At 39.0% G+C, this 288,358-nt stretch overlaps 7 protein-coding genes and 2 non-coding genes across 20 annotated transcripts; 5 read left to right on the plus strand and 4 right to left on the minus strand.

Moving 5' to 3' along the window:
* Window positions 1-10,996: 10,996 nt before the first annotated feature.
* Window positions 10,997-23,238, plus strand: exosc9 (exosome component 9). 2 transcript variants are annotated; one of them, XM_066719821.1, is made up of 12 exons: window positions 10,997-11,145; window positions 13,556-13,650; window positions 14,031-14,165; window positions 15,776-15,878; window positions 16,159-16,296; window positions 20,278-20,360; window positions 21,266-21,398; window positions 21,728-21,816; window positions 22,013-22,159; window positions 22,362-22,522; window positions 22,648-22,726; window positions 23,061-23,238. In XM_066719821.1, the coding sequence occupies exons 1-12, from the start codon at window positions 11,080-11,082 to the stop codon at window positions 23,137-23,139; spliced, it is 1,308 nt and encodes a 435-aa protein (XP_066575918.1). In that variant the 5' UTR covers window positions 10,997-11,079; the 3' UTR covers window positions 23,140-23,238. The 2 variants fall into 2 exon arrangements, with proteins under 2 accessions (XP_066575918.1, XP_066575919.1); XM_066719822.1 differs by having other exon boundaries at window positions 14,046-14,165.
* A 1,854-nt stretch (window positions 23,239-25,092) lies between these two features.
* Window positions 25,093-29,253, minus strand: ccna2 (cyclin A2). Its single transcript, XM_066719823.1, has 8 exons — window positions 28,772-29,253; window positions 27,817-28,072; window positions 27,429-27,541; window positions 26,932-27,155; window positions 26,637-26,841; window positions 26,208-26,321; window positions 25,612-25,745; window positions 25,093-25,478 (listed from the first exon to the last, which is right to left on the minus strand). Exons 1-8 carry the CDS (start codon window positions 28,949-28,951, stop codon window positions 25,427-25,429), a joined length of 1,278 nt encoding a protein of 425 aa, XP_066575920.1. The 5' UTR covers window positions 28,952-29,253; the 3' UTR covers window positions 25,093-25,426.
* Window positions 29,254-30,913: 1,660 nt separating this feature from the next.
* Window positions 30,914-47,249, minus strand: bbs7 (Bardet-Biedl syndrome 7). Its single transcript, XM_066719824.1, has 19 exons — window positions 47,051-47,249; window positions 46,206-46,271; window positions 44,661-44,723; window positions 44,131-44,306; window positions 43,591-43,777; window positions 43,282-43,354; window positions 42,736-42,852; window positions 42,017-42,147; window positions 40,969-41,053; window positions 35,457-35,559; window positions 34,765-34,957; window positions 34,329-34,406; window positions 33,906-33,971; window positions 33,495-33,634; window positions 33,001-33,165; window positions 32,617-32,726; window positions 32,422-32,525; window positions 32,002-32,125; window positions 30,914-31,672 (listed from the first exon to the last, which is right to left on the minus strand). Exons 1-19 carry the CDS (start codon window positions 47,084-47,086, stop codon window positions 31,539-31,541), a joined length of 2,151 nt encoding a protein of 716 aa, XP_066575921.1. The 5' UTR covers window positions 47,087-47,249; the 3' UTR covers window positions 30,914-31,538.
* A 324-nt stretch (window positions 47,250-47,573) lies between these two features.
* On the plus strand, window positions 47,574-47,644 carry trnag-gcc (transfer RNA glycine (anticodon GCC)). Its single transcript has one exon. It is a non-coding gene; the product is annotated as a tRNA-Gly (tRNA).
* A 421-nt stretch (window positions 47,645-48,065) lies between these two features.
* trnaa-ugc (transfer RNA alanine (anticodon UGC)) lies at window positions 48,066-48,137 on the plus strand. Its single transcript has one exon. It is a non-coding gene; the product is annotated as a tRNA-Ala (tRNA).
* A 7,640-nt stretch (window positions 48,138-55,777) lies between these two features.
* Window positions 55,778-85,770, minus strand: trpc3 (transient receptor potential cation channel, subfamily C, member 3). The gene is made up of 12 exons (XM_066719825.1): window positions 85,582-85,770; window positions 78,302-79,067; window positions 72,327-72,512; window positions 69,717-69,881; window positions 68,870-69,086; window positions 64,141-64,374; window positions 63,636-63,900; window positions 61,985-62,180; window positions 60,190-60,399; window positions 57,751-57,834; window positions 57,484-57,559; window positions 55,778-57,127 (listed from the first exon to the last, which is right to left on the minus strand). The coding sequence occupies exons 1-12, from the start codon at window positions 85,734-85,736 to the stop codon at window positions 56,985-56,987; spliced, it is 2,697 nt and encodes an 898-aa protein (XP_066575922.1). The 5' UTR covers window positions 85,737-85,770; the 3' UTR covers window positions 55,778-56,984.
* Window positions 85,771-104,836: 19,066 nt separating this feature from the next.
* kiaa1109 (KIAA1109 ortholog) lies at window positions 104,837-191,758 on the plus strand. 11 transcript variants are annotated; one of them, XM_066719826.1, is made up of 88 exons: window positions 104,837-104,983; window positions 113,230-113,362; window positions 115,898-116,014; window positions 116,420-116,498; window positions 117,626-117,690; window positions 118,337-118,511; window positions 119,715-119,796; window positions 120,828-121,021; window positions 121,598-121,677; window positions 121,763-121,910; window positions 122,616-122,772; window positions 123,049-123,127; window positions 123,504-123,595; window positions 124,921-125,038; window positions 127,280-127,435; window positions 129,827-129,924; window positions 130,308-130,486; window positions 130,975-131,081; window positions 133,619-133,827; window positions 134,341-134,571; window positions 138,587-138,724; window positions 140,342-140,518; window positions 141,575-141,703; window positions 141,890-142,009; window positions 142,184-142,464; window positions 142,730-142,980; window positions 143,106-143,364; window positions 143,903-144,740; window positions 144,946-145,016; window positions 145,191-145,364; window positions 145,847-145,967; window positions 146,720-146,866; window positions 147,521-147,648; window positions 147,987-148,189; window positions 148,575-148,772; window positions 149,332-149,543; window positions 151,164-151,315; window positions 151,627-151,777; window positions 154,566-154,718; window positions 155,379-155,616; window positions 155,901-156,049; window positions 156,289-156,508; window positions 156,694-156,852; window positions 157,325-157,500; window positions 157,620-157,795; window positions 161,023-161,735; window positions 163,411-163,659; window positions 163,964-164,057; window positions 165,379-165,429; window positions 168,967-169,173; window positions 169,459-169,697; window positions 169,894-170,138; window positions 170,230-170,335; window positions 170,562-170,659; window positions 170,833-171,018; window positions 171,367-171,535; window positions 171,651-171,862; window positions 172,354-172,443; window positions 172,547-172,745; window positions 172,946-173,005; window positions 173,445-173,671; window positions 173,951-174,151; window positions 176,689-176,819; window positions 176,926-177,049; window positions 178,263-178,372; window positions 178,696-178,780; window positions 179,594-179,656; window positions 181,070-181,320; window positions 182,225-182,440; window positions 182,673-182,853; window positions 183,054-183,234; window positions 183,601-183,759; window positions 184,054-184,193; window positions 184,343-184,541; window positions 184,654-184,857; window positions 185,041-185,217; window positions 185,603-185,758; window positions 185,971-186,228; window positions 186,579-186,732; window positions 187,525-187,682; window positions 187,807-187,999; window positions 188,263-188,477; window positions 188,817-189,068; window positions 189,185-189,388; window positions 189,478-189,672; window positions 190,112-190,246; window positions 190,572-190,737; window positions 191,100-191,758. In XM_066719826.1, exons 2-88 carry the CDS (start codon window positions 113,260-113,262, stop codon window positions 191,314-191,316), a joined length of 15,360 nt encoding a protein of 5,119 aa, XP_066575923.1. In that variant the 5' UTR covers window positions 104,837-104,983; window positions 113,230-113,259; the 3' UTR covers window positions 191,317-191,758. The 11 variants fall into 11 exon arrangements, with proteins under 11 accessions (XP_066575923.1, XP_066575924.1, XP_066575927.1 ...); XM_066719827.1 differs by having other exon boundaries at window positions 185,603-185,740; XM_066719830.1 differs by having other exon boundaries at window positions 183,054-183,150.
* Window positions 191,759-192,670: 912 nt separating this feature from the next.
* adad1 (adenosine deaminase domain containing 1 (testis-specific)) lies at window positions 192,671-208,043 on the plus strand. The gene is made up of 13 exons (XM_066720963.1): window positions 192,671-192,712; window positions 192,844-192,922; window positions 193,597-193,790; window positions 194,090-194,248; window positions 194,765-194,932; window positions 195,134-195,208; window positions 195,626-195,751; window positions 196,259-196,382; window positions 197,423-197,593; window positions 197,716-197,948; window positions 198,108-198,342; window positions 198,857-198,989; window positions 207,474-208,043. Exons 3-13 carry the CDS (start codon window positions 193,613-193,615, stop codon window positions 207,585-207,587), a joined length of 1,716 nt encoding a protein of 571 aa, XP_066577060.1. The 5' UTR covers window positions 192,671-192,712; window positions 192,844-192,922; window positions 193,597-193,612; the 3' UTR covers window positions 207,588-208,043.
* A 64,910-nt stretch (window positions 208,044-272,953) lies between these two features.
* Window positions 272,954-278,376, minus strand: il21 (interleukin 21). The gene is made up of 6 exons (XM_066720964.1): window positions 278,217-278,376; window positions 278,065-278,100; window positions 275,415-275,528; window positions 274,988-275,026; window positions 274,720-274,803; window positions 272,954-274,615 (listed from the first exon to the last, which is right to left on the minus strand). The coding sequence occupies exons 1-6, from the start codon at window positions 278,340-278,342 to the stop codon at window positions 274,601-274,603; spliced, it is 414 nt and encodes a 137-aa protein (XP_066577061.1). The 5' UTR covers window positions 278,343-278,376; the 3' UTR covers window positions 272,954-274,600.
* Between the last annotated feature and the right edge of the window lie 9,982 nt (window positions 278,377-288,358).

The raw sequence follows: 288,358 nt of genomic DNA on the forward strand, positions 1-288,358 counted from the left end.
TTTTAGGCTTCTTTAATGGGGATGAAAAATTAGCTGCCATCTTCATTAACCTTTAGCCTGGTATGAGGACAACTGCTGTGTACAAACAACCAAGTAAAGTTACTGTCTTGTAAATCACTTTTCTGCCAGCGTGACTTCAACATATAATCAGATGATAACATATGACTAGTTAGACTTTTAAATGCATATATTAAGGCTTTATTATATTAACAATATGTTCCATTTTGAAAAATGGGTTTCTAAACAAATCACATAAGAATTGGCAGGTATCCTTAAATAAAATAACACTGAGATAAAGCAACATATTCAAATGCCATTCTTTGTTAAAATCAGAAGCACACAACCGAGACAAAAAGAACAAACCCAAACTGATGTTCATGAACTGTCATACAGCACAGTTGTACTGAAAAATGAATACTTGGAATGGTTTGCCCAAAGGTCACATTGTAGCTCAGTAGCAGATATGGAACTGAACTGAACATTATTCAGTGCAGACAGTCTCATTTAGTTTTCCCTGCTCTCTGATTTTCACAAAACAACACAGATGCATTTACATATTTTTCTCCCATTTAGTTTATAAAGTGCCAGTTTACTTTTTTAATTTATTTTTGCACTGGTGTTGTGATTTAAAAAAACAAAAAACTGAGTACAATTTTGAAAACACCTGTAAACTCTGCTTGAAAAAACAAATAAACAATAAAGTGCACTCAGACAGTGCAAATGTGTACCCAAATATCTAAGACTCATCTAAAACTACTTCTGTGTCTATGAGACTTAAAATAGTGTATAGTAATAGTATGTGGGCAGATTCTTTATCATCTCTGTTTGAAGCTTCAGATAAATAACAAAACCAATCCAATACTGACATCAGTTATCTCCTCAATTTCCATGTGTATTTCAGCTTAACCTATCGGTTATCAGTGGTGTGCCGCAGTAGACTAATACCGTGATTTGATCATGACTTGAGCACAAGAAGCGGGAGAGGGGAAGATAACTGGAATTATGCTTTTTAGAGCAAATTAATAGTACAGACATTACTACACATCAAGTACTATAAAGGGTTAGGCATAGCAACAGAAACAATGGGAAAATGGTACTCTGTTCATGATGATACTGTATAACAATTCAGTATTATGTTTATAGCATGATTTGCATTATTTAAAAGCCATAAATACCAAAAATAACAGCCACCAATAATGTTCAGAGAATATTTGTTGAACCCAATCTGCACAAATGTGAAAATTATGGGGCTTTATCAACTTATACATTAACAAAATCAATCAACAGGAATTCCACCTCTGCTTCCCACAGTGCAATGACCTTCGCTCACGTTTCAGACACCTAGACGATTGGATCAACCCAAAGCCGCTTGGGTTCAGGAAGAGTTTACACCAGGATTTTTGCAATGCCGTAGAAAATATATATCACTATCAAAACGCACTGGACAGCCAAAAGATTCTGACAGGTTGGAAAACCAACAAATCAACAAACATAAGAACAAAAAAGTATATAAAAAATAAGCAACACAACTACCAATCAGTTGCCAGTTACTGCATTTTAGATGCAAAATATCTGCCTTTTATATCTCCATTAAGGCCAGTAAGGGGGGGGAGAGGTACAATGTAACAGCAAAGACCACAGAACACTTGATTTTTGAGGAATATGAGTCTGGTCCCTGGATCATGGCAGCTGTGTTGCATCTCTCACTCCCTCAGCCCTGTCTGTCAGTGTACCTGGGCAGGGGAGAGAAGGGGATTCCAATATCCCCTGCCTTCACAGTGCGTGTTCCCGGCACAAACTCCAGGGCTCTCTCACAGAGCGGCCAGGCTGCAGAGCGACAGCTGCAACAGAGTTTCGCAGCTGCCTTATCACCAGGCACAGCAGCAGCACCAGCAGGAGAAGCAGGAACGCAAAAATCCCGATATAGATGAGGAGGTTCAAGTCCCAGTCCACATTGACAGGCAGAGAGGTGGAAGCCACGATGAACTTTCTGGGCGAAGGCATGGTGGTGAGTGAGGAGGGGACCGACACAGACGTCCGGAGAGATGGCGAGATGGCGTTTGGTTCCTTCCCATCATTCATCTTAAATCCAAGAAGCCAAGCTTGTCACCTTGAAATCCTTCTTTGAGGGCTCTAAAGTCTTCATTCTCTCTAGATTGGCACTCCAGGTTTGACCACAATCCCAGCAATCCTGTTAGTATCCCGGCAACTTACAAAAAGAGACTGGCTTTCTTCAATGGAATCTTGTATTTTTCAGACTTCTCTCTGTCTGAGAGGCTCCTCGCAGGGAGTACGATTCCCCATTAATCACATCATGTACACACACACCCCTCTTCCTCGGATTGGTTCCCTGGCTCATGCCTTTTTCCTGGCTTGTAGACATAGCAGGTCTTTAAACAAGCCACAGAGCAGTTTCCCCGTGTTTATGATGGAAATATAATCAATATGTGGCTTCATCATTGTTGTTTAGTAGAAGAAAATCAATTGCTGGTTCGTCAGTGCCCAATCACAGAGGCAGTTGTGGAATACAAATAGAATAGTTTAAATACTAAACAAGAAAATATGTGTGTTCTTTCTTAAGCCCATCTGATTAAAAAGTATTCAAGTATCTTTTCACAAAATAACAAATAGATAATAGGTAAGTATGGGTAAATAATCACTGGGGAAATGATGTAGTTGGGATTCTGGGTAATGATTAGGCTGTAGTTACTGTTAGCTATAGTGACATATTTGAAAATAGTTGAAAAGATTTCAGTTGATTTTCTTCTGGGTTTGATGTGTACATACACTTATATACAGATACAGATCCTACTGTAATACCTGCACTTCCTATTGTGAAACGTTTTACTTTAAAAGAGAAGGAACACAGATAAAGCCATGAATAATATTTTCTAGCAAATGTATATATCTCACACTAAATATGGAGAAATGTGATGACATCAGCTGATGACTGATAAAGATGGTGACACATATCTGTATCTGGAGAGTGTGACCCAGGACTTTCTCAGGGATGCTATCACTCAAGCGAGAATGATATAATAGAGGAGACGGCAAAGATTTCAGAGCTACAGTACTGGAAAGACAATGTTAGGGCTTTGTGTTTAAACTGATGAATGTCACTGGAATAACTGTCGATGGAATATCACTCCTGGCCTCATCTTGGTTTTCAATTGTTATAAATAATGTCACAATTTATAATATTTCCTTTCTGTTCATACAAACACAACAATCATGTTGGGAACCAAAAAGTAATATGCAAAATTGTGAGGGTTGTATCTGCCGTTTGTATTTTGCATTTAAAGCTATGTCATATCCTTCATTTTGTGTCCGCTCTCCAGATTGTATTTATATAGACATAGACATAGACAAAGACATACACTCAAGAAAATTGTGCTGTTAAACACAAAAATGTTCTCTATGAATGGAATCTATAGTAGAGTCGGAAACCAGCCTACACTCACATGACTTATCACTAAAACTGTGTGCTAAATCAGAGACATTTTGTATCTTCCCTGCTGCTAAAGACCTTCTTCATTACCTATCTGCTAATTACTAATCGGGCCCATGCAGAGTGGGGTATGAATTCTGCTGTCCACGCTCAGTTGCCATTGCCTATAAAAGACCAAAACAGTGTCATTATATTTCACTAAGTCACGTTAGTACCAGGTCATGTGATGCCTACAATATTTTTAAATGCAAAGATATTTGTTTGTTTGTTTTTGTGGTTTTGTGTCAATAATCCTCCATGTAAATAATACAGAAAATAAAACATTCCTGAGGTAAATATTTACACTGAATATTTATGAAGAGAGAGAAAAGTATTAACATACAGTACATGAAACCAACAACGATTGGTCACTTTTAGTGCTGTTTTAGAATTGACTCCCACATTGCTGCAAACTACATGCAACCTTTTGTTCACTTTTTATTTTATTTTATTTTTAACATGATGACATGGTTTATTCTAAAAATGGATCATAAACCGTGATACAATTTCAACAGATGTGCTATTGTGAGCAGAAAAGATGACCTCCTTCATATTGCCTGAACACACTACTCCAAATTGGATGGGATGGAGGGAGCGAACTAAAAATATCTTGATCTAACTGTTTGTTCTCAATCTCTTTGTTAATTATTCAAAGCCTTCAGCAAACCATTTAACTGATGAGAAACCTGCCGAGAGCTGTCTCCATCTAATTAGCAATATATATGTCATAGCAAACAAAACTGAATTCAAATTTCTCTTCTAAATGTATAAAAGTCTTACTAATTGCTGCAGCCCCCCTCAGTAAGATTTGTTTTCACTTTGTGCTTTTGGGTTTGAAGATAAATACAAAGTTTGGCTATATTTTCCTTCACAGTCATAAAAACAATTTTCCTTCAAAAGAAAGCTATTTTAAGATAGCAATTAGAATCACATTATAAAAAAAATCATTATTCCGGGTGTAAAAAACAAAAACAAAAACAAAAACAAAAACATATTTCTCTAAAGATTTCCATTTTGGAGTTGAGAGAATATTTACATCTTAGGAACACAATCAAATAAATAAACAAACAAAGACATAACTGTTAATGAGAAGCTATAGGAGTTTTGATTAAAAGCTGCTCTTATTCACCTGCTCCTTAATAACACATTGGATGCATCCTTCTTCATGCTTGGCTGGACTGGACTACAAGTCTGAGCACATCATTTTAATTTCCAATTTGAACAGATGCAGGCAGCTCCCTCTGTTGAATGAAGAGATCAATTACAATATAGTCTCTACTGGCTCTACTGGCTTCTTTCTCAGACTGATCGTATTCATTGCATCAGATGGGGAATGTTTGCTTCAGCCTGCTCCATATTCAGGTCTGCTGATTTATATTATACATAAAAGCACAAGCTCAGGGTGCCATTCAGCTCATCATGCTCACTCGGTTGTAATTACTGTTGCTTATTGATTCAAGAATCTAATTCAGACATTTCTTTATGTGCATCTACATCTTGCAGTACTTGTTTCCTTGCTGAGCTTAAAATACTGCTTTTTTAAAATGTAAAAATCCCCTTTGTTTAAGACAAAAAGAGTTCAGTTCCTTTCATCTGTATGCGTATGACATACTATTTAGGCCGGGGATTACTATGATAATTATTTTGTGAACTTTTCCCAGGATAGTATTACACCATACTTATATATCAATGTTATCTTTTTAGAGTTTGTTGAACGCTGATTCAGCCAGTAAAGATTCCACTTGTATGAAATGAGCTAAGACCATTCAGTAGAGTAGACATCCATTGATTTCTAGAGATTAATTATTATTATTATTATTTATTTGTTAGCAGACACCCTTACCCAGGGTGACAGTTTGCATAAGTAACATTTCAAAGCATTACAAAGTGCACTAATACAACCATTACAAAATAAAATAAGCATATATCCTAGTACAATGAGGTGACAGTGAAGGTGAAGTGCAGAATACAAATAAGTGAATCACCAAATCGTGTTTTAAAAGAGGAGTATGGATGCTGTTGACTACAACATATAACAAAACAGTTCTAAATGAAGTCTCAATATGACTTAGTATCATCTTAACATTATTTCACTAGTTTTACATGTTAGACTTTTCATATCCCAGCATATGGAACGAAAACCAGCATACACACGGCACTCCAGGAATTGAGTTTGAGAATTGAGGTTTAGAATCAGCATATACAAGGCAGGGCTACAAAGGTCAACTCTTACGCCCTCCTCTTACAATAGCAAGGCCGGCTGCTATACTAGTGCAGCTAGGAGCGAGGCCGTAATCTACTTGCACAATATTTGGCACGGGCAACCAAGCAACTTGTGCGGCCTCCGCACATATCATGGCATTAGACCCCTGATCCAATAGGAGTGGGGCCACAGACCCACTGAATAAACAACATATTATACAGCCGACTAGTCAACAGAGTAGCCGAGCTGAAAACCAACAATATGTATAGCGTAGCAGCAGGATCATTCATGCTGCCTCCGCACAGCACAGGAGCATCCAACTCAACTGAACAGTACAGAGAACGGAGAGCTCCACTGTGCTGACAACTTAAAATGTCGTACAAACAAACTATATACACCACGGGGCGCAGGAACCAACTCATTTGCCACCCGCAGAACACAGGAGCAGTTGACGCCTGCTCATTAGACCAGCTGGTGCAGGCAACATTAGCTCTGCTGCGCTGTACACAGCGGACCACGAGAGCCCACTCAAGTGCTTACCACGAGGACAGCAGCAGTGGATTCTTGCTCTATTGCACACAGCCAGAGCGGGCCACAGACCTGCTGACCAAGGAACTATATACACAGCCAGAACAGCTCAAGTGCCATCAGCTGGGAAGAGCAGCAGTGAGCTTCAGTCTACACAGGCCAGAACGGAGACACAGTCCTGCTGTTTACACGTTATATATATATATAGCAGGGTACAGGCCAGACGCCTGCACCACCGCAACAATGCAATAATGAACTAACTATATACAGGATGGCCTCGTAAGGTTCTGAGTGACGTGTGCAGGGGCCAATGGCAGCTTTGATAGAGTGACGTTTTCGATCGGGTTCCTATGGAAGTGCACAGAAACCCCTCCCCCTTGGGCAATGCTCCTGACTTGAAAGAAAATATTTATTATCCTCAGAAGCTGAATTAGACTGGCTGCCAATACAAGAGCCCCATTATTTCAGTGCCAAAAACCATACTATACAATTGTAATAAATGTAAAATTATAGTGATTAGCTGTAGGGCATATAACTGTTTATATTACTATGAATATGACCTTTATGATAATTATTATTATTAGAAGTAGAAGTATTAACAGTTTTACATTGCATGAATAACTTGTGTTTAAACAGACATTGAGTTTGTTATCTACTCTAGGGACATAAAAAAACTTTTCTCTTAGTATATTTAATAACTTTACATATTTCATTCAATTTCAGTTGCAAAAGTTATAACTTTCAACCTATCGTGGTAACATTAACGTTTCAGTTCACACAGGCATAATTATACATTTTGTGCTTGCTCTGAATCATCCATTCTTTTTGGAACACAACCCTCCAATGTGTCATTAACAGTTTTTAATCCACTCTCTGCTCTTGTCCCGGTCTCTCTCTCTACATCGCAAACCATCAGCTTTTTTTCAGCCCCAGACGGAGTTCATTCCTGACTGGAATAATCTGCAATTTTGAAACATGAGCCACCTGGTATTTCTTGAACACCTCCTTTGGCAATCTACACTGAATCACTATCACATGGCCATTTTAAGCATTAATATTACGCTGAATTCACATTTCCTGTAACCTAGCAACAACTGATTAGATTTCCCCTTCCACATATCTCAAAGTTGATTGTCCAATTAAACACTATTTTTACTTTCATGTACATACATTAAATCCACTATTATGAATGAATTTAATTATGTGGATTTCGACTATTCTGAAACATGATTCCCGAGAGTAACTAATTAATTAAATAATAATCATTCTGAGAGGCACACTCTCAATTTAACTTCTTAAATTATACACATTTCAATAATTCAACTTAGTTAGATACTTATGAGCAAAAAACTTGGAGTAACCAACCAGTAAACAATATCAAAGTTGACAAAAGTACATTTGTGAAGTTTACTACTCAAATACACATTTGCTTTAATATAGTCAGATGACTAATTTTATATCATAAAGAAAATAGTAGAGAGTTTATTTTTGATTTTATGAGTATCCGGTTGTTTATTTATTGATTTTAATATATGAAGCTGCAACCTGTGGCAGAGATATTTACATCAGTTAATAATGTCTGAACATTGTATTAAATCTGCGGTCTATGCACACATACTACAACTGCATAGTGACAATTTCCCTAAATCATTTAAAAGTGTTCCAGATATGCAGACACTGATAACAAATATTAAAATAATACAAATAACTGTACATTCATATTTTGCTTGTCTGATTGTTTTAATGAGGGCTTATTTATCAATTTCTTTACATAACAGATGGATTCCACAGGGTGTAGATTGACTTTTTTTTCCAGGTGGGGGGCAAAGAAATGAAAACTCACAGAATGAACTGTCTCCAGGGTCAACTTCAAAATGGAAATTGAATAAGTATGTATAGGAATTTCAGGGCTGCGAGACTCTGCAATAAGGTGAACAGCCCATACCAGAATATTATGATGATTTATATGATGCTAGAATATATTAATCTTATACTGAGGTGTTTTCTGTGAGCACATATGGTAATAACACTGTAATGTTAACTGAAAGATACTGAAAGATAATCTACACACAGATATAAAGCTCATAAATATGTAATACAATGTAACATGTAGCTGGAACGGGTTTGCTGGAGCCCCAAGAACTTCATACCAAATTAGGCTTATACTTGTATTATTCATGATGGTGAAATCTCTGTGATATTATATATAAAAAAAAAAATATTGTAATCGCTATCAACAACTGCTGCAACTGCTATGTAGCTGGATTCATGTGACCTGGTCTGCTTTGCTGGGTTTGTGTCAACCTTGGCTACTTTACATGAAGTAGAAATGTGTTGATATTGGCATCATATTAAATTAATAAATAACTGTCTGTCACATGTTATCTACTTGAGTACTGATTATACTCACCAGAGCTAAATAAACCTGAAACTCGGCAGCAAACTTTCTTGTTAGACCAGTGTATTTTCAAGACTTTTAACCTTTTTTTATTTGATTAAATTGCTGACCAGGGGAGCATTTGAACCTCCCAATCCCCCTTGCTATGGATTCCAGTGGATTCAGTCGAATATACTCTCATAGCTGAAGAAAATGTGAGTAAAGTGTATTAATGAAATCATTCTTTATGAAGGTTATGAAGGTTCTGCTTCATAATTTGATTGGCAATATTATGAATAATAAAACTACAGATAAAAAGGTACGAACATAAAATGCACTGGAACTGTTGTAAGCCAAGAGCAGATGGTTCTGTGGAGATTTATAACTTATCTCGAGTTTTCCAGTTATTCTTCACATTCCAGACTAGACTCAATGGACCCACCTTGCCAAGTGTGAGATACCAAAAAAGTCATGTCAAATCTTTATTTGGGTTCCAGCAAGCTGTCTGGAATCCAGCCCAATCATATTCTTAGCCAGGCAGAATAATTTCCTATGAGGGGAGGCGAATGTTTACTCCGTGTCCATGCTTTAATGCATTCAGACAGGGAGAGTGATGAGGCTGAGAACCGCACTGCAGATTCAGATCTCGGGGGGTATATTTTTATTTATACATAAGAAGATGATTCTCATATTTCAGATGCTACAACATCGATCATGAAAACATCATTGTTAATAAACAGAGGTACATTTTTCTTGTGGCTTTTTAATGAAATTCATTGTTGAAGAAGGGATATCCACACATATAAGCTGGTTTATATGTGGTGGCAACAGTAAGCTGGTTTGAAGACAATATTTCATTTATAGTTATTCACATATGCACATTCACATCTTTCCTTTATTACCACTAAGATTCTTCATAAAAAATGCAATAGCAAGCTGCTTTTTTTGGGCAATTTTTATGGTGAGAACTATAATAATGTAACAGTTGATGTAAGAGGTGATACATTTTAGCCAGGTATGAGACATGAAAATGACCCAAACTGCAGGTTTCAGCAGTTCAATTAATGCCACTAATGGCACAATTCATATAACCTTAAACCTTCAACATACTGTTAACTCAATGTATGTATGTATTGTTTTTAATATATATAATTAAAAAGAATAATAAGAAAACTAAATGTATGTATTTGCTGGCTTAGCCTTTGGGCACTGACAGATAGTTCTGAGTGATGCAATACTGTTTATTATTTGAAAGAAATGTATCTGCATTTTTTTCAGTCTTCTGTCTCAAAGTTTATTGTAAGGATATATAATACAATATTCTAAGGACACGATAATGACTCAGCCCAAAAAGAGAATAAGTGTCTGACAAGTAGACAGAACTGCCAGCACCCTGAAAACTAAGAACAAATCTTTTCTTTATGACCTTTCAAGGACTGGAAGTATCTCTCCTAATTTACAAAGAAAGAACTGAAGGATATGTCATTAAGCTGTAGCATGAAATACAAATTAGACTTCACCAGCATTTTCCAATGTTGCAATACCCCGAGCTGTTAATTGTGAAATGCTGTTAAGAGAAGTCAGAGCTTCCAAAAATAAAATCATTAGTTTTGTGAACACTAATTACTCTATTACACATACAAATTTCAGTTTGGTAATATTCTGGGGAGTGTTTTGGAGCATTACCTTGCTAAAAGGTGACATTTGGACCAGTAGGCCTTGCACTGCTGAGGATATGGTGGATTACAGACCAAATGTTACATTTCCGATACCACTTAAGTATATGCACACCTAAAATTGTTGGATTCAAGTCAGCCTCTTTAAGTTTTAGTTGTTTGTCTTCATACTGTCTTCTATTAGATCCAATAAACTTGCTAATTATGCTTGATACCACATCTGGAAAACGCCATTTGTTTCACTCAATGCTTTCCTTCTTTATGTAGAAACACAATTCAGTGACTGTCTCATGGCAATGGTATTAGAATATTCAGCAGAGACTGAATGGTGATGAACCCAACATTTCCACATAATATGCAACAGTAATTTAAATCTTGTCAGCAAAAAGTCAACGTAGCAAAATATTCTACAGTATTGTTTGTCACCAGCTGTGACTGGGTAAATGTGGATTGTAAAATGTCTTTATAATCTATGTAATCTATCCATTTAGCAATATACACCATCTGTATATTCAGCTCCTTCAATAATGCAACACGTTTTTCTGGATGGTTAGCAAAGCTTTAGCCTTCACAAAATGGTTGTACTTGGAAGATTTACGAAATCGCATGTGGACAAGAACAGGAAGAAAATTGGGAAATGTGAGGGTGCTCTTCAGTTCAGTTGTCAGATGGTTTTAATCACGTGGTATTTGCTTGCCTACGTCTGTAACATGCGCCGCCAGCGTGACATCATCCCGGCGCGACTCGGCATGCTGTGAGGGAGACGGACACATTTCATGCGTTGCGCCAAGTGTAAATAGAAATCACAATGAGAGAAACACCACTTTCTAACTGCGAACGGCAGTTTCTTCTGGCAGCAATAAAAGAGAAAAAGGTACGGCTTTAAGGTATAGGTGTATGATGGGCATCGGTGCAATCGAATAATACAATATGTTAGTTTAAGTTTGCCAGACATGCATCCTACTGAGATAATACAAAATAACATATAGTTGAGTAGTAACAGTGTTGCCTTTCTTATGAAGGGTTCGATGTTTACATTCTTTATTATCACTTTCGAATCGAATCATTATTTCTGAGGTTTACTTGAAATATAAGCACATATAAACACACTGCTTTGTGATTGATAATGTTGCAATACACCATGATGGTAGTTTATTATTGCTTATAATGCTATCGGAAACTACCGGATGATGGTAAACTACAAATAACTACGTTATACCAATAAAAGCTGTAATCGTTCGCTGTATTAAGTGACCGAATTAAGTTTTACAAATTACTTTGCGAACAATCTTTTATTTCCCCCATTTGTAAAATCATAATAATAATAAAAATCTTATTATGTACACCTAGCATAAAATCAGTTTATAAATATAGATTGTTTAACTTTGTTTGTTTAAATTCTGAACTCTACACACAATATAAGACAAAAAAGAAAATAATCTTACAGATTCCTGTGACACTTAGTGCTCAAATTTATTTTTGTGTCTATTTTTATTTTTTTTGTCTTGTATTGTGTGGGGAGTGGGTATTTTACTTTCTATATATATATATATATATATATATACACACACACTCACCTAAAGGATTATTAGGAACACCTGTTCAATTTCTCATTAATGCAATTATCTAACCAACCAATCACATGGCAGTTGCTTCAATGCATTTAGGGGTGTGGTCCTGGTCAAGACAATCTCCTGAACTCCAAACTGAATGTCTGAATGGGAAAGAAAGGTGATTTAAGCAATTTTGAGCGTGGCATGGTTGTTGGTGCCAGACGGGCCGGTCTGAGTATTTCACAATCTGCTCAGTTACTGGGATTTTCACGCACAACCATTTCTAGGGTTTACAAAGAATGGTGTGAAAAGGGAAAAACATCCAGTATGCGGCAGTCCTGTGGGCAAAAATGCCTTGTTGATGCTAGAGGTCAGAGGAGAATGGGCCGACTGATTCAAGCTGATAGAAGAGCAACTTTGACTGAAATAACCACTCGTTACAACCGAGGTATGCAGCAAAGCATTTGTGAAGCCACAACACGTACAACCTTGAGGCGGATGGGCTACAACAGCAGAAGACCCCACCGGGTACCACTCATCTCCACTACAAATAGGAAAAAGAGGCTACAATTTGCACAAGCTCACCAAAATTGGACAGTTGAAGACTGGAAAAATGTTGCCTGGTCTGATGAGTCTCGATTTCTGTTGAGACATTCAGATGGTAGAGTCAGAATTTGGCGTAAACAGAATGAGAACATGGATCCATCATGCCTTGTTACCACTGTGCAGGCTGGTGGTGGTGGTGTAATGGTGTGGGGGATGTTTTCTTGGCACACTTTAGGCCCCTTAGTGCCAATCGGGCATCGTTTAAATGCCACGGCCTACCTGAGCATTGTTTCTGACCATGTCCATCCCTTTATGACCACCATGTACCCATCCTCTGATGGCTACTTCCAGCAGGATAATGCACCATGTCACAAAGGTCGAATCATTTCAAATTGGCTTCTTGAACATGACGATGAGTTCACTGTACTAAACTGGCCCCCACAGTCACCAGATCTCAACCCAATAGAGCATCTTTGGGATGTGGTGGAACGGGAGCTTCGTGCCCTGGATGTGCATCCCACAAATCTCCATCAACTGCAAGATGCTATCCTATCAATATGGGCCAACATTTCTAAAGAATGCTTTCAGCACCTTGTTGAATCAATGCCACATAGAATTAAGGCAGTTCTGAAGGCGAAAGGGGGTCAAACACAGTATTAGTATGGTGTTCCTAACAATCCTTTAGGTGAGTGTGTATATATATATATATATATATATATATATATATATATATATATAAAACCAGTTAAACAATCTATATTTTAAAAACTGATTTTATGCTAGGTGTAGATAATAAGTTATTCCAGCAGAAACACGTTTAAATTTATTCAGCCCCTTCAGAAAAGTTTAATTTTATTAAATGGCTATGCTAAATAAAACAGGTTGTGGTAAAAGAGTGAAAAGTGACCTATCACTAATATATATATATATATATATATATATATATAACTAAATGTGAAACACTGACACAATTATACCAATAACTAGATTATTCTGTGAAAAATGTTATGCATTGTATCAGGAGCTCACAAGTAGGTGTATAAACTGCCTTGCATTTAGTTCAGGGTAGCCAGTTATTGGACCATGGGAGGACATAAATTGAAACCTGGAAACTATTTGCAAAACACTTAATAGAAATTCCCATCTACTAATGGAGGCTTTTTCTTTATTTGTATTTTGTCTCAGCGTCTGGATGGAAGGCAGACGTACGACTACAGAAATATTAAAATCACCTTTGGTACAGATTATGGATGCTGTATTGTTGAACTTGGAAAAACAAGGTAACATTTATTTGCTTCACATGTTAGAAGATAGGCTATTCATTTGTTTTTAACCATAAAGGTGTTAATGGAAAACAAGACAACTTACAAATGCATTGTTTGCTTTACAGTGGTGTCTGCAGTTTAACTGACTATCTGAAGCCCAAATCTAACATTAATTATTGAAGACCAAATAGTGGGGTTATGAAAGTACAGTATTATGTCTATAACCTCTCAAGGCAATGTTCACAACCATTGTTGACAAGTTTTTAAACTTTGGGCTGAAGTACAATGCCTTCAGTTTCAAGATGTGTTTGTTAACTGGAAGCTAATTTATTAAAACATATAAGATTATCAAGTGGAATATGTCTTGAATTATTTAAAGAGAATTATTGATGCAGGCATTTGATTTCCAGAGTCCTGGCTCAGGTGTCTTGTGAACTTGTAGTTCCTAAGGAAAATCGGCCGACAGAAGGAATTCTCTTCTTCAACCTGGAGCTTTCACAGATGGCCTCCCCAGCATTTGAAACTGGCAGGTACAATTCACTTTGCCATGTAATATTTCCAAATGTTTTAAGGTGGTTTCTTAAAACAAATCGATTTAGTTGGATTCTATTTTGGTTCTCACCATAGCAATGCAGTTGGGCTTAATGCTATAGACACTATAATTACACTCTTGGTGCATTCTGATTGCTGAATGTTATTGTGATTTTTAAACATGCTTGTGTTTGGAGTTGTTTCTAACCTCTCGTAAATATTAACAAGGTCGTTTATCATAGATTGAATTGGTTTTGCTGCTGTCTTAATGCGCGTACATTTTTAATACATGTCAAAGCATTCAAACATCCTCATTTGTCTCCAAACGAATTAGTATGTGTATGACACCTGACCAGAATCATTTACAAGAAGGTCAGTTTAGAACAAGTAGTTTCACATTTTGATATTGTTCTTCATTAGTCAGCAATCACAGACAACCCATCGCATTTCTGTCAAATGTAATTGAACTTCAGTTTCATTGATGTTTGGTGTCAGTCTCCATCTTATCTTAACCCTTTCCCACTCAGAACATTTGATTAAAACAGGCAAGACATTTCCCTTCAAAATACAGGACCAGAACTGAAAATATTCAGCAAGTATCTTCAAAGGATATGGCAATATCTGTATCTGGTGTACATTTTACCCCAGAGCTTCATCTTTTCACATTCTGTCAACCACTGTTAAATTGTCTGATTCATAGTATCTCAGGAAGAAAAATTTCACTCCTGAAATTAGACATCAGATGCACAGTATACGTACAGATTCTATGACATACAAAATAATGACAACCTATGGCAGAAATGTCTCCACCACACATAGCAGGCAAGCAGTGGGTTATTTAATGGGTTATCTAAAAGTTGTTTTATGAAGAATTTGTGGACGAAAGGCATCAGGTGGATTTGTGTTGTCTGTCCAGCGCTGGCTGAGACAGCCCTGAGGCCAGGCAGTCCAGATGGACTCTGGCAGCGATGTGAACTTTGATTATTCACTGGTGCAAAGATGACAGATACTGTGAGGAACAGACTGAAGGCTGCTGGGCTCCATGTGGAGACCTGTAGTCCCTAGCCATGGACGTCACTCACGTCTCTGTGTGACTGTCCCCCGTTACTTTCATTGCCTTCAGCCATCCGATTTAATGCACATAATACTTAAGAGAATGTCATTAGGGAGAGTCATCAGAAACACTCAGTACATGTTTGGTTTCAAGATTAGTTAAATCCTTTACAGGGTGGAAGTGTTCGCTCCCTGTGAGTTGTAGTTTTACACGAGATAAGTCGCTCGGGTCCAAAAAATAATGAAACAACCCACAACAAGTACAACATGGGCTTGATTTCAGTTTTTTTTCTAACCTTTCCTCCAGGAAGAACCACCTTTCAAACAAGGTAATGCAAATGAAGCAACAGCTAGCCTTTGTTATTGAAATTAGACATATGTAGTAGAAAGTACCAGTTCTCGGTCTGCTTTCTCAGAAAAGTCCTCAGAAGTGCAGTTTCCAGGCACAGAAAACATTTACAAGTCAGAATCGTATTAAAGTTGGCTCATGAGGCAATGTGTTTGACTAGGCCCACATTTGTTCTTAAATTGTATGGTGATGTTTTATGGTTTGCAGGCAGTCTGACCTACTTGTGAAGTTAAACAGACAACTGGAAAGATGTCTGAGAAACTCTAAGTGCATAGACACCGAGTCCCTGTGTGTGGTGTCAGGTGAAAAGGTAAGAACAAGTGGCCAAAACAAGACTTTATTGTGCTCTAACATTGCTGATATGGAGAGACATGCTCTTGGAACATATTCATTTTCTAGATCACAGCTTTCAAGGCGTATAAGAAACCACTTATATCCTTCAGGGAAGAAACTCATGTTGTTTTCTGTCATTTAAATACAGCATGGCTTTGGGCTACATTCAATTATTTTTACAGCTAAACAAATTATACATGTTTAAGTGGACGCAATAATAAGAATCTTAAGATTTATGAAAAGGTTTTGTGTTGAAGGTGTGGCAGATCCGAGTAGATTTGCATGTGTTGAACCACGATGGCAACATCATGGATGCTGCCAGCATAGCTGCCATTACAGCCCTGTGCCACTTCAAACGGCCGGATGTTGGCATCCACGGAGAGGAGGTCACTGTGGTGAGTGTTTTGAGTGAATGTGTTAATCGTCATACATCAGGATTATGTAGATTTATATTTAACACAACCAGTTTGTTTTTTCCACACATATTGTGACACGTGACCCAAGCATTTAAAATATAATCTGACTCCTGCTGTGGTTCCTATATAATGTAAATCAGGTTTGTCCTGTAAGTGTGCATTAGGTATTCTGCCAAGCAAGATGTTTTTCCATGTATTTTTGAATAGGCTGCTGTTTTCTGACATGACTCCAATAAATAAAGCCTTGATTAGCTATGCTGCCTTTCCAGGCAATTTTAAAACTGTTTACTAGTTTATGCAATTTGGATCGTTTAAAGAGTTTGACATTGACAACTCTCAAACACTGATGTATCACATACAAGTGATACAGATAACATTCCTAATGTATCTTAAACCTTTTGTTGAATAGCTGTATAAGAGGCCATTTGTAATGGTGCCTTTATTTTATGGGTAAAACTATAGTTATGCAGTTCATATAATCTTAGTTTTTAAGAACGTCAGTTTGTATAATATATATATAGGCTATATACACATTTCTCAAAATCAGTTCCTGACCTGAATCTAATGCCACACATCTACCACTCATAATACAAATACCGTTTTAGACTAATAATATGAGTGAGCTGTGGAGGCCTTTTACGTGTAATATTTGTGTTGAGTCCTGCTGCTAAGCTGTGAGTGGGGCTGAGGAACACCACGGGAGACAAAGGGTTGAGATGGCAACCTGTGAACTGAAACAGTGTTAACCCTCTCAAGTCTCTATGGCCATATACAACAACAATACCATAGTTCTGCATTTGTAAACTTTGTATTCATTGAGCTGTATACCTACTATTCAAAAGCAGAGTTAGTATTTGTTTGCCATGCTGGCAATAATAGTGGCACTCCTGCATCGTTGGTACAAAGAGTTTGTCCATTGTGATCTTTACTTGCAGTCTGGATCTGTGTGGTCTTGCATTGTATTACTTAGATCCTCTTTACAGCTTCAGCAAGTATTTTCTAATTCTAACACTTAATTGAACCATAGCACACAGATGGATAATTTCATTATGGATTATGACATGAAACTCTGTTGGATTTTAATTAAACTTGTTCTGTGTGACGTTCAGGAATGGAGCAAATTGCCTAACCATGCTGTGCTTCACTGACTCATCGAGATCCTGAAAATAGAAACATGTTTAAGCCTTTTCCAAATGGCAAATAATCTTCCCGAGGTTCTTTAGGGAACACTACTATTACAGTATTTAATTCCTGTTTCCAGGAGTAGTCTGTGCTTTGAGATCAAGCTCTATGAACGTAATACAAAATAATAACTTGTAAATTTTATACTTCAGATACAGAATATGAACCAGTGATATGAAATGTAAGGTTTTCATAGATCGTCCTACACAGTTTTCATTTTGATACTTTTTTTTTCATATTTTGTCCCATACTGCTTTGCAGCAACTGACTGATATGGCCTAATGATGTCTCTTGATTTGTAATTATTTAACCATGCATTACCTTCAGGAGAAAAGTACATTTTTGGGGGGGCAAGTCAAATTTAAAGGCACCTGCCCAGTTGAGCAACCCTGATGTAGAATAAAAGAACAAGATTTTCATTAATATATAAAAAAACAGATGTTACAACTTCTGTGATGTATATACTACATTATTATATACTGTTTTATTAGCCTGTTACTGTGACATTGAGTTCTCACAATCACATCTGCATGCACGTCGTAGGGTCGTGTGCTATGTATCTTATGTTATAACTTGAATTTTCAGGGTGACTTACAATTGTTACAATATATCACATTATTTTACATTTTACCCATGTATACAGCTGGGCATTTACTGGAGCAATCTAGGTAAAGGACCTTGCTCAAGGGTACAACAGCAGTGCCCCCCACCTGGCATTGAACCCAAACCCTGAGCTCCAGAGTCCATAGCCCTAACCACCACTCCACATTACTGTTACATAAATGGAGTTAGGCTAACTGTTTTTTAGAAAGCGGACAGCATGCAATGACTAACAGGGTCATAGCTATAATTTGTAATCATTTGAAGTCCTTCAGATGAATTCCTTGGTGACCATCTGGCAGATGGGGTTCTTTCTCTTGCCCAAACGTGCCAGAGGAAATAAACAAAAACAAAACAACAACTTCAGCCTACCTTTACGTGGTTAACTCTGAGTCCTGAGAAAACAAATAATAAGTAATTAAGCAATCAAAGCTCAGGATTAACTTATTATTAATTTTTTAAAGTGAGTTACAGAAAGTTCTAAACTTCTCAGTACATTGCCACACTTTAATTTCTGGGAGACACCAGCAGCCTCTAATTAAACAATAACATTTAAAATTGAATGGATGATTATATTATTAAAAAAATACTTTATAATATATATATTGTTGTACCTTGCAGATCACATTTTGTCTTTAAACTGAAAAGAGAACGCTGATGTGGTCCTTAGAATGGTAAAAGATTGACTATTGGTTCTGAAAAGCAGCAACTTCTTACAGAACACATTGAAATACATTTTCTCCCTTAGTCGTGCTGGCATGGTATGCCAGGACAGTTTGATTCACAAACAATAGCTGTTATATTTCCTCTTAAAAATGCAGGTTTTCTCTGAATGGCAATACTTTTCCAAATGAATAAACAGACAATAGGTAATAAATACGCAATCATTTCTCTGAGGAAAGTTATAATGACTCTCTACAGGCCTCTCCAGCATCTATATGTGGGCATTCTGTTTGACTAGTAGAAAGATAAAGTTTCATATTTTACGATGTGTTCAATAAATCTGTCCTTTTATTGAGACTCACATTTTGTTTTTGAGACAAAATTTTGAATGTCTAGCTTTGTATCCCTTCATTTGCAACAACTGTGTTCAGCTGTAAAGCAAGTAATAACTTCGTTATTTTTAAAAATATGCTTTGTTAGAATGATACTGTAACTTAGATATTTTACATAAATTATAGCAATTTCCAGTAGATTACAAAATCCTGTTAGTTGCAGCTGTTCTTGTAAAACATTCCTTTAATTTGAAATATAGTCTATTTGTTCAGAAGGAAATTAATATTAAACTATTTACAAATATCATTGTACTGTACAATTAAAAAATGTTGCTGGTTGTTTAAGCCTGTTTTGCATTATTGTCTTTAGATGATTAATAAAATCAAGCAGGCTCCTGGTGGCTTAACAATTTACTGAGACAGCACAGACTCCCCTGTGTGACCAAGCCAAGCAAACACGCTCCTACACTCCAGGGGCTTTGTGTTGTAGTGTGTGATGGGTTTCCACTAGTTACAGGGTATCACATTGCAGGCCGCTCAAAACTCTTTATTGGTTGAGCGTCCGAATCGCTTGAGAATGAAGCTTTGGTGATTTTTGCGGTGGGTGGGGTGGAGCTGAAGAAGAGTGTCTAGATTTGCTTAACCCCCCCCACACACACACACCGGTTGAGTTACATAAGTGTAATGTAAGTCTTGGCCAAATTACATTTGTTATTTATACTATATACTTAAACAAATAGATAAAGTAGGAATCAGGCAGGACTGTGTGATAAACACTCCTCCTGGATCAAAGGGTTCTTAAAAGATGTTTGCTCTCCTGCTTTGATCTGTTACTATGGCCTGGTGAATACTACCATTAATTTCTCAAACATTTTGTAAACAGAAAGAGGCTCTTACCTGGTGGTGAGGGCAGGGGGGCAAATCAGTCTTTACAAACCTGACAAAATACAAGCAGCTTCTCTAAGTGGTTTGCAAACCAGTGGATCAAAGTCAACACTTCAGTTCAGTGTCAGGAGTTGCAGTTCCCCAGAAGAGCGAGGAATATTAAGCCTAGGGTGGGAATTTGATTTGATCTGTTGTTCTGGTTTCTTAGAAATTGCTGTCTGTATTAAACGTGTGGTGTGAGTTTCACCTCGATGATTACCATGTATGATTAATGGACTCCTGTGCTGTCTTTTTACAGTATTCTCCAGACGAACGAGATCCAATTCCTTTAAGCATTTATCACATGCCCATCTGTGTCAGCTTTTCCTTCTTCGAACAAGGGTACGTTTTAAATACATAAGCCCACTTACTTATACAAATGTATTGGTGGGGTCTGCTTATAGAAGGATTATAAAAAGTGTCAGATAAGAATTCTATATCGAATTTAAAGTAGTAATGTATTTATATAGAGATATATACAATATTAGAGCTTAGAGAAGACAATAGGCTTTAAGCAAAGGAGGTGTAGAGGAGATTTAAAAGCCACAAACAGGAGGTTTTATTAGGCCAGTCAGGGTCAGTCTTTAGCTGTTCCCTTCCTGTTCAGTAGTTTATCTACATTTCTGTTGAATCTTAATGTACATGCATGGCTAATTCTACAGAGGAAATAAAAATTACTGTAGCCTGTGGTAACGAGAGCATAAAATGAAGTGTATTTCTCTTTTAATGGTTTGTCTTTGCCACATATTTCAGTGCAGGCAAATATTGTAGTCGGGCACAGTATTTCATCATTATTACCCTGACTATTCAAAGAATTTGCATATTTTCACTAACATTACTATTTTTTTATTATTCTGGGCAGTTGCCATGTCCACAATCGCATTTTACTAGATGTGAAATGATTCCCTTCTGCGGTCTATTAAATAATTCAAACCTGTCAGACTGTTGAGTTTCTTACCATTTGTGTTTATTTTAATTAAACATATTTCAATAAATAGAAACGTCTCCAGTTAAGATTGATAAGGTAGTTCTTTGGAGAGAGAATAAGCATCATTGCCATTTTTGGAGACAATCCATGGCTTCTCTGTGAACAGGATGAATGTTTAATTTGGAGAGCAGTGACTATCAGCTAGAAACAAAAGCCAGTTTCACTATCGGCCAAGGACAAAAACATCCATTTCCAGGCATCAAAAGTCAATTTGTTCTGAGCACAAGTGTTATCACTTAATGAGCGTCTCCCTCTAAAGGACCTATTTGTTGGTGGATCCCTGTGAACGCGAGGAGAGGGTGATGGACGGGCTGCTAGTGATTGCAATGAACAAACACAGAGAAATCTGTTCCATTCAGTCAAGTGGAGGAATCATGCTTCTGAAAGAGCAAGTAAGAGCTTTTCACAATCCCACTAGATCAGCCGTGCTTGCACAGTGTATCAACTGCAGGCAGGCGTTACTCTTGTTACATTTAAGATATTAACGATTATTGAAAAGCAAGGAAACTGCAAACTGTTTAAAAAAGGCTTAATTTATGGTATTATTAATAAATTGTTGGACTTCATCAGCATTTACAAAGGAAGTTCTGTAACACTGTACATCAAAAGTTACTTTAAAACCCTCCTTTCCAAATTGGTGTCTGAAAAAAAAAAAGGCAGCTAATATGTCCATATTTTATACTGCTTCTAGTCAGATTGATCCTGTTTATCATGTTTACAGGTACTCAGATGCAGCAAGATTGCAAGTGTGAAAGTGACTGAAATAACAGAACTGATCCATAAAGCTTTGGAAAATGACAAGAAAGCCCGGTGAGTCTATACTATACAGTGTTCTTTCTGGTTTTTCAGTTTATAAATTGAAATGAACAAAACAAAATATATATACCCAGCTAACTTTCTGGGTCTAAGAGACATTCGTTCCCTCTAGATTTTGATACCCCTGTACACACAAGTAGGAGCAAAAGTGATGAGACTGGTTTCTGTAACAGTTTTGAACTGCTTCCAGGAAAGAAGGCAGGAAGTTTGGTTTTGCCGAATCGATGCCTAAGCAGCGGATCACGGCGCTGAAGATGGATGTGGCCCCAGTGGAGACGGAGGACGTCGAGCAGACAGCTGAAGATATCATCAGCAAAACGGAGCCCCCGCCAAAAACGTATCCTTCACATCTGTGTCCAAGAACAGATTGATTTGTTTGATAAGATGAAGTGCCTGCTTAGACATGAGCGCCAAGTTTTTTTGTATTCCTGTTTGAAATAGACCTGGGAGACCGGGAGTGCCCGCACGAAACTGCTAGTGATAAAGTACAAACTCCACACAACCTTGTCATGCACTCAACACTTCTTTAACCACGGCAGCGTGCCTTCCCCTGTGCTGCGGGCTCCAGGTACGGCACAGATCGGAGAGGGCCTGCACAATGCCTGGGGTCTAGACGAGCTGGAAGAAGATGAAGAAGCTGAGGACCAGGTCATGGAAGAACAACATGAACAAGTGGAGGAGATCCAGGATAGCAGCAAAGGCATGTGTAGCTTCTGGATGTTCATTGTTGACTGATACTGTCTTCTGTTCTGTTGGTTACTGGACTAAACGAGTTACAGCAGAGAGACGTGATTCTGACTCGGCCAATGTTGCTGTCGTTCACAGAGGACGTGGTGGTCATCTCGGGCAGTGAAGAGGAAGACGTTATCATATTGCAGCCAGAAATGAAAGGACAAGGTGACAGGTAATTAACCCTAAGCCTTATTCTTTCATCCGTTTGTAGAAGGTAATAAATGAATGCTCAGAAATTGGAAGGTTTATGAGTCAATGTAAAGGAAAGTCACATAGCTTTTTTTTGTTTCAAAATACAATATTCTAAGCAGTATGAAACTAAGCTAATGAAAGGCACTTTTGGGCCTGAGCAGCAGGTGCATTTAGAGTTGAATTAGGCACTTAGAAACAATAAGTGAGCTTCTGAAAACAGAAATCCCCAGCAGTGTTGTAAAAGAAAACTCTCTGGGATACTCTGCCGGCTTTTAGCGAATAGTGTGGTGTATGACTGTTCGTCTCTTGCACAGGATGCAGACCAGAAGTCCACAGCAGCAGGGTGTCGCTGCGTCAAAGAAAAAGAAGAAAAAGAAGAAGCCAACCCACTGATACAGATTGCCAATACAGATCCACACACACTGTACATCTGAATGTTTGATTAAAAATGACAATGTGCGCAACTTTTGTTTAATAAATTATGTTAAGAAACTTTGCTTGGGGGTTTAAATGGCACATCTGGCACTGTATTTTGGAAAACGGTTAGCTTCAATTTTAATTTGATCTGTACATGATTATTGATTGCTAGAGCACAGTAGAGGATGCTGCATTTAATACACTTGGCCCAGTTTGTAACCAAGATGCACATGATTGGGTATCTCTGAAGGACATTAAAGAGGACCTCTGGGTTTTCTTCGAGCTCTGCTTTTTCTAGGACAGTGGAATCTTCTCCCTTTACAGTTTCCGGAGTGTTTAATAAAAGGAAGAGGCAGAATTTGATTGAGTGTTAGCATTTAAGGTCGGCAGACAACATCCCGGCGCACCGCAGAGCGATCGCATGAGGCTTCAGCCATTAGTTGAGGGAAATGGGACAAGGAGCTGGAGCCAGGAGCTGCCAATTGCCTATGTATCAAACCATCAAACATGCTTAAATTTGACATTTATATCAAGGTGTACATTACAGTTTTTGTTACCATGACATGTTTCACAATAGGTACTCCTCTTCACTTAAACTAAATGAGATATGGGGATAATATTTAATTACACAAGTGATTTATACCAGTGGTGCTCAAACCTGTCCTGGAGGATCTCTACCCTGCTGGAGTTTGTTCGAACTGCGCTCTTACTTACTTAATTGAAGTAAGTTGATTACATTTGACTCTGAAGTGTGTAACTGATAAAAAGTTGTCTCCTTAATATTATAATTTCTTATACAATTTTATACTTCACTTAAAACCCCTACTGTTACAAATAATTAAAAGGCTCTTAATTAGGAAATGATTAAGTAAATGAAGGGTTCAATTTAGAAATTGAGAGCTCAGTTGGAACAAAAACCAGCAGGACGGGTTTGAGAACCACTGTATTATACAGATCTAATCGGTTAATGATAATGATGAGAAGGCATGGAATATTCTGAGTTGAATGTTAGGGAGGGTGTACTGGATTAAACTATACAGTCCTATTTGAATGTGCCCCCATTGATGTATATATTTCTAACACTCAGCGGTGTCGGGTATGAACCCAGTTCCTCAGGGGACGTAATATGCACACGCCGTAAAAACCAATTATGCGATGGCCGATTACAACTAGGCTAAATAACGCGTCTCGCATTAATAAATCAGACCCTTGTTAAACAACGCATCAATTCAGATTTCTCGATATTTTACACATTTGCAACGTTAATATTCCGTTGATAACCAAGCCCTGCGTCGACTTAAGCGGATTACAATGGAAAAGTAAACGGCAGTGGTACGAGCCACGCTTTCTGCAAGGCCGGCCTGTGCAGCGCTTCCAGCAGCGGCTCTTGCCACCCGCCAGGCGCCGCGCAGGGACGACCCTCTGCCGGCGGGGAGCGCAGCGGCGCGCCGGGACAAGCGTTCGCGTCAGGGCTGGAAGCAGGAGAGCAGCCGGCTGTGCGCAGCTTCATTAAACCACCTTCAAGACACAGAGCTGCAGAGCAACAGGCAGAAGCAGCGCATGTTCCCCATGGAAAACGTCACGGCCGTGGTCTTCACATGTACGCGCCCCCCAGCCCAGCTCCGCGTCCGTTTGTTTCCGTACAATAGTCCTGTAAAAGATTCCTATACAATGAACGCAGATCAATAATGCAACACATGCGTCTACAGTTTAGACTAGCTTTAAATCATGGAGTGTCACCGTGTTATATATTTTTTATGTAGATGGTTCAAATGTATTCACCAAACCACAGACTTTAAAGGCCTTAACGAATACTCCTTGTGAAATAAAGGCTGCCTAGATTAGACTCAAGTGAACTAAAAATGAAGTCAAAGTACGCTTTCCAAAAGAAGCTTTGAACTGCAGATGACCAAACAAAATTGGGAAAAGTCACGGCAGCAATAGTTTTATTACTGAAGATTTAAAATGTACAAATTGACAACAGATTAAAAACAACCCCTGCGAGATCTCCCAAAAGCAAGGGCATCAACGGGAACACTTTAGCAGTTAAAACAATGCCTGATTAACTAGGTTACAAAAGTTGCATCAAGCAAAAATAACCATACAAGATTGCACATTTAATAAAAAAAAATCCCATTCATGTTTACCATCGAAACACCTGTGGCATTCAGTTACCGAATTATTCTGGTCATAGTAGTGACGTGTATAAAAAAATAAAAGTACAGAAAAGTCTCTCCATGGTATACATTTAAAACTGCAATATTTACACCAGGGTCAGTTTCTCGGGTGGCTCAACGGCAGAGACTTCATGATACCTGAAAGAAACCAGAAGTTAGTAAGGATGCAGTTGCAGTGGTGCAAGTGTACTAAAATGGGGGATATATAGGGATTGAGAATAAAAAGGGGCAGCTACAATGTGAAAATACTGAAGCCCAGAAAAGCACTTACTTTGAACCCTTGTATTTCTCCCTCACAGACTGTTGTGCATGTTTCGGAGCAGTGAGGTAGGTTTCATGCAGGTCGTTTATACAAGGCAAGAGACTCTCCACTGTGTACCCAGTCAACTCCACCAACGACTTCCCCTACAGAGAGCAGAAAACCGGTCACACACCCGCTTAGATCCAGCGGCAAAAACACCACAGCAAACAGATTGGTGTGTCAGGGACTGAAATTTGTGAAGAGCCAGCTCAAACAAATCAAGTGCACTCGGGGATGATTGGTTTCAAGAACCCCACACAGCAGCTGACCTGTCCATCTGTTCCTTCGTGGATGAAGGCTGCTTTCTACAGCTGTTTGAGGAAAGATTGAAGCGTTAACCCTTTTAAAGCCATATTCAAACACAGGCGAGTTACTGCCAGGATTTGGCGAGATCTGGTACAGCAACAGCATTTCAAATCAGATGCATCACATTAATACCCAGGCAAAAGAACATGACGTCACCTCTACTATATAATCTACATGGTTTAGAGAAGTCATGCTCCTCACCTGCTGGATATTCAAAGTATTTTTGCTGCACAAACGGGGAGGTGGACGAATGAACTTACCCATGAGCCTCCTGTAATGGTGAAGTTTGCCAAAGCAAAGGCTGCAGCTGCTAGGACCGACGGAAGGTACTTCAGGAAAGGGTCGGAGTCAACTAAACTCAGCTCCCCCAGGAACTGCAGAGAATAGAAGACCAGCTTGTTAAGACACCCTACAGCACTGCAGAATGGCTGCCATTTATCCAGCATTTTCAATACGTGGAACTTGTACATTGGACATTGTACAATGTCATGCATCAGGAGCTTATAGGTTCAGCTAAACTGGAAGGACCACACAGAATACACAGCCATCAGAAGTCAAGGTCTCTTGGAGATCTACACGTTGAAATTCATCAGGTTCTCATTAAGGTGTATATACCTTTTAAAATTAAGACAATGTAACTACTTGCTCCAAGGAACCTCACTTCCATTTGCAAAAACCAAACAACTCACCATTGACAAACTCTCAACCTTGGGATTCACCTTCTGATGCAGGAAGTATTGAGAGAGAAACTGGCTTATCGTAGGGGCGGCAAGATCAAACGACAAGACTTTCAAAATGAGATGCTCCATCCTCAACACCTGCTTCTTAGTGTACGTATCATCTGCAATGTAGACAAACTCGGCCACTTCTGGAGGGTAGATCTCTTCAAATTTCCTAGAAAAATAAATAAAAATGAGATCAGTTGTGCGCAGTGGGAAGCAAACCAATCCAGAATACCCACCAGCCCCCTTCAGAAACACTTACGAAGCCAAAAGCATGGCTGCCGTGCCAACGAGCTGCAGCTTTCCTCGGAGCACCGACATCGACGAGAGAAACCTGTCAATGTAGTTTACAGCCAGGTAGAGCGTCTCGTTCTGGAGCGTGTACTCTTCTCCCACCTCAACCAACCAGTCCACAAGAATAGCCCGCATGCTGTTTGTGATGTCGGGCTGTTTCTTCATGTACCCTGCTTTTGGCCTGGTCTTCAGCTAAGGGAGAAATTAAGAGGTTAACGTCAAGACTTGGCGTTTAGGGCGACCGCTAAACCTGAACACATCAATTCAACAAATCACACACTTATCCAAATCTAGGCAGACAATAGGTTGTCAGCCTGACCCATTGCATTCAGTCAACTTTCTAGTCCCCAACATGGGGAGTCACATGGAAGTCAGTTAACCAATCAATTCTGTAAACCATCTTTTGGAAACACTCCTCAAGACGACAAGTAATAATGCAACAAAAGAACGAGACAAGGTCCTCACCTCCATTTCCCTTAAATACTTGAAGATGTCTACAGCATAGTCTGGTACTTTATTAACATTCAGTGGCTTTTCCTCCGTTTCGGAAACTGACATATCCAAAACCATTGGGGAATCTACGAGGAAAGGCAAAAATGATTTACATCTCCAACCCTAGAATCCAGAGACTGGTGAAAATTTGACACATACAGCACTACAAAATAAGTCTAATGGGGTTTCCAATAAATTCCCCTTGTTTAATGGTGGTATAAGAGGTAGAGATTTAGCATTTTGGAGAACAATTAAATTGAGATGGTTCCAATTTAGCTGTATTGGACACTAAAATGGGTATGGGCCACTCAATGGCTGACCCAGAAAGTCCAGGATGAAAACCCTAATAGCAACTACCTACCAAAACTAACATCCATGGAACATTCGAGCGTGGACAGTGGCTGCCGGTTTCCCAGACACGTTACAGATGGGTTTAGGGTGAGCAGGGGCTTCTCGGCGAGGCATTTTGTTTTGGTGGCCACTTGCTTCTTTGTGCAAGCACCATCGGGCTCATCCACATGGATGGCAAACGCAGGCGCTTTGACTGCCCCTTTCTCCGCAGGACCCTTGACATAGTTCTCATCATTTGTGCAGGACAACCCTTGTGAGGTATAGCTCTACAGAGATGGGCAAATGAAGGATACAGTTAATATCAATTGACCTAGGGAATTGAAACTGAACATAGTACACAGTGTACAAGCTGTGTGCCATTAGTTTTGAACATGCAATTTAATGACCGCCATTTCAGCAGATCAAGTACAAGTCAGGTTTAGGTGCATAGATCAAAAACAGTTTAAATAAGCACTAGTTCTCAACCCTCCTTTTAAAGTGTACGTTTATTGAACAGTTTAAATGCATATATACAAAGAAAATCGGATTTGGCAGAAGGACATTTTTCATTACATTGGCCAAACATGACAAATCTCCTTAGATTGAATTAAATGGTGGTTAATAGGTGTAAAGTTCAGCCCGGTTGCTGCACAACTGGTTTCGTTTCTCGGCTGGACGCGCTGGTAAAATGGCGGTCTGTGTAGGGGGTAAGTCTTAAAGGACCTTTAAAAAAGTAATCCTTATGGCGCTTAAGTGATCAGTGGGCACACTAATCCACTTTAGAGATGCATCCATTTTGATAGTGCAAAAACAAAGTGTGCATTGGTTTTGCTAAGGTTTAAATAAACACGTCAGCCAGACAGGCATCAGCAAGGACGGGTGACAGTAATCCCCAGTGCATGCTTCCAACAAAAAGGTGAGGCTAATGTGTGGAAAGTCGCATGGATCCGCCGGGTTAAACGCAGAAGTGTGCAGTTGGGACCCACCTGTTTGGTGCTGCGCTGCAAGTGCGGCCTGCTGCGCTGGTTGTGCTGCAGGACGCCCAGCACCGCCCGGCCCGGCGCCCTGGGGTTGATGTTCTCCTGGTTTTCAAGCGCATCTTTTACAGCCGTCCTTTGCCTCGGATGCATGTTCTCCTGGTTCTGCTCTCTTAGCAAGTTATTCATTTTTTCCGAACCAGTAAAACCACAGATCTAAAATGTTACAACAGTGATCTAAGATCTCAGTTAAACCAGTTACGTTTAAATCGTAAATATGCACTCAACAAAACAAAACAAAAAAACCCGCTAGCAACACCAGGGCTTAAGTCCTCTAAAGCAACAGTGCGGCACAACCGCGTCTCCTAAAACCCAGTCTCAGCTCTCCATCCCGCCTTTCGTGTGTTGCTGTCGTAGTTGCTAATGCCTGAGCGGATCGCACTTTGTTTCTCTCAGTTCCTGCAGTTGCTAAACTGCTGCTCTCCCCGTTCAAGTAGCCCGCGACTATTGAAATCATCCAATCGCAGCCGAGAGGGCATGTACGTCACCAAACTACGGCGGCCGGCTAATCCAGAAATCCTAGAAGCGCCGCAGTGTGGTCGTCGCAAAACCGTTGGGATGGAAGTCACTGAGCGCTTTGTTTGTATCCTTAGGCGCACAAGCGCTTCAAGATAATAATGATGGTACGACAGGACAACTAGGTCTGCGTTTTCGTGAGTAGTTCTAGGATAATTGATATTGAACAATTTAAGTACAGGGTTCATAGTGGCAATCTAAGACATTTAAGGTATTTAAATTTTCAAAGCACATATTAATTAAAGTAGCTATACTACGGGTTGTATCTATTCATTTCGTTTAATTTTGTCACAGATAATTGAGTTAATATAAATATCTAATTGATAACACACACACACACACATATATATACAATACATGATCTTTCTCTATATTTTGTCACAGATAATAAATTGAAAGTAGAAAATGCTTTCTTTCTTTCTGTATTGAAAAAGATGACAATTTATATTTCAATTGCAAAGTCAATTCAAACTTCGTGCTGGCGCTTGCGCACAGTAGCTAAGGCATGTGTGAACTGTCACCTTGTGTTACAATGTCCCGTTGAGCTCCAGGGTTTAGAGCTCTTCTAACTGCGTGATGAACAAAAGAGCGACCACATGCTCACAGATGGTGCTTCACAGTAACACAATCTGCTGATATGGTTTAAATATAACTACTTGTCGTCTCTCAGATTGGGAAGATTCTGCATTAAATGACTGATCAAATCAATTTGAATTGACCCTGCACAAAAGTAGTGCCTTCAAAACGGTTCAAGATCGGCTAAAGTTAGGATGCTTAATCTTTGAAGAGTAATTCTGTAAATCCATCGATGCACTACTGATTATAACAGAGGCTGGCTTAAATAAACTGTTAAGACATATTCAGAAAGATGTGTTATCAAGCTAGTTTAAAATCTTTTAAGCCATGTATTTCAATTGGAGATGAGAAGTTTCCCAGAAAAAGCCTTTATCACATCAGTTAAAGGTATTTATAATCTGATCACCAAATACATAATTGAAAGAACATTTCTAATTAAATATTTGAATGAACCAATAACATTAACTCACATGAAGGCTGTTAATATTGTATTTGATCAGAAGTGCTTTCAGAACCATTTTTACTGTAAACAGATCTGTATAAATGCAGTAGAAATATTTTATGATCGCACAGTGCATATGAATTCACATCTGAAGAAGATCTGCCAAGCCAATTAATGCAATTCACCAGATCAATCCTAGATCCTTAGATGCAATGTTATGCATAGTGTCAATTTAAGTGTAAATGTTAGTAATAAACTAGTGTTCTTCACATATTATCGTTAAAGGCTATAATTCAGCAGTTTAAGTCTTGACAAGCTTTCAGACACCAGGAAAGAGGTTGAATTAGTTCAGTTCAGTTCAGTGAATCATTTCTACAAACAAATTACTGGCTCAAGTAAAATAAAAAAAGCAGAGCACCATGTGACCCTGAATTTAAGTCTTTAGATTTTACCATCTTCATGTACATAAGTATCAAAGTATTTGAAAGCAATTTATTTATCCAGAATAGAATTGCTTGTGTGATGGTAGAAGTCAAGTAAATTGAAGCTGTAATGAGTTTTGTTCTGTTTGTTTTTTATTTTCTATTTCAATGTTTAAATATCACAAAAGTAACTTATGAACATCAGATACACAGGTCCAACAAATACAGACAGATGTCATTTGGATACACATAAATGGATTTATGTACTGCAATACAAAAAAGCATGTAGAATAAACCTTGCACCTTTTTTTAAGTAAACATTACCATATCATTGGTCAGATTGCTATGGCTGATAAACAACATCCAGAATAATTTATTGTTGGAATGTCTGTTTATTGTAACATATATTTTAAATTCCTTGTGAAGTGCAGTCTTTAAACAACCATTGTATCAACTGCACTTTTATAAAATAACAGAAAGCTTAAAATACTTTTTACATATTATATTATGTAAACTAATTTACAATGCTATTTTGAACTATGATACATCATTTACAAATCTGAAGTAAACACACTATGGAAATGCCCATCATATAAAATGATCTATTCTCTTTTATCAAAGTGTTCAACTAGTGTTTTCACATGACCAAATCATCCTGTAATGACATCTGACAATCTCTATAACATGAGGAAAGCACATGTATAGCAAATTACATACACATATAGAATTATAGTGGATTAGATCATTATTTATATCAGCCTTAAGTTGAATCAAAGAATCCCATTAAAGAATTAAGATCATAGTTGTCCAAAATCTCAAGCAGCAATGAAACCTTGGATTTCACATTCTGTCCCTTGAATTTGAATTTGTCAATGAAGAGATCTGTAATCATACCTGCAAGACAACAGTGTACACCGGTTACTGGGCAAAAAGCTTTATTTAAAGAACATCAGTATATGAAAAAAGCACAAAAACAGAAAAGCAGCAAAACTATGAGTATAAATAACCACGAATAAACTGGGTAAACATTTACAAAAATTAAAATGTAGTTAGATCACCTGAAAAAGCTAAAAACCACAATACATAATTATTTCCACAATTATGCAAACTACATTATATAAAAACACAGTAGAATGTGAATTATTCCAATGGCGAAAGTGACATAAAACTCAATAACATCAACCTGTGTATATATACATGTAGATATAAACACATTCACTTACCGTACAATCTTTCTAAATGTGCTGGCTGTTTTTTGTATTCCTCAAGTAGGTGGCTGGCTTCTTCCAGAATACTGCGATACTCTGGGATTAAGAAGTCAACGTTCCCCTCGTGAACCTGCAGCTCCTATACAGATGTCAAAGGCCAAGAGAGACAGGTTACAGCCTGCAGCTCAAATTGTTTGAAGGCTACTACAACATATTATTGTAGATTATAAAAACTAAGCAACCAATTCATATTTAAAATCTGGTACCCCAGAACATCAAGGTGCTGGAAATAAATAAGTTAGAGCTCATTATTAAAAGTGCAATCATTATATACAGGTAACACAGCTGAAACAAAATACCAATTCCATTAAATGTGAATATTGTTTATGATTTATCCACAGTTTCAAGCCACATGAACTGAAGGACTTCTCTTACTTTTAAAGCATCAATTAGCTGAACCTTTTTGGCCAAGAGCAGCTGGTATTCCAGCTTCGGATGGATCATCTTCAAAGTGTGATTTACAGAGTCTTCATTGATGTCTGCAAATAAAATAACAGAACTTTTTAACTGGACAAACTTTCCCTGTGGGAATTAAACAGCTGAAGAATAGAGGACTCCAAAGGATGTTACCATACGAAATGTTGAGGTTCATTTTTCTTTTGGTTGCTTCTTTGGAAAGGACATCCTTGAGAATAGATATTGTAGAGATGTTGTCTGATTTAAAGTTCCCTTGGCCTTTACTAGAAATCAAAAAAATGACAGAACAAATTCAAATCTAACAATAAGACACAAAGACAACTACCCACCTGTGTCTATTGTCCATCATTCACTGTCATATACATTGTAGTTTTAATTTAATATGTAAAAGATTGTATTTTACAGGCACTTTATTTATTCCACAATTTCCACAACAAACCCTTAAAAGACAAAGACTGTGTGGTCTTGGGAAGGACTTTCTCTAGCACTGGACAAGCAGAGGTAAAATAACATTTTTACAGTTTGCTATACCCTTACCTGTATGTGCATTCAAGCTGTGTGCTGAGGAAAGTGTTCTGAAAGTAGAAAGTAACACTGTCTCCTGCAGGTGTCTTTTCAGGAACGTCAGGGAGACAGAAAACTACCCATGAATGAATCTCTGCAAAGCTGAACTGTCCTGTGAGAGTCAGAGTGTTCATTGGCCTGTATTGAAGAGAAAAACAAATATGGATATTGATATGTATGTGAGTACAGAGAGGGACAGAGAGACTAACAAAGAAAATGTTAGCCATGAACTGGCCTAAGGTTCTTACCCACATCCACAGATTTATAGTAATGATCCCTGAAATGCAATTATTCAATTTAAAATGAGCCCTGACACTTTAACATGTGAAGTATGGTAATCTGAAAAGTCTGTAATGATAAATGGACACAAACTGTACTGTACATGTATGTGGACATTTACATAACATACATACAATACACTTTCCATGCACCCGTCATCTCATTCCAACATAAAAACTCAGCCTTACCGATCATGCTCAATGGAATGTGTTCTTTGATGAAGAGACAAGGGTTTGATTTGATACTGGCGGACCTGACAGGTTTTTGGTTGCAGACGTGGAGTTATATATGCCTGCAGAATGCCATACTGGCCTTCAATGGATCGGACCTAAGATTGGAGAAAAAACAGACAATATCACATTACACACTTCAGTCAGATATTCTGTGATCTTGTATAGGCTTCTTCAATTCAGTTTGTGCAAATTAGTAAATCAATATCTATAGAAACACTCAAATCAATATTTTGACTTTTTGCCATTGAACAGCTCTGGAATCACAATACATCAATCTGATTCTAGAAGTTGCGGTACCTTCAGTAATGCAGCGTTACCTTTTCTATAGATCACACATTCAACATTAGCAAACATTTTGTTACTCACCTTAAGCTCAAGCCTTGTAGTGTTTGCCTGGCATCGATATGTAGCAAGAAGAAAGTTACCATTTGGCTGCCAGAAACAAAAAGAAAAGTAACTGTTAGCATTTCATAACATGCAGTTTTACCTGGCTTTTTCAATAAAAATTACGTAATTATGGAAGGCTACAATTACGGTAGGTATGAGCTGTTTATATAATAATGTGTATGATACTTTTGAACCAGGGAACTATGAGGTTATTTTGTGTAATCTAATTTGTTTTAGAAGTAAAGTTAAAGTCCTTCACAAGCTTAAGTGGTTCTTGGGGGTAGAGCTTATGGTGGCCACAGTGCATTATGCGTTAACCCCTCAACTCTTCGAACTTAAACTTGTGTATTTATGCTTGTTAAACTAGTGAGCTAAATCAAACAAACAAATACATTGCATTACCTCAGATGAATCACATTCGCTGAAACTGACAACTGCAGAGTTTTTATCTACATCCAGCAAGTCTATTGGAACATCGCTCTGCAGGAGTTTAAAAACAGTTATTGGGTTTAGGTTTTCCTGGCAGTTCTAAAGAAGTTAATAAGGAATTCTATCAGAATGACCAGAATTAAATACATCAATTTAAAAGCTATTAAAAAATGTCCATTGCACAATGCATTATTAGAAGTTAAGACCATGTTAAGTTAAAACCATTATTTTCCTATTACATTTTTGACCCCTTTAAATACAAATGCACCTATAATATAATCTTCCTAATTTAAATAACAAAATAGTCGTTAGCAGCAGATAAAAAGTTAGACAAAAATGTACACAATACAAAAATTTAATTAAGTCCTTAATCACACACAGCTCTTTCACACAACTCGAGACACCTCACCTGCAGAAGCAAATTGTCGATGGCTGTCTGCACCTCCAGAGTGAGGCTGTAGCTGGCATCCTCCTGGCAGAGAGTGAACTTGTCGTTGACGCTGAAGGTTGGCACAGTAGACACAGCCTTGCTGGACTGTGAAGACTGCTGGTATTTCTCACGCTCCTGAAGCACCTTCATCTGCAGCTGCTCCAGATCAGCCCTGAAATGAGACCGTATCGCTGGGATGTATCTCAGACTCTTATCATAATAAGTTGTATGAATACTTTCAAGAGACAAATCAGTGGGGATTAGTTACCACACATTCTCCATCCCTCAACATGGAGGGAATGTCTTCTATTTGAGAAAACATGACAAATGTACTCTAGGTATAGATATTAAGAATAATGTCTTGAAGCTACTAGCAAACTCCAGCCCGTCCCAACTCAGGAAACCCTGCTGAAATGCAACCCCCACTATAACAGCCTGACTGTTTACCGTAAATATGAAACCCTAACGTAATTCTACCTAAACCCTAATAAGCAACATGGCAAGTTGTTTAGCCGTAGCCAACTATTTCTGAAAGCTACAGCTAAACTGCAGCACTTCTCAATCTTGGCAACTGTACTCTATCCAAAATCAAACATTATTTCTTGACGCTACAGCCAACACCAATTTCAAATTTGATAAAAGGCAGGCCTCAGAGACTTCTCTCAGACTACCTGAGTACGGCAATTTTGTTCTGTGTCTCTCGACTCATCTTTATTTCCTCTCCAGGCCCCACTTCCCTCTGTTGTGGTTCTGAAGTGAGTCCAGTCACCCAGCCTAAAGTTTGGCAAACATAGGAGGAGTACATTTTAATTGCGTGTTTACATTTATTTGCATTAAATTAGCTTTTGGTTTAATCTGGATACATACTTACATAACATATTTCTATCAATGGTATGCGGTGATAGATAATATATATATTCAGGGGATCATGATCTCCCATTGCTTTAAGATGAAGTATACCTACAGATATCACTTAAAAGAAGGTAAGACTTGACAATGATGTGTTCATTGACAAAAGCATTTCTACCCCTTTTACTTTCATGCATGCATTAATTTCAGTAACACTAATAATAATCTTGTGAAATCAGTTTTCTTTTAATCTTAAATAGAAACCTTCTCCATTCATTGTTTTTAATACTAGATTGTATTTCACAGCCAGGGAATAAAATTAACACCCGCCACCCACCAATTGTGGGTAATTTTAAATCTGTCAATTTTACCAGCCACTTTGGCGGCTAGCCAACAAGTGTATGGGAACTCAACTTTTAGTTGTCAGTATGTTTCAAAATACAAATTAATTTGTTGATGTTGTAGTGTTGGTATGTTAGTTGATTTGGCAAACTGCAATATCATGTGTTTTGAAAATATATGGCATCTGGACAGTCTTCGGTCCAGGAGGACATATTTCATGGCGAGCAAGTAAGGTGGTTAAGGATGTGGAAAAATAGTAACTTTTAATTACTTTTCATAGTTATAATTACTGATTTTTTAATTACCTGGATCAAAGTGTTTCAGAATTATAATATGACAGAAAAGGAGGACCGCAACAAACACATTAATACATACACAGCCAGCTATTGCTATTTATTTTGAGTGTGGTATGGAGAGGAAAAGTCACTCGTTTAGTCAAGTAGATTGTATAAATTAGCTAACTAGACCGGAAAACCTGTTATTATGCCATTTCCATAAGTCTTCTAATAGTGTATTTTTACATAGATATTTATTTAACAATGTTATGTTAGATAAGTATTCATCCATGGCGTGCATGGTATTGACCAATGGAAATTACGTTACAGTCTGTCATAAGTTCCTAGCGATTATATATTTTTTACCCAATCAAAGACCGTGACTATGAATATCTAGCCAATCCAATGAAATCCTTTTAATGACGTGTAGAAACCCAGAGAATGGAGTAGCACTGAAGAGGAAGAGGAGTATGAAGAGCAATAATGTGTCACCATATAACGATAGGTTATTATCATAACCCCGGTTCCCTGAAAAAGAATGACAGCCTAATGGGAAGAGCCTTCTGACCTGCCAATCATTGAAAACATATACAAAAGCTGCCCAATAGGGGCCCTGCTGTCAGGAGAGACCTGCCCCCGGGGGTGGGGAAAAGTCTCCTCTTGAGGCAGCTCTCTGCCATTTCTTATCTGAAGGGTAATGGCTGTCTTTCTTTTTCAGGGAACCGGGGGTTATGATAATCAAATCAAATCGAAAGACAGACATTACATAATGGGAAGACTATACCAGAGCTGTCGCGAGTCCCGACACCTGACTAAGCCTAAACCCACAATGACAAGGATAGCAAAGCCTCACAGCGCCTGAGGGTTAGGAGTTTGCAGTACCCGAGTACCCAAGTCTGGGCGCAGCCGGTCCGCCACGTTGAGGCAGTAGAACCTTGTGAAGGTCTGTTGCCTGGACCAGGTCGCGGCATTGCACAGTTCTTGGAGTGTGGCACTGTGAAAGAGAGCCCACGACGTGGCTTGTCCCCTCGTTGAGTGCGCTGAGATGTGTTCAGGCATGGGAACATTAGCAGTCTAATACGTGAGCCGGATCGCGTCTGCCACCCAGTACACCAGTCGTTGTTTTGAAACCGCCCGCCCTCTGGTGGTGGAACCGTAGCAGACAAACAGCTGGTCGGATTTGCGGCTCTGCGCAGTCCTCCGCATATAGCACCTCAAAGCCTGGACAGAGCAGAGTGTGTGTAGTCTGCGGTCCTCATCCGATTCATGTGGAGAGGGATGGAAAGACTCCAGGACAATAGGTTGATTTATATGAAACGCCGACACGACCTTGGGCAGGAAGGCCGGGTTCGTCCTGAGAGTGACTCTGTCGTTGCTTCCCGAGAAGATGAGACAGGCTTTATCCACAGACAAGGCGTGAATTTCACCAATTCTCCTTGCCGATGTTATCGCTACAAGAAAAGCTACCTTGAGCGAGAGGAAGCGGAGCTCCGTTGTGGAGATGGGCTCAAAGGGAGCACCGCTCAGTCCTTTCAGCACTAATTCCAAGTCCCAGGCTGGAATTGTGTCCTTTGTTGGTGGTCTCAAGTGTTTTGCCCCTTTCAAAAACTGGATTGCCAGGAAATGGGCTCCTGAGGAGACATTGTCAATTTTATCGTGACATGCCGAGATAGCAGCCACTTTCAACGTGGATGCAGATTTCTCGTCTTCAAGCAACTGTTGCAGGAAGCACAGGATTGTCGATATGGGGCACGACATGGGATCCACACGTCTGTCTAGACACCAGTTCTGAAAAACTGACGACTTGTAAGTATATTGGGCCTTGGTGGAGGGGGCCCTGGCCGATTGCAGCGTTTCCACAACATTCGCAGGCAGCCCTAGAGACATAAGACGGTGGCTTTCAGAGGCCAAACCCACAACTGCAGCTGTGCTGGGTTGGGGTGCCACAGCAGTCCCCCTGCTTGAGTCAGTAAGTCCTGTCGAAGCGGGAGCTGCCATAGGTCCGCGCTGATCTGTGCCAGCGTTGCGAACCACAATTGTTTCGGCCACTGGGGGGAGATTAGAGAACTCGAGCTCTGTCCTGGCGAATCCTCTCTAGTGTCAGTGGAAGAAGTGGCAGTGGGGGGAAGGCATACAGCAGTTCCTGCGGCCATGGGCGAGCAAAGGCGTCCACGCCCAGCGGGCTGCCTCCCATCTCCAGGGAAATTCACAGAGGACAGTGAGTCGTTGCCTGTGTAGCAAAAAGGTCGACCCGAGCTCGTCCCAGCCTCTGACAGATCTGTTCCACCACCTGAGGATTGAGTCTCCACTCCGAGCTGTCTGGACCTCCTCTGGAGAGGGTGTCCGCCGCTGTATTGGACACACCCAGCAGGTGTATTGCCCGTATGGAGCGGAGATTGGGCTGCTGGGCGTCTGTTTGCCCCTAGGCTTCCAGCCGGAGAGTCTATTCTTTCCTCTCACCGGTGGCTGGCCCCTGCGGCGCTGGTCAGGCTGCAAGCCACTGGGCTGTTGCGGTCTCGCATGAGGTCTGCCCTGCCTCGGCTTTGGTCTGTTTGGTTGCTGATGTCCCCACAGACGGTGTTGTGGCGGCCGTCTCGTCTGCTTGAGGTCAGCATATTTGGAAGCTGACTCTTTGGCCTTCACTGACCGCTCAATGGAGAGGTCCACCGACTCTCCAAACGTCTGTCCCGGGGTGATGGGAGCATCAAGGAGGATGGACTTCTCTTTGTCTTGGAGCTTCGCCTGCATCAGCCACAGATGACGTCTGGCTGCCACCATAGCTGTGAGAGATCTCCCCATTGCCTTCTTTCCCTCTCGCAGCAAATCCGTCATGTAGGCGTTGACGAGCTCCAATTCCTCCATGTCCGCCATAGATTGGTGCTCCCTCAGGCGTCCCGTCAGGTGCCACATGTACAGGATGAGGATAGCCTGCGCATTATTGGCTCGGACAGCTGACGTTTCCGCATCATATGCCTTTCTCAGCATCACGTCCGTCGACCAGCCTGGACACCGAGTCCCTGATCGGTGGGAAAGATCCCAGTCCCTTTTGTTCCACCCCTGCCGTTGCGTACATCGCCTCCGCCTGTTTGGAAGTCGCAGGGGCCAACGCCGGCTGGTTCCATGTGGACTGTACAATGTCCAAATAGTCGTCAAGCAAGGGGAGTGTTTCCGCGGGTCTCGCGATCCTCTCCCTGACGAATCAGTTTTGGGAACCTGTTCCTGGGCGCACCATGGGACGTCCACCGCCGTAGCCGCCCGCCTCATCAGAGCCTTGAACTCCACGCTCGGCCCTGAGTGAGATGAGGACAAGCGTCTCTGCCCTGGAGAAGCGCTGACTACGGTCCCCCGTGGAGCAGCAGGGTCGAGGGATCGACGAGGTTGAACGATGTCGAGCAGCAGGAGCGAGGGATCGGTGGGGTTGGTCGATGTCGACAAGGTCGAGTGATCGACGAGCTCGGTGTCGAGAGCTGTTTTTGGCGTGTCAAGCGGGTTAAAAACTGCCGACAGGGGTCGAGATCCAAGAATAGTCTATCCTCTCCTATCGCCACTCGAATCTGTAATAAGGATAAAAATGGTACAGAAAGTAAAATCGTGCAGTAGATCTCAGAGGAGGGACCGAAGCCAGCTCCTAGCGAGACTCCTAATGCACACTTACCTCCAAGAGAATCTGACAACGCAAATAATAGAGAAAAGACCGTAGTCTGAGCTCCGAAGAGATAGATATAGAGAAGATAATCAAAGGATATAATCCGTTGAGGAAACCTAGCTCCGTAGAGTAGGTGAGTTCACTTCTCAAGCTTCAGGCTCACAAGCAAAACCGTCAGCACATTCATTGGCAGGTGAAAGAAGAAATGGCAGGGAGCTGCATCAGGAGGAGACTTTTCACAGACATTGGGGGCGGGTCTCTCCTGACAGCAGGGCCCCTGTTGGGCAGCTTTGGTACATGCTTTCAATGATTGGCAGGTCAGAAGGCTCTTCCCATTAGGTAATGGCTGTCTTTCGATTTGAAAGGGAACACCCCTTCTCTTATGTTAGTATGTTTATACAGATCCCCATTAGCTGCCATGTTATTGCATATGTGATTGATTAATTTGAAAAAGATGCTCCTGCACACTGTCTCTACTAGCAAGTGTTATAATTCAACAGAATGCAATGTTTTGGTCAAATACCTTATAACACTTGGAAGTAGAAACTGTGTGGCAGCATGTTTCTTCTATCCAGATCCTTTTAACTCATACACAGCTGTCTAGTCTATACAGGTGTGTAATTAGCTTTTGTTATGGTGATTGATTAATTACCTGAATAAATGCCACATTTGAACATGTTCACCACACATTTATGCACCCTAATGCATTTTTGGTGATGTTTGCCTTTGGCTGGAAAAATACCAAGTGGCTGGTAAGTTTTTTCGTTCTACCAGACACAGTGGCTAGTGGCCAAAAAAGTTAATTGTATCCCCTGTTCCCAGCTATGCAAGGTTACATTATGAGAGAACAACATATTAATAATTATTGGTTTTGGTGGTTATAAAAACCCAAATTTGCTAGAAGCTTAGCCACAGATATTCTATAGAATAGTACCACTTGAAACTAAATAAATAATACAATCCCATTTAAAAACTCAGTTACAGCAAAACATTTATACTGTTGTATCTACATTTATGTGAACTATTCACAGAACTCTGCACAGTAGAATCACACATTCCTCCAAGAATTACCTGTATAGGTTGCTGCCAAGATCTCCTCATAAGACTCCTTTCCAACACAACCACCTTGGATAGATGTGACACTCTCTGAAAGGGTCTTTAAAAAATATTTAAAATATATATAATTATATAATATATATTGTATGTGTTAATTGTGTAACTATGGATTATGTCAATAAGAATTCAATTTACCCCCACCTTAATCAGAACGTTTTTTATCTGTGATATTCTAATATATATATATTTTTTTCCCAGAAACTATGATTTCCATGTGAATGTATTAAAAATGCAATTCAAATTTTATAATGACAGTAAAAGCTATGTACTGTGTACATTCAGAGATCTTAAATAGTTTATGTGATACATTTAAATACAATTGCTTTAAGGGACAAACATTTCAAATACAATAGAACCTGTACTGAGTTTTTAACTACTGTACCATTAAAATGCCAATCAATCTACTCCAATGCCAGGGATTTGAAACGGTTTCTTTTAGCCTCGAGCACTCCAGTTGCCATTACACTTATGTATTTATTTATTGTTGCATGAATTTAAATGTATTCCCCACCCCAGATAATGTATTTTTTTAACACATTATTATAAACCCTATAGCTACAACCTGACTATTAAACACAGTGGAAAGTGTGTGCCACCAATTACTGTTTTTGTTTTTGGTTACATTTGCTTAGTATTGTAGGAGATATAATTGCTTGTTTATAGACAACCATTTAAATTATCATTTGGCATAATTTGTAATGACAGCCTGAATGACTTAAAAATACACATAATGGTACATACAAGAAGCTGGACTGAACTTTAATTGGAGCTGGTAAAATAAAGGCTTCCTTGACATACACAGCTAAATCTATCAAATGTAATTGTGAGAAACAACATTCGGCACTGCAAAACAAGTTCTAAAAATCCCATGATATGAAAACATGAAACACAGGTACAGCCATTACTATAACTTTGCCAAGGTCAGTGAACACATTACTATCAAGCACAGCATGCTTGACTTATGTAGCTAAACCTGGAGAGAAAAACCAAACTCAGAACTCACATGTTCAAAACGTAGTACAGGCTCATTTGAACTGTCAAGCCCATAAACTTCCACTGTTCCATCATCTCTGCCCACAAGGATTTCTTTTACTCCATCACCAAGAATGTCAAATGAATCAATGCACAAAATACCTAATGGACAGAAGCAAACGTCATTAAAATTTGGTTTGTAGGAAATGGAAAAGTTAATGTTCGTCATGCCAAAAAGGGAACTGACTTAAATCATAAGCACCATAACTCTTAATTATAATTACAAATATAAAGAGGACTTTGCATTCAAACTAACATGTAGCATGTTATCTGAATGGCATAAGTGCTGCGACTCCTCTGTGTGAAGACACTACTGTTCTGACACTGTCTTTTTCAGGGCACACAACACTAGAACTTGGTGCTGTCAAATTTACAGTGTAAACATACTGGTATCTTATGACATCAGCATTTGATATTGATTCTGTTTGGTAACAAAGATGATGTGAGAGTAATTGGCAATGCATTTGTACTAGCTGATAAATGCAAAGTGACCTGGAGATTATTTACAGCATCACGACATGCATTGTGGGATACAGTGGTCAAACTTCATTAGTCTTGGTTTGACTTATATGGAAAGAAACAAGGCCCAGGTGAAAAAGCACCATCTCACTATGTAATGCAGCATAGATATAGAAGTTACAGAAGCTAATTTGGGAAAGAAGAAGTGAAAATGCAATAACAAGCACATACCTCCCCTCTTCTTTTCATTTACAACTTCCCATTTATTAACTGAAGAGGTATCTGTGATCCTAATCAGTCCCAGCTTTCCATCAGATGTGCCGTACAGAACTTCTCCACCTTGGCTGCCTAAATATCAAGTACAGTAGAATTACTACTTTTCATGCTCTGTTATAAGTATTTATTGCTCTTTCATTATATCTTTAATTACAAGTCAACAAAGTACACAACATTAGAAGGCAGGCTAGCCACAGTAGCCTCTTGTCTATTTCTGTCTGTCCCAGTATTTAGGCTTGCCACATGGCTGACCCGATTTTCTGACTTGGTCTCCTATGTCAGTTTGAAACACTTAATAGCATTTTTTTTTACACTGGTTTGTTCTGTTTCACTGATCAAATTGTTCTATTATTAAACAATATATAAAGAAAACAACAAGAAAGCAGTATAATAAAGATTGCACTAATCATGAACTAGTCAACATATAAAATTCAAACAAAACACAAAATATGTTCTTTAAATCAAAAGCCAAATCTTCCAGGCAGTGGAATGATAACATACCTCCATCTCTGTTGTTTAACTCTAAGACAGATGGAGGTCCAGGAACTTCAACTTCATATACAAGTTCAGATCCCTACAGTCAACAAAACACAGCCATGACTGGTGTCCCAAAATCTGGGAAATTATGTCTAGAAAAAGAGGAACTTTGCACAGATGCTACAACAACAAAAACAAGAACAAACAGTTATTTGCTCTAAAATTTAAATCAGCTATTTTTTTTTAAATCTATAATGATTGTTAATTGCAGTTATTATACAAGTAGGCACATTTGCATGAAATGTTCATGCCATGATATCACGTGCATTTCACCTGTAATACTCTGAGGACTCTGTCCTGGCATGCCAGCACGGGAGCTATATGATCCAGGTTTTCTACTGGCAGGCAGATAATGTCGTTGATTTTGTCCCCTGACAGGTAGTAATCCTGGTCCTTGCAGTCACAGTAGTGGTTATAAATGTAGCTTGCACAAACAAATAGATCTGCACCTGAAATATACCTGAGGAAAATTAAAGTGTTACACTGGACACATATAATATTGTACCCTTGCCTATTGTAAATTAAAAAAATATTCCATGCTATATATATATATATATATATATATATATATATATATATATATATATATATATATATATATATATATATATATAAATGCTGTGTAAAGCCTCAGAAGGTAATATCATATACGGAAAAAAAACGAATTAAATATTCAATCAATTATTTTATTACATCCAACCCACCTCAGCACTGTTTTCTTGGCATAAATCTACATATTAAAAAATAGAACAGTATACAACAGAGAATACATAGGAACAGAATACACATAACCCATACAAACAAGATGCATACATGGCCTTGATGCTTTCTGTAAGGTTAGCTTCAAATGAAAGAAACTGTTTGCCCTTCTTTGTGAATCCTCTGACCTCTGACCCTGCAGCAATAAAAATCTTCTCCTGGGGTGTTCCCAGAGCCCCACCCAGCTCCAGCCTAGAGATCTTCTGTCCTGGCAAAGTCTTGAAGACAGGCTGTAAAGCAAACAGTGCCACAAAACTGGTCACTTTTCAAATAAAAACTTAATTTTCTTATAATTTCTTACTGTCTGAAATATTTCAGCATGTCACATTTACTTCCAGCTTCCAGCTGATATCACATAATTCAGATTATGTTAGGTTGGCTAATTTGCCTTTTTTTGGCACAAATATGTAAAACCCTGGTGTGTAAGCAGCTGACACAATATTTCATGCCTTTTAGTGCACCACTCCCAGCAAATGTAGGTGGAGTGTTCACATTCTGGGGGTATAGGATTGCTAGAGTATTTTCAGTAACTGATAATGATAATTAACTTTTAGTGTTCATGTTTTGCTGCATGTATTACTTACAATTGCTTCACCTTTTTTCATTCCAAAACACGTTATTACACCATCATTATCTGCAACTGCAACCTTCAAATACAAACAAAAAAAAATTAAGAAAATGTTTATTATGCCACAGATACTTAAGGATCTGAACATATAGATTCCCCGACAAAACCTTTCATTGCCTTGCAACTCACCTGATAATATTTTACTTACACACACAAATACACACTTTGGTAGATCAAGGATTATGGGCTCATCATACAATGTAAAAAATAATTAAGAATATTATATACAGTGCCTTACAGAAGTATTCAGACGGTTTTCACATTTTGTTGATTTAAAGCTTGCAGTCATGACACTTTGTAGGTAGTAAGTAGGAATGAGTATGTATTATATACACAACCTACTCCACAAATTCAAAGCAAAAACAAAAATAAATAAGTTAATGGAAAATGAATATGAAATATAAAAGTTTTGACTGCGTATGCATTCAAACCCTCTGGCATGGCAAACCTAAATTAATTTTGCTCTACATGCCAAGCATTGCATTTAGCACAGACCGAACACAGCACATCTTCCAGTCGACACCATCCCTACAGTCAAGTCTGGTGGTGGCAGCAACATCCCATGGGGATGCTTCTGCTCAGCAGGGACTGGAAAGATTGTTAGGATTGAAGAAAAAATGGATGGAGCAAAGTACAGGCAAATAATAGAGGAAAACCTATTTCGGTCTGGTAAAGGCTTAAAACTGGGGCTAACATTTTCTTTCTACAGGACAATGATCCAAAGCACAAGGCCAAAGCTACAGTGGAGCAGCTAATGAATGTCCTTGAGTGCCCTCATCAAAGTCCCATCTTCAATCCATTGGAGAATCTGTGGAATTACTTGAAAACTGCTGCGATCTCCAAGCAACTTGAAAAAGCTTGCCTAAAAGAATGTGCAAAACTTGCAACAAACCAGTTTACAAAGTTGGTAGAGATTGATGTTGATGGGTTGGAATACTTATGCTATCAACATATTTGGTAAACCTACTGAACCTGTCTCAGCAAAATAACAATGCACGTCTGCAGTTGTAACAGAATGTGCCAGGTGTAACAGAATATTTGTATGAGATTATTTGGGAGGAAAAACACAGTTCTTTATTGCATTTTATGGTATTATGGGCGCCCTATATTGTTTATTTTGCCAATCCAACTATGTATATAAAAAAGTCATATGAACTAATATTTGTTTTGCTTCACTTTCAATATTCTTCCTGTTTCCTTAATTTCACCACTGCTCTATATTTATAGATGTGTATATATCATGCACACTCTCAGATTTCAAATTTCTCTATATCACCTCTGACTGTAGACAAAGAATTAAATTGCAGCATCTTATGCTTTCCTGACAATGAACACATATTTAAGGATATCCTTAATCTCTGAAGACCTTTTAATAAGACTCTTAAATCTGAATGATAGTTTTGAAAACATTATGCAAATTTACCCATTTCCTTGTCAGAGACCCTTAGGAGGTCACTACAATCAGACAATAAATATGATTTGTGATTCATGAAAATGCCACCTTTTGTGTTGCTTTGCGACCCAGTGCTGGAAGGAGCCTCATTGTCTTCTGGGATGTAACTCCAACCTGCAGTGATGATAAAGAATGAGTTGCTTAAATTGACAAAATACTATCATGCCGTAACGAATCTGATACCAAATCACTGAGTGTAGCACCCTGGGAAATAAAAAAAGAATGAATTGGTGGTTTAGAAAACAGTTTCAGGAAAATGTAATTCAAGTCACAGCATGACAAACTGAAGTAGACTTATCAAAATAGATGTAGATGCAATTAGAAAACCTGAACACTGTCACTTCACTGTCGTGGAACAAAAGAAAATGGTAAAAACATGAAAATCATCATTATATTTAGGTGACTTTGACCAAGTGTCTTTGCATTGAAAAAGCAACCGTTCAAAATCGATATACAGTGTTACACAGTATAGAGTGCTATGAAAATTATATATAAAAAGTGTTTAACATAGAAATATAATGGATTACAAAAATATTAGGCTAAATAATGGCAGGGCTTTTTTCCTTTCAAAATAATTGATTGTGATCCGACCTCCTGCTGTGGTCAGTGTCAGATAATGTTGTACTGGTCATTACAGTTACCGTTTCAAAAGCAGAAAGATGTAACCTAGATATAGTTATACTATAGCCCAATCTGTTCAATCCCTGTCAAATGGCTGAAAGCAGGATTGGGGTGAGATTAAGACGATGTCAGAAATGCTCACTAGTCACGTAGACGAGTTTCGATTTGTTTGACACTTTCTCTCACAACCCATTTTAAAACTACACTGTGCGGCTGATGAACAGGCTGCATGGCAGACAGTGGGAAAACATTGAAAAACACTGCTTTCTTACCTGAAGGTAATCGTTGCGATGCAAATTTATTTCCATCTTCAAGGGTTCAGAAGAAACAAAACAAACGTCCGAAAGGCTTTATTTCAAACTGTACAAATATGCTAAATTACTTGTGTATTTGCACAGAAAACGTGACTCGCTACATTAACTGTACAAATGCTGTCGGACTCAGAGGATTAGGATCCAAAATGATTCTCCGTTTCCATGGAGAGTAAGCGCTGAAGAAGCTGCGATGTGATTGGATGAACGGGCCTCCAACCTCACGCACGCTCCTTAGACAGTGCAGCTGGATTGGTTAAACGATACAGCGCCCGTGACGTCATGACAGGCAAGGAAACTGCACCACTTTGTGTCGTTATCTACAAGTACGCCACATTATTAAACTTAGTAGGAAATCTACTTCCTTCCGATTCATCTTGTCTAGCTGCATTAGAACTTGCAAGTGAACGATAGCATGAAAACCCGCGATTACAAAGCAAGGTGTAGTATGATTAGTGTCGCACGGGGGTTACCCTGCACGCGCGCATTGGTGGTTCAGTGGTAGAATTCTCGCCTGCCACGCGGGAGGCCCGGGTTCGATTCCCGGCCAATGCAATCCAATATTTTCATTTCATTTTATTTAAAGACCTGACGGTGAACAACAACCGTAAACCGCCAATCAATGAAATCCACTGAGCTAATCGCCCTAAACTCTTTCCTGTTGTTTTTCAATGGTAGTGCTAAATCACTACGGATGTAATACCGCTTGGCACCACTCTGGATTTGTGGCGCAACACCGGGCTGGGTTCAGTCGTTTCCGCCATTTTCATTCCCATTTTCTCGCAGCGATCAGATAGTCTGATTTTGGCAATCAAAGTTCCGAGAAAAGCTGTGTGACTATCTATCGTCCTTCCCCCCAGGAATAAACGTGCTTGAATAAACAAAGCTGCTCGAAAATAAACCTCAAAGGTTCATGAAGTCATTGCCAACAGCTCCGCTTCACAGGCCGGGATGTTGCAGAGCACGCAGCGCGCCTGGGGATGTAGCTCAGTGGTAGAGCGCATGCTTTGCATGTATGAGGCCCCGGGTTCAATCCCCGGCATCTCCACTGCTCTTTTATGCCACAGCTTCTACTTCTGCGCACCTGCGAGGAACACCTTTCATGAAACAATATTGAAAACACACATCCAGTCCATTCGTCCGCCTCTATATTTTCGCAGAAGCACCACCGGCACACAAACAGCAGCCACCCGAGCTGCTCCACCGATGCGATTCCCCCGACAGCTCGGTGACATGTTCCCAGCCTGCACCCTGGGCTTCACTTTGATTCATTAAATAAAGCACTCTTTCGCATTTTTTAGTGTGCTTTCCTGCAACAAAATGCCGCTTTTATTTTTAAAATAATAATAATAATAATACTATAACATGTGAGCAGAAGGCAACCTGGGAAGCATGTGGGCAACAAACAAACAGCAGCGTATTTGTGCCGCTAGAGGGCAGCACACTCCCGTTTGCAGCGTTGAGTAATACATGCTTCTTCTTTTCCGAAACTGTATTGTTACTAAGTATTACTAAACATCATAATACAACAACATACTAGGTGTTTTAATCATCCATTTCCAGGCTACAATCACCCTTGTGTTCAAAGCAACAAGCGCAGCTCAAAACACATTTTCAACAGCCTACGTGGTAATATTTTTGGTAGGCCTTTATCACCTTCACATGTATTATTCAATTAATCTTACCACATCAAACCATTTGGGTGTTTCACAATTCATATTTTTGTTGTGGTTTAATACCTCAAGATCGGCTCCACTAGCACCGCACTAAACGCACAGCTGAGGACCGAGAGCAAAAACATCCCACATCCTCCGTGAAGAGGGCACGTCCGCGTAGCGCAGTTCTGCGCAGGTCTGCGCTGCCCCGCCAATGGGATCGCTGGGATTGTGCAAATCTGTGCAGAACTGCGGAAGTGCGTTTCACAAGACACGTGTGACCAGTTGTTAAAATGTTTCTGAATAAGAGCAACAAAACTAGGGGCTGCTGTTTTCCTGGCTGCTTTCTAAACACGAGAAACAACAATAAGTCGTTTACATCCATCAATTTGTGAAATGGCTTCGCGCTGTGCAAGTACTCCGTTTGTAGGAAGGCTACTCATAATATTGCACTTAAAATATAACAACCACCACAATAATGACCCGTGTAAGTTTATTCTATTTGTGAGGAAACTTTAAGTTGATATACACTCACCTAAAGGATTATTAGGAACACCTGTTCAATTTCTCATTAATGCAATTATCTAACCAACCAATCACATGGCAGTTGCTTCAATGCATTTAGGGGTGTGGTCCTGGTCAAGACAATCTCCTGAACTCCAAACTGAATGTCTGAATGGGAAAGAAAGGTGATTTAAGCAATTTTGAGCGTGGCATGGTTGTTGGTGCCAGACGGGCTGGTCTGAGTATTTCACAATCTGCTCAGTTACTGGGATTTTCACGCACAACCATTTCTAGGGTTTACAAAGAATGGTGTGAAAAGGGAAAAACATCCAGTATGCGGCAGTCCTGTGGGCGAAAATGCCTTGTTGATGCTAGAGGTCAGAGGAGAATGGGCCGACTGATTCAAGCTGATAGAAGAGCAACTTTGACTGAAATAACCAGTCGTTACAACCGAGGTATGCAGCAAAGCATTTGTGAAGCCACAACACGTACAACCTTGAGGCGGATGGGCTACAACAGCAGAAGACCCCACCGGGTACCACTCATCTCCATTACAAATAGGAAAAAGAGGCTACAATTTGCACAAGCTCACCAAAATTGGACAGTTGAAGACTGGAAAAATGTTGCCTGGTCTGATGAGTCTCGATTTCTGTTGAGACATTCAGATGGTAGAGTCAGAATTTGGCGTAAACAGAATGAGAACATGGATCCATCATGCCTTGTTACCACTGTGCAGGCTGGTGGTGGTGGTGTAATGGTGTGGGGGATGTTTTCTTGGCACACTTTAGGCCCCTTAGTGCCAATTGGGCATCGTTTAAATGCCACGGCCTGCCTGAGCATTGTTTCTGACCATGTCCATCCCTTTATGACCACCACGTACCCATCCTCTGATGGCTACTTCCAGCAGGATAATGCACCATGTCACAAAGGTCGAATCATTTCAAATTGGTTTCTTGAACATGACAATGAGTTCACTGTACTAAACTGGCCCCCACAGTCACCAGATCTCAACCCAATAGAGCACCTTTTGGATGTGGTGGAACGGGAGCTTCGTGCCCTGGATGTGCATCCCACAAATCTCCATCAACTGCAAGATGCTATCCTATCAATATGGGCCAACATTTCTAAAGAATGCTTTCAGCACCTTGTTGAATCAATGCCACGTAGAATTAAGGCAGTTCTGAAGGTGAAAGGGGGTCAAACACAGTATTAGTATGGTGTTCCTAATAATCCTTTAGGTGAGTGTATAAAACACTGTTTTAGTATGAAAAGTCATAAATATACAGTTTGTCGGTGTCTGTAACTCAATATATCCCCAATGGCGTCTGTTGTTATGTACTATCGGTACACAGAATTACTGTTGCATGGCTTCTTTATCACTTCTTTTAGAGTATTAAACTAGTACATTTTAAGCGAATTAGACAAGTACTTACTTTCCACGAGTAGTTCACGGGAAACACTGGAGAGAAAATGGCGCCGTGGCTCCAGGCTGCAGAAATGAAAGCAATGAAACAAACCCTTCGCATCTTACTGTGGGTCCGGGTGTCCGTGGGCCGCGTTTAGAGACCAGCAAAGCCACAGGCGAGCTGGTCGGTCCTGGCAAAATTGAACCTGCAGCCGCGCACCAACACCGGCGCCACAGCAAACACGAAACTGAAACTTAATACGAGCCCGACTTGCGCCCCCAACTCGCAGCGTCCACTGCGCGCAATGACACGTGTGGCGATATGCCTTCAAAATAATATCTCGATATAAGTCGGGGCGATACACGATACACATCTCGATATTGCTTGTTTTTGTCCAATCAAGCTGCAAAATAAGACCAAAGACATTCAGTCTTGGTTATTGTGGTTATTCTGTGTTATTCTGTGTCAGTTCACGCTCCTCCATATCTGTCTGTGTTTCTGACGCACATTACTTACCTCCACCTGACACGTGTGGAAAAACCGGGGAGAACTTTGAAATCTGTTCTTCTTCATTCGTTTGTAACCATTACTAGTAACCCCCTGAATCTAATCACTTCCCCCTGTGCTTAATGAAGCAATTATTGTGATCGGCTGTTCTCCACAGAACAGAGCATGACTTTTTACATACAGGAACTTTTACATTACCCTCAGTAGAAGATATGACCCAAATAACAAATGATTTGTAATAATAATAATAATAATAATAATAATAACATAATAATAATAACATTAATCAAAATAATAATAATAATAATTAAAAACTACCATCACTTTTGTCGTTACCACACCTTTGAGAAAAGTGGGATTTGAGACACAACGAAATAAACCATAGAGCATAATATGAAACGATAGATGTTTTTCTATCGTCACACGACATATATTGTCATATCGCACTGCCCTATTTGTAAGGTGATGAAGAATTACCTGGTCATATTGAATAGTAACGAATAAGTCCATGAATAAAATTGCATTGTACTTATGCATTGACATTGTTAAAAGGAAAATGGTCATGACAGTATCTAAATTCTGAGGTGGGAAATACAGACACAAATTCTTTCACTTTTATTCTTGGACTAACCCTTACAGATTATCAACATTCAGATACTGACCAACTGAGACCAAACTCCAAAGCAGAGCCCACAGATGATGAGGAAAGCGTACATGTACATAGAGGGCCACTGGTCGGTTCAGGGGCCACATTGAGAGCACAGAGCTAGAGAATTCCACGGAGACAGACACACACACACAGTCCCTGCAGGCACATGTTCTCAAGTGATAAACGATGATGGGGGCCTTAGTGAAACAGGGACTGATAACCCGTACACAAGCAACCCAGTTGGTTTAGACCCTGGGTTTGGAAGCACTGAGTCACCTGCGCCGTGCCCGACCCCGGAGGGTCCATCCTCCCCAGGCCACATCCAGCAGGGTTCTGTCTGCCCTGTGCCAAACCTTGGAGGGTCGACTTAACCCATATAACAATGGTAGATTGGCTGAAACCTTAACAAATAATATGAGCCTTATGTTATAATAATAAATACGTTTTTGGCACTTTAGTAAGTGTGCACATTCTATTTTTGACTAATTTATCTTTGACTCAGCACCTTTAATATTTTTTGGTGTGCGTGTGTTCTCTACTTTTTAGTCCTTCAGCTACAAGCCAGGACTCAGAGCACTCCTTAAAGGAGGACAACAAACCAGCTGTCACTAGAGCACCATGCAGAAAGTGAAGACTTTAGAGTATGACCAGTGCCAGCATTGCTGGAAGATTTGCTAGGGGCAAGCAAATCTGGGAAAACCAGAAGAAAAATATTCTTGGAACATACAGGAACTTTAAAGTTTGTTACAGTTGTGTCCTTAATGTGTAGGACGTGGGCGACCTTTTCTATAAGAGTGCCCATTCGGTAACCGTGTGTTGTTTTGCACTCCCATTTTCATGTGGGTTACACATAATGCATAATGATTACTAATTGCAACGATTCACAAATAAATGCTAATGAGGACATGACTAGTGGCTGATGAGTTTGGTAGCATTTGATATTAGCTGTTTTTCACTTAGGTCTTCTGGTCCAAATCTTATCAATTTGAATCGTCAACTTTGGTGGTATTTTTCATATCATAGATTAAGTATTCATCTTGGTATAATCATAAGACATACTACTGATAGACACTCAGTTAAAACCGCTGCATAAAACAGTCTTTCCTTAGACTGGTCTTACTTAGTCAATCATGGTCGGCATCGATTGTTTAGGTGCCGTGACCAGCGTCAAACGGAGACCAGCAGCAACCAATGAAAGTTGAGCTGATTAATGAATAAAGAGAAACAGGAAGAATAAACATGACAAGAGTATTTGATTTTCATAAATATTTATTCAAATACTTAAAATACAAAATGGTTGTTCTGGGGCAGGTTTAAAAATACTCTAATACAGGGAAAATATTATTTTCAAATACAAATACCAATTAGTATCTAATTGACCCAGGTCTGCGCAAAATATTGATACCTACAATGTGATGATTATACTGTGGGATGAGTATAGCCTGTGACTGTTGCTCACCAGAGTATACAGGCTATTGCCCTCGCCTCCCCAGCCATGTCTTCAACGACACACTCTTTTTGTTATGCTTTTTGTGTTTTTCCGCACAGACAAACGCAAACAGCAAAGGCGGCGAGCTTGTAAATGTCCGGGTTCATGTTTGTTTACTTTTTGTAAGGATGGAAAAAGCGTGTTTCTGAGAGATGTGTCATGAAGTGTGTGACCCCCTGTACTTCATAGTGTGCTCTCCTTCATGATGCAAAAGACGTAAATTCAGTGAAAGACGTTAAGTGTGAGCTGCCCACCGTTCTCAAAATATTAGAAATTGTGTAGTGTGACCCTAGCATTACTTGCCTTAGAATAGTCTAACTGTCAAATTAAGAGTAATGGTTAAGACTACTCTAATATAGTTTTATGCAACTGGCCCCTGGTTTATAAGTTATAGATCCAGTATGCTTTAAACAGCTAAAAAAATAAAATAAATAAAAAAGTAAAAGTAAGTGTAATCTTATAAACAATCCTGGTGTTTTAGAAGATAGCAAAATGAAAAACAGATGGCTACAAATATATTCACACTGCCTCCAATATGTATTCATATAAAGGTACCTAGATTGTGTTTCTCATCAAGACCACTTAAGAAGACACACCAAATGGTATAATTAAATGAACATATGAGAATTAACAGACTGTTTATAGAATATATAGAGAGCTCATTCTTCTGCTTGCTTCATTAATTTATACTATGTATGTGGGGTGGTGTCTGTGATTGTGCTTGAATAAAAATTTGAAATAGAAAATACCAATCCAACAATATTTTTTTCCAAAGCTTTACCAACATTTTAAATAGAAAACAAATATAAAAAACAGTAACATTTACCAATCAACATCATGGGCTAAAGATGCCAGAATTCGCAGTTCAATGTGAAATCTCAGGTCATAACACACATGGAAATGCATAGCATTGGGCACAGGGTCTTTTCGTATTAATTATTTATATGAAGGTTTTCTATTTTACAGTTCTTCACATCAAAAACCAAAGGACAGCTTTGCATTTCCATGTGCATATTTTTTTTTTTAAACACTATGTTTTCCCAGATTATTATGTAGGAGTTTTTTTTTTTTTTATGACTACAACAAATATATAATTACTACTATGCTAATTACATTGAAGTGTAAAGTTTGGGTAAAAACACTAATGGCATATTCCATCATATTCCATTTCAAAAGGATAAAGCTTTCAGCAAACTGTGTTTATATATATATATATATATATACACTCACCTAAAGGATTATTAGGAACACCTGTTCAATTTCTCATTAATGCAATTATCTAACCAACCAATCACATGGCAGTTGCTTCAATGCATTGAGGGGTGTGGTCCTGGTCAAGACAATCTCCTGAACTCCAAACTGAATGTCTGAATGGGAAAGAAAGGTGATTTAAGTAATTTTGAGCGTGGCATGGTTGTTGGTGCCAGACGGGCCGGTCTGAGTATTTCACAATCTGCTCAGTTACTGGGATTTTCACGCACAACCATTTCTAGGGTTTACAAAGAATGGTGTGAAAAGGGAAAAACATCCAGTATGCGGCAGACCTGTGGGCGAAAATGCCTTGTTGATGCTACAGGTCAGAGGAGAATGGGCCGACTGATTCAAGCTGATAGAAGAGCAACTTTGACTGAAATAACCACTCGTTACAACCGAGGTATGCAGCAAAGCATTTGTGAAGCCACAACACGTACAACCTTGAGGCGGATGGGCTACAACAGCAGAAGACCCCACCGGGTACCACTCATCTCCACTACAAATAGGAAAAAGAGGCTACAATTTGCACAAGCTCACCAAAATTGGACAGTTGAAGACTGGAAAAATGTTGCCTGGTCTGATGAGTCTCGATTTCTGTTGAGACATTCAGATGGTAGAGTCAGAATTTGGCGTAAACAGAATGAGAACATGGATCCATCATGCCTTGTTACCACTGTGCAGGCTGGTGGTGGTGGTGTAATGGTGTGGGGGATGTTTTCTTGGCACACTTTAGGCCCCTTAGTGCCAATTGGGCATCGTTTAAATGCCACGGCCTACCTGAGCATTGTTTCTGACCATGTCCATCCCTTTATGACCACCATGTACCCATCCTCTGATGGCTACTTCCAGCAGGATAATGCACCATGTCACAAAGGTCGAATCATTTCAAATTGGTTTCTTGAACATGACAATGAGTTCACTGTACTAAACTGGCCCCCACAGTCACCAGATCTCAACCCAATAGAGCATCTTTGGGATGTGGTGGAACGGGAGCTTCGTGCCCTGGATGTGCATCCCACAAATCTCCATCAACTGCAAGATGCTATCCTATCAATATGGGCCAACATTTCTAAAGAATGCTTTCAGCACCTTGTTGAATCAATGCCACGTAGAATTAAGGCAGTTCTGAAGGCGAAAGGGGGTCAAACACAGTATTAGTATGGTGTTCCTAATAATCCTTTAGGTGAGTGTATATATATATATATATATATATATATATAAACTTTCTAATAAAAAATTAGATCTTTATTGTTGACTACTATTTGCATTTCACCCCATATCAACATTGGACAAAAGCAATAAAATATTTACCCTGCATAGATTCATCAATTTTTCAAAAGTCTAAACATATTTTAATCCATATAGTGCAGCAGTAATCGCCTGCATAATCTGAAACCTATAGGATGAAAGATGTCACCAATGTCAGGTGTTTTCTTGTTAATACTGAGAACTAAATTGACAGAATTGAATTCCAAAATATACTTACCAGACAATGTTTTAGATAGAAACACTGCCAGTCAGATTGAACAAACAAACAAATAAATAAATAATTACCTCGACCCTGAAAACATCCTCTGTTGTTTTGTTAAAACACAGCACAAATTCTAATTATTTTCTTAAAATTATAAATTGGACGGCTTTGAAGCTAGAATTTATATTTTATACTAGAAGTAGGCTAGTCACACAGATTGTTATAAATATTTATACCTATAACTTATATAATTAAATCAATAATATAACTATATGTTATATATAAAATGTGATTAATATTGTATATTGTGATCAAAATAATGTAACGCAAAGAATATATCATGCCCCACTGCCATAGAATAAATGTACTAAATATTATCTATATCCTAAAAGCTATTTTATCTGTTGAAGAAAAATCAGCTTAATTTTGTGCCTTTACCCATTTTTAAACGGCAAAACGTATATCTCTTTATTTAACTTAATTAATAAATGTGTCCAACTTTTCTTACAGAAAAATACATTTTTTCATTCTACATTCTGGTAAACTAACAATAAAGTTAATAATTCAGTTTTTAAGTAATCAAATCACATTGTTATTGCCATAATCTGTGCTGATTTATTAAACCATGTTTGTACTAGGTAGCAGTGAGTTAACCTGTAGAAAGGTAAACAGGTACTATTCTTAAAAGCTGACACAAATGTCTGTATTTTTCATTGTTGTCAATTGGTTGAAACTTGTATAAGAGTATAAATAAAATAAAATAATCAGCATTAAATAAAATAAATCAACTTATCAGGACTGAAATGAAAATTGCTACATTTCGGAGGGTTTAGGTGTTTTGGAACATATTTTACTGTAAATCAAACAACTGATCCTGGAATTGGGTGTGGGTCATAGACTGCTTCGAAAAGTACAGTCATTCAGTGAGGCTGTGAAGTACTATTGTCTGCTAATTGCATGTCATTCACATCTTGTCATGTTAATGTTGAGTTTATCACTGAGCTTCTGTATCAGTAGGGACAGTTCCTCCGTGGCTTGAGACTTGTCTTCCAGAAGCTCATAGCGCAGGCTTGATATGTCCTGTTTAATCTCTTTCAGTTCACCTGCAAAGCACATACAAACAATACCTTAGCACAGAGTGCAGCAGCAACAAATCCTCTAAACATATATGAACTAAGGATTTCCGAATTTCAAGCTGGAAGTTAAATAATTATAGGATTCTGACATTGTATGTGGATCAAATACGAGAATTTTATTCTCACAAATCATTTCTAAAAACAAATAATTTTGCTAGTGGTTGCTACTGTAACCACTGTTGTAACAGTACTCCAACAGTGTATTGTTCTTACAATATTGGTTGTTGTACAATGGCATTCATCTGTTATCAACTCCGGGGGAGTGTTGAGTACGAACCATTTTAGCTTTGTTAGTATAACATTACTTTAAAAAAAAGTCTTACCTTCATTAACTTCGTCATTCTCCTTGTCAACTTGTGCTTTTAACACATATCGTTTTATGAGACGTTTCATTATTTGCTGTAAAAACAAAGTAGAAATGTTTGATCTGATTTTATCCCTATGACTTTGAATTCTCTACCTGAATATTAAAGAATGCAACTTAAATTATGATGGTTTTACCACTGCACCCTTCTTAAAATAAGCATGTATGTATTTAGTATGAGAAATAGCCCAGATAGGTTTCCTTAACAAAGTTATTTTGCACTTACTTGATAGCGTGTTGGTTGGTTAAGTATACTGTTGAAACTGTGGGACTCAGCAATTCTCAGATTTGACTGTGTGAAGAGATTCAACTGCAACAGTAAAACACAAGAAAGCACAAAAGATTCATGCTATGTTACACTGCTAACATTTTTCATTTTTATTTTAGTTTATATGAGAATCAACAATACATCAATAAAACAGGCTAGATCTGCAACTACAAACTACATACATAACTTGCATTCTAAATAAATTAAATATTTATTACATAAAACGATATATATCAAGTTGAGCTTATAATCCTTTCCTGTAGGAAGAGCCACATACATGTATCCAATTGTATTGTAATGTTTTATTGATTCTCCTTTAGGGAGAGGCTAACGGCTCTCTATACTAGATCTGTAATTACAAAGCCTGTTGGGACAGTAATTTATATGCATGCAAATCTTCAGCTGAGCCTTAAGATTGAAGTTCATTGTTGTTGTAAGACAGTAGAATCTTACTGGAGATTTAATGTTCAGGAGAGATGCAGTGTTATCGTATTCAAAGCAACAATTTATGTTTGTTTGGGAAACTCTAAACCTATTTAACAGTCTTTCTCATGCAAAAGGAAAGAACCTCCTTTGTGGGGTTCAAAGGAGATGAACGCAATCTGGATCAATCAACTCACCTCCAAAATTATTGGCAGCGTTGATAAAGATGAGCAAAAAAAAAAAAAAAAACACAGGCAATGAGCTATATGCTATTCTCCAAAATATTGGAACATTTTATTATTTTAAACTAATACAATTGCTCAGGGGAAGCATTTATTTTGAAAACGTTTTTTCTTTTTCTCAAAAAGTTAGGTGTCAAAATTATTGGCAGCCCTAAAGATTCTTATTAATAAAATCAAATCAAATGAAATCTGCATTACATCTTTATTAAGTACACCTCAGTCTTAAATAACTGTATTTGTGGCCTTCCATGGCTTCCTGTTTCACTGGGGTATAAACACGAGGTAACACACGTGTAAAATACATTTTTCATCCATCACCATGGGGAAAGGCAAAGAATTCACAAATGAAAAGACAAATGGTAGTTGAACTTCATAAATTAGGCAATTGGTACAAAACAATTGCTAAAAATCAAAATACAGTATACCACTTACCACTATTAGGGCAATAATTAAGGAGTTCAAAACCAGTGGAACAGTGGTAAACCGGCTTGGTGCATATAAGTGCATCTTGCCTCCAAGCACAGTGAGCAAGATGGTTCAGGAGGCAAACAAGATCCAAGGGCCACAGTTGGAGAATTACAGAACTTGGTTGCTTCATGGAGTCACCAAGTCTCCAAATCTACAATTAGACACCACCTCCATGACAATAGCCTATTTGGAAGGGATGCCAGATTTTTTATTTGTAATGAGAGCAACCAACAAAGGTAAGCACCCGGAGTTTGCTAAACGTCATTGGCACTTGGATTGGAACCAGATAAGATGAAGATCTTTGTGTGAGCTCTTTGGCCTCACACTCCAGCGGCGCATATACAGAAAAGAACCTCATATCTACAGTAAAATATGGAGGTGGATCTTTGATGTTATGAGACTGCTTTGCTTATACTGGTTAAAGGTCAATGGCATCATGAATTCTACCAAATACCAGGATATTTTATTATAAAACCCTAGTTGCCTCTACCAGGAGGCTGAAACGTGGGTGCAAGTGGATCTTCCAGCAAGAAAATGACCCAAGCACACATCAAACACAAAGACATGATTAATTGAAAATCCCATTGAACACTTGTAGTTTGAGTTGAAGAGGGCAGTCTGTAAGCACAAACCAAAGGATATCATGGATTTGGAATAATTCTGTATGGAAGAATGGTGTATGATCCCTTTCAAAAAAGGCTCAGTTATCCTTGCAAGGGGAAAGTGCATAAAGTACTGAAAACAAGGGTGCAAATAATTGTGACACTTAATTGTTTTGGAAATGTATAATTTTAGAAATTGTAATGTTGGTTGATTTCCTTAAATCATGAATAAAGTACAATATATTCCACATCTTGGAAAATAACAATATAGCTCATTACCTATGTTGTTTATTTTATACAGCCACAGTCAACGGATTTGAACCAAGTTTAATTAATGCCAAAGATATATTTTCAATTTTATCATTCATTCATCCTAGTGAGTACTAGTAATGATTCCAGTTGAGATAAAACAGGGGTACCAATACTGCATCTCTACAGAAATCCTGTACTGCTTTTCAAAGGACAACGGACAAATCAGTGTTATTATCAATAGTATCTCTAAAAGGGGTTCAAAGAAAATAAAAACTGCTTTTTCATATATTTGCTCTGCAATGAAAAAAGCCAAAGGAGATTTTGAAAGTGATCTGATGGTTAACTGCCTACATCTGACCAGGTGAAGTGATTTATCTTTATATAGAACATGGAGAGATTGGAACACTTACCCTTGATTTAGAATTGTCCATACCCAGCTCCACATCTTTCTTCAACCTCCTCCGTCTGCATCTGAAGAGGTTCACCACCCTCTTAATGAGGTTGAAGAAAGACTTTGGACTGGGTACAATGCTGAATGGAGGCGGCAGCGTCTTTCCATTGTCAAAGTAAGACAGCCAGAGCTTGGACCGGGCAAATTTCCACTCCACGTCTGCATCATCCTTCATAACATCAAGAGAAGATTTTCAGACATCCTGGTTTCACGTAGGTATTTCATGACAGAATCAGGGCCAGATCAAAACTTCAACCTAGCCGCTCATAGTAAACTACACAACCAAAAGCAGTTATGTACGAGAAGAAGAAAGAAGCATCTAATTTGAATTAGCAGGTCAGTGAAAATCTTGTTTTAATCTGGTCGTAACATTTTGTGCATGAATGCGGATTTCCTTTGACAATGAGTTCCAAAATGGGTCAATGAACCTGGGACTTTTAGATCAGCTCTCATTTTTAATCATATTCAATCATTTGTTCAGTCATGCACTGCTTGAAATCCATACTACTACTGAATTACGTGTGTTCGGTGCCTCAACTCGTAACATCATGTACAGTCGTATTGCACCATTCATGTTAGACTCTCACATGATATAGAAATTCCTTGGATTGTTATACTTTCTCAGAAGATCATTTCAAGTGACCTAAGGGTGACCGATAAGGCGTTCAAGCTGCTCAGTGTACTTTCAGTTACACACAACATGATAAATTACACACACAGAACAAATCTTGACGAGATCCGTAGAACTGCCAAGAACTATACGAGGCAGACCGTGACAATGACTTATACTTTGTCCAAGATGACAAGTAATGGATCAATGCTGTGCCACAGCAATTTCCATTACTTATTTTATAAAACATTGCAACCCATTTAGAATTCTTCACATTCATTCTGAGGGATTATAAACCTTTTTTTGAATATCTTAGATCAGTTGTTTAATGTATATATTTAAAACACAGACACATAGTAAATACTATAGGATATACAAAGGAGATTGTGTTGAAACTGCATTATTAGTAATATGGCACTTTCTTCGAATCAAAAATGTAACCGCTGTGAGGTTTGTAGTTTTCTATTAGCGGGTGGGTCAAAGTTTTGATTTCATCCGGCCCCACATCTGGAATAGTGCATACAGTTCTTGCCTATGCATTATTCAGAATATAATAATATAAGAAAGTACTTGGGAGAGCAACCAGTCTCAACCCAGGGATCCAGGGCATGAGTTATGGGAAAACACTGTTGGAATTACATTTCTTGAGTGTTGGTAAATCAGTAGTAGGTAAGTTAGTAGATTAATCAGAACACATGGATGCAAGTGAGATATTTTTAAGAAAGATACGGGAAAACACTTTAACAGAATTACCAATAAATTAAATAAACTGTGAAGTCACAATACGTAAGTTAATCCACTAGGCTATTGCTAGATTCAGTCAGTGCTGTGATAAAATCATTTTGTTTGTAAATTACAAGTTCAGATGCCTTAAATGGATGGTTCTCCTTGTCAAATACTGTTTTTACATAAAGGATATCAAATTATAAAGTGGGTTTATAATTTAAATTGCGGACTGGTAATTAATGATCTATTTTGCTAATGAGAAATAGACAAAAATAAAACTGCTTCTATTAAACAATCCAGGAATGTTTTAACGAGAGGCACGTTTTTATGGTTAAATGTTCTACCTCTTGACTAAAATATTGCTGCATTGATGCTCAATTGATAGACGGTGTGAAGAGGAAGCTGAGAGTGCCCATACCTCTATTTCCTGATAGGAGCTGTTGATCATGGCAATCAGCATGTTGAGCAGCACCACCACCATTGTGACGTTGTATATTCCGTACAGCACGTAGCCGATGTTCTCAATGAATTTGTGATCGTATTTAAGAACCACTGATGACACTTCAGACAGTCCAAAAATAGACCAGAACAGAGTTTTGAAACTCTCTTCAACTCTAGAAGAGGACAGAAATATAAACATATCACATTATGAATTTGAAACATTAAAAATCTTGCCCTTTAAAAATGAAGTCTCCGATTGTGTTAATAATTTAGATTTTTGTTATTATGCATACATACACACACACACACATCCTTCGTTTCTTGGATAATAGAATTGAATGCTATGGTAAAATGTGATGGTTGCAAAGACAACAGTATAGCATATAGGTTTTTTATTTCGTGTCTTGCTGGGAGCAGTTAACCTTCCCCTGAGCTCAGTCCAGTATGAAATTAGAAGGTAACGGAGTCATCAGTGTCAACATGCTGATTGCGTTATGCTGTGCGCTTCAATGCCGGGAATGCCTTCCCTCAGGGTATCGTGAGGCTCTTGACTCCTATTTAAAAACTGCATTTTGGGGATGTTGGGTTGTGGAAGGCAGGTTTGTTTTCCTTAGTTATATTTTTCTGCCCTGGATTGTTACTGTGCTGCAATCTTAACAGCACCCATTTAAGGTTAGATAGCATTATAGGTTATAGGTTATATAAGGGTAGATATAGATAAAGGTCCTTTCAACGATTAATCAAAATATATCCGCCTGACAGTAGTGTCATTGAAGGTTTGCCTGAATTCTCCTCCTGTTGCATCATGTTTCAGACACAATGCAGATTTGAATACATATGGGTATTTCTCAATTCAGCTTCAAATTCAGTTCTTGTGCATTTTCACCCCACCCCCCTGAAACAAATCGCTCACTCCCTAAACACAAACAATCAGTACATAATCGTAATACTAAAAAGGATAAAGGCTTTATGGAATTGATTTGGGTACAGAGGGGTTCAGTTTACACAGGGAAAGTCATCTGGGTAAAGATGTTTTATAGGTATGTCACATCATTTCAGCCCTACCTTACACTGTAAATTCAGTAACCCATATTTTTCACACTGTGAAATGGATCGTACAGAGACGCCTGTTCAGTGGCACTCGAACACTCATGTTAGATTGTTTCCCAGTGCAAATAAAGCAGTTGTAACGTACCGCGGGCTTGGGAACAAGGGGACCCAGTTGCGGTGCAGGTGGGATGGTCAGACAGGCGTGGGTCGGGTACCGGCAGATAGTGCAAACAAGGAAAAGGCAAAGACGGAGTCGTGGCCACGGGCAATGGTCGGGTGATCAGGCAAACACGCAATCAGGGGAAGCGCAAGTTCGAGGTCGGGAAGTCAAAAGGAGGTCAAGCAAACTAGATTATAACAAGGCACGGGGAGACTTCGCGATGGCTGGGAATTGGTGAGGGGTTTATAAGAGAGGCAGGAGAAGGAAGGTAATTGGTGCTGGGTAGTGCTGGGCGAATGAGAGCTGAGGGAGGTGAGAGTGTGTGCACTGGGGATTGACGAATGTGGAATGACTGGATTAGAACTCCGGTGAGGAGGTGGAGAAGTACAGGGGGAAACCGTGACAGCAGTACACTCACGTGGTGAAAGCCGGGTTGACTTTAGCTCCGAGGTAATAGGAGTACAGAATAAACATCCCAATCATGAAGGCCAGGAACACCATGATGAACAGAACCATGAACTTGAAGATGTCCTTCACTGTTCGGCCCAGGGAGATTTGCAACGGGCCGAAGCTCTCATTCGCGGGCAGAATATATGCAATCCTGGAAAAACTGAGCACCACGGCGATGGCATACAGACCCTCAGATATGAGCTGCGGGTCCGAGGGCAACCATTTATCTCTTGCTGAAAGACAAAGTACAATATGTTGTTGGTGCTGTTATAGGTTTAATGCACAACATTGAAATATATATGCAGGGTATAGAACATTTTCATATTTAAAATGTAAATGTTATTTAATACTGCCGGTTAAATACCATTATTATCAATTTGCTAATGGACTAAAGACATGAATGACCCCTGATTTTACTATGGCTGCTTTCGGCATGGAGATGAGTCAGACACAGTTTCATATGTTTGACTTACCGTAGGTAAAATATTCTATGTCCGGGGGAAGTGTCACCATGGACAGGTCAGAGACATGAATTTTTTCATCTACATATTGCTGAGCTTTAGTGGCCTGGAGGAAAGCAAAGAATCTCGCAGTGAAGGCAGCGATGAATATGGATAGCATGCCGAAATCCAAGACATTCCACAGCTGTAAGATGTATTCTCTAGGCCCTTCCATCCATAGCTCCTTACATTCAGACCACATCATACCTGGAAATAGAAACAAACACAAATGTGGCCTTTAGGTAAAAAGACAAGGCTTAGGAATCAAGTCTCCCATATCATTGCAGATTACATAAATTGATCTGACAGTCAATGGTGGTTGTCTTGTTTAACATTACATAACAGCAATCAAACTGTTATTTCCCCTCTTTAGGTATTGCGTTTGTCCTATCCAGGAACACTTGTTATTTTAATTAAAAGGCCGTAGTGGCACACACTTGAAATTGAAAACGACAGGGAATACATTTAAAGTTAAAATGATGTGGCTTATAAGATGTATTTAGACTTGCCTACATCTAAATAGACTTTCCTTTCCAATTTAGATATGATTTTTTATTCAGTTAACTGTGATAGAGATATTAATTTGGTCCTTCAGTATAGTATGATACCATAACTACTCCTATGGCAGCAGCCTGTTGAGATGTCAGAGCTTGGATTAAAATTGTAGTTTAGGTGCAGAATATATAAATTAGATATAAGGGTATACATGTTCTATAGGATGAGGAGTGCATTGCAAACCAAGTATAGAGCTGTAAAATTAATTTGTAAATTTAACTCAACCCTTCCTATACCTTCTATTTCTGTCTCATGATGTAAAACTGTGCATCACAAAAACATCAAGAAACATAATGAAAACCTTCTCAAGATTGGATGATTTCATTTCATTTTCCTGTCACTGTTTGACCATGTCCCTGAGTGAGCAGTCACTTTGACGGATGTTGGGTGTCACAAAGGGGTCAGTCTATAAAAACCTCTGTTCTACTCTTGCCCATTATGTGTCCACCCAGCAGAAAATGAAGTCAAAGAGAATCAGACACCAGTGACGCTTCACGGTGACTCATGCCTGAATTTTCTGAATAGACAATACACAAACGTAGTGAAAGCATTTTGAAACAGTCTTCCCTTTGGAGTAGTCACTGAGGTAAATTAATAGCACCATTTTCAGCCAGAATCACCATATCTGTGTCTTTTACCAACCAAAATCTGAACGCAATAATGACATTCAATGCCATACTCTGTGATCACATTGGTGAAATATTATTCATAAAATATGATACACTGTCTACATGGTATATAAATAATATATATTATATATTTATAGTACACCTTTATATTTATACTCTGCAAAGGAAAACATTGCTACAAAAGAGACTAGGGGAACTTTGGCCATGAATGTCACATGCTGCACAATTTTTCCCTGCACTGTACGCATGATCAGACTCCAAGAAATCACTTTTCCTCCACATTTTAGGGCCCGCTGTGGAAAAATGGATCTTCTACTTGTGTCACTAAACCATCTTGACACCGCCTTTCAGAGCTCTGATGTTGAAACAATACAGAATTACAGCTTAATAGAAAAAGAAAGGTAGTCCATCTTGTTTAATACACAGAATGTACTTTCATGAGAAAATCACATTAGAATAAACACAAAGTCTTCAATCACCTCAGCTGGCCAAGCACAAAAAAAAGAACTGTTGCTATTTCAGGGTGTGCAGAAGTGGGCTGAGGCACTGTCAGAGCGGGAATCCACGGCTGTGTGAAATGACAGGCCTGGGTGATAATGATTCTCCCACTGGTTACAAATGTGATCATCACATGCTTAAATTCAGTGGACCATTACAGCCTTGATTTGCCATTTGACATAACTGTCCCTTCAGTGAACACATACTAGTGGCCTGATTTCTTTCAGGAAACGATTAAGGCATCGATGGTCATGATTGTGTTAATGTTTTTACCAATCTCTTATTTCCTGCAAATCTGAAAACCAGTAGGTCCATACACAGGTTTTCTGGGAGGCAATACATACCTGTCTTATAGCCATTAGGGTGCATACCATGTATCCATTTTAATAGAAAGGTGCTGCACACAAACTGCCTTGCATACTGTGAATATTATCTTTTATTTATAATATTTTTTTAAGTCCTTTATTTTCTCCCTTATTTTTAAAATCTAGATTCAAGTTTTAAGGAGAAAGACGACGTATACTTCCTCTTTAAAATTGAGGAATAAAAATTGTTAGCAGCTTGTTAATAACCAACAGTTGGTTCTATCAGATTGGTGTTCCAGTTATCTGTAGGCTATCCTCTGTGCTATAAAAGACAATAGAAGGCATTACTGTATAAAGAAGAGATGTTCTTTGGGTAATGACAGCAATTGTCTCCTATCAATGATCATCATCTCAGACAAAGCCACATAGACAGCAGCTACTGAGCAGGTGTTTAAATATGAAACACTGAGCAGCAACATATTCACCAAGCAGCACTTTGCCTTTCCAATATTCCACAAATAGCAGCTCTGAACACAAGGATTAAGATTGTTCAACGATAATGACATGATATTTTTAGAGAGTATCTTTAGCCTTCTGGGTAATGATTGGAAACACACTTGGTCTCTAAACTTATTTAAAAGCATAATGTTAAGTCATAAAACTTATCTTTCTATGTCAGCATGGAATTAAATATGCTATGGCAAAGAGGTCAAGTTAGATTATGAAACATATCAGAAAACAAGAGTCATATTAACTTATCTCACGTATCATATCGTTCAGTGCCACAAAGTACACTTTGGGAGATACTGTACTGTTAATAGCTATATTATATGTTCTGGAACCACTGTGAGGTCTGTTGTAACTAGGTTTAAATTGGATTGAACAACTCCTTGATTTGATAGCTTGAAGGTTCATTGGTTCAGTGGTTCTTAAAAATCACTCAATGATTTAATCAAGTGAGAATGGGGATCTATACAGGCAGAATATGCTATTATTATGTTTGTTGCCATCAGTGATGTGGTTTGTAGTGTCTTTGTGTAACTTTTAACCCAAATATGTATGTATTCCAGGATAAAATGAGAATAAAGGTGACAGCGAATTCAGTTGTTATACACATAAATCTTCTAATTGATTTTATGACAACAGCTCAATTAACATTCCTAAAGGATGAGATTCCAACAGCATGCCCTCATAAGAAAATCACGTCCAAGCCTTTGAATTCACAGTGCAAAGTCATTAGGATTACAATACTGCAATCTGCACAAAACGCCATTGCTACTGAATATTTTGTGAAAGAAATAATTATCTGTGTAATCATTACTGACGGGTGTTTCTCTCTACTTTTCAAAATGGCATCTCAAATTCAAAGCCTCACTTTCAGAAATTCCCAGGGTTTCAAATTCTAATGATTGTGCAGTTTTAAAATACTAGTGTGCACTTTAGAAGCAAAACAAGGTTGATTTGTTCTTCTGTGTGTTGCTTTTGTAGATCAAAACATTAGGTTTTTGTAGATTAGTGTTGCCTTTGTATACTAACCAGTGAAAATGTGTAAATTGATTTGCCATAAAGGACCCAAGAACCAGAGCTCTGGCGTGGTCACCTGTACTGTGTGATACAATTTAACAAGACTACAGGAATGAGTAGTTCCAGAGGTTTTATATCACAATATACTACGAGAGATTAATCTAAGGGTGAGATGAGAGAGGAGATACACAGAAACACCGGGGTAGAAAAGGTTTATCAGGTTTTTTTTATGATTGTATTTGCAATTTAAGTTGCCATCAAGACTAGATATCAATCTCTTAAACCTAATTCATGTGACATTTAAAAAAATGTGCAATGCAGATTAATTCGCAATGATTTATGAATATGCAAATGCCTCTGTCTAAAGCAGTACAGAACAGAGTTGTACTGTAGCACTGCTCTGCTGATGTCCCACACTTTAAAGCAGCATGCTGTGGGTAAAATTAAGCAGATGACCCAAGAAAGTGCAGAATCTGAGTGGGGGCCTTGTATAAAAAAAAAAGATTACTGTTATTGAGTATAAACTGGAGATCAAGGTCTGTGCGTTAAGGCACGTTTGTAAATGTTAAGACTAGTGCCTTAGCATGTTTATAAATCAATCAAAACTGTCCTACAGAATTTAAAATGTTGCCCAAGTGACAAAGGATATTTAAACAAACTGGGAGCCTGGTGTCTAGGTGATGTTTTTAACCCTTGTGACAGTTAGCACCTGGACAGGTTAAGAACTTCATGAAAGGCATCGACCACATCAGAGCAGAGGAGCTTTTCCAGATCAGCAGGGACACACACACCCGGGGACACAAATGGAAATTGGGCTTCAAGGTATTCAAGATAGAAATCAGGAGACACTTCTTCACACAGAGAGTTGTCACAATCTGGAACAAACTAACCAGCGATGTGGTAGAAGCTGAAAACTTGGGAACATTCAAAAAGAAAAAACTAGATAGGATCCTCGGATCACTTAGTTATTAATGGACACCAAATGAGCACGATGGGTCGAATGGCTTCCTCTCGTTTATAAACTTTCTTTCTTCTTATGTTCTTAACTTGAAGCAATATGGGTAGAAGACTGAGCTGAGGTTAATTATAAAAAATATAAAACAACAACATATCTCTGCCACTTTTTTTGTCTTAGCTGTAAAAGACTTTTACTAGCAAACCGATGTGTTAGTACTTGAATAAATACGCTACCTAAAACCCACACCATGATGAGCATTTCAGTCCAGCTGAACCTGGTGGTTTTCACCCTGAAGATCTGCTTTGGGTAGTCTGTGACGGTGACGTTTGGCATGGTGGTTATGCCTTCAAACCTGTCGGAGGCATTGAACACCAGCAAGCACAGGAAGATGATGAAGGAGGCTGCGTGAGCCACAAACTTCATGAAGGGACTGCGCAGGATTTTCCCAAGCTGCAAGGTAAAACAGAAATAAGACTTAATTAAAACGTTGCATCTCTCCATATATGAGAGCACTACAGAAAAACAAAAATAAACTGCTCCTTTTACTCTACCAACACGGTTTTTAGTTTGCTAAGATGGACTTAATTCCCCAAATGATAACAGGGAGCTAACAACAGGCTTGATTAACAATACTTTACATACTGTTTCACGAAGAAAGAACCCTGTCTAAGATACCTTGCAAAGCATGGGCACCTTAATCTTGTAAAATGTAAAAGCTGTGAAACATATTCAGATAAAAACCTTTAGCTGTTACTAGACTTGTGGAGATCAATTACTTTCCCCCCTCAGATTGTCTGGTGATTTTCTGACTCCCCTTATAGCTAACATTAGTGATGGGATTGTTTCTATCCTTTTATTCCCAAAAGCAATAAAAGTGACTTCCAAAAGTTTCCTTAACCTCCAGAGCTTTAGTGAAACTACCAGATAACTCCTAAAGTCTGTCAGGATTACATCTACAACAAATCTGTACACATATTTACAAGGTTTTTGAGTTTTGCATATCAAGAAATGTATGTATTTATTTTGCTATATATATATATATATATGTGTGTATGTATTAACCCATTTAAAAACACATACCCTGCTACATGGAGCGAACCAGTAGCCGACCGCAAGAAGAGGCAGACCTAAGGCAACAACGAGCACAACGAGGCATTTCACAGCGATGGTCTGCTCCCGCAGTCCTGAGAGATTTTCATACCAGATTGTCAGCAACTGCTGTTGGCAGTTTGGATGAGCAACGAACTACAGAAAACAAAACACAGATGCATTAGTTAATGCGAGGCGGGGGGGAGGGAATGTGCTTCATGTGTATTCTGTGAGTATAGTACCTGGCATTATGGCAGCACATTTGGGTCATTTGCATTTTGAGTAGGTTTGCATGTGAAAATGGTTTGTTTTAATCATATTAACAGCCCTGATCAAATCTCAGCTAATGCATTATGTCCTCGCTCGCTGTGCCACTAACAAGGTCTGGGAAACTGCTTCCTTGCCTGAGTAATGGAATCATTCAATCAGCCGGAATACACAGCACATCAAAATGACATTTAAAAAAGGAGAAACACACAGGAATCAGGACAATAAATAGAGCTGGTATAGTTTCCCAGAAAACTAGATTATATTTTGTGGGGCAACCAACCTACATTTTTACTTATAGAAAAGAAAGTCATAGCCACACGAGCATACTGCGATCAGTTCCTTGGTGACATTGTTAATTAATAAAACTCCCATAGGTGTAATTGCCATGGGTGTCCTATATACTTAGTCTAATTCACTATAAAAGAGAGAGAGCAATTCAAAACATGCAGGATTAATGTAGGTCTATCTGCACTGCCTTGCACTTCTAAACTTTGGTGTAGGAAAGAATTTTTTCAGCAACAGAAAAAAAAAAGACCACAGATTGTATTTTATATTATTTTCTGCGTTATTATTGACAAAATGATAGCACTGTAGGAGTACCAGTTCTTTTGACCAGGTGTTTATAGTTTTCTTGCATTTCATCCCCTAGGAACAGATACTAAAAGCCTAACACCCCTGTTTGAAGAAGTGTGATTTTCCGCTACAGGCAGTGAAATTGGACTTCTGTGTTTTCGCACTAATTCCATGTAATTGGTCTATTTGTCTCACCTTTTTTTCTATTCCCCAGAAGCTGTAAACAACTGTGGCTTCTCTCTCCAAGAAGAGAAAAACAAGAGAGCGATGAAAATAATTATAATGCCGTCTCTTCACAGGGATTAATGTAGGCCAGATTATAGGATATACAACTATCTGTGATTTCAGGAGTTCGGACAACCCCCTGTTGAAGCAGGTGGAAGATAGTAGGTGTTTATTTGGCCTTATCCCGGTTCCTGGCTATCCAGACCTCCCCTCATGGTGGCTGGTGCTTCTGCAAAGGTGGAGACTGGGGAGGTGGACGGCTGCTAGATTTTAATGTTGTCCTCCCAGAAGGGAGCACGGTTGCTTCTTTATGTGAAGTGAAACTACAGAGGCCGGGGAAAGGAAACTTGTTACATGGTACTTGGTGTGTGTACGAGAGGGAATATCTGATTGGTTAGATAATGGGATATGAGATGTAAATTTGGATATAAAAAGAATATAAAAAATAATTACTCTCCCAGTTAACTCACATCAGTTTACTTTACGACACACGCTAAAACAAGTAGTTTGCTACTTTTCAAATTTTCTTACAAATCATTGTCAATCTCTGGACAGAAGACGATGTCTCAATTTGAAAACAGAACCAAAAACAAAAGAAGGTTTGGCTAGATGCACGTTGATTGAGTTAGTTTGCAGCAATTACATATGTAAAGTAGTTTATGAGGAAAATCCTGTCCTGTCCTCCTGTGTGGTTACTGTCTCAAGCGCTTCAGTCTAGTTCAGGAGAGCATCTGAGGCGAACTGCAATCAGGGGACACGTTCCGGACACAGACAGAGATAGGCTTTTATAGGAATCAGGGTTTCCACTCAACAGGCAAACTGGCAGAGTGGGAAGAGTTGCTGTTACACTTAGCATTCTTCTGATGAGTGAACTTTCCGTATGGGAATAAGGCATTACAAACATAGCTCTGGGCAACGTCCCCTGCAGATGTAACGGTTATTAAAATGTTTCCATAAATATGCGAAACACATTGTATGCTACACCCAAAATATTGTTAGGAAGGTAAGGGCAGACAGAAATTCAATAGGTGTGCATTAAACTAGGATTTTATTCCAAAAGGGCATTTAGGAACGCATTTAGGAACTAACATACATTAAGACAAATTGCCAGCAATTTGTTCAAATACCAGTAATTCAATAGCTACACCTCTCACCTCAGGCAATTAAATTATAATGCGGATGCAAGTTCCTTAATGGATCGATGTCTAATTTTCATCCACTTTAAAACAGGGTGATCTAAACCAACATAATGTTGCAGCAGACACATGTGACCTGTTTTTGCAGAAGATTTCGAAAAATGTGTGGACAATCTAGTCAGAAAGTTCATGTCAGATGACATTTTGTCGGAGATGGATTGGAAACCGGCGATGTTTAACGTTTTCACACATGTAACTGTTTGTACACAATTTCTTAAATTAGCTCACAAGTAGTCAATTTGATTGAAACAAGTGTATATGCAGAATATCGCTGTACTTTCCCTTCTGTTGGTGAAGCTGGTTATCTGGAGACAACGGGCTGAAGAGGAATGCTAACCTTCTTGACTTCGTACTTGATGGCCAGTTTGACTCTGCTCAGGAGAGCTCTGTGGTTTTGTCCCTCCTCCAGCTCGGCACTCACATCCCCGTTCAGTATGGCTTCCACTTCTTCAGTATCTCGGCACAAATCAAGAACACCCACTACAAAGTCCTTACATTGCATAGATAGCTTGCGATAGTCATTCTAAATGGAAAGGAAAAGGATTGGTAAAAGCAGAAGGCAGGCAATTTTCCTGTTGCACAGTGCTGAAATAAATGCTTACACAGCAGTAACAAGGTAAGATGAATGAGGAGTGTGGATTTCTAAGCAGCAGTCTATTTATATGGTAATTTTTATGTGTGTTTTTTTTTAAATCACCATATTGCTTCCAGGTTAGTGGTAGCTTTTCCAAACTTTTTCTTGTTGTTGTTGTTCTGCTGGTACAGGTATATGAAACTGTAGTAGACTGACTGGATTTATGACTGTCTTTCAAGGAACTTTTAAGATGAATGACATTAGGTAAGTATGGAGAGTGGGATGATAAACACACTTCCCTAGTATTTACCCCACTTTGAAATGAAGATCTAAGTCAGGTGGTAAAAAGGCAGACAATTCGTAGAAAAGAAAATCATGAAATAAATCGTGTTTCTTTTTCCTTCAAAAAGTTAAAAAGGTATATATGCAATTTTACACTTCAATGTGAGGATAAGTCACTGAAAGCACAATTTGCGTCTTATTTTCTGTTTCCCATTAAGAACAAATGCCAAAAACGCATCATACATCTGCTGGTAGCAGGTATATTGAAAACAGAATCATGACGGCAGCAATTCTGCAGGTTTTATTTCTGCTTATCTCTTATTACCGGAGGCTTCCTTCAAAAGAATTGCTCTGTGTGAACTGATGTCGGACAAGTGTCACCTAAGACAAACATGAATGCATAATCAATATTTGTTGTTTATGCCAGCTGCTGAGATATCCATTTTCATCTTATCCCTGAGAAAGACTGACAGTTTCAGCCTCTGACACCAATGATCCCCCTCATCCCTCACTGCACCTGTCACTCCTGGTTTCTACAACAGCTTGCTTGTCACCTTTCACAGCACCGGCTAGTGGGCGCTGTTAACTGGGACTGTGCTATGAAAAGGACCATAATCTTTTCATTCACCGGGATTGTTTAATCGTAATCTTTGACACATCTAAATCCAAAATTCAAGAAGTTAGAAGACACTAGTAGCAATACTCTTGTTAGTTCACAGTAGAAAAATTTGGTTTTTAGATATTTTTGAGTCAGACTCACAAGGGAAGCAATATAAGCACTTTCCTAAAGAGGGACTCCAAACAAGTTATAATACAGGACTTTGAAAAGAAGCTTAAGAAAGAAATTAAGCAGGTTTTTCAGGATTATGGCTTCACCTGGGGAGTAGCTCTTGCCAATCAATCTTAAGGAAAGACTGAAAATGCTAATCAGAATCGTGAGCAAAAGAATTTGGAAAAGATGAAACAGCTGTTTTTTTATTTCCTTTTCCAGAAAGATGGAGGAGTATATTTTGTAAGAAGAAATGAGAAAACATAAAATGTATGCAATAATAAAAAAAAAAATCAATCAGAGTCCTGAAGCAATTGTATTCTTTTGGCCTCAGAAAAAAGAACAGAAGTCATTTTTTGTTCATGTATTTTGTTTTTCCTTAATTTCTGAATAAGAAAAGTAAGACTAGAATGAAGGAGATTCAATGACTGAACTAGATTTATAAGCATATTTAGGGGCATATAGTATCTCAGCAATGTGCATTTCAGTAGTTATTGCCTGGGGTGGGACACTGTGCCATCATAAATGTAACGAGAGAGAAACACTATAAACATGCGTTCATTCTTTCAATTCAGTCAACTCTTTCCCTCTGTTATTGGTTTAGATTTATGGATCATTTAGACTAGAGTATATTGATATGAGAGAACTTTTATATGATGGTAAGAAAGACCTTTTTACATTGCACAGTTATTGATATTTATAAGAAACCACCCGAACAAATATCCTTTAAAAATAGCCATGTAGTCCTCGAAGACTGTGAGTCTCACAGGACCTCCACTTTACTCAATTAGTGAAATTAACACCAAGAGAACGTTTTGCCCTTCAGAAAGTGTGCCACTATCCAAAGTATTTCTGTCCCTTTGGAGATGTACACATCCATGTTTCTGCAATTTAAGCCTTTTACACAGGTTCCTCTCTGACATCAATATAAAAACCCTGCTGAAGGCAAATGTGAAAAGAGGTGAATAATTAATGGAGAGGGAGCCTACAGATTTAATTGTAAATCTTGCATGTGTGTGTTAGCACTAACTGACGAGGTGTTATTTGTCACCTTTGAATAAGCAGCATGGCAGCTTTGTTACTGTGGATACAATAGGGACTTTAGCCTTTCACAACTTCAGGGACAACTAAAATGTTCTTGCAATGAGGTTTACGACAAAGAAGCAGTTTCAAATTCTGTTCTTCATGATTTAAAATATTTGACAATCCTTTTCACCCTTTATTCAAGGTTTTCCACTACATTTACAGGTGTCTTTGAAAATCTATTCATGGAAAACACCAGCAGCATACATACATTGACACACGTTAGGTTGGATATATTCTGAATGGCAATCAAGCGTGAGTTTTTAGCACATACTACAGATGTTAAACAGATGATTAATAATTAAAGCTTTCCTGGAATTTCGCAGGCCATTTTTATGTCATTTATAAGATTGTAGATCCTAATGAAATAATCACTGAGGCCAATCATTCTTATTTAACTATTCAAATTGTAAAGGAAAGAACAAAATGAGTATGATGCACTTTTCCCCCAAAATTATGGATACATATGAAGACATTTACTTCATATATGTTTGCAGTTAAATTGTATAGAATAATATAAAAACATATTTAAAAATCCAATAAGTATTTTTTGGATCAGCGTAACATAACTGAAGTGAATTTCTAGGAAAATAGATTTGTTTTTAGCAATATAAACCTCATCTTAAAAACATTCTTTCCAGCTATTTTAAAACACTTTCGTCTCTCAACCAAGTAAAAATAAATGTATCATGCTTAGGGTTGATAAATTGGTCTAAAATGTCAAATTGAAAATACCTTCATGTCAATACTGATTTGTCCTATAGCCACAAAAGGAATATAATTTACAGAACAGGGCAATGAGGAAGGGAGACAATCTGTTCCTTCTAACTGCCTTACTATGGTGTGTACTATCATGTATCTTATGTGATTAAAAGATAGGTGGAAATCAAATTAGTGCAGTGGAAGGAGCTACGTATTCTCGGATTGAGACAGAAACAAAGCTCGGTGCAGCAATTGCCCAGAGTAGTGTGTGTAGCAGGACCACAGTAGATAGAGTAAAGGGATTACAGAGTGCTCTAACAAAGGCAATTTTTAAGAAATGAACTAATGTAACTGTCCTTTTAGCCCTCAGTTTGATATTGTAGCAAACAAATCCAGTGGGCAAAAGAATATACATTTAAAATGGTTTGCTGTTCCCACCACATCACAAGATTACATTTGCTATGAAACAATACTCTGAGCAAAACCTTTTCACACACAACATGCTTTTAACAGCATGAGAACCTGGACTTGTGAAAACTTAATGTATCAAGAGAGAAGACTGCAGCAAGGGAATATGAGGTTAAAAGCCGCCCAAACGCTGTGGCAAAATTGCAAAGAATTGCACACATAGCATTAAGACATTGTGGCAATACACATGTGTAAAGGCATGAGTGAAACTGGAATAAAAGCTAACTAAACAGCATATTTTTATGCAAAAGAATAGAATTTTCCTTGAAATTACTGAGCAACGTTACTGTGCACCAATCAGAGAATGTTACCATCACTATGAGGTCAGGATATTATGTTTCTACAACATATTTCTCATGTCATATTTGTCAAATGCACAATACAACCAGAGTACAACCTTACATAATACTGCCAAGGTGAAATATGTGAACTGGGTGGCCAGCCAGTCCTCTGTGAAAAAACAGAACGTCCTTACATGGCATATATATTTATGGACTCCTTCTCACAATAATAATACATTGTGTGCTGAATTTAGTTTATGAGCATCTATGTCATCCTTGCACATTCCCTGCCTTTTTTTGCAGGATTGTTATCTCTTTAAACAACAACTGCAGTATGCTAAGGGTAGGCAGCACTAAGGATTAACTATTTGCCTTAGTAAGGCAGTAAGTGGAAAATGAGCAAATTTGATCAGTTATAAATTCTCTCATGACAATAAACATGTCCAATTTGTCTACTTAAATTCCCGTCTTGAAGGAAAATATTTAAAGGTAATTACGTATTTAAAACAAGCTATTAATATACTGCGTGCAGCTCTCACTGTGCACATTAAGGTAATTCGATTGTTGCAATGTCTTGTCAAAAGTGCTCACAGGAGCTTAAAACAGGCTGAGAGAAAAACAATCAGACTGTCACAAAACGGTGAAATATTGAGCACTTGAAACTCAGGAACAATGTCTCAGACGTTATAACGTTGTCCATTAATTGTGTTCTGTTCTTATTACTGGACGACAGAAAAATAAAAGCAACAAACAAACAAAAAGAAACATTTCAGTTATGCATCACACAGAATGACATGTACTGCCTTCATATTGATCAGATCTCTCAGTAAATTACGTGTCTGATGCCTGTTCCATGGCAACGTGTGAGCCCACAATGTCAGACTGACCCATGATTCGTAACTAAAAATACAATTAAAACACATTTTACTGTGATTAAAACTGACTTGAAAGAAGAACAGACGGTCACGGCTTAGTTTAAAAACCAAATTAGTCATATTAGATGTGTGAGAAAGTATATATATATATAGTATATATATATTGTTGTTTAGGCCATTGTTTCCCCCTGGATACACATTTTAATGCAATAGTTTGGAACAGCAGTGTTTGCTCTTGTAGACCTAGTGCTTTTGGCATAGGAAAGATTCTGGGCAGTTGATGAAGGTGACCTAAAGAGGTTAAAGTCCATCAAGGTCTCTGCCCCAAGAGTCATCACCTTAAACAAGGTCACTGTTGCCACCACCTCACAGGCATCTCCTCATTAATTCCACAGCAAAGAATACAGATTGCTATTACAACATGGACCTCCTAGTGAGATAACACACTAACTCAAAGTGAAAGCAAATAAATGATGCAAACACTGTGTATGTTATTTTACAAAGTATACCTTGTAGTCAGGAAGGAGCACTTCAACAAAAAACACTAGATGAGGCATAAAACAGGTTCTTGTACAACACACAAAATAATCCAGATACTAATCAAGTTAATAAGAAGAAAAAAGTCAGCTTAAAAGAAAGCCAGATAAGTGCAGGAGATCAGAAGAAAGTGAAAACATGACCAAAAGAACATTGTATACATTTCCCAGGAGCCTCCATCAGACCACTAAAATCTAATCAAGTGACTGACTACTCTTCTGAGGCTTAAGAAGACTTGTAAAGCTATTACGAGTTGACAAAAACAGAGCCTGAAAATCTGTAGAGAAGAAAAAATAAGGATATCCCCATTTGGTAAGCAACTCATTAGCAACAGTGACGTTAAACATGTTATAGTAATGCTCATGAAGTTATATATTTAAAAATATTTACCAAGGAGAAGCAATTGAGCTGCACCGTCTCTTTTTTATGGGTGTCCTGGTGGCGACAGCAGCACACACACACACAGTTTGCAAATACATTACATGACATGAAACAATAAGTTATTAAAAAACCACAGGCACAAATAAAGAAAAGTATAACGAAGCACTCTTAATGATAATTAAGAACTCTATAAGCTGAACTTAAAGGGACTTGGTTTTGTTAGTCAAACTTTACAGCAAAATGCAATCAAGTTGTCAGAATAAAATAAATGTAATCATGCTTACAAATAACTAAAAATAAAAATAAAAAATAAAGCAGAAAACAATAGTTATATTTTTCAAAATCATTTAGACAGCTTACCTTGAATTCCTTTTCAATGTTGGCCAGCTTGGCTAGTTCATTGCTGAGTTCTAAGGCAGTGAGGACTGGGTCTTCACTGGACAGAGACAGGTAAGCTGGACTTGCTAGTCCTCTGTAAGCATTTATCCTTGAGCGGGAATGGCTGAATGAATCCTTCCTCTGCTTCTCCGTGCATTCATTGCACTTGCAGAAGTAGTCATGGGGTCTCTCGATGCGAGCGCCCTTCATGAGTAGCATGTGCACAACCTCGTACTTCTGGCAATGCGCAGCTAGAATGATGGGGGTGATGTCAGGTGAGAACCTTGTGCCATCTTCATCGTACGAGTAAAAGTCGTCATCCTGCAGCTCACAGGGGCTGCGAGTCAAACGCTCGCTGGTGACAAAAGATGGGTAGTTTAGAATCGCTTCCACAATCCTCACGTAGCCCTTGCTGATGGCGAGAAGCAGAGCGTCGCCAATGCGTGCCAGGTTGTCTTTCTTGAGGAGAAGCTCAGTCACTTCCAAATGTTCATTCCCCACTGCGAGCTGCAGGCCATTCTGGCCCATGTAGTCAACACAGTTGACGTTCAGCGTACTGGACTCCTCGAGCATCTTGCGCACAACGGGGATGTTTCCATACTCCGCCGCGTCCAAGAACCTTTCCTCCTCACTGGTCAGACTGGTCCCTCTGTTGTTGAACATGAATGCTGGGCCTCGCACAGCCTGCCGGCGGCCCTTCTCCCTCATCATCGTCAGCCTCCTCTGCGTGGGATTGTCACTGCCTGGCCTGCAGAAGGAGGAAGTTGAGGAGATAAGCCAAATGAGTCTGTCAGTAATTCTGATCAAATCAAAAACGAAGTCACGTTGCGAACAGAGAATGTCTGCATGTATCTAAAACCCATAAAAATAATTTCTTGAAGCACACATTCATAAAAGACACCTCAGCTCAGTGAAGAGAACTGCAGTGACTAATTATTTGTGTATGGCATCTATAAAACATTTATTGGCTGCTTAATTTAAACAACAAACTATGGATTTGTGGAAAAATAAACCAATAAAACAATAGCTTTTTGTCGAAGGGTGGGTGCTTGATGTATATGTCTCCTCCTTTCACCAAATCAAGGGCACTATTGAAGATGAGGAGCACATCCAGATCCTACAGGGCAAGTTACAGCAGATGGTTAAGTGCTGGTGAATGTATCATCCAAGATGACTCTCACAGCGATAGAGAGGGATGCCCCAGTTAGTCTGCTGTCTTACCTGTCTTCCCAATGATTTCTTTACTATGTTGAGGTTTTCTGGTGGCAGTTCATGTACTCAACAAAGGTGCACTCAAGCAGCTCTCAGTGAAAATCAAACCAACAGAAACCTTGTCTAGGTTAAAGATCATCTATTCAGATAACAACTCATAAGACAAAACACAGGTGCATGAGTTATGATCTTCTTGTTTGTTAACATTATTTGAAAAACTCCAGTAAAATAGTTAGATCCCTCTAATATTCTACTTATTTCAAACTTTTTCACCAAACCTCTAAATGAGAGTCAAGGTATTTGGTCACTGATTTCCATTAATTAAAACATTGTGGGAATTAAGATAGTGTAAGTGAATTGTATTCCTCTGTGATATCATTTCTGCTGAATGAAAGTAATTGCCTGTGGCACATTATCTTTTATAACTGGGTCAGAACATGCTGACCTTTGCTGAATATTAATAGCACACTTGATCTCCAATTATCTTATCTGACAGAGCACCAAAATAATACTGTTCATAAATCACTCAATCGCATGTGACACATAAGTTAACACGAATATCAAACAATATTTTGTGTGTGTGTGTGTCTGCATTTAAAACATGTAAATGATGGTGTGATATCTTGACATCCTGTCCTTAGCCAACACGCTTTTCAAATGCATCAGCACAAAGTGCAGCTCCTTACATTACTCACTTAACTGAATACCTTGGAAAACAATCTTCCATTTCTTTGTGAGTATTAGGAAGACCGCTTGATAAAAGCAATGTCGCATTACCATAGTACCATAGCTTAAAATAAGTGAATAAAGGGGTCGCTTCCCAAATTCATAAGCAATTTAAAGGACTGATAATGCAATGATGTGCCCTTACTGAGGCTCTCCTAAAAATGTTTCACTTATCACTTAACTCTATGAACTCTAAAAAAAGTCAGAGGACATCATTTCCCCTACAAACTGAAAAATGTAATAGATTAAATGCATGTTCAATTAGAAGATATTCTATTTCAAATAAAAACTCCTTTAACTACATATCTTCTATGGATTTAAGACACAACACAACCGCATGAAATGTGAAAGCTCCTGAAGGTGCAAGCGGATTTAAGCATGGACAAGGTGAAAAAATGATCCAGCGAGAAAATGACATTGATTTAAACATACTGTCCCAGCAGATGTGAACCATGAAGAAATGTGATGGGAAAAGGACAGTGATGAATTACACAGTAACCTAACCTTTTCTTGAAATGAATATATATGGGTAAGGGCAAATCTTATACTAATATATATATATATATATATATATATATATATATATATATATATAAAACAATGCCACTAGAAATTTAAACTATGGATGATACTGGAAGGCTTAATATACTACAGCATTTGCAAAATTGTTTGGTTTGGTGCAACTCTTAAAACTTAGAAAGTGTTGTTTTAGCTTAGGCTTAGGACATTAAGGACGGGTGAATGTGTGGGACTGTTCACTGTGCTTTAACAATGAGATTTCTTTCCTCCAGTGAGCTTTCCTAAAGTCTTTCCAAGTCTTCCTCAAGTTGTTTTGCATTAACAATAAATTAAGTTTACATACCATCTAAAAAATGCAGAATTTTTATATGATGTTTTGCCTCTATTGCCCCGAAATTGTACAGTGCTTCTGGAGATCAGGGGAACTAGCTTATTTCCCTCCTGTCACCCTGGAGATGGAGATCTGAAAAATCTATACCACTTTAATAATAAAGTTTGCCCCTAGACATTATAAATGAGACAGATATAGAAGTGCTGAAACTGAGATATTGTTGGATTACAATGCTTCTTTCCTCAGACTGATACCATTATAGACAGATGTTTATTGCGGCAGTCATAATAATTTCATCTGGAAAGGAAATACTACGCATAATGAGTTAATAGACAAGGGCAGTATTCGCTTTCCTGTATGTAAGAGTATCACTTCATAAGACAATTAATTTCTTTTTCCAAAACATCCCTGATCAAAATTAAATGAATTTAATGCAAAGTACTGGTGTGATAATATGTATGGTGTTTAATATTGTCATTGTCTGTTTAGGTTTAGGTAAGCTATATAACACAGTTTTCTTGTATCAATGTGAGAAAGGCCTGAGGAGGTTGCCATGCTTTGCTTCACTATCAGCCCAGTTTCTGACATCTCTTTAATGGTGTGGTTTAACTGAACAGAGCGCCTGATGTTGATGAATGAGCTGCGGAGCGGGTGCTCGGTTTGACCACCAAAGCAGGGTATGAGAGCAGATCAATGACCAGTTATCAGACCGAAATCCATTCTCAGTAAACAGAGGGCATACGAGGATAATACCAAGAATAATTCCAGCTGGATTTTCACACAAAACCTGAGGATCCATGTTACTTATTTTTTTTTTTAGGTGCAGTTTACAGAAACAAACTATATTTCAGGCAGTAGAGCTAGCTGATATCTTTTTTTTTTAAACAATCGCATGACAACTCTCTTTAATCATATTTGTGCTTTGTTAATGATTTCCTGAACTGCTGGTTTCCGTGCCGTAATGTGTCCATTCTTCATCTAGATGCAATTACTGAGCGCACAGTAACTGTTTCATATCAGCTCAAGAAACGAAAACCAAATCTAAAATAGCGCATGACATGAATTAAGTGTGCAATTAACACAGCATTTTATAGAAATACTGAGATTGCTGATGTTCTTTGATTTTGTGTGTTTATTTGTGCAGGGCTTCTTTAGGGAGATGACTATGAGAACATGTATGTGTTAAGGCGGGGGTTGGCCGGTTTGGTGATTTCAAGGACACATTGCTATATTGCTCTAGCAATTTCCCAGGCAGGAACAATGCTATGGATCAAGCATTTTATTGAAAGATGTCAGTATTTCCTACAGCTAACTTCAAGAAACTCATACAGACAGTGCAAATCGTAAATGTTTCACTGGTCCATCAAATAAACAAAACATTAAAATGATGATGTAGTGAATTCAATTTCTTCCCCCTATATTTCGCTTTGCAATCCCTTACCTGTATGTCCTATAATGTCTGAGCACTTTCTCTCACATGTTTTTGTGTATGGGATCATTAGCAGAACCAATCAGTGTAGAGGAAGGAACATAATGCTCACATTACTGGCCTTCAACTGTCACATCGCGAAACTGTGAACTTACGATCTGTGCTAGAGATCACAAAAGCAACACAACCTTCATTTTGTGAAGGAAAATGTGTTCCAAATACATTTTGAAGATCACACCACAGAAGCAGACCATATGCCTAAATCATTTTAAAACAAAGATTTAAATTCAATGTGAATGTTCTTTTCCCTAAGGCGAGATCTGAAATTGCAGCCAGATTAAATTAGTGTTATCATACACACAATTGCCGTTAAAATGATCATAATGATGGAAACTGTGAACAAATATATATTTTATTGATATAACAAATGAGTAGTTTATGTTTGTTCTTTCTTCAAGGAATCCAGGCCCATGATTATCATACTTACTAAAATAAAAAATAAAAAAATGTCCTTGTGTGGGAACATGAGGATGTTTCACCCAAAGGTGGTCAATATTTAAACATTTTAACATATTTATGTTATATGAAATTCAAATATCTGATTAATTGATACAAGTTTGGATGCCTTGGATCCGTTTTGGTTCTCTGATTGTATAACATGATGTCAACACATTAAATTAAAAAATACTTAAAACATTACCACACATTCCTTCCACTACAATCTCCTACTTTGTACATTGTCATCTATAGACATGTGATGCTTAATAATTTTATTATTAACCTTATTAGCATTTCATTTTACATATGATCTCCTCAACTCCTGGTCCAAGCCCTAGATATTTGTAATTGGTTGGCCTCCATAACCTATGCAACCCGTCCCCCACACCCTTTTCCAGCTAAAACTGAGTTTGTCCCCTAGTGACTCCTCAAACTTGCTTCTCTCACACAACTCTTTTTTCAGACTATTCACTAGCTCCTTATCTCTGTGCTCGGCCAATTTAAAATGCAATGTCTTACCTATCAGTCTTTCACTCTGCACCTCCTATATCTCCCTATATGCCCTCTCATCCTTTCCATTGGTCTTCTGCTGAATGCTTAGCCATATAGAATATATATTCTATATATATTCTCCTCCCTTATACATTTTAATGTAATAACAACAACCAGAAAACCCGAGGCCTGCACCTCCTATTTTCACTTTTGGATACAGATCTTTCCGATAGTGTGCTGTACTATTCATCTCTCTGCTCTGCAGCATTTATACTGTTATCACTAGTACAGCACTGTCAATTCGCACTATGGAAGATCAGATCCAAGTTTAGTTTTAGTCTCATTTATAAATGCTTGATATTCACACATTCTGTATTCCTCCACTTCATTTACAGTACAATTGTATCTCACACTGCACACTTGCTTCTCCATATAACTCCTTGAATTGAGAATTTTGTCTATAATTTCTGTTATAGCACCCAGAACTTGCACTATATAGCCTAATTGTTTTACAATTCTGACAAAGACAAAAAAGCATATTATAAATACACCAACAACAAGGCATGTTTATATAATTGAATCACTCATTCAAAAATAAATCCTCACATAAAAATGTGGTTAAAAGACAAAAAAAACCTACTTAGTAACTTTAAAGCTTATAATATGTAGGTGTTAACACATTGTGGGGAAATTAAATGGCTTCTCTTGTTACCAAATTAAAAGCACTATGAAAAAAACAGCTACCAGTGGGTATGATAGCATTAAAGTATAATTATAAACCGTAGGTAAGTACATTCAGTATTTTATCTCTGGTGCTTTAATCATGTCTGAGATAATATATCATGAGAAAAGTATTTAGTTACACATTCCTAAAACTGGCTTCTTAACATGATTACATTTTCTGGCCTGTAAAGAAAATAACAGTGAAAGTAATTACTGCAATGTGCGCAACCAAAATCGAATTTCCCTTCTTATTATTGTTATTGCTGCCATAGTTATAATTATTTCCTATAATTGCAGGCCCTCTGTTTGTAAGAACAGTGAGATACTTTCGATCGAATCGCCTTGCATACTTCACTTTACAGGGTAGTTCTTTTATAATGCTCAACTATCTATTCACTACATTTCTTGATTATTCCTTGATAAGAGTTTGAGTAGAGTTTTGAGTTTTTCAGTTTTCTCACAGTTAAAATACAGCACAAAAGAGTTTCCATCTGGGTTTAATTTGGGAAAGATATTAATAAGAAGGGTGTGAATAACTGTAATTATACAACAGAACTCATTCAAATTCAGCATTAGTTTCAGGGTTATTTGAGTACAGTAGAGTATTTAACTGGAAAATGTTTTTTTGATTAATACAAATAAATGTAAAAGTGAGGCTGTGTCCATTAAACACAAACAAAAATATGTCATTTAATGTGTTTCTGCTCAAATGAGTGAGTGGGAGACAAGGTCAGACAGCCACAGTATTTCAACAGCATCCCACCTTTCTTATTGTAGCACCTAAGGTAACATTTCTGGGACTCACTTTTTAAATGCAACTATCAATTAGTTAATAAATATGAATGACCCTTTCAGTGTTCAAAGCACAATTCTCCACAGAGGCAAGGCTTCTCTTTCAAAAGACATTGCTCCCATCCCCATCTTTTACAGTTGATTTGAAATGATATGCAGTGAAAAGACATGTGCAAGGATTATTAGAAAATAAAAGCACAACTCATTCCCAACCATACTTATTTATGGAAACTGCTACCCACTCGATGGCGCTAAACTGCTAATAAATCCATGAAACATACTGTTTTAAATGCTCTTTACACTTCCATTTTCCCAAACATGCAATAAAAAAATAAAAAATAAAAATGCACAGTTTTAAAATGCTTTACACGTTAAATAACATTGCATTCTTTTCTTTTTCTTATTAATCCCGTCCTAAGGTGGGGGGGGGGGCGGGGGGGGAACTCAAGACAGGACTTTTCATTCACTGTACTTTTCTGCACTTTCACGGATGGCCAGCTTAATGAATAACAGCACTAATAAGAATGATGGCGTACTCACGCTGTGTACTGATAATAGCCAGACGTGTCTCGGACGGTTTTGACCGATTTTAAGTAATGTGCATCCAGACCCCCGTTCTCTTCTTTCCAATCCTGCTCATGTTCCTCTTCAGAGAAAGACACTCGTTTCTGATACCGTCTCCCTTTCGCTGACATACAGGCAGCCGCTGTCCCCGTCCCCGTCCCCGTCCCCGTCCCCGGCCCCGTCCGCCGTGCTGAGCTCCGGAGCGGCTGGCTGGCTGGCTGGCTGTCCCTGCTGCTGCGTGTGCTGCTGCTGCTGCTGTTCACAGCTCAGTAGTTTGAACAAGTGAACTGCAGGGGATGTGATGACCAGCCCAGCCCATCCTCGTCAAGTGTGGGACTTCATCGCCAATCTCATCATCTTCAGAGAGCACAGCACCGGGGCCCCAGCAAATCAGAGAGAGACGCGCATAACGCATGGAGTCCAACTACATGATATTAAGTTGATCTGTCTGTAGTTTGCTGTTTTTTTTTTTGTTTTTTTTTTTACTGAGCTGTCTTTATTATGACATGTTGAATACTTTGTCATGCTTGCAATCTTCCTAAAATAAGTACATCTCTCAGCGCACACACACACTCTTTCTCTCTCTCTCTCTCTCTCTCTCTCTCTCTCTCTCTCACACACACACACACATATAGAGGTGTATAAAGAGAGAGAGGGAGAGAGAGAGATGTGGATTCTGAGAAAAAGAACTGATCTGACATTTCCTGATTCTTTCTGGATCTCAAGGCGTATCACATAACACAAAACATTCGTTCACCACATACCCCAGTGTATGAACATGCATATCAATGTCAAAACTAGCTGCTTTGGGGGGGCGAGAACATTGCTGACCATTTTTTTCTCCAGTGTGGGTGATTTCTGGTTTGGTGGTGATTCAGAGAGACCTATGACACTTTTTGGATGGTGGTCCTCAGGAATTGGTGTTGTGGACCCCGGCTTTGAGGCCACTCCCTCCTCTCATTGTTGTTGTATTGTCCACATTATTCCAGTCCATGTGCAATTGTTCCCAAGTTGGATCAAGAACACACTGATATTATTGACTATGAAGTGACCCCCTGGTCCTGGACAGGGTTATTTATGTGGTGGAACAGCCTGTCCACTTTGGAGAAGAGCAGTCTAATTTACTGACCATTGAGCAACTAGTATTCTCCAAATGCGGATTAGAGATAGATCGAGGTGGGTCCCATGTGCCAGCTTCAGAAGTCATCGGCATGTGTTTCTTAGAGCGGATGCTGCCATTCCTCCTCAAAGCAGTGTCCCAGGAGACGAGATTGAGATCTGGAACCACAGAGAACCACAGGGCAAACCCGTGGGCAGAAGCAACTCCCCTCCTTCTGCTGCCACCAGTCCCGTTTTGTTCCTCACAGCCCAGACGTGGGTTAAATCACGACAGGAGCCCTACTGCAGACCACTGTGTAAATTCAGAGTAATAAAGAAGACCATTTAAAGGTGAATGTTTGATCTATTTTTTCAGGAAAAAAGCCTAAGAATGGAGAACACTAAAGTAATAGGGCTCATTGTTGGTATGAACATAAGATTTGTGTTATACTAATACAAGATTTATTCTCAAGATGTAACTCAATACCTTTCTCTTAAATAAAAGGTGTATTTTGCTTTTCCTGGAAGCTTTCTAATGTAATCGTTAGGTGGAAAGAGGCCTCTTCAAAATATGCAGATTATTTTGATATACCAGTGCATCAGTACAATTATAGAAATGAAATGCAATGATACACATTATACATGTCATCAACTGCAATTTCACCATTTAAAATCAAATTATGTTGATAACTGAACAGTGATTGGTTAAATGTCTACCAAAGAGACCCCTTGCATAAATAATATTCGACAATGTGACTGAAAGGACACAGATTCTTGCCAGGCAGATATCTTTAGTAGACAACTGCTCTGGCATTGTATATATGAATAAATAATGTATTAAATTAAAGTATAGCCAAGAAGAACAAATCAAAAGCATCTTAGGCAAATTGTAACCATAGATTCATAAGCATTAAAATGGAAATTGTTATGCAAAAAGGGTAAAAGAAAAAAGAGAATGCTTTTGAAAATGTTCATTCTGAATTCGGGTGGCATACGCATTCAGGATGATTTTAAAATGTATGTTGAAAAAGTTTAAAGGAATAAATCTAGTTTTTAATCTGCTGGGAAATGTATCCCCCCCCCCCACCCCCCTATTTCAATGCCATGATTTATTCATTTATAAGAATTTACTCTTTATCATTTATAAGAATTGACTCTTCATCAGTTATAAGAATTTACTCTTAGAGGTGCAATATGCATAATGTACTTTAATATGTGAAATATATTTGAACCCCAGTGTATTTGCAGTTCATTTGAATCTAATTGAGCAGCAAATATATGTAGATTGAGTAGTAATTAAGTTATAAAATAAAATAAAATAAATAAATGCTTTATGATTGAAACCATTTGGACCATTCATTTGCCTTTTTAAATGTTTTCTTTAGTCAAACATAATTCAAAAAATATCTAAGCTGTAGATAGATTTGTGTGCATGTTTGATAGTATTGCTTTCCTTGAGTGGCAGACATTTTGATCTACATTAACTTCTCAGATGGTCAGAAGAATGGTAGCTTGCATTCATGTCCATTCAGTCAGGTATCTTTAATGTGTGTATAAACTGACACGGTGGATATGACCACGACTGTGACTGTGAGTAATCACTCTTTGATAGGGGCTGAGAGGGACAGAAAAGGTGGTAACTATGGATTTTTAAGTTTAATCTTTGACCTGTGCTTTTCCTGCTGTCAACTCAGACAACAGGGGCATTTTAATTTGTTCTGTTATATTTCCATCATTGTGAAAGTGTAACAATACCCCCAAGAGAATGATTTATATATGAAAATGTGACTTACATGGTTTAACACAAAATAAATAACAAAGATCTGTAACACTATAATACTAACACATGTAATAACATCACAATCAACATCAATCTATATCTTGCAGACAATGAAACTAAATCTTAATGAGGCGTTGGAACTTGGTAAGATATGAGTGTGATGATCAGAGAGCAGACTTTATCAGTGCTTGATCAACGCTCTGACGAAAACACAGAGGCGGGTCTCAGTGGTAATACTACCAAACACCCTGGAGAGTTCTAGCAGGGCTCCGGAAACTGCTGATGTGGAGGTGAGATTACACTACGACAGTTGCAGTGTTTTGTGTTCCTCATTGGGAAAACGATCAGATGCCACATACATTCCCTTGGAAATCATCTATTTTAACATGTTTCATGTAATCAGTATTAATGCAATCAGTCTGACGTCAAGTCCTAAATATCTGCATTGTTATCCCCTTGATCTGAATTTTGTTGCCAATACACAGTAACTGAAATACCAGTCTTTATTGAACCTGTTGAAGAGCACTACTCCACGATGATCGTTCAAAAACACAGTACTCTATATACATTAATTTATCACTATAAGCGAGGACCTGTGTACACTCCCCACACAAACCAAACTACTGCATTGCTGCTGGAAATCACTTAAAATGCAGGATTATTTACAGCAGTTGTGCTGACCTGGGAACCGCAGGGAGTCAAATTGACATGCACACCTCCTCTTGGATAAGGGTTGAAAATTAGGCAGGGGTGGATTCACTTCACTGGCACCCCAACTGTGAGGACACCCAGTGAGGTGACATGGAAACCACACGTGTGGAGCTGAGTGCTCCAGGGCTCAGTAGGCACTGATTAGGTTTCTGAGGGAAAAAAAGAGAGGCTAGCTTGCTAGTGAGGATATAGGATATTGCTCTACTTTCAGTTATCCACAATCAAAAGGGGATTACAGTGGTGCATGGAATATGAAATTTACCTAATCACACTAGAGATGTATATAGGGGAAAATCAATAGGACGTTCTAAACAAATCAATTACACTAAATTTCATTAATTTGTCACTGGAGAGGACTGTTAAAGAATAAAACAAAATAAATAAAATACTGAATGTCATTTATACTATTTACAGTGAGAGATGCTTTCTTTATAAGTGAAGTTGAATGTGAATGATAATTAATGTGATAGTCAATTTAAATACTGTTCTTTATGTTGATGTGGCTTTATTAACAGACCCCTTACTAACAATTCAATACTTCATCACAATTTTATGCCTGCAGAAGACATGAAACCCTAAATCCTGTGACGGACAAGTAGAAAACCGGTTAAATTCTGAAATAAGTACCAGCTCACACAAATACACATTGATCAATCACTGTATGCGACTAACATCCTGTCTGCTCCAATAATATTATTCGTGAAACCTCAAAGTCAGATTGCATTGCTTAGTAAGAATGGAGGGCCACGGTTGTATATGTGTGCACGATACGTCGTTTATAGTGACACAGTAGTGTACAGTGCCATGTGAATATATTAGGTTATTTCAAGATTTGTCATTGATTCAGCCCCAAATAATATTAGTGTAACATGTCATAAGAACAGAAGAACAGTTACAAATCAATCGTACTTGTGTGGACACACTATGTCAGATACACTTGACTCCTTAAGGTAAGAATGGTATCATATTTCCAGTCTACTTTACATTTCAATAAATCTTTATCATTTGTCATTAATTTCAGGCATTTCAATATTTGAATTGAAGCCCTTCACAATCTCCTCCGAAGAAAACTAAAGCGGTGATGTTCCTTTATCCTACCCTACTATGCCATTCATTTGAGACCAGGAGTTTTTCAAATTTCAAGAGCAGCACAAATCTTTTTGGAATGTGTTCACCAAAAATACTGAATAGCACGTTGTATCCGCTAACATGTGTTCCCTTCATTTAAACTTTAAATGTAAATCCTCAATTCTTTCTGGACGTCTAAGCATTGTGTTCAGTGGTTTTGTAGCTTCCTCACATTCTGACAACTGAACTTAAGCACCAGAAATTATTAGATAGGTTACTTCATACTTAATATATACTTAAAGTATATTACCAATCATTTGATAGTATGCATACCTGCATGCATATAATGCGTTTAATACTTTGCATTTATCAAAGCCCATCTAAGTTCATCAGGAGGATTCAGGATGTCTCAGTAAAAGTCAATGAGATTCAGATTGGTTGCTCCAGTCACATGGTTATGAACTAATTGCTTGTTATAAGAACTGCTGGGCTGTGTGTTCAGTAGCATATGTCTCTGCCATGGCACCCCTGACCACATATTGAACAGTTTTGTTAGGAATGAGCACATTCAAAATGTCAAACCCACATTAGTGGCAGCTCTGTCAATGCAGATCAATAGGTGTGCTCAGCTCAGACCCCCTGCTTTGTAACACTTATTTAAGTAATGATACATTTAGCTCTATGGAATTAAAAAAAGTAAAATGCACTGTTTACAAAAAACAAAACAAAAAAAACAACAATGTATTTTAAAGTTATAATAAATCAAACATAGGACAAGAGTATTGTTTTTGATTTATTTGATTATGCTGCAAAGAGAAGGTAGAAGACTGCTTGTTTTCCCACCACAATATGTAAACATTCAAACAAGAAATATCATGAATGAGTACCCAAAGACATCATAAGTAAACGGTCTGAGACCTTCGCCATGCAGGGAAGTTCTTTGAGTATTGCACACCTCTAGGATGATCTTGGATTCACTGCTTCAAGAAGAAATTGCATAATGTTAAATGGTATATGGCAGGCTTCTTAAACATACAGCAAGTAAGAAGGGATGACTCACATCTAATCCTTTGGAAAGCATGCAATGTCTTTAAGAAGGATACAAAACATAATCAAAATGTTAAGTATAGGAGCATAAAATATATGACATACAGTATATGGTTTGATGAGAACTGTTCTGGAATTAATGTAATAGTGCTGACTAATAAGGTTATCAACTTGTCAGCTACATTACAATAACAGTTCTTACCAAATAATATGCTACATATACACTCACCTAAAGGATTATTAGGAACACCTGTTCAATTTCTCATTAATGCAATTATCTAACCAACCAATCACATGGCAGTTGCTTCAATGCATTTAGGGGTGTGGTCCTGGTCAAGACAATCTCCTGAACTCCAAACTGAATGTCTGAATGGGAAAGAAAGGTGATTTAAGCAATTTTGAGCGTGGCATGGTTGTTGGTGCCAGACGGGCCGGTCTGAGTATTTCACAATCTGCTCAGTTACTGGGATTTTCACGCACAACCATTTCTAGGGTTTACAAAGAATGGTGTGAAAAGGGAAAAACATCCAGTATGCGGCAGTCCTGTGGGCGAAAATGCCTTGTTGATGCTAGAGGTCAGAGGAGAAAGGGCCGACTGATTCAAGCTGATAGAAGAGCAACTTTGACTGAAATAACCACTCGTTACAACCGAGGTATGCAGCAAAGCATTTGTGAAGCCACAACACGTACAACCTTGAGGCGGATGGGCTACAACAGCAGAAGACCCCACCGGGTACCACTCATCTCCACTACAAATAGGAAAAAGAGGCTACAATTTGCACAAGCTCACCAAAATTGGACAGTTGAAGACTGGAAAAATGTTGCCTGGTCTGATGAGTCTCGATTTCTGTTGAGACAGAATTTGGCGTAAACAGAATGAGAACATGGATCCATCATGCCTTGTTACCACTGTGCAGGCTGGTGGTGGTGGTGTAATGGTGTGGGGGATGTTTTCTTGGCACACTTTAGGCCCCTTAGTGCCAATTGGGCATCGTTTAAATGCCACGGCCTACCTGAGCATTGTTTCTGACCATGTCCATCCCTTTATGACCACCATGTACCCATCCTCTGATGGCTACTTCCAGCAGGATAATGCACCATGTCACAAAGGTCGAATCATTTCAAATTGGTTTCTTGAACATGACAATGAGTTCACTGTACTAAACTGGCCCCCACAGTCACCAGATCTCAACCCAATAGAGCATCTTTGGGATGTGGTGGAACGGGAGCTTCGTGCCCTGGATGTGCATCCCACAAATCTCCATCAACTGCAAGATGCTATCCTATCAATATGGGCCAACATTTCTAAAGAATGCTTTCAGCACCTTGTTGAATCAATGCCACGTAGAATTAAGACAGTTCTGAAGGCGAAAGGGGGTCAAACACAGTATTAGTATGGTGTTCCTAATAATCCTTTAGGTGAGTGTATATGTACACTTTATATTAGAGAGGCATTGACCTTTTTGGATGTTCTCCATTTCCAGTGTTGGATGGTAAGACACTTAACACAGCCTTCATTAAACACTGCCATCTTAAATGAGGCAAAGTTGAAATTAAATGTTGGTAAACATAGACTAGAAAATAATAAGTTAACATACTTCCATGCTGGGTCTGATGCACTGTAAAAAGACACGTACCTGGAATGAAGTAATCTCCGGATCTGGCACAATGTTGGGAAATACTTGGGATGCCAATGCTTTTTTTTTTTTTTTTTTTTGTGAATCCGTGAAACAATGTGCAAAAAACCCTTCTCTATTACTCAAAATCCTCCTTTAGGCCAGCCTGCTAACGGGCACATGATCAGAAGACATTTTGATCTTGTCTTTATGATGAATAGGGTATCAAAGATCTAAACATGTCATGAAAGTAATTTAATTTTGTTTTTCAGATTTATTGCCTGAATGAGGGGGCACTGTAACAGACATAAGGAATCACAGCCTACACCTCCTGCAGTAATTCTGGTTCACTCAGTGAAGCATGGCTGGACATAGTATAGATCTCCTGAGGAGCAAAGTGATTATGACACGTGTGCCTGGGGAATAATGCTCATTTCTTTTCCCTTATTGTCAGCTGGCTGTAGAATTAACCCCAGTCTGAACCCAAAATAAAGTAGAACACTGATTCAAATTAGACCAAGCCTGAAATAACCATGTAACGCACATCTTCATTTCCACAAATTGTCAGCGTCCAGCAGCCAAGCTGAAATTATGCATTTAGTGATCAAACACTAACGGTCCAAACCGTGATGAAGCTAAATTCATTGCAAGCACACTTTCTCTTTATTACATTTAAAATTGTAGCGATTGCAACAGTTATCTGGGGCTGCTAATTTAACACCCAGCATGCTGGACTCTAGGAGTTTAAAATGAAGTTCTGCTGTAAAAAGAGCAACTGACTTTGACAGCTGATTTTTAAGACAGGAGAACAGTAAAATGTAATCAAATAAAATATTAATGGCACATAGGCATACTGTGACAGTATCTCTGGCAACGAATCTACATCTGTTCAGCTACACAATGTGCTCATTAATTGGTGATTAATAGAGAGATTTGGTCAGATTTGTACTGTAGAGAATGTATGGTTCATCAGTGCACAATGTTAATTAGTTTAATGCTAAGTTGATTATTTCGATGTGCAGTAACTCACATAATATCTTGCTGAACTATCATGCAAGGATTTGCATAGTCAAAATTAAATAAATAGCATTAAGAATTTACATTTCAACAAATGAACTGCGTTTATAGACAAGCAAATTTACATTCATAGCAACAGAACAATATCAATTGCTATAAATGTAACTTCCAAAAATATACCTTTTATTTCACATTACATTAACAATACTTCCCAAATCCTGGTCAGCCAATAGAAACACTTTAATTCCAACAGTAAATCAACAATTTATCTTATTCCTTGTCAGTTGAGCCAAATCTTCCCTAGATATCTCAACCTCCATTTTTTTCTCCCTCCACCCTCACGGAAATTAAATAAGACTTTTTCAATTGGCCATGTTTCATCAAATCATTTACTGTATCTCCTTATGATCAGGAATATAACGTTGTTTTGGTTATGTGCTTTTTTTGGTTATAACACAACTTATTGGAAAGTTGAGCAGGAATTTTCCTTTTAAATTTCTATTACTTTAATGTTTTCCGTGACAAAAACAAGGCATACAAATTAACTGTGGTAGTGAAGAAAGGATACAAAAAACCATTTCAATACATTTTAATTGGCAATTTATTTTCCTAGATACATCACAAAGACGGGGGCTTTTTCAGAGCATTTTGGAAAATGGTAGCTGTTAAAAGCCATTATACTTCAAAGGGTGTACTACAAATAGGCTGGGATGACATGTTACACGTAGGAGAAAGGTCCATTTATCTTAATGGCAAACACATACATGTGTTTTTCAAAGAATAAATAAATAAATTGACCAGAGGGATCCTTGTAACATTACTCCCATTTGCAAACCGGCTGAAAACATATTGGATGCCAAGAAAAACAAGGGTTAGGTGACATTTTAATAATTTGTTGTATGTATTGGGTATGGTCTACTGATTTTTCTAGGTAACTAATGACCTTTTTCTGACAAGGCAATTATATCTAACACTATATAATGCAGACACCTTAATGTTGTTGCTTTTCACATTTCTTTTTTGGATTACAGTCCATGTTGCAAAATCCTTTTAATATTCTTTAATTTCAAATGAAGAAATCAGAGGCAAGGAAAGAAATATCAAAGCCGAGCTCCAGAGACCTCCTGGCAGTGTTGCATAACTGTACTGAATTAGGATATATATTCAAGGTGATAGGTAAACTGGCAGGTGCATTATTTGCTCTTTGTCCATTTCAAATGTAACATTTTGTGTATTTTTGATATTACCTTGTGGCAGGGAGGGGGTTAATTGTCCCTCCCTGCCTGCTCATGGACTGCAGGTGGCTGGGGTGATTGATCAATTAAGGTCAATCAACCCCAGCCACCTGCTATATAAGTAGGCCTCAGCCTCCCATTAAAGGGTGGAGAGTTGGAGGAAACCTGCCCTGCCCTGCCCTGCCCTGCCCTGCCCTGCCCTGCCCTGCCCTGCCCTGCCCTGCCCTGCCCTGCCCTGCCCTGCCCTGCCCGCTGGTTTGTTTGGACTTGTGGTTTTGTTTAGTGTTCTTTTAACACAGTGAAGTCCTTTGACTCGTGCCGGTTTATTTTGTTTATTTAATAAAAGTCTGTTTTTTGTTTACCCTTAGTCTGTCTCCAAGCCTCCATTACTGGCTACCCCGCCACATACCTTCTTTAAGATTCTGGTGCAGCTAATTTGTTTTCTACTCTTTTGGGGGGTATTTGGAGTTTACTGTTTAGCCCTTCAATCATGCAGTCTTCAAGAAAATAGTATGGTTTGTGTTGGAGGAGTGCCAGGGGTTCTGTGCTGCATCATATGACCTCTCCCCTATACTGTATATAAGAACACTTTATATTGATCATAAATAATATTACATGCATGGGAAGATAAGTATTACAATATCTAAACACATATAAGATTTGAATGTGACATACCTTGGTGCAACATGGTAAAGAATGGCAAACTAGAGTGAAACATAATTAAATATGGACACATTGGGATGATAGTCATAGCACTGTTAAAACCTTCACACAGAACAAACTGTGTAATAAAAGTGGAGACACATATATCTTATACAGAGGAGCAAATATACTATGGCAATCTTGATAAAGTATAAATAATGCTCAGTGTACTTGAAAAAGGCATCTGTTCATAAACATACTTATATATTCTTTGTGATGAATACAAAGTAATTTGCATCTTGTGTTTCATCATCCATGGCAGGTGTGTAAAATCACTCAGGGAACAGTATGCCATAGATCAACAGCTTCCCTCATGCTGAGGCATATATTGTATTTTAGTCTCAGGCTTTGTTTGTGAAAATCTATTTCTGAGACTCTTCTTTCAACCGATACGTGTCAAGAGATATGGTAAACAAAAATAAAGAGAAGCTTAGCATTTCATGTGCATGACAAAATATATAATGAGCCCAACTATTCCTATGAATCAATAATACAATGAAGATAGAACGTCGTATTTTGAGCACATTATTTTATAAACATCAGTGTTTATTGATTGTGGCAGACAGGATATTCACCAGACAATCGTCATATCTGCCTGGACACATAGAAATTAAGATCTAAGATTTTAGTGTTTTTAAGTACACCAATTATATTGTGTGCAAACCGAGCCCAAAATCATAAATTCTATTTTCTATATTACTTTTTAATTTCATTTATTTGCTTAATTATGTTTTAGCTTAGCTAGCACCTTTTCAATTCTTTACTGCTTCAACATCACCATGCAGAACACATATTAATGCGATACGCTAAGCTTCTATTCAATTTTACAAGTTCTCTTTTTATTATTTACACATCATTTATGTTTCCTAATTTAACAAGTATATCAAATCTGTATTTGTTCAGGGGAGATGGATACTTATTTGATTCACACGAACATACTGCAGCTTGTTTGTTTGTTTTTTAAATGTATTTGTATGTATTTAGCTAACATTTTGTAACTAAAAAAACTTTCTCTTTTTTAACCCCCTACTTGACAGTACAATGGAAACCACTGTGAATGGTTAGTGTTGAACCTGAATAGTCTAAGTGTGTGCAGTTCATCTCTGAAGCGTCAAGGGTCATTTAAAAAAAAATCAACCTTTTATTGTGACCTTTCATTTTCTGTGTTTATTCCTTTGTAGTCTACCTGCCTTTAAAGCTGTTAGCAGTCATCCACATTCATTGTCTAATGTAGCAATTTTTCATACAGGGAAAAGAACTGAAGTAACTTTATGACCTAACTTAAACAAGCTTTATTCTGCTTTATCCAGTTGATTCTTTAGAAAGCCCCTTGATAAAAAAAGGGGACTCCCTTGAGTACAATCAATACAACATATTTAAACCATTTAAAACACTGGAGGGTGATGCTAATCTGAAGATGTGCAATTGTAAAATAGTATTTTATAAATCAGTCACAATCCCCTAGCTTCAATTTTTTCTGAGCATTACTACAATTACAATTGTGTGGTTTAGCTAACTAAAACAGTTAACCAACAGAGTGGGTTTTATTACATAAAATAGATCAGGCATAATCAGTTTGTATAATATTGTATAAAGGAGACATGGCAGTATGTAAAATGTATCTTTAGCAACATTTCATTTTTATTATATGAGTTGACTAGATGTCACTTCATAATGCTGAAGGATGTTCTAAAATGTAAGACATGCACACTCTTAATTCTAGTACTTAAATAAAAAGTTGCAATGTACAATGAGGGCCAATGCATTCTGCACAGATATGGTGGTGAAACAGACTGTCAATTGATTTAAACGTTTGACTGCATATCACTAAAGGGCCACTATGCAGAAACATAAATGCACCAGTGAAATAAACCATATTGGGTTAAGGTCACTGTTTGTGGGACGAAGACTTTCCCATTAAAATACCAGAGTATACACTCACCTAAAGGATTATTAGGAACACCATACTAATACTGTGTTTGACCCACTTTCGCCTTCAGAACTGCCTTAATTCTACGTGGCATTGATTCAACAAGGTGCTGAAAGCATTCTTTAGAAATGTTGGCCCATATTGATAGGATAGCATCTTGCAGTTGATGGAGATTTGTGGGATGCACATCCAGGGCACGAAGCTCCCGTTCCACCACATCCCAAAGATGCTCTATTGGGTTGAGATCTGGTGACTGTGGGGGCCAGTTTAGTACAGTGAACTCATTGTCATGTTCAAGAAACCAATTTGAAATGATTCGACCTTTGTGACATGGTGCATTATCCTGCTGGAAGTAGCCATCAGAGGATGGGTACATGGTGGTCATAAAGGGATGGACATGGTCAGAAACAATGCTCAGGTAGGCATTTAAACGATGCCCAATTGGCACTAAGGGGCCTAAAGTGTGCCAAGAAAACATCCCCCACACCATTACACCACCACCACCAGCCTGCACAGTGGTAACAAGGCATGATGGATCCATGTTCTCATTCTGTTTACGCCAAATTCTGACTCTACCATCTGAATGTCTCAACAGAAATCGAGACTCATCAGACCAGGCAACATTTTTCCAGTCTTCAACTGTCCAATTTTGGTGAGCTTGTGCAAATTGTAGCCTCTTTTTCCTATTTGTAGTGGAGATGAGTGGTACCCGGTGGGGTCTTCTGCTGTTGTAGCCCATCCACCTCAAGGTTGTACGTGTTGTGGCTTCACAAATGCTTTGCTGCATACCTCGGTTGTAACGAGTGGTTATTTCAGTCAAAGTTGCTCTTCTATCAGCTTGAATCAGTCGGCCCATTCTCCTCTGACCTCTAGCATCAACAAGGCATTTTCGCCCACAGGACTGCCGCATACTGGATGTTTTTCCCTTTTCACACCATTCTTTGTAAACCCTAGAAATGGTTGTGCGTGAAAATCCCAGTAACTGAGCAGATTGTGAAATACTCAGACCAGCCCGTCTGGCACCAACAACCATGCCACGCTCAAAATTGCTTAAATCACCTTTCTTTCCCATTCAGACATTCAGTTTGGAGTTCAGGAGATTGTCTTGACCAGGACCACACCCCTAAATGCATTGAAGCAACTGCCATGTGATTGGTTGGTTAGATAATTGCATTAATGAGAAATTGAACAGGTGTTCCTAATAATCCTTTAGGTGAGTGTATATTTTGTATTGTGTTAAAGTCATGTCAATGGAGACTACAATGCATCAATTTCTTCTTGTTCTTTCTAATCTATATTAAGTTCACGTGTGTTTAAGGTGATTATTTGGTTCAGTGTATTGCATGATACAAAAGAATGGAATAATACAGTGTCTTCAACACAATAAAAAATAGAAAAATGTAACATTGTCCACAGCACTCTTTGATGTTTTTTTTTGTTTGTTCAATTAACATGGATTGTTGCTTTTTCCAGGCATATTTGACTTCTTGCGCATTACAAAAAACCTTTTAGAGCTGAAATTCTGCCATCATGCCATCTTCTGAAGTATGTATCTGTATTGTTCCTTTATATGTCCCTTTCATATGGAAATTATTTATATGGTATTGCAGGGCTGTCAGGCTTTCAGGCTTTGATTTGCACTAGTCTAGGACTACTGTACCTGAAATAACATTGACTAGTTAGTTATCTGTGAAGCCATCTGTTATTTCCAAGGCTAGTCCTTTAAACATCTCTGACATCTCTACTAGTAAAAGCTGGTTAGCACTTGTTTTAACTACCCTACCCTCGTTTTAACTAACTACTTTTAAGAAAGGGATCAGGAAAGCAAAGAGGGAAATAGACAAAAAATTATGCAAAGAGCTTTTTCGAATACTAACAGCAAGAGGTAAATAAAGTGAAACAGATAAATGGCAAAAATGGAAGTATCTTGGAAAACGAACAAGATGTGGCAAATGTTCTAAATGAGTATTTCACTGAGGTTTTTACAAAAGAAAAAAACAGATGACATGACACAGGTTGACAATCAGTCCAGTCAAACCCTAAGAGAGATCAGGATAAATGAGGAGGAGGTACTAAAGGGACTAGCAGAATTAAAAACAAACAAATCACCTGGGCCAGATGGGATATTTCCAACAGTACTTCAATAAATGGGGGAAATTATTTAAAGGCCGCTAAGTCAAATATTCCAAAAGACACTTAGAACGGGGATGTGCCAACTGACTGGAAGACAGCAAATACCATACCAATCCACAAGACAGGGGACAAAACTGAGCCAGGAAATTACAGACCAATCAGTCTCACCTGCATCACTTGTAAAATGTTGGAAAAAATGATTAGACAGAAAATGATTAGCATGAAAGCATCTTTATGAAAACCATACTGAGAGACTGAGGGAACTGAACCTTTTCAGCCTGGAACAGAGGAAACTACGTGGGGACTTGATCCAAGTCTTCAAAATCATGAAAGGCATCAACCACATCAAACCAGAGGAGCTTTTCCAGATCAGCAGGGACACACGCACCCGGGGACACAAATGGAAATTGGGCTTCAAGGCAGAAAACAGGAGACACTTCTTCACACAGAGAGGCGTCACAATCTGGAACAAACTCCCCAGCGATGTGGTAGAAGTGACTATTTGGGAACATTTAAAAACAGACTGCAGGCCTGAATCCAGCCTAGTGGAAGGGGGGGTTCTTTTTTCAAAAAGTGGACCTTTTTGCAGTTTTTCCACTCATTTTGTATTTAATTATGAGGTTCAAATACTTCATTTTGGTGACTTTTTATGCACTAATCTGTGCTGGATTAGCTTGTCTGCTGGTATCTTAACGAGCACGCTTTTTGATGCACCGAAAATATTTACTACAATGTTGTCAAATTGCTTACCAAGATAATGTTCCACCTTTTTCAGTCCAAACACACACACACACACACACACACACACACACACACACACACACACACACACACACGTGAATGGAGCGCTGACACAGAGGAACACACATCACACATTCAGGATAAAAACCTTCTGAATCGGTCACTGTAGTTCCTAGTTCTAGTTCTAGTTCCACTGGACGGATGATGGTCAGAATTTACTGTGTTCTTCCTTGACCCATGCTACACCCCTCCACTGAGTTTTGTGAAAATCGGTCTTGTAGTTTTTGTGTAATCCTGACAGACACAGACACACACAAGTGAAAACATTAGCTACCTTCTGCTCCTGTGGGGTTGATGACTGTTAGCTAGCATGTAGCTAGCGTTAGCTATCTCAACTGTGAGGTTAGGTAGTAAATATAACAACCTTACCCTGTTTGGCAGTCTTTTTGAACATATGTTCAATATTCTGCGACAATGACGCTGCTGCCTGCTTTCTCTCCCGTCTCTCCTGCTCTTTTCGCCCCATAGTCACTATCCAGCTGGATGTCGTTGGCCTCACAGATTTTGCTATGAGTCCATAACGTCAGTTGCTGCGCACAGGGCCGTCCCTGACCAATTTGGTGCCCTAGGCAAGATTTTAACTGGTGCCCCCTGCATCGCAGTCAGTTCCACCACAGATCATTGTGTTCATAAACTCACACAGACTGCATAGCTTTATGTCTTTGAGATTTTCTTATTTTAGAAACACAAACCCCACACAAACAGTATAAAAACAGTATTAAAGAAACAAGTGACATAAAACTAATTATGAATACAATATTAAAAAAGTATTGCACCACAAAACGATATTACAGACACCTTAGTGCAATATGCATAATGTAGCAATGTTCTACAGCAGGGGTAGTCAATTATTTTGTGTCAGGGTCCAAATTTCTTGGTCAAGGTATAGTCAAGGTCCAGACATGGACTAAATCTGTGAATTAGTAATATACCTTGTTGCTTATATTTAGTACATTCATTTCACAAAGTACAACAAGTATTAAAATGGTTTCAGACCACTTATATTTTAATTTGTTGTAGTCATATATATAAACATAATAGAAACTTTCAAGCACTTTGTGTCTTATTAGATTCAAGTCTGTACCATTTCCCTTTGTCCCACTGTGCACTGCACAACACTAGTGTTGAAAAATGAGGGCGAAGACAATTGAGTAATTAAGGGCGGGGGTGTGGGGGTCTGGGGGTCCCCCAGAAGAGTTTGACAGCTGGAGACCTGAAGTGTGCGATTCAGAGTCATTTTGAAGTCAAAAAACAGCTCACAATCTCCATGAAATCAGGCAGATTTGGAACATATCTTTGCTTCACAATCACACATCACCAGCGAACAATCACACATCAACAGACAGTGTGCAGCGAACTGGATGCCGTGCTGGTGCTGCTCAGTCACTGTGTGTGTCGGTGGGTCTGATTGAAACGGTGAGGAGCAGCTCTGTGAGTCGGTGGGTCTGATTGAAACGGTGAGGAGCAGCTCTGTGAGTCGGTGGGTCTGATTGAAACGGTGAGGAGCAGCTCTGTGAGTCGGTGGGTCTGATTGAAACGGTGAGGAGCAGCTCTGTGAGTCGGTGGGTCTGATTGAAACGGTGAGGAGCAGCTCTGAGAGTCGGTGGGTCTGATTGAAACGGTGAGGAGCAGCTCTGTGAGTCGGTGGGTCTGATTGAAACGGTGAGGAGCAGCTCTGTGAGTCGGTGGGTCTGATTGAAACGGTGAGGAGCAGCTCTGTGTGTCGGTGGGTCTGATTGAAACGGTGAGGAGCAGCTCTGTGTGTCGGTGGGTCTGATTGAAACGGTGAGGAGCAGCTCTGTGTGTCGGTGGGTCTGATTGAAACGGTGAGGAGCAGCTCTGTGTGTCGGTGGGTCTGATTGAAACGGTGAGGAGCAGCTCTGTGTGTCGGTGGGTCTGATTGAAACGGTGAGGAGCAGCTCTGTGAGTCGGTGGGTCTGATTGAAACGGTGAGGAGCAGCTCTGTGAGTCGGTGGGTCTGATTGAAACGGTGAGGAGCAGCTCTGTGAGTCGGTGGGTCTGATTGAAACGGTGAGGAGCAGCTCTGTGAGTCGGTGGGTCTGATTGAAACGGTGAGGAGCAGCTCTGTGAGTCGGTGGGTCTGATTGAAACGGTGAGGAGCAGCTCTGTGAGTCGGTGGGTCTGATTGAAACGGTGAGGAGCAGCTCTGTGAGTCGGTGGGTCTGATTGAAACGGTGAGGAGCAGCTCTGTGTGTCGGTGGGTCTGATTGAAACGGTGAGGAGCAGCTCTGTGTGTCGGTGGGTCTGATTGAAACGGTGAGGAGCAGCTCTGTGAGTCGGTGGGTCTGATTGAAACGGTGAGGAGCAGCTCTGTGAGTCGGTGGGTCTGATTGAAACGGTGAGGAGCAGCTCTGTGAGTCGGTGGGTCTGATTGAAACGGTGAGGAGCAGCTCTGTGAGTCGGTGGGTCTGATTGAAACGGTGAGGAGCAGCTCTGTGAGTCGGTGGGTCTGATTGAAACGGTGAGGAGCAGCTCTGTGAGTCGGTGGGTCTGATTGAAACGGTGAGGAGCAGCTCTGTGAGTCGGTGGGTCTGATTGAAACGGTGAGGAGCAGCTCTGTGAGTCGGTGGGTCTGATTGAAACGGTGAGGAGCAGCTCTGTGTGTCGGTGGGTCTGATTGAAACGGTGAGGAGCAGCTCTGTGTGTCGGTGGGTCTGATTGAAACGGTGAGGAGCAGCTCTGTGAGTCGGTGGGTCTGATTGAAACGGTGAGGAGCAGCTCTGTGAGTCGGTGGGTCTGATTGAAACGGTGAGGAGCAGCTCTGTGAGTCGGTGGGTCTGATTGAAACGGTGAGGAGCAGCTCTGTGAGTCGGTGGGTCTGATTGAAACGGTGAGGAGCAGCTCTGTGAGTCGGTGGGTCTGATTGAAACGGTGAGGAGCAGCTCTGTGAGTCGGTGGGTCTGATTGAAACGGTGAGGAGCAGCTCTGTGAGTCGCTGCTGAAACACGCGTCTGCACTGAAATCCGCCGTGTCCGCCGCTGACGGAGGGGTTTCTGGTGACACAAGCTGTGGCACCGTGACCCCCGGTCGTGTGCACACTTTTATATGTTCGAGGCGAGGCTGACATCTGTCCACACGACAAACGATGCACGTTTTAGCTGCTTATGTATAGAAATCAGGAAAACCGAATAGCTGTGTTAGTGTTGTGTTTGACAGTACAGTGAGCAGAGACGCAGAACAGGGAACCTGCGCGCATCAACTCACTGACTGACTAACACAGCAGCTCTATACAGGACATCCATATTAATACATCACATCCTATTGGATAATAACCAGGAATTGCTGCGACTGGGTTCCACACAACAAGCAATGAGTGCAACAAACCTCCTTATCATTGTATACGTTCAAACTATACGAACCCCCCTGGCTAGGGGCATGGACTGGATAGGATCCTTGATCACTTAGTTATTAATGGACACAAAACGAGCACGATGGGGCGAATGGGCTCCTCTCGATTGGACACTGTCTTATGTTCTTACCCAGCGCTATTTTAGTTAGGTTAATCCAAGACTAAGACTAATCCAGGTATGTGAACCCATCTGAAAAACATCCAAACTTTCTATTAGTTAGTTAGAAAAGAGGGTTATATTTCAGAAAACTCATGAATGTTTGCAGGTATACCTACACGGAAAAAGCTGTATAATCTTAGTGTATACATGCCCACTGTACACACTAAATAGCACAGCACCGTAGTCATCATCAACCTTACACGCTGGGAAAAGGATGTAGGACATAAGGAACGGACAGTATTTATCCCTGATATTAAAAATAATACTCTGTTAATTGGTCAGCATTTTTAACACAAGACTCACTCTGCCCCAGCGCTTCGGAAAGTGTTTTGCAAAGTGACAAGTTTCCCGGGTTATTCATAAGGCAAAAAGGAATTTTGTAATAAAACGAATAACGCCTTGTTATTGGTTCGATATTTTATCCAAAGACGTATCATTGGCTGTATCGACTGTCCATCTCTTAAGTGGGCAGTGTTTTCTTTACTCGTTCTCCCATTGGTGGCTTCTCACTTCCACTCGCCTTCTGATTGGTTGACTTGCGGTAGCGCTGCAGGCACCGACAGGTCAGCTCCAGACAAGGATGTAAATAGTGAATCGAAACAGGAGCTGGTTTAGGGGATTTAATGTTGCTTTCCTTAACGAGAAGACGACTGGATTCCCCTCGAAGATTTCCGAGGGAGGATGAAATGCCAAACAGCACAGGATGCGAGGTAAGTCGCGTCGTTGTGTCTCACTCGATCTTTATGGGTTCAGACCGATCAGAAAGACGTATGGATGGGGTGCGGCCTGCACTGCATTGCCTGTATAATAATGCGGGTGGCAGGGTGTTGACTGTACTGTACAAGAATGCACAAGAAAAAAACCAAGCTCTCCCAATGAACGACTGACCAAGTCCTCGTTTATTTTTTATTTTAAAGCAGCTGATTTTCCGAGGGCAGCTGTGTGTGTCCACATGCATCGCACAGACAGCCGCACAGCGCATGTAAACAAACCGCGCTGCAGTCCGTTTCTACCGCACACGCCGGTTATTCAAGTTTTGATGGGGATTTTATTTTAAAACCGTGAAATGGTAGACTTTGCGTTTAATAAAAAGAAAACAACTGACAATGAATATATGTGTCGATATTCTGGTGGCAGCCATTCATTTAGTGTGCAGCCTAACCACTACTGTAGCTCACTGTATTCAACAAAGTGCCGGCTGTGGTTTTCTGCCGTACGCATTAGTATAGCTAGTGACATTGTTCCTTACTTTGCACAGCTTGATCGTATTGTTAATGCAGTGACCCATCTTCTGCTCATGTAAACGTTGGAGCTCATCAAGAGCAGTTGCCCACACCTTCTGATCCCTTACTTGTGATCTGTGTTTTGGCCCTATCCATGTTTGCAAAATGATATTTTTCAGTACATTTTTAAAGACCTTGCTTTCTTACTTTTCAATACACCTTTACTTTCAAACTCGTATTTCAGATACGGTTTGTACTTTTAGATCATGTCCGAGGGAAGCCTGCTGTGCTCAAAATGTAATCCACATGTATGTATCTCATCAATGCCTGCAACATACAGGCGATCCACGTGATTTACGTACGTGGTGTAGCTTGCAATAATCATGTATGTCCTGTCAACGATTACTGTGTTTATTTTCGTTAAGATCGGTTTCTTGTGTTGCCGGACACATCTTATTTGCATGCTGTTTGCTTTTAAATAAGGGTCGAATGGAAAATTCAAATAAGAAATTACCTGTTTATGTGTATCTTCCTTTTGTTTATTTGTTTATTGTAGTTTAGATTAATTTAAAGCACGTCTTTGGGAAACATATTAAACCAATGCTGTACAGACTTTGCACTCATGTGATTGATAGATCCACTTGTATTACTCTTTGTTTTGGAAAACTTTTGACCTTATTAATTTGTATATTTATCAGATAGTTGTATCTTTCTCACTACAACTGCTTTGCATGACATTATCTTGTTGCTTTTTGGTCATGTTTCCAGCACATTGATGAGAGAGTGGATTTCTTACATTCTAATAAACTGCCCCAATTGTATTGAATACGAGAAATTGTATACTTTCATACATTATTATTATTATTAATATTTATTATTATTATTATTATTTCATGGCAGACGCCCTTATCCGGGGTGACTTAAAACATAAGTGCAATACAAAGTGCAAAAATACAGTTAAGTACAAGGCATGAAACATTACAAATTCAAATTTACATTAAACATAGCAATTCAAAATATAATACATGTTACAACATTCAATTTACACAGATAAGTACAGTAAGTGAGGTCATACATCCTGGAAAGTAAAAGTAAAAGCGAAGTGCTGTCAAATTAGGCCTTAGAAACTAAATCTGATATGGATCTATGTATGTATGCATGTATATAATTATACTTGACATCATCTAAGTGTTGAAAAGGGAACCGCTTTTTAAACATCACTAGAAAAGTGGAAAAAATGCACAGTCCACTAGAGTATTTTAATACTGAAACTGAAAGCTTTCCAATAAGACTCCTCAGTTTCTTCTGTCACATTGTTCTATGAGATAAATTCTACAATCCTTCCTATAAACTGTCTAAGGTTACAGGCAACTTAATGGTTGACTGAATAATATTTATTGAAAAAAATATGTGATAAAACAAATAAGCAGACATGTATTTCCTTCCTATTATTAGGATTCCTTTGTTTCTTTGTTTATGTTTGTTACATCACAATACAGGGAGCATAACACAGTATTACCCCCTCACCGAAACTCCTTCTGATACAAACCCTGCACTGCTTACATACTAATAAGGAAATAGATTTTTGGGGAATTTTCATCTTCCTCCTCCTTCCGCCAGGAAATATTATGCAGTTGACCTTTAAACAGGACCTTTCCAAGTACTTGTTTTGAAATGAAATAATACTTGTTTTTTCTTTTCTTTGCGTTAGTAGCCCTTAAGAGGCTTTATTGTTAACAAAGTGCTGAACATTTTCATGGTATTAAAAATGAGCTTTGGAATTTTAGTGGTGTGACACTGAACTGGATCAATCCTTGAAAGCAAATCATTGTTGAGCATTTTTTTATGAGGACTAAATAGCCACCTTACAATGCACATTGACTGTGACAAATAGACCACCCTTTAGACGTTCTATTTGCAGTTTTTACCAGGTATGTTTATTTGAGAACTGTCATGATGGATTAAACAAGTTTAATCTTGTGATACAACGCATGTCCTTAATTGTTTTTTATCATGCTACAGCATGTGAAGCTGCATTACATGAGCTATCAAGCATAGTAACCACTTTTTTTTTTTATAACAAAAGTTACAGATAATATATTGATATGGTTGTTTTCATTCAAGTAGAGCAAATCAACATTTGTTTCCAACTGTGCCATATTTCATATAATAGAAACCATATTTTGACAAATTATGTCAGACAAGCGATAACAGTTGCTTTCCCAAATGATGTTCCACAGAGACCCACACTAGCCTTTGTCACCAGCAATTGTAACTTGCAGGAAGACTAATTTGTTTGGTTGTTGTCGCATCTGTATTGTTAAATCTCATGTAAGTCCTATATTATACAGTTAATTGCTACCCATACATCTTTTCCACAGTTCAGTGCAGCCCTTTTCCTTATCTGTGTGCTATCCCGGTTCTCCCTGCTGCTTGCGTTGTCTTTTTTATCAAGACTGTATCCAGTTCCAGCAGCAGGGTTGACTTATGGTTTATGGTTTTCTAGCCATATTTTGTCTTAATTTTGTAATTTGTCACTTGGCCTAACCTGGCTTTATTTTTGGTCTGTCATTCATACTTTGTATACTGCAAGACCTATTGTTTGCCATTTCCTACTGTCATTATCAAATACTGACTCAGACCTGCTCAAGGCTTTGTTGTACCTCCTAGGTGGGTCCAAGTATTGTATTAATTTCCTGTTGAATGTCGGTCGGAGTTTTTGTGTCTGTACTGAACTGCATGCAAATTTCAATTAGAGTTTAGAGTCTCAATGTGCTGTTCTACATTTAGTTGCGCTTAGTATAAAATGCTTATATAATGCAGTGATTTAAAATCACTATGAAATGCCAGAGTTCATCATGACTCATGACAAGCACTTTGCTGAAACTGAAAAGCCGCTGTTGCTCAAGCAATCAGGAAGTGAGTTATTTCATTTAAACAACAACTGGGACTAGGTTTCAGAAATAAAAGAAACCCTACTTGCGTATGTCCAGTAGTCATTTTACAGGGACATGAACATGTTTGAAAGAGAAACAAAGTGAAGACAAAATCTGCTTTGCATGTTTTTGAAAGGATGAAAATGATACGGTACATTTTCTTTTAAATAACTTCTTTAGGATTTTTGCGCAGCTACATAAGTGTGATATGCCACTGCAGATGCTCCTGATGAGAAGCTCATATTTGCTATAGGGGATAAGGCTCTTTCTAAAAAGAGAGATTTTTACTATCATCATTGACGTTTGCGAAGTACATTGTAATCATTATGCATATATGGTTCAATAACGTATTTGAAAGATGACTGGTGGGATGAAATAACTAAAAGGTGTTAAAAAATGTAGAGCAAAATGAAAAGTAACCTTTTTATATAAGTCTAACAAATGTAAAACTAAAAGCTGTTGGCAGAATAAGATTGCATTGGGTTCATGTTTTGCACCTCTAGGAGATTGAGATTGATGGCATGAGTTCAGCTCACTCATTCTGTATAGAAGGACCCTGTGCTGCAAGCGACTCTGCTGCTGTGGAAGATGCATCATGAAATATAAAGATACGTTTCCATTCCAAGCAGTGCTCATAAAATTCACTCGTTTTCAGATGAGTGAGTGAGTGCTTTGAGGATCAAACATACTGGTTTAGAACTATAAATACTTTAATACCTAAGCCTGTAATAATTCTATCAGGGTTCATGCTGAACCCTACAGTAATGATTCTGAAGATTGATTGATTTGACACCTGAAAGGATGTGTCTTTCAGTACTATTTCCAAGACTAAAGACTTGTTAAAACACACACCGGTTGTGAAACTGCAAGTTTTGCATATTTCATGAGGTCGTTTTTAAAAATTAATCAAGTGCTGTTGTGGAGTTCAGAACAATTGAATAGGTGTCTAGAACCTGACAAAGTATTGGCTTACGGATGTGCACACCACTTTTAAAGAGGTGGATAAAAAAAAAAAAAAATTCAAGGCTTTTCACCAGAGTTAACTTGAAAACAGATTAACTATGGGACAGGGCATTACTAAATGATTTCACTTTAAAAACAAGCATAATGTTTTTTAATTTAATAAGTAATGTCTTCCAGTTTAATGTCCCAACCAAGTCTTTATATTTCATTCGAACCTTCGATTTCTTCGATTTGTCTGTACTGGTGGAATTACTGTTCATTAGACTGGTGAAGAATTCAGTTTTTTGGTTTTAATACATCAAATCCTAACTTGGAAACCGCAATTGTTGGAATTAATGGCTTCACCACATACTTTATACTGTGGGTTGTTTCTAAATGAAACCTAGAGCCCATTGTTTTATTTGCATAATTTGTGTCACAGCAGATTTGAGGTGGAAAGTTGGTGGTTTCCTGGTAGTATTTTGTCTGGAAATGTAAGGCTGGGACAAAAGCAATGTTTATATATTTATTTTTAATCCGAAATGAGTATGATCATTTGACTACTTGTCTAACAGGAGACAAGTGATAACTTAGAAAATAGATCATAATGAAAAACGTTCAATTAATTGACAGTTTTGGTGTATTCTTGGGTTCTGGAACTAAATTTAAGTCAAACTATTTGCAGTTCTCCTCAGCCTTATTAGACTGATGCCACTTAAGAACTGTTACTTCCTCATAATGTGTTGACGTGCATTTCACCATATCTTAGCACTTTTTTTTTCCACCTAATTTCTTCGTCTATTTCCAGTCCTGAAGGTTATTTTTAATCTTGCTCAATAATCTGAAGCCATTCAGAGAAAAGATATATTCAACGTTAAGCATCTGCTAATGTTAATGCCGTGTTAGGAGTGTTAAATTGGTTAATAACATGTACAAATTATTCCTTGTTATTTGAAGATGCAGTAATGCTTTTCAATCAATCAGTCTTTCTTTATTGTATAAAAATGAGTCAGTCTGAGTCCGTATGTGACACTGCATGAAGTAAAACTATTTCTAATTGTCTATAGAAAGGTTAAACTGACAAATGGTTACAGTTGCATTTTTTGAGTATGTAGCCTAGTTCATTATCAATGAGTTGCCTGTGGGGCTTAATCCAATTAGGCATGAAGTCAAATCCTCTCTCTTCTGGTCATAATGCTGGGGCATGTTTACTGAATTTGCCAACAGTGATACTTCCTCCAAGGAAGTGGCACTCTTTGAGGAAGGTGAATGTCTTTTTCATTTCTGCTAAGATCTTCTTTTCGGACACTGGCAATTTCAAGGTGGTATTGTAAAGAGGTTTTTAAAGTCACTGTTCCATTTACATTTGAGTCTACAATGGCCTACATTTTGTTTCATCAGGTATTATTGAAGAAGACTGTGTCACATGCTCTACTTTCAAAACTAAATACGATCTACAAAAGGGTTGCTTAATTGGGTCAAGATGCGAGTTGCTGCTCAGGGAAAATGTACTATACCAAACACTAAAGTGTCCTTTTCAATCTGAATTTGATAACATTCAATTTTGTTTTATATAAAAGCCATAGCCCTATGATTAACAGTCTGTGTATTATCAGAACATTCATTTGCCTTCATCTTCTAACTATTTAAACTCTTCTTTCTGATTAGCAATAATAAGTCTCAGACAACAATTAATATTTATACAGTGGTCATTTAGCCTATTCAGTTTAATTTTCTTGTAGTTTGAGGTCAGATACTTTGTTTTGACCTTTTTATCTTTAGCTGATACAGCTTTACTGAATCAAACTTATTACTGCTTAATATAAACTTCTCGGAGGTCCATATCCGTTTCGATCATGGTTAAGTTACTTAATGCATCTTAGTGCTGGAGATTATCTTGGTCCTTGCACTGTAGAGTGAACTACAAGTGCTTCCCCTGGAAAGGATACTAGCATATTGGAGACTGAGCCCTCTGCAAATGAAGTGCCGATGTAGCTGGGTTAAGTCAAATGAAGAATACATCACCAGGTTCTGCACTGGGTATTTGAACCAATGTCCAGGGCTGGTCTAGAGCTGTAACTACTCCATCCTTCACTTTGTTCAAGTCATAAGGACATTTAATTTCAGAGCAGTAAACGGCAACAGCCAAGAAACATTTCTTGATTTTATGGTCTCGGAATACAAATTATTGGCTCCGATCCTTCTCTCAAAATGGTCCTTCATATATTCCTTTAAAATAAAGAGACCACCTTGTTAATTGAAAATAACAAAACTGGTGAGTTCTCTAGGCCATCTGTGTGTATCTTGGCTTCATCCCAAAGAGCAGCACAGGCATTGGTGCTTCCCATAGAAAGGCTCGGCAGACACTGATGGAGGTCGGTATTTCTGAAGTGAGCATGCTGGCAGAGTGCAGGGGAATGCTGGCAAATGTTCAGTTCCCAGTGTGATGTGATTGGAAACTTACAGTGCCTATAGAAAGTATTCACCCCCTTACTACCTGAAATTTGTATACATTTAAATGTTTTTTTCCCCCTTTTTTCACATCCTACTCCTTAATTTTGATTTGGTCTTTTGATTTGGGTGAAATAATAAATCAATTGAAAAAAAAACCCTGAAAAGTGTTCATTAGCTCAGATGCAGCCACTTGCTTTCAGAATTCTTGATTTTATATTACATTGTTATATTTCTACATTCTTTTTAGCGGATTACATTATCCGGGGCATCTTATAATTGTTACAATATATCACATTATATTTACATACAATTAGATGTATACAGCTGGGTTTGCAATGGAGCAATCTGTTTTTAAAGTACCTTTCCCACCTGTGTCCCCCACCTGGGATTGAACCCACGCTCAGCAGTTCGGAGCTCTAACCACTACTCCATACTGCAGAAGTGCGGAAATATTATGAAAGGCTTGATTTTTAAGTAATAATTTGCTTAATTAGACCTTTTAAATTGTCTGGATACTGGGGCGAAGGAGATATTAGAGCACTTACTCTCAACCTCTTGGAAGGATGCCTGTGGATTTGGTTGAATTTCGTTCTGAAGGGTCTGCCCTCCAGGGATTATTTATTGGTTTGCTTTGCCTTTTCCTCCATCTGCAGACTTATTGTTTTGTCCCCTGCCTTGTGTTGAGCTTGTCCCTGGTTTCTCACTGCCACTGCTTATTTAACCTCAGTGTTGGGTCTTGATTAAGAAGAGGGAGCAGCAGTGTCTCTGGACTGCATTTCCAGAGGTTCAAAAATTCACATCTGCTTTTTTTTTTTAACCCCATTTCAATTATATTATGCATGCTTATGGTGGAAAAGGGTGTCATGTAATCAACACCAACAACCTACCTTGACTGCAGAGAGTGATTTCATATTTTGTATGTATTGCTTCAAATAATACATATCCCCAGCTCTGTATAAATATATTATTTGTTCTAAATCATAAAAGACAGACTCATCTGAAATAACTTTATATTTTGAGTAAGATGTGGGGTTCAAGGTATATATCCTTTACTGCAGTACTGAAATTGGTTATAGTGGGTGATCCATACAAATTAAAATGATTCAGGTTGTTCTCCTAGGCTGCATTTGAAATGTAAATCTTTTTCACCGGCCTGTGTCTGGTCTTCTATCTTGATATGGTCTGCCGATCTGACTGTAAGCTGTGAACTCCATTTAACAGCTGAGAAAAGGTCAATAGGCCAGTGCTGCTGATGCAGAGGATGTTCAAAGTTGCCTGGAGGAGATTTCTCCATCTTTTCCCTGCTACTCACACAGTTTACTGCTGTGGGGAAGTGTGATTAATCTGCGTTTCTTCTGCTCTTTCATGTCATTAATGTTGTGCTGCTGTTTTTATTTTTAGTGCTGGAGTGTGTGACACCATCCTGTAGCAATGGATTCGAAACCCAGCACAAATGTCAGCAGTTTTCCCAGCTTCACACAATTGGAGAATTTTCTGGAACAGCATGATTCCAATTTTGTGTGGCTCCTTGTTGGTAAGTATGCTTTTTTGTTATTATTATTCTGCCAAGAATGTACAGTGCTCCTGCGCAATACCGCCCCCGATATACCACCAGCCTCGTTTACCGCCTGCTATTCTTTCTGATCAAATGTCTACCAATATGAAATCTGTTATGGTTACCCATTATTCCGCCACCCCCTCTGACCGCCAACTCCCAACTCCCAAAGCCACACAAACGGACATATAAGCATTGTAGATTACATTGTTATAGCACCAGTGAAATACCGAACCAACATCCCTGCCACAGGCTGGTCAAACTTTACAAATGCTGTTTAACTTTTTGAAAAGAATGATGGCTGTGTTCCTGAAGACATACAGCATACATTAAGGTTTTTATGATAATTTGACAAAAATATTTAGCCAATAGCTTGAGAAAATATCTGTGCATTATCAGTGGAATATGTGCTGACGGATATTTCTGTAAAAGGCAAATATCGGCCAATAATGTCGGTGCTCCGATATATCTGTTGGGCCCTAATAATAATTGTTAATTCTTATTTCTGTTTGAGCTGAAATAACAATGTTATGTGCTACTGAAGGTACAATATTTAGTAATTGCTTTGTAAAAATAGTCATTTTAAATGTTCATGATACTGTAAAAACAGTAGGTGTGCCACATATAGTAAAGTTTATGACCGCCAGTTTTTTTTTTTTTTTGTCTTAATAAATTGTTTGCTTGGTTGACACAAAGTAAATGATATTGCATCAGGAAAAATGGAAGCTGCATAAAATACTATACAAAATTACTGTACTACAGTAGGGTCTACTAGTACAGTAAGCTACTGTAAAATGCATTCTTAAATACTTTTTAATGTTTTGTAAAAGATGCATCTTTATTAAAATAGCTTGGAAATAACTGTCATACTTAAAATAAAACCCATGAATTTAATGCAAACATTGTGTATTTTTTTTTTTTTTTTTTTTTCCATAAATACCCTCACAATAATGCCACCCTCGCTATATTGACAGTTTAGCCCATGGTTCTCACCAGGCGGTGTAATGAGAGCTGACTCTAATAAACCAAAAATAAGTTTTTGTAATTACACCATTGACATTAAGCCCCAAATTATGTTGAAGATTATAATTTCTGACTCGTGCTGATCCCTATGTGTCTATGTTTATTTCGTGTGAAGAGGCTGCTTGATTTGTGTATAATCGGGTTATGACCGCGCAGGAACAGGCTGAACTGCAGGGGGTGCGAAGCTGGTCCTAGCCTGTGTCTGTGTAAGCCTGTGTATGGTGTTGGTGCACACTATGAAATATAGGCAAATGGTGAGAACTGATGAGTCATTGGTAGGTATTTGAAATCTTGCAGTTACTCCAATTTTAAAAACCATTGTAATGCAATAAGGAAATACTGATTTACATTGTAAATTGTTGTAGCTTTTAGTGTTATTAACCCACTGGAAAGAGTTTGTTATAGTCCAGATCCTGTTTCACTGTGGTTTTTGGTCTTCCCCAGTGTACGGTTTTGATGGTTTGGATTTAAGAACCTTATCTTTTCTGCTTTCTTTCTGTTTCTAATTAATGTGTTTGTCTAACTAACCACCACCAAGTTGAAGGATGCCTCTAACTGTTTAAACTATAATTAAATATTATTATTATTATTTTAGCATTGTATCAAGCTGCTTTATGTGGAGATAGTCTGTTGTGATGTTTCGTTACAGGCATAATTAGTCATTGTTTAAGGGTGCCTTGAGAGTAATGGGTGTCTGCACTGCATAGCAAGAACCCACTCAGCAGCTGGATGGCTAACACAAGCCAGGGGCAACCTTTCTTTAGGATCAGCCTTCACTCTTCACTCCCCACGTCTAGACATGTATTGCTTTAAAACGTTGTAAATAACTCCCCGGAGCCTGAGGAAGGGAAACGTGTTTATTACCCTTGTGGAACCGCTTGGTATAAAGTTTAGATTGAATGCGTTCGGAAAAAGCCCTGGAGTTTTAGGCATTATCAATCCTCACTGTGTTTCTAGTTGTATTCTTTGGAAGCACGATATTGATTAAGTATTTATGAGAAGCCAGTAGAATGATAAAACATAACAACAAATATCCAATAGAATTATGGAAGCAATCTGCTAGGTTGTATTGATTAAGCCCATGTGATTAGATGCATTTGTTGATTAGATGTCATTGTAGAGGACCGTACAGCTGCCCTGCTGTAGTAAGGCCCTGTTCCTTAGTCCAGGCCCATTCACTGATTTCTTTATCACAATGTCTTGCGTAATATACAATGCCCCGCTGCAGATATTGTTTTAATAGCCGCCTGTGGTTATAAGGATTGGTTCAGTCGGGCTTCACAATATTAGTAGGAAGTTATTCCTTTGCTGCTTGTTATTGCTCTGCTATCATGCCCTTGCCTGTTTGCAGGTCATGGAATACTAAAGCTATACAACATTACTTTCAGGTTTGAAATCTAAGCTGAATTAATCTGCACCTGTTAGGGTTTGAAAAGGTTTAACTTTGCAAATGGGAACAATTACCATTCATTGTTTTTGTTTTTTCACCAGCCACTATTCTATCCTGTGGATGGATTATTTACTTAACATATTACAACTCCAGGAACATTGGACTGATCTTAACCTTGATTATTAACCGCTTATATAAAAATGGCTACATCCACATTGGTAAGTAAGAATGCTCTGTTTTAAGGACGTTCTAAAGTACGCTGCTGTGCATATATGATTCCCCACCTCATAGTTGCCAATTAACTCAAATCCTCAAGTTATTTTTAATATAAGTATTGCAAAGTGGCCCGTTGTAACATTTTTGTGCAAAAAGTGTAAAACTTAAGATGCTCATATTTTCCTACCATGAATATTGGAGTTTAGGGTGAAAATCTTAATGAGCAAATCATGTTGCACTACATTAATGATAGGGAGTTCAAGTTTTTCTTTTTGTGCCCTCAGTAAAGCACTTCAGTTTATGTGAACACATTTCTTCACATTTGTTTACACATGTTCTGTGCACTTCAGGGTTGTGTGATACAGCCTCAGACCACATCCTTCTTAACTCACTGTTCATTCCCACAGGCTCCTTCTCCTTCTCTGTGCTCTCTGGAAAGGTCATGTTCAGGGATATTTATTTCATCAATGAGGACATGTCAATCAGGTAAAGTGTGTGACTTGCGTTGGTCCCCTTTTCTTTTTCATATAGACCTACATACAGTATCCCTACCACAATAAATTCCCAAGTTTTAATATAATGGTTTTGTATTCTGGAACAGTACGGAGTGATACCCTGGCATTCATTCGATGTGTCAGAGCGGCTCCTGACACATTCTAGAAAAATATCTGTGGCATGTAGCTGCCTATGCTATAAGTCTTGTTGAAAGCTGGGCTTTACATAGCTAGTCCACTGAAACCCTATAGAGCATGTTTGGGTTGTCCTTGAATGATTACTGCATAATAAGCAGCACATAAAACCCACTTCAATGTACTCCCTCATTTAGGTTCACTGCCAAGAATGGGCAGCAAACCAACAGACTGATAGTGCTAAACTTACCCACATAGTTGGTTAGCCTGTGTTTGCATTACATAAAGCAGCAGGTGGCACTGCAAATTATATTAATCCTACTCCTATTTTACCACCAGAGAATGATTATAGAGACAGTGGTTATTCTTTTCTGCAGTGTTAGTTTACTTTTCTTTAGCCTCTGACTCTGTGTCTCGATTTTCATACTATAAACCAATATTTCATACACATTTATAGTTTTTGTGGATAACTGCTGTATTCACATTTTAGTTCTGGAGCTTAAAAAAAAAATATATATATATACCATGACAATTAAGCCTTATTGTACTTTCATGGTCTGCAAGAAGGGCACTGGAAACCAGAATATCATGGAAATTGTTTTTTTTGTGATTGATAATACAGTTTGTGTATCACATTTTATTGCATAAAATTAGCCAGGGACAAAGTAATCAAGATACAAAGATTAAAGATACTCAAAAATGTTCTCTTCATATTCCATCCTGTTTTGTTCATATACCCATGACCCCTGCATTTTGGATAGGTTTTTCCACACTATTGAACACAATGCAATCTTTAGATAGGAAATGGGAAGGACTATAGGGTAATGCATGATGTGAAATAAAGTAGTTATGTGATTGGGTATGAATTGGCAAAGTACAGAATTGGTAAAGCACATATGTCAGACTGAATGATGGGAGTGAATCCCTCAGAAGGTACAGTCATGTGGTCATGGAAGGTGTATGTAATGCCTGTTTCTTTTTCAGAATCCAAGATGGCTTCCTTATATTTCGGTGGTGGAAAATGTATAACCCAAGACAAAAGCAACATGGTAAAGGGTTGTTTTTTGAATTATTTGCATTGGCTAATTTATTAAAAGGTCTTAAAAGGGGCCCGCATTTTCAGTTGTCCATGACCTTGTAATACTGTTGAATTTAGTGTTCTGAATTAAGGTGTGGATTTGGGCAAAAGACAGAACTTATTTCTTTTTCAGTATATTGGTAAACATGACACTTTTAATTTCTTAGTCCCCTGCAATTCAGGACTTATGTTACATAATACATTCACACTGCAAGCTGTAAAAAACAAGGCCATGGCTGAAGATATTTGTTACAAATCATTTGGCCCTCAATTAAATAGCTGAACATTGCAGATCAAATGAAAATTGAAACATTATTCTCTATGGGTTTGATGTCCTAGATTGTTGATGGAAACTAGTATCTACGCTTGCTGTCCCAGAAACAGGCCAGGAATGTGGAGCTGCAGTTAAATTTTGTGGACATGGGTGTTTTGCTCTGCTTTCATAGAAATGATAGGTTTCCAATGTTAAAAGCAAAATATATAGACATAACATAACATAACATAGATATAACAATCTCTTGATTTTACAGTATTCAAAATATTATGATGGTAACCAATTCTTCCATTGGATAAATGTTTCAATGGGTAGTGGGTGATCTAATTTTGTGTGTTTTCAGATCCAAAAGCTGAAACCAGGCTGTACATCACTGTGAACGGCTTTGAATTCCACGTGTACAACCGGACTGACCTTTATGCACGATTGCAAGAAGCCTTCGGATTGGAACCAACCCTCATTCCACCCAAAAAGCATGAGGACAAAGCAAAAGATGGCAGAGAAAAGACATTGGATAGGTGCGATTAATTTTTAAGTTTGTCTTATCTTTCACTGCAAATGTGTTTTATGAGCTTGCCTCAGTCCATTTTGTAATTTAAGCTTACTGTTAACTACTTTATTGGCCTGGCCTGGAGCTTTTCAATGGGATATCATCTTTTAGAAACTTTATGGAACATAGAGCTATCTTTTTATATGTTTCATTTGGCAGTTATTAATCAGGTTCCTGCTACAATCTTCTTATGAGCACAGGAGAAATGACAACAAAACGTATATTCTCCGTGACATGATTGTCCAGCCATCCAGTTCTTCTCCCTTCTCCCAAGTCCAAAGTGCAAACTTGAGGCCAGAGCATCTGATGAAGGACTGATGCGTCTTCCACTCAGTGTCCTGGAGTGTCACAAATGCCTGGAAAGCCGTGGCAGTGGCTGCCGTTTGGCAAGCTGATGAAACCCAGGCCAATCCTTAATATGCCCAATATTGTCAATTCATGGTTGTTTGGTACCAGCTAAGAACTTGAAACACTTAAGTGAGGGGGGAAGAACCAAAGCTTTTTATGAACCGAAAGATACTCTCCTCCAAAAGTACTGGTGTATGGTAGAAACAGTTCTGTGACTGAGTCTTCAATTTAGTGAATAATGTTGGTTTTATCACTCAATTTTCTTTCACGCTTCCAATTGTACAATAATGTACTGTACTGTTATTCAGTGCAAATATATTTGAGCATTTTCTTGGTTTGCCTGCCTGTTTTGTGGGCGGTGTGGCTCTTGTTATTATATGAAGCTGGTCTGCACACTCCATTAGATCTCCACCTACTCTGCTCAGCTGAAATAGCCTTTTGAACAGTGTTCAGTATGCTATCTGTCTTTTTACAGCATGGTAATGTCATAGCCATCATGTGAAACATGGCCAGATGTGCCTGGTATCTGGTATCTGTCAATCCATATTATTAACGTCAGTAATTTGCTATATGTACAAACATAATTAAATGATGGATAGATTCTCCTCAGTAATCGTTACTGTTTCTTACAGTTCCAGTATGGTATTATGGTAGATTTATAGACACTAGCTTTTAGTACTGCACAGACATACTCTACCCACTAGAATGGAGCTCTAGAGTTTTTAAGTATGAGGTGCACAATGGTATCGAATGATATTGAGCTGCTTATTATTTTTGTACGTTGTTATTCATAAATAACATTTGTTTTCCTTTGTTTCTGTAGTGTTGACATCAAAGCAGAGTCTCAAGACCCATCATCCTCTTGGAGGTCCCTCATCCCTGTCATAAAAGTCAACATCAGCACTGTAAGCTGCCACTTGTCTTCCACTAGATTAGTATCTCTTGAAACCAGCTGGATAGCTGTACAATGCCATGCATTAAATCACATCTGGACTATTCACAATCACATCTGGACTATTGCAAAACATTCTTCAGCAGGAAAAATACACCTTGAGGTGTTCTCTCCGCATAATTAGCAAAACTGCTTTAACCATGATAGAAAAGCACACGGCAACCTTGAATAAAACCCCTTAAGCATGGTTTAAATTAACAGCATGAAGTAAACTTTACTAATTAACATTTGAATATGAATATTCCTTTCAGTTAAATGTCAGGTGCAGAGGTTGCAGAGACAGCATAAGACACATAATTTAATATCCATCACTGTCATGTTACTTGTGAATTGTTATACACACAGAACAAAAAAGTAATTTCTGGTCTAGACTACTTTATAATAAACTGAAATAATACTTTTCTTTCTGACCACAGTTTCCAGTTTGCTAAAAGCAAATATATATTATTTTTGCTGCAGTGGTTGAGCAGTGTTTAACAAAATAAATGTATTCAAAGGGCTCAGACTGGGCAACTTGAAGACCAATTGAAGACGTATTCCTAAAAGAGACAGGATGTAAGAGTGCAGAACAGAGATTTGACATGCTATGTCTATAGGTATAAAGCTTTGCCATGGAGGATGCTTCTAATGACTAATGTCATTGAAAAGATAAATAACTCTGGAAGCAACAGTGCTGTCTTGAAAGAACACAACCATTGCCCATGATCTGCACCCCTTGTATTCAAAGCACTTCAAAGCTGCTCTTGCACTGTTAATACTTTCTGCAATTTATATTTTCAAATATACACTATCAAAATAATGTATATTCTTCTGCACTTCAAGAGAATTATGCTTTCAGTCACTGTTGGCAGATTTATATATTTTATATATATGTACGTTTCATGGTTTTCGAGTGTGAGTGGTTGTGTAATGTGCTTGGTATATGTAAGTTAATTCCCCTCTCCCTCCCCTTATCTATTATCCTTCTGCATACATTTCACCCAGGGCCGTCTGGCATTTGGAAATCATTATCTGCCTCAGACGATGTGTGTGAACTTCGATGATGCTTTTCTGACGTACGCCACCAAGCCTCCTTCCAGTCACCTGGACCAGTTCATGCACATTGTGAAGGGGACGCTGGAGAACGTCCGTGTGATGCTTGTTCCCAGTCCTAGATATGTCGGCCTTCAGAATGACGAGTAAGTGAACCCTTGTGTCTGTGCTCTAATAATACAAGTATGTTACATAAGGCAAAAGCAACAGTTCTGGAGATGTCAAGTTGTTCTACATCTGTGAGCGAGAAATGGGTGGAGAATTGCAAACCACTGCATCAGAACAAGTGGCCAATAGAGAGACCTAAATGAAACCTTAAAAATGAAATCTTTCAGTCAGTGATGTAGGGCTTTACAGGACTGAGTAGATGTTGACATCTAAAATAGGAATCACATGTGGCATAGATTTCTGAACACTGACCCTCTAGAATCTCCTGTTGATCAGCATTTAATGTCATTAATTTCCAAAGTGTTTTTTCAAGCAAATCATTGGACTCCAGAGGTGTTTAAACCGTTATTACCGTATATATATATAATATAATATATAATTGAATACTACCCTTTCCCCCTCTAAGGAAATATAATGTTTGAGCCATTAAGGCTTTAAACTAATAAGATAAATTGGCAGCATTCTAGAGCTGTGTACTGTTGTAGTTAAAATGCACTTCCTGCAAGGTGTGACCCTGTATTTCCAATATTTTTTCTCCTTTTTCTTCCTTCAAGGCCACCAAGGCTGATGGGAGAGGGCTTTGTGGTAATGCAGTCAAATGATGTCGACATCTACTATTACATGGATGAACCAGGTATCATTATATTTACATTCTCTAGTGTAATTTGCCTTTTTATTTTGAAATCCTGAACAAAAGGGCATATTCTTGTGGTGTACAGGACTCGTCACAGAAGAAATGGAGAATGCAGAGACGGAGGTGTGCAATGAAGGAACCAAGCTCCAAGATTTGCCACCTTGCTGGGGATTGGATATTGTCTGTGGCAAAGGAACCGATTTCAACTATGGTCCCTGGGCTGATCGGCAAAGGTATGGTCCAGTTTTTTTCTCAAATACAATCTAGACACACATCTAGAATGTCAATTCTTAATAAAATGTCTGTTGAATATGAATTAGGTCTGTCAAGAACTAAAAAAAAAAATGGAAATAAGTAGGTTTAATTTCAATAGTTTTTTGAAACAATGTAATAATTGTGGCTATTGTGGAAGGTCTTAATGCTTGCTTGTAGGAGAGCAACAGTTTTCTGCTGCATCTGTTTTTTGTCAGATGTTTCCACCAATTATACATGTTGTACATCTATATCCCATATCCCATTCAATGTATATAAATGGAATGTGACATGTTCCTTATGTTCCACATGTTTCTTATTTAATTATTGAAAGCTCTTCATAAACAATTATAGTGATGTTCACTGGTTCCAGTCAAGGCTGATAAGGATGACTTGTGCAACCTTGTGTTACAATGTTGCCCCTTGTGCTTTAATTGCAGCATTAATAATGAAGTGGCATGAGAGAATGATTAGTAACTTTAAAAATAAGCTTATTTGTTGGGTGTCCATCTAAATACACAGGCATAAATGAATGGCCAGTGCTCTATGAATATTCCCTTAAGCTACGTAACACCTCTAAAGGACTTAATTGAACGAAACGTATCATGCTGAGCTGGCCTTTGTGACGTGGCTGATTTAGTTTTGATGGGTTTAGTTGATGAACTTGTGCATCTCTTGTGTCTCAGGGACTGCCTGTGGAAGTTCTTCTTACCTGCCGACTACCAGCCCATGAAGGTGACGGAGATGGCACAGCCCGGCAAACCCAGACAGATCCTGGCCTTTGAGCTGCGAATGAACATCATTGCAGACGCCACAATTGATTTGCTCTTCACCAAAAACAGGGTAAAAGGGCTTCTTTTTTCATTGGACTGCAATACATTACAATTATTTAAGGATTGTGCACTTTCTTCAGAGCCCGTCGCTAATGTTATGAATGTAAAATTTAGTGAATACATATGTAGTTTTTAATGACCTAAGTTTCTACATTCTGCATTGTATGTTTTTGTGCACATGGTAATGAATTTGGGGTTTAGCTAAAATTCAAATGAACAAATTAATTCCTTTTGGTATTTTATTTTATTGATGTTAATTTGGTGTTCCTGCATTTCTGTCCTGTAGGAGACCAATGCTGTACATGTGAATGTTGGTGCAGGGTCATATCTGGAGGTTAATATCCCCATGACTGTTGGAGAAAATGGTATGGCCTGAAAATGGTTTTGATTATTATTTTGCCTGTAGATGTACTGCATATTGAGGTAGAAGTCCTGACTACGATAAATGGTATTGTCCTTTTGGGACCAGTATCTTAGCCTTGCTCTCTTATCTGAATTAGTGTGTTGTTTTTCAAATATAACAATGTTTTTTGCACACTGCCCATTCTATATGCATAACTTGTTTTATTACATGACCATATACAGTGCACAAAAGTATCTTGCCTTTGTATTGCACACCACAATAGTGTGTGTATTCATGTGGTTTTGGTTTGTGTAGTATGTTTCTTTTGCTCCATGTTATTTTATTGGGATTTGACTGATGATGAAAAGTGCCTCATCTCTTCTGATGTGCTTCTGCAGGCTACTCTCCCACCATTAAAGGCCAGCTCCTGCATGTGGATACAACCAGCAGTATGCAGTATCGGACACTGCTGGAGGCAGAAATGCTTGCTGTGAGTACAGCAGAATGAATTCTTTCAAGTCCTTCTTTCTGGGTCTGGTTTAAAATGCATTTGAGTCCCTTGTGGAGCTGAACTTTACTTTTTATATATTGCCTTTATTGTACAGGACCTACATCACCATCATGGCAGCTCTTAGTTTATTGCAGTTATTGTACTTTAATTGAACGGTTGTGAATCGTTGGACAACTTCTATTGTTTTTACTGCAAAATGAACTAAACGGAAGTGGACAAATTCACTTCTCTTCCCGGATTCTTTATTATATTAATATTTTTCTTTTTATGTTCTTCACAAGTGAGAGAGATTTAATGCTTAAATTGAGCGCACTAACCTCAGGCAAGTCTCTGAAACAATAAATAATAATAAAAAAAAGTATATACATGCATATATACCTATGTGTGTATATATTTATAAATGGTCTAATTAACTAGATATTTAGGTTATAATCATAATAATTTTTGTAATCATTTCTTTATTTTCCTAATGTTCCCTCATATAATTTAAACGATGTCACTTGCCACCTGTGCTAGAATGGACTATGCAGGTGGCCTGCTTCACAGACCATTAAAATTGTTGGATGGCTGCCCTGATGCCACTCATTTGTCAGTGGCCAGCAGCACAACAATAACATGCAATTATGTGAAGCATTTTCTTTAAAAGACTGCATATATTGCTCAAGAAGCATATGGCAGATCCTGAGCCATGGGGGTTTAATGATTACCAGCTGACATAATACTGTAGAGATGATCTGTAGGAGATAATTTTCTAAAGACAGTGAGAGATATTGAATCAGGAGGAAGCTAGAAGCCTTCTGTTGAGCACAGCAGGGCTGGTTGCTTTGAATTAATACTCAAAGTGCTTGGCCACACCCTGTTTATGTGCATCAGTGCATCCGTAACCTCATATTTATTATGGACTGTGGCATTTGGCTTTGGGAAAGAAAAGGCATATAAATGGCTAATGCATACCACAAAATGTCAGTGTGTAGTCCCTAAAGAAATTAAGGGATATTATTTGTGAAAGTAATACTGATCAGCTTTTCATTGGAAGATTTAGAAGCAGGAATGGCTGTTAGTGTTAATACAATTCTACAACATTTTTATTTTATTTTATTTTATTTAATTACATACTAATATCTTGTTCTACCTCCCAGTAAAATCTGTTATCGGCAAGTGCTTCAATCTCTATATATGCATTTGTTTAATCACTAACTTAATCTTCTCAGATTACTGGTCAGGTGGCAACCCTAGCTCCAGGAGTAGGCTATGTTATTATAGCAGCTGTACATTAACCTGTCATGTTGAATTTGTGTCTTCAGTTCCATGTCAATGCAAGCTATCCAAGGATCTGGAACATGCCGCAGGCCTGGCAGTGTGAAATCGAGGTCTACAAGGCAACATATCATTTCATCTATGCTCAGAAAAACTTTTTCACTGGTAAGTTAAATGTATATACGGCAGCCTGTCTCTATGCAAGCGTATGGTTTCGATCTGTTTTGACTGTGGAAATAAAAACAGAACTGACTTGAATTAACACCAGAGAGTCTTTATGCTCTCCAGTTACCACTTGTCTCCAAACATCACTTTCTAAACGTGTTTAAGTCTTGGTGTGTTGTGAGGTAGGACCAGTGCCCCCTTATTGTGTCCCTTGTATTCCAGCTTAGTAACCAAGCCTATGAAATCTCCCAATATTTTTTGTTATATTCTTTCAGAGGTGTTGTGTATGTTAGTTATTGTGGGAAGTTACTGTTGCCTTATGCCTGGACACCTTGATTCAATTCTTCCACAACACTGCAGGACCATAATATTGTTCTTTAACTTAGTCCTCCTTTATATGAAGCTGTTGTCTTTGACTCCTGTGCCCAGTTATTCAATACGAATTCTGTTTTGAATGTATAAATATTAGGTATTCGTGGCACCAAATTACATTTCCAAAATATACTGTATTTTTATTTAAATTTATGTACCAATGATATGCATTTGAATTACGCACCACTGAAATTATGTTTCTGCAAGTGTCCGTGCTCATCACACTGTGGTCTGTAGTGCCTTATTAGAGCTCTGCAAGTGTCCTCAGTGCCCTGCCAATTCAATGTAATTAGTCCACCAGTTTGTCACACCTTTTGTTTACACCTTTGAAGCCCAGATTTGGAAATTTGTTTAATTTTAAATTTGTTTTGTGTGACGGAAATTGATTTGTACATTCTCCTCCGGGGCATATTGTGGTGCTGTAATCAGCTTTCTGAAGAGAAGTCATAGTTTGCTTGGGTCACCATATGAAAAACATGAAAGAGTTTAAAATATCTCAAATAGAGGTGGAAAAAATATGTGAATCATGACAGTTACCTTAACTTCACTATTTTCTGCTGCATGGCATTCATTGCTGTAGTCTTGTTTTTTCTTTGCTCCCAGACCGAAAGACTGAAATCACCTACTAAATGAAATTATCTTCATTCTGTAGGGGCTTTGTAAAATAAATCCCCAGCTCAGGAGGTACATTAGGTTGGGCTGATGATAAGTTAATAGATTTTTTTTTTTAATTATAAATCCTGAAACATTCATTTCCTGGAACAGCTATTGCATTTAGAGCATGTCCCTGTGGTGTGTACATTCATTATAAACTCTCTAGATTTGTACATCGAGGTTCTTCTTTGTGATTTAGTGTGGAGAAAAGGCAGGTAATGTTAAGCATGTGGCAGAATTCACCTGAATATAGCAGTAATACATTTATTTATTTATTTATTTATTTATGGGTCTATAGATCTATTCTGTAGTTTGTGCAGCCTTTCCTTTGCAGTAGCCTCCAAATTGGACAGGGATTCTTGTGAGTTTTATTATTGGTACTACATTTAATGTGTAAAGTACTTTTTTTTTTTTGCTATTTTGTATCAGGTCAGTTTGAACAGAGCAACTGAGCAATTCACATTAAATTCTGCAGGTCATGTCTTTCCTGTACTGAAACACATTGCTATTACCTTGCCCCACTTCAAAAGAAAGGACAAAAAATACAATAAAAAGATAAATTTCAAAGCCGTAAATTCAGCAAACCATTTCAGAAATATCTTCAGTGGTTAAGGTGTTTAAATTGTCTTAACGTATTCCACGGTTAATGGAAACCCTTAATTATTCATGCATTCGTATTGCTTTTTTACAAATGAAAATTGTCAGCGAGCTGAATTTGAGCAGTGAAGCAAAACAAACAAACACCTGCAAAGAATCTTGGTCCTTGTTACAGATTTTGAATCACTGTTTACAGTATTGATAGTGCACAATGCAGTTTTGAAAGAGAATTAATAATACAGAAAATATTTTTTCTAAGCAATAGCTATGATTGTCTGAAGTGGGAAAAAGCTTTCTCTGATTTTGTGGGGGAACAAGGTTTTAGTGTTACCTATATTATGCTTCAAAATAACTGGGCCAGAGACCACATCTTTAATATAAAAAAGTAAAAGCATTGATTTTAAACCTGAATACAATGTTGAAAGCACAGAAACAACACAGCACACTCACTGAAGAATGGGAGTTACAAGGTCCGGTATCTTTGAACAAAAAGCTAAAGAGTGTTGAATGGATTATAGTATATGATAAGTGTAAACTTTTTTCCTATTGAAATGTAAAGCTCTTGTTTTTTACCCTATCAATTATTTAATCAAATCTGAACTTGACTTCTCTTTAAAGACCTGATACAGGACTGGGCAAGTGACAGTGCCCCTGACATCTACTCCTTTGTCCCCTACTCCTGGAAGTTCAAAGTGATGTTCCACCAGTTTGAAATGATCTGGGCAGCGAATCAGCACAACTGGATCGACTGCTCCACCAAGCAGCAGGAAAACGGTGAGAGATCATTCTTGGAGCCGACGGGTTCCTCTGGGGCGGTCTGGGTGCTGGAAGCATTCTGGTGCAGAACAGCGATGTCACTTGTGAGAGAAAGATGCACTTTTTGTGTTATGACCTGCATCTTTTTGAATGTGTGTAATAAAAGTGTCACACTTAAGCCTGGATTAAATCAATACTTCTTGACCCACCTGCCAGTTACAAACCTTGCATTTAATAACAGGTTTCCATTGGAAGAACAAGGATGCCTCTTTCAGGCAAATGGACAGTATCAGATTTAATCTGGCCCATAGTTGAAAACTGTAAAAGGTGTCCAGTCTTTCTCTCTCAATTTAGATTTTGCCCCTTGCTCCTCATGTTCAGCACTCGTAGAGTTTAATCCATGCCACAGTAATTGCAGCAACAGCATCTACGACATATGTATACCAGCAGTGGATAAATGACCTAGTCATTTTCACGCTTATAAACTACCAGCTATTTGTAGACACTGTTTAGAAGAATTATTGTAATACTTTGTAAACTTGTATTTCCAGTTTATTGATTTTCATTGCTGTACTATGAGATCTTAATTGAGTAGAGTGAAAAGATTGGGATGCACAGGGGATTGGCATGGACTTTCCAGCAAGGAATGCAATGCATTATGTTCTTGATCAAATTAATATAATTTAATATCCAATGTTCTTGCTACTTACATCCCAGTATAAATGGAGCTGGCACCCTTGGACATGATTCATTATAAAATAATTAAAATATTATGCCTGGTCTGTAAATCCTACAAAATATTGTGTCCAACAGTGTCCGTATAAATTAATTTGCCTCTAAAACCATTTACAAGAAGTGAAGCAATTCCATCTGCAGGTGGCAGTTAAACTAGGTCAAGGACGGTACTTTGCCTGCATGTGGCCAAAGGGATCCATTTTATTTAGAGCTGCTAAAAGTTACAATCATCTTCATAGTTACAGTATTTTACTTTAAATTCTGTTTATCTGTAGTTTCTCAGATTGCAAATTTAATCCTACTAAAGAGTACATGCTGTTTTGGTGATGTTGATAAATACTAGCAGGATGGCAATTCATAACAAAATGTTTGGTTAATCTTCCTGAAAAGTGACATGTTATTTTATTTTAATCTGGGATTCATTAAAAAAAAAAAAATGTTCAGAACCTTCATAATGATTTTCATTTTAATCTGAAGTATCATGTTGACTTTTTAATTTAGACATATTAAAATCAGTTGATGTACATGTTGTGGGAAATATTTGACTAATGATATGGAAGTGCTTGGGTGCTAAATCATGGGTCTAATATTTATTCAGGAGAGAGAGGGCGGCTCAGGGGATGAGTGATGGTACACGTTTCCTCTCAGTACTGTTGGAATCAATGGAGATCTCAATTCAAATGTAATGTAGCTTCTCTAGTATTGCTTTAATGCCAATCCAGCCATTTGGGATTTCTTGCTTTTACCTTTGTTTTGAAGTACTAGGCAGTTTGCTTTTTGAAGAAAGCTGTGGCTCTTCTCTTTTGTAGCTGAAAAAAAGCAGTGAAAAGTAGTCTGGGTAACACAGCTTTATAGTAATTTTCTTTTAGTTCTGGTACAGAGGTATGAAACCAATTGGTTTAGGGTCTATAATGTGGGCCTCAGGTAATACAGAATTATAAAATCTTAATTGTGAAGCTTTCATGGTTTGTCTTCGACAAAGGTGTAACAAAATGAAATAATCTGCAAATGTGCACTGTTCCAATTTATGCTTTCCCAAACTGGGACATCAATTTTAACAAGTCCCCTTGCACTTTAAGTCTCAGAGACAGCATGCTGGAGATTATTTATATGTATTATCAAACTGTAGTTAAATGAACAAACTTTCATGTATTATGTATTACCCAAAAGCAAATTAAGACACATGTTTATGCCACTGTGACATTGAAAATTAATACTGGAATAACAGCAGGATTTCCTGGTCATGTTAATCCACCATACTGTAGTGATATTAGATTAAAGATTTATAGTTCTTCACTTGTGTAATTACAACATTTGAAGCAGGGCAAAGTTGGCCTCTCTGAACAATGCTGTCACTGCAGGAATTGTTATGACCAAATATGGACCAATTTCCTTCATATAAGAAAACCACTTCCTCACTGTCCTGAATGGATTAAATAACACTGAAATATGGATGCACTGTAAAACAAAACTACAATACTAAACATTGATATAACACTTTCCTGGAGATTAAAAACAAAGCAAAGCAAAAAAAATTAAAAATAAAGACTCTTCAATCAGGGCTGCATTTGTGTCTGAACAGAATTTAAATAATCGTATACAGAAGCCTAATATTTTCCTGAAAGAATGGTTAATACATCATTACATTAACCATCATCTCTTCTTGTGTTTCAGTTTATCTTGCGGCCTGTGGGGAAACCCTCAATATTGATTTCACTTTGCCTTTTAATGAGTTTGTCCCAACTACCTGCAACACAAAGTTTGCTTTGAGAGTAAGTATATTGCCATTTTAAAGTAAGCCAATATCAATTAATCCCCCAAAAATATATATTTAAACTTTTTTTTTTTTTTTTAATTTGGAATTAGGATACTATTGTTTGATGTATTTTTTTAAATCATAATTTGTCCAGTGTGAGCTGAAAGTGGAGGATTCCAGAAAATTCTCCTCAAGGGGTTTACAATTTTGAACCTCTTGCTTATTTAGATTTATGGATGGTCAAAGAACAGCATTTTTACTTTTATGAAGGGGTGTCATCAACAAGTGGTGATTGTTTTCCAAACCCAGTGTTTTGTTTCAAAAACAATGTATTCTGGTCTTTTTATTCTAATATGTTTATGTAGGATATTAGAATGTAATTTCTCTTTTTAATACTAGGCAGAAGATACAGATCTTCAGTTATCGCTGCCAGATTGTCACCCCAGTAGGTACTCCTTCCTGACACTGGCAAAAGATTACCAGCCGAACAAAATCCCTCCAGAGGTGTGCATTTCCACAGAGAGCCAGGGGGCTCCCAAACCGGGGAAACACAGGTGGAGGAACATTACCCACACAGAGTGAGTAACACAATCTAACAATTGATGGGCATGTCTCCATTAATCTCCACTCTTAACTGCCAGATCATTGCAAGGTTGCAATGCTCATGAAGTGCCCATTAGTGCTCTTACTTGAACTACTTTTTAAATAATTGTACCCTTCTGAGGACTGATCAATGCCTATTTTTGTTACTTTAACTGTCGTATGTTTTGTGTCAATTGTAATTTGCCGTTTCAGCCCATATGCGAAGAGATAACAGTAGTCCGAAGTCGAAACGCATTTTTAAGTCACCTTTGGTTGCTTGATATTCTTTGTCATGGCTCTGTATGTACTTACAGCATAGTTTCCATTTATTTTTAAATCCGGTGTCATCTTTACAAATGCTGTGATTTTGGTTGCTGGTTTCTCTTTTGTAGCTGGATATTTGTGAGATAAATGGATGAACGTGAACTTGAGAAAAGTAACATGAAATGTGTATCTGTTGTGGTGGATGTCTTTGAATGTTTAGAGCTGGATGGATTGACTGCTGGAGTGTGCCAAATTTTATGCTCATAATTGACTACACCTGGCATCCCATCTATCCTCAAAAGGCAGACGAACAGTTAAAGCAATCCCGTGAGTACTAACAGCTTCATTCATTATTATTAACTAAGGAAGATTTGTGGACTGAAAACTATAATTCAAAGGAAAATTGCACACAGGTATTCACAGTAAAATGAGACATTTCTAGGGTGGAGGGGTGAAGGGACATATCTCTTTACACCAAGGGGATAATTAGTTGGTGTAGGTGTCAGCACTGACTGGAGAACATTCGCCACAGTCACATGGCATTACATTTTCAGAAAATGTATGTATTAAACAAAAAACGTCATGAGTGTCAGAAAAATTGGTTTTCTGAAAAGGAAACTTCCCCCTTTTTACGTTCTGAGTTCCACAGATCTCTTTTGTAAAATGCTGGTCACTGGGGCTGCACAAGTAGTAGTATTCTAACCATGGTAGAAATTAAAGTCAGTTTGCACATGTGCACTTAACTTACTGGTATACATTTTCCAGAGTGTTAACATCACTTTTGTTCATTTTCAGGTTATATTTTCACTAAGTTGGTAGTTTGCTCTAAATAGAAGCTGGCATGTGATTCCCCTAGCTTTAAGATCACCTCTCAGGCACTGGTTGAACATGATTATTAAAGTAAATGAATTTTCCATAAAAGCTGCTGTTGTGTGTCGACTCTTCAATATCTGGTATATGTTTAAGAATTGTAACCATCAAATGAACATGTACTGGACACGAACATTTAAATGATGCTGAGATGCAAGACAGAAGATGCAGATAATCAAGCATCCATTCATTAGTCTTGGTGAACAGTTCCTGGGTTTGATTCAGCTGGAATGGGGCTGATCAGTCTCAAGAGTTCAGAGTTTTCAATGAGTGGGTTGTGGTGATTGTCTACACTAAAGAGTGCAAATTTATTTTCCTTCACCATTAGTGAAGGAAAGGCCTGGGCTAGACTGAACTCTTGGCCTGCACAATTTGTAATTTTGCATTTGTTAAGCAAAGCAGTTGAAAGTAAACTAAACTTCAGTACAAGAGAAAGATGTGGTCTGCTTACTAAAGAGAAGGCAGTGGAACACACCTTTGGCAATCTCTTTTATCTGTTGGTTTACTTTTATTTATTTTTTGAAAAAGGGGAAAAAAACACGTCCTTTTATCATAATTTAAAGCCCGGAGCCAAAGGTCATAATGATGCACGGAAACAGATTTGGTTGCTTGGCTGAGGGTCATATTTCATAGAGATTTACCTTGATGACTCAGCGTAGTGGTTTGAAATGTCAATAGCATGTTGGATGTTGGCAGGCCCTCTCTAATTTAAAACATCCTTCATGCTGTTGCTCCAAATGAATGAATTATTCAGAACAGGACCCTGATGTGCTTCAAATGGCATGTGGTCTGTACAGCAGATTTTGTAATTGTCTTTTTTGTTTTTGTTTTCCCCTTTCTTGAATTTTTGTACAGGCTGAAATCAATACTGATAAACTGAAACGGTTATAATGCAAGGAGTCTGTTCATAGCTGGCCCTTGTCAGGTGTGAGATCAAGGACATGCCCGTGTGGGAGAAACCACTCGCTGAAGGCTGTAATTTATTATAAGTGGCACTTTGCCTAGTAAAGTTTTAGAAATGTAGCCTAACGGATGCTATCGTCACTTTGGGCCTGTCATCTACGTTTTTGTAAGATAACACACCATTTATTCATCTGTATCAGTCCAACATTTAGTGCAAATGGTTGAGGTGCAAGTGTGTACAGAAAATCTTTAATACAAGTGCACCTCATGTAAGATCCATAGCAAAGCACAGGCCTGACATAAAAATAATTGAACATCATGGTAACATAGGTTTCCAGTACTCGGTTTCTCTGTTCTGGTAGAAATTATTTTTTATTTTCTTGTGTTTTGATTGATGCAAGGAAAACTGTTAGACAAAGCACACCAGTTTACAATTTGGAAGACAATTCAAATACACCAATCATTCCAAAAGAAAATTTGGAGATAAAAAAAAAAGTTAGTTTGGAAATGGAAATTGAATAAAAAAGATTGTGAAATGTAAAGGTTTTGGGAAGAGTGGCAGGATGATTGTCTCCATAGCAATAGGACTCAGTTGGACAGGGCCAGGAAGACCAAAAGCAAACCTGTATCTTCATCCATCATGCTTTGCCATCCAGGAAATTACTGGTTTCAAGTCTAAATTGGATGTAATATACTGTAAATAATGTGAAATATAATCAGAAACCAGCCATAAAAATAAACTACTCAAAAGCTAGACCTCTGCATTTTTATCACACTGGATTTTATACATTTTAGTGATACTGTGAAATGGGGAAAGCCTGCTTTATGTAGACATTATGAAAATGAATTCATGCTCAAGTCTGCTTTTATTCCCGTGCCGGAAAGTGCATTTTGCTCACCCCTGATATCAAAGTGGAATCTTTCACAAGGATGTGGGAGGTGATGGCATGATTTAATTTATTTTGAATGAGGATTGTTGTATTGGTGTGCTAGGCCAGGTGTTCTTCAATGGGAAGTCTGGATGAATGATACGTTCCCGAAGACTTGAGCCATTGCTAATCAATGTTCCTTTTGCTGCATCTCTCCGCTAGTGTCGGAAATGGAGGAGACCATGCTGTCAGTCCTCAGGCCAGCGCAGAAACCTCCAGACCGCCCGGCAGCGTCTCCTGTCCACTCCAGCAGGCTTCCAATAGACCCCTCTGAACTCCCTCCGGACCGGCTGCACGTGGAGATGGAGCTGTCCCCCGACTCCCAGATGACTCTCTATGGGCCCATGCTGAAAGCTCTCGTATCAATAAAGGTTTGCTTTAGTAGTTAAGAGTTGCTGATTTTATTTTTTATTTGTTTCTCTTCTCTCTACAGACCAATTAGTGCTTGCAATTTCTCAGTTTGCTTTTATAATCCTTAACAATTTATAAAATGATTTGCTGGAAAAAGTAAATGTTCAAAACTGTAGTAACATTTACTTCAGTGGTAAATAACATTTTTGATTTCCACGCACAAGAATATAGAGCCATGTTACAGAGCACAGATGGTCCAGACTATTTAATAGTACTTCAGGGAGTGCTATGCTTTTCCCTCCAAATAAATGATCGATCATCTTTGTTTCAGGGAATGTCTTGTGAGCACTGTGCTTTTACTAAAGCTGAATATCAAAAACTTTTGTGCTGTCCCTGTCTGGCTCTGTGATATTGATTATGAACAGGTGTGCCTTCATGGGTCTCCTCAGTAGAGGTATAACATTTGATGGATTTTGTTTTTTTGTTTCTTTTTCATTTGCATCTGTGCTAATTTATGTGCCCTTGTTTCTTAGGAGAATTACTTTGGGGAAGATGACATGTACACAGATTTTGAGGAAGCAGCCTCCAGCCCCGTGCTGTCTCTCTCCACATCCTCCAGCTCGGGATGGACAGCAGTGGGAGTGGAGGACAGTGACAAGAAGGATAATGAGATCGGGGGAAAGCAGATCCATCCCCTCACCCTTCGCCCGTGGGACATCACTGTTCTCATTAACTTGTACAAGGTGCACGGACGGCTCCCAGTGGTGAGTGAAACGCAGTAGGAAACAATTGTCGATCGCAATGCAGTTCAGTGGTCTACATAATTTGCTTTGTATTCAAACAATTATGCAGGAATTGCAATCATAGTTTGTTATTAAATGCCGATTTAAATTGGATTCTGGGAAGGTTTTTTCTTCCCTCCGAGCACACACAATGTGTAGAGATTAAAAGTCAGCCACGGTTAAAACCCACCACTTGTCACAAACCTTGCATGTTGTTTTTAGGTAATTTATATGTATTCATTTGTACTCCACGTTCACGGAAGATGTATTCTCATTATCCGGTTTTGTAACCTCCATCTATCTGAATCATGGTGATCTTTAGAAAACGCAGAGAATGATCTGTCAAACACCTTAAGCACACGAAGAAGTTTCACATCCTTTTGTGAACTCTCGTCTCTTGAGCAGCATTTTTTAAATATAAACCACTGTTTGAGGATAAGTTTACAGTCAGTTTTAGAGAGCATTTAGAAGTCACCCTTTTACTTTATTCTGCCATCATTCTTTTAATCTTATTAAATCCATAAAAGCTATTAAAGCTGTAAGTGCCTCCTGAGAAGTGGGCATGCTGCTAAGTCAGAATGAAGTCTCATCAGTGGCTTTAGTGACTGAATAAGCAATGATTGCAGGGTTCACAAGCCAGCCACACTTATACACTGAATATTGGGAATGGTTTCTGCTGAGCCACCGATGCACATTACTGGAATATTTGTTGTTCTTTGCACTTGATGACAACTGATTGATTGATCTGATGGCTTGTCTGTTTTGTCTGAGTTGGAAAATACAATGAAAAATAGGGTAGCTGAATATACTCTAGTTCATGTACAGTGCATCAGGAAAGTATTCACAGCGCTTCACTTTTTCCACATTTTGTTATGTTACAGCCTTATTCCAAAATTGATTAAATTCCTTATTTTCCTCAAAATTCTACAAACAATACCCCATAATGACAATGTGAAAGAAGTTTGTTTGAAATCTTTGCAGATTTATTACAAATAAAAAACAAAAAAAGCACATGTACATAAGTATTCACAGCCTTTGCCATGACACTCAAAGTTGAGCTCGGGTGCATCCTGTTTCCACTGATCATCCTTGAGATGTTTCTACAACTTGATTGGAGTCCACCATAAGTTCAGTTGATTGGACATGATATGGAAAGGCACACACCTGTCTATATAAGGTCTCACAGTTAACAGTGCATGTCAGAGCACAAACCAAGCCATGAAGTCCAAGGAATTGTCTGTAGACCTCCGAGACAGGATTTTATCGAGGCACAGATCTGGGGAAGGGTACAGAAAAATGTCTGCAGCATTGAAGGTCCCAATGAGCACAGCGGCCTCCATCATCTGTAAATGGAAGAAGTTTGGAACCACCAGGACTCTTCCGGCCAAACTGAGCGATCGGGGAAGAAGGGCCTTAGTCAGGGAGGTTACCAAGGTCACTCTGACAGACCTCCAGCGTGTCTCTGTGGAGATAGGAGAATCTTCCAGAAGAACAACCATCTCTGCAGCACTCCACCAATCAGGCCTGAATGATAGAGTGGCCAGGCGGAAGCCACTCCTCAGTAAAAGGCACATGACAGCCCGCCTGGAGTTTGCCAAAAGGCACCTGAAGGACTCTCAGACCATGAGAAACAAAATTCTCTTGTTTGATGAAACAAAGATTGAACTCTTTGGCCTGAATGGCTGGAGGAAACCAGGCACCGCTTATCACCTGGTCAATACCATCCCTACAGTGAAGCATGGTGGTGGCAGCATCATGCTGTGGGGATGTTTTTCAGCGGCAGGAACTGGGAGACTAGTCAGGATCGAGGGAAAGATGAATGCAGCAATGTACAGAGACATCCTTGATGAAAACCTGCTCCAGAGCACTCTGGACCTCAGACTGGGGCGAAGGTTCATCTTCCAACAGGACAACGACCCTAAGCACACAGCCAAGATAAGAAAGGAGTGGCTACAGGACAACTCTGTGAATGTCCCTGAGTGGCCCAGCCAGAGCCCAGACTTGAACCCGACTGAACATCTCTGGAGAGATCTGAAAATGGATGTGCACCGACACCATCCAACCTGATGGAGCTTAAGAGGTCCTGCAAAGAAGAATGGGAGAAACTGCCCAAAAATAGGTGTGCCAAGCTTGTAGCATCATACTCAAAAAGACTTGGGGCTGTAATTGGTGCCAAAGGTGCTTCAACAAAGTATTGAGCAAAGGCTGTGAATACTTATGTACATGTGCTTTTTTGTTTTTTATTAGTAATAAATCTGCAAATATTTCAAACAAACTTCTTTCACGTTGTCATTATGGGGTATTGTTTGTAGAATTTTGAGGAAAATAATGAATTTAATCCATTTTGGAATAAGGCTGTAACATAACAAAATGTGGAAAAAGTGAAGTGCTGTGAAAAGGCAAGAGGAAGTTAAATAGACTCTATTAAGATGATGATTAGTTGAATTAGGTAGTAAAGTGCGCATGTGATAAGAACCTAAAGACCAGGAAAACCAGGAATTGAGAACCCCTGGGTTACACAGTTTGTCTTTTGCCATTTCATGTTAAAAGCTCCATGTTCTTTACTATTAGCTGTTTTTACTAGAATAGTTAAAGTAATTATCTCAGCTGAAATAGGAACGGATGAACAAATCTAAATAAGGAACTTCACAAGTGAGAAATAATGTAACCTGGACATATTCTAAGTTGTGGTGATGTGTAATGCTCAAAAATCAATGTAGGCTTGTCTCTTTAATGAGCAGTAACATTATTTGTACGCCACAGCAGTTTCACAGGATTTATCTCTCTGATGTCTGCCTGAGAGTCAACACTCGTGACGCACACAGAAAAACATGCAGTTTATAGTCCAAGGGATAGGGGGTTGTGAAGCACTGAAAAATGATATGTGGCTGTCTGCGAATATTTTACTGGTGGTACAATGCACATGAGAATAAAGCAAATTAAAAAGCAATTATTTGTAACTGAATAATAATAAAAACATATGTATAGCACTAAATTCAGGTGAATTATTAATTTTGTGAACATGCAAGTCTCTTTACTGCAGTGTTTTGTCAGGAATTGTGTTGATCCCACTAATAAAATGGTCATGATACTGAATTAAATACCAATTAGACAATGCCAAATGCTTTAAGTCCATTTCAGGAGAGATGAACTACTACTTTCCTTTCATCTTTAAAGAAACTAATATTCCTGATCATCTACAAAGTGTGAAAAATATGTGTAGAATGTGTAGAACTGTAGAATGTCCTCATGGAAGCAGAAGGCGTCCTTTCTGCTCTGTATACAATTTGTCAGGGTTTAACAGATCTGCTCCAGGGGTACCTCTGCTAATTTCCTTAATGCTGAGATCTACATTTCTGGAATTGAGAAAATTATGTATAATTAGACTTTATTGGTTGTTTTCAGCTTCAAGAGAGCAATTGATTTAAAGATACCTTTCTTTAGGGAACAAATAAATCTCTAACTGAGTGCAACAAACAGGGCCTGGTCAATGAAGTGATCCATTTTATTAAAATTTCAATAAAGTAAATGAAAACTTGGGTGTACCAAAAACGAGCAGACCTACAGCAATGGGCAGATGTGGCAGATACTGGTTACTATATATGTATATATATATTTTACCTCAGATTTGAATAGAAGGAATAATGCTTTTAATCTGATCTTGCACTTGTTTTTATATGTTTTTCATTAAGAACACCTTTCTTTTTGTTTCTATCCTCCTTATAGTGCTTTCACAGAAGTGATCTGTACCTTCAGCTCTCAGATATTGAATCTTTTGTCTGATACAGTTCCTTTCTCTCTTGCCTATTAATTACTTCATTTCCGACGCGCTACATTGATTCTTCCTGTTGATTGGGAAACCTGAAGTGCTGTTTTTAATTAGAAGCACTGGGATGTACCACAGTTTGATGCATTATAAGCATACTGTAATAGTAAAGTTGAAAGTTTAAAAACACAAGTTTTTATTTTGTTTGTGTTGTTTTTTTGTGATTCACAGCACTGCAGCAGTGATGGCCCAGAGTGCCCTGCGGCCTACCTGGAGAGGCTGTGCTTTGAAATGAAGAAAGGATACAAGGAAACCATGCTTCAGCTTGTCCTGTCTCCAGTGCATGTCTTTGTGAGTGACAACTATCAGGTAAGCTTAACTGAGAGGAGGGGGCTCCACTGGAGTCTGTCATCAGTTGCTGTTGAGATATTAATCTGAATATTTCTTTCCACAAATGGAGTAAGGCATAATTTCTGCTTCATTTTAATTTTAAAAACAAAATGAAACCTGTTTTTCTTATTACTAAATGGCTAATCTTGTTTTTGATTTTATATGCAGATCTCAGAAATATGTATACATTTATTTATTTCAAGTTGTAAGTTAAGTGATTGGAGTACTTTGTGAAACTACAGTGAAAACATCAAGTTTTCTATTATATGATGTGCTATTCACGCATAGTTTAGCCAAACCAAATCGAGTTGGTGCACAATTTTATTAAGCATAGATTATAATGAAAAATGCTAAGTTCCCTTCATAAATAATAATAAAAGACAAGCTGACGTTCCATAATTCTAAGTCTAACAAGACTGATCTGCAACAAACAGAATTCACTGGCGTTCATATAACCTGTACGGTCACTGTTGGTACATTAATGAGTCATTCAGGGTGTCGCTGTATTGAATACTAATGTCTCAAGGTCTCTATTCTGACACCTTAAAAACATTTCTGAATTGACATGCCTTGTGGATGGACTGTAATGAATGACAAGTCATAAGTAATCAAATAAATATTTTCTGGTATACAAAAGTTGCTATTTTCATTATTATTTTCTAATTTGATTCCTTGATCTCATGCCGAGAGTTAGTTTTCACAATACAAATTTATTTTCTGTAGTCAATCCTAAAATGTTTTAACTGTGCTTACCTCAGCCTGCTACAGTATGCTTGCAATTGAAAATTAAATTATGGGAAGCAATTTGGAAATGACAGCATATCAGAAATTGATACAGCTCCTGTAATGAACTTGGCCCTGAGGTGCCTAGAAGTTTAGCTTTTAGTTTTAGCTGTCTGTATGCAAGAGGTTTTTTCCCAAGGCCTAAGCTGACAGTTCGATTATATCTCGGGAAACCGAACTGCTCAGTTCTGCTTCTCTGAATAATATAAGTACACCATGAATGGCAGTGACTGTACTCACCCTTCAAATGGTCATAAAAGCATAACAAGTAAAGCTTTGATTTGAAAATATTGTGAATGCATTAGACTTGAAAATACATTATTTTTAACAGCTGTACTTAATGCAGAATCTCAGCAGCATTGACTGATGAGCAGTACCTATCTGGGGTATATACCTTATCATTCAACGATAGAGAATTGTCGTCTGGATAACAAATGTCTTGATGTTCTTCTGCAGTGTTATTTGTTGGCGATGAAAACTACTTTGATTCACATAGTTACATTGGCATTACATGTAATTAGTGAATGGAGGAAAAGTGCAATATATTAACATGAAAAGGGCTAATAAGAAGATGTATTATTTTATTTATTTATTTATATATTAATTTGTATAAGTTATCTTTGAAAAATACTCCATACGGCACATGCTTAAAGATTTGAGAGAAGTTAGCAGACGGTGGGAAAAGCGAAACAGTTTGGCAGTAAAACACACTCCTTTTACATATTGCTTCCAGGTTTTTTTATTTTATTTGTCCTATCTATAGTGTTTAAACTCCAGTCTTGATAATGTGTGTGTTCGTGTGTGTTGCTGCAGAGACCTGCTGTGGACGGGGTGCTGCGAGAAGGACACATCAGCCTGTCTGGCCTGCAGCTCCGGGCTCACGCCATGTTTTCTGCTGAAGGTCTGCCTCTGGGCAGCGACAGCCTGGAGTACGCCTGGCTCATCGATGTGCAGGCTGGGGCGCTGACTGCCAAAGTCACCATGCCACAGGTAACGCCAAAAGAACCCTCACATTTATTTAATCTTTCGACAATGATGCTCATTTTTGGATATTGGTACAGTATGGTCTCCCCTCAAATCAAATTCAGGATAAGAAGTCATCCAAAGTTAAAGGCACATGCTTTTTTCCAAATCTAGTGTCCTTTCATTATTATAGCAGCTCTAGTGAGCTTCTTTATTGTGATGCATTAATTAATTTTTCCTCTCCAAGTACACATTCAACTTTTACCCTTCTGTAAACTTCTAATCATGAAGAGAACCTGTTGTAAAGTAAAGTTAAAAAGGAAAACAAGAAAAAATATGTAATATTATAATGCATTAAAGGGGATTCACCCTGTGTCAGAATGACTGTTGCCATATTAAGAGCTTCAGAGTGGTGCACACAAATTAAATGCATAAAACGGTTTACGGTGCGTTTGGCAGTCTAATTTAAAACAGTCCTAGCTCAGGGATTAAATGAGGTCTAAAAGCCATGAAAGAATCATTCTAAATCAACGTGTGCTTCGATATTAACTTTGTTTAATAAAAGAAATGCATTCTAGATACACTCAGTGTGGACAGATTCCTTCGGTGATTAAAATAATAAAATTCCATATAGCGGATGGCGACGGGTTGGGAGGTCTGCCATGGATATGCAAGTGAGGAGATGAAAAGACCTGATAAGTGTTAGATGTGTGTTTGTCTCCCTGTTGTGCCCTTATGAGTAAATCTGTCAGAGGAAATGGAGATCAAAGGATTTCTTCAAGGATATAATAAGATCTTTCCCGCTGTAGTTGTGCAATTTAAAATATTAGCAGGGTGGGTGGTGTTCTGGCTATGACATTTTATTGGCACAGAGTTAAAACAAAAAACAAGTTTAAATCGCAGGGTGGTAAGAGATTTGGCGCAGTCTGATTGAACTTTCCAGCAGCTCGTTTAAAGAGAAGGTTATTATAAAGCAGCATGCATGAGGTTTCTGATGGTTAGGCATGGTGTGGTGATATATGAGCTTATTAATATGTTGATCTGTGACTCTGACCGAGCTGTCGTCGTCTCTTCGTCATGCAGCTGGCCAGTCTGCTGGAATGGGGGGAGACATTTGTTTTCCATGTGGTGTCTCGGGAGTTCCAGCTTGAGCGACCCAAACCTGTGGTCATCTGTCAGCATGGAGTCGATCGTCGAATCTGCGAGTCAAAGGTCCACAACTTTTATTGCTTTACACCTCCTGTGTTGTTCGTTATGGATGTTTTTCCTTCAGCATAAAACATGCAAGCAATCAATACCCCAAATCTTTTCTGTGCATTGCATTTCTTTTTTTTGATGTCATGTTGTCTTGTTGTAGTGTCTGAGCTTTTCTTTTGTAATGCTGTGTCTGACCTGCAGCTGGCCTGTGTCCCGGGTCACTGCCGGACCTCGGAGGAGTTGAAGTACACCATGACACGCCTGTCTGTGGATGGGGCGGATCTCTTCATTGTGGAACATGGATGTGCTGCAAATATCAAGGTGTGGGGTTTTGCACTTTGCCATGTTTTTTTTTCCTACCTACATTGTTAGCCAGACTTAATTCCACTGACTTTATGTACTATGGTTTGACAGTTAATCTGTATTTTACCTGTTAATAATAATTAGATTGTCTTCTGGTACTGCTATCACTAAGAGTTTATATCTGCTTCTCAGACCAACGCTATACGGCTGGCCAACTGCAACCTGCACAATCAGGCTGTGGGAGAGGGAGTGAGCGCGGTGGTGCAGGATGTCCAGATCCGGCAGTACATCGAGCAGCAAGAGAGCTGCAGGCTGGGAGTGCAGCCCTCGGTCTTGCGAAGGTCTTTCTGGCTGGAGGCCGGCTCTGTCAACTTTGGCCTCATCACTGCCGACGTGGCTCTTGCCGCAGACCACCCATCCAAACACGAAGTGCAACGGCAGTTCTTAGAGCTGCATGATGGCAGGACCAAGAGGTGAGCTGCTACTGCCCTCACCATCTTGGTAGCTCTGTTAGTATTAACAGGGGGCTGAAAACGTGGACATAAGTCATTATTTTTAGAAGGGGTCAAACCTATATGCTTTAGCTGAAGGCAGCATTAATGTATTTGATACACATCAGCATCAAGCTGTGTTTGTTTCATAGCAACAATAATTACAAACATGCTAAAACGAGGTTCATATATTTTCTTAGTTTCTGCTTCTAGAATTCTGTAATTGAGGTTCTTGTGTCTTGCCTAGGCTCTGGTTTCTCTGGCCAGAAGACGTGGTGAGGAATAAGAGAAGTAAGAACAAGTGTGGCTGTCTAGGAGGCTGCCGGTTCTTCGGGGGCACGGCCACAGGGCTGGACTTCTTCAGGCTGGATGAGATGACGCCGTCCAGCAGCTCGGCCTTCTCCAGCTCCAGTGCGGAGTCTGATATGTGCTACGGCCAGTCCTTGCTGCAGCCTGGAGAGTGGATCATCACCAAGGAGACGCCCAAGCTCTCAGAGGGTGACTGCTGCTGCCTCTCAGATGCACCCACACTCACAAACGTGCTGAACACTGGACACAACACGACTGAAATTGAGAGAATAGTATTTTCTTATAATAATTATACATATATATTCCTTGTCCAGGTAAGTCAAATGGAGGGAGGAGGAAAGAGTGGGATGGCCGCTCGCCTGGTGGAGACTTGGAGAAGAAGACACAGCACCTGAGCCTGCAGGTGCCCCTGCGCTCCCACAGCTCCTCCTCCTCCTCTGAGGAGAACAGCACCTCGAGTGCCGCGCTGCCGCTGCTGGCCAGTGAGAAGGACAGCCCCTCGCCCAGCACTGAGGACCACGCCCCAGCCATGGAGTTCCCCCCAGCTGCCAGACCAGAGGACACCAATGGAGAGTGAGTACCACTGGCATACACTGCTAAGAGTGGGGTAGCTACTGTGGGTCCGTGGCCAGTTGTGTAAAACCCTTTGTTATTGGAAGACTATAGTATCATATACAGCAGTGTTTCCATGAACCAGTAAGTTGACTTGTTTTTGGAACGCACTTAAACTCAAGGGCCACATTTAAGGGGAAACCTAAGAGGAAAGTTTTTTATGCAGTATAACAGGTTGTTAAAAAATAATTGAACGATTGGGGAATGTAAGCTTTCAAGGCCAGTCTTACTGCAGAGAACAGCATGTAGAGGTAATCAGTTCTTTAATATCCTTTTGCCCTTAGTTCTATTGATTTCTGAGAAAGTCGCTGGTGAGATTACCCAAGGGCCTTTCTAAAGAGAAACTCTGCTTTGTGAGGTGTAATTTATTTTTATTGCAACTATTTATTCCCACCAGAAATTCCATAGCGAAGTAACTGAAGCACATTTATACTCGGCTTTGGTTATGACTCAGTGTGTACTTCATCGTACTGACCTGCCCTGCCTGTGACTCTCTCAGGGTCCTGTCGGAGGTTCCCGAGAGCATGCCTGTTTCACCCAGCAGTGTCCAGGAGAGGGCCTCCCTGCGGTCCCCTCTGCGGTCTCCACTCAAGCGCCAGGCCTCGGTATGTTCCACCCGGTTGGGCAGCACCAAGAGCCTCTCAGCCGCAGTGTTCGGGGACAAGCCCCCTCCTCCAGCTGGGGTCCAGTTCAGCAGCGAAGTGTCCCGCAGCGACGAGAACGTGCTGGACTCCCCGGGCCAGCGCCGCAGCTTTGGCTCCTTCCCCTTCACTCCCTCAGCCGACTCCAACACCTTCCACCAGTACCGCTCCATGGATTCCAGCATGTCCATGGCGGACAGTGAGGCCTACTTCTCGGCTGCCGAGGAGTTCGAACCCATCAGCAGCGACGAGGGGCCCGGCACCTACCCTGGTCGGAAGAAGAAGAGGAGACAGGCGCAGCCCATCGACTACAGCAGGAGCTCCATCTACCACAGTGTGGAGGGGCCGCTTACATACGCCATCAACGGAGAGCTCATACAGGAGCCCAGGCCCCTGCCCATCCCCAGCCACGCCTCCCAGGCTTCCTTTGTGTCCGCCCTGGGGATAGAGGAGGAGTCTGCTGAGCATGTGGAGGTGGATAAGATCCCCGATGCAGGCCAGGTCACCTCCCAGCCGCATGTCATGGCCTGCTACCAGAACTACCTGGCCCATTACCAGGCCTTCAATTGGTCTGTGAAGCAGCCCACCAACAAGAGGACCTCCAAGTCCTCTCTGCACCGCCCACTGGATCTGGACACGCCCACCAGTGAGGAAAGTTCCTCCTCCTTCGACCAGCTCTCCATTCCAGCTTTTAAGGTATACTTGTGTTCTTGGTGGGCTCACGTCAGTGACCATGATCATGTAAGAAGAGCTTCAATAATTCTTCTGATTTCTCCCCTTTTATGATGTATTGATGCAAAATCTTGCATTAAAAATTAGGGTTTATACTGTAACTACGACTATAACCTATAGAGAAGATTTTTCTCTTATCATGTATCATGCTGTTTCATGTTGTTTTTAGGTTCTGAAACAAGGTCTTGCTGCCAGTTCTTTACTCGACAGAGGTGTTCAGCTCATGGGAGGATCTTCCAGGTATTTCACAAAGTGCATTACTGTCCTTTAACATGATGTAACAGAAACATGAGCACTGCATTGTCTTAACAACAGACATTTGACATTTTCATGCTGGAACACAAAATCTGGCAGTAGAGAAATGTATCCTTTATCAGGACACTAATGGACGACATCTCTTCTTGCTGTCATTAGTACACCGTATACTCCATTAGAGAAGAAAGCCATGGAAAACACAGATGATGAGACCATCACGGATGACTGGAGCCTTGACCAGCCCCTCTCCCAGACCAGGACCACCGCTATAGTGGAAGTTAAGGGGGCAGTTGATGTGGTACTAACACCCCTTGTGGCGGAAGCATTGGACAGGTATTAGAAACGGCTTTGATTGACAGCGTGGAGACAACAGATATTTTCTTACTTGATGAAATGCCAAGATATAAGCCCGTCTTTCCCTGGTGCTGATTTTGTGCAATGAAGGGAATGCTGGAGAACAGCCTTGCCGTACTAATCAGACCCCCAAGATTTAGAAATGAATGAGGCTTTGTTTTTGAAAAAAGCCTGCAGCGTTTCAATAGTCGTGTCTTTATAGACATTCAGCTGCTCATTTACTTTGCACGTTATACGCATTTGACCCATTCACAGTAAGAAGACCCATCTGCAGTAGCCATAAGCTGCTGTAATTTTCATAATACTCAAAAGTGAACTTTGTCCTTTACCTTGTAAGTTTCAGCCTCTGCTGCTGTGTAAGTATTGCCGCGATCATCTTTCATTTTCTCTTTAAATCGGATAGGTATTTTGTGTTTCTTTTGTTCTGGGCAGTTGATTAATTTCTTCCTATTTCTTCCCAGATATATTGAGGCAATGGTTCATTTTGCAAGCAGCCGGCATCCTGCTTCTATTTTGGAAGATCTGCACAGCAAGGTGCTGAATGAAGCTTATCAGATCAGCAAATCAACGGTCTCAGACTCGGTAAGCACTTTCCTCCATGAAAAAAACATTAATAATTAAAGCCAGGAATTCATACGTTATCTTTATCATGAAATCTAGAAAAACATTAGTGTATAATGTGTGGATTTTATTTCCCCTCCGTATTAAAAGGTTTTTAAGTATTTAATACTTTCCATTACAGTTATAAGAAAAAAAACATATAACTGATTATTCCAGTATTCATATTTTCAGTATTTCAAAATTATCCCTTTACAATTATCTCTTTTTAATCCTCATCAGTTTTATGTTAAATTGAAATTTGTTATATTATACCCATAGTGTTTGACAGTTATAAATGCATGTGTTTAAATGTTTATGACCTGGAATTACTAGGCAAGGACAAAGGCTTTTCTCTGTTTGTTTGAAGGCTAAGCAATTCATACATCCCACAACAGTTATATGCTGGCAATACTAACACTGCAATCCAGTTATAATATATTATTCAGGTTGGCAAAGGGTATGCTGTTATCTGGCAAATGACTTCACTTTAACACCTACTAACCCTCCCATTGTCAACATCTTAATGTGAATGTACCAGAGACTGATTAAAGCAGGGGGAAGCTGATTGACATGACCTCTCACTGTAGTATAAACAATGCATAAACGCTCCACATTTCAGCTGCCTTCCCACTGCTTCTCTTCTTGAAGTTATGGTTCTTGTATTGCTTTGTGTGTCAGGATACGCCATTGGGGAAGACACTGCAAGTCATCTGAAACATTATTTTTCTCTTTAGAGTTCTGCAAAGCATGAATCCAGGGGATCCAAGGTAGAAGGCACGATGCCTGGCGCTACAAACACAGGACATGGGCAGACAGACCTGTCAGCAAAACAGGACAATGTGAAAATTAAAGGTCTTCAGGCCAACGTTTCCATTCCCAAGGTACTCGGATTATATTAACTCCAGGGTTGGTACCATAGCTACAGTGCCATTCAATGCTTAGTCATTCTCAAGGCTTTTCCCCCGTAGGTTAGTGCCAGCACTAGATCAACACAGAGCTGGCAGACAGCTCCTTGACTAGAAATTTAAGATACAACACCAACACCTTCCATACACAACACTCGGATATGAGCAGCCTTATTTTGAAGGAAAAATCGATCTACTGTATTCATTTTATTTAAACCTCACACCTCGGTATATAAAACAAATGTGAGTGCAGGAGAAAGGTGGACCAAATCCTGCAATGATGTGATATTTGATCATGGAACTTTTGTGGTTCTGTAGTATTCTGTACAAAAAATGGAGACTCAAGACCAGAAAGTGAATTGGTAAGGATTTTAACAAACTGTTAGCTCTCAAAATTGTGCTGTTTTTGAGGTGTATTTCAAAGATTTTGACTGAGACCTTTTTAATTACACAATAAGACATCCATAGAAGTTTACAGAAGTCAATATCAGAGTATTCTTAAAATCCATCTTGGGATTTAAAACACCTTTGGCGTTGTTCTTTATTTAGCAGCTGCTCTTCTCCTTTTAGTATTTGTCTGCATCAGTGCCCTCTAAAAACAATGTGTCCCTTTTCTGTTGTACCCCACAGGTTAATCTGTGTCTCCTACAAGCCTCAGTGGAAGAAGGTTCTCCCTCAAGCTCCAGTAAAAACGTCACTCACGTGTCTCTTGTGGCTTTGTGCTTCGACAGGATAGCGACTCAACTGCGAATGAACAGGTGACGTGATGGATGCTTTTGCACATTATTATAGTAGATGACCTCTATACTCCAGTCTTCTCCTAATCACACTTTTTGTCCTGTATTCAAACAAAGTGTATAATTCAAAGGACAGGTAGCTCTTATTAAGAAAATAAAATGAAACCACTTTATTTCCCATTGTTATACTGTTATAACACTGTTATTTCATTACCAATGTAGAAATCGTAGTTCATATTCAAAATAATCAAATATTAATTAAATAGGTAATTTTTTAAGGTTTTGTAGTTAAAAGCTATAGATTAAGTATCCATTCATTTGTAATGAATGTTGTGTTTGGATATTCTGTATGTCTGTAGGGGCATCGTGGAAGAAGGAGCGAACACCGCAGAACACGGCCGACCTTCTGCAATGTTCGAAAAATACGCATCTGCAACTAAAATGCAGCCGCAGTCTTCTGGCTCTCTGAGGTCTAACTGTGGGATAGAGAAAGGAAAAGAAATAGCTGCCAAACTCAATATCCATCGGATTCATGGCCAATTGAGAGGCCTTGACACGGCAGGTAAGTGCCTGTAGAAAAAGGATACAACGATTTACTGACTGGTTTCAAGCAGAGGCCTTAGACATCTAGTAAATCTAAATCTCTCTGTATAGTGGGCCATACAGACAGGGTTCCCACGTGGCAGCATACCTGATGTGAGGAGTGGATTTGAATTGGTCATCAGTTGTTGTATTTAAAAATATATGTATTTATTCCATGGTGCAGTGTTACCAAGCTGAAAATGAAAGATTTGACCATTATTTATGTATGGTTATCAGGTAAATTTTTGGTGACTCCATTCTAGTTTATTGTAGCAGCAGTCAGTGCTTTTACGGTTTTGTTTGTAACATAACACAACTTCATCCTAATTTGCTTTGATATGAATTAATTTCTTTGTTCCTGCTAGACATTGGTACATGTGCCATTACTGCCATCCCCTTTGAGAAGTCCAAAGTCCTGTTCAGCCTGGAGGAGCTGGACGAGTTCACCTTCGTGGACGAGACGGAGCCTCAGGGCGGCTCGGACCTGACGCGCACTGCGGGCAGCCTGGAGAAATGGGGCTGGATCATGTTTGAGTGCGGCATCGAGAACCTCACTGTCAAAGGTGAGGGATGTGTGCAGACGGCCTGTCACAAGGGCTGTTGTGTGAAAGTCATCTCACCTTTAACTTTTTAATTCAGTCATTCATGTGATGGCCTTCAGTGATATTTGTATGAGAGCTGAAGACAAAGAGTGAAATAGACATTGCTTACGTTAACAAAAAGCAACATTCTTTGATGTCTATATCAGTTTTATTCCAAGTCAATATTATCTCGCCATTATCTTCCTCATTTGCATATAAACAACACTGTGCCATCCCAAGATTGACATTTCCCATCGCAGTTTTGATTCCCGATAAGGAGTGGACAGGTGGCTGTTTATTTAAAACACCACACAGTTGATAGGGATCTGCTGCTGCCGAGAAGATTCTTTTGTGAGAAATAAACAAATAAGGAGCCGTCTTTGTTTGCATGGTCTTGAAATGCCACCCAACAAAAACCTAACGGACCGCGACTGAGATTCACAATGTGCAGTATTAAATAAAATAAAATGAATAACGGCAAAATTGTGTTGGTCCCACCACTACTTTAACTCCTTCCCCTGTTGTTATTGATCGTATTTAGGAGGCAGGCAGTCTGGAGCTGTTCTGTATAGTGCCTTTGGGGTAATGGGTAAAGCAGATGCCACTGAAAGGAATGGGATCTTGAAGTCCAATGGCTCTTCTGGGTCCCAGACTGGCAGTGGCTACAGCACCGACGTGTCTGAGGACAATCTCCCGCACGACCCAGCCAGCCCCTCGTCCGACGTCAACGGCAACTCTGACTCCGACGAACAGGTGAGTGACAGCACAGTGGGGTGACTAGCACAGTTCTTGCAGTCAAACTTCCTTTAGATGAAAACATGCAGTCTGTTTCAATGGTAAAGACACACATTACTAACAAGATATGCGGTTGTTTCTCAGCACTGAAATATGTTCCCTCCGCTTAAAAAAAAAAAGACATTATTGAGTTCTTCCGATTTCTAAGCTTTAGGGTTGTAGATTTACAATTCAAGCAGATTAGTTATTTTTACCAAAGGTGGTTTTGAAAATAATAATTAGAATGTTTATCTACATGTCAATATTCAATTAATCTTGTCTAGAAAAATATGATTTGGCAATTATTGAAATAATGCGTATCAAAAATATTGATGAACTTTTGTTTCTGTACTATTTTGTGAAGCTGAGTTGCCAGACCCGTATGATAACATGTAGTAGCTGTGTTTCAGATGTCATTATGTGATAAGACTATAGATTGGTCTAATTTCCTAAATGGCTGACAGATTGGGTTACTCTTGTAGTACAACACAGAGAGAGTGATGTATTGTGCTTTGATCTGGGCTTTTCTCAAACTGAAAGAAAATTGATTTATAGATTACAGACAAACACAATTTGATTTGCCCCCAGTTGTGTCATTATTTCTTGTACGGTGTCCTTTGTGTAGAACTAAATAGAAAAGATTGTTTTGGGGAAAATAATTTGTTTTAAAGGCAGAGAATTTTTATTTAAAAAAAAATGCATGAAGTGCTTTAATTCTGTACAGCACTATAGCTTTTGGTTGAAGTAAACAGTGCAGATCATCAGTTTTACCAAGGTAAACCTTCACAATTCAGTTGAGTTGCATGTCTCCTGTGAGCGTTTGATCTCCCTTTTGACACGCATTTCTTTATGCTGTACTATTCACAGATTTGTTTTCCTGTCAGGATGTGCTTTAGAGCACATTTACCTACTTTCCATGTGTTCATTTGTTTTAATTTACCTGCTCTTTTTGCTTTGGAAAAATAAAATAAAATGGAAAAGCCAAGGTGCCAAAAGTGATAGGTATTTTTCTGTTGTAAATGACCCAGTCATGCCAGGTGAGGAAGATGATTTTTCTGGTAGAGCCTAGGTGTCACACTGTCAGGATATCTTTATTAATCTTCATGGTCATTTCCTTCTCAAAAAGGCATTCATAGCCATTTATTTTATTTGTCATACACCCTGATATAACAGGATTCTCAGGAGCCATAAAAGCCATAAAAGCCATATAGGTGAAACTGTTATATCAAACTTGCTTTGGCCTCAAGCATTTCCTTTATTAATAGTCAACAAATCATTTTTGTTAGAATTTACATGGTCTATGCAGTAAATAAATCTGTTCTACACTGGTTAAAATGTATCTTTAATTACAATACTTATTCTATAAGCTTTCTGAAAAGTTAAACAACACAGGTACTGAACACTGAATGTGGCTTTATTTTATGCAGTGAAGTTCGGAGTGCCAGTGTCTTAATACTCATTTAACGTACTTTAGCAAAATGTTGACATTCGTTTTAATGCTGCAGGATTGGTTTAATGAATAAGCCACTGTTATTGTGCTGAATGTTGCGGTGCTGTGCTGTGGAGTGGTGCTGACCCGGTGCTGTGTTTGCGGAGCAGGATGAAGGAGTGGAGTCTGACGACCTGAAGAAAGACCTGCCACTCATGCCTCCGCCGCCTGAATCCAGCAGCATGAAGCTCACCATCAAGGAGATCTGGTTCAGCTTCGCAGCCCCAACCAATGTGCGCTCCCCTGCTCAGGCCTTCTCCAGGTATGGGCTACTCACTGGAGGCCATGGACTCCTCCTTAATGTGTATTCAGGATAGTCTAGAGAATAAAACCATGTATCCATGTATTGCATCTGTGCAAGTGTTTTTTTCTTTATATGTAGATATTTAAAAACTGTGTGATGCTACCCATTACATTTTCCAGGAAAGCAAATGAATTAATTGCAGAGTTTGCCATTTATTTCGAAATGAGTAATCGTATTATTTTATTTAAAAAAAAAATAATAATGGGAGAACAGTCTTTTTTTCTCCTTCTGTTGCAAATCTAAATTAGTTTTCTTGTTCATGCAAACAGGCAACTGAATCTTCTAAGCACAGCAACACCTGCTATTGGAGCCTGGCTTGTTCCCATTGACCAGCTGAAATCCTCTCTGAACAAGCTGGACACTGAAGGGACTCTCCGGGTGTGTGCTGTAATGGGCTGCATCATGACCGAGGCTTTGGAGGTATAACTTTTATAGAGTCTTCCAGAAACAGCTTTTTATTTCTGACATAATGTGTTCACTGTGACTGACACAGTGCCTATATCCCACACAGAGCAAGCTAACTCTGTGAATTGCAATTTAATTTTAAAACTTTGGTAAATTAGAGAAAATATATTTAATGCAAGGTGGTATTATTCCCTGTATTGTCATGGTTTTATAAAATATTACTGTTTAGCCATCAATATACATGCTATTGGTGTTTGCTGGTAAAGCTTTGAATCTTCTCTAAATGTGACCTACACGTACTGTAGTATTGTGAGGTCTCGGATAACTCCGGAACTTAAGATCAGAAGTTTTTTATCAGAAGCATCTCATGGAAGTGGATATTAGTTTAATTTAAATTCACATTTGCCACATTTGTTTCCTGACTATTCCCCATAATGGGGGTCTATAAAGTAATCTTTCAACAGCCCTTTTTAATTCCCTTTAATAAATGTACCACAAACTGGATCAGACTAGTCCAGTCGGGCTGAGATATTAAGTATTGAAAGTGGGTATATATGACTTTTTTTTTTTTAATATGTCTCTAATAAACATGAATAGAGAGAGACTGTTTTTGGCACTAACTGTCTTTTTCAGACAAGGTGCTTCTGTGCATTATCGATTTTATTTTTCATACTGCTGAATAATTGACTAATTTCCTGTGCAAAGCAGATATATGGAACAATAAGAAATCAATGAAGAAGTGATTTCTTCCAAGTCCTGCTAATTCTCCCTTTCAACATTTTAAGAAATATTTTCCAGTTATTCAATGGCAATAAGAGTGAGTAAGAGCAACTTGCGTTGGGCCTGAAAGCAGTGTGAGATGTTACATTTGCTTAGGCCATTCCGAAATGCAATTTTATTTTTTTAGTTGTAACAAAATACACAGATCAGCCATAACATTATGACCACCTGCCTAATATTGTGTAGGTCCCCCTTTTGCCGCCAAAACAGCTCTGACCCGTCGAGGCATGGACTCCACTAGACCTCTGAAGGTGTGCTGTGGTATCTGGCACCAAGACGTTAGCAGCAGATCCTTTATGTCCTGTAAGTTGCAAGGTGGGGCCTCCATGGATCGGACTTGTTTGTCCAGCACATCCCACGGATGCTCGATTGGATTGAGATCTGGGGAATTTGGGGGCCAAGTCAACACCTTGAACTCATGATTCATCAGTCCTGGCCACCTTCTTCCATTGCTCCGTGGTCCAGTTCTGATGCTCACGTGCTCATTATAGGTGCTTTCGGCAGTGGACAGGGGTCAGCATGGGCACCCTGACTGCTCTGCGGCTACGCAGCCCCATACACAACAAACTGCGATGCACTGTGTGTTCTGACACCTTTCTATCAGAACCAGCATGAACTTTTTCAGCAATTTAAGCTACAGTAGCTCGTCTGTTGGATCGGACCACACGGGCCAGCCTTCGCTCCCCATGTGCATCAGTGAGCCTTGGCCGCCCATGACCCTGTCGCCGGTTCACCGCTTTTCCTTCCTTGGACCACTTTTGATAGGTACTGACCACTGCAGACCGGGAACACCCCACAAGAGCTGCAGTTTTGGAGATGCTCTGACCCAGTCGTCTAGCCATCACAATTTGGCCCTTGTCAAAGTCGCTCAGATCCTTACACTTGCCCATTTTTCCTGACAAAATGATCACTTGCTGCCTAATATATCCCACCCACTGACATAATGGTCATAATGTTATGGCTGATCGGTGTATATTGCACTCATTGTCATAAGTCTTAGCCAATTTATACTAAGTTGCATATCATGCACTCAGATACAATAGAAAAGTAACACAGTTCACTACATTCAATGATTAATTTAATCTAGGGCTTTCCTGCTAGTTTCAAATTAATGATGATCCGGTTAATGCACTCATCACAAACAGTGTTTTAATCACCCCGCATGTCAATAATATATTCTGAGGAAGGTCTGCAAGCGGCATAGCACGGGGGAAAATGAAACTGTTTGTTGCCATTGTATTTGTTTTATATCTGTCAGTCTCCCACATATAGGCTATTTCAGATTCATACTTGGATTTCATTGATCCGCGGACACACTCCGTTTATTCCTGAAGTTGAGAAATTCATGGGGAAACATAAATGTGTTGTGAAATGTTATTGTGGATTTTCCTCTTCCTGGTCTTGAATATAAAGCTGGGTCGGAACTAGAGGAGGTTAGTCTAGTTTGTGTCTGTTCCTGAGATGTTGGCTTCCTCTAGCTGAAATGGTTTTGTTTTTATTTCTGCCGAAATCTCTGCCTAAAGGTTTTAAACCTGTAGAGTAGAATATGCACAAGGGCATTTTCTACTGCATTTGCTGTTTATCTACTGATCTCCTGAACTGCTTTTATTCCATCCACCTTGACCCTGGATTGCACTACCCTTTCTCAACAAACTTCATAGCACACTCCGGACTTTTCATTTTAGTCTTTCTGAATATCTGGTAATTGTCCACTTCATTAGAGTCATGCATTACGTCTAAAAATACGAGATGAGGGTCAACACACCAATGGAAGTTCACAAACACACACTTTATCCCTTATTTACACACCCTCTGTGTGAAATTAGAGTTCTATGGGCTGAATCGGTGTTCCTCAAACTCCAGAAACATATCTCTTTTAAATAAGTATACAATATTGTTTGAATTGAAGGTTGTGAGAAATGTTCACACATGCTTTACATGTTGAAAGCAAATATGTTGTGTGATCAGAATACTATAGTTTGAGTGCACTGACATGACGTGTGTGTTTTTTGTATTTATATAGAAAAAAAGCATCCACATTCCTTTCAGAAGCAAGTACAACAGAGTGACTAAAAGGGCTCGCTATCTCCACGAGAACCCTTCCTGTTTGTTGTGCAACATCCTGCATCGCTATTTACAGCAGGCAGACTACTCTGTCATTGAGGAAGCCACCATGGTAAGTGGGCCTCCGAAAACCTATGTATTTTAGTATATATAAAGCTAAAGGTTAAAGATCAAAAAGTATAGTACATATATCATATAAGCAGGGCCCTGCATTTTATGGGTACCTGGTTTCTAAGTCTGCATTCCTCCCTGCCCAAGGTTGCCATTTAGTCTGCTTAATTAAAGCACTTACTGATTAATAATCTCACAGTTCTTTTAATAATCTCAATTAGTCTTTTTATTAAGGCACACTGACATGTTGATTAAGCAGCAGCAGCTATGGACATGCACCCCTTTATTACTAATGTCTTATTCAGTATTATTTCTTAGAATGTGTAGATTTAAATGTTTTAATTTATTAGTAAGAACACATTATTGGACAACAAAAGAGTAAAAACCACAACAAAAACAGCACGGATTCCCAGAACACTTTATTTAAACTATTAATATATTAGGATTAAGAGTACTTAAGATGAACATTTGGAGGTGACAGGGGATTAGCAACATATAAACACATGCAATAGATTTCACTGGAGCAAAAGCAAATTTGTCATTGTATGCTTCATCAAGAGAAGAACAGTGAACATTGTGTGCTGTATTCTTGATCTTCATACAACACAATATGCAAACAGATTATTTTGTTTTATTTGACTAATCTAATTTGTCATTTCAGAACGACGGCCTGCCAGCACTGGTGACTTTAAAGAAAGGCCTGGTGGCCCTGGCCAGGCAGTGGATGAAGTTCATTGTGGTCACTCAAGGCTTTAAGGCTATAGGGCTAATGCGGCCAGCACAGTTGCCCAAGCCCAAGGAGCAGTCCCAAGCATACGAGCCTGGCCAGGGGCTGGACAATGGCGGAGGCCTGCAGAGTGACACCAGTGCTGATGGGGCAGAGTTTGAGTTTGATGCAGGTAAGAAAACTGGGACTTTGGCTGTGGAATGAATATTATTACCAGGTTGTTGTCGTTTTTTTTAGGCACCTTTTTAAAATATCTCAATGTATCTAACAAAATGTGAAAATGTTGTAATAAGCTATTTGAGGTGAGACAATACTGAATCATTTTTTTGTTGATGTTGTAATGCTGTGAATATATTGTGGTGTTCTGGTATTTTCTAGTTATATTAAAAGGTTCTAGTGTTTTGTTTGTGCTGGAGTATGCAACTCTTGCCTAACCCCCCAATGTCCCCTTGTTAGCAACAGTGAGTGAACACACCATGCTGCTCGAGGGGACGAGTACTCGCCCTCCTCCCACTGGAGTGACCTCGGGCCCCGTCAGCGGCGCAGAGATCATGAGGAAACTCTCCAAGTCTCACACCCACAGCGAGTCAGCTCTCAAAATAAAAGTATGTTACCTCTTAGTCTGAATTGAGCACCCACTGAGGGAACGTGTGAAAATGCATTCTGTTCACAAAATGGTGGAAACATGCAGTGCCTAGTCCTTAAAATCAGATTCGTATCTAGGCTTTTGTCTGTACATTTAATTAACTGTATTTGACTACAATGGCATGGTTCTTGGGTTTCCTTCTATATTAAGCTCATACTCATTGCAAACCACTCTCATGATTTGCACATACATTTCCAGGGTATCCATCCATACCAGTCTCTGAGCTACACCAGCGGAGACACAGCTGCGGACTCCCCTGCCCATGTGAGCCGAACAGGGTTACCAGTGAAGGACAGCCCCAGGAAAGAGAGTCTGCTGAGCTACCTGACAGGCAGCTTCCCCAGTCTGCACAACCTGCTGGAAGGAACCCCCCAGAGGAACACCGTGGTGGCCAAGAGCAGCTCCCTCACCCGGACAGGTGAGTCCAGCCCCGTCCAGATGTCACACACAGCCCTCACAGGGACCTCAGAACTAGAGCAAAATACTCTTTAAACCAGCTCAATATTTAGGACAACCTAACACCTGTTTATTCTCTTACTTGTTATAAATATTGTGTTCAGCTCCTGATATTGTGGTATTGTTTCCTTCATTCTCAATATGCAGGCAACAATGTTGGCTCAGACATGCTGACAGAGCACCCCTTGCTCTCAGAGCCCTCCTCCGTCAGCTTTTACAACTGGATGTCGAACGCGGTTGGAAACCGTGGGAGTGTGGTGCAGGAGTCTCCTGTGACCAGATCGGGGCACAACAGCCTTCAGACAGGTAGGGCCCTGCATGTAAAATGCAAACATGGATACTGACTTCATATAGCATATCCTGAATGCACCCTCAGCAAGGTCCAACGTCATAATCATCAATAAACATCAACACCAATACAGTTCTGTCATTGTGGTCATATATTTATACGCTTGTCTAACAATGAAGGATTCCCACTGGCAAGAAATGTGAGTAAATAGGACGTTATTGGAATGAATGCAGAATCTGTTTGCAAGAAAAAACACATAAAAAGGGTGGTCTTTACTGGAAGTGAAATAAAGTATTGAGATAGATGACCAGGGGAGAACATTGACTGTGAAAAATAAATCAATTATACAACAGATTTTCAAAGTGCCTGCCTCACATGGGTCTAAATGGCTGTACTGAATTTAGTTTAGAAAATATGATTTTGGAAAAGAAGGCAATTACTTCTCGTTACCGGACACAGACTGTAGCCTCCTCTTTGCTGTTTTCCAAGGAGTTACATATAATCTCCCTACGATACCATCGGCCTCTGACTTCAACACCGTGCTGTCCAGTGACCAGAACACCCTGGATGGCACGCACTCCCAGCACAGCACCAGCCAGGATGACATCGCGGATATAGAAGAGGGCAACCAGAACCCTCCCGCCGTCCAGCTGGCTGATGCCCAGGTGAGAGCTGATGTCTTCAATGGGGGGTGTGGTTTTCCTCTTCTATGCAGATATATTGTTGGCAGTGCTCATGCCAAACCGAGGATGTTTTACCTCAATCAGTTCTTTTGTTCCCACAGGTTGTGTTTAAACCCCTGCTGAGTCACACTGGCATCCAGTCTCAAGACACGGCTCCGCTCAGCTACAGGATGTATTTCGGGGAACACCTCTCTTTCTCAGGAACTCTCGAATGCCTGCGAGCGGACATTGTGGATTCGGACACCTCAAAAGAAAGAAAAAATAAACGATCAAGAAGGTACGGGTTACCTGTTGTTTCCTGTGAATCTGATGGAAATAACAATGAAAGCATCTAAGCTATTAAGTACATATTTCTATTTTGCTTTGAAACGTGGTGAGATGTCAGTTAAGGATCTAATGGCCGACCAGCAGGATATCTTCTTGTCTGTGAAAATTTGAACAATCTAGTTGTCCTAGATATTCTCAATAAACTAGTTGTCTAGTTGATAAGTACCCCTCAAATTAAGAACAACTGAAGTGACCTCTATATAGATAAAAAAAACATTGTAAATAATAACACTCCATATATCATAACCAAGCAAAAAGTAATGCTGTATGTATAAATTTTCTGACCACCTACATATTGTACGCTAGTGTTGTATTGCTGACTTGCATTCAGGCTTTATATTTTCCCCTCTTGTATAACAAAGCTCTGTATTTAAGTATATTTGTGAAAAACATGTTAGCTGATCTGTTTTTGTAAATTCTCAGATTTGGATATAAAGAAATCTGATAGCAGCTGTGTGCTTTGTTAGTTTGATCATTTTACAGCACTGTCATTAAGCAGCCTTTGACCCTTTTCTTTTCTCTTTCCTTTTGATCAGAGCGGATGTATTGATATTAATGTTGGATTTTCATATCATTCTACGATTCAAATATCCTTGCCTGTACACACAATCACTTATTTTAATACCACCCTGATTCTTAAGCTTTTATCCAGGGGTTCAATCATCTCTGATCTTACAAATTATACCGCATGTGAGGGCAGAGGGGGGTGGCTGCACCTGTTCAGTATGAAGTTAACTTTAATTTCTCAGTGGCAAGAACATTACAAAACTATTCATAATGTTTGATGGCTACCATGATTAGGTTATGCATGAGTAATTTAAAAACAGATTTACTGTGAAGCCCTCACCATCTTTAGGGCATTATCTCAATGATTTCTTCTGTCCCATTTGCAGCTGAATGTCCAGGGAATTCCTGCGTTCCACTGCATCCCACAGTCGTTAGAAATCTCTACCATATACACTACTGGACAAAAGTTTTAGAATGCCTACAGTGAGGGAAAAAAGTATTTGATCCCCTGCTGATTTTGTACTTTTGCCCACTGACAAAGAAATGATCAGTCTATAATTTTAATGGTAGGTGTATTTTAACAGTGAGAGACAGAATAACAACAACAAAAAACAGATAAATGCATTTCAAAAAAGTTATAAATTGATTTGCATGTTAATGAGGGAAATAAGTATTTGATCCCCTATCAATCAGCAAGATTTCTGGCTCCCAGGTGTCTTTTATACAGGTAACGAGCTGAGATTAGGAGCACTCTCTTAAAGGGAGTGCTCCTAATCTCAGCTCGTTACCTGTATAAAAGACACCTGTCCACAGAAGCAATCAATCAACAGATTCCAAACTCTCCACCATGGCCAAGACCAAAGAGCTGTCCAAGGATGTCAGGGACAAGATTGTAGACCTACACAAGGCTGGAATGGGCTACAAGACCATCGCCAAGCAGCTTGGTGAGAAGGTGACAACAGTTGGTGCGGTTATTCACAAATGGAAGAAACACAAAATAACTGTCAGTCTCCCTCGGTCTGGGGCTCCATGCAAGATCTCACCTCGTGGAGTTTCAATGATCATGAGAACGGTGAGGAATCAGCCCAGAACTACACGGGAGGATCTTGTTAATGATCTCAAGGCAGCTGGGACCATAGTCACCAAGAAAACAATTGGTAACACACTATGCCGTGAAGGACTGAAATCCTGCAGCGCCCGCAAGGTCCCCCTGCTCAAGAAAGCACATGTACAGGCCCGTCTGAAGTTTGCCAATGAACATCTGAATGATTCAGAGGAGAACTGGGTGAAAGTGTTGTGGTCAGATGAGACCAAAATCAAGCTCTTTGGCATCAACTCAACTCGCCGTGTTTGGAGGAGGAGGAATGACCCCAAGAACACCATCCCCACCGTCAAACATGGAGGTGGAAACATTATGCTTTGGGGGTGTTTTTCTGCTAAGGGGACAGGACAACTGCACCGCATCAAAGGGACAATGGATGGGGCCATGTACCGTCAAATCTTGGGTGAGAACCTCCTTCCCTCAGCCAGGGCATTGAAAATGGGTCGTGGATGGGTATTCCAGCATGACAATGACCCAAAACACACAGCCAAGGCAACAAAGGAGTGGCTCAAGAAGAAGCACATTAAGGTCCTGGAGTGGCCTAGCCAGTCTCCAGACCTTAATCCCATAGAAAATCTGTGGAGGGAGCTGAAGGTTCGAGTTGCCAAACGTCAGCCTGGAAACCTTAATGACTTGGAGAGGATCTGCAAAGAGGAGTGGGACAAAATCCCTCCTGAGATGTGTGCAAACATGGTGGCCAACTACAAGAAACGTCTGACCTCTGTGATTGCCAGCAAGGGTTTTGCCACCAAGTACTAAGTCGAAGGGGTCAAGTACTTATTTCCCTCATTAACATGCAAATCAATTTATAACTTTTTTGAAATGCGTTTTTCTGGATTTTTTTGTTGTTATTCTGTCTCTCACTGTTAAAATACACCTACCATTAAAATTATAAACTGATCATTTCTTTGTCAGTGGGCAAACGTACAAAATCAGCAGGGGATCAAATACTTTTTTCCCTCACTGTACATTTTCATGGACTCGTTTTGTTTAACAAAATGTAATCCTTTAAGCTGACAAACCCCTCTGGTACCCTTAAAAGGGCACCAAATCCATGTGCTTCTCTTTAATCCCATGTGTACTCTTCACTGTTGTGTTGTTTGCAAAGTGTTTGGTATCCCATGATTTGGTATCCCCCATTTACGCCCCCCCTCCCCGCCCCCCGAGCAGGCGACACGGACACTGTAAATCAGATGTGCTTGAGAAGGAAACACGCTGGTAGCCAAGAGAATAAGCTTTCAAACGATGTGCACATTGTAGGAATACAGTGTAACTTCTATACACAGGAGCTGTGCGTGACACTGCCAAATAATGCATAAGAGGGTGTAGTAACACAGTATAGAACTCTGAAATGTACATTATTTTTAAGTTTTTGGTAACCTAAACTTTTTTTTTTTTTTAACCTCTGGCAGTTCACCGCTTACCTTTGTACCATTTCAGGTTATTCACTGGACTTGAACTGCTTAAATTTAAATAAAAACAGGAAAAATGGGGGTGTTCTAAAACTTTTGACCAGTAATGTGTGTGTGTGTGTGTATATATATAATTTTTTATTATTTTGTTTTCAGGCAAGGCATGGTTAATCTTCCTCCTTTGGATTTCAAGCCGGCCCTGATGTTTGAAACCTTCAGCATCAACGCAGTGGTGATGGAGAAATCCATGAGCACTCCCCAGAACTCCACCAGCGCCCTGTCCTTCCACGACCTCAACCGGCGCCACTACAACACCTTCCACTGCAACTTCACAATCTCCTGCCAGTCCATTAGCCAACATGTGGATATGGCGCTAGTGCGTCTCATTCATCAGTTCAGCACCATGATCGACGACATCAAGGCCACCCAGACCGACATCAAGCTGAGCCGCTACACCGCCGGCTCAGCCTCGCCCACACCCACGTTCAAGACCCGCAAGCACAGGGACTTCCGCTCCTCCGACTTCAGCCGCAGCTCACGGGGCAGCCTCAACGGGGCCAATCGGGTAAATAATCAGAAGAACAAGCGGGCGCCGGGTGTAGAGAACAGCAAGAAAGAACCGCGGAACAAGAACTCTCTGGGCCGCTCCGAGAGGAGGACCTCCAAGGTCTCCCGCAAGGGCTCGCGTGACGTTGCGGATCACATGACCATCCAGATGGAGGACTCGGACTCCATTACCGTCTCTGAGCAGAGCGAGCCCTCTGCGGAGTGCTGGCAGAATATGTACAAACTCCTCAACTTCTACTCCCTCATCTCCGACCCCACCGGCATCCTGGAGAAGACCTCCCCAGAGACGGCAGCACCAATCGGTAGGGATTATACATGGGGCACTAACAGAAAAATTGAATTTGATTGGATGAAATGTTGTTTACTATGATTTACACTTATGTGGGCTGTTTTGACAATCATGTACAGTTAGTTCCATAAATATTTGGACTGACATAATTGTCATCATTTTGGCTCTGTATGCCACCACAGTGGATTTGAAAGGAAACAATCAAGATGTGCTTTAAGTGTATGGTTCAGGTCATTGTCCGTCTGCACTGTGAAGCGCCGTCCAATGAGTTTTGAAGCATTTGGCTGAATCTGAGCAGATAATATAGCCCTAAACACTTCAGAATTCATACTGCTGCTTTTGTCAGCAGTCACATCATCAATACATACAAGGGAACCAGTTCTGTTGGCAGCCATACATGCCCATGCCTTAACATGCTTCACAGATGAGGTGGTGTGCTTCAGATCATGAGCAGTTCCTTCCCTTCTCCATATTCTTCTCGTCACATCATTCTGGTACAAGTTGATCTTTGTCTGTACAGGGTTCTTTAGATGTTTTTTGGCAAACTCTAATCTGGTCTTCCTGTTTCCTGTTTACATCTTGTGGTAAACCCTCTGTATTTGCTCTGGTGAAGTCTTATCTTGAGTGCTGACTTTGACACAGATACCTCCTGGAGGGTGTTCTTGATCTGGCCAGCTGTTGTGAAGGGGTTTTTCTTCACCAGGGAAAGAATTCTTCTGTCATCCACCTCAGTTGTTTTCCGTGGTCTTCCGGGCCTTTTGGTGTCCCTGAGCTCACCAGTGCATTCTTTCTTTTTAAGAATGTACCAGATAGTTGATTTGGCCACGCCTAATGTTTCTGCTATCTCTCTGATTGATTGATTGGTTTGTTTTAATGATGGCTTGCTTCACTCACAGTGGCAGCTCTTTGGACTTCATATTGAGAGTTAACAGCAACACATGCCAAATGCAATGCAAATGCCACATTTGAAATCAAATTTAGACCTTTTATCTGCTTACCTGTAATTGAACTAATGAGGGAATAACACACACCTGGCCATGGAACAGCTGAGACAGCTGAGCAGCCAATTGTCCAATTACTTTTGAGCCCCTAAAATGGGGAGGAACCACATATACAACTGGGTGTAATTCCTACACTGTTGACCCAATGTGGGTGTAACTACCGTCAAATTAAAGATGAAAGTCTACACTTAAAGCACATCTTGATTGTTTCCTTTCAAATCCATTGTGGTGTTGTACAGAGCCAAAATGATGACAGTTGTGTCACTATCCAAGTATTTATGGACCTAACTGTATATCCTCTCTTATAATAAGAAATGGTATCCTGAATAGAAACCCATTTTCTGTGTGTATCAGTTCCAGTTCCTGTCAAGATTGTGCCTCTGTCTTGTATCTATCGATCTATCAAATGTGTATTTTTTTTGTTTTTTGTTACCCCTTCCTCAGACATTCAATTCCATATTTCCTTAAGACAATATATATTTCTGGAAATTGTAATCTGTCATAAAGCATTATCTAGGTTTTTTAAAATTATTCAGTGCTTATTGATTGAGTATTCTTTTCAACGCTTTATCTGAGATGGATCGGCTCCAGTCTGGCCTTGTAAGTAGTGTGCCTTGTTTGGCTGCGAGTGCCTCTGTTGGCCTTGCCCATCTCAATGCTAAGTCATGGTGGTTGTTCCTTTTTCAGATGGTGGCAGGAGCCCTTCGGACCCCACCTGCAGAGTTATCTTCGAGAACGAGCAGGACACCTCCAGCCCCAACAAGCTGCAGAGGAAGCGTAGTCTGGTGAGCTCAGAGCCGCAGCATGTGACGCTCATCGTATTCGGGATTGGGATGGTTAACCGCACCCACCTGGAGGCCGACATCGGAGGACTGACCATGGAGGCCGAGCTCAAGAAAATCCATGGCAGCTTTACGCTCAAAGAGAAAATGAAAGGTAAAGTGCCATCCTGTTGCCTTTTCATTACTGCAGATTTACAAATAAAATTAATGTTAAATAATAATAATTAATATGAGGGGAGAGCACTTTCATTCATTTAAAGCCAACATTTCATTTCATTTAACAATTTTGGTTCCCCATTAATGATCAAGTTAAAGGTAGCTGTAGTAATTATACTCTTAAACCAGACAATAGAACCTTTTTTGGATAAAATGTAACGATGAACAACAATAGTAGTTCTTGTTGCCAAACGGAAATTAAATGTCATGTTCTCTTATGCACTGTATTTTTTGTATCGCAGACATTTTGCACCAGAAGATGACTGAAACCTGTGCCTCTGCTCACATAGGAGGAGTCAATATAGTGCTTTTGGAGGGAATCACACCAAACATTCAGTGAGTGCATCTGTTTCATTCTGCTTTCATAATATAATGCTATATTGATCCAGCTTATTTTCAATGCACTTTCTAATTTGGCTACACTTAGCATTTTATTTTGTATTTTCCTTTCTTTTTCCCTTTTAAAGACAAACTTAATTGAATATATTTTGATGCACAAGTTTGCAAACCCTTTAATTATCTCAGCATTTTATTATCTAAAGCTTTAATTTTCTTTAAAAATGCATTTGCTTTACAAACTTGATTTATGGCTAGTAGTACTTTTTATCCTGTCAATTTTAAAGTTAACTTGCTATCTTAAAGCATATTTGAATTGATTGCTTTCAAGATGAATAGCCTTTTAACCATAAACAAGAACAGCAAACAAAAATATAGTTAATTAAAAACATTATTTATAATCTGTTTTGTGCAGTATAACCCATAATGTACAGCAGCATACATTGTTAGAAAGCTTCACATCTGAATTTGTGGTTAAAATATATTACCATAAAAAATGAGCCTACTGTTCAGCTATTTTTGTTAAATCTTTATAATATATTGGCAAAACATTTGCAATACTATATATATATATATATATATAAAAAAAAAAAAAACTAGCCATCTACTTATCCTTAAGGTAATGTTACCTCTTTGACGTACAAAACTTTTTCCCCAACTGTATAGCTCTGTAAATAAATTGAGAATTTAAAATGTAGCTGAGAATGGTCCTCCTTAAAGGGAGCAAAAAATGACATGCATGCATATGTCTTCATAAGAGTTTCAATTCAGTTTGGTTGACCTCCCAGCTGCATCCTCTGTGCCTCTTTGACCTCTTGCCTGTGGTTTCTATCAGAAACAGAGGACACTGGGAATAATTACTGTTAGGTGAGAGAATATGCTCAGCATCATTTCTTGCATGAATCGTGTACGGAAACCTGTAAGAAATACAGAAGAGTAAGGGTTTGGATGACATCAACAAAACGTAGATTAAAAAAATACAAATACCCACCAGTGAAACCTTCTGATTCAGAAAGGTGTTCATATTTCTTCTTTCAGACTGTGTGGAATCTGTGTGGTATCTGTGTGGTATCTGGACATTTTAGTATTTAGTATATGGATTTCTCTTTAGAAGAACACTATGATAATTTCTAAATAATAATGATGATAAAGATGATAATACAGACTACAATAAAACCTGAAGTCTGTTCTAACAATAGAGTAAGGCAGTGAGAGCAGCTGTATATTATGGGCTATAGTGTTTGACAAATTCATGCATGAATGTTCATTCTTTTATTTGCTCTCTTTTTATTTTCTGGCTCTCTTCAATCTTCTTGCATAGACTGGAGGATTTCCCTACATCTCCTACCAGCACTGCCAAACAAGAGTTTCTGTATGTTTATACTACTGCACCTCAGGGCTTGTTGTTCACACATCACAGTGATGCTATAGTAGCTTGGATGTATAGTGTGCATTTTGTATGACGTTTCCTCACCACTGTGTGTTTGTCAGTCTACACTCATCTTATTGTACGTGGACCCCACCTCTCCCCCTAATGCTGATGCAATGAACTTGGGAAAGCCCACCCAGGCAGCCTCTAATGACAACGCTTACTCGTGAGCGGTTCAATGCCAATCAAATGGTGGAGAAGTACTGAGCTTTCTGGGAGGGAATTATTCATGCTGAAGTTTAAATTGAAGCTACCTCAAATCAGGCCCGTTGTAATTACTTGATAGTATGGAATATAAAAATAATCATGAGTCATGTGGTCTTAGGACTAGAAGTATAAATTCCAAAGAATTTGACCATCCCATCTCATCCCACAGAGCTGTTTTTATAACCAAAGCTTTTCTAGCTTTATTACTCAGTTATATTGTACTGCTTTTACAATTTCCAGGTAAACCTTTTCTTTTCTCTTATTTTATGTTTTTTTTTCGGTGACTATTTACAGTATCTATTGATTTAAATTTTTTTAAGATTGCATTATGTGGTAAAACAATAAGATTCAGGTGTCTGGGACGTCGTCATAATTTAAAAACTCTGTGGGTCCCCATACACTTTTTAAATGCATTATACATTACCAAATGGTGTGTACTTAAAATCAAAACAAAAAGGAGTATTCCAACTGTATTAGTGATCCATATATCATAAATAGTTTTTTTACATAGAATTTGTGTTGAACAAATCGGGTAGGTTTTGTGGAAATTACGTGCAGCAACTGAATTATCATAATTATCATAATTGTATTGGACAGTTTGGACAGTTTGTTTTGTTTGGACAGTAGCTATACTTGCATATGTGCTGTGTTAGAATAATCCCTTTTAACAAATTTAAAACAAACTGCTAAAGGGAATCTATGATGCCATGGCATTAATTATAGTATTTGATGAAGTACCATCTGCTTGTATGCCAGTCTAATTTTCAAAGCTAGATTTAAAAAAAAAAATGAAAATCTTGATGTGTGCCCTCCATCTTAACCGTTACATTTAATCTCTACAAGTTCCCTATAGTATTTATTTATTAATTTGAAATTTCAATATCTTGGATATTTTCCTGTATCTTAGAAATACAATCTAAAAAAAACATGGGAAGTAGTAGAAGTTACATGAAGTTACACTTTTTCATGGCACATATACTATTAATGATTGTTATATCCCTTTCAACTTCCTCTTAGGGATGAAAAGGAGTCTTAATAGCCTAGTGACCATTTGATCTTGAAAAAGATTACAGATCTTCTTTTTCATCTTATTATTCTCTGCCACATAAGCTAAGAATAAAAGTAGTATAAAACATGCCTGTTCCAGCCAACGGAAATATATTTTGCCCCTGTAATGAAATTCTGAATTTGTATTAAAGTGTGCACATTTATACAAATAAGAGTATTCAAATCGGCAAAACATAATTTTTCAATCGATTGTATTTAATCCGTTAATAACGATGAGACGTGTTGTCCTCGGTGCTCGAATTTCTATTTCTGTTCCCATTTTCTTTGATTTGATTTAGCATTTTTCAACTGACTCACAAGAGATTAAGACTAATGCTAATTTGGCCACTGAATCTGAAGGGATTTACACTGCTATGGAGAACTACGGCTTGAGTAATACAGATTATTCTCATTAAGAAAAGTGTTTTTAATTTGACCATTGGTAGGGCCATGTGAGCAAATCAAACTGCAAGTTGGCTTGGCTATCAGTTTCTCAAGATAATAATCAAGCTAATGCATCAGATCTTGAACATATTAAATTAATGAACACATCAGTTACTGGCTAATTATAATATTCCCTACTACAGAAGTTACATGTATGACCATTAGATTTTAAAGATTAAATTTATGTAGAAAACTGATATTTCATGTGACACAAACCCGACATTTAAAGTAGTTTTGCATATTTAAAATGTACATTTTCAGTAATCAAAAGTTTTGCAGAAACACATTGAAATCCCTTGACACATTAAGCCCTGTTAGTGAAATGTTATACACATAGGCATAGGTTTAGGGTCATTTCTTATGAATTAGCTTTGAGTTGGTTTTCTTCAAGCTGTGCCATGTTTGTGATTTACTGTGAAAAATTACATTTTAAACGGAAACTACAGAGAATGCACGCTAAAACCACAAGCAAAAATGTTAACCAATAGTGCACATTAGTATCTATTCCTTTAAAGGGAAATTTTTGTTAATCTAAATACTCCGAACAGTGTATCTTATGTTCGTGAGACATTTTTCTGAAAAATGTTTTATTTTGCTTTTTACTGAAAGCAATTTGGAGATTTTTTATTTTAATCATGTAGGTTTCATTGTGTGACTGTTTATTTCATTACTAACTTCTATTTCACAAGTAATTGTATTGGAGATTAAAAATAGCTGTAGGAAATGGAGAGCAGGGACTGACTTAGTGGGCAGTTAATCAAGATGTCATCGTGCAACTGCTAATGATGGTTCCCTTTTGTTGTTGTTGTGTTTGACTTTATGAATAATACTTCCTTCTATGGGCTCACTCTTTCTCCAATAAATGTAATTTCTGACAACTGAGAACATGAACCTACACAGCCATCTTCTGCATAAGACCCTATCATTATGCCAAGTTTTATTCAACATCAAGCTAATTGTTCCAGCCCATTGTTATTAAATTCAGCCCATGGTCTCAGTTTGGTTAAATCAACAATTAAATGATCCCGATTTGCAATCCAGCATCCAGAACTACAAACCAGAACAAATACAACATAAGGAGTGTACTGCTCAAGGGATCACACAGCATAAAGAAAAGCAATAACTACGCATCTCTAGAAGACGGAAGCAGTTCTTCTATACTGTATTGGCTACTTTTTCATGCATTTTAAAGGGATGTATAGAACAAGATGTTTACATGCTGTGTAACAGGGAGTAGAGGGCACAGAGGGTTCGGTTGTAGCTAACGCATTTTTATTCAAGCAGAAAGAAATGAACGATATCCTCCCGATGGAGGAGCCTTCAAACTCCTGGGAGGAATCAATTAATGAAACAAATTAACAAAACAAAGGTCTAAATCCCACCGAACGCAGCTGCTGATGCTGACGGGAAACAACTCTTCCCCCATCTACAGCTGTGTCTCTGACAGGGCTGGCCTGTCACATGGTGGTTTTAATAAATAGATAAATAGTTAATATATGTATAGTTTTCTCCTCCATTTTTGTCATTGTTTTCTAGTACTGTTTCCCCTGCTCTGCCCCCCACCCCCCACATAACCTTATAAGCATTTGCTTGTTATATGTTTACAGTAAGTCTAATGTTAATGCTTGCAGCTGGTTTCTACTAAACCACCTAAATTGTCTAATTTGCTTTGCTGATTTGTACTTCTAATGTTGCTATGTTAACGGCCTGCATTTCACTGAAAAATAATCAGATGCATCCTAAGAATCCTGAAAGATATAAAATTGTTGTTGTTGATTTCAGAACTGTAGTAAAATGCAACATTGCTAAATCTCAAGCACTGTATAGTGCCCAGAGGGGACTGAAAACAAACAATGCCGCTGTCATCAAAGTGGGTGCCATCATCATCAACATCCCCCAGCATCCGGCCACGCTGCACAGCATGATGGTCCGCAGCTCTCACCAGCTCTCCAAGCAGATCTCAGACCTCATCCGACAGCCCTCTACAGTGTAAGCAGAGAGACTTATAACACTGGGTGTTGAGGGGCCGATATGGTGCATGTACCTGTGATCTTGAATGCAAGTTATGGTAAAATTAATGTTTTAACTTTAAATCTAAAAATCTGTATATAACTTCTCATAAAGGACTCAGATTGCATTATGCTATTTAAAAACTAGAACAAAATGGGTGATTTTCTGTATTTGCTGTCCAAGAAAAAACAAAAACAACATATCTTCTGGAATGATTCCTGCTAATCCTTTTTTTTTTTTGTCTTTTTTTTAATATATAAACAGTCCTCCGCCCAATAGAGAGGATATTTCAACTCCCCTGCCCTCTGATAAGACCTCCTCGAGTGTGAATCAGACCCCAGTTGAAGCCAATGAGTTTCCTCAGCTGCCAGAGGGACTGGAGAAGAAGCCAATTGTCCTGAAGTTCAGTGCCATGCTGGATGGCATCACGATTGGAGCTGCGCTGTTGCCATCTCTCAAAGCCGAGTACAAAATGGGCCGCATGAAGAGTCATGGCATGACCGGTAATTGAGTCATTCTTTCCTTTCCAACAACAGAGGGGGTTAATGTGCAGTGGAAATTGTGCAAGTAATCCCACAAAAAAAGGGACAAAATCTACAATATCTTACTATAAAAACGATAAACACATAAAACCCATCATTTTAGGATCATTTCAGTTTCCCTAAAGACTACTGTTGTTCTTTTTTTCCATCTGTAAAGGTGCACAAACTAGGTTTACATTTGAGCTGCCCAACCACAAGCTACGGTTTCAGTCTAAGGTGTCCCCAGTGGACATGTCCACGATGCCTCCGTCAGCCAGTCTCAACCTGCCCCCGGTCACCATGTCTGGAGAATACATCATGGAAGAACACGAGAGCCACACGGATCAAACCTGGTGTGCAGACGACTTGACCGCCAAGCAGGGCAACTACCTCCAGGGCAACTACCTGCGCTGCGTGGCTGAGGTGATCCACAGAGCTCTGGAGGGACCATCGTGGGCATCCTTTCATATTAAGATTTTGTTGTCTGAATTATTATTTTTATTTTATTTTACAGATTGGTTCCTTTGAGCACAACTTAACAACAGATCTGTTGAACCACCTGGTATTTCTTCAAAAGGTCTTCATGAAGGAAGTGAATGAAGTGATCCAGAAAGTTTCAGGTTTGAGCAAGGCTTTGTGTTTTCAGTATGTATGAGGTTTGGACTGGTTTTTCTCACTTGATGTGGGCTTCAGTACCTACACAGTACTAGGTTTGCCCTTTGCTTCAGTGTTTACAAGGGTTTACATCTGTTTAGAGTTCAAATGAAACAGACCCTGCCTGATCCAGTGCAAATTGAGGTGTTCATGAAATCCTTCATTCTCCGTGTTTTTTTCTTCTTCCTGCAGGAGGGGAGCAGCCTATTCCCCTGTGGAATGAGCATGACATTTCAACTGATGGAGATAAACCGAAGATCCTGCTGTATTCCTTGAATCTCATGTTTAAGGTACAGATATAGACTCTCACAATTAGAACAATCACAAAATTATTTGATTTTTTTGTATTGATATAATACAATATTGATTTGGATAGCTATGCTAGGTTTTGATATTTGATTACAGTGAAGGGAAACCTTTTGGGGAAATGTATGTAACCTGAAGAGTGCTGTAATTAAACCAGGGGATCCAGGTTACAGCTACCACCCCTTCGATGAGAGCGGTGCGGTTCGAGACGGGACTGATCGAGCTGGAGCTCTCCAATAGGATCCAGTGCAAAGCACAGCCTGGCAGCAGCAGCTACCTGAAGCTCTTTGGGAAATGTCAAGTGGACCTGCATCTGGCATTGGGGCAAATTGTTAAACATCAGGTCAGCCAATAACTAGATCCTCTTTTTTTTTTTTTTTTTTTTTTTAAGGCACACAGCTTTCATCTCCATTTGAAAATGGAAATAAATGTTTCCCATGAATGTCACGTTATTTTAAAAATTGTACTTGTTATTATATATAGTTGTATTTATTATTATATTAGGCGTTAGCCTTTTGGAGCATGAAGGCTCCAGTAGAGGGCGCCAGTCGTTTTGTATGTATACTTAATTCTGAGCTACACCCCAAACTGTGTCAACCATGGTTGATATTAGATATTAGATTGGTCTGCACTTCTATATGGCAAAGCGAAGGCTGGGGAGATGTCTGATGCGTGTGCTGCCTTTTCACAGGTTTATGAAGAGGCAGGGTCAGACTTCCACCAGGTTGCCTATTTCCGGACGCGGATAGGCCTGAGAAATGCCCTGCAGGAAGAGATCAGTGGCTCCTCTGACAAGGAGGCTGTGCTCATCACTCTGAACAGGCCCATCGTGTTTGCCCAGCCTGTGGCTTTCGATAGGGGTGAGTTTCCCTGTCATTCCAGTTTAAACCTGTAATTTAATTTGTATTGTATTCAACCACAGGTCTGTCCAGACTGTATTAGTCTATTCATTTAAAATTTTGTTCTCTTTCAAAGCTGTGCTCTTCTGGCTGAACTACAAGGCTGCGTATGACAACTGGAACGAGCAGCGATTGGCACTGAATAAGGACATCCACGTGGCGACTAAAGAAGTGGTGGATAAGTTGCCTGGTATCCAGCAAACCTCGGCACAGGCGTTCAGTACCCTTTTCCTCCAGCTCACAGTGAACGATCTAGGGATCTGCTTACCTATTACCAGCGCCTCGCAGGTACAAGACTGAATGTGTCAAATGGAAAAATTCTTGAACTGCTAGTAATTCCTGTACTTCAATTTTTTTTATTTTTTTTTAGAAATATTTCCAAAAGTAATAACCAATTGTTTCTGAACCTTAAATACAGCCTTTGCATTATTTTATTACTATTTGCATTAGATGGTGGTTATTGCATGTGGCACTGCAACCAAAACAAGAGATTTTACTGTTTGATATTGGGCTTAATGTATATAAAATATATATAAACTTTGAGGGCAGTACTAGTTATTTTTTTATCTCACTGTAAATAGATCCATGCTGTTGTTTGTGTATGTATAGTGAGGGTTTGTATTAAGTTTATCTTGAGATTAAAAATTCTACTGCATTGAAAACTTCTGAAGTTTAAGATAAGCTTTCAACGATGGATAATTACATTTATTTAGAAGGAAATGTAGATTGGAAGCACTTAATGTTAAACAAAATTACAGTTTTATCCCTTATTTCCTTAGAAAGGACATTTACCAGTTATCGAAGGCATCATTTTACCCAGTTGTGAAGGGGCCGGCAGATCTGTAGGACAGAAAAAATGTGAAAAAAAAGTAACCCACAACTACTCTTCAAAATGCACCATAACATTTATTTTTCTCCGCTTGTGCACATTTCGGTCCATTAACCGACGCCTCTCCTATTCTCGAATTTCAGACCAACCACAGCATTGATTTTGACACGGGCTCGGCCCTGGTGCTCACCATTGAGAGCACCCTCATCACCGCCTGCTCCTCTGAGTCTCTGGTCAGCAAAGGTCACTTCAAAAACTTCTGCATTCGGTTTGCTGAGGGCTTTGAGACCTCCTGGGACGACTGGAAACCAGAAGTGAGGGGAGACATAGTCATGAATGCTTGTGAGTTCTGTACTTTCATTCCTCCACTGGGTATCCTGGGCGGCTGTAGAGTTTTTCTTTTTCATCTGGTGTTTTTGTATGAAAAATAATATTAAAATAGTTGTGACTGTATAACCCATCACTTATGTCCTATGTGAGATTAGGTGCATGGGCTATAATGTGTTTGTTTGTAAACTTATCACCTTTTTGTGTATTTATAGGCCTTGTACCTGATGGAACGTATGAAGTGTGCTCAAGAACTACAGGGCAGCCTTCAGCAGGTAAGTAACACACTGGTTCATTTGTAAAGTCATCACTGGACAGTTGGAGTGAATGACAAATATAATTAAAAAAGTTAATTCAGTCTTTCGTGGGAGTAAATCTTCATTGTGAGATCTATGGTAGAAGAGTTATAGTTAACATTTGCAGTGTAATCTTCCACAGGGGGAAAATAAGACATTGGTTAAGAAGTAACTTTTTAAATCTGTTGGCTCATTGAATAAGCTCATTTCAAATGACTGTTGCTGTCTGCAGATTTTAAAAGATGTATGTAGTTTCAGTTGTATAAAGCGAGCTTAAAATATCAATGCCGTAATTGTGTGTGTGTGTGTGTGTGTGTGATATATATGTATGCATGTTTTAGTGTGTTTTTAGCAATCTTGGTGAATTGTCTGTAAGTTGAAGTATATAGTATATAGTGATGTTTGTGTTTGTTCCCAGAGAGCAGCAGTGCTGGGACTTGGACTCTGAATGTCCTATGGAAGATGTGTGGTATCGATGTCCATATGGATCCCAACATCGGCAAGAGACTGAACGCCCTGGGCAACACCTTGACCTCCTTGACTGGGGAAGAGGACGTGGATGATATTGCTGATCTCAACTCCATCAATATGGCAGACCTGTCTGATGAGGACGAGCCGGACACCATGTCTCCCACCGTTCACACGGTCAGGCTTTCTCCCATAATGTTTTGCCAGAAGAATTGTATGTAGTTTCAGATGTACACTGTGGTCTGTGAATAGTCCCTGAATAACCAGTCTTCCTTACAGATCAAGGCCACTATTGTGTATTGTGCATAGTTGTTCATTTTTGTTTCTTTTTACCCTGATTTCAATTATTTCTGTGAGTTTCTGTTTTGTTCTGTAGTGCTTGTAGCTTTTATTCGCATTTTTGCCAGGTGACAACCTGAGGAGTTGCAATTCCTCACTTCGTTCTTTGCCATTCAGAATGTAGATGGATCTGCAGTTTCGGGAGACAGCCCTAGGCTGACATTCAAGCGGCGCCTTGTAAACCACCTTCTTGGACTGAGTCCTAAAACGCAGAGGTTCTCGTTTCCAGCCGAGTTTCTCAATGCCTCTGCAGCCTCTGACAGCGCCCTATCTAAAGAGTCCAACTCTAGAGCATCCAGACCTCTCTCGTGGGGATGTGTATGTAGCAGACACGTTGTCATTTCTTCTGCAAGGGCTGGAATCACTGTCCGATGTAAAGGGGTTTTCCTCCGGTGTTTCTGTCAGTGGGTGTATAACTTCAAATGCTTTGCAGCTGTTTATTAATTTATTTGAATAGTTTTCCCTTCACAATGCATTACTGTTCTGATCATTCTGGTAATCGGTCTAAGGGGTTCTAAACAGGGCTATCTCTAGATTCTAATTGGTTCATAGTTCTGCAGCATACAGTGCCTAGAGTTCATATTATATGAGACCAAAAATGTGCACAAAGCTTACAGTGAGGGAAAAAAGTATTTGATCCCCTGCTGATTTTGGACGTTTGCCCACTGACAAAGAAATGATCAGTCTATAATTTTAATGGTAGGTGTATTTTAACAGTGAGAGACAGAATAACAACAAAAAAATCCAGAAAAATGCATTTCAAAAAAGTTATAAATTGATTTGCATGTTAATGAGGGAAATAAGTATTTGATCCCCTATCAATCAGCAAGATTTCTGGCTCCCAGGTGTCTTTTATACAGGTAACGAGCTGAGATTAGGAGCACTCTCTTAAAGGGAGTGCTCCTAATCTCAGCTCGTTACCTGTATAAAAGACACTTGTCCACAGAAGCAATCAATCAATCAGATTCCAAACTCTCCACCATGGCCAAGACCAAAGAGCTGTCCAAGGATGTCAGGGACAAGATTGTAGACCTACACAAGGCTGGAATGGGCTACAAGACCATCGCCAAGCAGCTTGGTGAAAAGGTGACAACAGTTGGTGCGATTATTCGCAAATGGAAGAAACGTAAAATAACTGTCTGTCTCACTTGGTCTGGGGTTCCATGCAAGATCTCACCTCGTGCAGTTTCATTGATCATGAGAACGGTGAGGAATCAGCCCAGACTACACGGGAGGATCTTGTTAATGATCTCAAGGCAGCTGGGACCATAGTCACCAAGAAAACAATTGGTAACACACTACGCCGTGAAGGACTGAAATCCTGCAGCGCCCGCAAGGTCCCCCTGCTCAAGAAAGCACATGTACAGGCCCGTCTGAAGTTTGCCAACATCTGAATGATTCAGAGGAGAACTGGGTGAAAGTGTTGTGGTCAGATGAGACCAAAATCGAGCTCTTTGGCATCAACTCAACTCGCCGTGTTTGGAGGAGGAGGAATGACCCCAAGAACACCATCCCCACCGTCAAACATGGAGGTGGAAACATTATGCTTTGGGGTGTTTTTCTGCTAAGGGGACAGGACAACTGCACCGCATCAAAGGGACAATGGACGGGGCCATGTACCGTCAAATCTTGGGTGAGAACCTCCTTCCCTCAGCCAGGGCATTGAAAATGGGTCGTGGATGGGTATTCCAGCATGACAATGACCCAAAACACACAGCCAAGGCAACAAAAGAGTGGCTCAAGAAGAAGCACATTAAGGTCCTGGAGTGGCCTAGCCAGTCTCCAGACCTTAATCCCATAGAAAATCTGTGGAGGGAGCTGAAGGTTCGAGTTGCCAAACGTCAGCCTCGAAACCTTAATGACTTGGAGAGGATCTGCAAAGAGGAGTGGGACAAAATCCCTCCTGAGATGTGTGCAAACCTGGTGGCCAACTACAAGAAACGTCTGACCTCTGTGATTGCCAACAAGGGTTTTGCCACCAAGTACTAAGTCGAAGGGGTCAAATACTTATTTCCCTCATTAACATGCAAATCAATTTATAACTTTTTTGAAATGTGTTTTTCTGGATTTTTTTGTTTTTATTCTGTCTCTCACTGTTAAAATACACCTACCATTAAAATTATAGACTGATCATTTCTTTGTCAGTGGGCAAACGTACAAAATCAGCAGGGGATCAAATACTTTTTTCCCTCACTGTATAAGATAGGGGAACATGCAGTATACGTTTTGGAGAGCTGATAATTTGGTCTCATGTCATGTGTAAGATGATCCACATTGATCAAAGGGTCTTCATTTAATTTGAAACTGGTACTTGTATTTCATGTTATTTCACTTTTCCCCCCAGATAAATAGGTCAGGCTTATTTTTATTAGAGACAATAATAATAATAATAATAATAATCTGAGTCATCAGTGTAGGCTGTGCCTTCAGAAATGTCTCTGTTGTGAAGCAAACTTTTGCACCTTGATCCTCAATGGAGTAGTGAGATGCAAACGAAGATGTCTCCTGTATGGATAGAAAACTCAATGCATGAAACTTCAATTTTTCTCTGAGATCTGAAACAATAAAATATATATAGTAGTTGAAGTTATATAACCCTCTGTATGTCACTAAGGACAATTTTTCATTAGCGACATTCACTAGGGATGATACAGGCAAATAATTGGTTGTTAGCTTTCTACCTGGTGCTGGTGCTTTTAATTTTACTTCAGATTTTTGCATGTTTGGGTGATGCAATGGTTGCTTTTGGTTGAGTAACCTGAATGCAGAGAAGATTATATAGAACTCTTGCTCGCTCACTCACTCTCTCTCTCTCTCTCTTTCACTCTCCCGTTTGTTCTGGGTTGCTCATACAGGAGCCCATTGATCATCGGCGTCAGGGTGCAGTTGGGAACCAGGTTAACGATGGCAGAGGGAGGAAAATCACTAAACGTTTAGTGGACATCCGGGAGCTGAATGAGCAAGCCAAAGTGATCGACGACCTAAAGTTAGTTTTCCATTATCCCTGTTACATAACACTGCCATCCCCAGATCAGTTCATGTGTTAAACTTGCTTATCTTTTCTTTCCTTTCTCCTTTTTTTTTGTATTCAGGAAACTAGGGGCAAGTGAAGGGACAATTAACCAGGAAATCCAGCGCTATCAGCAGCTGGAGTCTGTGGCTGTGAATGACATCAGAAGAGATGTTCGGAAAAAGCTGAGGCGATCCAGCATGAGGGTCAGTGATTCTGTGAAAAGAGAGAGAGACCTGAAAGGATCTGTTTGAATTTTAGCATGGTTGCAAACAGTCCCTTGCAAAAGTATTCACCCCCCTGTAAAGTTTCCTGGTTGTGTTGCTGTCCGAGTTTGCGATAATGAAACTTTTCCACTTTATATTTAGATACCATCTAATCCAAACTGATGAAGCAAAACATGCTGATATTAAGTAAATAAAGTTAGATTTTAAAAGAAAATTAGAATTTTTTTAACCCATTTGCTATGGCAACCCTAAATCAGTTCAGGTGCAAAATATTTGTTTGAAAGGTTACAAAATCAGTGTTATGGTCTCTTTCTGTGTAATCAATGGGTTTTAACTTGACTCGACTTGAGTAAAGCTTTCTGGATGTTTCCTCAGTTAAATATTGAATTTCGCATATTGATATGCCAAACCAACCAGGAAGACCGAGGAGTTTTCTGAACAAGTGGGGGGGGAAAGTGGTAGAGAAGCACAGATCAGGAGAAGGTTACACAAAAAATTCAAAGTCACTCAATTCAGTGACCAAGACCAATATTAAGAAGTGCAATATGCGTCACAACACCCAGTCACTACCTAGATCAGGACACCTGTCCAAACTTGAGCAGGAAACTGGTTAAGGATGCCAATGTAAAGCCAGCAGTGACTTTGTTCTCGGAGTTCTACATCTGACATGGGAGTCAGTGTTCATACATCAACAATATCCCATTCCCTACAAAAAGCTGACCTGTGTGAGCGAGTGGCAAGAAAGCAGCAAATACTGAATAATTACTGACCCTTTCGTAAACTTGAAGTTAGTGACAAAGCATATAAATGATACTGCAAAAGTTTTGAGTTCAGGCCAGCCAAATTCAAGGCATTACATCTGGCCCAAGCCAAGCATGACGCATCACCCAGTCAACACTACCTCAACTATCAGGCATGGTGGGGACAGCATCGTGATAAGGGGGATGCTTCTCATCAGTAGGGAATTGGAAACTTGTCAAGAATGAGGGGGCAATGGATGGTGCTAAATACAGGTGAATCCTAGGGGAAAACAGCCAAGAATCTATTCTGGATTGTTGAAATTACATTTCAGCAGGACAAGGCCAAAGCCTTAACTTTGAAATGCATTTAAGATGATGACACAAGTTATGTATTTCACAGTGAGAAGTTTGCGATGTATCAATTTGACATTTTGTCAATGGTGTTTCAACAGGCTGCTTCTTTAAAAGATAAATGGGGTCTAGGATACAAACCCAGCTATAACCGCTCAAAAAGTATTGCAGCTGCAGGGAGACCTCCACTGAAGAGAATGGAAAGGGCAAGGTAATGTATGCTTCACACACGTATGTATATGTAAACATCTGCACTGTATAAAGTAGTAGTTATATAATGAATATGCTTTTAACATAAATTCAGGGCTTGTGCAGCTGACGTTAATAATGATAGCTTTCGTCTTGAAACAGTATGTTAATTGTGGTCAAGTCTTGGGTACTTGACTGTGTACTCAAACATTTTGTCCGGAAGTACTGTACTGTAGCAGCTATTTTCTTATCTTGTTTAAAAATGCTGATGTCGTGTTTGGAAAGATTCTCTGTGAAAGAGCAGGGAGTTTTTATTTCATGTTGATTTGTGTTCATCAACACTAGAATTGGTGATGTAGAAGACCTCCCAGAAATCAGAGTGGATGCCTCCTCTCCTGGACCTCGAGTCACCTTCAACATACAGGACACGGTACAAAATGGCAAACAGTGCATTTTGAAAACCTTTTTTTTACTGTAGTAACCAAGGAACTCTGAACTGTATTCGCAACATCATCCATATCCACATTCCTCCATGTCATACAGTCCATTCAAAACAAATATGCTGAACAGGATTTTGACAGTTTGTGCTCAGAGCTAAGCAGCTGGGTAGATAGCTAGTCGGGCTTTATCAATACAGTGGCCAAAGTCTGCCTTTTGGCATACTGAGCTATGAAGTATTTGACAGTGTTTCTGTAAATTAAAGTCTTGCTGGTTATAAATTTAAATGGTGTCAGGGGTGCTGTATCGAGAAACCAATATAGTCCATGTGCTCATTCATAGATAAACCTACTGAATTAGTTATATTGCTGGACATGATAGTGCCTGTCTATATTGCAAATGAGTTATTAATTCAGTAATTCCAAATGAGATTTCTCTTTGTAGCACACAAGAGAAAAGCAATGGTCACTTAAATTCCTGAGGTGTATAATTCATTTATTTGCAATTGAAATCCAATTCAAGATTATAGTCAAATGTCTTGCAATTTAATGCAGCTTCCTTTGGATGTTTTAATATTAATTCAACATTTTTGTTTTGTTTTTGCGGCTATGCAGTTTATGAATTACATTTTGGAACCAAGAAAATCTGTTTTCCTTCCCGTATTAAGTTCCAAAAACAGTAAATACATTTGTTTCCCATTTATAACGCATTGGGAGCAATTACAGTGTCGGCTTTGTCATAGCTTCCAGTTGAGTTTCTTTTGAAGTTTTTCATTTTGACTTAATTGTATTAATCTTTTTTAAAGATAAATAATCTGGATTTCGACATTTCAAGTCTTCCTGTCAGTCCTGGAGAAATGTGTTTCAAGGTATTCGTAAGAAGTGTCCAACCAATGAAAATAGAATAAATAAATTAATTTTCCTGGCCAACTAACAAAAAAATCCTAACCGAAAAATCTTGACTTTCCTGAACGTGCATATTCAATACAAAAGAATATACAGAATACCCTTCTTCAAGACTATCCTTACAGACATCAATAACAATTAATAATTATATATGCATTTTATAAAATTCACTAAAAGTGATTATTTTGTTTTACTAAATAGTTTGAAATGAATTTATATTTAGTAGCTTCTTTTTAGAAAAATAGATCACAAACTGTGCACCACTGATATTCTGCCTCAAAATATGCCCTGATATTTTGCCTTGAGGAGTATTGTATTGTTATAACGGCATTTTACTTTGAAGTTGCACACATAAAAACAGAATATGATGGTCACTTTTTAAACTCAAATTAATATGTGCATAAGCCAGGAAAGTGATACTACATTCAGATTCGATTATCATCTGCCTTACATAATTATCTTGTTCTAGAATTCTACATATTCTTAAGGTATTTTGAATTTGCATGTAAAGCCTAATCTCACTGACTGTTCTGATTCAGAGTTGGTGATCTCTCCCCTTGGCCTTTTCTCTTTAATATGAGGGTCTGCTATTCATCTTTGACTTTCTCTGTATTCACTTTTTTATTTAATGTATTTACACATCTAAGTATCCATTCCAGTTGGCAGTATTTATTACAAATCAAATTAGTGTTTCCAGTAAGCAGCTGTTATAGCTGTTAAGGCAAATTTGATGGATTTTGAAAACTAGGTTTTCCCAGTTTTTAAAGATTGTTTGGAAACTGATGGATAGCTAATCTACTCAATATGAGGTCACACATTCAGTACACACAGGTTTCTCTTGGGAAATGGGTGTCTTCAGCTTTCGCTGAGGCTTCGTCATCATGGTCTCGAGTGAGTTTCTTCACTGCATCACTTCTCATTCATTCTTTGTCTGAACGCTTCTGTCTGCTCAAAGAAATGTGCATGAACTTTGAGCACCAAAACCAAACAAAACCAAAGACCTCTCAAAAAATAATACCAGCAGATATGAGCCAAACTCTAGAATTGGACTGAGATACATTTATTAACTATTGTATGAAATAAAACTACAAGAAAACATTTATTAATTATATTGACACATTTCAAAACAATTAAAATGGAAAATACTTATTTTATTTTTCCTGTGAGTCACATGATAATTTGCTTAGTTAGCTTTTACATACAATACACCTTTATGAAATAAAGCATTAAACACTTTGGGCTCTTGTCCAGATGTGCGATTCTAGTAGTAAAGACATCTTGGCAAATATCTGCTTGAGAGGGAATTGTGATATATGACCACGGTCTGCTGACCGCCAATTAACTATGAATTTTGACTTTTTTCATGCGGCAATCAGTTTCCGGAGGAGACAGAAATGGACCTGTTGTCTGTCGCCATTGACGAGCCACCTCATTTCCCATCTGTTAGTGATGGATCATTTTCAGTGTTCAGTACACCCGCAACCACCCCCGCCGTCTTCTCACCAAGCATTCCCTTCCAGCATGAGGACAGCCGGCGAGAGGACAGCTCCTTGTCTTCAAGTGAGGACTCTGACAAAGATGAGGAGTTTGAGAGAGAGAGGCCGTCCTACACCTACAGGAGGACAATGTGAGCCCTGCTCTTTTCTTCCCTGCCTTACCAGAGTGTAGATCGAAAGACGTTTTATACGTTTCACTCAAATATAACTAGTGAACAGAAATCAGTGATTTTATGAAATTACATGTAGTACCCTGAATATTTGATCTTTATTTGATTTCAACATACATTTTATGCTTTGCACTCTTAGGGACTCGGAGACCTGATAGAGTTGTAAGAAGTTACATGATTGTCTAAAATTAAAAATATAAACAAGCAGTGATATAAAAGCACAGCAAGGCACAGGTTTTTATTTTTTAAGAAACTGCACGGTTTGGGGTTATGTACCATATAGGCTATCGGGAGATTTTTGTGGAATTTATTTTGGTTTTATTGGCAGATTTGATACATAATTTTAAGCGGTTAGATGGTCTGTGGAAAATAACTACTGATTTTATCATTAAAACATGTTAGAATGTCTCTTGTATTTAAAGTATGTTTGTGTTAATGTTTTTATCAACAATTAAAATTACATCCGTATTTCTCCATGTAACAGATTTTTCAAATTTAATACCAGCCAATATTTCCTGCTGTATGGTATAATGTATTTTTGGCTTGTATGTATGTTTAGGGAAACATTAGCACAGACAAATGCACATGAAAATCAAATAATTCTGCATTTCAGGCTTGTGCATTTTTTTATTTTTTATTTGCTTGTTATGACTGTGAAGAGTATAATGCCATGCTTACAGATAAATACATGCAACAGAAATCTGCTGAGATGGTCAAATGAAACGCATTCCCTGCTAACATGGGGCTGCATATATACATACATATTCTGCATTAAATCACAAACTATTTTAATCACATAGGTATGGAATTCATTTTGCTTTCTATTAAACTTGCACAGCTAATGACAGTGTTCCTCTGCTTACAGACAAACGCCCCGTAAGAAGTCCTCCGGGTTTGCTGCGGTGAGCCAGCTGTTCAGTGAGCGCTGGCCGGGGACCCCTGCCAACAGGAGCATCATGAGCTCCGCCACCGAGAGGAACATTGATTTTGAGCTGGATATCCGGGTGGAAATTGACAGTGGGAAATGTGTGCTGCATCCCACTACCCAGCAGCAAGAACATGATGACATATGTTGCAGGAGGTAAAGAAGAAACCCATTACCATACAAGATATGTTGACCGCTTTCAGGTCACAAATTGAATAATGGTCACAGGGATCTGGAATCCCAAACCAGTAAGAATCAGTTAAACTGGGGACATTCTATAGATAAAGCTTATGATAAAGCTTTCTTTACCAATTAGATCTGCAAAAATTGGGTCCATGATCGTCATCCTTTTCCTTTCCGTTGGTCTTGAATGTTTTTGCTTTCACAGGAGTTATGACCGCAGCTCAAGAAGTTTGGACCAGGAGTCCCCACCAAAGAAGAAAAAGCTTCAGCCAACATACACCTCCACCACACACTTACTGGCCGGAAAGAAAGTGCCATCTTCCTTGCAGACCAAACCCAGTGATTTTGAGACGACGGTTTTTTACATTCCTGGAGTAGATGTCAAGGTAGCAAACCGGTTTCATTTCCCATCTGTAACTCACAGAAATACTTTAGGTGAAAGCAAATACGTTTTTTAACTGATGTGCACTACTATAAACCATTTTCATATTCGCCTGGAACTTCGCACCTTGTAGACCGTTATCTGTACCCTATCCAGTGTTTATGTGCAGAACCCAGTTTTCATGCTTGTTGTTGTTAAATACAGTTGCACTACAACTCAAAGACCCTGAAGACAGAATCGCCAAATGCATCCAGAGGATCCTCTTTGCCAAGAACGTTATCTAAAGAGTCGAAGCTGTATGGTATGAAAGATACCCCTCCTCCCTCTGCAGCCCAAACCAAGACTAATACACTTCTTCCTCCCCCACCCCCACCTATTCCATCAGGTACTAGTAGCACTCATAATACCTGCATGCTCATCGAAATCCCGTCCTTCCTCTCCCTGGTTTGTCTCCTATTCCTAGAATTGGTTGTTCATACCCTTTAGCTCATTTTAATCACCCCATGGTGTAGATGCTGAAAATCAGCGGAGTTGCTCCACCCGAGTGTAAAATAAATGAGGAATTCCTGTTTATATGTATTTATAATGTAGAAACAATGACTAGGCAGTAGTTACAAACAGTTACAAAACAAAAACATTCTCATGAAAGTGTTGGCTCAAATTAATGCTAATGAACATTTAAGGTAGAACAATTAAAGTCAGACATACAAGTTGGTGTTGCTATATTGCTATATGTCTGGTGTTGTTGCAGCCAAAGGGAAAGGAAGTGGAGGGGTAAAAACTGCAAAGCTGTATGCCTGGGTGGCCCTTCAGACTCTGCCTGAAGAAATGGTGATCAGCCCCTGTCTCCTGGATTTCCTTGAGAAAGCCTTGGAAACCATACCCATCACTCCAGTGGAGAGGAACCCTGGTATGTGCAGACTACATTGGCACACGTTGAGTTGATGATTGGTGAAACAAATTAGTCATGCAAATTAGACAAGGTCATTTAGCCAATCAATTTTTTTAACAGAACAGCTGATCAAACTAGAACATTTGGAAACAAAGTACATAGTACTGGCAGTATCGAAGTAGGATTTGGTTTAATTTGACCACTGTTCTCTTGAGTGTCTTAAGCTGCTGTAAGCAGGGGTGTTTATGTGTAACTGTGGTTAAAAGCCTGTCTTCTCTCTCCTTGTTGGCTTCTGTGTTGTTTCTGTGGCAGCAATCAACTCTCAGGATGAAGACATGGGCCAGTTCGAGCCGGTGGAGCAGTTGGAGGAGTCCACCACTTCCTTAGTGTCATCCTCCACATCCGCCTACTCCTCCTTCCCGGTGGACGTGGTGGTGTACGTCAGAGTGCAGGTAGACTTCACAGTCTCTTCTGTGCAGCTGCTCCCTGTATTGTGGGATCCATGCAGGTCTTTAATGTCAGTTGTGTAACGATCTGATTTGTTGTGATTGAGCTGTATGTGATTTGGGTGATGTTTTTTTGTTTTGTTTTTTGCCTCTAGCCCTCTCAGATTAAGTTCAGCTGCCTGCCCATGTCCAGAGTGGAGTGCATGCTCAAGCTGCCCTCTCTGGACCTGGTGTTCTCCTCAAACCGGGGAGAGCTGGAGACGCCGGCTGCTGCTCACACTGCCGATGGGCCACACCAGAGCCCCTCAGTGCCCTCCCTGGCTCACAGTGTCCTGAAGGCTGCTGCCAATAAGGGTACAGATCAGTTGGCTTTCACAGCACGTCCTTAAAGATGATCGAGAATGACTTGCCTGAATTCTTTTAATTTAACTGTCAATCCTTCTTCCTCTGTGTGATCTCTGTGTAGGTTCGTCCCCAGGGCTGGGCAGTCCTCTGAGCAGAACCAGGCACAGCAGCAGCCAGTCTGACCTGACCAGCTCCTGTGCCAGTTCATCAGGCCTCAGCTTCACAGCCTGCATGTCTGACTTCTCTCTGTACGTCTTCCATCCGTACGGAGCTGGGAAGCAGAAGTCGGCCGTCACGGGTCTCCCCCCTGGCCCAGGACCACTAGGTAGGGAGCAGTCACACCCAGTGCTGGTTGTCATGTGACCTTCAAAAGGCGTCTTACATAGAATCGAATAATTTGAGAACTGTGAAATGCAAATATTGACCTTTTAATACCTTTTTAAAACCTTTTAAAAACTTTTCTGTTGTAAGTCTAAAGCTGTGGTCATAACTCTTGTGCTCTGTGCAGGGACTGTAGATGAGGAGCCATCCTCTGTAACGGGCCGCAAGGACTCCCTGAGCATCAATCTGGAGTTTGTGAAAGTCAGCCTGTCCCGGATGCGCCGATCTGGGGGGGCCATGTTCATTGAAAGCTTCATGCCAGGGAAAGGGGGCAAGATAGACACCACTCTGATTAACATCTCAGGTTCTCCTTTTATTACTTAATACAGTCATTTCTATTAGCATTGTTGTTTCGAAGTGTACAGGGACGGATAGGTGGTGAATCAGTCAAAATAATTCTAATCCATTGACAATCTTTTTTAGCTAATAAATGAATTAAACAAGAATCTGAATGCAGTATGCAACCATAACAACATTAAGCCAGTGCTTTGTTCCCAGGGGCCTTTTCTCTAACTGAATGAATGCAGTGAACCCTAACAACTTACAAGACTGCATCTGCCCCTGACAATCGAGTGATTATTTTAACTATGCACTGAAAACCATGCCTTATTGCATGTTTTGTATTATAATATTGTTTCTGAAACACTGTAAATACACATTTGACTGAGACGGTGTTCCATCCGATACAGCTGTGTGTGATATCGGATCAGCTTCTTTTAAATACGACATGCGGCGGCTGAGTGAGATCCTGGCCTTCCCCCGGGCCTGGTACAGGAGGAGCATCGCCCGGCGCCTCTTCCTGGGAGACCAGACTATCAACCTGCCAGGTGAGAGGGACCTTGCAGGTGAGAGGACACCCGACACCACTGTCTCCACAACATTATCCACTGATGAACAGAATATATGCTGATCATGTGATACTGTAGTACACCTGGCTCAAAGACATGCTCAGCTACTAAAGCTTGTCATTATATTTTGAGTTATAAAATTAAAGGACAAATAACATTATTTTGGTTTGTTTGTTTTTCTTCGCTCTTTAATTCTGCCATGACTGCAGCCTCAGGCCCTGGCACCCCTGACTCTGTTGAGGGGATGAATCAGCACCTTTCCCCAGAGTCGACCCGGAAAGCCTACTGGAGGACCTGGGAGCAGCCAACCCAGTCCTCCTCATTCCAGCACATGCCCCAGTCGCCCAATGTGTTCGGAGACCACTCTGCCAGCAGCACGGTCTCCCCTGGGGGGCTCTCTCACTGCCTCAAGTCCCCCGCCGTCTCCCGCTCCCGCAGCGTCTCGGACTCCTCTGTCCCTAGAAGAGGTAACTAGATCACGTTGCGGCTTCTTGTATTGATATTTATCCAAATACACACACAGGCAATTAGACCGACCTGTTTAACTTCAGTTGATATATTATTTTCCATTTAGGTTAAAGTTCATATAAAAAACGTAATACAAAGCTAAAGCAAATCTACCCAAATTACAAAGCACCTTTTCCAATGTTTTCATGCATTTAGGCTGGGAATAAAATGATATGGGGGTTGATTTTTCAATAAAGAAAACATTTCAATGAATGATGAAAAACTGTATTCAGCAAAGGTAAGCAGTAGGAATCAAATGAACATTGATTTTGGAGATCGCTACGCATTCACGATCGATTGCTTTTGACAGATTCTATTACGAAAACGTCCACGCCATCTTTTAACAAGAACAACAAAGCGGGCTGCCAGCAGGGCTCTCCCTGGGAGACGCTGGTCGTGTTTGCCATTAACCTCAAGCAGCTCAACGTGCAGATGAACATGAGCAATGTCATGGGGAACAACACGTGAGTCGGGGTCAAATAAATTCCTTATATGGTGATCATATAGAAGTTTGCTTATAAAAAAACTTACAGCAACAGCAAAGCAACAAACATAGAAATAATGAAAGGTCAAAAATAGTTTACTGACGGTATGCAATTTGTCAGAGAAACTTATCCATTTCCACCAAAATCCGATGACTATTCATTTTGTGTATCATTTAGTGATCTCATGATTTCTCATGATTTCTGGTTTGGGTCTAACTTCATGCCAAGTGTTAGCGTCATACATCTCCATATAAGGAAACTACAGACATTTAAAATTGAGGTTTGAAAAATATATAACATTATGATAAAGAATAAAGAAAATGTGTTCAAATCCAAGCGTTATTTCAAGGTATTTAATATTTTGCTTATTGTTTTTAATTTTGAAAGTAACTTACCAAAATATTAGATTTTCAAGCCAGATCTGCAAGGAACTTTAGTAAGCATGGTGTTTTATGCAATTGTAATATTTTATTTTTTGAAAATGCAGATATATTTTTCGCTAAAGCAGTTTGTTTAAAAATGTTTAAAAGCATTTTATGTGTATTGGGCAGTAACAAACATTGTTTTAACAAAGGAAATACAATAAGGGTGAATTATGGAAATATAGCCCTGGAGTGTAAATGGTTTAATTACAGATCCATTTCAAACTTGGGTCAACTCAAATTATATTCATTTCATATTCATAGATGCTCATTAAAAAAAATATATATATATTATTTTTTTAAAGGGGAAATAAAAACTTAGTTGATGGATGTTTTGTTTTATTTTTAGGTGGACAACCAGTGGCCTGAAAAGCCAAGGTCGCCTCTCAGTGGGCAGTAACAGAGACCGAGAAATCAGCATGTCTGTTGGCCTGGGAAGGTCCAAACTGGACTCTAAAGGGGGGGTTGTGGGAGGCAATATTGATGTCAATACTCTGGAGATGGTTGGTAAGTTACCCTTTCAGTGTTTTTTCACTATGGTATATACTTTGTCCACAGTTTTCTGTCCATGCCACGGTTACTTCTCATTCCTGTAGATTACTTATACATTTGTTCACTTTCTTCCATTCAGTTCACATCTCTGAGCACCCCACCCAGCAGCCAAGCCATAAGATCCAAATCACCATGGGCTCCACAGAAGCGCGAGTGGATTACATGGGCTCCAGTATCCTCATGGGCATTTTCAGCAATGCGGACCTCCAGCTACAAGATGAATGGAAGGTCAATCTGTACAACACCTTGGATACAAGTCTGTCAGAAAAAAGGTGCATGTCATTCTTGTCATTTCAATTTGTTTATTAATTATTGAATTTGTATATTGTCAAGTGGTATTACTGTCATGGTCAGGTTTATTCTTACAATCAACATCAAATGTGTTAAGTGATACGGTACAATGTATTTTCTCTACTGTTTCAGTGCATGCTGTGTAGCCTACAGTACGAATGCAGTTGAACACTTTTGAGATTAAATAGTTTGGCCCTCCAAATCATAAATAAGCATTTTTTTTATTGTTTTTTCTGTTTTACAGTGAGATCTTTGTCCATGGTGATCTTCAGTGGGATATTTTTCAGGTTATAATATCTCGATCCACTACTCCAGACCTCATTAAGATAGGCATGAAGCTTCAGGAGTTTTTTACCCAGCAGTTTGACACCAGCAAACGGGCTTTGTCTACCTGGGGGCCTGTTCCCTACATACCCCCAAAAGCACCAGTCATCAATGTAGAAAAGGGTTCTGAATTATGTGAGTATTTTCTAGGATCTCTATTTTAATAAAACCTAATGTATAGCTTTACAGTATTTGCATAGTATTTTGACGCATCCTACATATTGTAGTGTACAGATTTAAGATTTAAGTCATTTGTAACCTTTTACTACTTTGTGAAATGAAGTGTCAATGATGTATTGTTTTGATTTTTTTTTAAATTAAACAAATGATAATCATTTTGATAAAACTGATATAACTTAAGCTTTATATTTTCAGTTAAAGTAATTCTTAGTTAATCCTTTTTAGCTGGCTAAATTTTTTGCCTGCTTGGCCCTCAGAAATCTAAACCCAAGCAAATGCTGCCTGTTCTTTCAGACCTGGATGCTGCCCATCACCGCCACTGGCCCAGTGTGCTGAAGATGATTGCTGGCTGCCACATCTCTCTCTTCCAGATGCCTTTGCCTGAGGATGCTGTTCAACTGGGGGGATCGATGAGTCTGCATGGGAACCACATGACCCTAGCTTGCTTCCATGGGCCTAATTTCCGCTCCAAATCATGGGCTCTGTTTCACCTGGAAGAGCCCAACATTGCTTTTTGGACTGAGGCTCAGAAGATATGGGAGGATGGTAAATTATTAAATATCATAATAGCTAAAAGAGTGAAATGGTTTATGTAGTAATTTTTGGTGGAAGAGTGTGTTTCGGTATGTTCTCTCATAAAGATTATGATTTTGTTTTGAAAGGCTCCTGTGATGACTCCACCTATATCGTGCAGACCTTAGACTTCCATTTGGGACATAACACCATGGTCACTAAGCCCTGTGGAGCTTTGGAGAGCCCTATGGCAACCATCACCAAAATCACCCGGCGGCGCCATGAAAACCCACCCCACGGAGTCGCCAGCGTCAAGGAGTGGTTCAACTATGTCACTGCCATGAGGAACGAAGGTAATCCAGTTGATGGCCTTTGAGGGCTTTATATTTCGGTCAGACGGGGCATGTTGAATGTATCTGAATTGTTTTGTTTGTTCTTGAAGAGCTGAACCTCCTTCGAAATGTTGATGCAAACAACCCTGAGAGCGGGGTAGCGGCCAGGAGCTCCAGCCTGCTGAGTGGGTTCAGAGGAGCGTCCAGTTATAACCACGAGACCGAGACCATCTTCGCCTTGCCAAGAATGCAGCTGGACTTCAAATCCATTCATGTACAGGAACCAGAGGAGCCATCATTACAGGGTAAGGCTGCTGTGGACCTGGAGTGACATGGAACCATGTGCAAGTGCATTACATTTTGGCCAGAATTGCACATATGAAAGCTCGTGCAGTACTGTAAATCACTCCTCTGGTTCTGTCGTTTTGTTATGCTGATTCCTATGAATCCACGTTACTGACTGAAAAATAATGAAAGTAGACAAACTAATTGACATTGAAGACATAGCTATACACAGTGAAATGCACAGAGGATGTTTTAGACGTCTGAATGTGTTAATGTTCACAGATGAGATGAAAAGATGAGATTAAACAAACCAAAGATATGTAGAACTGAGTCACCACTGTCAAAGTATCTAATGATCTTTTGAGTAATTCAGCTCTTAAAATAAATATGGTAACTGAAGTCAGCAAGTTGTCTTCCACATCAGACATCTTCCATTAATCCCTTACCGTCTGATTCCAGAAACCAGCAGCAAGCCAAAGGTGGAGTGTAGTGTGGTGACGGAGTTTACAGACCACATATGTGTTACCATGGATGCGGAGCTAATCATGTTCCTGCATGACCTGGTGTCTGCCTATCTAAAAGAAAAAGAAAAAGGTAAAAGTGAATGATGACTAGTATAGTTTTTTTCTGTTTAGTATAATACCACATATTAAACATTGATGTTTGAAGATATGTATAATCTCTGCTTCAGGAAGATGTTACCATTACACATTTACATTTTTCTTCTGTAGAAATATTGTTTGTGATCTTTATTCAATGGCTAACATCTAAATTAACTTTGAAAACTTGATCAATTAATAAAATAGAAAAAAATTGGAAACCTAGACATCATAACCTGAATTAGAAAATATTTAACTTTTTAATGTATCACAGTGTTACGGTATAAACCTCTAAACATAAATTTTTTTGCTACATCCAGCTCTCTTTGCTCCTCGCACTTTTGCTGCTCGTCCTGGGCAAAAAAGTCCGACCACGATCCACGACGAGAATTCGACAGACAAAGATAAAGAGGACACGATTAACTACACCACTGTGGACTGGAGAGAGTTCATGTGCAACACATGGCACCTTGAGCCAACCTTGAGGTAAGAAAGCCACCATGTTTTAACACACCTATACCATAATGTCTGTAACCTATTAGTTTCAAACCCCTGATCTATACATTGTGTATATGAATATGTCAAAGGGTTTAAATACCCTTTTGCTTCAATTTATAACATTAACCATTAATTACATTACATTATATTCTCACGAAGCCAACAGACCTCTTTGGCCAACAGACCTCTATAACATCAAATCCAGTAAACTCAAGAATACAGATCAAGACAAAGAAATAATCACAAACTAAAACTGTTATGAAAGGTTTCCATACTGTGCCACTTTATTAAATAGAGCTAAACTGAGTGCTGTCAATCTTGCAAGCCAATGCTACCATTTTATCCTTCAGATTAATCTCATGGACTGGGAGAAAAATCGATCCCGTTGGTGTCGACTACATACTGCAGAAACTGGGATTCCATCATGCAAGGACTACCATTCCAAAATGGCTTCAGAGGGGAGTGATGGACCCCCTGGACAAGGTCCTCTCAGTCTTGATAAAGAAGCTGGGGACCGCACTCCAAGACGAGAAGGAAAAGAGAGGCAGAGAGAAAGAAGAACATTAACATAGCAACCTATTTATTGTACCTTTAATTTCTCTGTGACACTTCCTTTACTATTACCTTAAAATGTGAAAAGCGATGTAAAAAAATAAAAAAGTTGTATTTAATTTTCTGCCCCTGATACACACACTGGATATTTCTTCAATACTGTATACTACTTTTCCATTGACACTATTATTCCTGAACTGTATTGAGTTTGAGCATAGATGTTTACTGTGGTGCATTTAACACAAGTTAAAATGGGTTTTAACAAAATTGTTGCACAACTGTGGTATTGTGTATATTTTGAACAAAAAAGTAGGATAATTATTTAAATTGCTGCTTAGCATTCCTTTTTTAAATGAAATGTGCAATAGACTAATGTATATAAAAACAATGTATTGACTCTTTAATGTGAATTTCATAATGTGTTGATTTCTTAACATAATAAACCATTGCCATTCTACTTTGGTTTTCTTTTTTAAACAAATGCTTTTATGATTAATTATTTTAAAGATGAAATAATGTATCCAAGTTTAGAAACTATATTTGTTGGCTGTTACTGGCAAATTGAGCTGTAGGAGAGCCTCTTTAAGAGCATTTATTCAGATTAATACATATCTGTATTTGTATGTCTCTTAGATTTGATATCAGTTTATACAACCTTAGAAAAAATGAGTTTAATTACATTAAGCTACGTACTTGTGGTCATATTTCGGGTAATGTGGGCAGTCTTATGGAAATACTTGTAAGAGAGGAAGAATGCATACAAACCTTCACCACATTGTAAAAGTGGGTGTAAAAGCTTATCATTTCATATCATTCATTAGCCATCAGCCTGCATATTGTCACTCTATTTAATTAGTTTATTGTCAATTTTTGTTAATTCAGTCCTGGTATTCTCACAAACCACATTTATCCTGGGCTCACTCTTTTCCATACTCCTGTCCAGTTTCATGGTCAGGATCAGTGCATCTATTTTATCTTATTTATTTCTGACTTAAGTAATTTGGGTTTAACATGTAATTGTGTTTTCCATTACATTACCCCGTGAAGCTAATGCCAATGTCAAAACGCAACCCCAAGTGGAAGTAATGAGGAGGTACCCATGCTTGCAAGGAAGTTGGTGTTCAGCATCCATTTAAATCCTTTAAAAAGAAAAGTATTGGGAGTCTGAAGGTTTCAATTCCAAAGACATACTTTGGAGTTCAGGTTATAAGTGGTACACCATGACTGGGCTTGGCATTGCACCCACCACGCAGTTCTCATCTGGGCATCTTTAAAGATCTGTAAGGCTGCCAGCACTGTCTTCATGCTCTCTTCCGAACAAAAGGCAGCCGCCGCGCCTGCGCAGTCTGCTGTGCAACACGTGTGCTGGGTCACGTGGTGCGGTCAACGCAGAACTCGTCGCAGCGGGAAGGTGAAGCTTTATTTAAAAATACGCGCCAGAACAATTTCACAACATCATCCGATTATTTGCGAATTATATACATGTGTGATTTAAATGTATATTTGAGTGTCTGGCGGTTCACCGGGTTTGTCTCGTTGTAGGCCTGAACCAGGGCCGAGTCTGCACTTCTGCCAGCTCGGCATTGATCCACTTCGGTCCTGCAGTCCACCGTGTGTGCGCGTAAGTGTCTTATAAAACAACTTATCCATATGTGTATATATATATATATATATATATATATATATATATATATATATATATATATATATATATATAATTATAGCCAATGAAAGTTGTTCTCAGATGGTGTGTGCTATGAAGTCTTTACCGATTTTAAAAATGTCACGGATCGCTGAGTCGCATCGATAAGACTTTTGTGCCATGTGAGTATAGTTACGTATAGTACTTTACAGGGAAGTAGCGTTTAGTTATATTACACTACAGCCAGGATTGCATTTGGTATATTTATACCACGAAAAACTCTTGTATCCCATAGTGGTGATATAATAATGTAAAGGATTTGCCGCCGTCTCTTGCTACACACAGCGGTGTAAAGTGGTACAGAAACGGACTTGTTTTTGCTGCAGTATACGGTGGTAAAATGTGTGTACCGTGGTCAAAACCCAGTAAAGTCTGCTAGTGTAAAGTGGTAAACACGGACAAATGTATCTATCTGCAATATAATCCAAATTAAATGCTTCTAAACAAATTATACTTCAGCTATAGCGTAAACGTGCTGCACTACGCATTTGCGACGCTTTTGTTTCGCGTCCTTCAGTATAAGCTGCAGTGCCGTCTCTCTCAGTCGCACGCTGATGACGTGTGTGTTTTCACTGATTGAATTGCTGCCCCAGCCCGCCTGCCTTCACAATGATGGGCCACACTTCCTGGCGGGGCTCCAGGGGCCCCAGCTTTGCTCAGATCCTCAAGAAGAATACTGCTCCTCCTCCCCCTGGGATAAGCATGTCCTACCTCTCCCAGAGGTATGCAGAGGACAGCAACAACAACATCCAGGACCTGGGGACCAGACTAGACATTTCTCAAAAAGGTAGCTTCTGTTTTATAATATTAGAAGCTATCATGAAGAAAGTTACAATTCTGCCCTTTTGATCTAACAGCGAGTTGATTGCATGGAATTATATGCATAATGAGTGTGTAGGAGTATGCATGTCATACATTCATTTAGGTTAGATTATCAGATGCTTTTTATTGACATTTGAAATTTTGATTTGACATGGTTTGGTCTGTAACAAATTAACATTAACTGTTGTTATGTGTGACTTGGCACACTTGTATATGGAATATATTTGTGAAGATAGTAATTCAATACTTGATCCTGTTTTTCAGCTGCTCATAATGTACAAAATGCTGCTGCCCAGCCTAAGAATTTACCCAAAGAGCTTATTGAGAGGTACAAACGGGGTGAAACTCATTCTGTGTCAGCTTTATACCAGCTTGCACAGGTTCTGCCATTTCAGCTTGAATTAAAGGAAACGGTGACCACAGGTAGGAACATGTTGCAGAGTGTATCACATATATAATATATTATATATAGGACAGATATTCTATTTATATATCGGTCTGCACTTTAGACTGGAACATGATCAAGGTGGTCTGCCTCATACACCAGGTCAGACTCCAGAGGGGTTATAGTTTTGTTTGATAAAATAAATGGTTTGCTAGAATAACCTTAATGTGAATAGTGGTTGGGGATTGAAACTGAAATTGGTTCATTCATAATATTTTTGAGTTCTTCTAACTGAATTACTAATACTAGTAACTTCATAAACCATTTAACAGGAAGTTCAGTTTACCTCACAGAAAGTTCAGATTGAATCCAGACACTGATCGGAAGATGGCTATATGTATTGCCTTTGGTTCACATTCAAACAAGCTTGATCCCTTTGCTCTTAAAAACTGCAAAACATTAAATACTCTAAATCAGCCAGGAACAGGGATTTCAAACATTCATGGTTGTCTACCTCTCCAATTCATTATGCTAATTTAATCTAATTATCACAGGCAATGTACAAGGATTTTACTTTGCCTTCTGTGCTGTGATTGACGGTGTGCAGTACAAGACAGGGATGGGCCTGAATAAAAAGGAGGCCAGAGCCAGTGCTGCAAGACTGGCTCTTGAGGAACTGCTGCCCACCCTCGAGTCCCAACCCCAGCTGCCTGATGCCTCGGGTAAGCCAACGAAAGGAAACCTGCACTCTGAGCTACGTTTGATTTATTGATGGAGACAGGTCAATAAACTTCTCCAGTTGTTTCTAAGATGCCAACTTAATTCAGTTTTTCTATACTAAACTTATGTTTTGTCTGCCTTACGGTTCTTGCATTACATTACAATTTCGAGTGATTTTAAGATCTTTCACTGTGACTCTTCAGTAGGCCCTCCGCCCTTACCTGTGAAAGGAAATGAGTCTCCTTGCCCAGATTTCCGATCTGAAAGGCATATCTATGGTAAGAATAAGTGTGGTTTTCCTAAATTTTGGTTTAAATCACATAGTATGAAGATGTACACCCACTACAAGATAATGCACTGCTTCAGAAAGTTATGAAGTAGCACAGTGGTTAAAAAAAGTATAGCACCGACGACGGAAAATCTCTGGTTCTGTGCCTTTAGAATTGCACTATACTAACACAAGATGGCGACATCATAAAAAACATGATTTGCTTCAATTATGTACCTAGGTTATTGGTTGATTAAAAATGACTAATGTTTAAAATTAGATTGTCTTTAGCTATCATACTGTAACTAAAATAAGATTAATGTTAGAAACTGGAGTTTTATAGTATGGATGTATGTCTTGCTTTCAATTTTTCTTGTGAAAAAGACGCACAGTGCTGATTTCCTTGTTACCTTGTGGTTCATTTTAGAGCGAAAGAATCCCCTCAGTGAAAAGATTCCACACGTTGTTAAATCGGTGTTCGATAAGCTGCTGGAAAAGCATCCAGAGTTCAGCAGTTGTGGAAGTTCATTGGCAGCTTTTGTTATTCAGTCACGTAAGTGACCTAAGAGCAGTCATGTCTTATGGAATGCTTGTGTTAAGTAAACTTTTTAAAATGTCTTCGTGCTTCTGTAAATTGTTCTACATTCATTGGCACACATGTTTTAGAAGGTGACCAAATTCCAAATACAACATGTGGCATATAGGCTCTGTGGTTATATTATGAAGTTTGGTTTTGGGTCACGGTCTGGTGACTTGTTCTGGTGACTTGAATGAGTAGGAGCTAGAATTTGTCAACCTCCTGAGCCACGCAGGTCATTGGTATTTCTGTCATACATCTGTCAGATTTGAATCTGTGGTCTCTGTAATTATAGAGATGTGTTCAGTGGTATTATTATCTAAGATGTAGGCCGAAGTAATTTACTGCTGAAGGAAGAGGGGACGTCATATCAGAACGATCAAGTGTGTATGGGATGTTGAATCTAACAAGTGAACTTAAAGCACAACAGTTGAGAACTACAGGTTGTTATATTATTAAATTTTACTGATTATCTTCATGCAGCTACAGGATATGATGTTGTGGCCATTGGAACAGGGGATTTTAATACTAATCAGAGTGTTACCCCCAATGGACGGATCCTTCATGACTCACATGCTGCTGTTACTGCAAGGCGTTCCTTGCTGCGGTAAGCATAGTGAAGAATAAATGTGCACATGGTTTTTACCATGTAAATGCGCAATGGAAGATATTCCAGGATAAAACAAATTGAACAGTTACAATTATGTATCCTTCAGTTTTATTGCCATTAACCTTTTTGTTTAATAGGATAAAAAATGTCATAGGAACTTGATTTCATTATTACCTTCTAGTTATTTGTGTAAGAGCTTGTCTCTATTCTCACAATACACACCTTGGTTATAGAAGTTTTGTTTGTTTTTCTTAGAGCAAATCCTGACACCTGTTTCAGTTGATAGCCTGGTGTTAACTGTAAAAGGAACATTTAAAATACACTTTTTGGAATAAAATATTGATAAGAACAATGCATCACTTTAAAATGTAACAAACATGTGCTTGTTGTTTCTGGATGTTCCATGCCAAAAACTGTTCACTATTCTTTTTCTTTTTTTTAAATTAAATAGTAGCCTTTAATACCCAATCATATTAAAACATTTGAGCCCAAAACAAAACATTCCGTCCCATCATAAAATACTAAATACTATTACAAAACTAATCTAGTCTACAATGATAAAAATAAGAGACTATGATAGAGATACAATAAATATATTTTCCTGTTTAATGGGTTACGAGGAGTCAAACTTAGAATGACACTTTATTCACGTACGACCATAATTACACATCTCAATTTGTTTATTTGACAGAAAACATTTTGCACATAGTTTTAAGTGTTATGTTTCCATATATTGTATAAAAATAAGTAGCCCCACGCAGTTTAACTGTTCGCAAGTGATACTCTTGGATTGAGGTTTGATTAGAGACCGTTGCTAAGGAAATGTGTTGATGCTTACAGCTGTGAACAACCTGTCAGATTCATTATTATTATTATTTGTTTCTTGGCAGATGCCCTTATCCAGAGCGACTTACAAAATATACATTGCAGTTCAAGGCATAATACATTTTGCAAGTAGTTTTGTGTTCACCACAGCCTTCTCACACTTTCCATGGTTGGCAAAAGTTTAAATAGGTTTCTCATTTTTGTCTTTACAGGTATCTGTATCGCCACCTCTTACTGTTCTACAGTAAAAACTGCACAATGGTGAAAAAATCAATTTTTCAGCTAGATGAAACCACAAAGTTGCTCAGTTTGAAAAGCAATATCAGCTTTCATCTCTACATGAATCAACTGCCAAAGGGGGCTGCCCAGCTTCCAACACACCTGTGAGTACAGAGCATATATCCAAAACTCTTGTCAAAAGCCATATTTTTCTTCACCATATTTACCTTGAAGAGGTGATGTCCAAAGACCACAAATGCCCTAAAGTCAATCATTTTTGTTCCAGGCGCTTAAACCCTCTCTCCATTTCTGCCTGGGAGGTGAACAACCAGATTGGCCTTCATGTGACAGTAGAAGGGAAAGTCTTCTCTGTTTTCTCTTCCCCATTCAACCAAATGCCCACCAAAGTAGTGAGCATGTCAGCCAGTGACAAAATTACCCAATGGGAGGTGCTTGGTTTCCAAGGAGCTCTCCTAAGCCATTTCATTGAACCCATCTATGTCAGCAGCATTTTAATTGGTAAGATCCCAAAGTATTCCTTAATGTTCTTTATTAAAACTGAACACTGTAATTTCTGTAACTACAGTAAGACCACTTGAGTGATATTTGTGAACTTCAAAGCTATATTTTAAAATTTGATTTCCTTTCATTATTAATCATTGTTTTGCTTGTTTTAAGGGGATGCAAGCTGCAGTGATGTTCGAGGAATAGAGATTGCCGTGAAACAGCGAGTAGATGGGATCACTTCAAAGCTTCCAATGTACTACTGTGTGTACAGACCCCACATCAGTCTAGTTCCGGCACTGTATCCAGTAGAGGTGCCTTCAGCACAGAAAGCACTGAGCATGAACTGGAGCCAAGGAGACATTTCTCTGGAGATGGTAGATGGATTAAATGGAAAAACACTGGAACAGTAAGTAGTAGTAGTTTTATTCTTTAGATTTTCTGGTATTTTTTTAGTTACATTTAATGTTATAAGAGACCATTTATTTCAGGGCTTAACATAAATAGTCGTAGACCTCAGCAATTTACTATCGCTATGTTCTCAACCCACAGTGAGGTGATTATTTTTGCTTTTATGAACAGATAAATTACTTAACTTGTATAAATTATAAAATAGTGAAAATGATTGTAATATCATACTTCTATATTAGATAGAATTGGTTCATATAAAAATGTTAACTGGAAGTTGTCTTAAGCATGATTGATAAAGTGGCATCTACTGTACATATTATAGTCTCTTGTTAGTGTAGTCATGTATATTCATACAGGCATAGTACATAATACAGCAACCTCCCCCTGCTCTTACCGGAGAAAACACTGTCAGTATGGATCAAAAGTAACATTTATTAAATAATATAACAAAAGTGCACAGCTTTATTTGCAATTTTGGTGAATGATTTTAATTTCCTTTGCTTCCCCATCAGGTCACCATTTACAACTAGTGCAGCAATGGCAAGTAGACTGTGCAAAGCTGCAATGCTGAGTCGTTTCAATTTGGTTGCCAAGGAAGCTCAGAGAGAAAACCTTCTTGATGCTGTCTCTTACCGTGAAGCAAAGGTAGTAGTATTCATTTTTAATGTTGCTATAAAGTTAGACATGTTCATTGTATTCAAATTTACACAGATTAGCCATAACATTATGACCACTGACAGGTGAAGTGAATAACACTGATAATCTCGTTATCATGGCACCTGTCAGTGGGCGGGATATATTAGGCAGCAAGTGAACATTTTGTCCTCAAAGTTGATGTGTTAAAAGCAGGGAAAATCGGCAAACGTAAGGATCTGAGCGACTTTGACAAGGGCCAAATTGTGATGGCTAGACGACTGGGTCAGAGCATCTCCAAAACTGCAGCTCTTGTGGGGTGTTCCCGGTCTGCAGTGGTCAGTAACTATCAAAAGTGGTCCAAGGAAGGAAAAGCAGTGAACCGGCGACAGGGTCATGGGCGGCCAAGGCTCATTGATGCACGTGGGGAGCGAAGGCTGGCCCGTGTGGTCCGATCCAACAGACGAGCTACTGTAGCTCAAATTGCTGAAAAAGTTCATGCTGGTTCTGATAGAAAGGTGTCAGAACACACAGTGCATCGCAGTTTGTTGCGTATGGGGCTGCTTAGCCGCAGACCAGTCAGGGTGCCCATGCTGACCCCTGTCCACTGCCAGAAGCACCTACGATGGGCACATGAGCATCAGAACTGGACCACGGCGCAATGGAAGAAGGTGGTCTGGTCTGATGAATCACGAGTTCAAGGTGTTGACTTGGCCCCCAAATTCCCCAGATCTCAATGCAATCGAGCATCTGTGGGATGTGCTGGACAAACAAGTCTGATCCATGGAGACTCCACCTCGCAAGTTACAGGACTTAAAGGATCTTCTGCTAACGTCTTGGTGCCAGATACCACAGCACACCTTCAGAGGTCTAGTGGAGTCCATGCCTCGACGGGTCAGGGCTGTTTTGGGACCTACACAACATTAGGCAGGTGGTCATAATGTTATGGCTGATCGGTGTAAATGCATATATAAAATGCAATTGAATATAAAAAGAGCAGTCTGAATTTTGCTCCATCTTGTGGATTTTCTTCCCTGCAACCACAGCACTGAGGAACCATTTGTCATATGCTCAGCTTCTATGATGCATGTGTGAAGAGAACATGTAGAATATGCACTACCATTTGTGCAGAGGTTTTGGAGCAAACCCTTAACTGTATCCATTTCAAATTCAGTGCAGATTTACCCTTAACATTTATTGAGAGTAAGTTAAATCATTAGGATGCTCTAGTTTGTGTGACCTTAGTCTTAATTTATTATGCTGCAGGTGTCTTTATAGCAATTCTATTAATTTGTAATAATACAGAATATAGTCTAACACACAGTTTTGACTAAAACATAATAAAATTTGTTTTTGTAGCCCTTCATGTGGAATTCATGATTACTTTTTCTATCCAATCAAACTCACATTATCCATTAAAAAATCTTCAAAAAAAAATGTGTTAAAGCACTGAAATCGGTTTTGTATTAGAGTTTGAAGAGAGATTACAATTTTAAGTTAAGAGAGTTGTAGTAGTCGAATGAGAAATGGCAGGAAAAATGAATTTCAGCAAGAGTTTTGTCTTTAACTGGGACAGTGATGAGTTTGAGGGATTAGTTAATGAAGGTCTTGTGGGGCTGGGGGATTTAAATGTAGAAATGGATGGATCAGAGTCAGAGGAGGTGGAGGCAGCCTGACACAGACAGAGAAGGTACAGTGAGGGGAAAAAAGTATTTGATCCCCTGCTGATTTTGTAAGTTTGCCCACTGACAAAGAAATGATCAGTCTATAATTTTAATGGTAGGTGTATTTTAACAGTGAGAGACAGAATAACAACAAAAAAATCCAGAAAAATGCATTTCAAAAAAGTTATAAATTGATTTGCATGTTAATGAGGGAAATAAGTATTTGATCCCCTATCAATCAGCAAGATTTCTGGCTCCCAGGTGTCTTTTATACAGGTAACGAGCTGAGATTAGGAGCACTCTCTTAAAGGGAGTGCTCCTAATCTCAGCTCGTTACCTGTATAAAAGACACTTGTCCACAGAAGCAATCAATCAATCAGATTCCAAACTCTCCACCATGGCCAAGACCAAAGAGCTGTCCAAGGATGTCAGGGACAAGATTGTAGACCTACAAAAGGCTGGAATGGGCTACAAGACCATCGCCAAGCAGCTTGGTGAGAAGGTGACAACAGTTGGTGCGATTATTCGCAAATGGAAGAAACGTAAAATAACTGTCCGTCTCACTTGGTCTGGGGTTCCATGCAAGATCTCACCTCGTGCAGTTTCATTGATCATGAGAACGGTGAGGAATCAGCCCAGACTACACGGGAGGATCTTGTTAATGATCTCAAGGCAGCTGGGACCATAGTCACCAAGAAAACAATTGGTAACACACTACGCCGTGAAGGACTGAAATCCTGCAGCGCCCGCAAGGTCCCCCTGCTCAAGAAAGCACATGTACAGGCCCGTCTGAAGTTTGCCAATGACCATCTGAATGATTCAGAGGAGAACTGGGTGAAAGTGTTGTGGTCAGATGAGACCAAAATCGAGCTCTTTGGCATCAACTCAACTCGCCGTGTTTGGAGGAGGAGGAATGACCCCAAGAACACCATCCCCACCGTCAAACATGGAGGTGGAAACATTATGCTTTGGGGGCGTTTTTCAGCTAAGGGGACCAGACAACTGCACCGCATCAAAGGGACGATGAACAGGGCCATGTACCGTCAAATCTTGGGTGAGAACCTCCTTCCCTCAGCCAGGGCATTGAAAATGGGTCGTGGATGGGTATTCCAGCATGACAATGACCCAAAACACACAGCCAAGGCAACAAAGGAGTGGCTGAAGAAGAAGCACATTAAGGTCCTGGAGTGGCCTAGCCAGTCTCCAGACCTTAATCCCATAGAAAATCTGTGGAGGGAGCTGAAGGTTCGAGTTGCCAAACGTCAGCCTCGAAACCTTAATGACTTGGAGAGGATCTGCAAAGAGGAGTGGGACAAAATCCCTCCTGAGAAGTGTGCAAACCTGGTGGCCAACTACAAGAAACTTCTGACCTCTGTGATAGCCAGCAAGGGTTTTGCCACCAAGTACTAAGTCGAAGGGGTCAAATACTTATTTCCCTCATTAACATGCAAATCAATTCATAACTTTTTTGAAATGCGTTTTTCTGGATTTCTTTGTTGTTATTCTGTCTCTCACTGTTAAAATACACCAACCATTAAAATTATAGACTGATCATTTCTTTGTCAGTGGGCAAACGTACAAAATCAGCAGGGGATCAAATACTTTTTTCCCTCACTGTAGGTCAGGGCAGTGAAGTGACATTGACAGGCAGGAGGAGATTCAGCCCCTCTGATTTCCCTGTGTCAAGATCAGGGCCAACAATTATTGTATTATTTATCATTCTCATGGTAATTTAGCACCCCAGTCCCTCTTGCATGACTAGAAATCTACTGATTGCAAGGAAAATTGAAAAAATCCAGTTTTAATGGGTCTGGTTACAAACCACTACTGTAATTACTGGAATAGTAATGCACAATTAATGACGTGAACAAATACTACCAGATGTTATTTTCTCTATTTCGCTGATAGCCTGTGAATTGAGTGGTCCCAGCCCTATTATGACCCTTTATTCAAAATCTGCCCCCTGCTGTAGTCATGCAAAACTTTATCCCTGTCATGAAACGTCTGTATCAATCAATCAGTCAATGATCTCTTTCAGTGGACTATTGTCAAAGTGCAACAGAACACACACATACTTAATTGTCATGATTGAACAAGTAGCGTAGTGTTAAATTCATTTGTTTTAGCTACAGATTATAAATATTAACAACATAGTGGAAACAATAGCTTTCAGACAGGTTGAATCATGATTAATTAAATTAAGTGTCGAGGACTGACTCATGTAAATAGTAGGGCTTCACACGAACATTAACATGTTGAATGTAATGCACAAATGCAGATTACTGCCTAAATAGACATACCCCAAAGTAATTATTTATCTTGAGGAGGCCTTACACAGTAACCATAATGCTGCATATTATAATTGTGACTGTTACAATATTACAAGAAAAAAAAAATCTCACCTTTCTGGTAAAATATTAAAATTGCTCAGGTACAATTTAAGAACATAGTAAAAATATGATGAAAATATTAAATTAATACGGTGTAGTTCTTATTCAACACGTTGAGAAATAGGACTTGAAATGGCTGATATGGCCAGCATGTACATTAATCAACAAAACCGTCTGTCCTGGAGGGGGGGAGGCTCACGGTGTTCATCAGGGGTGCCGGAGGGCAGCAGCCAATTGTCAAAATGCCATCTCAAATTCAAGTGCCGCCCTAGGCGGCTCCCTAATCTTGCCTAATGGGGAGGCCTGGCTCTGATTTTAAATAGGACATTGCATGGTACTTCAACAGAGAAGCATTATTTGACAGAATACAGAAATTGTGCTGCGCCCAAAGAAGCTTCCGTGTATATGGGGAGCTTTAATTAATATAAATTGATTGATCGTTATACTATTCATTTTAAATATTGTTAAATTAATAATCGCAAACCTGTCCTATTTATTTAATTAATTTATTTATTTATTATATATACATCTAATACAAATCTCCCAGGAATCGGTGCGAAAGAAAGTGTAACAATTAATTTAAATCAGTGGTCTGATTTTTAAAATTTTAATTGGGACCAAAGTCTGCGGAATTTTGCGAATCCATGGATTTTTCAGAAGATTCGAACACAAAAAGTTGAGTAAGAGTCGCAGGAGGGAATCTCTCAGCGCAGATTCTCGCTGAATTAAATCGAAAATATGAGCGCCTGCGAAAGTGGAGGAGACCTGGTTTGCTGGCGTGGCTTTGTGAGAGACAATGCGAGCCAATCACAGTGTTTGTTTTTCAAGAGAAAACTGAGGTGGAAGAACAAGAGCTCCTGTGAAAGGCAGTGATGGCTCTTAAAAACATATAAACACAGCAATCTGGTGCTCCATGCTGTAAATCGAAAGCTTTAATCTCCCCCCTGATACAAGACAACAAGCCTGTTGCAAATATGAAAAAATAAATACATAAAAACCAGTGCCGCCATTAACAGCTGTATAGTTATTTTATTTATTTATTTTACTTTGACGCCCTCATCCAGGCGTTATCCATTAGCCAGTGGATCAATGCTGATATGTTTGCTTATACACTCACCTAAAGGATTATTAGGAACACCTGTTCAATTTCTCATTAATGCAATTATCTAACCAACCAATCACATGGCAGTTGCTTCAATGCATTTAGGGGTGTGGTCCTGGTCAAGACAATCTCCTGAACTCCAAACTGAATGTCTGAATGGGAAAGTAAGGTGATTTAAGCAATTTTGAGCGTGGCATGGTTGTTGGTGCCAGACGGGCCGGTCTGAGTATTTCACAATCTGCTCAGTTACTGGGATTTTCACGCACAACCATTTCTAGGGTTTACAAAGAATGGTGTGAAAGGGAAAAACATCCAGTATGCGGCAGTCCTGTGGGCAAAAATGCCTTGTTGATGCTAGAGGTCAGAGGAGAATGGGCCGACTGATTCAAGCTGATAGAAGAGCAACTTTGACTGAAATAACCACTCGTTACAACCGAGGTATGCAGCAAAGCATTTGTGAAGCCACAACACGTACAACCTTGAGGCGGATGGGCTACAACAGCAGAAGACCCCACCGGGTACCACTCATCTCCACTACAAATAGGAAAAAGAGACTACAATTTGCACAAGCTCGCCAAAATTGGACAGCTGAAGACTGGAAAAATGTTGCCTGGTCTGATGAGTCTCGTTTTCTGTTGAGACATTCAGATGGTAGAGTCAGAATTTGGCGTAAACAGAATGAGAACATGGATCCATCATGCCTTGTTACCACTGTGCAGGCTGGTGGTGGTGGTGTAATGGTGTGGGGGATGTTTTCTTGGCACACTTTAGGCCCCTTAGTGCCAATTGGGCATCGTTTAAATGCCACAGCCTACCTGAGCATTGTTTCTGACCATGTCCATCCCTTTATGACCACCATGTACCCATCCTCTGATGGCTACTTCCAGCAGGATAATGCACCATGTCACAAAGGTCGAATCATTTCAAATTGGTTTCTTGAACATGACAATGAGTTCACTGTACTAAACTGGCCCCCACAGTCACCAGATCTCAACCCAATAGAGCATCTTTGGGATGTGGTGGAACGGGAGCTTCGTGCCCTGGATGTGCATCCCACAAATCTCCATCAACTGCAAGATGCTATCCTATCAATATGGGCCAACATTTGTAAAGAATGCTTTCAGCACCTTGTTGAATCAATGCCACGTAGAATTAAGGCAGTTCTGAAGGCGAAAGGGGGTCAAACACAGTATTAGTATGGTGTTCCTAATAATCCTTTAGGTGAGTGTGTATATATACATACATATAATATATATATATATATATATATGGGTCCCCGCGGATCCTTAACACTAGAAGTGCCGAGCCGGTCAATTTGACCGATTTTCATTATTAAAATTGGAATTACTCTATGTTCCTAAATACACTGCGCATACCCGTTCATGACTTCCTACATATACATCTTAAACATGTCTACAGCGTTTTAACTGCATAAACGTGAAAATAAGTTATAAACACATTTCCCTAGAATAGCCAAAATCGGGTTATTTTTACTGGTCTATTTACATATACTATTAAACAATTTTAACGCATAATCCTGCCTTCCCTTTACAATACAGTCAGTCTGACTCTCAAGTGGTGATCTCTACCTGTCTACAGTCATTCATGTGCTTGAAAAACACACGCATTGTACAGCATTACAGGTGTTTTCTTACAGCTGTAGTCAGATTGAGTGGATACAGTGATTACCCGCAAATAAACATGGATTGGAAATGGAGACTGAAGAGAGCTCGTTTTGGAAATACCTTGTATATGAACATGACTGATTCAGGGGCATCAGTGATAATGGGAATGGCAGATCATTCGTGGGTTTTGCCAGTGGTGTGAACACACTGCGAGTGAAACGCCAGGTCCAAATGGCACCGAGTGCTTTTACTCTACTGATCTATACGCGATTGCTACTGCACAGTACAGAGTGCAATAGCGCAGCACATCACATGCAAAATAGTGATTCATGGACATTATCAGCGGAGGAGCATTTATTGCAATTGTATTTGGTTTTTTTTTTAACTATAAAATATTGCTTTTGAGCATTATTCCAATACTTACGTTTACACTTGTTTCCCTCTCCTATTGTCTGCCATTTTTGAGCTTTTGCTTATTATAGGCTATATAGTTATTCATGTTTTGACTGCAGTGTGTGCGTTTAGAAAGTTTTTGTTTTATTTTACCGGTATTTTGTATCCTACAACAATTACCATTTCCGCAATGTCCAATACCTACAAGAACACGACGCTGCGAGCAAGCAATGTTAGCTCAGCCATGGGTAAATGCAAGTTCAATGAGAAGTTGGAGGACAACAAATATTGGGGCTTGCTGAAACTATCCAGTGATTCGTGGGGCGTGAACTTTGTCACAAAACATTCAAACTTGGACAATGGGTTGTAACTTGTAAAGCAATGGATTATCACATGAAATCTGAAAAGCACAAGCGCTATGCTAGCACTCGAAAAAGTACTATGCCCATCGAGTCACTCGCTGTTTATTTGATGGTAAATGTAGGGTGACATTGTTTTCCATTGGACTGGGTCTACCGCCATTAGTTTTATTTTCGTTAATGAGAAGGCATGTTAGCTAAGGTGCTAAGGTGAATTCAAATTCAATACAACTCAATAACGGTATATACTGTAGTCTAGTTTGTCGATTTTGCCGCAGTAATGGTATTATTTTTTCCTTTTAGAGGTATTAAAAAGGTCTTAAAACTAATTCAATTTGTACTTGTAAATGTGCAGATACCCTGTATATATATAATTTTACATTTTCTTTGGGCTTCATGAAGTCTATTCCGCAGCCATGAGAGCGTATTCTGTGCTTTTTCGTCAAAATGTAGTTTGACAGCAATTATTTGTTATTTTGTGAATTGTTTTTACAGGCATACTAGAGGCAATTTTTAATTGATTTAAATACTCATGTAAAGTCAGGTAAAACAAAAATCATATTTACCATGACAGCCCGGGAAGTGGTATTTGTTAGTTTTGCATATTTAATGATTAAAGAAAGTCTTGTTTGAAAAATGTCTTTGGTCTTATTTTGTAGCTTGTTTGGAGGAAAACAAGAAATATCGAGATTATATATATCTTGTTTCACCCAAAAGTCTAAAAATATCGATAGGGCTCGCCAATATGACCTAAAAATGATCTATCTGGTACTGTTGCTCTCTTTAGAACAATAAATGAAGAAACCTCTCAATATTTTGTAGAGGAAGGATTCATTAGTGTAGAGATACCAATTCTCTTGTATACCATTTTATAGAAGGACACGTATGACATTGCCATTTGTAATAAATATGTACCTCTGTGTTTATTGTATAGTGATTTTTTTGTTGTTGTTCTTGTTTCAGATGTTGGCAAAACCCTATCAAGAAGCAAAAAATGTGCTTAAATTGTACTTAATGCAGAAGGGCTGTGGTTCTTGGATTGTGAAATCGCCAGTCAGTGAGCACTTCAATATGTAAATACCCATAATTATACAAGGACGAGAGAACCTTGACAGTTTTTCGAAGCTAAATATCAGTGGTAATAAAGAGGATTTATCAGTAAGTAGTAGGCTCATTTTTGACTCATCAGATGCTTTGAAGACTTAGGCCTACATAAAATCAGTATTATTCCAGCATGTTGTATTTTTGGTTGGTTAAGCCATTTTGAAAATCGTTGTTGTAAAGATTGACTTTTTTGTTTGTTTATTATTATTTTGAATTCATTACAGAATGTTAGAAAACAGTCTTAATTGTTTTCTTGATGTTTGCTGTGATTCTTAGTTAATTAACTAAGCCAAATGAGTGTGTTTAATTAAAGTGTTGGAGATATGTTTGTTTATTTATAAATATAACCAGATCGTTTGTTGTTGATTTGTTTTCATGTTCTGAGTTTACAATAATTTTGATAAAAAAAAAAATAAAAAAAAAAAGAATTACTAACCTTTGATCTTTCAAAAAAATAAAGCCTGTGACCTAAGTATTGATTGTGGTTTCTGTGGCACAAGCTCTATTAAGAGGTTACAAGAATCTTGAGCGGAAGTGTACTGCAATAGTACTACATTGAGTTGATGCTAAAAAAGCAATGGTTGCAAACACATTTAAATGGACTTGTTGGAATACTAGCCTATATGCTGGAGCAAAGCAGTTGCTCTGAAGACCGTAATGCACTGGTAAAAAGGACTGTTTCATGGGTGAAAACCCATGGGTGAAAAGGGGCTGGTAATAGCACTCATTTTCTTGATTTCCTAAATCTTTCCAATACCAAACTGATGTTACAGGGTGAAACATGACTAAGAATAAGAAATTAAGGGGAAAAAACTACTTTTATAGAGCTGGAAAGACCATTAATGACCTTAAAATACCCATATTGCTGTTGTTTTTTCTGATTTATAAATTAAGAATGGATTATTGTAGTTGAATTCAAGAGTAAAATTAAATAAAATGCATAAAAACTTTTTGAAGAGAATAATACATAATTGAGTGCTGAAACTGAAGTGCACTACATAGGCTTATGTGCTGTAGATGTTTTTTTTTATTATTATTTGTTTTAATCCAAAATGATCTCAAAAGCAGGTAAGCTCAAATGGCAACTGTAAACTTCACACTGGACGCGGCACACATGCTGCTTCCTACAGACAACTACCATGCCCAGAATGCATCACTCTGTGGCAAAGGTGCGCAACTCAACTTCTATCGAGGGCAACATATCCAAAATATTGATTTAAACCAAGTGTAATTTGCAGTACTCAACCTCATCTGAAAAGCCCATGCTGAGATTATTGTTCTATAGCTATACTACCTCTCAAAAGTTTTAGAACACCTCCATTTTACGAGTTTTATTGAAATGTATGCAGTTTAATGTCTCAATGTACTGAAATTAAAGCATAGAACAAATAAACAATTGGAGATAAAAAATAACTCCTGGAATAGTTTTGTTCAACAAAATTGAACCCTTAAGCTGACAAACCCCTCTGGTACCCTTAAAAGGGCACCAAATCCATGTGTCTTCCTTTAATCCCATGTGTACTCTTCACTGTTGTTGTTTGCCAAGTGTCTCAGCTTTCTAACGATGTGAAGCATTCTCTGATATGAAAAAATGATTAGACAGAAAATAGAGGAGCATTTTAATGAAAACCATATTCTTGGAGATAGTCAACATGGGTTTAAATGAAGCAGATCATGTCTTACTAATCAGTTAGAATTTTTTGAACACGCAACTGCAGCTGTAGATCATGTGAAAGCATATGATATACTTAGATTTTCAAAGAGCTTTGGATAAGGTTCCACATCAAAGACTGATCCTCAAATTGGAAGCTGTAGGCATTCAGGGTAATGTAAGTAGATGGATTATGAACTGGTTGATGTTTAGGAAACAGAGGGTGTCGATTAGAGGAGTTGCTTCTAACTGGAGTGAGGTTGTTAGTGGAGTTCCACAGGGATCAGTATTAGGGCCTTTACTGTTTCTAATCTATATAAATGATCTGGACTCTGGGATAGTTAGCAAACTTGTCAAATTTGCAGATGATACGAAAATAGGAGGCTCAGCAGATACAATCTCGGCAGCACAGGTTATTCAAAGGGATTTTGATAATATTCAGTTGTGGGCGACACCTGGCAGATGAAATTCAATGTGGACAAGTGCAAGGTAATACATGCAGGTAACAAAAATGTCCACTATAATTACACTATGGAAGGAATAGAACTAGAGGACGTAACGCAAGTAGAATAAGCTTTCAAACGATGTGCGCATTGTAGGAACACATGGTAGGTTTTCCGCTTACCTTTGTAGCATTTCAGGTTATTCACTGGACTTGAACTGATACTTTTCAATAAAAACTGGAAAAATGGTGGTGTTCTAAAACTTTTGTAGTAGTATATATAATGAATAATTATTGATTGACTTACTCAGTGGGACTACTTAATGGATTTATTTACTTACCATAAAACATCCAATACTCGCCGGGTCTCAAATAGCAGCCGGTCTCCAATAGTCACTGGGTTGATTTGCATAATAATGTAAACATGAGCCGGTCTCTAATAAACGGCAGGTTTTCAGTAAATGTATATACCGTATATTAATTTTAAAAAACATCACATATGTTTTTATTAATTTCTCACTTTAACTATATACACTGCTCAAAATAATTAAATGAAAGTGACAACAGGTGCACTGGAGAGGCAACAGCAAGACAACCCCCAAAAGGGAATGGGTTTGCAGGTGGTGGCCACAGACAATTGCTCTCTCCTTATCCTTCCTGACTGATTCTTCTCTAGTTTTGCGTTTTGCTAGTGTCCTTGTCACAACTGGTAGCATGAGGCAGTATCTGCAGCCCATTCAGGCTCCACAGGTAGTCCAGCTCTTCCAGGATGGCACATCCATACGTGCCATCGCAAGAAGGTTTGCTGTGTCTCCCAGTACAGTCTCAAGAGCATGGACGAGATACCAAGAGACGGGTCGTTACACGAGGAGAGGTGGACAGGGCCATAGAAGGGCATCAACCCAGCAGCAGGACGGATATCTGCTCCTTTGTGCGAGAAGGAACAGGAGGAGCACTGCCAGAGCCCTACAAAATGACCTCCAGCGGGCTACTGGTGTGCATGTTTCTGACCAAACTGTCAGAAACAGACTCCATGAGGGTGGCATGAGGGCCCGACGTCCTCTAGTGGGACCTGTGCTCACAGCCCAGCACCGTGCAGCTTGATTGGCATTCGCCAGAGAACACCAGAATTGGCAGGTCCACCATTGGCACCGCGTTCTCTTCACAGATGAGAGCAGGTTCACACTGAGCACATGTGACAGACGTGAAAGAGTCTGGAGACGCCGTGGTGAACGTTATGCTGCCTGCAACATCATCCAGCATGACCGGTTTGGCGGTGGGTCAGTGATGGTCTGGGGAGGCATATCCTTGGAGGGTCGCATAGACCTCCATGTGCTAGCCAACGGGACCCAGACCGCTGTTAGGTACCGGGATGAAATCCTCAGACCCATCGTCAGACCTTATGCTGGTGCAGTGGGCCCTGGGTTCCTCCTGGTGCAGGACAATGCCTGGCCTCATGTGGCCAGAGTGTGTAGGCAGTTCCTGGATGACGAAGGCATTGATGCCATTGACTGGCCCTCACATTCCCCAGACCTGAATCCAGTTGAGAACCTTTGGGACGTTAGGTATCAGTGCATCCAACGCCGCCAAGTAGCGCCACAGACTGTCCAGGAGCTCACTGATGCCCTGAAATTATTATTAAATTATTATTTAATGTGTGGATTCCTGTTAGGTAACCACATGTGACTCATGGTAGTTTTTTACATTGTATTAGGTGAACTGAGCTTTGTTCAGTCTCTTGAGAACTTTTATCTACTGAAATATTTAGCTTTGCCTGAAGAAACCTCTCTGAAAGTGAACATTATTAAGGGAATACGCATTACTGCGGTTTAAAAGACTTCCATTTAAAACTGAACTAATCCGTATTGCTACAGAAACTAAAATGAATTGCTTTCACATTACTTAAAATAACATTTGTAAGTCGCCTTTTGTTGTTACTATAAACACACAGGAAGTCTATGGGTTTCCTGCAAAGGTGAATTTTACATTTAATTGTTACAATGCCGTTTTAATTTTGTACTCTGTCATCTGCGTAGATCTATTGACATACCTTGCATTTAAAAACAACTGCTTCAGTGAACTAGACAGGAAGTGTCTGTCCAAAAACCCTTGTAGAGGTGTGCAAGCATCAACATTTAAAACCATGGAAAATAACAAAAGACCTTTGCACGTATCCTGTTGGATTTAAAGGATTTTGCACAAAAAACAGCACTTAGGTAGGTGATCATTTCATATCTATGTCAGATGAGTTTCTGCCTACCTTTAGTTTTTGCAAATATTACATTTTGGTTTATGCAAGGCTTCTTTTTACATATGTACTCTTGATAATTGTATAGTGATGCTAGTTATATATGTGCTATAACTTTCACTACATTGACTTTCAAAAGTCCAAGATCTGATTAATAAACTCTTCATATTATTTATATAAATGTATATTATTGTATTTATTTAGAGGCATGAGGGTACTGCAGATTTAAACAAAACCACAATAAGACCGATTTAACCAGGCTTCCATCTGCTATATGCACATGTAGCTTTAATGGAAAAATAGTAGGGGGTTAGTTTTAAAAATAGCTTCAGTTTAAACCCTCTGGTAACAGTAGTTTCTTTATCATGACATCATTGTTGCATTGTGCAAAGTCTGAGAATGTGGCCTGTATTTTTGAAATTTGCTGGATATGATTTGAAACTTATGTTGATGCATCTTTATTTAATTCACTGTATTTCCTTTTTACAGATCAGTATGATTATCTGATGTAAGAAGAAATGGAGTTGCATAATGTGGCAAAAAAGGGAGGCTTATATCCCAATGTTGTATTGCTTGAATCCATTTCTGAATAAATTGCTACTTAGTCGAGCACAGCAAAACTAATATTCTCATAACTGCAGCAATCAAATCAAAGTGGGGAAAAATGTGCTGTGCGCTGGCTTACCATGACATCCAAAAGACGATCTGCATTATGATCAGCATGGGGTATGGTACTTTTTTTAAATACTTGAATCAATTGGACTCATATTTGCGGTGTCCAAGACTTCGGCATGTTTGTATAAAACTTTGGAGATTCCTTTAGGGGAACTAGAAGTCGTCTTTTGTGTAGATCTGTATCATGTGCCTTCCGCAAATCTAAACGGGGTATATCTAGCTGATCTTCCTTTCTGTAAAATGTTCTTATACTTTTCTCCCTAGCTAATGTTTTGCTACTGCATTATTGTAGCCTATGAAAATATATAAAGCATATCCTTTTAACAAAGAACTGTTTGAAATAAAGACATTGTGTACATTGAATTCAGTGACTTTGATTTCTGACCAATTAAAGAGGTAGGCTGTCTGAAAATGGTGATGTATCTGGATTTGCATTGACGTCAACTTAAACTATCATTTCCTTGTGAGATTATTTTCCAATTTTATTTCAGAACATATATTTCCCTCCATCAGATGTCAAAGTCTACTGTTATATTATCACATTTTGTGGACTTCAATAATAAAAAGTCAAAGTTCTCATATCTCAGGTGAGGGAGTATGTACAGTTTTAATATAGTTACCTATTAAACCTTGTATGCATTCCATCTGAAGGACGAATGATTCAATTTGGGAGCAAGATCATTCCTTAATCCCTTGTTTTACAGTACTGGCTGGGTATTACTAACTAGAATGTGCTGCCTTCAGTTGCAGTACTGTCCTTTAGAGTTTTGTTGTGGTGTGCCTTTTGCCAACATTCAGGCCCAGCATTCAGAGGAGCTATAAAGCATTGCTTTTATATTCACAGCAGACAATGACAGACCAACAACATAGGAGAAAAATTAAAGGGGAGGAAATTTGAGCTAAATGGACAAATGTCTTTTTTTTCAGCTTTATTTGATTTTTCCTACAGAGTGATACAGACCCAGAATGCTGTATTTGGGCTGAATGCCAATTATGTTTTTTTTTCTTTTAAAATCACAATTCAAAGGAACAAATCTGTTTATGTTGTGAGATTCTGGAGTGGACCATTCATATCTAAGAAAAAAATATATATAAAGCTAACAGTGAGATATGTTTTCCAGGCAATATAACAATATTGGTATAATTCTACTGGCACTTTAAATACTGACAACACCTTTCATAAGCAAAGATGCTAATAGGGATCACACTGTTTTGAAAAGGTGGTTAAGGCTAAATATAGTACCACCTACAATAAAGTTTACTGACTCAATGAAGCTTCATCAGTGACTAATTCTGATATTAAACCACTTGTATTGTGGTTTTGAAACTGCCTTGTCAGGGAATTAGGTGCATTTCCACCAAACTTTTGTTTTTTTATACAACTTCAGGTACAGAAAAAGCAAATGCAGAATTTGCAGAAAATAAGGTAAAAAAAACAGTTAATGCATAACGTTTAACAAAAGACTTAAAAAATGACAGGTTTATTATACAAAAGATAGTAGCAAAACATACTCTAAAAAACTTTGATGTGGAATGTAGTCTTTAAGAACATTGCGATCTGTGAAACATAAAACAGTGGCAGTTCCAGTTTCTGTCTACTAATGAAGGCAAAAATGTATAAGTGATAAGAGCTTGTTTGGTGAGGAAATGGAAAGCAAGTATAGAAAAATACAATTGCACAATACTGTGGGGGGAACGGGTAGCAAGGATGAGCAGGGATAAAAGGTTGCACAGCTTGTTAAGTTGCAGAATGAGTTTGTGATTTTTAGTCTTTGAATTGAGGCTCCGTCTCAGTTTGACCCTGATAAATATACATTATTTGCAAGGACTTTTATTATTTCTGTTTTTTTTTTTTTAATGTGTACAATGTTAATTTATTACAACACTTTGAGCGAGGGTGCTTGTTTCAACATCATATTTTTATATAGGGTGTATTGGCCAATAGAACATGCCTCATATGGATGAAAACTACAGTTAACACTGAAACACACTTGATATTGGGTTTAGAATAGGAAATGGTAAAGTTGTTTTTCGTCATGATTTTGGTGGTAAGTATAGTTGCAGTTGTGTGGTTCTTCTGATATGTAAGATTAAAACATTTTAAATCATCAGTCTCATTTTTCAAAATCCAAAATGACATTACGGTCTATACACTCACCTAAAGGATTATTAGGAACACCTGTTCAATTTCTCATTAATGCAATTATCTAACCAACCAATCACATGGCAGTTGCTTCAATGCATTTAGGGGTGTGGTCCTGGTCAAGACAATCTCCAAACTGAATGTCTGAATGGGAAAGAAAGGTGATTTAAGCAATTTTGAGCGTGGCATGGTTGTTGGTGCCAGACGGGCCGGTCTGAGTATTTCACAATCTGCTCAGTTACTGGGATTTTCACGCACAACCATTTCTAGGGTTTACAAAGAATGGTGTGAAAAGGGAAAAACATCCAGTATGCGGCAGTCCTGTGGGCGAAAATGCCTTGTTGATGCTAGAGGTCAGAGGAGAATGGGCCGACCGATTCAAGCTGATAGAAGAGCAACTTTGACTGAAATAACCACTCGTTACAACCGAGGTATGCAGCAAAGCATTTGTGAAGCCACAACACGTACAACCTTGAGGCGGATGGGCTACAACAGCAGAAGACCCCACCGGGTACCACTCATCTCCACTACAAATAGGAAAAAGAGGCTACAATTTGCACAAGCTCACCAAAATTGGACAGTTGAAGACTGGAAAAATGTTGCCTGGTCTGATGAGTCTCGATTTCTGTTGAGACATTCAGATGGTAGAGTCCGAATTTGGCATAAACAGAATGAGAACATGGATCCATCATGCCTTGTTACCACTGTGCAGGCTGGTGGTGGTGGTGTAATGGTGTGGGGGATGTTTTCTTGGCACACTTTAGGCCCCTTAGTGCCAATTGGGCATCGTTTAAATGCCACAGCCTACCTGAGCATTGTTTCTGACCATGTCCATCCCTTTATGACCACCATGTACCCATCCTCTGATGGCTACTTCCAGCAGGATAATGCACCATGTCACAAAGGTCGAATCATTTCAAATTGGTTTCTTGAACATGACAATGAGTTCACTGTACTAAACTGGCCCCCACAGTCACCAGATCGCAACCCAATAGAGCATCTTTGGGATGTGGTGGAACGGGAGCTTCGTGCCCTGGATGTGCATCCCACAAATCTCCATCAACTGCAAGATGCTATCCTATCAATATGGGCCAACATTTCTAAAGAATGCTTTCAGCACCTTGTTGAATCAACGCCACGTAGAATTAAGGCAGTTCTGAAGGCAAAAGAGGGTCAAACACAGTATTAGTATGGTGTTCCTAATAATCATTTAGGTGAGTGTAGATCAGCTATAACCTAAATTCATTCAAACCCCATTTCTTTTTTTGTCTGTGCATCATAGTCTTTCTTAACAGTTTTACTGTTTTTTTTCAGTCTTCACTGTACATACAATAACATTGGATTATCTAGTTAATGCTGCTGATTTATATATGCTGGATGGTAAATCTATAGTTATTAAGTTTAGTCTTTCTAGTTCTAGTGAATTACAGTTTACTGGCATGTGTGATTCTTCAGTATTTATCTTTTTTTAATATGGGGTGACTCAAATGTGGATTGGTCACGATTTTCCGTTCTGAAAGATCAAGTTGTTTTTCATTTGTTTTCTAGTGGGATCTGTTAAAACCAATCCTTGTGAAACAAGAAAATAATATAAAGTATTTTCCTACAGAGCACCTACTCGAGCAATATCAAGACAAGTGTGATCAAAGCAATGGGTGTCTTACTGTAATGATAAACCATCTAAACACCGAGCCACACAAGTCAGTAGGCAGTTTTAACCATAGAAACAAGTACAGGTGAATGGCACTTCAGTTGAACCATGCATGGGGTATTGTGATGATGTAGAAGTAAAAAAAACACTTTGTTAGATGAATGTTTCCCTAATCCTGGTGCTTGGACCCACTTTGACTTCTGGTTTTAGTTTGAACCAAATGCTTAATTACTTCACTGAGCCTTGAACTGCTTTCTTAATTAGCTATTCTTTCAATACTTTTTTTGTTCTTGCTCCTGGGTTTCTGAAACACCCTGCTTTTCTGTTCTGTTCAGTCTGTCCTCAACTTGCTTGTACAGATATTGAATCTGTTCCCAGTTGACAATAAACAGTCACAGGTGGTAATTACATTGTATTAGACACTCCCAGAAAGTATTTTTAACTATGTGTGGGCTTGTAGATACTTAGTCATTGAGACATCTCACCTACCCTGCCCCCTTATCTCACATGGTGGCAAGGTTTTATGAGAGGATAATTAAAGCGTTCTCCCTTCCATTGCTCCAACATTTTGTTTTGGATATAGTAGAGAATTACAAGAAAGAAAGCCCCAGCAAGAGAGTTACACATTTAGCATTTCAGTGAAGTAATCACAAAACTGCATATCAGATGTTTGATCCCTGCAGGTGTCCAAGAAAAGGTTCAAAATGAAGTGTTTTAAATGTTGATAATGAAGTATCCGTTTGATTTGTGTTTATAAAAGCACAACAACAAATAATTGTAAAAGCAAAAGACTTTAAAGAAATTGTTATTTCCTGTTGTTAGGTGGGTTTCACAGATCTCTTAAACCAAAAACCTAGAACCAATGTGAAACCAAGGTAAACCGTGATCCTTTAAAAAGTAAGTTGCAAATTGATCTGCAAGCTTATCTCAATTGTAATCTTTGTCTTTGAAGTGGTGAACTGCTGAGCATTACTGGAAGTCAGCAGTAACATATGGCTTACATGTGCTGTTCAGATTGGTTAGGAAATTGTCTCTCTTAAAGGGCTAGTATCAAGAGCTGTTACCAGGGGGAGGAGGCTTTGATAGGCAGCTCAAGGATTCATCTATATATATAATATAACTGTTCCCCGATGATGTATCAAATTCAGTGAAGTCTCAAAATGTTAAAAAATTCTAATTAAGAAAGTAGGTGAATTACGGGACCAGAGAGCATAAGTAATTTAGAACCCAGATGCACCAGATACTAGGAAGACACAGGATGTTGGTTTGGGAAACATAGGGTTAACTTTCAGCAGAATGACTCAAGAATATCAACTTGATTTTTCAACTGCATCCAGTTTTGAGAGAAAACAACATAACATCATGAAATATGGTAGAGTGTCTGTATGGAAAAGTGTCAAGAAGGAAGCAATTTCTGAACAAAGCTTGGAATTTGCAAAAAGATTCTGTGATCCGATGAAACAAAAATTCTACTATTTGGCCTAATGCAAAGCGTCATGTCTGGTGCAATGCATAAAATGCATGAGTCAAATACACAAATGTATTAGCTGTTAAATGAACAGAAAAAAAGAAAAACAAGCCAAAGAATAAATGAATAAATGACACATTGATGCAAAAACCTAATATATAATGCCATTCAATATCAACATATGTCCTCTCTGCATGAACATCTTATCTTACCTGCAGTGTACACCTTTACTGCTGTTACTGCATATTTTCACTGTACACACTCATAGAGGTGTGGATGCCAACATAACACTTATATTTCTTTTATATTTGTTGAACGTGCTTTATTTACATTTTGACATGACCACGACAAGCTAGTAGCTAGTAGTTAAGAGTTTCCATTTGGGAAAATGTAACAAAATTGCCTTTTTCAAGCATTGCTGTTCTCTGGTCCCATAGCGAAGGAAAATACCATAAATTACATCTTGAAACTTGAAACTTGACTTATAGAACATCGAAAAGTCAAAATGATATTGTAACTACCAGTTACTGTGAACCCCTTATCATTGGTCTCTGTAGCTTTCTATTGGGAGTTGATGTCATTTCTTTGATCTAAAAAGAAACATACAGAAAACCCAATCACTACAATGTCTACATATGTAGTAAATAAAATGACAAATAGCTGGATGTGTTCCGGACACTTGCTGCTTCCCAAAGAAATTGTAGAATATTCTCGAACATTGGCAATTTTCACTTAGGTAAGCAAATGAGGATGCTTAATCACATTTTCAACCTTTAAAAAAAAAAACTGGATTAAAGTTAATGTAATTTCAAACTAGTTATTCTTTTTAACATTTTAGTGGCCCTCCAATACCGTGTGGGGCCACCAAGTGTCTGAATGATTGCTCAGACACACCACAGCCTGGATTCCTCTGTGAGAGGCAGAGACCATCCCTGAGGGCTGATGCTACAGCACAACCCACAGATACTTAGTGGGACTGGGATGTGTTGACTGGGGTGGCAAGGGCAGATGCTGAAATGCACACATTCAAGTTGACCATTATCCTGGAAGCAGCCATAACCATTTGTGCCAAAATGGAGCAGTGCCCATCCATGCCAAAGGATCTTTATGTGTAGTAATCCAGCTGCATTTGACCTTTTCTAATATGATCATGTGTTTACATTGGGACTGAAACAATCTTTATGCAATCAGCTAAACTATGCAGTTTGCTTAAATGTTCTTGTGTCCCACATCTGATATATTTAAACAGCCCAGTGTGTCAATACTTCCCCCTGGTAGATATTTTTGTATATCCTGTGGACCTTTACCTCTTGTATTATGATAATTTTAGCGAAATGTCGGAACAGTGTGGGATATGAATCGTGAAAAAGTACCATAAGTGGTGCTGTTAAAGGTCAAAAGTGTTACCTCTTTATTATCAGTGGTCTTTAGTAGACTTTGCAGATTTTATATTTTCCATTAATGTTCCAGGTCATATATATTGGCAGTAATGTCCCTAATGCTGTCACATTCCCTCTACACTGCATGCATAGCCACTGATTAAAGAGAACAGATCTGTAGTTCCCACTTCAATGTGGAAATCTCTGATGTGTCCAAAACCTGACACATCTGAATGATTGCACATGAAGTTTCCTGAAGGAGTTCATGAATTACTGACTTTTCTTTTCTTTTTTCCTTGCTTGGTAGTGACAAACACTTTTCATGAAAGTGTACGGTCTGAATTCTAGAGCTTTCTCATGATTAATGCCAATTACTAAAGTCAATATTGATTATTATAATTGTGTCTTTCATTGGTGACCTCTCAATTACCTTTTGAGAGTTTTATAAGTTCCCTTTATCAATTGTATTTGACCCTGCCAATGGGTAGAATTATAGTCGTATTTTCTGTCGACAGTCTCAGTGGACCCTGTGCTACATTATGCAAGAGACATTCCTTCACACCCACCTATTAAGCTCATATCTCCTTCCCACTATACTTTTCACAGTGGTATAAATAACTACTTTGCAGACCACAAAGAACATGGAAATCCACTGACATACCCAGTATGATATTAGTATGATGTTTATGATTACCTCCTCTGTGCAAGTTAATCATTGGGAATTTGTTTACTACATTTTGCATAAAACGTCCTGACTTTCATGATCTTTCCAGTAGTTTTACCATACATTCAATGTGTTGCAGTGAAAGACTGTGGAAATATCATATTTTGTAAACATTTAGTAAATGTTTTGTCCGATTGTACCCTGATTACAGTGTTGTAAGTCATTGTATACTTATAGTGCAGTAGAGCGGTGCAAGATGAGAGAATTTCAAAACCATAGGAAAGAATACGTAGGGAAGTGTAAAACATTAAGGAAAACCATTAGTGTGGAATTACTCTATAAACCTGCCATGATAACATTTCTTTTTTTATATATAGCATTAAAGAAAATACTTTTGTAAGAGAGATTCACAAATATATGTGTCGAAAGACAATTTATTTAAATAAATGAACAGAGCAGCCATTTTCAAATACATATAAATAAATAAATACATAAATATATTCATAAATAAATAAATAAATAAACATATACTTAAATACATACATTTTGTTTGTGATCCAAACATTTGTTTTTTAGCTTGTACACACAGCTTATGCCATAAAATATTTCAAGTAGTTTATACCTTGGCCTCAAGGTCAAGGGCTGTTAGTTATAATCTATGAACAACAAGTTTATGGTTTAAATGTTGGCTTTTCGTATTGAGTATTAACAAAATAAACATTATTTCAATGTGTCCAAAATGTAACAACTCAAAGTTAGCAATCAATTTAACAGCAAGTTAACAATCATTATAGTTTAGTCATTCAATCACCAACATTAACTTTGTGTATATGTATGTATATATTAGTTTTCTTACTCCTCTGTTTGGGATGCTCAGTTCTATACTTCTCCCCATCACTGCCCTAATTGATGTAACTAAAGACCAGGAATCCTCCAGTATGGCCATATTCTTAGATTATGCTGTTAGCTAATGAATGTATTCAAAGGATGGATTGAAGATGTTGAACTCAGGTGGATAACGTCCTCTTAGCTGATCTTGTCTGGTCTCACTGGATGCCTCCTTATTTAGGGTTGGAGGTTTTGAGGTCACATCAATCTAGCGAATGCTGAGAATCAGCAGTGGACACTGAGCATGTGCATTCTGGTGTTATGCTCCTGCATTACGGATTCTTTGCTCAAGCTTTATGAATTCATCGATGAAGACTTTGAAGCTCTTCTCGGGGTTGTCCTCATGGGGAAGACAGTTTTCAGAGCTGGGTGGCAGGTTGAGCTAAAAGAACAGAAAATACAAAAAATCTGGTCAGTTACCGCTGTTATTTATCACAGATAAAGATCTTTCCCACCCAGTCATCTTTTGAAAGTCTTTACGATGGCCAAGTTATACTTACAAATTATATTGTAATTTGCAAACAACAGCATACAATAATCATCATCATCATCATGACAAACAAGATAAATAATCCTAAAATATTTCTGGATGTACAGTACTTACAGAAATATGAGTTTTGTATGAAATGTTTTCTATGGTGTGATATGAGTCTCCACTGCTTCAGTGCAATACCTTAGTATAAATCCCCAAATCTTTAGCACATGTGAAATACCCAAGAAAACTCCTGCCCTGATTATTGTTATTTAATAATTCTAAAATAATTTATTGTACATAAAAATAATCTTAGCAATATAAATTGTGTTTTTAAAACAGGATGCTGACATAAATCTGAGGGATCATTTTACATTTTACAAACGTCTGTTTTGTAACCATCCTAAACAAATGTTTTATACTTACATTTTGTATTAACCCCTCGATACGTGATTTTTCGAAATTAATTGTAGAATCATCACGATGCTCCACTTGTAATGTTCTCAGTTCAGTAACAAAGCATTTGAGAGCTTGTGTTATACACTCATCCTGAGGAAGAAGAGACAAAGTTAAATTACTGCAAATGTTTTCCACAAAAGCTGACCAAGGGCTGACTACATGGTAATTTAATAGAGACAAATTGCACAATGAACTAAAGCAACATAGCAGCAAGTACATAACTAAGGAACAGAGCAGCTTATGTTACCTGGCCAATGAGCAAGGAAGAGAAACAGCAGCTCAGTCTTGTACATATCAGTAAAAATAGGTGATTGAAAGGATGACTGAGGTGAATGTTGTCACACTGCCAGTATGTTGAGGTTTAGTTCTCTCTTTGAACACAAGTTTCTTATTTCCTGTGTTTCTCAAATTAAACACATTCTGCATTTTGCTGTGAGCTTAGTGTTTCTTCAATGTACCTTTTTTGTTTGTTTGTTTGTTTAAATGTGTTTAAAATCTGGGTAATGATATTTAGCATTGCTCAGTGGCTAAAACATGCTTTCATGCGTTTTTGTTTTTTAATTCTCTTGCACGAAATTCAGAAAACAAATGCATTTATCCATACCTGAATTGCCATTGGAGTGTATAGAACTCCATCTGGGTACTTCTGAAATAATAAAAGAAATGAAAGGAAAATGTTAGTACAGAAACAAATCTTGAATTGCAAATGTGCACATACAATCAATCAGATTATGTATTTCTGTTTGTTTATTATACATAGCATTTCTACCTATAACCTATCACCTTGGGTAAAGTCATAACACAAATGTATAAGTTATTCAAATATAGACATACTGTATATCATTATTACTTAAACTTTTCAGTTATTTTAATTAATTTAAAAATAATGCCATTTGTTTGCCTGTAACACATTTTATATTATTTCCAACTGGAACTGCTTAAAGAAACCCAAGAACAAAGTAAAAGAGAAGGAATCATACATGTAATATAGAATAGAATATAGAATATTTGTTACTTACATTACTAATTTCTTTTAATTTACCCAAACTGTAGATGATCTCTTCGTGTATATTATTAGGGTTTAGAGTTGGAGCCGCTTGAAGAAACCCAAGAGCGAAGAGCAAAAGTGCAGGAATCCCAACTAAGCTGTTCATTTTGTCTCTGGAGAAAAGAGGTTTAGTTACAAGTATCAAAATTTGATTAATGCATGTTAGTATTTGGCCTTGAATTTATACCTTTCAGTCTGGAAAAATCAATGGGTGGGTTTAGCAAAAGCTTAGATATGACAAATGTAAAAGCTAGGTGTCTATTTTTTCCTTTGATGACTCTTTGGAATTTCTACAACTACTACTGGATGGTAAAATCCCTCAGGGTAGCCCACACTTGCACTTGCTGCATTCTGTGTGACAAGTTTCATTTTTTACTCTTACCTTCATTAGCTTCATTAACTATTGATGGGATATTGTAACACATGCATACAGAAGATTAACAGAGGAAATGTGCTTAAATTGATATGTAATTGACAGCAAAAAATAGCCCAACATAAATGTATACATACACACACATACATGTATATATAAACTGAGTGTTTGTGTGTGTGTGTATATATATATATATATACACATTTAAAAAAATAAACAATAGGCATATGTTTTTTAATTAATAGTCATTCAAACTTTCACATTTATGTTTTGATCTTTTTCTGATACAGCAAGGTTAATCGTGTTGCCTTTACTACTTGTTGACTCTTGTTGAAAATAGAGAGTTGAGGTAAATATATAGATGCTAAACATTGGAAAGAATACCTGTCCTTGGTGGCTGATACCTTTTATGTTAGATCTTTGCCTTTTAGAAGGTTACTTTGCTTACACATCATTGCAGTATAATCCACAAAGCCAGTATTAGGGAGCACTAGGTAAAAGGTGACTTCTGACTTCCAATGGCCAAGTGTGTGACTAAAACTGACAATCCCTTTGCCAGTTTGATCCAGGTTAAAGGACACATCCACAATGTTACAATGCTTCACAGGATGCGTTGCCTGGGAAATTCTATCTATTGTAACGATTTCCTCTGCTTGTTTATTTGCTCTTGTGGAAGTTTTTGAATTTGAACCAAACATTTGTTTTTCAAATGCAGATTTCTGTCCTATGAATTTCATTCTGGGCAATGGATGAAATTGTTTACTAGTTAAGCAATAGAGCCCATCGATGCAGGCTTTAACATTTGACAGACGACCGCGACTGGAGATATGCATTATGCATCAGAAAGTAGCTGAACAGTTGTTGTTCTTATACGGTGGTTGGTGTATCTTTTGCTAAGCTGGTATATGCGTGGATTGATTGATTTGTTTTATTTTATTGAATTTACAGTTGGGCATTTCACCGTTCCCGGGGGCATTATTGCTTGATAATGATAGGCTGTTGGCACACAATCATTTTCTAAATCATGTTCCTGACAGTGGTATATTCTGACTCCATGGCATGCTATGTGATAATGACAACTACTGCAGCAAATAGAAGTAGAAATGGAAAAGTTAAGACATGTTTCCAGTTTTTTATGTTTGCTCAAAGCGAGGAAAGACATGGTTTAATAATTGAAGTGGAGTATCATTTTATTACAAGTAAAGCTTCTGCTGAGCTTCGGCTTGGGTAAAAAACACATTTTTGGGTCCCACACCTGTGAGCAATGAGTGGCTCGAAACAGACCTCAGAAATTCCCTGATGGATGGAAATTATCACGAGGGTTTGATTTTTGTCACAGAATACAATGGAAACTCAACATGGTTCCTGGGATGAACCTTCAAATTGTAACAACTTTTGATTCACGTTCTAGAGATCCCCTTTAGAGTGAAGGAATGACACATTGATCAGTTCCTGAAGAAGAATGCAGAGGGTTCGAATATGGCTGACTTCATTCAAGTAATAGGTGGAAACGTTTCAGAGGCATTACAAGATTTGCATGGAAAATAGTGCCTTTTATGAAGCACAACACCTACAGCTTGTGGGAAATCCTTACAAAATAAATTAAATACTGTTATCTGCCTGTCACGTAACTTAGAAACATGCAAAACAAGTGATCACTTTCTGGGCACTTTCTATCACTTTCTGTAATGCAGTTGTGTGGGAAAAAGATACATCATGAGAAATGACCTTTTTAAAGCATTTGATCTGGGCAATCATTCTATTTTAGTCTTTACAGCAACTTAATATGTGGTAAATGAATAATACATGAAATGCTCAAACAGAGACTTGTTCCTGCAGTTCTGCTCTTTTCTCTTCCTCTCTTTTCACTGCATCCAGCTTTGTAAACTAGACCAACAGATCAGAACTTTCTTTCTGGTGCTGACTTTTTTGCTGTCTTTTTGCTTCATAGGATATGGATACAGACACATTTGTAGAATTTATACAACACAACGTCCATACAGCATTTTCTTTATTATATGAAGAACATTGGCCAGTGCATCTTGTGGTTCTGTTTTTGTGTGCAAACCTTTCAAAAACAAGTGCACTCAATAGTTTTTGTGTTTCTTTAATTCTATTCATTGTGTCTTGAAAAATGTAATTGTACTGGACACTGGAGGCCACCTTGGTGAACACTGGTACTTTCATTTTTACGATGTGTCAACCTGTTGGTGATTCAGACCATTGAACGCTTTGCGCATCTGTTAAATACAACAGGAAATAAGTTGGGGGGAAATTTCTTCGATAGTGGTGTACCTCTATAGCACCACACAAGTAGGTCAGATTTTCTTAACTCATACTAGTGACAGTTGGAAACTTTTCAGAGGCATGACAACATTTTCATGCATGTTAGTTGTAAAGTGAAAGGAAAAGAGTGACTTTAATCAGGCACAACACCTACAGCTTGTGGGAAATCCAAACAAATTGTCTTAAATGGGTTTCACAGCCTTTGACCTAAAAAAACCATTGGTCACTTAATGGGCATGTCAGAGAGTTGTGTGGGAGATATCTGACATCACGAGGAATTATTATTCGTTTTTTTTTTTTTTTAATTTTAGGTCTTTCATGCTTACTCATGTATTCCAAACAAAAACACTTTCCTTTTTCTTCACATGGGCCTGTTTGCAGTTTAAAATAATCCTGTTTTAGGACCACTGCCTAGAAGCACAGTGGGTAATAGTTTGTACATTGGTGTTCCAGATTTCTTTATTTTTAATGCCAAAACAGTACACAGTGTAGTAACTCAGTGAAGGTTTACCCTTTTAATGACAATGTAAACTGTACAAGAATCTTTCTTTAAAATACCTTTATTTTTGATACACAAATTTGATTTACTCTTTTGAGGTTTGAATGAAATCATAAATGAGATGACTTACCAACAAATAAAACAATCTTCAATGTGATTGTAAAAACATAAAAGAAAGATGATTAAATTACTATTTTCTTTCTCCTAACATATTTTGACAAAGATGAATTTGTTATTAAGATTATTCCATAATTTTTCTAGAGTATATTTGCATGGTAAAAACAAACATTAAAACACGGTACAACTACCTTGATGTTAATGTGGGAAAAATAGCTTTTCCAAGAGTGTAGTTGCACATAGATTTCAGGAGTATTACATAGATGAGCTTGTTTTACTTTGAGTCCTCAGTTACTTAATGCAAGCATTCATTTCCTATCTTCTCCTAGACCTATGAAGTATTGTCTCCAGGTTGTAAGCAGGTGATGCTGTAAAGAGGCTTACAGATCTTGAGGTACTATGGGCCTCCAGGCGCAGGGTTGCATGCCACTATTATTATTATTATTATTATTATTATTATTATTATTATTATTATTATTATTATTATTATTTCTTGGCAGACGCCCTTATCTAGGCCAACTTACAACATAAGTGCAAACAAAGTGCAAAAATACAGAGAAGTACAAGGTATCAATCATTACAAATTCAATGTGGCTAAAACAGCAATTCAAAATACATTTTACAAATTCCAATTTACAATTTACACAAGTACAGTAAGTGAGGTCCTACATCCTGGACGGTGAAAGCTAAGTGCTGTCAAGATGTGGGGTCACAGTCAAGGGCTACGGGAAAGGGAGCAAGGAGGAAAACAATCAAGAATGCGAGAAGCATAATAAAACTGAAGTGCTATCTAGCAGGGATAGAGGACTAATATTACAAGTACTGTCGGAAAATATGTGTCTTGATTAAGCGCCGGAATGAGGTCAAGGACTCTGCTGTTTTGACTTCGGTGGGCAGGTCATTCCACCATTTATGGGCCAGGGATGAGAAGGAGCGGCGGGTAGTAGTTGCAGGCAGGTCGGCCAGGAGGGAGTTGCAGTAGTCCAGGCGGGAGAGGACCAGTGACTGGACGAGCAGCTGAGTCGAGTAGTCGGTGAGGAAGGGACGGATCTGGCGTATGTTGCTCAGGAAGAATCTGCAGGTGCGCGTCAGCGTGGTGATGTTCTGGGTGTAGGAGAGCGCAGGATCGAGGGAGACTCCTAGATTTTTAGCGGAAGAAGGAGAGAGTGTGGTGGATTCCAAGGAGATCGAGATGGGGAGGTCAGCAGAAGGTGAGGAAGAGTGGGGGAAAAAGAGGAGATCTGATTTGGAGAGGTTGAGCTTTAGGTGGTGCAAGTGCATCCAGGCGGAGATAGCAGACAAGCAGGAAGAGATGTGTGAGGGGATGAGAGGGTCAGAAGAGGGAAAAGACAGGAAGATCTGGGCATCATCAGCGTAGAAGTTTTAGGAGAAACCATGGAATGCGATGAGGGGGCCCAGGGAGCGAGTGTAGAGAGAGAACAGGAGCGGGCCCAGGACGGAGCCTTGGGGAATGCCTGTAAGGAGAGGTTGGGGGGTGGATGAGGAGCCTTGCCATGTCACTTGGTAGGACCGGTCGCTGAGGTAGGAGGAGAACCAGGTGAGAGCAGTCCCAGAGATCCCAAGGTCAGCGAGGCAGGAGAGGAGGATGGAGTGATCAACGGTGTCAAATGCTGCGGAGAGGTCAAGGAGGATGAGGACTGAGGAGAGGGAGGCTCCCGAGCACAGCTGAGGGAGTTAGTGACAGCCAGGAGAGCCGTCTCAGTGGAGTGAGCTGTGCGGAAGCCGGATTTCAGAGGATCAAGGAGTGAGTGATGGGACAGAAAGTCAGAGAGCTGACGGTGGACCGCTCGCTCGAGGTTCTTGGAGAGGAAGGGAAGTAGAGAGACAGGGCGGTAGTTCGAAGGAGAGGTGGCACCAAGGGTTGGTTTATTGAGGAGTGAGATGACAGCAGCTTGTTTAAATGCAGAGGGGAAACAGCCAGAAAGGAGTGAGGAGTTGAGGAGGGAGGAGATGAAGGGGAGAAGATCAGGAGCGGTTGCTTGGAAGAGGCAAGAAGGGAGGGCACACGTTGTGGGTTTGTGACGTAGGAGGAGAGCAGAAACTTCAGCATCTGAGAGAGGCGAGAATGAAGAAAAGGAAGCTTGATCGTTGGGAGGTTTGGGTGTGATGTGAGATGAGGGTGGAGTATTGAAGAGCCTGCAGATGTCTGCAATCTTGGAGGAGAAGAAGGAGGTGAAATCATCAGCAGTGAGAGATGGGGAGGAGGAGGGGGAGGGGGGGCAAGGAGGGAGGAGAAGGTGGAGAAGAGTTTGCGGGGGTTGTTGACAGTGGATTCGAAGAGAGATTGGAAGTAAGACTACTTGGCTGAGGTGAGTGAGGAGGAGAATGTGGACAGTAGAGAGTGGTAGACTTCGAGGACAGCTGGGAGTTTGGTCCTTTTCCACTTCTGTTCGGCGGCACACAGACTAGTTTGGGTTGAGCGGAGAACAGCAGAGATCCAAGGCTGAGGAGGGGAGGGACGGGCAGGACGAGACATGAGAGGACAGAGAGAGTCAAGGGAGGAGGTGAGGGAGGAGAACAAAGAGGAGGTAGCACTGTTGACAGATAGATGGGAAAAACAGTCAATGGAAGGCAAGAGAGTGAGGGCAGTGGAGGCAAGGGTGGAGGGGGAGACAGAGCGGAGATTACGGCGGAAGGTGACAGAGGGAGTGGGTGGAATGGTGAGGGAGGGGAGGGAAAGGGAGAAGGAAATGAAGTGGTGGTCCGAGATGTCCATGGGTGTCATGGAGAGTGTTGAAGGGGAGCAGCCTCTAGAGAAATGAGGTCTAGCTGGCGGCCAGCCCTGTGAGTGAGGGGAGACGGGGAGAAAGAGAAGTTAAAGGAGTGAAGGAGAGGAAGAAATCTGGCACAGTGGGAAGGGTTGGAGAGGTGGATGTTGAAGTCTCCCAGGATGATGGTAGGTGAGGACAGCAAGGTGAGAGAGGAGAGAAGAAAGTCGAGTTCATCCATGAACTGAGTGGACCAGGTGGACGGTAGAGAACTTGAAGGAAGAGGTGAGAGGGAGAGGTGATTTCCACTGCATGGAATTCAAAGCTGTGGGTTGAGATAGAGGAGAGGGGGGGGACAGACAAGAGGAGAGAAGGGGAGAGCAGGAGCCCTGTTCCTCCTTCCCGCCCGGTAAGACAAAGGGAGTGGGACAGGACGAACAGAGAGGATAATGCAGCAGGGGTGGTAGAGTTGTCAGGGGAGATCCCTGTCTCGGTGAGAGCGAGGAAATCCCGAGACTGGTGGGAGGCGAAGGCGTAGATGAAGTCGGCCTTGTTGGAAGCTGAGTGGCAGTTCCACAGGCCTCCAGAGAGTGGAGTAGAGGGGAGGGAGGAGGAGGGGGGGAAGAGGCAGAGAGATGAGGTTGGAGGGATTAGGAAAACAATGGCACGCAGCTGCACGACGAGAGGAAGGAGAGAGCAGCACAGGAATTGGAGAGATTGTCATGGTTGCTATAGTAGATCTCTGGTGTAGTCTGTGTAGTAAGAGTGCGTTTTCCCCATTAAATAACCTGTTTTATAAGGCGTTTGAGCAATACAGCTTGATTAATTAGAATAGATCAGACACAAACAGTTTTTATCAGTATCAAATATTAGTTCGGGAGAGATGCTTACAATAATCCCCATAGGTTGCCAATAGGGAACCTTTCAATTTATGATTGGGCACAACTGGACTAGATATCAATCTGCTATATTATTTGCTAATATTAACAAAATTGGGAAGATCTCTCGATATGTACATATATACACTACCAGTCACAAGTTTTAGAACACCTCAATTTTTCCAGTTTTTATTGAAATGTACACAGTTTAATGTCTTAATGTACTCTGAAATTAATGAATAGAATGATAGGTTGCAAATGCACTGCCCAAGAGGGAGGGGTTTCTGCGCACTTCCGTAGGAACCCGATCGAAAACATCACTGTCAAAGCTGCCATTGGCCCCTGTGCTCGTCACTCAGAACAGGTCCCTTCCCACTTCCTGTTCTATTAAATGTGATGTCAGCGCAGGTTCATCCTCTTTTGCCAGGAGCAAGACTCCCATGCGACCTTCATTTGCAACCTATCATCTTTCAAGTTGGAAGCACTGCACAAGGGGGAGGGGTTACTGTATAACAAAACCATCGCAAGGGAGGAGGCAGCGAGCTGATAAGGGACCCTGCCCCGAGGTGACCGCTAGGGGCCTTGGCAACACAACTCCAGACAGTAATCCCAGGGGCCCAATAGGGCCGCACCTGAGCCACCCAGGAGCGGGGCCACAGACCCACTGAAACACAACATAATACACAGCCAGCTACTCAACAGAGTAGGTGTTGACCAAGGAACTATGTACACAGTGAGGCAGCGAACAACTCGAGCGCCATCAGCTGGGAACAGCGGCAGTGAGCTCCAGTCTACACAAGCTAGAGCGGAGCCACAGTCCTGCTGTTTACACATGTTATACGGTTAGGTCCATAAATATTTGGACAGTGACACAATTGTCATCATTTTGAAAGGAAACAATCAAGATGTGCTTTAAGTGTAGACTTTCATCTTTAATTTAAGGGTAGTTACATCCAAATTGTGTGAACGGTGTAGGAATTACACCCATTTTTATATGTGGTCCCCCCTATTTTAGGGTCTCAAAAGTATTTGGACAAGTATTTAGACATCACCAGATGCTGGGTTTCTTCCCTGGTGATGTTCTGCCAGGCCTGTACTGCAGCTGTCTTTAGTTCTTGCTTGTTCTTGGGGCGTTTTGCCTTCAGTTTTGCCTTAGAAATCAAAACAAACAAATTAGAGAGATAGCAAAAACATTAGGTGTGGCCAAATCAACTATCTAGTACATACTTAAAAAGAAAGAACGCACTGTTTAGCTCAGGAACACCATAAGGGCCGGAAGACCACGGAAAACAACTGTGGTGGATGACAGAAAAATTCTTTCCCTGGTGAAGAAAAACCCCTTCACAACAGTTGGCCAGATCAAGAACACCCTCCAGGAGGTATCTGTGTCAAAGTCAGCACTCAAGATAAGACTTCACCAGAGTAAATACAGAGGGTTTACCACAAGATGTAAACCATTGGTAAGCCGCAAAACAGCAAACAGCAAAACAGGAAGACCAGATTAGAGTTTGCCAAAAAACATCTAAACAACCCTGTACAGTCCCGGTGGACTTGTAGGCCATGGTAATGGTGTCCACAATCCAATGCGAGAGGCGCTGCTTTGAAAGCACCTGGCCGTGTGTCCACGCTCCATAAGACACAAATAGTTGGTCTGAGTGCCGAATGTCCTTAGTGCGCTCCAAATAGCACCGGAGGGCCCGCACAGGGCAGAGCAGGTGAAGCCAACTCTCTTGCTCCGAAGCAAAGAAAAGCCATCAACTCAATAGGCCTGTTGACATGAAATGGAGCACTTTCAGAAGGAACGCAGGGTTAGGCCGTAGCATGACCATGGAGACATCTCCCACAAAACGGACACACGATGGGTGTACGGACAAAGCGGAGAAACTTCCTGTGTACCTGTGCAGTGAGGATGTGAAAGTACGCATCTTTCAGATCCACCGTGGTGAACCAGTCACCGGGCTTGATGGCCTGGGACATGGTGCGCAACACCTTGAGGTGGCGGTTCAGGCACCTCAGATCCAAGATTGGGTGGAAACCACCTTCTATCTTGGGCACAAGGAAGTATGGAAAATAGAATCCCTCGTGCTGCCCCGGCAGGGGCACTTCATGGATTGTTCGCTTCTCCAGGAGAGCGGTGATTTCGACGCAAAGTGCCGCACACTGCAACAGGTCCCTCACTCGTGTCCACATCACGCCTCAGAAGGGCTGTGGACATGTTTGAAACTGTAGGGAGTAGCCAACTGATATAATTTACCAATTTGAGAGTTGCTGGGGGGTGTTAGGGTGGGCCAGAGGCTGCTGGACAGGGCTCAGCTGGTGGGGGAGGTGGGGGAGGGCCAGGCCTCCTTCTACCGCAAGCTGCCGTAGGCTGCCTGAGGGGGAACCTGCCTGCCAGAGTCGGCAGGAGGGCGGGGCTGTGGCTGTGGCCAGGGCTGTGGCCGTGGCCAGGGCTGTGGCCGTGGCTGTGTCCTGGGAGCCACGGTTGGGGGGCCTCCCCGCCAGCGAGCTGCTGCAGACTGCCTGCACTGCTGGGCCTGGGGTGCAACACAGTAAACCTGGGCCAGCTGCAGTGACTGCTCTCTCTCTTGGAGGGTGTGTAAGAGCATCTCCTCCACAGAGGTGCCAAAAGTGAAGTCCGGCGAGATGAGGGTGTCCATAAGGCAGAACCTGTCTGCCTACGGAACCCATCGTGCCTGGGACAACCATAGCTGGTGGTGCGCCGTCACAGTGGCTACCAGGGACCGCCCAGTCGCCCATGCCCCATCACCATCACCAGCTGGTCAGTCGAGATAGGCGGCGTGGTTGGTGATGCGTCGTCGTGCTCCGAGATACTAAGTCATTATTAAGAGATTTTTTTTTCGTGGCGGAAATGGGCTTCCATAGGAACACACTATGCACAAAATTCAATGTGTGAATGTTTTTTTCATACGGTTTCCATGGCTGAGGTTGGGCTGGGTTCACAGTTAATTCTGAGATTCAATCAGGAAGACTTGTGTTGCATCTTCCTACCATTTAACCACCAAAGTTGGTACTTTGCTATGCATGGCTACTTCAACGTTCCTTTTTTAAGCATTTACAGATCAAATTGATTAAAAGACCACATTTCAGCCCACCAAGGATTTCATTTTATTTTCTCAAGTTTATTTTCTCAAGCTCACACCCCTCATTGGCCAGGTACTGTTCCAGTACTTCAGGAACAGTCTGTTGTGATTCTGGTGTCTTCGATATGATTGTTCTTTCTGAGGCTGTGGCCCATATTCAGAAAGTATAATGTACACTGTCGGTAAGACCAGTACAATTTGCAGTCTTAAAAGGCTATTTTTTATTACTACCATTATTATTATTATTATTATTATTATTATTATTATTATTATTATTATTATTATTATTATTATGTTTTTACTTGACAATTATAAATGTACGACATACAACAGTCACACTCTACACATTTTTTACATAGTTGATGAACCTTAGTCCCTAAACCCCCCACCCCTTTTCCCCAAAGAGAGACAAGTAAATGCATCAATACAAGACATACCAAAAATGGGAATAACAGTTGCAATTTACCAGTCAGTGGGTTGGAGCCCTGTGACACGTATGTGCGTAGTTTCTAGTCAATGCCCTTTGAAGAAAATTTGGAAAATAACACCATTGTCTGGTAATATATTGATTTCAAGTCCCAGTAAACTTCATAATCGGATGATTCAGTACTGATAAGGATCCTTGTTTAATATACCTTACTTCTTCTTTTACTGTTTGGTTGCTGTTACTAATACTGGAAAGAAAAAACAAAAAAAGGTGTTAGGTGTAAATATTATTTTCTTTCCATCTCTTTCCATTTATTTTCCATCCTATGTATTTAATCAATCCTGCAAGTGGCATAAATATTGGAAATGTTCTAAATTAGATTCAAATAATATAATTTTGATAACAAAATAGTTAATATTAATTCTTGACCACTCCTGTTTCTAGATCCTTGACTATCTTTTGATTATCAAGTGACATGAGAGAGAATTTGCTATTATAATGGTGAAACCCAGGCATCTGCCATTATATTTTGAGTAAGGTTTGCTGCGATTTTTCTGCACATTGTTAAACATGAATGACTTTGACATTACCTGCCACACAGTCTAAACTTATTTTTATATTTTTCTTTGGACTCAACCTTTTTTCCCTCTCATTTATAAGGACACCATATCACACCAAAGGAAGAAACACAAAGCAGTGAGATTTTTCGGTTGAAAAAATATATTTTAAAAAACTTGTCAAAAGTGTGCGAACACCATATAATGTATGGTTTCTGTGGCCAGGTGTCACACCTTTGATAAACAAACTTACCTCTGACAACACCATATGCTACAGTGATGTTTTCTATACTTCCTGAATGAAGAAAGACCATCTTGTTCAAGTAAATGCACGTTTTAAAATCACATTATGGTGTCACACCATGGACGTCCTCTTTGTGGACAACACATAATCTATTATAACTATTTAAAAATGTAATGTATAGACTTGAGGAATATCATTCTTATAAATACACTTCTATGATTTTTACTAATTATTCTTAATGATCATGTTTCTCAATTTTGCAGCCATTCATAACAGTCACACCAATGGACATTGATCGTGTTTAGTTAAAAATTCCACCCAGAATTGCTGTGCATTTTCCATCTTTTCATATAGTTAAGATTACATACAAATCATTTTACTATATGAAACCGTTTTAATCAAAATAAAATTAAGTTATAATTGTTTTTTGCTCCATGGAATGAAAAAACAACATGCCACGTAAACTACACAAATATAATATTATTCTGGAGGCCAATTTCAATAAATGGGGACATTTTTAATGAACATCTTTCTTCAAATTATCTCCAACTTCAGTAATAATAATAATAATAATAATAATAATAATAATAATAATAATAATAATAATAATAATAATATAGAATGTACATCTCTTATTTTTTTCCAGAGCTGTATATCTTTCTGAAGTGCTGTATAATTAGAATGGTTGCATCTGTGCTAGAGGTAATTTTCTATTAGTCTTTGGTACTTTCAGGAGCAAATTTGTATTGTTTCTGGATATACAGGTGTATGTTTACATTTATGCATTGTTTAAAATGCATTTTGTGGGGAAAATCTAATAAAATTAAATAATTTGGGGATCCTGACTTAAGCAAAGGTATTTACTTTGATATATGATGATATGTTTACCTGAACCCTTTAATAATACAAAGGGAATAACTCTCCTTTATTCCTCAATGCTCTTCCTATGGACACTAACATAAATCTTAGTTTTTTCCATTGCAGAGTTAAATACAGGGGTTTCCCCTGTGAGATTACTCATCTGGCCTTGCAGTAATGGGAAAACCTGTTCCAATGCAGAAAACATATTGATGTAATGATACCATTTATATTTTATGGAAGACAATAATCAGTCCAATTTTAGATATTTGTAAAAGGATTTCCCTGAAAGTGACATTAACTTGCATGTGTTACTTTAAAGGTAAGATAAGGCAGTTTTGGAAATAAAAACCCAAACTGCATTACCTACATGATATTTAAAGATGATGTGTCCATATCAAATCTTCTGCAATGCTGTAATATGAACTCAGAATATCTCAAAATTCAGCACCTGATGTTGTGGTGAAGACTTCATTCATAACCCTCTGTTTCACTTATTATTAACTCTGTGCAGCACTATAGTGGAAATAATTTTGCAGGTGACAGATGCAGATTTTCAGATACAATTATGTTCATTAATTTGTAGCAAAAACATATATTTTTTTATATTGCTGCTGGCATTCAAAGATCAGTAAAATAACTTTTTTTTTGTGATTCTTTCTTTTTATCTATCAATGAATCTCTCCATCTCCATAAACTTTATTCTTAGTAATACACAAATGTATAATCCAGGACGTAAATACTGTTGCTGATATGTTGCTTTAATGTCCAAAACCAGGAGACAATTGAAGCCAGCTTCCATTGCAAATATGCAGACCCCATATGCAAATATGTTTTAATACATGCTTATTAAAACTTTCCATTATGCAGGTTGCAGGTGGAAGCAATACTACTTTGGGGGTATAACCCAGACTTGATGTTGGATACACAAAAATGAAAATAAAAAAACACAGACAGAGATTTAGTATACAATCCAAAATAAAATCTTGCTGGTCCACAGAAACTGAGTATTAGAATTAGTGTGTGCATCAGGCAGTAAATACTATAGTTACTAGTGTATGAGCAAACATTTGTATTATAAATGTTGGCCAAAATAATAGTGCTATAAGACAAAACATGACAGTGAATGAAATAGTAATTTCTCCAGAGCGTAGTATAAGGTGTATTGACATGAGCTCATAGTATGAAGGAGTGGGTGTGTTTGTATTTTATAGAAGCAGACTTATCTCTCCCAGTCATTTGTATATTTTAAAAATCAAACATAACATCTTTGATTCCCTACTGACTCTCTCTAGCTTGTAGGTGGATAGGGACAGAGGAAAAACAATGGGGGGTTCCCCACACATGGCTCAACCTTCCCTTCACAGTTACTAACATCACATTCATGAAACTGGAATTCATTGACAAGTTTCACAGTATTAGTTATTACAACTTGCTAACAGAAATATTTGGTCATCAGTCACATATTTACACCTTAGACATGATTGCATTGGCTCGCCAGCTGGTAAATAATAAAACTTCTGATGTTATTACTTAAACGTTTGTTGTGATAATAATTATTCATCCATTCTGATAAAAATAATTGAACAAATCACAAACGTATTTGAACAATATTTGTTTAAGACAAAATGTTCACAAAGACAACCATTTAATTGCTAAGATATATGCTTATCCATAAGAAGCAATTTGCACCTATTTATGTCTATGCAGTATCACATAGAGTAAAGGTGTTATTTCAGGACTCATTACATATTTATGAAGGGGCCAAAAACCCTCCCATGTGGCTACGCTGGTAATGGCTGTGAGTGCAGAGCTGTATAGTCCAGGCATGCAAGTTAAAACATAAGAAACATAAGTAAGTTTACAAAAGAGAGGAGGCCATTCGCCCCATCGTGCTCGTTTGGTGTCCATTAATAACTAAGTGATCAAGGATCCTATCCAGTCTGTTTTTTAAATGTTCTCAAATTTTCAGCTTCTACCACATTGCTGGAGAGTTTGTTCAGATTGTGACGCCTCTCTGTGTGAAGAAGTGTCTCCTGTTTTCTGTCTTGAATGCCTTGAAGCCCAATTTCCTGTATCTGTACTGTGCAGGTGCTGAACAGATTAACAATCGGCAATTTTTTTTTTTAAGTAAATATACAGCAAAACGGGGTTTATGATTTAATTTTGTCTGTGCCTTTTTAACAAGAGATGAGAATGCAGTATTTTGCTGCATTATTATCCTTTCATTGGTTATCTTTTCATTCATCATATAAGTTTTTTCAAAGACACAATTTTCTTGCACTGTTATAAATATCTATTTCATGCATATGGCTGCTATTTATAATAAGGTTTGGGAATAAACATAAAACATCATTAAGTACTTTGTCTCTAACCTCTTTTTCACCTTCAGAATATCTAATCTTTGTTTTTTGGAGCGTTTTTTCTTGTTTGTTTCTGATCTTAGACATCACACGTTAAAACATAAAACACAAATTGTTTATCTGAACTTCTAGTTTGACATAACCACAACTTGAGATCACCGGTGATGATAAGCATTCTTTCGAGAATTTTTAGAAGACAAAATAATGATAGTTAAACTAAAAAAACGTTTTTCTTTAATACTTTATTTGATAGTCATTTCACAAGTTCTAAATTCACGGAAAAGAATGCTTCTCACATACTGGGGTGGAAAAAGGAACATCTTTGAGACATTTCAGAACATTTGAAGCATCTTTAAAGTTGTAAAGTAGGAGTCATATGTCTCTTTAATGTACAGACACAAGCTGGATGTTTTTGTCCATGTCAGTGAGTGCTGTGTATTGTTTACATTGTAAAATGAAGATTAACATTTAATATCATCTAGCCATCAGAATAATTATATTGGAAAAAACATATACAAATTCCAGACACAGACAGACACATACACAATATTGTAATGTTTTAGGCTTTTAACCAGACCAAAACATCAAATACTAGGAAATAGAGATTAGGTTTTCCTGCAATAGGTTTTTTTAGGTGTAGGGCTGGCGACAGGCTGGCTGGTTTATATGCATTTATATATGTGCCCCTCAACCTTCAGCCAGTGCTGCCCACGGGCACACGGAATAAAGACACTGCCAGGTTGCTAAAAGCAACACAAACAACCCTGTTGATGTTCGCGCAGGTTAAGAAAAGGCAGTTAAAAAGCGTGAAATATGCAACTATAATAGACAGACAGATCATTTCACGTTGCAAGATATTATATTTTAGTTTTATGCTACTGTTATTACTTGTTACTTATGTTGTATAATGTCTGCTAAGATATGTGCATACCGATTTTTACTCCTGTTTACATAGCTTATTGCATAACGTTTTTTTTACAGTTGTTTCACTGTAAATGCAGTGTTTCTGTCATGAAAATGTTATGTGTGATATTCATAACTAAAAATAAGTTTTGGCCCACTGTTTCTTTTTCATTTTCATCTCAAAGCTGCAGGAGCTGCACATTTTGTGTTAAAATGAAAAGTTACCAGAATTTATTTTCATTATTAACATTTTATTTTTGTTCCACACGGAAATTGATGTCACTAACATTGCATAATTAGCCTTCTACTGTTCCTCTCTCACAAGCTTCCACACATTTGGTGTGCTAACATTGTGCAAAAGAATTTCCCAGTTGCTGTCATTAATCATGAATCAGTGGATTAAAACTGGTTCACTGAAGTACAAATCCAATGATTCCACAACAGAAAATGCTGAACGTTAAACCAGATTTCATATCAGTCTCAGATTTGGCTCCAGACATCCCTGCAGTTATGTCTCATCAAAATCAGCACCACATCCTATTAAGCAGCAGAGAGAGACGAGTAACAGTTTACAAAAGTAGCATGAGCTACCAGGCTATAATACATGTGGAAATGATTATATTTATTGTATTAATTTTATACATCAGTTAAATGTAGAAATTTGTTGGTAAGTGGTCTGCAGTTCTTTTTTTTCAGATTTTTTTCAGAACTTCAAAGTTTGAGAACCACTGCTCTAGGATATAACTCTACTACTTCTGCCCAGCAGGAACCGGGGAACCCCTATATATCAGCTTGCCCCTGTACTGACTCCCCCAGTCACGGCACCCCCTTTGCTCCCATACGGGGTTAACCCATGATTCCAGATACCACAACAATTAATAACAAACATCCAACAACAAACTGTCCCACAAAGAACCATCAGACATTGCAGTCCCCACATACTCAAGACCAGATCAAGATGACCAAAACTGGCCAAAGTGTGTATGGGACAGCAGTATTCCAAGAACACCACAAATCTGGCCTGTATGGTATTAAAGAAAGTCCATCTTGAATCTCATTTGAAGAATGACTTGAAAACTTCTGATTGGTAGTGTATGCTATATAACCCATACTTGTCTGTGTTACAAACATGCCACACAGTATGGCTTTTGGCTTTAGTGGTACATCAACTTTATTGTTAGTAGAACACAAAAAATAGAAGGCCTACATGTGCTTTTTAAAATGCTTGCATATTTACATAATGTCAGGGTTGTCCTGTTTGATATCTGATGTATTTGGGTAGAGTTGTAGCCTACCAAAATTACTATGGAAAAAACTGAAGCAATGTAAAAACAAAAATATAATATATAGGTCCACAAAACACAGTTGGTTTCCAACATCAAACACAGTAGTTACATCAGATACCCTCTACTGTTCCTGTTGCATCCTCACCTGTTTATGTGTTACTATTTAGGGCACCCTATGAGTAGTGTCTCTTCAGCATCTGGTAGATTGCAGAATGCACAATGGTGATAATCAGAGATAGGGTTTGTTTAGAACTGGTTTCTGTAGAAGTATCTTAAAATTGATTGAAAGAGAAGGATAGGTTACAATGGCTGGTTCTCTAAAAGTGGAAGTGGTCACCAAGCTGAAGGGTTGCTTTTGTAACCATCTGGCTTAAAAAGCAAAAGAGGAAGTTCACAGAAGAGGCAGGGGAAAGGGGCATGCTTCTCCATCACCCCACATGCATGACACATTTCAAATACCGGTGACTGTCTTCTCTTTCAGAGAACCATATCTTCAGGCATTTTCTCCTAAAACCATATAAGACGTCTATGCATGGCTAGTGTGCTTATTAACTCCCACATATTGTTTAATCTTTTGACTGGGAAAGATGTTAAGCCTGATTTATGGAACATTACATTTACAATGCACAGAAAGTGAATACATTAAGTCATGAAATTACAAATAAACCCCAAAACCTTTAATTCTGGATTTACAGAATACACCTTCAGTCCTTACAGATCCCTTCATTGAACAAGTTTTTTGATTAAACGTGAGTTTCCAGTCTTTACCAACTGGTGATTTGGGATGAGCCATGAAACTAACTGAATGGGGGCTTTCTAGGACTAGGGATAAAGACCAAGTGACTCCCCATCATGGTGTCCCTGATAACAGCATTCTCAACAGTGGTGGCTGATGAGTTGTTTTAAAAGGTGTGGCAGAAACCTAACAACTGCCTCCCCACCCTCAAACAGAAACACAGTCTCACATATTATAGTTTTCTGAGATGTGCTTCATGTCGTTCACCCCACTGTCGGTTCGAGTCAAATCCTCTGCTGCAGTCCGAAAGAGCAGATATGAAGAGCAAAGCAGCGCATTACGTGTTGTGCACCTACACAGCCAGGGCTTTTTCTGGGCCCAACTCCTTGATCTTACATTTTTCAGGTAGAATGCTCCAATCAAACAGACTTGGTGTAGTGACAGCACAGCATTCAATGGTTTTTCTTGTTTGGTCATTGTTTACTGTAACATGGGGAAGGGCAGTGTTACCTTGTTGAGCCTACTGACACAATGTAAACAGATCCCTCTCTGAACATCAAATGATAATCAAAATGACAGACATGACAAAACAGCAAACAGGTCCAAATTGCAAATCCAAAAGAATAGTCAGAGTCCATAAGCCAAGAGCTTGTTTCACCGGAGTTGTGTTCTCACTACAGAGTGACATGAAGATAGGGTTCCCTTTGGAGGGGAAAAAAATGTGTAAAATTTTATGGGATGGGATGGTACAGGAGTGAAGCTCACAGAACCAGGTGAGACTGGGAAATAAAAAAAATAAAGCTCTTGGAATGGGTAAAAACGTGATTTAAGCCACCGGTAATGGGCAGGAATAGGACTGTTCCCAGCAGACAGGAGGAGTAATTTTTTTTTCTGATACTGTATGTCACATTGTTTTCCTTCAATCAATCAATATCTGATCTCATAATTTTAGATTTTCATCAGCACCACATTATTTCAAACTATCACACTGAATAGTGGCGGTAACAAGAGATACATTATAAAAACTTGTTGTTTCTTAAATGTGACAGGGTCATACATAAAGCAATACAGAGGGAAAATAGTGTTTTGAGTCATTTAAGCAGATATTTGTGAATGCAAAGCAGTCAGAGTATGTTGGATGCAACAGTTGCAAAACTGTGATTCAATTTAAACTGATACAGTGATGATTGGTCTTAAGAGGCATAAATGCTGTACCACCTTATCCAGCGGTAATCAGACATCGGGTCCAAGTATGGGAGAGTTCCTGTCAGTGACGTTATACCGGCTCCAGGACAGTCTCTCGACATGCGGGTCAAATATATATAAAGACGTCAAGAGCGCCATCAATGAGGAACTACAAAATAAATGATTGATTACATTTTGGAAACAGATAGCTAATTGTAGCTTTTAAGATTCAGTAATGGAGTAAGATGCTAATGCTAAGTGTAGAATTAATAGGTTCAGCTCGTATTTAAAGTCAGTATATTTTTTGGATTTGTTTTAGAACAGTAACAGTACAGGATGGGACAGATTGTTTTTTTTTGCATGACAGGATGGGAAGAGAATTAAAAATATATATACAAGACAAGAAAATTCTGATGGGAATGGATGGGACGGGATTGAAAATGTAATGTCTTTCATGGGATGGGATGGGAAACATCTTGATGAGACAAGTCTCAAGAATCAGTCCTGTAGTTCTGACACAACCAGGGTCAAATTCATGGTCAGGGCTCATTGCCAAAATGGGGGTTTGTAAGCCGGTGTATTAATCTACTTTTGTCTGTTTCTCTCTCTTTCACCCTCCTTGTTCTTTTTCCATCGGACACTGACATGCTTTAGTGGGGTGCATAGAGGTTTATATAAATGTAAATGTAAATATAGCAATATTTTGTTTAACACCATTAAGTGTGTACAGGTGGTAACTGTATATGAGTCCAAATGGGATTAATGGGAGCAGCGCAAACCTAGGCTACAATTACGGCCTAAATTGTAACTACGCATGCTCATAAGCGGTCATCCTCGGGGCATTACCCCCCGGAAGCAGGAGTGCTCATGTGAATTAAAAAAGCAGCAAACATTTTAGCTCATGCTTTCATCAGTGCTTAGATAGTTGTGGTAATTGACAATTAAATACTGTGTTAGAAACAGAACTAATTGATTGAAAAAATGCAATTAGTCAATTTGTTCAATTTGTTCAATTTGTTCTATTTCTATCATAGCATTTAATTGTCAATTGTTTTAACAGCTAATTTAATTATCATCTGATGGCCTAGTTACCTGATAATTCGTTAACAAGTTTCACCTGTATGTTTTATCTTATGAACTTTAAAATGAGCTTCATCTAAGCACCGATGAAAGCATGAGCTGAAATGTTTTTCACTTTTTAAATTCACATGAGCACTTTTGAGCATTTTAAGACCAGCTGATTCCACAAACAAATAAAATGTGTTTAAGGTAATTTTTGATGACTTTGGTCCTCCTATCTAATATTTTTTTCTCCTCCATGCACCTGCAGTACAGTATTAACTTTTTGCTGGAAACTTTATATGATTCAGTACATTTTGAGAGCTGCTATTTTCTTTTTTTGAACAAGTGTTTTAATATAAATAAAACACAGGCAGAGAAAAGCACAGAACAGGGGAAGGCCATCTAACAGGTCTTGCTCAGCGGGTTGATAGTAACTTATTGATCTATGAACTTTTCCAATCCTATAGAATCAATATGTCATTTTAGTAAATTGTTCCATACACCCACCACTCCTCATGCAAAATAAGGGCCTTCTATTTTCGTACTGGAACTTTCATCCACTTAGTTTCCTTTCTTCTTCTACATGTTTGCCTTACTGATGGACCCAAGCCCAGGTTTGGAGATTTGAAGACTTTTTTTTAAGTAGTGGTCAGATTAGTAGTTTAAAAAAAACAAACATGATTCTCAGCTGAGGAAAATCAGGATCAGTTGCTGCGGTCATAATCGGTGATGCACTAAGAGGTTTCTATCCTCCCTGTCTCTGTGATACTTTACTGCAGAAGGATGGGGGTGGAGCAGCACGAGAGGGCTGTGACTTGGTTTTAAATAGCAACATGAAAACTCTTGATCTAACTTGGAAAACAGATGAAAGGGCGAGCAGAGACATGTTCAGACCGGTTTGGTTTCTGATTGTGAGATCACATTTCATGTACTCTGTAGAAAGTTGCAAAAGAAAGTGTGAGGCATTCTATGTAAATGTGCAGTTTCAGTGAGAGAGAGTCGCATCAGAGGGGCGGGATGATGCTGGAAAGTCTTGTGACACTTAGCACTGATATTTATATATGCACACAAATAGACTGTATTGCAGGTAGGCCTTAAGCAAGTGAACTAATCAGGTGCAGCCAAACAGAATAAATGTCCAATTTCTCAGGAGAACTAATTTATGCCACACACAACCCATTTTATTAGCCTAGACACACACAATTCAGTTTTATTAGCCTATATTTTCTTTAAAAAGACGTATCAATATATATTTATATATAAATGAAAATATATTAATCCTTAAAGGGGAACTGCACCCCAATTTCTGTAATCTTGATTATGTTAGCTGTATATATTGTTTTAAATATGGTAATGTCGAAAATAGTCTGAAGTCTTTTGGCTGTACACAACACAGTGGGCACTGTCAAAAAGCCAAAGATGACAATCAAGACAGCGAGGAGGAAGTAACATTATTCCCCTTCCCAAAAGATCGCCAACTTGCCAGGTGGGGGGGGTGGGTCTTCATCTCTTATAATCTCTTATAATCTCTCTATAAAATAACAACTATTACAATGTTAACCATATATAAAACAACCTGTGTTTTTGTTTTTAATGTTGCTAGATCTCACATTGATAAAATAAGGAAGATATGGTTTAGGCAACAATAACAAAAAAAAAGTTGGTAAAACATTTCTTTGCAGAGCGCAAACAGACGACATTCAAATAGGCTGACATTAAATTAAAATTTTTTGTCTAACTAAGCTTTCTTTTCTCTTAAATCATATTGATAACTTGAACAATTTATTTCAGAATTACGAAGTTTGCTCCATGTAACCGTGTTTTTTAGAATAATGTTAGCATAGCGCCCTACAATTGTCTGATAGATAAGATTAAAAAACAAAAATCAGCTAGCAGCTGCGTTACAAATGAGCTCCTGTTCAGCACGAAGGTGAAAAATTCGATAGTTATAGTAACTAAAGTGTAAACAATCCTAAATCAGAGAAGAATCTGATGTTCACAGAAAACTCAAGAGTTTTCGCACGTGCATGGGTCCATGATGGGGACGAATTGACGTGCTCCCCACGTGCGTGTGTTTAGAACATCACTGAAGAAAAAAGCATTGAATCTGGAACACTGATGAGAATTGGAAGAAGCCGACAAAGTCCTCTCGTGTCAGGGCATTCATTTTGACAAAAAATATTTTTTGTCAATGAAATATCGGGACCCCCAAGTTAAAAGTTCTCTCTCTTATGGGGGGTCCTGGACCCCCCCAGCCTCCCCTCAATTTGAACACTGACGAGACTACAAATTGCAAAGGCTATATGATATTTCAATTCAAATTCACTCACCTCAAAAAGAGTAATGCATACTCTGGCTTGAACTGATATCCTTGGGGATCCATTTTCTTATTTAAATGATAGTGCTTTGTTGGTGTGGCAACAAATGTGATTTGTACTCAGGGCTAGCCTGAAGGCAGAGTCTAGGGTCGTAGCTATGTGACGGTTGTTTACAAAACCTCATTTTGAAACCCAACACCACTGTCAGAACGGTGCTGCGCATACAGAGAAAAAGTGAGCCAAAACCCATACAAAATTGTGAATTTATTTAAAATGGAACATACAGTGTATCCAGAAAGTATTCACAGCGCTTCACTTTTTCCACATTTTGTTATGTTACAGCCTTATTCCAAAATTGATTAAATTCATTATTTTCCTCAAGATTCTACAAACAATACCCCATAATGACAACGTGAAAGAAGTTTGTTTGAAATCTTTGCAAATGTATTAAAAATAAAAAACAAAAAAAGCACATGTACATAAGTATTCACAGCCTTTGCTCAATACTTTGTTGAAGCACCTTTGGCACCAATTACAGCCCCAAGTCTTTTTGAGTATGATGCTACAAGCTTGGCACACCTATTTTTGGGCAGTTTCTCCCATTCTTCTTTGCAGGACCTCTCAAGCTCCATCAGGTTGGATGGGGAGCGTCGGTGCACAGCCATTTTCAGATCTCTCCAGAGATGTTCATTCGGGTTCAAGTCTGGGCTCTGGCTGGGCCACTCAAGGACATTTACAGAGTTGTCCTGTAGCCACTCCTTTGTTATCTTGGCTGTGTGCTTAGGGTCGTTGTCCTGTTGGAAGATGAACCTCCGCCCCAGTCTGAGGTCCAGAGTGCTCTGGAGCAGGTTTGCATCAAGGATGTCTCTGTACATTGCTGCATTCATCTTTCCCTCGATCCTGACTAGTCTCCCAGTTCCTGCCGCTGAAAAACATCCCCACAGCATGATGCTGCCACCACCATGCTTCACTGTAGGGATGGTATTGGCCAGGTGATGAGCGGTGCCTGGTTTCCTCCAGACATGAGTTCAATCTTTGTTTCATCAGACCAGAGAATTTTGTTTCTCATGGTCTGAGAGTCCTTCAGGTGCCTTTTGGTAAACTCCAGGCGGGCTGTCATGTGCCTTTTACTGAGGAGTGGCTTCCGTCTGGCCACTCTACCATACAGGCCTGATTGGTGGAGTGCTGCAGAGATGGTTGCTCTTCTGGAAGATTCTCCTCTCTCCACAGAGACACGCTGGAGCTCGGGTTCTTGGTCACCTCCCTGACTAAGGCCCTTCTCCCCCGATCGCTCAGTTTGGCCGGGCGGCCAGCTCTAGGAAGAGTCCTGGTGATTCCAAACTTCTTCCATTTACGGATGATGGAGGCCACTGTGCTCATTGGGACCTTCAATGCTGCAGAATGTTTCTGTACCCTTCCCCAGATCTGTGCCTCGATACCATCCTGTCTCAGAGGTCTACAGACAATTCCTTGGACTTCATGACTTGGTTTGTGCTCTGACATGCACTGTTAACTGTGGGACCTTATATAGACAGGTGTGTGCCTTTCCAAATCATGTCCAATCAACTGAATTTACCACAGGTGGACTCCAATCAAGTTGTAGAAACATCTCAAGGATGATCAGTGGAAACAGGATGCACCTGAGCTCAACTTTGAGTGTCATGGCAAAGACTGTGAATACTTATGTACATGTGCTTTTTTTGTTTTTTATTTTTAATATATTTGCAAAGATTTCAAACAAACTTCTTTCACGTTGTCATTATGGGGTACTGTTTGTAGAATTTTGAGGAAAATAATGAAATTAATCAATTTTGGAATAAGGCTGTAACATAACAAAATGTGGAAAAAGTGAAGCGCTGTGAATACTTTCCGGATGCACTGTATCCTGGGTCAGACACCTAGTAGTATGTAATTGTAATATATACAGCCTACAGAATTAAGATGCAACAAATGTTGGTGCAGTTCCCCTTGAAAACTATAGCTTCAGAACATGATAAAGCAAGAAAATAGCATAATCATAATCTTTTATTGGCGTAACGGTAGAAAGCATTTGTTCATGACATATTGCTATATTGACCTTTAAGTGACATGAATGAGGTTTTAGGAATCACTTTGCAACCAGCCTCTTATTTTGCCACGTTAGAAATCATGGTAGAAGTGTTGATATGTAAGTCATGTGTCTGGTAAATTGAGCCTTATTTGGAAATTATCATCTACATGTTTACATAAAAATCCTGCATCCAGTAAATTTACTTTCCTAAAAGTAAAACTTTTATTTTGAATGTCTAAGCTTTTGAAAGTACATTTAAAAAAATCACCTTCCTTAGTCATCCAATGTGTCATTAAGTTAATCATTTAGTTCAATGGAGCTGTCTAGTCTATTGTCATATTGTCAGGGATTTTGTTGTATTTTTGTCCTGTTTTGGTAAAAGGAGAATGGGGAAATATCTAACTGCCAATGAAGGAAAAAAAAGGTAGGTTTAGGGGCAAAAGCTCTTGTACCTTTCTTCTAGAAGTGTTTTTCCCTGCTAGTGTGTAGGATGTTAAAGGTTACAAATGAAAAACAGAAATGAGTTATTTTTTTGTTCTTTGGGATCTTCATATTTGTATTGAAAACACAACGGAAAAAATGTGTAAACTTCCCATAAACTTATTGTATTTCAATTGAGAAAATACTGTAACAGTTTTAAACTGTAAGGGTGTGTTTCAACAATGGAAAACAACTTTATTCAATGACACGTTCGTACAGTATCCTTATAAGGACAACAGACTGAACACTGAGTGGCAGACAGAAGGGTAGGACAGAGAGAGACTTTCAGTGACACACAAAGGTCTACACAGAGGTCAGGGCACACAGGACAGCAATTTCACACATATCAGTCCTTTGCACAACTATTTACACAATCGACCACTCTTGCGATTTCCCTCAGTGTCCACCAGGTTACCTAAGGGTCTGCTTCCATCCTGCTTCCCACATTAATATGCTCATGCAGCGGGGAGGCTCTCTGTGCAGGTGCTGATTTGACCGGGAGACGCCACACTGCCCTCAGGTCCCCCATTGGGTGAGGGGTCGCTGTAGAAGAGGGCAGGGGAAGAGGATCTCATGGGGGAAGGTGATGAAGATGGTGAAGTAGGTGAGGAGGAGATGCCCAGTAGCCCCAGTGGTAGATAGCCAGTACCTCTGGGCTGTTCCAAGTTTCCCCCAGTGCCCCTAAGCTGGGCCTGTCCTGGATCCCACCATTGTCCACTAACGCTAGCCTTTTTTAATTCAGTGTAGCCCCCTAAATGCACCAGTAAGTCAGAGCCTAATATGCAGTTATCTTTGATAGCAGCCAGCCAAAAACAATGTGTTAGTGTCTTTGGTCTTTATATTGATTATTTTACCTTAAAATAAAAAAAAAAACAATTACAATCACATAGAAAATAAATAAGCAAACCAAGTTCAACAGAAAAAGCCCAAACACTCCACTTCTTTTAAATCTCTAGAGGAGGCATCTTTCAGTCCTTTGGAAACTGTTCCCCTCAATCATCTCAGACAACTCAATATAGATGTCATTATTTATAGTTCCCTGTGCAGTATAGTGACTTTTCTCAGATCTGGTTTCTCCTGCAAATGGAAGTATTCCCCCTTTCCGCAGCTTGTGCCCCTGGCATCTGGAAGTCCCGCAAACCTGCAGCAAGCCAGTCCAGGTATACAGGGAAATCTATAAACTGAGATCAGACACCGAGACTTTTTCTGCTGATTCTGGTTCCAGGCCCGGCTTAGCTGGATCACTTGGGGTAGATCATGTTCTGATTGTGAGAGTGGCTCTCCCGTCCACACAAGTTGCAACTATCCTGTCTCTGCAAGTCCTTTGTCCTGTGTTGGCCTAGAGTTGTTACAGGTCACTGCAGTGCAGTCAGTATGTGGGCTTGGCAACGTCTGCAGAATTTGGGCATCCCGTCGTAGTTACCCAGAACCCTGTTTTCTCTGACCTTCGTGGTACTGGGCAGTTTGGAAACTGTTGGCAGCAGCTCCTAATATACTAATGCTGGGTGCAGCCTCTCTGCAACACCTGTTTCACTGGCAGTTCTGTGGTGCTTCTGAACATGGACACGATGAACCAAAATCATCTGTTGTGCAAACAACTTTCAGTAACTTACAAGAAAACAGAATTACGCTATGTAAGGGGAGCTATGGCTATGGTCAGCTTATTAATTGAAAACAACCTGCAGGACACATTTTCTGAGACTTTGACATCGTTGCCTATACGCATTACAATACCAGTGACAGCTAAAAGTTGTTTCTCCACACTGAAGAGAGGAGATCACAGAATTCTACATGTAAACCTTTGAAAAAGTGCCCTCATAGATTGCCAAGCAAAGTTCCTGTATATGTAGGTTAAAAATGTAAAATGCATCACAGATATGCAGCTCCAGAGTTAGCGTCCCCGTGTCGTCACAGTATATTTTTCAATCTCTGATTTCTGGTATGAAGAATGAGCTGGACGTGAAAAACTCAATAATATTCTAAAGAAAAATGGTTTCCAGTTTCTTAATATTGCCTCCTGCATGCTAAATGCATATACAAATCAAATACAAGTATGCTAACACTAATAGTGCTTCTGAAAACCATAAAGGCATTGAATAAAAGTATAATTGGAAAACTCCTTCTGTACATGTAAACCAAGTGTTAAATACCACATCTGAGATACTGTAATAAACAATGTGCAGCTCTAACCGCGGTGGGAATTATGAGCTGCTCTGTGTGGGAACTCCCTCCATCTGAACACCTATACTCTACACATTACTGAAGACCACATGTTTTTCACCACATCACTTGGGTGTTTTCTTGACTATATAAAAACATGCAAGCTGCATATCTTAATCAAAAATTGGAATTTTAGGCATAATTTCTGCAAATCTCTTTAAAACACATTCTTCTAAAAACCAACCGTTTCTGCTTTGCTAAGCTGAATTATTATTACACTTTAACAGGCTGCTTCTCGTGATGTTCTAGAAATCCCCTCTGAGAAATATATGAAAACATCACGCCATGTGTCTTTTCTTTGTATTGGGAGTTTGCCAAACAGTTTGCACCAGCAAAATAATAGTCTGCTGACAGATATCTTTTGCAAACCTCTGCAAGTCATACAAAAGGAGCAATACAAATGTAGTGTTTTGCATTTCTAATACAACTAAAGGGGAACATTATGGTGTTTTTTGGAAGAAGCGTTGTGCTGGGTCGGCTCCTGTCTGATAGGTACCTGTCTATTGTTAAGCTTTCTGAGAGATGAGTGACCTGGAACAACTGAAGCAAATAGGGGTAGAGCCCCCTTACACCGGTAACATCCAAACATTATTCCAGAAAGGAATCTTGGATGAGAGGAATGGAAATCAGAGACCTGATCAAATAAGCAGAATGCATGATCTCACCTCCAATTATACTAGACTTAAGGGGTGACTTTCAAGTTTAATTTTCCAAAACAGTATCTGGAGTGACTAAAATATAAATGCAATGTGTATATCTCTGAGTGCCCTAAGTGCTGCCTTTAAAGCTTGACATTAAAATACAAGAATTGAAACAGGAAATATATACTACCAGTACATTTCAAACATTCATGTATTGTTCAAAACAAATATAAATACATACATGTATAAAACAATTAACAATCACAGACCTACTAATAAACGTAATACAAATACAAGCTGTTTGTTTTCTTTTTAACTGGAGGCCAAACCTCAGGTTGCTTTTAGGGGATTTTGTTGTTCTTGTTGTTATTATTGTTGTTGAATGCCAAGTCAGCAAACATTGGCATTAGACTTGAAATCCCCTGCACTGCAGTGCACTTAAAACTGAGTTGTGGTTTACAGCTGCATCTGAGCAAACCTGCTGCTCCTGTACCACGTGCAGCAGCTGCTTTGTCATACAGCTGACAGAGGTCATATTTATTTCTGATAATATATTCTGAAATAATTATACAGTAATATACAGTTTCATTATACATTATGTATTATTATTTATTATTTGCAGATGCCTTTATCCAGGGAGTGGATAAATATGCACATTATTGAAAAACAATACAATAGGAGCAAGGAAACACGCTCACACTTTAGAACAAGGGGCACACATTCCTCATGATTTATTGCAGGAATAGCACAGGAAGGCGACCCGGTGGCGCAGTGGTTAGCATTGCTGTCTTACTGCTTCTATGACCCACCTTTTGTGTCTGCATGTGTGGCGTTCACATGTTCTCCCCGTGGCCATTTCTTTTGTCCAGTTGCTTCAGTTTTCTCCTAAAGACAGGCTGCTTAGGCTGATGGCTACTCTAAGACATGTTACTCACGATGCACCCCCACACTGACCACTGACATGCTCCCATAACCTGTGATGCAAAAAGATTAAAGTGGGAGGGATCTGGTTCCAGTAATGCAACCCACATAACGTCATATTCACACATTTATTCTTAGGAGCTGTGCCAATTATTGTACTGTTACTCACTACAATATAAAATTTTAGTTCTAATTATAGTAAAAGTACAAAATCCATGGGCAGTTAATGGGTTAGTTCAAATAAGAGCAGAAGATATGACAATGGAATCAAAACAGGCAATAGTACAGAACCAGTTAGAATTAAGACAATTTCAAGTGTAAGAATAATTACAGATGAAGAGCAATAGTATGTGGGGAGCAGCTATGTCATGTTAAAAAAAATGAATTCAAGGCCATAAGGGGATGATGAGGTATTCCAACTGCAGACTGGGCTGTTCTGATATCCGAAGATAGGTTTTATTAATTTATTTTCAAAATATAATAAGTTTGTTTACTACGTAATCTTGTGGACAATTCACAGATCCCTTGCCGGCCATTGCACGTGTTACTGCTCCACGTGACTTACTTTAGTTTGCTCAGGTTGTCTTGTATTTTTGAGACCTTATGCTGTCCTGGAGGTCTGCCAGACAGACTTATTTTTTTCCTGGGTGCAAGGTCCTTATACTCTTCTGCGCCAACACTTTGACAAGGCGTATGGCTACTGCCGCTTAACAACTCGTTCAGCAGGCCACAGCATTTATAATTTCCTACCACCATGCCCCATACTTTCAATTTGGTTTCCCTGCCTCACTTTTACAACTTGACCCTTCTAGGTATCGCCTTCTGATTATACTTCCAACATTACATAGTCTTCATAAAATCTGGTATCCTGCCTGTGACCCCAAACCCATTACCTGAGAATCCAAGCTAAAGCTGCTGGGGTGGTCATATAAACATACTCACCCCTTCTCATTCTCATTGCATTCTCAGCAGCTGCCAAGTTCGTTGTCACGTGATGAGATCCCAGATGAGCCCCCCAACTGTTGGAAAGAATGTTTGGGACAGGAATTTTAGTCAATCAGCTAAAACAGCCAATAAAGCATTTACACAGATTTGTCAGGGAAGGTTTCACAACTTGCTTATGTCTTATTCTAGAAACATTTATCTCATCCCAAGATATAAAAGTTGCCCAGTACCTGGTTTCATGGTCTCGGTAAAACGTGGCAATAACAAATGCTCACAAGATAATGAACAAAAAGACAGTTTGCTCCTTGCAATTAAGCAGAATTAATTTCTCTCTCACACACACAGAATAAAATAATGATTATATGTATTCAGAAAAGAATTGATCATATTAATAGCAATGGTATACATACTACAGAAAAGCATTGATAGTTAATTTTAACCTTTCAGTTATTCTACCGAAGGTGCACATATGTGGAGAAGCAGAAGGCTCTGGAGCCAGAGGCATGGAGAGGAGGTGTAGCCAGTCTCCTAGTGTAGGAAGAGTGCATAGGTTGGAGAGGTGTAGCAGAGCAAGTCTGGAGTAGCTGGGTTCAGTCTGTTTGGTGAGAACAGGAGTCTGGATGCAAGCTGTGACGAGCCAGTGCAGTGGGTGGAGCATGGGGTACTGTGACCAAATATTGAGCATATTTCTGCTTTTTACTTTATAAAGTAATAGAATCATGCACTGTATTTTGCACTTGCTCTTAGTTAATTTAAGGTTAAGGGATTCTGCTAATAAATAAATACATACCTACATAAGTAAATGTTATATGTCAGGATTGAGGTTTAATGAGAACTCGCTACAACTGTATACTTTTTATAACAAATAAAAATAAAATAAATATGTATATACATTGAGCTCTCTGAGTAATCACCATATGATTACCATGATTTGTCTCAGGTTTTGAATCAACACTAAAGATCAGAACTATTTATGAGATAATACTAGTCCTCACAGGGTGTGTAGGGCTTCACACAACTGGCCAAGCATGAAATCCCCCAGATGAATTGTGTGGTTAACTATGTGGCTCAAGACCACCCACCCCACCTGGCCTTTTTATCAGGGTTTTCCCATCCTACCATCTAATACTGACGACAGATAACTAGAAAATATTCCGGATTGCATGTGGAGGTTGACATCAGGATGTCCCCTTCTCTGTTTTTCCAGATCAGATAGAAGAAGCAGATAACAATCTGAACCTTGTGGTTGATCTGGCTGCCTGTAACAGTGGCTTTCAATCCTTTCCTAATAGGCTGTTCATGTCCCTGTTTCCCTTGCCTAATTTGTAAATTTCTTTGCTTGGTCACATGGATCTCATCTGTGTAAATGAAACTATGAATAAACATACTCACTGTGTCGTTTGTCTGCAGTGCAGTTGTGTGACACCTGCAGCTCTGCCTCTTGTAGGTATGCCTGCTGTATTTGTCACAGCTCACGACACACAAATACACATACAAATGAGTCAGATGAACCTCAAAACTGTTTCAATGCTTAATCAAATACAGTGGGGGAAAAAAGTATTTGATCCCCTGCTGATTTTGTACGTTTGCCCACTGACAAAGAAATGATCAGTCTATAATTTTAATGGTTGGTGTATTTTAACAGTGAGAGACAGAATAACAACAGAGAAATCCAGAAAAATGCATTTCAAAAAAGTTATAAATTGATTTGCATGTTAATGAGGGAAATAAGTATTTGACCCCTTCGACTTAGTACTTGGTGGCAAAACCCTTGTTGGCAATCACAGAGGTCAGACGTTTCTTGTAGTTGGCCACCAGGTTTGCACACATCTCAGGAGGGATTTTGTCCCACTCCTCTTTGCAGATCCTCTCCAAGTCATTAAGGTTTCGAGGCTGACGTTTGGCAACTTGAACCTTCAGCTCCCTCCACAGATTTTCTGTGGGATTAAGGTCTGGAGACTGGCTAGGCCACTCCAGGACCTTAATGTGCTTCTTCTTGAGCCACTCCTTTGTTGCCTTGGCTGTGTGTTTTGGGTCATTGTCATGCTGGAATACCCATCCACGACCCATTTTCAATGCCCTGGCTGAGGGAAGGAGGTTCTCACCCAAGATTTGACGGTACATGGCCCCATCCATTGTCCCTTTGATGCGGTGCAGTTGTCCTGTCCCCTTAGCAGAAAAACACCCCCAAAGCATAATGTTTCCACCTCCATGTTTGACGGTGGGGATGGTGTTCTTGGGGTCATTCCTCCTCCTCCAAACACGGCGAGTTGAGTTGATGCCAAAGAGCTTGATTTTGGTCTCATCTGACCACAACACTTTCACCCAGTTCTCCTCTGAATCATTCAGATGGTCATTGGAAAACTTCAGACGGGCCTGTACATGTGCTTTCTTGAGCAGGGGGACCTTGCGGGCGCTGCAGGATTTCAGTCCTTCACGGCGTAGTGTGTTACCAATTGTTTTCTTGGTGACTATGGTCCCAGCTGCCTTGAGATCATTAACAAGATCCTCCCGTGTAGTTCTGGGCTGATTCCTCACCGTTCTCATGATCATTGAAACTCCACGAGGTGAGATCTTGCATGGAGCCCCAGACCGAGGGAGACTGACAGTTATTTTGTGTTTCTTCCATTTGCGAATAATCGCACCAACTGTTGTCACCTTCTCACCAAGCTGCTTGGCGATGGTCTTGTACCCCATTCCAGCCTTGTGTAGGTCTACAATCTTGTCCCTGACATCCTTGGACAGCTCTTTGGTCTTGGCCATGGTGGAGAGTTTGGAATCTGATTGATTGATTGCTTCTGTGGACAGGTGTCTTTTATACAGGTAACGCGCTGAGATTAGGAGCACTCCCTTTAAGAGAGTGCTCCTAATCTCAGATCGTTACCTGTATAAAAGACACCTGGGAGCCAGAAATCTTGCTGATTGATAGGGGATCAAATACTTATTTCCCTCATTAACATGCAAATCAATTTATAACTTTTTTGAAATGCGTTCTTCTGGATTTTTTTGTTGTTATTCTGTCTCTCACTGTTAAAATACACCTACCATTAAAATTATAGACTGATCATTTCTTTGTCAGTGGGCAAACGTACAAAATCAGCAGGGGATCAAATACTTTTTTCCCCCACTGTATGTACACCCCCAGTATTTTCCTTTGCCTTGTGACCTATGACCCCACCCTCATCTCCTTTCAGGAAAGTCTCCAACATCCTCTGCCTTTCTCAGCCTTGTGGCTTCCACTTATTTCCCTGAACCAGGCCTGTGTGTTTTGTTTCCTTTCCCCCTGCCCCTCTTCAGTAAGCTTCTCCCTGTGCTTGCTGTCATTTTCCATATTGATTGGCTGCTAGCTCTCATCTTCTTTCCTTTTGCTCTCATTCAGAGGACGTGCATTTGTTTTGGTAATGCTTTATAATAAGGTGTCGTGATTCCTCATGAATTAATATCACATTATTGTATGAGTCACAGGAGTAAAACATCAATAACTCATGAACATCATCTGAGTTCTGATGTTGAGCACATTAACCCTAACCCTATAATACATATGATTAACATAAGAACTCAGTTGAAGTGCATGACATGCCCATGTGTTTATCCTGTGGTATTCATATATTAATTCATGAGGAATAACACCACCTTATTATAAAGTGTGAACTCTTGTGTCAATGGCAGTATATTTCTGGATTCCCTGTTTGAGCTCTTTCCCAGTCATTATCTCAGCAGGATGATAGGCCAAATCTCTAAATTAAAGAGGAAAAGGTAACACTTTATAATAAAGTTACATTAAAAGCAGGCTATGAAACATGGGCCAACAGGCTTAGGGGACACACCCACACCAATATTGACAGCATCCCCCCAATATTGACAGCGTCCCCCCAGTTCTGAAACCTACACCCCTGTCGGGCATGACCCACTTTTTAAACATTAAGTACATGTTAACAAATGCTTAATTACACTGTTCTTATGAGTAAGTGAGATGTAGTTACTGAGTACCTACTATGTTAATACACTATAATTAGGGAGACTTATTGTAAAGTGTAAACCTTATTTTTATGACTGGATTTTCTCAGTTATCAGTTGTCCCCAGTGTCAAGCACAAGAAGTCATTTTTGGGCTCATCATATATTATTCTTGGATGCCCCCTGGTGGGTTTAACAAAAACTGAAGTAACATTGGGAATATTCAATTGATATACATTCATGATAGTCAATTAAAGATTGAAGCATCCCAAGTTTATCACAAGGATAACCATGTTTTAAACAATTGCTTGGTTGTGAGGGTAACCACATTTTGTATTTTATTTCAATATTACATCATCAGGATATGAGATATTTATCATTGCCTGTGGCTAGAGCCATTTTGATTAAATACAGCTGGAAACAGCTTTATAGATGTAATAATATAAGAATCAGTATATAAGAAACCACTGGTAAAAATAATGCCTAACCCACATGAACCTAAATTCTACAATAGTAGGATTTCGAGGTAGCTCATAATATAACAGTGGAAAACATGTCTGCTCTGCAGGTACGATTCTAGGATTTTGGAAATGGGGGGCCATAGGGGGGCCATGATTATTACAGAGGGGCTGACATGTGCTAGGGAGGTCCAGAAGCATGCTCATTTTTTGGGGTAAAATGGCTTTTAAAAACTCAGTTTGTAAGCTAAGATTTAAGCAAATTACAATGATAAACTGGACAATTAATTGAAATCCAGCATTAATGTACCACCATATTTGCTACCATTTGCTAGTGGAAAAAATATAACAGACAACAGTGATACCTTGTTACTATGAGCACAATAGACAATATTGACAACTTCTTCACTCGCCTCACCCCCAAAAGTGCTTCAATATGGACACATCCCTGAGCATTTGTTCAGTGCAAGAGGTTATGGTATTAGTGACTGGAGGTGTAAACAACAAAGTGTTATAAGAAGAACATAAGACAGTTTACAAACAAGAGTAGCCCATTTGACCCATCATGCTCGTTTGGTGTCCATTAATAACTAGTCCAGTCTATTTTTAAATGTTCCCAAACTTTCAGTTTCTACCACATCACTGGGGAGTTTGTTCAGATTGTGACGACTCTCTGTGTGAAGAAGTGTCTCCTGTTTTCTGTCTTGAATGACCTCAAACAAATATTTACATGCAAAACAATGCACTTTATTAATGTTTGAACAAGAAGTTACAAGTGTAACATTCAATCCCTGGACCCTTATGTCACATATAAAGTGCAAATATATAAAATAAGTCAAATAAAAAAACACCACTTGTTTGTTCTATTCTATACAAGAAAAAAACACAAAAACTTGTGCACAAAAACTTAACTCATTCCATAACAAACAAAAAAAATATTTGCATTTTTGTTTTACTTATTATTATTATTATTATTATTATTATTATTATTATTTCTTGGCAGATGCCCTTATCCAGGGCGACTTACAACATAAGTGCAAAACAAAGTACAAAAATACAGTGAAGTACAAGGCATCAATCATTACAAATTCAATTTAACTAAAACATAGCAATTCAAAATATAATATATTTTACAAATTCCAATTTATAATTTACACAAGTACAGTAAGTGAGGTCCTACATCCTGGACAGTGAAAGCTAAGTGCTGTCAAGATGTCGGGTCACAGTCAAGGGCTACGGGAAAGGGAGCAAGGAGGAAAACAATCAAGAACGCGAGAAGCATAATAAAAACTGTGAAGTGCTATCTAGCAGGGATAGAGGACTAATATTACAAATACTGTTGGAAAAGATGCGTCTTGAGTAAGCGCCGGAAGGAGGTCAAGGACTCTGCCGCTTTGACTTCGGTGGGCAGGTCGTTCCACCATTTAGGGGCCAGAGATGAGAAGGAGCGGCTCTGGAGGAAGGAGAGTGGAGAGGAGGCAGAGTTAGTCTTCTGGCACTGGAGGAGCGCAGTGGTCTGGAGGGGATGTATGGAGAGACGAGTGTCTGAAGGTAGCTTGGTGCAGTGTGGTTGAGACAGCGGTAGGTGAGGGTCAAAGTCTTGAACCGAATGCGTGCCGGTATTGGGAGCCAGTGGAGGGAGCGGAGCAGTGGAGTAGCGTGTGCGAATCGGGGCAGAGAGACACCAGACGAGCTGCAGAGTTCTGGATGAGCTGGAGCGGCGGGTAGTAGATGCAGGCAGGCCGGTCAGGAGGGAGTTGCAGTAGTCCAGGCGGGAAAGGACCAGTGACTGGACGAGTAGCTGAGTCGAGTAGTCGGTGAGGAAGGGACGGATCTGGCGTATGTTGCTCAGGAAGAATCTGCAGGTGAGCGCAGGATCGAGGGTGACTCCTAGATTTTTAGTGGAAGAAGAAGGAGAGAGTGTGGTGGATTCCAAGGGTTATCGAGATGTGGAGGTCAGCAGAAGGTGAGGAAGAGTGGGGGAAAAACAGGAGATCCGATTTGGAGAGGTTGAGCTTAAGGTGGTGCGCATCCAGGCGGAAATAGCAGACAAGCAGGAAGAGATGCAAGAGGGGATGAGAGGATCAGAAGAGGGAAAAGACAGGAAGATCTGGTCATCATCAGCGTAGAAGTGGTAGGAGAAACCATGGGAAGCGATGAGGGGGCCCAGGGAGCAAGTGTAGAGAGAGAACAGGAGGGGGCCCAGGACAGAGCCTTGGGGAACGCCTGTGAGGATGAGGAGCCTCGCCATGTCACTTTTTAGGACCGGTCACTGAGGTAGATGGAGAATCAGGTGAGAGCAGTCCCAGAGATTCCAAGGTCAGCGAGGCAGGAGAGGAGGATGGAGTGATCAAAGGTGTCAAATGCTGCGGAGAGGTCAAGGAGGATGAGGACTGAGGAGAGGGAGGCCGCCCGAGCACAGCTGAGGGAGTTAGTGACAGCCAGGAGAGCCGTCTCAGTGGAGTGAGCTGTGTGGAAGCCGGATTGCAGAGGATCAAGGAGTGAGTGTTGGGACAGAAAGTCAGAGAGCTGACGGTGGACCGCCCGCTCGAGAGTCTTTGAGAGGAAGGGGAGTAGGGAGACAGGGCGGTAATTCTGAGGAGAGGTGGCGTCAAGGGTTGGTTTCTTGAGGAGTGGGATGACAGCAGCTTGTTTAAATGCAGAGGGGAAACAGCCAGAGAGGAGCGAGGAGTAGAGGAGGGAGGAGATGAAGGGGAGAAGATCAGGAGCGGTTGCTTGGAAGAGGCGAGAAGGGAGGGCACACGTTGTGGGTTTGTGACGTAGGAGGAGAGCAGAAACTTCAGCATCTGAGGCGAGAATGAAGAAAAGGAAGCTTGATTGGTGGGAGGTTTCGGTGTGATGGGAGATGAGGGTGGAGTATTGAAGAGCCTGCGGATGTCTGCAATCTTGGAGGAGAAGAAGGAGGCGAAATCATCAGCAGTGAGAGATGGGGAGGAGGAGGGGGAGGGGGGGCAAGGAGGGAGGAGAAGGTGGAGAAGAGTTTGCAGGGGTTGTTGACAGTGGATTCTAAGAGAGATTGGAAGTAAGACTTCTTGGCTGAGGTGAGTGAGGAGGAGAATGTGGATAGTAAAGAGGCAGAGAGATGAGGTTATTTATTATTATTATTATTTTTATTTCTTGGCAGACGCCCTTATCCAGGGCGACTTACAACATAAGTGCAAAAATACAGAGAAGTACAAGGCATCAATCATTACAAGTTCAACAACAAGCTAAGTGCTGTCAAGAAGGGTCACAGTCAAGGGCTACGGGAAAGGAAGGAAGGAAGAAAACAATCAAGACAAGAGAAGCATAATAAAACTGTGAAGTGCTATCTAGCAGGGATAAAAGGACTAATATTACAAGTACTGTCAGAAAAGATGCGTCTTGAGTAAGTGCCAGAATGAGGTCAAGGACTCTGCCGCTTTGACTTTGGTGGGCAGGTCGTTCCACCATTTAGGGGCCAGGGATGAGAAGGAGCGGCTCTGGAGGAAGGAGAGTGGAGAGGAGGCAGAGTTAGTCTTCTGGCGCTGGAGGAGCGCAGTGGTCTGGAGGGGATGTATGGAGAGACCAGTGACTGAAGGTAGCTTGGTGCAGTGTGGTTGAGACAGCTGTAGGTGAGGGTAAAAGTCTTGAACCGAATGCGTGCCGGTATCGGGGGCCAGTGGAGGGAGCGGAGCAGTGGAGTAGCGTGTGTGAATCGGGGCAGAGAGAATACCAGACGAGCCGCAGAGTTCTGGATGAGCTGGAGCGGAGGGTAGTGGATGCAGGCAGGCCGGCCAGGAGGGAGTTGCAGTAGTCCAGGCGGGAGAGGACCAGTGACTGGACGAGTAGCTGAGTCGAGTAGTCGGTGAGGAAGGGATGGATTCGGTGTATGTTGCTCAGGAAGAATCTGCAGGTGCGCGTCAGCGTGGTGATGTGCTGGGAGTAGGAGAGCGCAGGATCGAGGGTGACTCCTAGATTTTTAGCGGAAGAAGAAGGTTGGAGGGATTAGGGAAACAATGGCGCGCAGCTGCACGACGAGAGGAAGGAGAGAGCAGGACAGGAATCGGAGAGATGGTCATGGTTGTCTGTTGTTGCTGTGCAGATTCTGATTGCAGACAAGGCGTGTCGAGTGCGCTAAGTAACTTGCTAAATTCACTAACAAACAGTCGCTGCTCTTCCTACAAAACAGGTGCAAGATATACAATTCGTAGCTAAACAACAAACGACGTAAACAGTCAATGTAACTTAACTAAATTAGGAAACGCGAGAGAAAAAGCGATACTTAGCTGCAGCGACTTGAGCGACTTCTCAGCTGGCTTGCCCGAGAGTCCAGTGGCTTAATAAATTAATCTATATAAAAAATATTAACTTTGCAGTAACAGCGAGAGTAGATTGGTGGGCGAGCAGGGCGTGTCCTAATATTGTATGACGTCATCATATTAATTATTCCTACGTCATATCCGGACGAAGGTGTACCCCTATTTCACCCTCAACGACAACGCCCCCCACCCTCTCCCCCGATCCTTCTCTCCCGCCCCCACCCCCCATGCTGGTTAGGTCTGGGGTCTTTGTTCTTGCCGGACAGTGTGAATGGGCCGGAGAGTGAGAAGGGTCTAGAGCATCCTGCAGTGTCGGGTGGCTTCTGGCCCTCTCTCCCCTACTGGTTATGTGTGTAGTTCGTTGATCTTGTTGGTCAACTGTAGAGGGTGAATGAGTCAGATCCTTCTGTATTGGTGGAGGTTTCTGGGGGTGACTCTGCAGACAAACCGTCTGTTTTTTTTTTTTTTTTAATATACATGTAATGGTTTAGGAAATCAGATTTCCTTTATAAGATCAACAATGTCTACCGTCTGTGATGCGATCCAGGCCCGACCATTAAAGGTTTCATGCCTCCCTCCTCATAGTGTGATTATCCTAGCCACACTGTGTCTCTCTCTCTCTCTCTTTCTCTCTCTCTCTCTCAATCACTGGAAACATTTCAGGAAAGGCCATTGCTTAATAATAAGACTAAGTTTAATGAAAAATAAAATAAAAAAGCTTGTGTTCCGTATAGGTCCATCGTTTTTTGTAAAAGCCCCCCCCACCCCGCCCTGTTTAAAGCTCATTAGAGTTAAACTTAAGCTGTTGCTATATTTTATTTATATCATCTCTCTATGTCAATGTGTTCATTCTTTTTAGTTAAATATTCTAGGAACTGCTTTCTGTCATGCCCACGTCCATCGCTAGATGGCGCCCCAGTCCCAGTTTTCCCTTCTGTTTCTCTTGCCTTTGTCTGTATTATTGTATCATTACTTTCACCTGCTTCCCGTTTCCCTGCCCATCTGTCTATTTAAACCTCTTCCAGCCACTCCATCTTCCCGAAGTCTTGTCTGCAGTTTGCAACATTTCCGAGCCTGTTTCTTGTTTAGTGTTTGACTTTTCGTGTGCCTGTTTTTTGAGACCACGCTTTCTGGATTCCCTTTGCAATACTGTCTGCCTGATCAATCGACCCTATGCCTGATATTTTGACCACGCTCTCCAGTTTTGCCTACATTGCCCAGTTCACCGGTATCCGACACTCACCTGTTTTCGACCTGCCTTTTTCCCGCACCTGAGTCCTCCAGTCCCTCCCGCAGCCCCTGTGACTGGAGTGCTTACACTTTCTAACTGTCTTAAAAGCTTGTAAGAGTTAAACTTAAGGTATTAATATGTTTATTTTATTTTAGCTCTCTCTCTCACGAAACGCATAATGATAAGTCTGAGTTTAAAAATAATAATGCTACTTAAAAGAGCTTGGGGCCATTCTTTATAGTGACAATTTGTAGTAAACGTAAGATCATTAAATACAATTACCAAGTTTTAAGCAAGTGTTCGCAACACCCTGTTAAGTAAATTCGATAATAAGTTAGCAAAATCATAGAATATATATGTATACACAGGTGAATCAACATAAAACTCAATAAAAATTACATTTGTAATATTAGTACTGAAAAAAACATCTGTTCAAAGAATAAGTAAATCTAAGCAATTCAGGCAATAAGTTTAAGGGCCTGATTAAATCAAAACTTTGACCCACCCACTAATAGCAAACTACAAACCTGTACATCATAGCGGTTACATTTATGATTAGAAGAAAGTGGCATCTTACTGAAAATGAGTACAGTTCTGTAGTCTTCTGTTAGCGGGTGGGTCAAAGTTTTGATTTAATTTGGCCCTAAATAAAGACCATTAATAAGTCTTAAACATAGGTATGTGTGTGTGTGAATTTATATTTATATTTGGTACACATTAGAATGGGTTGGAGGGCATGTCCCAGGGTGTATTGATAATAAAATGTTTTAACAGTGTTCAGCACTGCTGACTAGTACAATTCTTACCGTTATAAAGAATGAAAAAGTAATTTTAAATATATTAACACATGGTATTAAGTAAAGGGGAATAAATAATTCTCAATTAACTTAAGAAATCCTGAATATATAAGTTAAACTAACAGAGCATCCTTTGTTAGTTGACAACCCTCGGTGGTGTGGCAAAAGCCTTAGAATAGTACATTTCTTACAGAAGCAAAGAATGATAAAGTAATTTTAAACATTTCACCATCATCAGGGTGTTAAGTAAAATACATTAATGAAATAATAGAAAAGTAACATAAGAAATCATGAATAAGTATACTTTTATGAAACCAGCAGATTTGTACTTTTTCTAGTTAATATCAGCTCCATAGTCTGAGTATCTCAAGGTGTGAGACTTAGGTAGATGAGAAGGAGCAGCATTCATAGAGTCAAGAGTGAAAGATCAGCACATAGAGGGACAGAGAGTGAGAAACCGTCACCCGGGGGTCAATCCAGCTCACGTGTGACTCCAGCAGAGACGTTAGTAAGATAAGGTGACACATTGTTTTGTTGTTGTTGCTTTTCCCCTGCAGAACAACAGCAGCAGAAAATAGAGGCAGAGATAGAAATAGAGAAAGCAGAGTGAATGAGGTAGGCACAGAAACATGAGGGTTTTACAGTAGGGGACTTTTTAGTATAAAAATAAAATACTAAGAAGAAAAGCATGAGTTATAAATACAAAACGGACACAGGCAAATATTTGAAGGTTTTATTACTATTTATTACTACTTTTATTTTAGTTTTGCACTTACAATGTTTATGTATTTCACACAAAGGGCTTACAATCATTCAAAATAGTCATGAGCCCCAAGGCCTGTGGCACCAATCACACCGTCAGTAGAAGGGGTTTTGGAACAGGGCATCCGGGCCCCCACCGCCCCAATAATTGAGCACCAACCCTGTACAATACTGGCGCCCCTCTCATGTGCACTCACAGGGGTCATTCTGATCTACATTAGAGCAACATAAGACCATAACATTTCTAAAATGTGTTCTGTTTTCACTGTCTGGAGCACTTTAGCTCATCAGCCTGTGATACAGCCTAAAGGCTACCAGATTTGCCCTCGGTAGGGGGTTTATCAGGCGCTACCCCCACAGCTGCCTGGTTTTCAGTACTCAGGTTTGTGACTTTTTAGCACCTGAAGCAGTTGGAAAAACAAATTAGTAAAGAGGGTATTTACTTTTAAAGTTACACACTTGTTTCTTGTATATTACTTTGAAAACCTTATGTTTACTATTGTCATAAGGAATCAAAAGGTTGTATGTCCTCTTTATGTATTCAACTAAGTTATTTATAATAACACCATTGATTAAGTTTGAATAAAGAGATACACGATAAATACCCATTTCTTTATCATTGATAAAAGTTTAGCATGTATTTTACGGGTCAGGCAAATTCAGATAAACAAAATATTTTACATGTGGGCCATAGCCTAAATGCCCTCCAGAATAAAATTTGCAGGCATATGGTATAAAATACATGAGCTGTGTGAAACAACAAATCAGTAAGTTTTAATTAAACATATAGTCAAACAACTAATACAAATGACTCCCTGCTTCTTGAGACTAGAAAAAGGATTTAAACCTCTCAATCTGGAAGAACAAGCCACTCACTCTTGAATTCAGCTACACTTACTTGAGATTTACTTTAAAATAAAGGGGGGGTGAGTAAGTTTCCCAATATAGCTTGTATACTAAGGTGTAACTATAGCTCATTCTCTTTAAAGCCTGAGAAGTCCTGTCAACCTATTTTATGACATTACAGACAATGACGAGTGTCATATTTTGAATCATGTACTTCAGTGCTGTATGGTCTCAACCCTATAATATTGGGTTCAAGCAGGCTTTTTAGCAAAGCAAATTCCTTAACTGTGTCACATGATTTCAAGGTAACCATTTAGATGCTACTTATTCTTAAAATTTGTTAAATATCTTAGTCATTTAATTTTAAACAGTTTTTAGGTGTAAGCTTTACACTTTAAAATTAGTTATTTTTAGTGACAATATTTAGAAAGCTTAATTTGTCTTTAACCCCCCCAAACATTTCTTTCTAAACAGGCCTTTAGTTGGTCAATTTAGGCACCCCTACCATCGGTTTGAAATAAATAATAGTGAAATTAATATTTTATACAACACATTTTCTTGTATCCATACCTCTTGTTTACTAATCTTGTAAAGTAGTAATACCATTTACAAAACAAAACCATAGAAAGACATAACAAAACCACAATAATACAATAATAATAATAATAATAATAATAATAATAATAATAATAATAATAATAATAATAATAATACAATAACTACAACTGTTTTCCTATGTTTCTGAACATCCTTAACCGCCTTAATGCTGCGGCTTCATACAACTAAAATAAATAAATAAATACATACATACATACACACATAGCCAGATCCTGTGCATTTCTATAGTTTTATGTTATATTTTACATTTCTGTCTTCTCTTTAGCAGTCATTGCATGGTGAAAAGGACTGTTTGGTGCTGTGGTTAAGGGGGGAAATAGGGGTACACCTCCGTCTAGATATGACATAGGAATAATTCATAAGGTGACGTCACACGTCATAAAATACTAGGACACGCCCCGTTCACCCACATATCTACTAATGTGATTAAATGAAAATATATTTTAACACTATAGCAAGGTAACATAGTACAAAGAACAGTAACAACAACTAAACACTACTGATGTGAGGCGGTGTGAGAATATGTCCAGTCTTCTGTGACCGCCTGTCACTGCTGTCATTGTTTCTTCAAAGGAAATCTCTAAAACATCCTGTTGATTTTCTGCCCTGTCAAACTCTACCCTTCTCGTCTCTACCTAACTTTTCCTTTTGTAGATTGTTAACTCCCCAATGAAATAAAACCTTCCTGATTGGTTGTTGTAGTCTTTACAGATGCTAGTCATTTATTAACAACCAATCGTTGTTCAGAAAGGGTTGACACAGGCGCACACTCTCACCTCACACGTCATCGTTCATGTCTGATCGAATTGCAGCACTGCCGGAGCGGAGAGGTCACACTCGCGCTGGAAAAAGGACAAGCGGGCAAATCCCGGACATTTTTAGATCATTAAAAAATCTGGCTGGACGGAGATGTAGCGTTATGTTGGGTGTATTTTGATGAGCACTGATCTAAAGAAGACCTCTCCCCTCCAAAGTTATCAGATTTCCTTAACTCATCAGCTTGGAACTGGTTTGCATGAAAGTGACAGTTTTGGGGAGGATGGCACCGAGAAGAGGCCAAATAGTTTGGAATTCTGCTATGAGATGTCTGGAGAAAGGGGCCTGTAGGTGATAAAAACTCTTTGAAGTGGACGAGAGCCGAAATCCCGACATAGAGCTATGAACCCGGGCCAACCGGCATTTCCAAAAGATGGCATGGATTGACATCAGTCATAAATCAAGCCCCCCTCCAATAGGACACTGGGGGCTGAAACCGAAATCCAATCTCAAGAACTCAGGAACCAATCACCTATCGATCTGACAGACTATAAGGAACAGCGGACAGTCTTTCTCTCTCTCTCTCTCTCTCTCTCTCTCTCTCTCTCTCTCTCTCTCTCTCTCACCTGAACCAGTAACCCGCTGCCACAGCTCAACCTGTAGAAGAGTTAAACTGGGAGAAGGAGATTGAGCCGTACGAAGAATTCTTTTAAAGGACTTTATTAAATAAAGAACTTTACAGACTGCGCTGCCCGCCTGTGCCCACCTGATCAGTGGAGTTTTACAGCTGGACAATTGACAAGTCGACTGTATACGAAAGTGTCAGTCATTTAAATAGCTATTTGAGTCTTAAGAAACTTGACCCTTGGAACGAACAGGGCCCTGCTTTCCTCAAAGACTTTGTCTTCAAGTAACTACGGTGGAAACCCTGCTTAAAAAGAAGATTTTGTGCACAACCTTGGAGCCTTCAAACCAGTGGAAAATCTATTTGGAAAAGACTCGCGAAACCCCAACTTCCAGGTGACAGTGGACCGCCCGCTCGAGAGTCTTTGAGAGGAAGGGGAGTATGGAGACAGGGTGGTAGTTCTGAGGAGAGGTGGCATCAAAGGTTGGTTTCTTGAGCAGTGGGATGACAGCAGCTTGTTTAAATGCAGAGGGGAGGGAGGAGTTGAGGAGGGAGGAGATGAAGGGGAGAAGATCAGGAGCGGTTGCTTGGAAGAGGCGAGAAGGGAGAAGGTCCAGGGCACACATTGTAGGTTTGTGACGTAGGAGGAGAGCAGAAACCTCAGCATCTGAGGGGAGAATGAAGAAAAGGAAGCTTGATCATTGGGAGGTTTCGGTGTGATGGGAGATGAGGGTGGAGTATTGAAGAGCCTGTGGATGTCTGCAATCTTGGAGGAGAAGAAGGAGTCGAAATCATCAGCAGTGAGAGATGAGGGAGGAGGAGGAGGAGGTGGAGAAGAGTTTGCGAGGGTTGTTGACAGTGGATTCGAAGAGTGATTGGAAGTAAGACTTCTTGGCTGAGGTGAGTGAGGAGGAGAATGTGGACAGTAGAGAGCGGTAGACTTCGAGGACAGCTGGGAGTTTGGTCCTTTTCCACTTCTATTCGGCGGCACACAGACTAGTTTGGGTTGAGCGGAGAACAGCAGAGATCCAAGGCTGAGGAGGGGAGGGATGGACAGGACGAGACGTGAGAGGACAGAGAGAGTCAAGGGAGGAGGTGAGGGAGGAGAACAAAGAGGAGGTAGCACTGTTGACAGATAGATAGTAAAAACAGTCAATGGAAGGTAAGAGAGTGAGGGCAGTGGAGGCAAGGGTGGAGGGGGAGACAGAGCGGAGATTACGGCTGAAAGGTGACAGAGGGAGTGGGTGGAGTGGGGAGGGAGGGGAGGGAAAGGGAGAAGGAAATGAAGTGGTGGTCCGAGATGTCCATGGGTGTCACGGAGAGTGTTGAAGGGGAGCAGCCTCTAGAGAAGATGAGGTCAAGCTGGCAGCCTGCCCTGTGAGTGGGGGGAGACGGGGGGAGAGAGAAGTTAAAGGAGTGAAGGAGAGGAAGAAGTCCGGCATAGTGGGAGGGGTTGGAGAGGTGGATGTTGAAGTCTCCCAGGAGGATGGTAGGTGAGGACAGCGAGAGGAGAGAGGAGAGAAGAAAGTCGAGTTAATCCAGGAAGGAGGTGAGTGGACCAGGTGGATGGTAGAGAACTAGAAGGAAGAGGTGAGAGGGAGAGGTGATTTCCACTGCATGGAATTCAAAGCTGTGGGTCGAGATAGAGGAGAGAGAGGGGGACAGAGAAGGGGAGAGCAGGGGCCCTGTTCCTCCTCCCTGCCCGGTAAGACGAGAGCAGTGGGTGGGTGGTTGAGTTGTACGGGGAGATCCATGCCTCAGTGAAAGGGAGGAAATCCTGAGACTGGTGGGAGGCGAAGGCGGAGATGAAGTCGGCTCCAGAGAGTGGAGTAGAGGGGAGGGAGGAGGAGGGGAGAGGCAGAGAGATGAGGTTGGAGGGATTAGGGAAACAATGGCGCGCAGGTGCATGCCGAAAAGACGGAGAGAGCAGGACGGGAATCGGAGAGATGGTCATGGTTACCTGTTGTTGCTGTGCAGCATCTCCTCGCAGTCTTCTCCTCACTGGAGTCCCGCAGCTAGAGTCCCTGCCCTTTGGAGACGGGGCTCTTCGGAAGGGGAGCACTGAAGGCTGCTGGCGTAGAGGTTTTGGGGGCGGTTAAATACAACACCTGTAACTAATGAGGACAGTGCACACCTGTGTTGCGTTGAATGACACAAGGCTGGTCAGGATGGCCCTCCCTCCCACGCCGGACTGCTAATAGCACAATTAATGGCCGCTTAATATCTGAATACAGACAAAGACAGTGCCAGACACACGCAGTTACACTGAACAATAGCTCATAGTAATGTTAAACAAATGCTAAATACTCACAGCCTACACAGGGTAACGCTTCCGATTACAGACAGGGTGTGTCGAGTGTGCTAAGTTACTTTCTAAACTCACTAACAAACTGTCGCTGCTCTTACTACAAAACAGGTGCAAGATATACAATTCGTAGCTAAACAACAAACCACATAAACAATCAATATTACTTAACCGGATTAGGAAACGTGAGAGAAAAAGCAATACTTAGCTGTGGCGACTTGAGCGACTTCTCTGCTGGCTTGCCCGAGTGTCAAGTGGCAATGACAAGGAATTAAATGAAACATTTTGATTGGCTGGGGGTGGGGGGGTGGATGCACTCACAGGGGCAATCAGATTTCAGCAGGGGCCCGTGCTCTGCTATCAGAATATGCATTATTCTTTCACATTTTTGCAAAAGTAAAGAATATGATGATTTCTTATACCATGGATGTCTGTTTTGCTGGTTGGTGAAGCTGTACAAAATATTTGAGGGGTTGGTAAGCTCTTCTGTGCTTAACCCAAGCAATCATACATTTATATTTCAAATATAAATTACAGGATGTGAATGCTTTCTTGTCTGCTGTCTAAGAGTAAATGTGATCTGTTTTCTAGCTTTGGTTTTATATCTGAGTTCTTGTGAATTAATGTTAACAAATCTAGTACTTTCCCCATTTTCCACACAGCTTTCCTCAAAGCGAAACAGAATAGCTTTTCTATAAAGCAATGGAATGGCTAAACACATCCCTGTTTCTATGTCATATACATTTTTGTGCAGCAACTATGTGATGATCAACCAGTTCACTGTGGATGTATAACAGTGAACTTCACTAATTTCGATGAGTGTCCTGACCTGGTCCAGGTTCTACAGCTTCAGAAAAAGTACAGTAACAGACTTTGAGTTTGTCACCACCTCCTGGCTCTGTCAAAAATTACAGGAACTGGAGCATAGGTGCTGAATCCAGGAAATCAATATTTGAAAGTTAGTAGGTCACATGGCCTCTGTCTTTTATTTCAATTTTTCATGTTTAATATTTGACTTGTCTTGCAGTAAAACCACATGCTCACAATCTCAAAACACAACACAGACCTTATTTATTACTGGCATTATTATGTTTGTATGTATGTATGTATGTATGTATGTATATATTTATGGTAGTTAGTTATTTCTTAGCAGATGCCCATACCCGGTGCTACTTGCAATTTTCAATAAACCAAAAATATTTTCAAATCAACAAGTCCAGTAAATACAGTCAATACAAAATGCAATAATCTTACATTCAAGTGCAGATGAGCTGGCGATTGATGATGTAATACAATGAAGTAAGTCCCAGTATGTGCTAAGGGGTGGGGTAGCCATAGGAGAAATTGCAGTAAAATTATATAAGTGATAAAATACATAAGTAATCAGGAGCATAGTGTCGCGTAAGGTACACTTATAAATTTCAGTTCAAATAAGTGAATTTATAGTATTACCTTATCAAGAATCCTAGAATCTTGTAAAACTCAATTTCTGCAATAATTGGACGCAGACACCAATTCCAAAGATATAAATTCTCAAATTTATTAAAAACAAAGATAAAATGTAGCACCATGCTAGTTATACAAAAAGGGAAAAACTAATTAAAATTCACTCAAGATCAACAAATCAAAGACAAATCACTTCCGTGACCAAATCAATGACCATGGGATCGCATATGATGACACACAAAACATTACACAAAATTACAAACACATTGACTACAATACCGGTTAGTAAGACGAAGGTGAGTCTCTCATTAGTATTGTTAGTCAGACATTAAATAACTAATGCAGGTTAGTATTTAAGTCAAATAACTTCTCGTTATATATATCAGTCTCATTGACGTTTGGGTGCCGAGAAAGATCCTATCATTTCTTGTTACCACAATTCTCCCTAATTGATTACTGTTCAATGATTAAGGATGGGCAGGGTCACCTATAATCTAGTGTCTATTAACGTGTCAATTTCAGACTAAACAGTTAAACCAGAATGAGAAGATATTTCTCGGCGTTGACAGATTTTATTTCTAAAATTGTCAAACAAAACAGTTTAATGCCGCACTCATTTATATTTAAGAAAATACTAAATGATATTACACATTCTAAAGTTTATGACTCACAGAATAACATTTCTAATTGATTTCTCAAATGTCATGAATAATAAACTCCAAACTGTTAACTTATCTGAACTTCGTCGCAGAGAGGCCTCTCACGAGGTCCGTGTGGTTTGGAACAAAGGCAGTCCGGTTCAGCTTTGTCCAATAACTTCCACTTCAGTCGATGCTCCTGGAAGTTGGGTTTTCGCGAAAGTAGAGTCTTTTCCAAACAGATTTTCCACTGGTTTGAAGGCTCCAAGGTTGTGCACAGGATCTTCTTTGCAAGCAGGGTTTCCACCGTAGTTACTATATAGTCTTTGAGGAAAGCAGGGCCCTGTTTGTTTCCAAGGGTCAAGTTTCTTAAGACTCAATAGCTATTTAAATGACTGAACACTTTCGTATTGCAGTCGACTTGTCCAGCTGTAAAACTCCACTGATCAGATGGGTACAGGCGGGCAGCGCAGTTTCTAAAGTACTTTACTTAATAAAGTCCTTTAAAATAATTTTTTCGTTCGGCTCAATCTCCTTCTCCCAGTTTAACTCTTCTGTTGCCGGCAAAGACTTAGTTGGTTTCTGGATCAATAGATGATTGGTTCAGCCCCCAGTGTCCTATTGGAGGAGACTCGATTTATGACTGATGTCAATCCATGCCATCTTTTGGAAATGCTGGTTGGCCCGGGTTCGTCGCTCTGTGTCGGGATTTCGGCTCTCGTCCACTTCAAAGCTTTTATATTACCTCTAGGCCCTGATCTCAGTGGGAAGGCCATTCCACCACTTAGGTTGTGAAAGCGGAGAAGGAGCGAGCGCTGAAGGATGGGGATCGGAGATGTGGTACAGCGAGTCTTCTGGCACGGGAGGATCAGAGTAGGAGGAGATAGCAGACAGACAGGACAAGATGCAAGAAGGGATGAGAGGATCAGACAATGGGAAAAGAAAGGATTACATGTATTGTATAGCCCTTTATTTGTAATGGAGAATAATTAAAACATAAATACCTCTGAGATGCCAGAAACTGCAATGTCATTTAAACAAATGAGTATAGTACTGTTTTCCTAAAGTATGGAATTATGGATTTAATTTGCTTTTAAGCACATCTAAGCTAAATATAACTTCTAAAGGGTATCAATAATATTGTCCATGCCATTTTAGAATGTCTTTATAGAATAAGCAAGAATTTAGTTCTTTTCACAGTTTGTTTGCTTTGTTCCACTGCAAACCAAAGACATGCATGTATGGATGACAAAAGATCTTTTCATTTCAACACATTTCAGGGCGAATGGTGTATTATTTGAATAAAATGCAAGGGTACCAATACTTTTGGCCACATCTGTATATAGTAATGATAAGGCAAATAGCTGACCTTGACCTTTGCAGAGTCGACTGAATGTTCTTCATTCTTTTCAGCACAGAAATATTGTCTGTGTGGAGTTGTGTGTTCTCCCTGTGTCTGTGTTTTTTCTCCCACAGCCCAAACATGCTGCTTAAGTTGAAGGGCTACTCTAAATTGCCCACTAATTGTGTGTGTCTTTGTGTTGCCCTGTGATGGACTGACATCCGGTGTGCCCTGCCCTGTACTCTCTGCCTGCTGGGGCTCATACATTCTTTCAGAAGTGGAAGTAAATGTTTTGGAATGAAATGTGAGATAGATAAGTAAATGTATCAAATGGTGAGAAGAAAGTGGGCTACATGGGCAGGACTCCAGGCCTTGGCATACATGTTAGTTTGCTTTGATGACATGATTTGACTGTAAAAGTAAAAGCTTTTTTTGACTGTGTGATTGATTCCTTTCTCTCTACATCTGTGGTGTATCAGATCGTATCTGCATTGGGTAATCTCTCCTTTAATACTGAGAAGATGCAGCCCATACTTTAAAAGAAAAGCTTGAGTCCTGTACAGTGTAGAATGACAGGTTCACCTAAAGGTGGAGATACAAGTATATGTTCTTAATTAATTAACTTGTTACTGACTTGCTGTGGCCCAGATGTACGTAAGTCAAAAGCACAATAATTGCTGTGTTAGTGGAAAAATGTTTTCATTAACTACACCGACTGTTTTAACCGCCTTGTGGTTGATGGTTTAGCTCTGCAGGAGTCAGGGGCCAATTAAATCCTTTCCCTTTTTTATTTAACACACTGATTTATGTATTGTGAGAGACAAACAAAATATGGGGTACAGACTGAGATCATTTAACAATGTTTTATTAATAAATTAAAGTGTTGCCATCATATTAAATATTGTAATACATCATCATAGAAAAAAAGCACACAAAATATGCAGTTTACACATTACAATGACAGCCTTCCGCAATATTTTTGTATAATAATACAAACAATATTTGACCTCATTATGAGATAACATAGTTTCTTTTAATAAGTAAATCAGTGAAGCACAACTCTCATTCCATAGTCATAGGCCCCAAATCTGTTGTAAATTGTGGATTTACTATGAATCCATCTTTCCAGTAAAGACAATGAGTCCGTTGTTGTATTTAACTTAGTATTTTCAGGGGAATGTCTAGGGATGTAATTGTGTTTCTCTGCAGATAATAAATAAATAAATACATAAAGTCATAAATAAATACGTAAAGTAATATTGAATAGAATAAATAAATAAATAAATTCAGAGAATGCTCCATGGCTAACCTGAGGACCAGGCCATCTTTGAGCTGAACAGTGATGTTTCTATTAATGTCCTTCAGATGGTGCTAAAGCAGCTTTGTAACAGGAAAAGAGACTTGTGTGGTGCCTGCTATGCTGAGTCCATAACACTGGTAAACCTGATAGTGCAAATACGTGGGCAAATGTTTCCACCTCTTTTGAATGCAGTAAGATATATCCTGCCCAGTGAAACAGATCTTGATTCCCATGACCTGAGTACAAAATGCAAACTGGACTTGGCTTAACATATGTTTACAAAATATACAGTTTGATATCTATTTAACTTAAGACTGGAAGCCAGGATTCCACTCAAGAATACAATCATTTGCAGATTTGCATTTGCCCCCTCAGCAGCAGAAACAAAACAGAAACAAAAAACAAAATAAAAAAATCTAATAAAATAAACATATTTTGAAAACTTAAAAGGACAATCAGACTTTGTAAATCAAAATACTTCCTATGTTAATGAGCTAGTGTTAAAATAAATGTGTTACAGTTTCCCTAATTTCATTATTTAGTTATTAACCATTAATAATCCCCAAATAATACCAAATGTACCAAATAATACTGTTGCTCAAGGCTAAGTAACCATGGCTCTTCCATTCCATCCCATTGCAAGTGCCCATTTCCAAAGAAGTCCTTCTAAATTAAGTGATGAGTAAGTATTTAATGGTTATAATAATAAATAAGGAAACTGCAATGGATTGAGATGGGGGTTACCATCCCCTATTTAGCTCACAATTTCTTAGGTAAAAATGGTGAAACATATAAGCAACACATAAGCAAGCAATTGTTTTCAGCATCTCACAGGAAGATTTCTAAGAGAATTAACACTCACATTGTTATAGTTGTAGAACAATCTCCCTTTGTGATTTTTCCATTTTTCTTTTTGGCCATGGGTTTGCATTAAATACTTAGTTTCAATGTTTTAAACATTATTCAGACATGTTACACTATCTTTAGACTGTTTCATCATAAAACATAGTTAATATAATATAACATCATAACTAGTGGAAATACAGATAATATTAGCTTTTTCAGAGTCTATGTAAAAATATGTTTGATTTCAAGCAGTTATAAAAATAAATATGAATTTTATATTTCAAAAAAATGAACGAGTACATAATGCACAATAATTGCATCCTAGTTGTCTTGTTTGTAGACTAGTGTCTTGTAAATTGTCTTGTAGCCTTTGGAAGATCCCTCTGTCCTCATTAAGTAACAATAATCTGAAAACAAATGAAGTTGTTACATATAGCATGCACCCATTGCTTGTGTAATGCAATGTAAACAAACATAACATTTCCATAAATAGGCAAAGAAAACAACATACCATCTCCAGAAGATTTTCAAAGGTGTTCACAAAATCTCTGCTGTCTTTCATCTCGTACGATTCACATTCTTGGCAGGTTACATTCTGTAAGATAAAATGTTTGTATGTTGTTAAAAATCCTGTTTTGACAAAGAAATCAGATTTAAAATGATACATTCACTTGAAATGTGACTGTGGTTGTTTTGTTGTTGTCTTTCTTTTTGCTAATGTTATACTAAATACTGTTCTTCTAATATTTGTACAGAAATGAATAGTCAACAACACATACCTCAGCCTGTTGGGGACTGCAGACCTTTGCGGTATAGTTCTGAAATCATATAAAAATGAACAGTTTTAATGCAAAATCCATATTTGCTGACACAAATGTAGACTCACACCTATACATTGATATCTGTAACAGTCAAATCAATTGGTCAGCTATGGCTTCTCAATTTTATTAGCTCTCAATTACTTGAACCAGTTATTGGCTGGGATTAAATTAAAACTTTGACCCAACTTCTAACAGAAAACTACTACTATTAAACCTGCAATCAATATGAACTATAGGTCTGTAGTTTACAATTTGCAGGTGGGTCATTGGAAGTTGTTATCTTGTGTTTAACACACCTATAAAACATGAAGAAGTGGAGTACAGACCACCTTCTTTGATAAACAGTTAGACAACAAGATAAATTGTCGATAGATCGGTGACTTACAAAGATTTGGTTTGTGAGCTTGCGACGAATTTTATTAACTAGATTAGAATTGTCTCCCGGAAGGTGTTCCAGCTGCTTCTTAATGCACTGGAGTGCAGATGGAATGCAACATGTCTGTAAAACACAAAAAAATATCATTTGTTAGCTATAGTAAATAGATATAAATAACCCGAATGACAGACGTAACAGTTTATTCCCTTGAAGAACTATTGTAAGATTTAACCATGTATAACAAAACAAAGTTCTTTAAAAACACTTTTCATAGAGAGAGTATGAACATGCAGATCAGTTTTATCCTAAAGGTGATGTTAGACCTCTGTTTAAATACTTTGATCTACTATGCAGCCATTGTTTCCATTTCTTGATTCATTTCTGCGTCTCATTTACATTTAGAGGTTTTCAAAGCATTTTGTTTCTTTTTTTTTTTTTTTACAAATGCAGTGTGGGTTTTAAATAGGTTTTGATGACTCTGCTCAACTCAGGCTGTACGTCCTGCCTCTTGCTTTTCATATTGCAACTGCTTCACCCAAGAGAACGAGGTGTGAAGCTTCAATAAGCTTTATCAAATAAAAAAGCTTCCTTCTTTCCATAGATGTGACGTCACTGTTATCTGCACATTGCTTTTCTGTTTTCTATTTTTTCTGCAATTTGCCAGGGTTGAACGTACGTTTTACTGTAATCAAGTCAACTCACTGGAAAATGTTGTCTGCAAGAAAAATATAGATTTTCCAGCTCAAACTAAAAACACTTTCACTGTGGTATATGTATAGGAATGTCTTAAACTATATTCAAATTTGCAAACTGTCAGCTTTTGAAAGCAAACAGCATAGGTCAGAAGGTAAAAGAAAGGTCTTCACATCTGTAAATGTCATGCTGTGGCTGAACTGAACTGGTTAAAAGAAGCTGAATATGCCCCAACAAATAAATCAAATAAATAAATAAATATTATTGAAAATGTGATTTGAATTATGTAAAGAACAATTCAGTTAGTCCCTGTATATATGGTTTTGATTAAGTGCAAGAGAAGCTTTACATTTAAAGAGAAATGCTAGCCATCAGGTTTGGCATATAGAACAAAAGTGGTGAGTATAGAGGCCTCTAAAGGGATGTGCTGGGGTTTAAAAAGGAAGTAACCAGGAAAGAACGTTTAAGAGTGATAACCACCAAATGATCTTTTTGAAAATGTAAATAACTTCAAGGCACTATTTCTCATGGTTAGAGAACAAGGTAGAAAACTAGTTAACTAAGAGCCCAGCCACTCAACAAAAGGGCTTGAAATTAAATGTATTAAGACTACTTGAGTCCTTGCAAAAGTATATTTGAACCGCATTCTGTAGATCCTGGAAACCAAAAGATTCCAACAACGCAGCTAATATCCCAGACAGTAACACATTACACGATTCAAACAAACATGTCAGTTCTATAAAAATAAGTCATATGTGTACTATTCTATACATTTTAATCAGTGATGTACGGATTCTAAATGAATATCCCGTCAACCCACAGTCTCCTTCCTGCAACATGCCGATTGATTAGTCATCAAGTTTCTCGAAAAAGCTAAGATCATTTTAATCAGCTTGTACTTAATTTTCACTTTGACAAGCCTACATAAAACTTCTGTTAAACTGTTTATCCCATGTTCCATTTACTGTTATTATCTCTGCTCATATGAGTTATAATAAATGCTGTTGTTGTTAACCATTTTTAAACCTTCTCGTTACTGCTAAGATTATTGACTGTGATACAACTATGGGAAGAGTGTGGCCTTTTCTGGATTTTGGTGAGTGCAATATTATATTTTACTGTTAACTATTTAAATCAGTCTGATTCACAAAATGTGTGCATTTCCGTTCGTTTTGGTATCTATGCATTTCCTTATAAAGCTATCAATGATGCAGTCTGAAATAATATATTTGATTTATTTTATAAATAAAGATAATTGATTTAATAATGGGTTAGAGATTGCTCCTTTCATTTTGAATCAAATATTAATACACTAATAATAACAGAAGCTAAAGATGCTATATGGTATTAAAATTGTCTGGAATATTAAATATGAAACCTATTTATAAAAAAGATGATAGAAATTAAAGATTATACTTTTTTCTAAAGGAAGCATTTTGTTTAAAACTATATTTAGTATTTTAAATAAAATTGTTGTTACTGCTGTATTCTGCTATAAATCTGTATTGAAAAATGCCCTCAAATTTAATGCACATTTAAAGCATTTCACTGTCAAAATGACAAGAGTATTTTGTATTTATTCTTTCTATGTTTCCTGACTTCTTCAGTTCTTTCATTGAAGAAGCCGTCGCAAACTGTTTATTTGTTTACCACTGCTCTGCTTTCAATATATGTGGGTGAACAACAAACTAACTGTGACTCATTCACTTTCTAAGATGTTAGATTCAAATCTCTGCAATGTTAATGTCTGTCATCACCATTCCAAAGTTCCAAGTAATTATTAAAAAATCTAACAAATATGCACATTACACACAAACCAACTGCACATTCTCCTTATTCAGGAAACATCTACATGATATACTATAAGAAATGCAATACAATATGAAATTTGTTGCATGCATCTCTCACTTCTTAATATGCAAAGACATTGACACCAATATATATAATTGATCAGTTTTGCACTTACTTCTTTGGATGGGGTATACAACTTCTTGACATTAGGCTGTAATGTTTACAACAAACAAAGACAAAATTAGTTGTAATGACAAAAAAAGTCCAATGAAATCAGTTTACTTTAAATAAAGCAGAGAAAGAAACAACAATTAAAAAATAACTCACCAGAACATTCAACTTGCCCAAATCCAATTTAATTTCTTTGAGCTTCATTTTCGAAAAATTAGTCGGAGCTCCCATGACAGCACTTGATGCAATTGCTAAAAGGCAACAGACAATAAACTTCACCATTTTCAATCACTCCTTGAAGAGATATAAAAGTTCTCAAAATGCAAACTTCACTGATATTGTGTACAGGTGCATGGCTTACCTATATATTTATCCTTCAGGACATACAAAAGCCACTCCTTCGAGCCTGGAAATCTTTGAGAAGGATGAATGACTACTAATTTTTTCTTTTCCACTGGCCAGTTCTACGTGTGCATGTGTGTGCGTGGGGCGCGGGGATCGACGGTGTGAACGAAAACAACCCTGATCTGCAAGATGGGCAGGAAAATAGAAAAAGTTGTGAATTCCCATTTTCACTATGAATCAACTGCATATCATTGTCAGCTTAAGGTAACAAACCTCAAACCTAGCTAAACAAAAATAAGGTAATCTTTTTTCTGCCTCCTACACAAATATACCTGTTGTACCAACAACATGCAGTCATATATGAACTACTGCTATGAGTAAGACATTGCTTTAGCTCTGTCTATATTGGAGGGTTTTTTTGTCTTATGTATTACCTGATATTCCTACAGAAATTAGGTGTCCTTCCACATCACAAAGAGGTGCCCCATCTGTTAACCATGATAGAGATATTTTGAGATTCTAAACTGTCTGATGCTCAAAACGAATCAGGAAATGCAAAATGTATTTGAGATTATTTGGGTGGTTACCTACAAAGACAATGCGACAACATACAAATGTTGTTGCAGAGACAACTCATTTTCTACTAATTCAAACTGTTTATAATGGGAAAAGGATATTTCAAGACAAGGTTATAATAACAGATGTTACAGCAAAAAAGACACTTTCAGGAAAGCAACAAGATTTTTTGTACGAGAACTTTTAGGTTCCCCCATCCTTTAAAGCTGTTGTGGTTCAGTCTCATGAACCTAACCTATTTTCACTTTTGCCCTTGTTTGCAAAAGTGCAAGCATTTGAAAGACAGTTAATGCTTGAATATGCTGTAGTTTTGCTCAATTGGTAATAAAGCATACATCTCAATCAATTTTTATAACTTTTTTTATACAGATAGCATACACCTTTTAAGGTAGGATTTGTTCTATTCTTTTCATATTTTTATTAAATCTCTTCATGTCAGAACCATGCAAAAGACAGGTTTAAGATATCATTTGCTGCTTTATGACATGGAAATGATGTATACTGGGTGAATTATGCATTAAATGTGTTTGTAACAAACTCACCGTATAATACTAAAATATAATTTCACATATAAAGTAACAAATGCAGTATGGCATTCTGCGGAGAGTAGGGAGTCTCATTGTAAATGTGTCACCACTGCCCAAGGTGGTAAAGGCAAAGGGAAATAAACTTTCATGTCTCCCTCAATTTAATGAAGGAACAAGAGACAGAAGTGCAGTATTACAGTATTAACAAATAATTCCTTGCTAGCTAACAGTGTGCATCTAAACTCACTTGGAGGTTACTGGAACTATAAGGCAGTATTACTGGAGCTCTGAGCACACGTCAATCAGGCAACTATATTTCAAAAGGAAAATTCACACAGCAAACCAAAAGTGACAGAATAAATTGCCAATAAAACCAAAACCAACCAAAAACCATAAAATCTCAAATTAACAGTGTAAATTGACTCTCACTAGTGTGGCCAGAGAAACCAAGTGCTAAACCCATCTCGTCTGTAGTAACCCATGAAAGAGTAGTCATAGACAGAAGGCCCTGAATAGAAGATACGCAATGATTTAGTACCAGATCCACAGAGACCTCAAAATAAAACTCTAAAAAGACCATAAAAAGTTGATAAAAGAAACAGTGGCTGGATTCCTGCAAACCAAAGAGAAAAAGGATAGCAAACGCCAGCCACTGTTTATTTAACTACCATTAACAGCACCTCAGTCGATGGGGAAAGTCTGCACACACGCCAGTCCTAAACAAACATTTATAACATGCATAAAAGATCTCACTGGGTTAACTCCCATTTGGAACACTTCCCTAAGCCTGAATATCAATTGGGCAAATATATAGGGATGGAACAAATATTTGTTTTTATTGCCTGTGGCACTATTTAAGTGATCCATTTCAAACTATTAAATGACCTAGGGTGGAGATAAACATTTAGGATGGTTTCCGTCAGAAGTTGGGAGATTCATAAAAGCTTCATTCTCCCTTTTGAACATTGATAAATTAATCAAACATTGCTCACTTTCAGAGCAAGATGGACATTCTTTTCAAATGCATAGAGGCAGTGTGGATTCATGCCTTTAGTACTATGTTCATAAAACATTTCTCACTTTGATCTAAATTTGTGTGATGTAATAACAAAATGCTAAAGAAAGGAGACAAAATGGTGGACGTTTGTAGCATTTTAAAAGTACATGGCTTTGTGTAGAATAATTGTCCTACTTTTTAACATGGTTATATTTATTAGATTTAAAGAATTAATCATAAAATATAAAACATATTCTATTGTGATTTTTAATATTATTATTATGTATTTATTTATTGATTAGCAGATGCCCTTATCCAGGACGACTTACTAAATATAAAAGCATGATAAACAACAGCAAACTACAAAGATAAATAGCTAACATTTTTTAATCAATAGAGAAAAGGTTTTGTTAAATAGCAAGTAAATAAAATCCTATTTATTTTGCAATATTTTAATTATTGTTATATTGGTAATCATATAGGACTGTTTATTTATTTGTAATGAGTAATCAGGCGACCTCCCTAAAGTTCTCTTATGGGCCATGGTATTGATTTTACTCAGTAAATAAATGATTATGCAATCAGACCTGTCTATGAAGTGTAATAAACACGTATTTACACCACGTCTTATTCTGATATCAACACACCATTTTTGTTAGTCATATTGTCGTATTAATTGTTTTGCAAAATTAAACTTGCTTAAACTATATATTTTTTTACAATAAATCACATGCACATATGTACATCAATATGAAATGTTTCAATAACTTTACTTAAACAGGAAACCACTGTGAAAATGTTGAAGGGGTAAGGGAGACAATGAATACAATGGGATTTCTCCTGTTTTCAGGAGTCAAATGGAAAGGCAAGGGCTCTATTTTCCTCTTAGCCTGTACCCTCACTGCACTGCTGCCATTGCCTCTGGAAATCCGATAGTAATTAAGACCAAAATTCTTTGAAAGTAGCGCTATCAACATGCAAATCATTGCTGTCGGATGCTGAGGAAGCCTACTTGAAAACCCCTCCTGCAGTGTTCTTTGTACAATGTAGTGTAAAGGAAATTGTGGGTGGGGGCAGGGCCGTACGACGCTACTCAGACTGCTGAGGTGGAGCCTCTCGTTGCACCCATAGTGTCATCAAAAGGAAAAGTCTCTCAAGGGATTTCGTTAAGGGTTTGGGAATTCCATTCTTAGGGAGTCCTGTTTCCTCTGAGTGGTGATGAAATCTCATATATGGGTATTCTTTTCGTCAGGTAAAACAAAAATGACTCAGAACTTTCCTTATACAGTCATCATGCAGCGCTTGAGAAATCATCATCAACCGATATGGTTCACTCAGGGAATGAGTAACCCCTGACCCCAAAATCTTAGTGACATCACCAGGGACAGCTGAAGGTAAAGGTTCTCTACTCCCCCGGTGCCGTGGCATCACACCTAATAGAGGAGTGTGATGTGCAGGCTACAAAACGAAATAAAATACAAACAATACGCTTTAAATAAAAGCCATTGCAAATGTACAAAGCACTGTATTATTGTTAAACTCACCTAGTCAGGATTTATGTAGAAGCACATCATTGCTAAAGTGATTAGAAAACAAGCCATTGGTATATATTTTTTGAAAAATATTTTTTATTTTATTTTTATCTAGAATGGTGGCAAGATATTTCTCTTTCTCTCCAAATCGAATGAAAGAATCAAAACAACAATAGCGTGTTTTGATAGAAATGTGTCCAATACCTATACTTCATGCGATTGATCATCTAATTTGTGTGTGGAAATAAATTCCTGGGATGAGAGCACTAACTCACTACTTGTATAAAGTCGCAAGGGTTCCTAACCTGAGGGGTGCAGAGGGGGTGCCTCCCAGCTGTAAATTGTTTTAATAAATTCTTCTGATACATGCAACTTTCTTTTTTTTTATTCCTGCTTCTGCTGGATCAAGTACAATAAATTCAATATGCTTGCTGACTTCTTGGGCATACACAATCCTCTTGATACACAAACCATGTCTTGATTGGTTGATTGTTAAGAAAGTTAAGAACCCTGCGCTAAGGGATGCCTGGCTTTACTGAAGCCTCATGTCATGTTAATATTAGAAGAATAAAACAGAAAGTTTATTCAATATATACTCATACTTATATTCAATACATTATTATTATTACATTTTCTTAGCACAAGCCCTTATCCAGGGCAACTTACAATATATTCCATTCATTTAACATACAATTACCCATTTATACAGCTGGGTACAACTGCAGTGTCCCCCACAGATCTTAAACTCAGTTTAGTTTTTGTTTTCTTCCATTTGTAATACTGAATCAAATCAAAGTAATTCACTGTATCTGTATAGCAGGGGATCCTAAAATTGGCTATCCGTTTTTGTACCCATCCGAATCATCTAATGTATTTTAAAATCATCAGTTTTAATTTTGCATATTAGACTCTCAAGTGTCTTCCTTTTTTTGGAGATGTAATTTGTTGCTTTTGGTGATTTGCTGCTAGTGACTAGAGGTAGTCCTCTGGGGCTAGATTTGAGAAACATTGTTTTGAATTGTGTGGGAGTCTAAAACATATTACATAAGTACTAATTATATTTATATTTTAACATAATATAGTTTGTGTGTGTGTGTGTGTGTGTGTGTGTGTGTGTGTGTGTGTGTGTGTGTGTGTGTGTGTGTTTAACAATTTAATCATTCATCTGTGATCAAGTTACCTATTTGTTGGTCATGATTAATTTGTATCTGTCTATGGAAATCAGAGATTAGATCAATTGTTTTAAATCAATCAAGGAACTAGATAAGCATCTTTGGGTTGCATTACCTCTTCCTCTGGTAAGATTTGTACACTGCCTAGATTCCCTTTAAGTAACAGAATAAATATTTAAACATCCTTCTGAGCTTTATGAATGGCTGACGTATTACAAATTGCCTCCTACTATACCTAATTAGGAGTAACATTTGTCTCAAGTCATGCTTCAAAGTGGATGTGGCTAATACCTACGTGTGATTTTCAGCCACAGTGGTAAAGATAATCCATTTCCTGGTGACTGTACAGTGGCAATACACACAAAACAAGTATGACCTGGAATATAAACGACTGTGCGTACTTGGTGACAAAAATAGTATTTTATAGAATATCTCTCAAGTTTTAGAAATATAATGTTACATTTAGAGTACTGTTTTTATGTCAACATTTTGTATTATTGCATTCTTCTAGTAAGGAGATTGTTACCCATTAGATTAAAAAAAAAAAACATGATTATTAAAAAGTTATCTTCTTTGATTTTCCTAGTATCCTTTAAGATCTATCAGTCTGTCTGTCTGTCTGTCTATCCATCCATCCATCCATTCATCCATCCATCCACCCACCTTCTCCAAGCTTCATCAGTCTGATTGTCTGCTATGGGACTACCACCTTGGTCCAGGAAACCATAATGCAATTAGTTTTAAAGTTATAATTTTCTAAATAGTGGGAACCCATGTCAGGTAAACATCAATTAAACAAGGCACTTTCAGGGAACTCTGATCCTTGAGAGCTGAAGGGTATTCAGGCATTTGCTCAAAATATTGTCTAAAACACTACATTTACTCAAACACATTCTTAACAGCTGAAATGTTGATAAGTTGTTTTTAAACAATTGTCTAAGGGTGACCTATAGGGTGTGCTGGAGAAGACCTATAATACATTATTGGAGAATTGATGTTGACTCAGAGGGTTTGGTGAGTATATCAGAGCAATCAGGGACAGACCCCGAAACACTAGTACTTTAGAAATAGTGAAGCTGCTACTCAACACTGTAAAAAATGTCTGCCATTTCCACAAACGTTCCCATATTGTCAATTAAACATGGCACACATATGGCCCATAGGACCCTTAACACATTGGCTTTATATTTGGTGGTATACATATTTTTATTTTGTCAATGGTGGACACAAGAATATTTAACTTGGTGCCACCTAGTGGCAGTAATTCATAATCAATAAGTGAGTAGACCTATATGTCTGTTACATATTTTCCCACACATTTTGAAACAACCCTTTGTCTCAGTTTGACATTGTTCAGCATTAACGAAAGTATGTAGATAAAGTCTGTACTATATTTAGAACAATACATTTAATGTCAGTTATTAACCAATCATTGGGTTATGTAGCAAGAAAATTGGCCAAAACACTTTCCATAGGCCACTGTTTTCTATGTTACGAAAAACTGTAGAAAACTAGTAGCAAATTAGGCTTGGACTGGTGTCATAGAATGGCCATTGTACTAGTGCTAGTGCACTTCACCATTAATGTCACAGTTTATAAACAGGCAAAGCCAAACATGATACATTTATCTTACATGAGAATCTTCCAAACTGCAATAAACATCTATATCACAATCTTCTTCATGTCCATATATTGCTGTCCAAGTAAATGGAAGGAAATATAGATGACAAATCAAACCTCAAAGTTGTCAGGTAATAAAATGTAATTTGCATCCGTTTCCACTGTTACACTGATGCCACTCAAATGTATCTGTAGACCAAACTGATTGTTTCTGTTAATTCACATATTGTGACAAATAAAATGTTGGGTGCAATATGTATATGCCGTTACATTAAGACAGATGCTACAAAGTTTCAGCTTGTAAACTGCAAATGTTGTGTTATTTGACACTTTCAGATTACATCTAGATATAAAATGAAATATTGCAATGTCACCTTTGCTCTTAGATTGGAGTTTAAGATTAATGTTTAAGGTTTCTTTTGTTTCCCATTTACATAAAAGTTACTTTTCTGTGTGTGACTGCAGAGGAACTTGTATAAACATTTTTGCTAATTATGGATCATCTTAATTATTTTATCTGTTGGATTTTTCTTTGGGTAATTTTCCCATGATGATATGGTATGTACAGTATTGGATATATACTTCTAATGTAGTACCAGACTATTTCTTGTTATTTTAATATATCTATAGATATTCCCTGTACCAAACCTGTACCAAATTCTCTGTACACAGTACACATGTTACAAAACCAAAAGAGGGAAAAACTAAATCATTATTAATTGACTTGGACCAATACCATTTATCAAAACTTCTCACACACACACACACACACACACATATATATATATATATATATATATATATTGGTCAGGAGTATGAATACTTTTGCAAGGCAATATATATATATATATATATATATATATATATATATATATATATATATATATATATATATATATATCCTGACCAGTTTTCTCATATTACTAAATTACAAATAGTACATTGAAATTTCATCTGATTTATATTTTAAAACACTGAAACTCAAAATCAATTATTGTAAGGTGACATTGGTATTATGTTGGGAAATATGTGTATGAAAAGAAACAGAAAAACTGAAACGTGTATTCAACCCCCACATATTTGCTATGCCACTTTTCGCTGCAATACCAAGCTTTAATCTTTTGGGGTAGGTATGTACCAGCTTTGCACACAGTGTCAGAGTGATTTTGGCCAATTGTTCTTGGCAGATTTGCTCCATGTTGTTCAGGTTGGTTGAATGACACTTGTTTGGACCATGATTTTCAAATAATGCCACAGATTCTCAGTGGGATTGAGATCAGGACTTTTACTGGGCCACTGTTGGACATTTTTGTTCTTGAGCCACTCCAATATTGCTTTGGACTTGTGCTTGGGACCATTGTCCTGCTAAAAGGTGAATTTCCTCCTAAGCTTATTTTTTTAGCAGACTGAAGCAGGTTCTCTTGCAGTATTTCCCTGTATTATCCTCTATCCATTACTCCTTTAATTTTAACAAGATGTCCAGTCCCTGCTGATGAGAAGCATCTCCACAGCATGATGCTGCCACCACCATACTTAACTGTAGGGGTGGTGTGTCTTGAGGCAGGGACAGTGTTAGGTTTGGGCTCATATGACCAGTCCTTCATTTGTAAATCATGAGGTGTCCTGTGAACAGGACAGAGCAGATGTACGAAGGGAAACGGAGGTACCAGAGCGTTTAGTGTGACTACATGCATATTAACCTTAACATCAATATAACACACTTTCAAAGCATTTTCAAACTACCACTGTAGACAACATGCTTACAAGGAAACATAAAAATAAAAATAAAATTTTAAATATGGTAATACTCCTACTCCAATCCATTTCCAATCTCAAGGATGCGTCATTGGGTCCATGGGGTTTCAGAATCTGACTGTATGATCTCCCAATATACTGTATAGCCAGCCCTGGCCCTGGCCATTTTTGCGCCATATTTGCTGCCCCCACCCAGCGTTTCCCATTTAAAAAATGTAGCAGTACAACCATTTACCATGGAGGTTTAATAAAGCAATCACATCTTTGACTCTATAAAACTTCAGCTCGATTCTCCCTATATCTGCATAGACAACAATTATAGACATCATTCAAATTTGCACAAACCTAACTCACCCCAAAACATTTACGAGACAGAAAGAAAGCAAAAGTATATTCTTAACACTAATGAAAGTTTACCCACCCAGCTTTAATCCCTGCAAAGGCATGTACAGTCTCCGTTAAATCCAGCTGTTGAGCCAGTTCATGCTCAATAGATATTGTTGCCAGTCCATTCAGTCATTACTTGGTCATCGTTGAGCGAAGGGAGTTCTTAATCAGCTTTAGTTTTGAAAAGCTGCGCTCGTCACTTGCAACAGTGCACCCGATGAGACTGTCATCTGTCCATTAATTGATGGGACAAAATCAAGACTAATCAGGCCACTGTAATGGTGTGGTTTTGTCCCCCATAAGCCGCGCATGGGGTCAGTTTGGTGGTTATGAACGCATTGAATGGTGTTCACAGTATTCACACTCGGTATATTCTACTTATATTTCACAGTTTCACAATGAAGATCTTACAGCTGATCAACTGCTTCCAGAATGTTTCCAAATTTCTCCTGTTTTTTTCTTTAAAATAATTATAATCTGTCAAGACTCTCTGCTCAGTCCCAACTTCAAGCAGAAGTAACTGACCCAATCAGTGAGGTTTTGGAAACCAACTTTGTTTGGACAGAACTGCTCCGGGGGGCAGAACGTATATGATGGGTTTGATTGGTTACTTGCCTTTAGAAGGTGGGACATACATGACGCAACCTTGGTTTTGAAAAATGTGTAATTTGGAGGCAGTGCCGCCCCCCACGTCTTGCTGCCCTGTGCAGTTGCACATATTTGCTCAATCGGCGAGCCTGCCCTGTATATAGCCCATGAGTAACCATAGGTACATTAATGAAGACTTTCACCACTCTGTGCATAATCTGAACAGATTGTGAAGATTCTCAGAAGACCATTTATTTTATTTTTGCAGAAATAGCATAGAGTCAACGAGATAAAACAGTGACTGTGTTTAAAATAATTTTTAAATTGTAAGTGCGCGTGTTGCATTTTTTAATGTCAAAAGTAGGTGCCAAAGCTATGCTTTGAGGTCCTGGACTGTGGACATTCTCAAATTAAGAGGTACAACTTAAGCCCTGCATCTGATCAAAAAACATTTTCCCACATTGCAGCTGGGTATTTTTTTTCTGGCAAACTCCAGAGGTGCTTTCAGATGGTACTTTTTGACTAACACTTCTTTCTTGCCACCCTCCCATACAGGCCAGTATTATGCAGAGCTCTTAATATGGTTGACTGGTGCACCATTACTTCCAGCCACTGTACTCTGTAGCTCCTTCAAAATGATTGTTGGCCTCTCTGTGGGTTCTCTCACAAGTTTCTTTCTTGTTTGAGCGCTGAGTTTTAAGGGACAGCCTTTTCTTGGCAGTGCCTGGGTGTGTGATACAGCTTCCACTTCCTGATTATTGATCCAACTGTGCTCACTGGGATAGCCAAACACTTGGAT

The sequence above is a fragment of the Amia ocellicauda genome, chromosome 13, assembly GCF_036373705.1.
Source record: "Amia ocellicauda isolate fAmiCal2 chromosome 13, fAmiCal2.hap1, whole genome shotgun sequence".
Lineage (NCBI taxonomy): Eukaryota > Metazoa > Chordata > Actinopteri > Amiiformes > Amiidae > Amia > Amia ocellicauda.

Bases quoted from the DNA above. Each gene is read 5' to 3' on its own strand.
- exosc9 (XM_066719821.1), top strand. From the start codon at position 11,080: ATGAGAGAAACACCACTTTCTAACTGCGAACGGCAGTTTCTTCTGGCA. The intron at 20,361-21,265 runs GTACGTTTTAAA...CTCCCTCTAAAG, and splicing joins TTTTCCTTCTTCGAACAAGG to GACCTATTTGTTGGTGGATC. The intron at 22,727-23,060 runs GTAATTAACCCT...TCTCTTGCACAG, and splicing joins ATGAAAGGACAAGGTGACAG to GATGCAGACCAGAAGTCCAC.
- ccna2 (XM_066719823.1), bottom strand. From the start codon at position 28,951: ATGAATAACTTGCTAAGAGAGCAGAACCAGGAGAACATGCATCCGAGG. The intron at 28,073-28,771 runs GTGGGTCCCAAC...CCATCTCTGTAG, and splicing joins TGCAGCGCAGCACCAAACAG to AGCTATACCTCACAAGGGTT. The intron at 25,479-25,611 runs GTAAGTGCTTTT...GGTTTCTTTCAG, and splicing joins GAGAAATACAAGGGTTCAAA to GTATCATGAAGTCTCTGCCG.
- bbs7 (XM_066719824.1), bottom strand. From the start codon at position 47,086: ATGGAAATAAATTTGCATCGCAACGATTACCTTCAG. The intron at 34,407-34,764 runs GTGAGGTGTCTC...AAACTCCTGCAG, and splicing joins TCGACAATTTGCTTCTGCAG to AGCGATGTTCCAATAGACTT. The intron at 33,166-33,494 runs GTAAGGCTGAGT...TCTTCAATACAG, and splicing joins CATTCCATTGAGCATGATCG to GCCAATGAACACTCTGACTC.
- trpc3 (XM_066719825.1), bottom strand. From the start codon at position 85,736: ATGTCAGCGAAAGGGAGACGGTATCAGAAACGAGTGTCTTTCTCTGAA. The intron at 69,882-72,326 runs GTTAGCATTCCT...TGTTTTCTGTAG, and splicing joins TCAAGTACGAAGTCAAGAAG to TTCGTTGCTCATCCAAACTG. The intron at 69,087-69,716 runs GTATGTGTTTTT...TTTACCTTGCAG, and splicing joins GGTTCGCTCCATGTAGCAGG to CTTGGGAAAATCCTGCGCAG.
- kiaa1109 (XM_066719826.1), top strand. From the start codon at position 113,260: ATGGATTCGAAACCCAGCACAAATGTCAGCAGTTTTCCCAGCTTCACA. The intron at 146,867-147,520 runs GTACTCGGATTA...TGTACCCCACAG, and splicing joins CCAACGTTTCCATTCCCAAG to GTTAATCTGTGTCTCCTACA. The intron at 182,854-183,053 runs GTAGCAAACCGG...TGTTAAATACAG, and splicing joins TTCCTGGAGTAGATGTCAAG to TTGCACTACAACTCAAAGAC.
- adad1 (XM_066720963.1), top strand. From the start codon at position 193,613: ATGATGGGCCACACTTCCTGGCGGGGCTCCAGGGGCCCCAGCTTTGCT. The intron at 194,933-195,133 runs GTAAGCCAACGA...GTGACTCTTCAG, and splicing joins CCAGCTGCCTGATGCCTCGG to TAGGCCCTCCGCCCTTACCT. The intron at 198,990-207,473 runs GTAGTAGTATTC...TTCTTGTTTCAG, and splicing joins TCTCTTACCGTGAAGCAAAG to ATGTTGGCAAAACCCTATCA.
- il21 (XM_066720964.1), bottom strand. From the start codon at position 278,342: ATGGTGAAGTTTATTGTCTGTTGCCTTTTAGCAATTGCATCAAGTGCT. The intron at 275,529-278,064 runs GTAAGTGCAAAA...TGTGTTTTACAG, and splicing joins TGTATACCCCATCCAAAGAA to ACATGTTGCATTCCATCTGC. The intron at 274,804-274,987 runs GTATGTGTTGTT...TTTATCTTACAG, and splicing joins GCAGTCCCCAACAGGCTGAG to AATGTAACCTGCCAAGAATG.